Source organism: Phyllobates terribilis, unplaced genomic scaffold (assembly GCF_046119375.1).
Source record: "Phyllobates terribilis strain yellow unplaced genomic scaffold, ASM4611937v1 Scaffold_1__5_contigs__length_1240528914, whole genome shotgun sequence".
NCBI classification, from domain to species: Eukaryota; Metazoa; Chordata; class Amphibia; order Anura; family Dendrobatidae; genus Phyllobates; species Phyllobates terribilis.
The window spans coordinates 908,812,155-909,100,512 of NW_027362761.1; the positions used below are offsets into that span (position 1 = coordinate 908,812,155).

The window sequence follows — 288,358 nt, forward strand, 5'->3', positions numbered from 1 at the left end:
TTGAAATAAAATTACACACGGTTTGATTAATTTATTTAGAACTAAAAAAACACTATATACTTACCGAACACCGAATCCCTCGTATCCTGTAGCAACCATATCCCTCATCTGTCCGCCGTCATGACGTAATCCCATTTTCCCAAGGCAATCCGGGTCACTTCTACGGCAGCCACACCAGCAATCACTGATATGACTGCTGTAGAAGACAGCACTCTGTACACTGACGTCGCTGCGCTGCTGGCTAATTTTACCTGAGTTCATCAGCTAAAGATCAGCTGATCAGCCCCGTTGACCTCATTTACTGCATCAGTGTTGGTGGTAAAATTCCCACACAACACCGGTGCCGTAAAGTGAGGGCCCGGACCTCTCAGCTGATCTCTAGCTGATGAACTCTGGTGAACTCCGTTTCGGGAGCGCAGCGATGTACACCACCGGGAGCAAGTGCGCTCCCGTCAGTGTACCATTGGGTCTCTGGGGGACATCAGGAGGACAGCGGACAGGTGAGAATAAAGTGTTTTTTTGTTTTTTTTTTTTTAATATAGATTTTTTTACACAGCGCGCACAGATGCCTGCTCGGCTGAGGAGACTACTTTTCCCCTCAGCCGTGCCGCTCTCACTGTTATCAGCGGGATCGGCAGTCAGATGATGGGAGAAGAAGTCTTCTTCCCCGGCCCGAGTATCATTCTTTGTGCATTTTTGTGGCATATTTGTCTCATTGATTTGAATTGAGTCAGTCAAATTCGCAGCAAACAACCGCAGCAAATCCACAAATATATTTAGACCTGCTTGTTTGCTGCTGTTCAATTGAAGTCAATGGGAGGAAAACGCTGCAGAAACACTGAAAATAATGGACATGCTGCGGATTTAAACGCACTGACAATCCTGAGCGTAAAATTCATGATCATGTGCACAGCACATCAGGATTGTCATTGCATTAGCTGGTACACTGATTACCTAGTGTTTTTGGTGCATTTCCCTGCGGGAAAAAACGTTGCGAAAGCGCATCAAAAAGCGCACAGTGTACACATAGCTTAAGGGACCACATCCCTGGCTGGAAAAATACAGAACTGCTCCATTGACCATTGCTGACCTCTCACAGACAATTTGAAGAATCCAGGTTGGGACAACCTGGTCACATATCTCACTGCCCTAAACCCAGCCAGCTAGCGCAAGGGTGAGACTGTGTAATTTTGCACCATCTTGGGAATTAGCTGAGGCTGTTCTATATACACTAGATGGTGGCCCGATTCTAATGCATCGGGTATTCTAGAATAGGTATGCGGCCGACCGGGCGCAATTAGCAGAGCGGTGTTTAAATTTTGAGCCAAAATCGCTGATTGGTCGCGGTTGCCGAACGCGACCAATCAGCAAAGCGGTGTTTAAATTTGGCGGCAATATTGGTGATTGGTCGAGGCCGCCGGCCGCGACCAATCAGCGATTTTGGCGCAAAATTTAAACAACGCTCTGCTGATTGGTCGCGGCCGTCAGCCGCGACTAATCAGCGACTTTGGGGCCAAATTTAAACCCCGCTCTGCATCGCTCTGCTGATTGGTCGCGGTCGGCGACCGCGACCAATCAGCAGAGCGTTGTTTAAATTTGGCGCCAATCTCGCTGATTGGTCGCGGGCGGCGCCCGCGACCAATCAGCGAACCGTGTTAGTGAGGAATGGAGAGCGTGTTTAAATTTGGCACCAAAATCGCTGATTAGTCGCGACCGCGACCAATCAGCAAAGAGGTGTTTAAATTTGGCGACAATACTGCTGATTGATCTCGGCCAGCGACCGCGATCAATCAGCAGAGCGTTGTTTAAATTTGGCGCCAATCTCGCTGATTGGACGCGTCTGGTGTCCGTGACCAATGAGCAGAGCGGTGTTTAAATTTGGCGCCAAAATCGGTGATTGGTCGCGGGCAGCGCCTGCGACCAATCAGCGATTTTTAACACAAATGTCCGGACCTTTGTAACACCATGCTTATACTGTGGGGACATCAGCGGCTAGGGTGTGAAGGGAGGACCGGGGAGCGGCGCTGCGGGTCGGGATACTTCTGCTGCGAGCAGTCGCTCATGTCCCGGCTTCTCGGAGTGGAAGTATCCGCACAGGCAGCGGCGCTCCCCGGTCCTCACTAATACGATTCCGCTCCTCACAAATACAATTCGCTGATTGGTCGCGCTCTCCGCACTCGACCAATCAGTGATCTTGGCGCTAAACACTGCTGTGCGCGACCAATCACGGATTTGGGCGCCACATTTAAATATTGGCCGCGACCAATCAGCACAGCGGTGTTTAAATATGGAGCCAAGATCGGTGATTGGTCGCGGCCGATATTTAAATTTGGCGCCCAAATCGGTGATTGGTCGCGGGCAGCGTCCGTGACCAATCAGCACAGTAGTGTTTAACTTTGGCCGCAAGATCAGTGATTGGTCGCGGGCCAAGTCCGCGACCAATCAACGATTTGTGCGGCACATTTAAATAGCGGCCGCGACCAATTGGACCCGCAGCGCCGCTCCCCGGTCCTCCCTTCACGCCCTAGCCGCATGGATGTCAGCGGCGCTGCCTGTGCGGGTACTTCCGCTCCGAGAACCCGGGACATGAGCGGGTGCTCGGAGCAGAAGTATCCGGACACGTAGCGCCGCTCCCCGGTCCTCCCTTCACACCCTAGCCACTGATGTCCCCACAGTATCTGCATGGTGTTACAAAGGTCCGGACATTTGTGTTAAAAAACGCTGATTGGTCGCTGGCGCTGCCCGCGACCAATCACCGATTTCGGCACCAAATTTAAATATCGGCCGCGACCAATCACCGATCTTGGCTCCACATTTAAACACCGCTGTACTGATTGGTCGCGCTCTCCGCACATTTAAATAGCGTCTGCGACCAATCAGTACAGCGGTGTTTAAATGTGGAGCCAAGATCGGTGATTGGTCGCGGCCGATATTTAAATTTGGTGCCGAAATCGGTGATTGGTCGCGGGCAGCGCCTCCGACCAATCAGCGTTTTTTAACAGCGTTTTTTTAGGTACTGAAGCAATGTTTAAGGAAAAAATGAACATTTTTAACTTTTTTTTTTTTTTTTCACAAGTTTTACTTTAGACCCATTTTTTTTTTTCATTTTCACAAGGGTAGCACAAGGAAATGGACCCCAGTTTTTTTTTTTGCGCAATTTCTCCTGAGTACGCCGATACCTCATGTATGGGAGAAAACTACTGTTTGGGTGCACAGCAATGCTCGGAAAGGAAGGAGCAAAAAATTGTCTGGAATCATTAGTGGATGCCATGTCGTGTCCGGAGAGCCCTTGATGTGCCTAAACAGTGGAAACCCCCCATAATTGATGCATTCTTTGAGGGGTCTAGTTTCCAAAATGGTATCTATGTGTTGTGAGAACCATGAACCCCCATGTGCTTCACAGAAGTTTATAATGTTGAGTTGTGAAAATAAAAAAAATCTAATTTTTTTCCCACAAACAATTTTTTTAGCCCCAATTTTTTTGTTTTCACAAGGGTAACAAGAGAAATTGCACCATACAATTTGTTGTGCAATTTTTCCTGAGCACGCAGATGCCCCATATGTGGTCGAAAACTACTTTTGAGGCACAGTGCAAAGCTCAGGAGGAAATCGGCACCATATTGGAGTTCCTTTTTTGTTGGAATGGTTTGCGGGTGCTATGTCACATTGGCAGAGTCTCTGAGGTGCCAGACCAAGAGAACCCCACTCCCATAACTGACATAATTTTAGTAACTACACCTCTCAATGAATTCATCTAGGGGTGCAGTGAACATGTTGACACCACAAGTGCTTCACAGAAATTTTTACTATAGGGTAGTGAAAAAATAATAATTACATTTTTACTGCTAAAATGTTGTTTTAGTCCCAACTGTTTAATTTTTATAAGGGCTAATTGGAAAAAAAAATGGACCTCTCAGTTTGTTGTGCAATTTCTCCTGAGTATGCCAATACCCACATGTAGTCGGGAACTACTTTTGATAGTGCAAAATTCAGAAGGGAAGAAGCGCCATAATTTAGTGCAGATTATACGGTCACGGTTTGCCGGTGTGATGACCCACTGGGAGATCCCCTGAGGTGCCAGAACAGCAGAAACCACCCATAAGTGACCCCATTTTACAAACTGCACCTCTAAATGAATTCATCTACGGGTGCAGTGATCTTATTGACACTACGGGTGTGGCACAGAATTTTATATTTTTTGGCACTGAAGAAAAATAGATTTTTATACACAAATTTAGTTTTAGGCTATGTGCCAACGATGCAGAAATGCTCTGGATTTTTCCTGAGCGTTTCTGCATCTCCTTGGCAGAAAAAGTGCATACTTATTTTACATGCGTTTTTCCTGCCAGGGACAAGCGTCAGTGAAGCTTTTTTTCATATGCATTTCCGCATGCGGGTTGACAAGCGCTTTCCAAGCGATTTTAGCATCACTTGGACAGTGCTTGACAACTTGGTCACACCATATAAATCCATGCAAACGGCATGGATTTATATAGTGTGACTGTAAAAGAATGGTAAAAAATAAATATACTTACCTTCTGATGGCCCCGGTGTCCTTATCCGATGCGTCCGGTCTCACCGGTGTCTCGCGGTGGTCTAAAAGGACCTGCCATGATGTCATTTAGTCATGTGATGGGTCACATGACTAAATGACGTCATGGCAGGTCCTTTTAGACCATTGCGAGCTGCCGGGGAGCTAGGACGGATCGCTATGGAGACCGGGGGCCATCAAAAGGTAAGTATAATGTGTATATATATATTTTTTTTTTTACAGGTACAGTCTCCTCTTCTTCAAACCCGGGTACCATCCGCACATTGAATCGCTTAATATCCGCATGTTCACATGAAGTCGGATATTATGCGATTCAGTGCAAGTCAATGGCGGCTTAAATGCAGCAATTACGCAAAATAATTGGTAGTGCTGCAGATTTTTCTGCAATGATGATCCGCAGCGAAAATTTCTGCAGCATGTGCACAGCACATGCGGATTATCATTGGGGAGCATGGCAGACCTTCTACCAAGCGTTTAAGCGTTTCTGCAGCGGAATTGCCGCTGCAGAAATGCTTAAAACATGCATAGTGGTCACACAGCCTTAATGTGGTTCAGGCACACTGTGTGGCTCAGAAGGGAGAGGGGATTTGGGAGTGCAGAACTCGTTGAATTTCTTTTGGGGGGCGAGGCTCCATAGTGCTTTTCCAGAGTCTTTGTACCAGGGCTGTGGAGTCGGTAAGCCACAGTTGCGACTCCGACTCCTTCATAAATGGCCGATTCGTAACAATAAATTTACTGTTGTAAAATATTAACATCGTGCTTATTCAGTTTCTCACCATCATATAAGTAATCAGACCACTTAGAGCAAAAACTATATTTATTAGAATACAATTAGAATATAGCAAATAACTTTTATAAACTTTTCTAAACTCTTGTAAGTAAATATGCAATAAACACTGTTATGCAGTTAATAAGAAGAAATCTATAAATTTGTCCTCAGAAAAAGTATTGCCTCTGTCAGATCCTCCTTCATGGATGCCCTCAAATCTGATCTAATTATTTTGAGAGCAGAGAACAACCTCTCTACACTAACTTGGGTTGGTGGCAAAGCAGTAACCACTCGGGCAACATCTCTGACAATGTCAGGATACAGAGGAATCGCTTGTTGCACTGTTATTTTTGATGAACGGTCAAATTTCTCAATTTCTTTTAGTGCACATGAAAAATTCTGCTGAAATGTACTGGCTGTGTTCTTTGATGGGGATGACTCTTCTTCTATGCGGGAACGCTTTGCACGTTCCTTGTGATCCAAATATTTTTCGAAATTAAATTCTTCATCAGTTGATGATGAGGGTGAAGATGTGGCTGGACGACCAAATTCTTCTTGTTCCTCCTGACTGTTCTGCAACCCTTTCATCCTTACTGCTATTTCAAACAGAGCTTCTTTTCCTTTAGTTAGCTGTTGATCATCTAGAAGAATCCGATGCATTGGGTCTACATAAACAGCTGCCAAAAGAATGTTATTTTGTCATAGTAGCTCCTCTCTCCTTTTCATTGCTGTAGCAATGCCTCTTGCAATTAACCCTCCTCTTTGGGACAGGCGAAACATCAGGTTCTTCCACTCCTTTAAAAAAAAACACGGAGTTAAGTCCTCTGCTTGTAATTTTTTAGTCACTGTAAATGGGTGCTCTAGCAATTTTTCAAGCTCAGTCACCTGATTCCACTGACTTTCATTTAGCGTCAGTTGAGGGTTAGCCATGTCTACAAGAAAGGTTTTCAGTTCAACCAAGCGTTGAATCATTAAGTAAGTACTGCCCCATCGTGTGGCTTGATCAATAATTGCCCCTTTTCCAGCACGTCTCTTCAAAATTGAGTCAACTTTAGGGGTTCTTGCAACAGTAGCCAATTTTCTCACCTTGCCAATCAGTGCAGCAGCATGTCCTTCTTGCAGACTGTCTCTTATAGCCAGCTGTAGCATATGCACAACACAGCGCATGTGATGAATGAAAGAACGTATTGACACAGTTTCAACAAGATCATCTAAACTATCATGTTGCTGCTCATCTGAAGTAACTTCGGTTTGCTCCTCAGTTACAATACTGTGTTCCTCTATTTCAAACATTTCTGTGTCTGTGGACTCGGAATGTTCTTCTAGCTGCTGGTCACCATCATTACTCTCATTCATTAGCTTAATAGTACTTATCATATTTGAAGCATTGTCCGTTACGACAGAAAGAACTTGCTCTTTTTTAAGTTCATAGTCTTGCAGAACCTTTTCCACCAAGACCTGGAGAAACTCACTGGTGTGATGAGCTTTGGTGTCTTTTACTGCCAACGTCTTGGTAACTATTTCATTTTTGTCACAAACAAATCGGAAATTGATGGCAAAATAGTTCACTCTGTGACGTGTGCAGGCATCCATTTTAAGAAACAGAAAGCGTCCCTTGAGAGTTTTTTTAAGTTCTTCCTTTTGTTTAAAAGCTTCGATTACTAATTCTCTCTCTCTCTCTCTCTCTCTCTCTCTCTCTCTCTCTCGCCATTTCCCCATTCAGACACATAAAAGCTGGTCGTGAAAGTAATGAAATAGGCACACTATCCTTTACAACAAACTCTATGATCTGTTTTTTAAATGTATCTACTGTCATTGTCACAGTAACTTTGTCACTGACAAAATATCTTGCAACTGATGGCTGCAAAGTTCTCTGCTCCTTTGTTTGGCTGGAAGAGCTGGGCACTGGTTCATTGGTTTGGATGCAGTCTTTCTCATCCACTGCTTTCAGTACTTCTGGATGAAAGCACTGTAAATGTCTCTTTAGATTAGAAGCTCTGGTAGGAGCATTTTTATCTTTGCCTGAATATGCACTGATCTTGGCTTCACAGCATTTGTTTTCGTTTGGATCATTTGTCATACACTGACAGACATAATGTTTTCTATCTTGAGTGATGGTGAAATGTTCAAATACAGCTGATTTAATGTGACGCTTCTTTGACATTCTCAGGTTTTTAATTCTGCATTCACAATCCAAATGACAATTGTTTTTCCTAAAAACAATTGTACAAAATTATTGCCAGGTCGTACAACTGATATAGTGGTCAGTAATACTGTTATTCCTCATGTACTCACAGTTAACTGATGCAAAGTTTGTTGAAAGGATAATACTTCTTGCAGTCTTCCTCTTCTGAGTAGCAGCTGTGAGATGCTTGGAAGACGCACACCTAGTAAACATCTAGTCTAGAGGAGGAGCTTTACTACTAAGAATTTGCAACACATTTTCACTTTCAGTTTCATACATTGTAAGTAGGGGGGTTGGGGCAGCATGAGGTTAGCCAAGTATAAGATTAGATAAGGGCAGTGGAGAACAGTGACACACAAGAAGTAAGAAATGTCTCTATCTCCAGCAGAACTGCTTATCACTGTTGTTCATAGTTTGATAGAACATATATATTTAAGTAACATTTATAAAATTCATATGAAAGTTCAATTCTGAAATATTAATACATTTTTTTTAAAGCTGGAGTCGGTACATTTCTACAGACTCCGACTCCAACCAAAACTAACTCCACGACTCCGACTCCAGAGCCCTAGTCGCTCCCTTGGGAGTCTCGCGGCATTCTGCTATCTTTGCTGGACACTTTTTTGGAGTGTTTCTGAAGTGTTTATATACCACCGAAACGTAACACAAAGTACGTCATACTCTCTGGATGACAATATAGTCAATTCTTTCACCACCTCTCTCCACCCCCCACCCCCCCCCCCCAAAAAAAAAAAAAGAATATGGTCACGTGCAGCAGATATATACAGTGGGGAAAATAAGTATTTCACTACCGATTTTGCAAGTTTTCCAACCTATGAAGAATGGAGAGGTCTGTAATTTTTATCATAGGTACACTTCAACTTTGAGAGCCAGAATCTAAAATTAAAAAAACAGAAAATCACATTGTATGATTTTTTTTAAAATGATTAAATTGCATTTTATTGCATGAAATTAGTACACTGCTCAAAAAAATAATGGGAACACTCAAATAACACATCCTAGATCTGAATGAATGAAATATTCTCATTGAATACTTTGTTCTGTACAAAGTTGAATGTGCTGACAACAAAATCACACAAAAATCATCAACGGAAATCAAATTTATTAACCAATGGAGGCCTGGATTTGGAGTCCCCCCCCCCCCCCCCCAAATGAAAGTGGAAAAACACACTACAGGCTGATCCAACTTTGATGTAATGTCCTTAAAACAAGTCAAAATGAGGCTCAGTATTGTGTGTTGCCTCCACGTGCCTGTATGACCTCCCTACAACGCCTGGGCATGCTCCTGATGAGGTTGCTTATGGTCTCCTGTGGGATCTCCTCCCAGACCTAAACTAAAGCATCCGCCATCTCCTGGACAGTCTGTGGTGCAGCGTGACGTTGGTGGATGGAGCGAGACATGATGTCCCAGATGTGCTCAATCGAATTCAGGTCTGGGGAACGGGTGGGCTAGTCCATAGCTTCAATGCCTTCATCTTGCAGGAACTGCTGACACACTCCAGCCACATGAGGTCTGGCATTGTCCTGCATTAGGAGGAAGCCAGGGCCAACCGCACCAGCATATGGTCTCACAAGGGGTCTGAGGATCTCATCTCGGTACCTAATGGCAGTCAGGCTACCTCTGGCGAGCACATGGAGGGCTGTGTGGCCCTCCAAAGAAATGCCACCCCACACCATTACTGACCCACTGCCAAACCAGTCATGCTGAAGGATGTTGCAGGCAGCAGATCGCTCTCCACGGCGTCTCCAGACTCTGTCACGTCTGTCACATGTGCTCAGTGTGAACCTGCTTTGATCTGTGAAGAGCACAGGGCGCCAGTGGCGACTTTGCCAATCCTGGTGTTCTGTGGCAAATGCCAAGTGTCCTGCACGGTGTTGGGCTGTGAGCATAACCCTCATCTGTGGACGTCGTGCCCTCATACCACCCTCATGGAGTCGGTTTCTAACCATTTGTGCAGACACATGCATATTTGTGGCCTGCTGGAGGTCATTTTGCAGGGCTCTGGCAGTGCTCCTCCTGTCCCTCCTTGCACAAAGGCAGAGGTAGCGGTCCTGCTGCTGGGTTGTTGCCCTCTTACGGCCCCCTCCACGTCTCCTGGTAGCGCCTCCAGCATCTGGACACTACGCTGACAGACACAGCAAACCTTCTTGCCATACCTTGCATTGATGTGCCATCCTGGATATGGTGCACTACCTGAGCAACTTCTGTGGGTTGTAGAGTCCGTCTCATGATACCACAAGTGTGCAAGCACAACCAACATTCAAAAGTGACCAAAACATCAGCCAGAAAGCATTGGTACTGAGATGTGGTCTGTGGTCCCCACTTGCAGAACCACTCCTTTGAGTGTGTCTTGATAATTGCCCATAATTTCCCTCTATTGTCTATTCCATTTGCACAACTTCATGTGAAATTGATTGTCAATCAGTGTTGCTTCATAAGTGGACAGTCTGATTTCACAGAAGTTTGATTTACTTGGAGTTATATTCTTTTAAGTGTTCCCTTTATTTTTTTGAGCAGTGTATTTGATCACCTACCAACCAGCAAGAATTCTGGCTCTCACAGACCTGTTAGTTTTTCTTAAACTTCTTTACGAACTTGGACATATGAGTACGTCCAAGGTTGTATCCCTGCAGTTCATGTGAGCTCCCAACAATGAGCCCGCATGTTTTCGGGCATATGACACCTGACCTGTACAGCTGACATGTGCCCCTAACAGCCGCAGGTAGAATCTCTATCCACCTGTGACAGTTTACTAGTTAAATGCTGCTGTCAATCTCTGACAGCGGCATTTAACTTGCACTTTCTGGAATGCGTTCACTAATCCCGCCCATTGGCCCCCTTGTCTCATGACTGCGGATTGGCATGACAACCCGGGGTTTGCAGGAGACCCCTGCGGTTGTCATTGCTGGGATGCTTTGAGCGCCTCCTGGCGGTCGACACTCATGTCTGATGAGCATTTTTGCTACACACAGAAGGGCTTCTGCCCTCCTGTGTGTGGCACAAGTAATCAAATTTTTTCAGGTTCTAGTCTCACATAAAGGCTATTGAAGCTAGTGAAAAGTAAAAATATATATATAAAAAAAAAAGTTTTTAAAAATAATAATTTTCTTTTAAATTATATAAAAGTTCAAAACTGCCCCATTCAAAATAAAACAATAAAAAAAATCCAAGTATACACATATTTGGTATCGCCGCGTTCAGAATCACCCGATCTATCAATATATAAAAAGAATTAATCCAATCGGTGAACGGCGTAATAAAAAAACATTAAAACACCAGAATTACGTTTTTTTTGGTCGCTGCAATAACAGGCAATCCATAGATCGTACCTACCCTATAATGGTATCAAAATAAAAGCATCTGCACTATGTGCAAAAAAATAAGCTCTCACCCAGATCCCGAAAAAATAGAGACGCTACGGGTCTTGGAAAATGATAAATATGCAGAGTATCTGCGCTGGTCTTGGTAAGCTAAGAGGTACTAAAACGAGGCTATGACCGGGTAGGTAAAATAAAAATCAATTTATTTGGTTTAAAGGGTAGTTTAAAAGCACACGGCTAAAATTTGTCAGGCCAAGGTGGCTGACTAGTATTAAAGAGACACACAGTTGGACGAACACTTCGATGAGGTAAATGGATAGGAGACTTTGTGGTAGGTGTGGAACCTGAAAGGGAAGGGAATTATCGTTAGAAGGCCCTAATTTATGCTAATGATCGCAGAGGTGGGGTTTAATAGTGGAAGATATTACCTGCTTGTATGAGAGGGGAGTCCAGGAGTGGATGCAGGTCCGTAGGGAAGCTGAGGCTAGTTATCTATGGAGACAGAGGGAAATGGGAGATAATCAGATTAAATTTGAGATGGTTCCTGGTAGTGGGGCCGATTTTTACCTTTGTTAGAGACGGAGTGGGAATCCTGATGGATTTGCTAAGGACCGCTGTAAAGATGCCGGCTTATTCCTTGTGCCTGCGTGGGGTTAAACATTATAGGTAAGAAGGGTTTACATAGGGTTGAGGGTATGCTGAACAATGGTAATGAGTTACCCTGTATTGGCTGAGAGAGGGGTATCTATTACCGATGCCACAATTCCATTTGTTAGATTGATGCAATAGATGGTTGCTGTACCAGATGAAAAAGAGGGGGTTAGTTCTTCTATCCTCTCAGTTGGTAGCTTGTCCAGGTGTAGGTCAGCTACTTGGGTTATCTTTCTTGTACGGATAGTACGTGATGGCACACTGTATGCTTGGGGCCGTGCAGTGTGATCGGTAGCTTGTACAGCGGTGTGCGTACCTGGAGGTGGCGGTTGCTTGCTGGCGGTGCTCAGCGATGGCTCCGGATGCTTGTAGTTACTGACCTGCGGGTGAGCGCAGGCAGTGCTCTATGGTGTGGGTGTCTCGCCGCACACGGAGTCCTGGCCGGAGCCTCCAGTGGAAGCGTGCGCCCGATGAAAGCAGTACCTCTTCGTCCTTGCGAGGACCTGTGTGACGTCAGGTCACGTGATGCCTTGCAGTGAACTAGGTACGGGTACCACTGAGGACCTTTCCTACGCGTTTCGGATTACACGGCATCCTTCGTCAGGGATGGTCCGATCAATGCTGTGGGTTGCCCTTTATATGTGAGTACTTGGTCCTCATTGTACTACTTGAAATCAGGTGATGGGTAAACTGACAAGGTTGCCATGGTGGCCCGATTAGTAGCACTTGTCTGCAGTTTCTTGTGTAGATGAGATCACTCAATTAAATGCAAACAGTTCTATTTCGCTGTTGAGACCTTTGGGTCTCAGTGAATTCAGTTTGAATATCTGTCACGGGTGTGTTGCCACGAAGATCGTCACGAGTACACAGCCTGACTTCTCGCAGCTGACTTGGTGCTTTGTGTTTTCTCGGCAGTGTAGGAGTTAATTCTCTCTCTCTCTCTGGGCTAGCTGAGGTCCAGCCTCGCCCAGCTGCAATCAATGCTTCTTTAGTGAGACTCCTTTATATTCCTGCAGGTCTGTTTGGGAGGTGAAAGCTTTTCATTCAGACTTACAGAGCGGATCGTGGTGTTTGGAGTTGCTGAGATAAGTGTATTTGGAAGTGTGTTTTCCCTTTCCTCGCTTTATCATTTATCTCCTTTCCCGTTGGTGTTCCCTCTGTTGTAGTTGTTTAGAAGTTGTATGCAAGGTGGTTTTGGTTTTTCCCTTGTACTGTCTCGTTCGTCTAAATACTGTGTGTGGGCATATTATTTCTGGTTCCCTATTGTTGTGATCGGGGTCCTTCTCAGGACTAGATTACTTAGGTGCAGGGATCCTCAGAAGGTAGGGGTTACGCTGGCGGCCTGGACCTCTGTACCTTTAACAGTACCTCCAGGATGAGGGATTAGTCAGGGCCCCAGCTTAGGGTCAGCTTAGGCCCCCTACCTCCAGTATTCTGTGACAGTGTGACATATTCACCGACCATCTTAGTTTTTCTCCAGCTACCATGGATCCAGTAGCCGGTCTAGCTCGGCAGTTGCAGAGTTTGTCCATGGGGCTGGCGGACGTTAGGTCCAAGGTTTTGCATCCTCTGGAGCAAGCCGGACCAGAACCTAAAGTAGCTCTCCCTGACAGGTTCACTGGGGGGCGGGACAAGTTTTTTGTTTTCCGGGAGGCATGCAAATTGTACTTTCGGCTGCGGCCTCGGTCATCGGGCAGTGAAGAACAAAGGGTGGGAATTGTCATCTCGCTCCTACAAGGGGACCCACAATCTTGGGCGTTCTCTCTTCCCCCAAGCTCCCCGGTTCTCCAGTCAGTGGATAGGTTTTTCGCTGCTCTGGGACTCGTATATGATGACCCAGATCGGATCTCCCTTGCTGAGTCTAAGTTACGTAGGATTCAGCAGGGAGATCGTCCGGCGGAGGAATTCTGTTCGGAGTTCCGTAGGTGGGCCACGGACACCCAGTGGAATGACCCGGCTCTTAGGAGCCAGTTTTGTCATGGTTTATCCGACAAATTACAGGATGTGTTGGCACAGTATGACTCTCCCGCGTCACTGGAAGCCGCTATGGCCCTTGCTATTCGCGTTGACAGACGGCTTCGGGAGAGGTGCGGGATAACTCTACCCCCTGTAATGTCTCCACCTCCTACAAGGTCCCCTCATATGGTGGTTCCCCTGGTCAGTCCGGAGGAGCCTATGCAATTAGGAGGGACATCATTTCGGGGAAGGGGACCGGTGGTGCGCCATAAGACAGGAAGGTGTTTTCTCTGCGGGAAAAAGGGACATTTTATTGGGGGGTGTCCATCCCGTCCCTTGCAGAGTAAAGAGTCGTCGAAAAAACTGTTGATCCCAGGTTGTGTGGTGGACGGCAATCTGGGAGTAGGTATTTCGTCCCTAGGTTCGTCTCAGTTTCTCGTACCGGCGGAGGTGGTGGTGGGTACGAGAACTGAGAGGATATCTGTTCTTCTGGATAGTGGGGCCGGGGCTAATCTGGTTGATGCTCGGTTTGCCCGGGTTCAAGGTATGCGATTGAGTGAGTTGGCTAAACCCATCCCCATATTCTCGATCGATGCCAGACCTCTCGGTCAGGGAAGTTTTTTGCAAGCTGTGCATGGCGTAAAACTTCAAGTGGGGGCAATACATAAAGAACTGTTGTCTTGCTACGTGTTGGAGGGTCTTCCCACTCCTATAGTGTTGGGCCTTCCTTGGTTAGCTAAGCATAACCCGGTTATTAATTGGCAAACCAGAGAGATAAGCCAATGGAGTAAATTCTGTAATAAAAACTGCATGAACACGGTCATCGGTGCGGTTACTCCTTGGGTCTTACCTCCATTTCTGGCGGACTTTGAGGATGTATTCTCGGAGAATGGGTGTCAGGAACTACCTCCTCATCGCGTGTATGACTGTTCTGTAAAACTGCTCCCTGAGGCCAAGTTACCTAAAGCTAGGTTGTATAACCTTTCTGGTCCTGAGAGGCAGGCCATGAAGGATTATATTTCTGAAAGTCTGGCTAAGGGGCATATTAGACCTTCATCTTCTCCGGTGGCCGCGGGGTTCTTCTTTGTTAAGAAGAAAGATGGAGGCCTACGCCCTTGCCTGGATTTCCGTGAACTTAATCGGATTACGGTCCGAGATCCGTATCCGCTCCCACTTATTCCCGATCTCTTTAATCAGATCGTGGGCGCCAAATGGTTCTCTAAGTTGGATCTCAGGGGGGCGTACAATCTGATTAGGATGAAGGAGGGGGATGAGTGGAAGACGGCTTTTAACACTCCGGAGGGGCATTATGAGAACCTTGTCATGCCATTCGGTCTGACTAATGCCCCGGCGGTGTTTCAACACTTTGTTAATGATATTTTTCGCCACCTGGTGGGACAGTTTGTTGTCATATATCTGGATGATATCTTAATTTACTCGCCGGATCTGGTGTCTCATCAGGAGCACGTTAGACAGGTGTTACAGATCTTGCGGGATAATAAACTGTATGCCAAGTGGGAAAAGTGTGTGTTCGCCGTACAGGAACTCCAGTTTTTAGGCTTCCTGGTTTCAGCGTCCGGTTTTCGTATGGACCCTGGGAAAGTGCGGGCAGTTCTTGAGTGGGATCGGCCGGAGAATCTTAAGGCACTACAACGTTTCCTGGGGTTTGCTAACTATTACCGGAAGTTCATTCGTAATTTCTCGTCCATGGTTAAGCCTCTCACAGACATGACTAAAAAGGGGACGGATTTTTCTAGGTGGTCTGACAAGGCTTGTCAAGCATTCTCCTCCTTGAAAAAATGTTTTGCCTCGGCACCCATACTCATTCAACCTGATGCGTCTCAGCCATTCTTTGTAGAGGTAGACGCTTCCGAGGTAGGGGTGGGAGCAGTATTGTCACAGGGTTCGTCCCCTGGTAAGTGGCATCCGTGCGCCTTTTTCTCTAAAAAATTGTCGTCCGCTGAGAGGAATTACGATGTCGGCAATAGGGAACTCTTGGCCATTAAGTTAGCTTTTGAGGAGTGGCGCCATTTTTTGGAGGGGGCAGTTCATCCGGTCACCGTCATCACCGATCACAAGAACCTGCTATATCTGGAGTCCGCTAAACGTCTGAATCCCAGACAAGCTAGGTGGTCATTGTTTTTTACCAGGTTTAATTTCGTCGTTACATATCGTCCTGGGTCTAAAAATGTAAAGGCGGATGCCTTATCTCGTAGTTTCCCTGGGGCCGGGAATACGGACGACCCGATTCCTATTCTTCAGGAGGGGGTGGTGGTTTCGGCAGTATGCTCTGAGCTGGAGGAGGAGATATTGGAGGCTCAGGGAGACGCCCCTGTTGGACCTCCGGGGAGACTGTTCGTTCCAGATCAGTTGCGACAAAAGGTGATCGAGGCACACCATAACTCAGTTTTTGCAGGACACCCGGGGAGTAAAGCAACTGTGGATCTCCTCTCGCGTCGGTTTTGGTGGCCTAACTTACATAAAGAGGTGGTAACTTTTGTCGCGTCCTGTGGGGTTTGTGCGCGCTCTAAGACCTCACATACCCGTCCGTCTGGGGCCCTCTTACCTTTGAAGATCCCGGAGCGTCCTTGGACTCATCTGTCTATGGACTTTATTACTGACCTCCCTCCGTCTTCGGGTAAAACGGTCATACTCGTTGTAGTGGACAGGTTCAGCAAGATGGCACATTTTATCGCTCTTCCGGCTCTCCCTAATGCTAAAACTCTTGCGCAGGTGTTCATTGGGGAGATTGTGAGGCTTCACGGGGTACCCTCCGAGGTGGTGTCTGATCGGGGGTCTCAGTTTGTGTCCAAGTTCTGGAAGGCGTTTTGTGCACGGCGGGGGATGCATTTGTCATTCTCGTCGGCTTTTCATCCTCAGACCAATGGTCAGACGGAACGTATGAACCAGAGCTTGGAGACATATCTTCGGTGTTTTGTGTCAGAGAACCAGGAGGACTGGGCTTCTTTCCTACCTCTGGCAGAGTTTGCTCTCAATAATAGGCGGAGCGAGTCCACTGGTAAGTCCCCGTTTTTTGGGGCATATGGTTTTCACCCCCAGTTTTGTACTTTCAGTAGGGGGGGCTCTTCGGGGGTTCCGGAGGAGGAACGATTTTCCTCATCTCTCGCTTCAGTATGGAGAGGGGTGCTGAAGAATCTGAATACTATGGGGAACCGATACAAACGTATGGCTGATAGGAGGAGAGTGTCTGGTCCGGACCTAAGTGTGAACGATCAGGTATGGTTGTCTACCAGGAATATTAAACTTAAGGTTCCCTCCTGGAAACTGGGTCCCAGGTTCATCGGGCCGTACAGAATCAGTTCTGTTATTAATCCGGTGGCATTCCGTCTTGACCTCCCCCCTACGTTTAAAATTCACAACGTGTTTCACAGATCATTGCTTAAGAGGTATGTGGCGCCGGTGGTACCGTCACCTTTACCTCCCCCTCCTGTGGTTGTCAATGGTAACTTGGAGTTCCAGGTATCGAGGGTCATTGATTCACGCTTTAATCGCCGGTCCCTTCAGTACTTGGTTCATTGGAAGGGGTATGGCCCTGAGGAGAGGATGTGGGTTCCTGCGTCGGATATTAACGCAGACCGATTAGTTCGGGCCTTCCACACGACTCACCCGGATAAACCTGGCCCTGAGGGTCCAGAGGCCCCTCGTAGAAGGGGGGGTACTGTCACGGGTGTGTTGCCACGAAGATCGTCACGAGTACACAGCCTGACTTCTCGCAGCTGACTTGTTGGTGCTTTGTGTTTTCTCGGCAGTGTAGGAGTTAATTCTCTCTCTCTCTCTGGGCTAGCTGAGGTCCAGCCTCGCCCAGCTGCAATCAATGCTTCTTTAGTGAGACTCCTTTATATTCCTGCAGGTCTGTTTGGGAGGTGTCGGTGAAAGCTTTTCATTCAGACTTACAGAGCGGATCGTGGTGTTTGGAGTTGCTGAGATAAGTGTATTTGGAAGTGTGTTTTCCCTTTCCTCGCTTTATCATTTATCTCCTTTCCCGTTGGTGTTCCCTCTGTTGTAGTTGTTTAGAAGTTGTATGCAAGGTGGTTTTGGTTTTTCCCTTGTACTGTCTCGTTCGTCTAAATACTGTGTGTGGGCATATTATTTCTGGTTCCCTATTGTTGTGATCGGGGTCCTTCTCAGGACTAGATTACTTAGGTGCAGGGATCCTCAGAAGGTAGGGGTTACGCTGGCGGCCTGGACCTCTGTACCTTTAACAGTACCTCCAGGATGAGGGATTAGTCAGGGCCCCAGCTTAGGGTCAGCTTAGGCCCCCTACCTCCAGTATTCTGTGACAGTGTGACAATATCCAGCTGCTTTCCACTCTGGACATTTGATTGATGTAATGTCCTTGCCGCCAGTGTTTATGAACAATCTGGATACCAGTAATTTGTATATCCTTTAGTGATCCTTCATGTTTGTCCAGGAAGTGTTTGGAGAGCGGATGTTTTGGGAATTTGTTACGTATGTTCCTCAGATGTTCTCCAACCCTCCTGTTTAGGGGAACTTATTGTGCGTCCCACGTACAGCTTTTTGCAAGGGCATTTAAGTCCATAGATCACTCCTTTGGTTGTACAGGTGATAAAGTCTTTAATAGGGAATTTGATTTCCCCATGGGATATAGTGATTTGTTTTTTTCGTACGCAGGTTCCTGCATACTGTGCACTTATTACATGGAAAAAAGCCGGCAGGGTTTGAGGATGGATTCCTCAGTATGGAAGTGAGTGGGGGATTTTTTACGGATGGGGCCACTATGGTGCCCAGGTTCCTTGCTTTTCTATATATAAATTTTGGTTCAGGTGCAATCTGGTCTCCTATCATTTTGTCGTCTTTGAGGATATTCCAATGACGTTTGATGATATTCCTCAGGAGGTGGGTGTTTGAGTTATATGTTGTAATGATTGAGATATCTATAATTGATCCATCTGAATCTGAATTGGTATTAACCCTTGTCTCCAGAAGTTGTGACCGGGGGATTTTTTGTATCTGTTTTTTAGCATTATCCAGGGTGGATGGGCTATAACCTTTATTGAGGAATTTTTTAGTCAAGAGGTTTGCTTCCTCCTCAAAATCATTGGGTTTAGAGCAGTTTCCATATAATCTCATGTATTGACTGTTGGGAACATTTAGGAGCCAACTAGGAAGGTGACAGCTATCCAAGTGGATAAAGCTGTTTGTATCTGTGGGTTTGAAAAAGGTGCGGGTGCAGGTTTGGCCTTCATTGATGTAGATGTTTAGATCTAGGAAATTAACCTGGTCCGTACTAATTGTGGATGTAAAATTAAGATAAAATTCTTTATTGTTTAGGTTGGTCAGGAACTCTCTGAGAGATTCCCGATCACCTGACCAGATGAAAAGGATGTCATCAATAAAGCGGCGCCAAAACATTAGTTGTGGGTGTATTGCGCCGTTTGGGAATATGGTGTAATGTTCCCACATGCCTATATATAGATTTGCGTAACTGGGCGCAAATCGTGTGCCCATCGCAGTACCCCATCTCTGTCTGTAGTGTCTATCTTCATATTTAAAGGAATTGTGATCTAGAATGAAAAGCATGCATTTCTCAATATAGTCAATTTGATCATCGGGCATTTTGGTGTGTTTCTTTAAAAAGAATTTAGCTGATTGACATCCTTTTTGGTGTTGGATGACTGTATAGAGGGCTGTGATGTCTAATGTCCCTAATATGTAGTGGTTTTCCCATCTAGTATCTTTCAGTAGCTGTAAGGTGTGTTTCGTGTCCTTAAGGTGGGCCGGTAGGAGAGGGACCAGATTTTGTAAATGACTATCAATGAATCTAGATAGATTAGAGGTTAAACTTTGGATGCCTGATATGATGGGTCTACCAGGTGGGTTGCTTAATAATTTATGGATTTTTGGCAGATGGTTAAATATAGCTAGTCTGGGGTATGGAGTGAATATGTATTCGTATTCATTTTTGTTAAGAAATCCTTCCCTCAGGCCTAAGTCCAGTAGCAGCATCATATCAAGAGCATACTTCGAGGTGGGGTCTGAAGGCAGTCTTTCGTAGGTCTGTGTGTCATTTAGAAGTCTAAGGCATTCTTGATGGTAATGCTCGTAGTCTAGTATTACAATGCCTCCGCCTTTGTCTGCCGGGCGTATAACTAGATTTTGATTTTTTGTTAGCGTCTGGATTGCCATCGTTCTCGCTTAGTGAGATTATGTCTAATTTTAGAGCATTTTTTGTCATTTAGTTTGTGGATGTCATTAATCACATTCTTCTGGAAGGCCTCCATAGATTCTGAGTATTCATTAAGAGGATGAAAGTTTGATTTCTTTTTTAATGTGGTATGGTGGAAGTTATGGATGGTAGTGTTATTAGGAGTTGGGGTATCGGTGCTTCTATTTTTCATAAAATGTTTTCTAATTGAGAGTTGTCGCATAAATTTTTTTACTCCAATGAAGGCCTCGAATTTATCAAATCGAGAAGCTGGCGCGTATTTTAGACTTTTGTTCAAAAGTTTGGTTTCTTCCGGTTTTAGGGTGTAGTGGCTGAGATTGAAGATAGAGGATTTATCCTGGTTTACTTTCTGAGATTGTAACTTTTTCTTTTTGGTGAATTCTCCCCCCGCAGCCCCTCTGGCGTTTTTTTGTGGGGCCTTGTGAAAAAAACTAGAATTGGCCAGTCGTTTCCGTACCTGTGGAGGCATGGGGGTTTAGACTACGAGCCTCTAAGTTTTGCGATAACGATATGGGTCTGGGGGTGACGTTGAGGTGCCAGGTGAATCACGTAGAATATTGAATCTATTTTGTAGATCGATGGGGGTTTCAGGGGCGGTTGGGTTTAGTATTGATCGAGCATTAGGATCGGATGCTCAGTATTGATCGAGCATTAGGATCGGATGCTCAGTATTGATCGAGCATTAGGATCGGATGCTCAGTATTGATCGAGCATTAGGATCGGATGCTCAGTATTGATCGAGCATTAGGATCGGATGCTCAATATTGATCGAGCATTAGGATCGGATGCTCAGTATTGATCGAGCATTAGGATCGGATGCTCAGTATTGATCGAGCATTAGGATCGGATGCTCGATCAATACTGAGCTTGGAAAATGGCAACTTTTTTTTTTTTTTGCAAACTTTGGATTTTTTTTTTCGCCACTTAAATAAAAAGAAGCTATACATGTTTAGTAACTACTAACTCGTAATGACCTGGAGAATCATAATGGCATTTAGTGAACATGGTTAAAAAAAAAAAAACAATTGTGAAATTGCACTTTTTTTGCAATTTCGCCACACTTTGATCCCCCCCCCTCCCTGTTTTCCAGTACTCAATATGGTAAAACAAATGGTGTTGTTCAAAAGTGCAACTCGTCCTCAGAAAAATAAATTAATATAGCTCTGGGAAGAAGAGCAAAAAACAAAAACGCAAAAATTGAAAAACCGAAGGTCGTAAAGGGGCTAAGAATCCCTCCTACTCTGCACTCATGACCTGTATTAATTGCACCTGTTTGAACTTGTTACCTGTATAGAAGACACCTGTCCCCACACTCAATCAATCACACTTTAACCTCTCCACCATGGCCAAGATCAAAGCTGACTAAGGACACCCGAGACAAAATTGTAGACCTGCACATGGCTGGGATGGGCTACAGGACAATATGAAAGCAGCTTGGTGAGAAGGCAGCAACTGTTGGAACAGTTATTAGAAAATGTAAAATACACCAGATGACTCCTTCTTCTATGGTCTGGGACTCTATGCAAGATCTCTCCTCAGAGGGAAAAGGTGATTTTGAGAAGGGTCGGGAATCTGCCCAAAACTACACAGAAGGACCTGGTCAATGACCTGAAGAGAGCTGGGGTCTCAGTCTCAAACCGTTAGTAACACACTACGCCGTCATGGATTAAAATCCTGCAAGGCATGCAAGGTCCCCCTGCTCACGGCAGCACATGTCCAGGCCCGTTTGAAGTTTGCCAATGACCATCTGGATGATCCAAAGGAGGCACGAGAGAAGGTCATGTGATCAGATGAGACCAAAATAGAACTTTTTGGTTTAAACTCCACTCGACGTGTTTAGAGGAAGAACAGTGATGAGTGACAACCCCAAGAACACTGTCCCAACTATGAAGCATGATGGTGGAAACCTCTTTTTTTGGAGGTGCTTTTCTGCAAAGTGGACAGGATGACCGCACCGTATTGAAGGGAGAATGTATGTGTTCATGTATCGTGAGATCTTGGCAAACAACCTCTTTATTCGGTCGTCCATGACAGCACCACGTGAGAGAGAGAGGATCCGCCCATCAAGGACAGGAAACCTACAGGTTAAAAAGGGCGGCCCTCTCTTCCCGCCTCAGTTTGGGTTTCCTGTCCATGATGGGGGACCTTGCAGGCTTACCTGCAGAAGATGGACTCCTGTCCCAGAGAGGGCCACAGCAGGTGGTTGGAGCCGGTCCTTCCCGGTCCTCTGGAGACGCCACGGCAGGGCTCATAGGGGCGCCTCCGTGAGTGTTGCGGCAGGCGCGACATCGCCTCACGGGAGGTAGATGTCCGCCAGGTGTGGGGCCGCTAGCGGGCTCCCCCCCGCTACCGCTTGCAGGAGATCCAGGTCGCGCCGGCGGCGCACGTGACCGGCTCGACCTTCTGACGCGACTTCCGGTGCGCCGGGCAGGAAGCCCTGTGACGTCACCGGAAGGGGCGGGGCTCGTTTGAATTTTTTTGGCGCGAGCAGCTGAGCGCCGGGGGATTGAGGACCTGGCGGCGAGTAGCCCACCTGGATCCCACCTGGACCTGAGGAGGAAGACCAAGGAGCAGGTAGCGCCCTCCTGGGTAAAAAAAAAAAAAAAAAAAAAAAAAGGAAACACACACCCACACATGGTACCGGTATGGCCAGTATATAAAGGGTCTGGTAACATACAGAGGTGCTTCCCAGCCCATTCTTACATTGTAAGCTATGGAAGATTCACAGGAGCTGTCACCTAGGCAACAACATTTGCTGCAGGAGCAGCCCTCTGGGGAGCCCTCACAACTAGTGGCGCAGCGTCATTCCCAGCTAGGGTCTGGTCGTACAACTAGAAGAGCTACCACTAAGAGCAGGAAGGACGGTCCGGTGCGGTGCGATTCCTCGCCATGCATGCTGGATTCTTCTGCTTCTACGGTACCGAAGGTTCTGTGGGGTGAGTGGAATCTTCGTGAAAGTTCTACTAAATGTTTCCTCCTTCTTTCTATCTATGACTTTCTTTTAGAGCAAGAAATGTTCCTCGAAGTCCAAGCACAGAGAGTGTGCCTTATGCAGCTGTCCACTCCCTGATTCATATAGCAAAAGGTTATGTCAGCTTTGTATCAGCAAAATGATATCGGAGGAGACCCCAGATTTTTCCCTAGGCCTAAGAACTTTAATAAGGGAAGAAATAGGCAAAGCATTACAAGGTTCAGAGTCTGGGCATATTCCTCAAGAAACCCAGCCGGGTTCAGACTCTGAGCTATCGGTCGCTTCCTCCTCCGCCTTCTCTTCCTCTGATAGTGAGCCAGATAGACAGTGCTTCCCCCTGAAGGAGGTCGATGCCCTAGTAAAAGCAGTCCGATCTACAATGGGGATAGTAGACTCGAGGGTAGAGAAGTCAGCTGAGGATGTTATGTTTGGTGGTCTGGGGCTAAAGAAGAGAAGGGTCTTTCCAGTAAATTCAAGGGTGAAAGACCTCATTGATGAGGAGTGGAGAAAGCCTGACAAGAAGGGTAGTGTTCCTCCATCCTTTAAAAGGAAATATCCGTTTGAGGATGCTATGTGTTCCTCCTGGTTAAAAGCACCCAAGCTGGATGTTGCTGTTACTAAAGCAGCGAAAAGAACTTCCCTCCCGTTCGATGATATGGGTGCATTGAGAAATCCCCTAGACAGACGGGCTAATACTTTCCTGAAAGAGGCATCGGAGACAGCTGCGGGAGCACTGAGACCAACAGTAGCAGCCACCTGTACGTCCAGAGCTCTGATGGTGTGGCTTGAACAGCTAGACAGTCAGTTGAAGGATGGGACTTCTAGGAAAGACATTATTTCTTCCCTTCCACTGGTTCAGGGGGCGGCAGCTTTTCTTGCTGATGCATCTGTGGACTCGGTGAGGTTGGCAGCAAAGTCAGCAGCACTGTCAAATGCGGCTCGGCGAGCCTTGTGGATTAAAAGCAGGCCAGGGGATTTACAGACTAAGTCCAGACTGTGTACAATCCCGTGTGAAGGGGAATACCTCTTTGGTCAGACCATGGACGACTTATTGGAGAAAGCTGGGGACCCTAAGAAGGGGTTTCCATCAGTACCTCTACCCTCCTTTAAGAGATCGTTCCGGAAGAGGAAATTTTTCCGGAAGAGATATTTCAGGGAGCAAGACAAGTCTGATGAAAGAGGTCGAAAAGGTAGAGGTCTTCTTTGGTCCGTCTCCAAAAATTGAGCAGAAGCCAGGGGATACACAATCAGCCCAGGTGGGAGGGAGATTGTCATTTTTTGTCCCAGCTTGGGAACAGATTTCTCATAGTAATTGGATTTTGAGCCTGATTAAGTATGGTCTTAAGTTTCAATTTAAAGCATTGCCTCACATAAGGTTCATGGTTGTTCCCTCCAGTTCTTCCCCAGAACGCCAGGCTGCCCTCGTTTCGGAAGTACAAACCCTAATAAGAAAGCATGTCCTGATTGAGGTTCTGGAAGCTGAAAAGGGTCTTGGTTTCTACTCCCCGCTCTTCTTGATTCCGAAACCGGATGGAAGTTTCAGGACAATTATAAATCTGAAATCCCTGAATAATTTCCTTTTAAATACACACCTTTAAAATGGAGTCTTTAAAATCCGTAATAAAGTTACTTTTTCCCCACTGCTATATGGTAGTGCTCGATCTCAAAGATGCGTATTACCATATCCCAATTCATAGTGATTACCAGAAATACTTGAGGCTGGCCATTGAAATAGACGGGGTGGTTAAACACTTCCAATACACTGCACTCCCCTTCGGTTTAGCTATAGCCCCACGGGTTTTTACTAAAGTAATGGCGGAAGTTATGGCCCATATAAGAGAAAGGGACATTCTAATTATCCCTTACCTGGATGATCTCCTGATAGTGGGGAATTCGTTGGTTCAATGCGAGACCCACCTGCAGGAGACCATGTCGGTCTTAAAGAGTTTGGGGTGGTTTCTAAATTTAGAAAAGTCTAGACTTTCTCCACTCAAGGTACAACAATATCTGGGGGTCATATTAGATTCCAGGAAACAGCTATGTTATCTTCCAGAAGAGAAAATTGATAGAATCCGGGAGTTGGTAGAACAATGTATACGTAAACCTTCTGTGTCACTCCGTAAGGCCATGTCACTATTGGGAACCTTCACCTCCACTTTTCCTGCGGTTCGTTGGTCACAATTGCATTCAAGAACCTTTCAGTGGAATGTGTTGTACAATAACGCCGCTTTAGAGGGGCATCTAGACCGAAAGTTTACGCTAGGTCCTCGTGCCATATGGTCCCTTCATTTTTGGTTACGACAAGACAATCTTGCTAAAGGGGTTCCCTGGGAATGTAGTCCAACTGCAGTCTTGTCCACTGATGCAAGTGCTACAGGTTGGGGAGCTCACTTTGAAGGGAAATTAGTGCAGGGAACCTGGTCAAGCAGTGAGCAACAGTTGTCATCAAATGTTAAGGAGCTTCTGGCGGTGCAGCATGCGTTCAACGAGTTCCTTATATATTTTCAGGACCAGCATGTCCGTGTACTCTCGGACAATCAAGTCACGGTAGCTTACATAAACCACCAAGGGGGAACCCGCTCAAGAAACTTGATGAGGGTAGCGAACGCACTTCTGCTGAAAGCCGAAGATCACTGTCTCTCTCTTTCGGCTACACCTCTAAAAGGCAAGGAAAACATCACAGCGGATTTCCTCAGCCGTACTTCTGTAAAAGAAGGAGAGTGGTCCCTAAATACACAAATATTCTCCAGAATCGTAGAAATGTGGGGCCTTCCGACTGTGGACTTATTCGCAACAAGAGCCAATCGGAAAGTGGAAAATTTTTGTTCCTTAGACCCCAGAGAAGGACCCCTGGCAGTGGAAGCCTTTATGGTTCCCTGGAGATTTCCTCTGGCATATGCCTTCCCTCCCATGATCCTGCTCCCAGCGGTAATAAGAAAGATCAGGGCAGACCGGGCCAGAGTGATACTCATATGTCCCTTTTGGCCCAAAAGACCGTGGTTCCCTTGTCTCCGGAAGATGTCCATATCAGATCCCTGGGTTCTTCCGGAGATTCCGGACCTCCTCACTCAAGTGCCACTTTCCCATCCTCCAACCCCGAGTCTACATTTGACGGCGTGGAATTTGAGAGGGTGTTATTGACCAACAAAGGATTCCCTGCAAATGTAGTGAATACTCTCCTGGCTAGCAGAAAACCTGTTACCACCTGTATTTATGCCAGGACCTGGAGGAAGTTTCTGTCCTTTGCGGAAGTTAAGGTGGAGGAGGGGCCCCCTATTGGGAAAATTCTGGAATTTCTGCAGCGAGGCTTAGAATTAGGTCTCACTACCAGTACCTTGAAAGTACAGGTGTCGGCGTTGGGAGCTTTATTTTCTTCCAATATTGCAGATAACTATTGGATAGGCCGTTTTATAAAAGCTTCCTTTAGGTGTAGACCCATTACCAAAGCAAAGATGTCTCCCTGGGATTTGAATTTTGTCTTAGATGCCTTGACCAGTCCTCCTTTTGAGCCACTAGATTTAGTCTCCCCCAAAATTATTTTCCTAAAGACGGTCCTGTTAGTAGCCCTAACTTCAGCCAGGAGAGTCAGTGACCTACAGGCCCTTTCAATATGCCCTCCATTCACGCAAATTCTGGACGATAGGATTATATTAAAACCTGATCCAGCCTTTCTTCCTAAAGTGGCCACTCGATTCCATAGAACCCAGGAAATAGTTCTCCCAACTTTTTGCTTTCCGCCCAAAAATCAAAAAGAGGAGAGACTTCACACTTTAGACGTTAGGAGGTTCGTACTAAGGTACTTAGAAGTATCACATGGCTTTAGAAAGGATAAGTCCCTATTTATTTGCTATCAGGGGGCTAGGAAGGGTTGTAAGGCCTCAAAGGCTACAATCGCTAGATGGATCAAGGAGGCCATTTCCCTCGCATACTCCTCAGGGGATAAAGAGATACCGGAGGGATTGAGGGCGCATTCTACCAGAGCGGTGTCAACCTCCTGGGCGGAGAAGACAGGGCTTTCCATTGAGGAGATTTGTAAGGCTGCCACTTGGTCTTCTCCCTCTACTTTCTATAGGCACTATAGATTGGATCTGGGTGGCTCTGCAGATCTCACTTTCGGGAGAAGGGTGCTTCAAGCTATGGTCCCTCCCTAATTTCCTTCGTCTCACGTGGTGTAATTCTCTCACGTGGTGCTGTCATAGACGACCGAATAAAGCCTTAGTTACTTTCCGGTAACGGGATTTTTTGGAGCCCATGACTGCACCTTTATATTCCCTCCCTTCACTGGTGTTGTGCACTCCTGTAGATTTGATTTCTTTTTGTGCACCCTTGTGGGAAATTGATGAAAAGTAATGTACTTAATGTGATTATGTTTTGTTATAACTAACCTTGGCGGTACTCTCATGCTCTGTTAACTAAACTGAGGCGGGAAGAGAGGGCTGCCTTTTTTAACCTGTAGGTTTCCTGTCCTTGATGGGCGGATCCTCTCTCTCACGTGGTGCTGTCATGGGCTCCGAAAAATCCCGTTACCGGTAAGTAACTAAGGCTTTTCCTCAGTAAGAGCATTGAAGATGGGTTGTGGCTGGGTCTTCTAGCATGACAATGACCTGAAGCACACAGCCAGGGCAACTAAGGATTTGGCTCTATAAGAAGCATTTCAAGGTCCTGCAATGGCCTAGCCAGTCTCCCGATCTGAACCCAATAGAAAATCCTTGGAAGGAGCTGAAACTCAATGTTGCCCAGTGACAGCCCCGAAACATGAAAGATCTGGAGAAGATCTGTATGGAGGATTGGGCCAAAATCCCTGCTGCAGTGTGTGCGAACTTGTTCAAGAACTACAGGAAACATCTGACTTCTGTAATTGCAAACAAAGGTTTCTATACCAAATATTAAGTTCTCTTTTTCTATTGTATCAAATACTTATTTCATACAATAAAATGTAAATTACGGTAATTGGGTACAAATCATACAATGAGATTTTCTGTTTTTTTATTTTTTAGATTCTGTCTCTCACAGGTGAAGTGTACCTAAGATAAAAATTACAGACCTCTCCATTCTTCGTAGGTGGGAAAACTTGCAAAATCAGCAGTGTATCAAATACTTATTTTTGCCACTGTATTTAGCAACGGACAGCTAAGCACTGCCTAGAGGCTGTATTCTGCCAATTTTCCTGCTCCTGCAGCTGCCCCTCCCTAGTCTAAATGCAGTATGTATCTGATACAAACAGCAAAGCACAAGATTAGCCCTTAGAAGGACTGTTAGTATGATAGTTCAGCATCCGTACCAATATCAACACAAGAGGACTCTTGATTCGTTAAACTGTGCACACACAGGCCTGGACTACCACCCTCTCCTTGCAATAAGAACTGTCCCTGAGCTGTGCAATGGTGTTAGTGTACCAATCTTGGCAGTGCCTGTTCTTTTTTAACCCCCGGATGATGTAATATGGCCAGATATTCACAGTAATGCCACTACTAAGGTGGCTACGGCATTACAGTGTCTGGCAGGCAATCCCCGTATGTTTATTGGCTGTGTAACAGGCACTAAAAATGTGGGGCGGGGATTCGAGCTACAAATCTGAGCACCGGCTAATGCTCGCCGAGTGCCGAGCACCCAGATACTCAAGTGATACTCATATCAGAGTATCACCGAGCACATTTGCTCATGCCTAGTGCTGGGGTATTTTCCTGCATCATTACATAACTGTATGTCGTAAAGATGGAGCGGACACAGAAGTTATGCCTTTGTGATCTTGGCAATTTGACAGGTTTACATATTGTGATCAATAGCAAATTCAGCATGTAAGAAGTTTAACAGAGTGCTCCCTCTCCCTTCCCACAGCTTAATCATAGGGTGCAAGATGAGGTAATGCACTGCACTACATACATCAAATTTTTGCGAGTTCAGTTCCCCTTTCAGCAGCAGAAGGGAAGGAAGGGAGACACAGATCCATTACTAGTGGGTAGGCGGAGCCCCACAGGATAGTTCACCTCAGATTTATAAAAAGTGACTACCGGCCCCTCCAGCTTAGGCTCCTCCTACTCCCATGTTCCTCAGTCTGAAATTTTAGGTCGCAGAGGATAGTCGCTGCCTTCGCAGCTCCTCAGAAGATTTTCTTATTTTTATTCTGGAGACCTGGACCCCCCGTGGTCTAGATGTCTCAGGGGGTCTCAGCGCTGCTGGGACCCCTGACCCTCCCCTGGCAGATCTGCGTACCCCATAAGGAGGTCCCCGCAGAACCCTGCTGGCCCGGGGGGATACAGGGCGCTCCCTGGTGGAGACGCACACCGCTCATGTGGGGTCCCTGCGCGCTCCGCCGTGGGGGGAGCAAGGGCCACGGCGCCACACATCCCTGGGGGTCCCTGTGGCGCTCAGCTGGGTAAGTGCCCTGTATGTGTGTGAGATTCAGCGGCTGCTGCGGTGGCGCTGTCTCCTCCGCGCAGCGCATCGGAGGCCTCGGAATCACCGACAAGCTCTGCTTGTGAGATCTCCGATTCTGATTAGGAGGATCGGCAGGGCCGCTCGGCTTCGCTTTCGGGCCGCGTGGACGCTTTTATGGGGCCATGTGGGAAGCAGCTGTCTGAAGAGGTGACGAGGCCTGGCAAGTCGGTCGGGCTCGTTCGGCTCTGCCGGCGCACGATGAACTTAACGAGGCGGTGGAAAAAGAACGCCTGTGCCCTGATAAACGCTTTCAGGGGTTGCGTTTTTTTGATGCCCTGTATCCCTGTTCCACGGAGACGATAGCTAATTGGGTCCCTTCTCCTGAGGTGGGCGTACCATTATCTCAGCTGAGCAAATTTTCTTTGCTTCCTTTCAAAGGGAAGGCGAGTCTACAGGACCCGCTAGAGGAGACGCAGTATCCAAACAAGGTTTGCAGAGTCTGGCGTACAAGGGCGGTCAGCTTTTTGGTTCGGACCTCACGGAGCTGATTGCTAAGGCCAAGGATACGGCTTTGCCGCAGCGGCTTTTACGTCTGGCAAGTCAAGTGCCGGTAGTGGTCGTCGGCCCAGGGGGCGTTTCGGTCAGCCCTCTTGGAGATCGGGTCGTCCCTCGTCTTCCGGAAAGAAGACCACCCAGAAATCCCGTACACCCTGGAAACAACATTTCCGTCAGGACAAACGGGAGGTTGACAAGAAGCCCGCTAAGGCGGACTGACCCCAGGAACTCTCTCGAGGGCTCTCGGGTGGGAGGTCGTCTGCTACAATTCGGGTCGATTTGGGCGCCCCATGTATCGGACGCCTGGGTGACGCAGGTTATGTTGGCAGGCTATTTCATAGAATTTCATTCTCGACCCCCGGACAGGTTTCGTCAGTCACGCATCCCGTCCGAGCCCAAGCTGGCTGCCGCACTGCTGCGGGAGGTCGACCCTCTTCTGCAGCAGGGTGTGGTGGTTCCGGTTCCGCCGGAGGAACGGGAAGGGGGTTTTACTCCAACCTTTTTGTGGTCCCCACAAAGGAGGACAAGTTTCCTCCCATTCTGGACCTCAAAGAATTGAATTTTCATGTCCGGACCCGGAAATTCCGTATGGAGTCTCTTCGCTCTGTCGGGCGGCCTTGTCGCAGTACGATTTCTTGGTGTCGATCGACATCCGCGACGCCTATTTGCATGTCCCTATCGGCAGGGCTCACCAGCGCTTCCTATTTTTAGCCATAGGTCAGGCCCATTACCAGTTTGTGGCCCTACCATTCGGGTTGGCCTCGGCGCCCAGGGTTTTTACAAAGATTCTGGCGCCGCTCATGGCGCTCCTTCGATGGCAAGGAGTTACGATTCTCCCCTACCTGGACGACCTGTTAATTGTGTCTCCCACAGCGGAGGAGGCGGTGACGGCTCGCGATCTCTCCCTTCAGCACCTGGAGGACTTCGGGTGGCTGATCAATTGGAAGAAGTCGTATTTGGAGCCGTCGCAGTCAATCCTGTTCTTGGGGATGCTTTTCGACACGGTACGGGCAGTGGTGTCCCTGCCTCCGGACAAACAAGCGAACCTTCGTCACCATGTCCAGGCTGAGGTCGGCGAGGGCGATGTCCCTTCGGAAGTGTATGCGCCTTCTGGGTCTGATGGTGGCGGCTACGGTACCGTTGGCACAATCTCATACCCGTGATGTTCCATTGGCTTACTGGGTTAATGCGCCTGCCTTGTACACAGGTATTTGTGAGTTCGAATCACCTGAGCACTTTTAGTGATGTCCCAGTGGCTTACTGGGTTAAGGCACCTATTCTGTAAACGGGTGTTCATGAGTTCGAATCCTCCGATGTGATGTTCCAGTGGCTTACTGGGCTTATGTTCCATGGTGTAATGGTTAGCACTCTGGACTTTGAATCCAGTGATCTGAGTTCAGATCTCAGTAGATCTTGGGTATTTCTTCATGAAACACAGGTTTCACTTACCGGAGTTAATGGCTCAGTGGTTAGTGCACTGGCTTTAGGACACAGAACTTTGGGTTCAAGTCCCATCAGAGAACTGTTACTCTAAGGGGTCTCCAAGATCTTATTCTGACCCGTTGGGATCGATCGCCAGCTTCGCTGGATCACGGTGTTGGTATCTCCCACAGGGTGCGAGAGTCTCTTGGATGGTGGTTGCGTCCGGAGGCCTTATCCCTGGGGAAATCCTTCCTCCCCCCACGGTGGTCTGTCTTTACCACCGATGCCAGCCTGACTGGCTGGGAGGGGGGGTTTGGAACAATCTCTGGGTTCAGGGGGTCGGGTCGTCAGAGGAGTAGTCTCTGCCTATCAACATCCTCGAGTTGAGAGCAATTTTTCCTCTGCCTCCGACATTGGACGGTCTCTTTGAGCGGTCTGCCGATCCGGATTCAGACGGACAATGCGACAGCTGTCGCGTTCATCAACCATCAGGGCGGGACGAGGAGTTCCAGTCTTATGATGGAGGTCTCTCGGATCCTGGTTTGGGCCGAGTCCAGGGTTCCAGCCATCTCCGCGATTCACATCCCAGGAGTGCTGAATATCACGGCGGACTTCCTCTGTCGCGAGCAGGTGGATCCCGGAGAATGGAGTCTTCATCTGGAAGTTTTTGCACTGCTGTGCTCCCGTTGGGGGACTCCCCAAGTGGGCTTGATGGCATCCAGGTTGAACGCCAGGATCCCGACGTTCATGTCCAGGTACAGGGACCCGGAGGCTGTGGCGGTAGATGCTCTAGCGGCCCCATGGGACCAGTTTGAGCTGATCTGTTTCCGCCGGTATCCTTACTTCCTTTGGTGATACGGCGGATCAAACTCGAACGAATTTCGACGATTTTGGTGGCGCCGGATTGGCCGCGGAGTGCATGGTATTCAACGCTGGTGTCTCTTCTGGCAGCGCCTCCGTTTCCACTGCCTCTTCGCCCGGACCTGTTAACCCATGGGCCTTTTCGCCATCCGGACCTGAAGTCTCTTCGTTTGACGGCGTGGCTCTTGAGACCGTGATGTTGACCCGTCGTGGGTTTTCGGCCGAGGTCATTGCCACTTTGGGAGCGGCCAGAGGTCCAGCTACGACTAGGATTTATCACAGAACTTGGGAGGCCTTCTATTCATGGTGTTCTGAATCTTCAAGGAACCGGAGGGCTTTTTCCATTCCCAACTTCTTGGCTTTTCTGCAATATGGTTTGGCCAAGGGTCTGGCGGTTAGTACCTTGCGGGATCAGGTATCTGCACTATCTGTGCTCTTTCGGAAGGCTATTGTCTCGCGCAGAGATGTGCGTTCGTTTTTTCGCAAGGTTGCACGTCAGTTTCCGCCTCGGAGGGGTTTGTGGCTCCTTGGCGGCTCAATCTAGTCTTGGAGGCTCTTCAGCATGGGCCGTTTGAGCCTATGGATTCAGCTACGCTTTACTTACTTAATTGGAAGGTGGCCTTCCTGGTGGCGGTCACCTCCTTGAGAAGGGTTTCTGAGATGGCGGCACTGTCTTGCTCGTCCCCTTTTCTGAAGTTCCACTCGGATCGCGTGGTGCTTCGTACCCGTTGCGATTTTCTGCCTAAAGTGGTGTCGCGTTTCCACGTCAATCAGGACATCGTGTTGCCCTCACTCTGTCCGAATCCGAAAAGTCCAAAGGAGCGAGCCTTGCACTCGTTGGATTTGGTGTGGGCTTTGAAGTTCTATCTTACAATCACGCAAGGGTTTCGGAAGTCGGACTCTCTTTTTGTGATTCCTGCTGGTCGTCGGCGTGGTCAGCGGGCTTCCAAGGACACTATAGCTCTGTGGATACGTTCGGCTATCCTGGAGGCGTACCGGCTCAAGGGCGAGCCTTGTCCGGTTAAGGTTCGAGCTCATTCCACGAGAGCTGTTGGTTCTTGGTGGGCTTTTCGTCAGGGGGCCTCGGCAGCGCAGCTCGGCCGGGTGGCTACCTGGCGTTCCGTTCACACTTTTACTTATTTTTATAAAGTGGACGTGAGTGCTTCCGCCGATGCGGCCTTGGGACGCAGGGTCCTGCAGGCAGCGGTGGTTTAGGTTATATCTTTATCTAGTTTTGTCGCTCGTTGCGCGCTTGCCTAAGTTGTTGGGGGGTTGGCGATTCTGCTACTGTTTCCCACCCTTGAGTTCTGGACTGCTTTGGGACGTCCCACTAGTAATGGATCTGTGTCTCCCTTCCTTCCCTTCTGCTGCTGAAAGACGGATTTTGGTAAGACCTTACCTGTAAAATCCTTTTCAGCGAAGGAAGGAAGGGAGACACAGCACCCTCCCATGGCAGAAGTGCATTATTGTTTTCTAGATGCGGCGCGACTCCTCTCTGATGGCGGTCATCTGGGCGGGGGTCGGCGCACTAGGGCTCTGTTCCAGCATTGCCAGCTCATCGCAGTTGTCAGGTCCAGTGAGTATTGCCTGGGACTGTGTGTGTTTTCTGTTATATGCATAACCTGTTCTCTCGCATTTCTGAATTTTCGGAAGGGGTTGTTTTGTTCCGCTGGTGTTGTCTGCTCTTCCTTAGCTTGTGTACGGACTGAGGAACATGGGAGTAGGAGGAGCCTAAGCTGGAGGGGCCGGTCGTCACTTTTTTCTAATCTGAGGTGAACTATCCTGTGGGGCTCCGCCTACCCACTAGTAATGGATCTGTGTCTCCCTTCCTTCCTTCCTTCGCTGAAAATGATTTTACAGGTAAGGTCTTACCCAAATCCGTCTCTTTCATTTATCCAGCGAATTTGGCGCTCCCAAATCCAAATGCCCCTCTCCCTTTCGAGCCCCACAGTGTGTCTATACATATAGTATCCACTTGTTTGGCAGGGGTATGATTTCCAAAATGTAGTTATTTGAGACTTGTATTCTACTCTTCTAGCACTTAGGGGCTCTGTATATGGCGTCCGCAAACTATTCTAGTAAAATCTCACCGTGTGGCTAAGTAGTACTGTACAGCCACATAGGTGGTATTTTCACGTTCAGCAGAAATTGTGTGACCGATTCTGGTGCCATTTTTACCCATTTCCCCGTGTGAAAATGTTAAATCTGGGCCTAAAAAAAACAATGTAATGTGGTAAAAGTATCCTTCTTTTTTGTTCTCTACCCAATGGTATAAAATTCTATGTCACACCTGTGGTGTCAATATGATAACTGCACCCCGAGATGAATTCATCTGTACTTTGTTAAATGGGGAGTTCTGTTACCTCAGGGGCTCTTACAATGTGACATGGCACCCTCAAACCTTTCCAGCAAAATATGAACTCCAATATGGCGCTTCTCCCCTCCTGAGCTTTGCACTGTACCTCCAAAAGTAGTTTTCAACCACATATGGGGTATCTGCGTACTCAGGAGAAATTGACATATTGTATGGTGCATTTCTCCTGTTACCCTTGTGGAAATAAAAAAAAATGGGTTCTAAAAAACCAAACAAAACATTTTTGTGCGAAAAATGTTTTTTGTTTTTTTATTACTCTGTTGCCTCATTGGTGGACACAGGACCATGGGTGCTATGCTGCTGTCCACTAGGAGGCGACACTATGCTTAATCTGAAAAAGATTAACAGTGGCTCCTCCTCTGCAGTATACACCCCTGGACAGTATCGGCCATCTTCAGTTTTTGCTTAGAGTGGCAAGGAGGCACACCTAAAGATTTTTACTCCATTTTTTTCCGATTTTTATTTTTCGACGGAATTACAGATGAAGATAAGTGGGTCTCCTGCGAAACTCCCGGCATGGCTCCTTCCTCTGCCCCCTTTTATGGGGTGCACAGTTGAAGTCGAGACGTCTCCTTACCATGTCGCTCCTTCCCCAGCCCCTTGGGTGCTGGTCCGAAGTCGAGACCCCCCTCCTTCCCCAATTCCTTTTGTTTTCTGGGTTGAGGTTGAGGCGAGGATAACAGCCCCCTGATGGGACAGCAGCACCCTCCCTAATCCCCCTCTGGGGGCTATTAGGTTGAGACACCTCAGGTAGGGCCTGTGCAGGCAGCAATCTGCAGCTCCCAGTAGCTGACACTCTACACAGATTTCCAGGAATCCCAGCCCTGCTGTAGACTCCTGTTGGGGACGGGGGACAGTGCAGGCAGACAAGGCATACAGAGACGCAGGCCTTCCCAGCCCTGTCTCTCTGCTCTGCTATGGTGCCTCAGGGGGACCCTTTAAGGGCCCCCCCTTACGCTGATACCCCCACCGCCATCTCTGCCGTTAAAACCGGGGAGTTCCGGTTCAGATCCGGCACCCCCCCCGGACTACCGCGCCGGCCTGGAGCCCTTTTGGGCATCGGTTATAAATTTACACCACGGCTCCGGCCTAGCCGAAGCCGCCGCCCACTCCCCCGCTCCCTGGATGACGAATATGACACTGTACAGTGTAATAGAAGGGGCGGAGACTAACTGAAAGGGCACGTTTTTCAGCATACTGCCGCCCTTTTCAGCTCTCTGCCCACCACCTTCTCCACACTCTGGCGACCATTACCTGCTGAAGGATCATTAACCTTGCAGTTACCGGTCGGCAGCCAGTCTCCGGGGGGCACAGGATTGTGGATCTACGGTGCTGGATTTAAGAGGCACACTGGTGGGGTATAATCACAGCTGCAGTCTCTCACTCGGCTGTGAATCCTATAAGCTTCTCTGCATTGCTGGCCCCCTCTGCATAGCCACCCCTGTATACTATGCCGGGCTCAAGGTCCAAGAAAACCAGGCAAGACTGCTATTATGCACTCTGTATAGTCTGCAGTAATACTCTCCCTAGTGGCAGCACGTATCCACACTGCCAGGACTGCATGCAGACTGCTGTGCCAGAGCCCAATGAAGCCCTTGCCAATACTTTGGTGCCTAATACCACACCGGAATGGGACACTCAGATGTCACAATCTATGACGCAGTCTATAGATAACCTCACATCCACATTGCTTCAGGCTGTGCAGAGTCATGCCTCGGCTATGAACACTACTCCGCAAAGGGAGAGATCCACTCGGGGACATGATGGCACGGGCACATCCACGTCTAGGTTGGGACGCAAGCGGACCCACAGGTCACGGTCATCTGCATCATCCCATACCACACGGTCGTCCCCTTCCAGTGGGAGACACCGTACTCCCAGCTTATCTAGACCGTCCCCTGATAGGTACAGACAATGCAGATCCCCCACAGCCATCCCTGACCAGAGAAGGCCTCCGCTCCGGCTCTCCCAGCAGGAGACACCTTAGTGATGCACAGGATTCGGAAGACATCTGTGATTCCAACTCAGACAAGGAAACCGAAGGGTCCCTAATCCCTATCCCCCCTGGCAATACAGTGCTAGTTGATGATCTAATATCATCCATCGATCGGGTGCTGGACATCTCCGACCCACCCCTGGAGACACCAGGACATAAAATTTCCTTTGAAGGAGTCCTGAAACCGCCTAAGGTCGTCTTCGACCACCCAGAGTTTACAGCGATCCTTAAAAAGCAGTTCTCACAACCTGAGAAAAAGTGTACTAATCGCAAATATCTGGAGGCGCGGTACCCCTTCCCACAGGAGGTCACCAAACAGTGGACAGATCCACCTGAAGTGGATCCCCCAGTCTCCAGACTAGCAGCACAGACACTCCTTTCACTGCCATATAGCTCAACCCTCAGGGACACAGCAGACCGGCAGGAGGAACGCATGGCTCGTTCAATTTTCGAGGCCGCAGGGGCCTCCCTGGCTCCCGCGTTTGCCTCAGTTTGGGCTGCCAAAGCCATCTTGGCCTGGGCCCAAAATTGACAAACTGACCTACAAGCTTCTACCCCTGAACTGTTGGACCAAGCGGCCCAAATAGCAGTTGTAGCAGATTGCATGCTCCATGCAGCTCTGGATTCTGCAAGGGGTGCAGCGGGGATAGCATCAAACGCTATCACGATTCGGCATCTCCTCTGGCTGCGCGAATGGAAAGCAGATACAGCTTCAAAGAAGTCCCTCACACACCTCCCATACCTCAGTGGTCGGCTTTTTGGTGAACAGTTGGACACAATGATATCCAACGCCACTGGGGTTAAGAGTACCTCTCTCCCCCCAACTGAAGCCCAAACATACTTACAAAAAGCGCAATCAAGCACGATTCCGATCCTTTCGGCACTCTTCCGGCTGGTCCGTTTCGCGACCAGCACAACCGTGCTCCACGCAGGGACAACTCGCGGTTGACGCAAAAATCTGACAAGACCTGGCAATCAAGGGCAGGCCAGTCAAAATTTAAAGGAGGAAAATCTCAGATTTCCTCCTCCTCATGACTCACAGACTCCGGAAGACACTCCACCTGTAGGCGGCCGTCTTTCGCTGTTTCACCAAGTCTGGCTGCCTATTACAGAAGACAGGTGGGTCAGGGAACTAGTGTCTTCAGGATACAAGATAGAGTTCACTTTCAACCCGCCAAACAGATTCTTTCTGTCTGTTCCCCCAAAACCGCCAGCCAAGGCTCTTTCCTTCCACCACGCGGTCTCCTCGCTTCTTCAAGCAGGAGTCATAGTACCGGTCCCCACGGCCGAGCGCTTCCAAGGGTTCTACTCTCATTTATTCGTAGTCCCCAAAAAAGGAGGCAGCGTACGGCCCATACTGGACCTAAAACAGCTCAACAAATATGTGCGGGTATGTCATTTTCGCATGGAGTCCCTTCGATCTGTCATTGCGTCCATGCAGAAAGGAGAATTCCTCGTCTCCATAGACATTCAAGACGCATACCTGCATATACCAATTGTGCCCGCCCATCAGAGATTTCTCAGGTTCGCAATCGAACAGGAACACTACCAGTTCGTGGCTCTCCCGTTCGGACTCGCCACGGCTCCCAGAGTGTTTAACAAGGTCATGGCAGTCACCATGGACGTCCTGCACTCCAGAGGCATAATAGTCGTTCCATATCTGGATGATCTCCTCGTCAAGGCTTCCACTTTCAAGGACTGCGAACTCAGCGCGTCTATCACAATCGACATCCTAAGTCGCCTGGGCTGGTTAGTCAACCTACAAAAGTCATCACCAACCCCGAGTCAGTCTCTGACCTTCCTGGGAATGTTATTCAACACCCTCAAGGGTCTAGTTCTCCTTCCCAAGGACAAGGCACTGCCTCTCCGTATAGGAGTCCGCACCCTACTTCGCAAACCCCCTCGTTCTTTCCGATTTGCCATGAGAGTCCTTGGCAGGATGGTGGCGGCAATAGAAGCGGTCCCATTTGCCCAGCTTCACCTCAGACCTCTCCAATTAGCCATCCTTAAGTCATGGGACAGGAACCCTTTTTCTCTCGATAGGGAGTTTCAGTTGACATCGTCAACCAGTAGGTCCCTGCACTGGTGGCTCAAACCAACCTCCCTAACAAAGGGGAAATCCTTTCTCACGGGTCGATGGAAAGTTCTGACCACCGACGCGAGCCTGACTGGTTGGGGTGCGGTACACCTACACCACAGAGCACAGGGCAAGTGGTCCCCAGCAGAAGTGACCATGCCCATCAACATCTTGGAAATTCGTGCCATTTTCCTGGCGTTGAGAGCCTTCCATCACTTACTGGCAGCCTCTCACATCAGAGTACAGTCGGGCAATGCCACTGCTGTGGCATATGTAAATCACCAAGGGGGGACCCGCAGTGCCCAGGCGATGCGAGAAGTGACACACATTCTCCCCTGGACGGAAGACGCAGGTTCGGTTCTCTCTGCGGTCCACATTCTGGGTGTGGACAAATGGGAAGCAGACTTCCTCAGCCGGCAGGGAATGGACTCGGGAGAGTGGTCTCTCCATCCCAAAGTTTTTCACCAGATCTGCCATCGCTGGGGGACTCCGGACATGGACCTAATGGCATCCCACTTCAATGCCAAAGTCTCCAACTTCATGGCCAGAACACACGACCCGCGGTCGCTACGAGCGGACGCCCTCGTTCAGGACTGGACCCAGTTCCAGCTCCTGTACATTTTTCCACATCTCCCCCTAATATCCAGAGTGGTGAGGAAGATCAAGCAAGAAGGAGTTCCAACCATCCTAATCACACCAGACTGGCCCAGACGTACGTGGTACGCCGACATCGTGCAGCTCACAACAGACGTCCCCCGACCGCCCGGATCTTCTGTCACAAGGCCCGTTCTACCACCAGAACTCAGGGGCCCTCAACTTGACGGCATGGCCATTGAGACCTGGGTTTTAACCCAGTCAGGGTTCTCGCCTGACGTCATTGCAACCATGATCAGAGCTCGGAAGCTAACCTCTGCAAAGATCTATTACCGTACCTGGAAAGCCTTCTTTACCTGGTGCGAATCTCGTGGCCAGAGCCCATTCCCTTATTCCCTCCCCAGGGTGCTTGGTTTTCTCCAATCGGATCTGGAAGCCAGACTGTCCTTGGCCTCCCTTAATAGCCAGGTGTCAGCTCTCTCAGTGCTCTTTCAGAGGCGCATTGCTAACAAGCCGCAAGTAAGGACATTTCTTCAGGGGGTTTCCCGATTGGTTCCCCCCTACAGACGACCACTAGAAACGTGGGATCTCAACCTGGTGCTCACAGCATTGCAGGAAACACCTTTTGAACCCCTTAGGAAAGTCTCACTCCGCCTTCTATCCCAGAAAGTGGTTTTCCTAGTGGCAATTACCTCGCTACGCAGGGTGTCTGAACTCACAACACTCTCCTGCAGACAACTCTTCCTGGCTTTTTACCAGGACAAGGTAATTCTCTGTACAGTTCCATCCTTCCTTCCGAAGGTTGTGTCCAACTTCCACCTCAATGAGGAAATTTCACTGCCATCCCTCTATCCGGTCCCGGTTCATAGAGTGGAGAAGGCTCTGCATACGCTTGATCTTGTCAGGGCATTACCTATCTATGTGTCTAGGACTGCACCCTTCCGGAAGTCTGATTCTCTTTTCCTTCTTCCGGAAGGCGACCGCAAGGGTCTACCAGCTTCCAAAGCTACCCTTGCCAGGTGGATCAAATCCACCATACAAGAGGCCTACCGCCTCAAATTCTCCTCTTCCAGCAGGTATTACGGCCCACTCTACACATGCGGTAGGGGCCTCCTGGGCCATTTGGCACCAGGCCTCGGCGCAACAAGTGTGTAAGGCAGCCACCTGGACTAATCTACACACGTTTACCAAACACTACAGGGTTCATACCCAATCCTCGGCAGACGCGAACCTGGGTAGACGTATCCTGCAGGCGGCAGTGCCCCAATTATAGGGGCCTGTCTACACAATATTCGTCCATTGCTTCCCACCCAGGGACTGCTTTGGGACGTCCCATGGTCCTGTCCCCCACAATGAGGCGACAGAGTAAAGGAGATTTTTGTGTACTCACCGTAAAATTTTTCTCTTAGCCTCTAATTGGGGGACACAGCTCCCACCCTGTTGCCCATTCCGGGCCGTTGTTATGTTGAGTTCTCATATTGTTTTTTCTTGAGCTCTTACATAGTTGCCTTTCTTATAGGCATGGTTATGTTATCCATGTTACGTTCCTCCTACTGCTTTTGCACAAAACTGATGGCTGATACTGTCCAGGGGTGTATACTGCAGAGGAGGAGCCACTGTTAATCTTTTTCAGATTAAGCATAGTGTCGCCTCCTAGTGGACAGCAGCATAGCACCCATGGTCCTGTGTCCCCCAATTAGAGGCTAAGAGAAAGAGATTTTACGATGAGTACACAAAAATCTCCTTTTTCATGGCTCTACATTATAAACTTCTATGAGCACCTGGGTCTTCAAGGTGCTCACTACACATCTAGAGGGGTCTAGTTTCATACATGGGTTCACTTGTGGGGGGTTTCCACTGTTTAGGCACATGAAGGGCTTTCCAAGCGCGACATGGCATCCGCTCTCAATTGCAGCCATTTTAGTGTTCAAAAAAGTCAAACTGTGCTGCTTCCAAATTTTTGCTCCTTTCCTTCTGAGCCCTGCTTGCCCATGCGCCCAGACAGTAATTTCTCCCACATATGGGATAGTGACGTACATGGGAGAAATTGCACAACAAATTGTCGAGTCCATTTTATCCTTTTACCTTTTATGAAAATAAAAAAAATTGGGGTGAAGGTATAATTTTGGGAAAAAAAATGAAATGTTTTTGTTCCTTCCACATTGCATTAATTCCTGTGAAGCACCTGAAGGGTTAATTAACTACTTGAATGTGGTTTTGAGCACCTTGAGGGGAGCAGTTTTTAAAATGATGTCACTGTTGGGTATTTTCTGTCATATAGACCTCTCAAAGTCCCTTCAAATGTGATGAGGTCACTATAAAAATGATTTTGTTAATTTTATTGAAACAATTAGAAATTTCTGATCAACTTTTAAGCCTTCTAACTTACTAACAAAAAAAATTGTTTAAAAATTGTACTGATGTAAAGTAGACATGTGGTATATATTATTTATTAACTATTTTGTGTGACCAATCTCTAGGGCAGAAAAATTAAGTTTGAAAATTGTGAAATTTTCTACATTTTCACCAAATTTTTGATATTTTCACAAGTCATATCAAACAAGTTTTACCGCTATCAAGAAGTACAATATGTCAAGAGAAAACAGTCTCAGAATCAGTGGGATCTGTTAATTAGTTCCAGAGTTATTCACACATAAAGTGACACTGGTCAGATTTAAACAATGAGGCTTGGTACAAACCGACTCTGTCCTTAAGGGTTAGAGAGGATCTTTCACTACTTTTTAGTATGTTAACCACTTCGCACCAGAGCCTGTTTTTGCCTTCGTGACCGGGCCAATTTTTTCAATTCTGACCACTGTCACTTTATGAAGCAATTACTCTGGAACGCTTCAATGGATTCCCCTGATTCTGAGATTGTTTTTTTGTGACATATTGTACTTCATGATAGTGGTAAAATTTCTTTGATATCACTTGCGTTTATTTGTGAAAAAATCGGAAATTTGGTGAAAATTTTGAAAATTTTACAATTTTCAAACTTTGAATTTTCATGCCCTTAAATCAGAGAGATATGTCACACAAAATAGTTAATAAATAACATTTCCCACATGTCTACTTTACATCAGCACAATTTTGAAACCAAAATTTTTTTTTGTTAGGGAGCTATAAGGGTTAAAAGTTGGCCAGCGATTTCTCATTTTTCCAACAAAATTTACAAAAACATTTTTTAGGGACCACATCATATTTGAAGTCACTTTGAGGGGTCTTTATGACAGAAAATACCCAAAAGTGACACCGGTCTAAAAACTGCACCCCTAAAGGTGCTCAAAACCACATTCAAGAACTTTATTAACCCTTCAGGTGCTTCACAAGAATTTTTGGAATGTGGAAGAAAAAAATGAACATTTAACTTTTTTCACAAAAATGTTACTTTAGACCCAATTTTTTTTATTTTCACAGGGGTAACAGGAAAAAAATGGACCCCAAAATTTGTTGTGCAATTTCTCTTGAGCGCGCTGATACCCCATATGTGAGGGAAAACCACTGTTTGGGCGCATGGCAGGGTTCGGAAGGGAAGGAGCGCCATTAGACTTTTTGAATGTAAAATTTGTCTGAATAATTAGCAGACGCCATGTTACGTTTGGAGAGCCCCTGATGTTCCTAAACAGTGGAAACCCCCCCACAAGTGACACCATTTTGGAAACTAGACCCCTTAGGGAACTTATCTAGATGTGTGATGAGCACCTTGAACCCCAAGGTGCTTCACAGAAGTTTATAATAATCAGCTGTAAAAATAAAATTTTCACATTTTTCCCACAAAAACGTTTTTCATCTCTTAATTTTGCATTATCATAAGGGTAATAGGATAAATTGCACCATGAAATTTGTTGTGCAATTTCTCCTGAGTACGCCGATACTCCATATGTGGGGGAAAACCACTGCTTTGGTGTACGGCACGGTTCGGAAGAGAAAGGAGCGCTATGTTGGCTGGGATAGGCAGCAGACACCATGTCACATTTGAAGAGTTGCTGACATGCCAAAACAGCAGAAACCTCCACAAGTGACCCCATTTTGTAAACTACACCTCTCAAGGAATGCATCTAGGGAAGTAGTGAGTATTTTTTAATTTTTAAATTTATACCATTGGGCAGTGAAAAAAGCATAATTATATTTTTACCACAAAAAAATGTTTTACCCTCAGATTTTATATTTTCACACAGGGCAATGGGTAAAAATGGTGCCGACATGTGTCACACAATTTCTTCTAAAAGTGGCAATACCGCATATGTGGCTCAGCCATACGGCGAGATCTGGGGGGGGGACGGAGTGCTATTTGACAATTGGAGAACAAATTATTGTAGAATAGGCATTTGGATTTGGGAGCACAAAATTTTCTGAATTTCTTTTGGGGGGCAAGGGCCATTTCGCTTTTCCAGAGCCTTTCTGCTACCAGTAACTTGGAAGTCCCTTATATTTTTAACAGATGACGGACCTGAGTGGGGACTAGCTTTTTTTGAGGACTGAGTTTAAGCTTTTATTGGGAACATTTTATGTAACATTTATCCGGCGCTCTAGGCTGAGCACTTACATCGGGGTTTCCATCTAAATTTCCAAGTGATGTAATTCAGATGAAACCTCTGCGGGATCCATTCACTGTAATGAGGCAGCAGAGTTACTCTGGACTCCGTCTGGCCTCTGTTTAGCAGTGTCCTTTTTTTCAGAAGTGCACAAAACTGTAGCCAACCGCACTTTTATGCACGCCTAAAACAAATGACACCGTGGGATCACAAGCCAGATGGCATCCACAGTGGCCTATATCTGCCTCATTACAGGGAATCTTCCGTCATGGGTTCCGGCTGAATCACGTATTTCAGAGATTTACACGGAAACTCTGGCGTAAGTGCTCAGCGCAGAGCGCAGGATAAATGTGTGCCGAGCCATACTGCGATCTTTGGGAGACATAATAAACAAATCAGTAGCAGGTGAAGAATTGGTTTTATTTATTTTTTTACGCCGTTCCTAGTGTGATATAACTGATTAGATTACTTTATTCTTTGGGTCGGTGCGATTACAGAGATACCAGATTTAGAACGGGTTTTTATGACTGACAGCTGTCACACACTGAGATGCTTTTTTTTTTTGCAAAATCTAGTTTTTGCATCGCCATATTTTGAGAGCTATAATTTTTCCATATTTCGGCCGACAGTCATGTGACGGCTTGTTTTTTGCGGTACGAGTTGACATTTTTATTGGTACCATTTTTGGGTACGTGACATTTTTTGATCGCTTTCTATTCCGTTTTTTGGGAGGTAAAATTAACAAAAACCAACAATTCAGGAATTGTTTTGAGTTTTTTTTTTATGCCGTTCTGCGTGTGGTAAAAGTGATCAGGCAGCGTTATTCTTCGGGTCAGTACATTTACAGTGATACTACACTTACTGTATATTTTTTTATGTTTTGGCACTTTTACACAATAAAACAATTTTATAGAAAAAATATTTTTTTTGCATTGCTTTATTCTGAGCGCTATAACTTTTTTTTTTGGCTGATGGAGCTGTATGGCGGCTTGTTTTTTGCCGAAGAAGATGACGTTTTCAGCGGTACCATTTTTATTTCCATTTTGCTTTTTGATCGCATTTTTTTCCACTTTGTTTGGCGATATGAGGAAAAAGCATAGTTTTTTGCTCCGTTTTTTATTTATTTTTTATTACGGTGTGCACAGAAGGAGTTAATTAGTGTGACCGTTTTATAGCTCGGGTTGTTTCGGACGCGGCAATACCAAATATGTGTACTTTTTTTTATTTTTGCATAAATATATGGATTTATCGGTTTAATATTTTATTTATTTATTTTTATTTTGTATTTTTTTTTTAACAGTTTCAAAACATTTTTTTTTACTTTTTTTTACATTTTTACTTAGTCCCTGTATGGGACATTAATTTTTATTTTTCTGATCCCTGATAATGTAATAGACATGTATTACATTATATGAGATCTTCACTGACTGTTTCACAGTCTCCTGCCTGGCATCAGCTTGCAGGCTGAAGCCAGGCAGGAAGGACACCATATATGGCAGAGCTGGAGGCGGTCATGTGACCTCCAGCTGCCATAGCAACGCCAGGTCCTGAAAGGAATCAAGGGGTCGTCGGAGAGGTAAGTGGACGACCCCCTCTCCTCCTGCTGTCTTCTATATGCCGCGATCACTATAGATCGCGGCATATAGAAGACAGCAAAGGGTTAACATCACTGGGACCTGATCTAATCAGGTCCCGATGATGTTCCCTGTCAGAGCTAACGCTCTGCACTGCTCCCACAGTGCTTGCAGGACCCTGGGGGTCCTGAGCTCTGCGAGACCACCCACCGTTTTTAAACGTCGCGCTGCACAGAGCCCAGCAAGCGCCGACATTTATCTACTGTGGGCGGTCGGGAAGCGGTTAAACTGGACACATCATGGAATAATGGCTGCAAAGCTGTATAAAGGACAATTTATCTTTTATTTTCTCATCTCCATTGCTGAGATATTATCTTGTAAATTTAGGTTATCATTTTATAAGAGATTATTCTCTTGTGGCGTGTACTTTTGTCTCCTGCATGATTTTGACAAATCATAAGCAGGAATTGTAATGTAAGGTAAAACAATGTCCTGTTCTCATCCCTTCTTTCTGCATCTACTTTGTAGTATAGATAAGAGCTGAGTGTGATTACAAAGACTTCCAGTTCTCTCCTTTATGGCCCTATCGGTATGGGGTGGGGCAAAGCTGTGAAAGGAGAGCTGCAGACAACTTTGTAATACCACTCTGCTCTATTCTCACTCCACCCACACTGACTGCTGTGAGTGGAGATCTGGAAGTGTTCTTAATTACACTCAGCTTTGCTACAAACTGCACAGTAGTTGTAGAGCAAGTTTTTTCCCTGACGCTGCCTCCTTATGATTGGTCCATGTCATGCAGGGGAGAAATTACTTCACCCCAAAGATGAATCTCTGATAACGCCCCTTGGACTTAACATAAATTATAACCTGTTACGCATGTGGTTGTGGAACCACTGAGCCACAGCCCAGGAAATGCCTGGAGGGGCGTAACTAAGCGACCACCTGATTCTTCATTAGAGCCCCTGATATTGTAGATCTGTTTGAACCCTGGTGGGCGCTAGGTGCTACTGCAGGACAAACCCTGGAGTCGTGGCCACCCCCCCCATCCCAAAGGGGCAGGGAAGGAATTGGTTAACAGGTGGACGTGCAGCTGGTAAACAGGAGATGTACTGGATCGGAAACAGGCAAGATAACTTCAGGAACACAGGACGGACTCTGGTACAGGATCACAGGTACAGTTTCAGATTGGACTGGTGAGGGTATTCGGTGTAGATGCGAATAAGACGGATCATGTTCTGGACTTGGTGCTGGCAGGATGGGCTCAGGAACAGGTTACAGCATAGCAGACAGGATCAAGTTCAGGGAGAACAGAGACCTTACAACTAGGTAGCAGAAAACACACTGATTACTAAAGTTGCTAAGGCACCTCCCAATAGGGGAGGGTGCCTTAAATAACAGACTCCCCCCCCCCCCCCCCCCAGCTACTGGCTGGGGACGTTTTTTGAGAAGTGCGCGCAGCTGTTTTAAAAGGCAGAAAGCTTGTGCACGCCCTAAGCACACTCCCAGGAGACCTGCGTATCGTGTGCAGATCCTGCGAGGAAACAGACGCCAAGGCAGCGCGGGCGGGTAAGTGAACACTCATCCCTTTTGGCATAATGAAGTGGACTTGTGCAGGGGTGCCCGGCGCTGTTCTAACATAACCTACACATTACAAGGTAATATCGCTGCAACAGAGATGAGAAAAAAAAATGTTTAATTCATCTTTGCAGCCAGTATTCTATGAAGTAGCCAGTTTAACAGGCTACAACTGGTGAAAAGTCCTCTTTAAGCGTTTGTTGTATAGAATGAGATGAGCCTGTGCATTGATTTTTACAAGGAATTATAATAAATGGTGGCCTATATAATAGTTTTAGCATTTCTTGTTACAGATAAAATGTCGGGAATCAATTGTTGGAATCAAACGTCTAAGGTTCCCACTTTTGCTCAGATACTACAGAGAAATTTGCCTCCTGTGATCCAGACTGCACCTTCAGCGCCTTCAGCATACTGTGAAACCCACGATGGAATTTCAAAAATTTCTCCTGTGACAGGTTGCTTTCCATTCTATATCTTTTTCCTGCACTGGTGATGTATAGAAAGCATGCTTGTATGAACATTCATGTGTCCAACTCTGGACATTGGTAGGAAAGCGGTTTTCTCATTATAATTAGGGCCCACCTTTACAATAAGCCTCTTGTGACACTATTGTTTTTAATATGTGTGTAACATATAAACCTGGGAGATTTGTGCTGCTGTTTTCATGCTGGATATAGTTGTAATAGACGGGAATATAGAGTGTTTTTGTTTATTATGGAGCAGTGAAAGGCTAGAAGCAGTAGCAACAGCGGATAACCCTCACAGCTTCTCCTCAGTGTGAAGTGACTATTGTTGGCTCTGTATTTATCAAGAGGCTCAATTTAACCCCTCTGTAGCTGTGTACTCTTCATATGGTTCAGATGCATAATACACAAGGATATCTTTGACATGTTGGACAAATAACAGAATTTATATGAAGTACAGGTCTGGCTCTTGTCGGGGAATTTTCACCCTATTTACAGATTGTCTTAACATTGACATGTATTAGTGGAAACAGTGTGAATTGATCATCCTATTGTATTCTTTGTACCATAGAGTTAAAGGCGTTTTCCGGTACTTTAAAAAAAAAATGCCAGTGTGTTTTAATGATAAATACAAGCTTCTTTCTAATTACCTTGCGCTGCTGATACTGTCTGTGAGTGGCGCTATCAGTGGTCGCTCACGCGCATTACATGACCCCCGGCTGCAGCCGACGCTGACATCCACTGACGTCACGACAAGTTGCGGCTGCAGCCAGAGGTCCCTCTTCCGCAATCCACCGGTGGCTGCTGGGTTGTGGGTGGGGTTATTCCCCTGCGTCACACCCGGTATCCACCGCGTGCTCTCCCTGTCCTCATTCACTGGGACAAGCGCGCGGTGGATGCTAGGTGTGACGCAGGGGAATAACCCCATCCACAACACAGCAGCCACGGCAGTCACCCCAGCGCTGAGTCACACCTCGCTTGTCGTGATGTAAGCGTGGGGTCACGTGCTGCCTGTGAGCGGCCACCGATACTGCCTGTGAGCAACGCTATCAGCAGCCAAGGTAATTAGAAAGATCGTATGTAACATTAAAACACACTGGCATTTTTTTAAAAGTACCGGACAACCCCTTTAAAACTAGAGAATTAATATTTGCACTCTGAACCAGATTTGAGTAACCAATCAGATGTTGTATTGAATCTGTTATACACTAAATAGCGGGGCTGTGGAGTTGGTAAGCCAAACCTCCGACTCCAATTCCGACTTCTCAATTTCCATGACCACGACTGACTCCCTCATACATGGCTCATGTTTGTGATAAATTTACTGTAGCACAGATTCATCTCAGCTACAAGTCTAAACTCTTAGATCAGGAATAGGACAGACATTTATAGGACATTTCATAACTTTCCCAAATTCTTGTGAAAAAATTCCCCACAAACTGCATTGAACAACTGTGCCAAATTTATTATATATTTTAGGAGTTGGAGTCGGTCCAGTTTATACCGACTCTGGTTTTACTCCTCCAAAATGGACACAGACCATGACTCCGACTCCACAGCCCTTATAGAGAATTTTGCCAAGATTATGACCGCAATTTGCTAAAATCTTTGCCCTTGATGATGATTGACATAGGGCAGCACGGTGGCTCAGTGGTTAGCACTGCAGCCTTGCAGCTCTGGGGTCCTGGGTTCAAATCCCACCAAGGACAACATCTGCAAGGAGTTTGTATGTTCTCCCTGAGCTCGCATGGGTTTCCTCCCGAGTTCTCCGGTTTCCTCCCACACTCCAAAGACCTACTGATAGGGAATGTAGATTGAGAGTCCCAATGCAGACAGCGATGATTATGTACAGTACAGACCAAAAGTTTGGATACACCTTCTCATTTAAAGATTTTTCTGTATTTTCTTGACTATGAAAATTGTAAATTCACACTCAAGGCATCAAAACTATGAATTAACACATGTGGAATTATATACTTAACAAAAAAGTGTGAAACAACTGAAAATATGTCTTATATTCTAGGTTCTTCAAAGTAGCCACCTTTTGCTTTGATGACTGCTTTGCACACTCTTGGCATTCTCTTGATGAGCTTCAAGAGGTAGTCACCGGAAATGGTCTTCCAACAATCTTGAAGGAGTTCCCAGAGATGCTTAGCACTTGTTGGCCCTTTTGCCTTCACTCTGTGATCCAGCTCACTCCAAATCATCTCGATTGGGTTCAGGTCTGGTGACTGTGGAGGCCAGGTCATCTGGCGTAGCAACCCATCACTCTCCTTCTTGGTCAAATAGCCCTTACACAGCCTGGAGGTGTGTTTGGGGTCATTGTCCTGTTGAAAAATAAACGATGGTCCAACTAAACACAAACTGGATGGAATAGCATGCCGCTGCAAGATACTGTGGGAGCCATGCTGGTTCAGTATGCCTTCAATTTTGAATAAATCCCCAAAACAGTGTCACCAGCAAAGCACCCCTACACCATCACACCTCCTCCTCCATGCTTCACGGTGGGAACCAGGCATGTAGAGTCCATCCGTTCACCTTTTCTGCATCGCACAAAGACACGGTGGTTGGAACCAAAGATCTCAAATTTGGACTCATCAGACCAAAGCACAGATTTCCACTGGTCTAATGTCCATTTCTTGTGTTCTTTAGCCCAAACAAGTCTCTTCTGCTTGTTGCCTGTCCTTAGCAGTGGTTTCCTAGCAGCTATTTTACCATGAAGACCTGCTGCACAAAGTCTCCTCTTAACAGTTGTTGAAGAGATGTGTCTGCTGCTAGAACTCTGTGTGGCATTGACCTGATCTCTAATCTGAGCTGCTGTTAACCTGCGATTTCTGAGGCTGGTGACTCGGATAAACTTATCCTCAGAAGCAGATGTGACTCTTGGTCTTCCTTTCCTGGGGCGGTCCTCATGTGAGCCAGTTTCTTTGTAGCGCTTGATGGTTTTTGCAACTGCACTTGGGGACACTTTCAAAGTTTGCCCAATTTTTCGGACTGACTGACCTTCATTTCTTAAAGTAATGATGGCCACTCGTTTTTCTTTACTTAGCTGCTTTTTTCTTGCCATAATACAAATTCTAACAGTCTATTCAGTAGGACGATCAGCTGTGTATCCACCTGACTAATGCACAGCACAACTGATGGTCCCAACTACATTTATAAGGCAAGAAATCCCACTTATTAAACCTGACAGGGCATACCTGTGAAGTGAAAACCATTTCCGGTGACTACCTCTTGAAGCTCATCAACAGAATGCTAAGAGTGTGCAAAGCAGTCATCAAAGCAAAAGCTGCGCTCAAAAATCCGCAGCATGTGAATTAATTTTGCGTAAACGCGGCGTTTTCGCCGCCATTGACTTGCATTAGAACGCGCCAATTCAGCAAGACTGCATTTGTACTTGCGCTATTGGCGCGTTCTAATGTGCGGATGGTACCCGGGTCTGGAGGAGAGGAGAGTCTCATCCACACCCAGGTACCATTAAAAAAGCTGTAAAAAAAGAATAAAATAAAAAATAAATGTATATTTACCTTCTGTCGGCCCGCGCACCGCTCCTGCTTGGTTCCCGGCACTTTGCAGTGAGTTGAAGGACCTGCGCTGACGTCAAAGTCATGTGACGGGTCACGTGACGCTGACGTCGGCAGGTCTTTCAATTCAAAGTTGCCGGCGAGGGAGAACGGATTGAGCAGGACAGCGCGGGCCATCAGAGGGTAAAGTATACATTTATTTTTTATTTTTAACCATTCTCTCGGGTCACACTATATAAATCCATGCTGTTTGCATGGATTTATATAGTGTGACCTAGTTGTCACAAGCACTTTCCAAGTGATGCTATCGCCTGGAAAGCACTTGTCAATCTGCATGCGGAAACGCATGTGGATCCGCATGTATTCTGCAGGAAAAACGTATGCACAATCTGCATGCGTTTTTTCTGCCAGGGAGATGCAGAAATGATGCAGAAATTTTCTGCTTCATTTCTGCATCGTGTGCACATACCCTTATAACTGCTGAAGCCAAGAAAACAAGGTATTCAGAGATAGTCTTGTACCTTTTAGGCTGCTTGTGATTAATGATAATAGTGTTTCTGGTCTGTTCATGCATCTTGTCTTTGAAATTGCAAACTGGGAAAAAACAGGCCTTTTTTATACATGAAACAAACCGTTCATAAGTGAAGTGATCATTAACAAGGTTGGGACAATTTGGTCTAATTTTTAGTTAATTACGGGCAATTTTGAACACTGGGTGCTAAATTTATATTTGTGTCTTGTGCTTTTCTATATCAAACATGAATTTGTGTATAAATAGTGCTCTGAAAACTATTCATATCCTGTGAACTTTTCCACATTTCTTCACGTTACACTCACTAACTTACCGGTAAATGTATTTTATTGGGATTTTATGTGATATACCAACACAAAGTAGCAAACATTTGTGATGTGTAAAGGAAATTTATACATGGTTTTCTAAAAAATTTTAAAAATATAAATCTAAAAATTGTGACATTCATTTTGTATTTCATCCCCCTGAGTCAGTACTTTGTAGGACCACCTTTTGCTGCAATTACTGATGCAAGTCTTTTGTGGATGATGGATTGAACAGTGCGCCGTCAGATGCTCAGAGCTGGGACATGTTGTTTTTTTTTTTTGTTTTTTTTACCTAGCAATGCAACAACTTTATCCCTGTCTTGTGTGTTCTTTGGTTTTCATGATGCTGTTTGATCCCTAATCTTATCAAACAAGCCTCTGAGGCTTTCACAGAACAGCTATACTTGTGCTGAGAATAAATTAAAAGTGGACTCAATTCACTTATTATGTGACGTCTGGAGGCAATTGGTCACTCAAGATTTCATTTAGGGGTATTAAACTACATGGGGCTAAATACAAATGCATGTCACAATTTTCAGATTTATATTTTGAAATCGTTAAGCCATGTAGTATTTCTTTTACATTTCTCAAATACTTGCTACTTTGTTGGTATATCACATAAAGTCACAATAAAAATACATTTAAGTTTGTGGATGTAACGTGAACAAATGTGGAAAAGTTTGTGGTATGAATACTTTTTCAAAGCACACTGTAAATCCAAATATTTTCGTTGAACGGGGATATTTTTTATGTTTTTATGGTGTATTTAGTAGTTGGGTGCACATAATATTGACTACAACTGTATACTCATGCAGTAAAAAGTATTTTGGATATGTATCTTTTTATATTCTGACAGATTCAAGTTTTGCTGTGTTATCTAATTTTTATTTTCAAGAGTGGAGTTGCTTTCTCTGTTTGTGGATTTACAAGTTAAAGTGGTACCTGGGGAGATTAAAAAAAAAAAAAAAAAAAAGTTTGTACTGTCCCTGCCTTAATAAACTATATAGATGAGATGCTCAGTGTACTTCTAGTATCATTAGAGCAGTTGTAATTCATTGTGACAGGAGCTGCTCCTCACTGCTCCCTCCTCCCCTCTGGGACAATGGGTCACACAGCAGTGTGAAGCTCCCTGCTGTAACAACCAGTTTGAGAAGAGGGAGCATGGCCTGCTACTAGCTTTTAGTAGCAGCAGCCAGTCCCCTGATGTCTCCTTCACTTCAGCGCTGGGATGGAGACATGACTCTCCCCCCCCCCCCCCCCTTCCTCCTTTGTCTACTTAACTTTAGGGCTACTAGCAGGGAGCAGGCCACACCCCTCACCCTAGACTCCAGACAAGGAGATATTATCAGGGGGGTGGTATGACAAGAGCTTTTCTTCACTGCTCACCCCTCCTGTCTGGGACTTTTACAGCAGTGTGCAGCTTCATACTGTTACTATCAGCCAGTCTCCTGATAATGGCTGTTTATACAGTAGTGTTCAGAATAATAGCAGTGTGTCCAAAACATGAGTTAAGCACAAAATCTTTATATTAGTTTGGGAACATTGCACACTGTTTTCTAATTTAAAAATTATATACATTTATCTTCATGTTTTGATTGCTTTACAGAAAATACCAAACAATGAACATTGGGCTGTATTAAAAAAAATAGCAGTGTCTGCATTTGTCTTTACAAACTCACAATATGTACTCCTTTTTTTTTTTTATTTTGAGGATTTAGCATTCCTGTGAATTGCTAACCTAATATTTAGTTGTATACCCACAGTTTTTTAGAACTGCTTCACATCTATGTTGCATAGAGTCAACTAGCTTCTGGCACCTGTCAACTGTTATTCCAGTCCAGGCTGCTTTGACTACATCCCACAATTTTTTGGCATCTGTTGGCTTTTCCTCAGAAACTGCATTTTTGATGTCACCCCACAAGTCTTCTATCGGATTAAGGTTCGGTGATTGGACTGGCCACTCCATAACCTCAATTTCAGCAGCAGAAGGGAAGGAAGGGAGCCACAGATCCATTACTAGTGGGTAGGCGGAGCCCCACAGGATAGTTCACCTCAGATTAGAAAAAGTGACGACCGGCCCCTCCAGCTTAGGCTCCTCCTACTCCCATGTTCTTCAGTCTAAAATTTGAGGTCGCAGAGGATAGTCGCTGCCTTTGCAGCTCCTCAGAAGAATTTTTTATTTTACTTCGGAGACCTGGACCCTCCGTGGTCTAGAGGTCTTAAGGGGTCTCGGCGCTGCTGGGACCCCTGACCCTCCCCTGGCAGATCTGTGTACCCCCTAAGGAGGTCCCCGCAGAAGCCTGCCGGCCCCGGGGGATACAGGGCGCTCCCTGGCGGAGACGCACACCGCTTCTGTGGGGTCCCTGTGCGCTCCTCCGTGGGGGGGAGCAAATGGCCACGGCGCCACATATCCCTGGGGGTCCCTGTGGCGCTCAGCTGGGTAAGTGCTCTCTGTGGTCTGAGTGCTTCAGCGGCTGCTGCGGCAGCCGCTGTTACTGTTTTCAAGTGGTGACTGCTTGTTTTGTCCCTGCAGGAGGATATCTCCGCTGCAGGCATTTGTGTTATCGGCAGGGGAGCAGGGACGGAGGAGCGCGGGCTCCGTTGGTAGCGGCGGGGGGCGTGGCTTCGCGCCTGTCTGCTGCCTGTCATCATAGCTCAGACAGGAAGTGCCAGGAAAGCGCGCGCTGGAGCTGTCCCAGCCCCCTCTTCTTCTTCCGGCCATTACCTCGTGCTACCTCCTGCTCCCTGCTCCCCTCTCTCTACACCAGACACCGAGCACTGTGTAAGGAAGGGCAGTCACCCCGGCCAGCTGGTGAGTCACTTCTGTTTTTAAGGCAGAAGATTCCTTTCTCACACTATTGCAGCGCAGAGCACCTTACTGCTGGCCTCTTAAGGCAGACAGGGTGTGCTATATACAGCGCTGCTACTTCCCCGCTGAGGGACTTGCACACCGCTATCCTTCTAAGGCAAAGGCGTATTGCGTGGTAAGCAGCATTAACCCCTTCTGAGGGGTCTGGCCTCACCAGGGCAGTTAACCCTTTCTGGACCCTAGTCTGTTAGGTTAACTTTTGCTCTGCCGGCAGCTGGGGTAGCTCTTCTCCCTTTAAGGAGGAGCTTTAACCCTTCAGTGTTTGGGGGTTTTGTGTGTAGGAACAGGCTGTGGTAGCAGAATCACACATCCTCTATTCCCGTACCCATTGTAAGGGGTTGTTACCGCCTTAACCACGACGCTCGCAACTGTGTGGGGGCATGTCGGATCAGGGACCAGGGGGTGCGGACCTCTCTCCCGGTCCGCTTCAGGATCGGTCACGCATATCTGATACGCCGGGGTCTTCGACGGCGTCAGGTTCGACACTGGTCGGGGGCCTCAGTGATGTTAAAGTGGAAGCGCTCACACGCTCCAATGACAGCTGATACCCAATGACCCAGGAGGTCAGACAGACTAAGTCCCAACCGACTTCACGAGGCAAGAAGCGCCACAGGCCTGTGGTGGCGCTGTCTCCTCCGCTCAGTGCGTCAGAGGCTTCGGAATCACCGACAGACTCTGCTGGTGAGATCTCCGATTCTGATGAAGAGGATCGGCAGGGTCGCTCTTCTTCGCTTTCGGGCCGCGTGGACGCTTTTATTGGGGCTATGCGGGAAGCGTTACAGCTGTCTGAAGAGGTGACGAGGCGCCCTGGCAAGTCGGCCCGGCTGTATCAGGAGTCGCGTCGGGCTCGTTCGACGCTCCCGGTGCACGATGAACTTAACGAGGCGGTGGAGAAGGAACGCCTGTGTCCGGATAAACGCTTCCAGGGGATGCGGTTTTTTGATGCCCTGTATCCCTGCTCCACGGAGACTATCGCTAATTGGGTCCCCTCTCCTGAAGTGGACGTGCCATTGTCTCAGCTGAGCAAATCCTCTTTGCTTCCTGTTAAAGGGAAGGCGAGTCGACAGGACCCGCTGGATAGGACGGAGTTAGCGGCGAAGTCCATCTACGAGGCCCCGGGTCATGGATTCCGAGCGGCCTTGGGGGACATGTGGGCTAGTGAGGCTTCTCTGCGGTGGTTGGATCAGCTGCAGACGGCGTGGCAAGATAGGACTCCGCTGTCTGAGGTGGAAAGGCTCTTCCAGCTGTTGGAAGAGGCGGCCCGATATGGCAGGGACGCAGTGCTGGATGCTACTTCGGTTTTGTCCAGGGCTCAATCCTCGGCCGTCTCAGTCAGGAGAGCACTGTGGCTTAAACAGTGGACTGGATACGCGGTATCCAAACAAGGTTTGCTGAGTCTGGCGTACAAGGGCGGTCAGCTTTTTGGTTCGGACCTCACGGAGCTGATTGCCAAGGCCAAGGATTCGGCTTTGCCGCAGCGGAAAGCAGCGGCTTCTACATCTGGCAAGTCAAGTGCCGGTAGTGGTCGTCGGTCCTTTCGGCCCAGGGGACGGTTCGGTCAGCCCTCTTGGAGATCGGGTCGTCCCTCGTCTTCCGGAAAGAAGACCACCCAGAGATCCCGTACACCCTGGAAACAACATTTCCGTCAGGACAAACGGGAGGTTGACAAAAAGCCCGCTAAGGCGGACTGACGCCAGGAACCCCCTCGAGGGCTCTCGGGTGGGAGGTCGTCTGCTTCAATTCGGATCGATTTGGGCGTCCTGGGTGACGCGGATTATGTCGGCAGGCTATTTCATAGAGTTTCATTCTCGACCCCCGGACAGGTTTCGTCAGTCACGCATCCTGTACGAGCCCAAGCTGGCTGCCGCACTGCTGCGGGAGGTCGACTCTCTTCTGCAGCAGGGGGTGGTGGTTCCGGTTCCGCCGGAGGACCGGGGAAGGGGGTTTTACTCCAACCTTTTTGTGGTCCCCAAAAAGGAGGACCATTTTCGCCCCATTTTGGGCCTCAAAGAATTGAATGTTCATGTCCGGACCCGGAAATTCCGTTTGGAGTCTCTTCGCTCTGTCGTGGCGGCCCTGTCGCAGTACGATTTCTTGGTGTCGATCGACATCCGCGACGCCTATTTGCATGTCCCTATCGGCAGGGCTCACCAGCGCTTCCTGCGTTTCGCCATAGGTCAGGCCCATTACCAGTTTGTGGCCCTACCATTCTGGTTGGCCTCGGCGCCCAGGGTTTTTACAAAAATTCTGGCGCCGCTCATGGCGCTCCTTCGAAGGCAAGGAGTTACGATTCTCCCTTACCTGGACAACCTGTTGTGTCATCCACAGCGGAGGAGGCGGTGACGGCTTGCGATCTCTCCCTTCAGCACCTGGAGGACTTCGGGTGGCTGGTCAATTGGAAGAAGTCGTCTTTGGAGCCGTCGCAGTCAATCCTGTTCTTGGGGATGCTTTTCGACACGATTCGAGCAGTGGTGTCCCTGCCTCCGGATAAACAAGCGAACCTTCGTCACCATGTCCAGGCTATGAGGTCGGCGAGGGCGATGTCCCTTCGGAAGTGTATGCGCCTTCTGGGTCTGATGGTGGCAGCAATGGAAGCGGTACCGTTTGCACAATTTCATTCCCGGGGTCTCCAAAATCTTATTCTGAACCGTTGGGACCGATCGCCGGCTTCGCTAGATCGCTGTGTCGGTATCTCCCGCAGGGTGCGAGAGTCTCTTGGATGGTGGTTACTTCCGGAAGCTTTATCCCTGGGGAAATCCTTCCTCCTCCCACGGTGGTCGGTAATTACCACCGATGCCAGCCTGACTGGCTGGGGGAGGGGGGGGGGGTTTGGAACCATCTCTGGGTTCAGGGGGTCTGGTCGTCAGAGGAGTCGTCTCTGCCGATCAACATCCTGGAATTGAGAGCGATATTTCTCTGCCTCCAACATTGGACGGTCCCCTTGAGCGGTCTGCCGGTCCGGATTCAAACGGACAATGCGACAGCGGTCGCGTATATCAACCATCAGTGCGGGACAAAGAGTTCCAGACTCATGATGGAGGTCTCTCGGATCCTGGTATGGGCTGAGTTCAGGGTCCCAGCCATCTCCGCGATTCACATCCCAGGAGTGCTGAATATCACGGCGGACTTCCTCAGTCACGAGCAGGTGGATCCCGGAGAATGGAGTCTTCATCTGGAAGTTTATACACTGCTGTGCTCCCGTTGAGGGACTCCCCAGGTGGACTTGATGGCATCCAGGCTGAACGCCAGGGTTCCGACGTTCATGTCCAGGTACAGGGACCCGGAGGCTGTGGCAGTAGATGCTCTAGTGGCCCCGTGGGACCAGTTCGAGCTGATCTACGTGTTTCTGCCGGTATCCTTGCTTCCTCTGGTCATCCGGCAGATCGAACTCGAACGAATTCCGGCAATTTTGGTTGCGCCGGATTGGCCGCGGAGGGTTTTGTATTCAACGCTGGTGTCTCTTCTGGCGGCGCCTCCGTTTCCGCTGCCTCTTCGCCCGGACCTGTTAACCCAAGGGCCCATTCGTCATCCGGACCTGAAGTTGCTTCGTTTGACGGCATGGCACTTGAGACCGAGATCTTGACCCGTCGTGGGTTTTCGGCCGAGGTCATTGCCACCTTGCGGGCGGCCAGAGGTCCAGCTACGACTAGGATTTATCACAGAACTTGGGAGGCCTTCTATTCATGGTGTTCTGGATCGTCAAGGAACCCGAGGGTTTTTTCCATTCCCAACTTATTGGCTTTTCTGCAATGTGGTTTGGCCAAGGGTCTGGGGGTTGGTACTTTGCGGGGGCTATCCGTGCTTTTTCGGAAGGCTATTGCCTCGCGCAGGGATGTGCGCTCTTTTTTTCGAGGGGTTGCACATCAGTTTCCGCCTCGGAGGGCGTTTGTGGCTCCTTTGCGGCTCAATCTAGTCTTGGAGGCTCTTCAGCATGGGCCGTTTGAGCCTATGGATTCAGCTACGCTTTACTTACTTTCTTGGAAGGTGGCCTTCCTGGTGGCGGTCACCTCTTTGAGAAGGGTTTCTGAGTTGGCAGCACTGTCTTGCTCTCCCCCTTTTCTGGAGTTCCACTCGGATCGCTTGGTGCTTCGTACCCGTGGCGATTTTCTGCCTAAAGTGGTGTCGCGTTTCCACGTCAATCAGGACATCGTGTTGCCCTCACTCTGTCCGAATCCGAAAAGTCCAAAGGAGCGAGCCTTGCACTCGTTGGATTTGGTGTGGGCTTTGAAGTTCTATCTTACAATCACGCAAGGGTTTCGGAAGTCGGACTCTTTTTGTGATTCCTGCTGGTCGTCGGCGTGGTCAGCGGGCCTCCAAGGACACTATAGCGCGGTGGATACGTTCGGCTATCCTGGAGGCGTACCGGCTCAAAGGCGAGCCTTGTCCGGTTAAGGTTCGAGCTCATTCCACGAGAGCTGTTGGTTCGTCGTGGGCTTTTCAGCAGGGGGCCTCGGCAGCGCAGCTCTGCCGGGCGGCTACCTGGCGCTCCGTTCACACTTTTACTAAATTTTATAAAGTGGACGTGAGTGCTTGCGCCGATGCGGCCTTGGGACGCAGGGTCCTGCAGGCAGCGGTGGTTTAGGTTATATCTTTATCTAGTTTTGTCGCTCGTTGCGCGCTTTCCTAAGTTGTTGGGGGGTTGGCGATTCTGCCACTGTTTCCCACCCTTGAGTTCTGGACTGCTTTGGGACGTCCCATTAGTAATGGATCTGTGTCTCCCTTCCTTCCCTTCTGCTGCTGAAAGACTGATTTTGGTAAGACCTTACCTGTAAAATCCTTTTCAGCGAAGGAAGGAAGGGAGACACAGCACCCTCCCATGGCAGAAGTGCATTATTGTTTTCTAGATGCGGCGCGACTCCTCTCTGATGGCGGTCATCTGGGCGGGGGTCGGCTCACTAGGGCTCTGTTCCAGCATTGCCAGCTCATCGCAGTTGTCAGGTCCAGTGAGTAGTGCCTGGGACTGTGTGTTTTCTGTTATATGCATAACCTGTTATCTCACATTTCTGAATTTTCGGAAGGGGTTGTTTTGTTCCGCTGGTGTTGTCTGCTCTTCCTTAGCTTGTGTACGGACTGAGGAACATGGGAGTAGGAGGAGCCTAAGCTGGAGGGGCCGGTCGTCACTTTTTTCTAATCTGAGGTGAACTATCCTGTGGGGCTCCGCCTACTAACTAGTAATGGATCTGTGTCTCCCTTCCTTCCTTCGCTGAAAAGGATTTTACAGGTAAGGTCTTACCAAAATCCGTCTTTTGTTGGACAGGAATCAAGATTTTGCTTGTTTACTGGTGTGTTTAGGGTCGTTGTCTTGTTGAAAAACCCATTTCAAGGGCATATCCTCTTCAGCGTAAGGCAACATGACCTCTTCAAGTATTTTAATATATACAAACTGGTCCATGATCCCTGATGTGCGGTAAATAGGTCCGACACCATAGTAAGAGAAACATGGCCATATCATGATGCTTGCACCACCATGCTTCACTGTCTTCAGAGTGTACGGTGGCTTGAAGGCAGAGTTTGGGGGTCGTCTGACGAACTGCCTGCGGCCATTGAACCCAGGAGGAGCAGCTCCTGTCGCACTGAATTACAAATGTTCTAAAGATAAGTGCACTGGGCGTCTCATCTTTATAGTTTGAGGGTGGGGACAGTACAATTTTTATACTCCTTTAGGAACTTGGGGTGAAGAGTTACACAGCTGTATAACTCATACGAGGATCGAAATACAATGCTCGAACTGGCTGGTGGCTCTCTTGACCCAAGCGTGACAGCTGAATAGATCCTAACATTACTTACGATCCTCGTATGACTCTTCCCTTTTAAACATGCACTCTTTCTCACTCTTCATTCTCTCGATATTTTAGTCTGTCTCACACTTGCTTTACCTTTCGCTCTTTCATAACCAATTTATCCAGGGAACCGTACTGAACCATTTTTGGCAGAGATGATTCTACGTCCACCAACATTGTCAGTGGCACCTAAAAAAGTTCCGAAAGAGTTTATTATGAAGTATAAACTTGGCGAATTGAATTCAATTTCTGCTTTACACCAATTTGCACAAATGCAGCGAATGGAACTTGAGCTTAAAGAGACCGTAACCACAGGTGAGGATGAATTGCAACTTTAAAGAAGTTGTCCACTACTCATACATTGATACACCCCCGCTAATCAGCTGTTTTCTGTCGGTGGCGGCCACCTGTAGGAACTATTTACTTGCTGAACTTGGCCGTCCAGTTGTGGCCACCGCGGGGTAGTACACATCTGCCTCCCATTGAATTGAATAGTAGGCGGATGTGTAGTACCCCGCGGTGGCCACTACAACTAGACGGCCAAGCTCAGCTGCCGCCGGCTGGAAATAATGCTAACACCGATAACAGCTGATCGGGGCAGGGTGCCGGCACACGGCCAATTAGACATTGATGCTCTATCATACAGATTGGGCATCAATGTATAAGCAGTGGACAACCTCTTTAAATCTTTTGACAATATGATTTCTTATGTATTCTTGTGTAATTAGTGTGTTAGTTGTACAATCTTGTCCAAAAGTTTGAGCTTAACACAAATCTTGGTTTTCACTAAGTTTGCTGCTTGTGTTTTTAGAGCTTTTGATCAGATGTTTCTATCATTAACCCCTTCACCCCCGAGGCTGTTTTCACCTTCCTGACCAGGCTAAATTTTATACTTCTGACCAGTGCAACTTTATGCGGTAATAACTTCATGTTAATGGTAAATTTAGGTTGAATTTTTTTTACGTTTATTTGTTAAAATATCGAATTTTTTTGCGAAAATTTCGCAATTTACAAGCTCAAATTGTTGGCAATTTCTCATTTTTCTAATGAAATTGACAAAATCTATTTTTTTAGGGACCACATCACATTTGAAGTGATTTTGAGGGGCCTATATGACAGAAAATACTCAAAAGTGACATTATTTTAAAAACTGCGCCTCTCAAAGTGCTGAAAACTACATTCAGGAATTTTATTAACTCTTTAGGTGTTCCACAGGAACTAAAGGGGTATTCCCATTTCCAAGATCCTATCACAATATGTAGTAGGTGTAATAATAATAATAATATTAGCAAATATCTCCAATTAGAAATATAGTATAGTATTTTTGATTCGCTATGCCACTTACCTCATGTGCAGGCAATACAGTACCTTAGGTATCCATGGTTACGACCACTAGCAGCTATCTAACTGTCACTTTATCAGTGGTCGTAACCTTGGATACCTAAGGTCCTATAATGCCTGTATATGAGGAAAGAGACACAGAGAATCAAAAATACTATACTACATTTCTAATTGGCAGTATTTGCTAATATTATTATTACACCTACTACATATTGGGATAGGATCTTGGCGATGGGAATACCCCTTTAAGGCACCATGGAAGGAAAAAAATAAATTTTTACTTTATTCCACAAAAAAAATTTTTGTACCCCAATTTTTTTTTCACAAGGGTAACAGGAGAAAATGGACCCCCAAATTTGTTGTGCAACTTCTCTTGAGTACACAGATGCCCCATATGAGGTGGAAAACTAATGTTTGGGGGTACAGCATGACTCTGAAGTGAAGGAGCGCCATTTGCCTTTTGGTGTGCAAAATTTGCTGTAATCGATAGCGGACGCCAGGTCCTCTTTGCAGAGTCCCTGATATGCCGAAACAGTGGAAGTGACCCTCATGTTGGAAACTAGGTCTCTCAAGGAATGTATATAGACTTAGATGAGCATCTTGAACCCATAGGTGCTTCGCAAAATTTTACAATGTTAAACCAAAAAAAACCCTGATTTTTCCAACAAAAATTTTGCTTTAGCCCTAATTTTTTTCATTTTCACAAGGGTAGCAGGAGAAAATGGACCCCAACATTTTGTTGTGCAATTTCTCCCAACTACAACTACTGGAAAAACTACTCTTTGGGCTCACTGCCGAACTCCAAATGGAAAGAGTGACTTTTTGGAGCGCAGATTTTGATGGAAATGTTAACTGGCCCCATGATGCATTTGCAGAACCCTTAAGGTGTCAAAATAGGAGAAACCCCCTACAAGTGACCCTATATTGGAATTGATCTTATGTTCTCCTGGTATGTGAATTTTATAATGTGATGGCATACGTGAGTTGTGTAGAGTGGATCAGGTTGGCATACATAAGATATGTAGAGTACATCTAGTCATGCAATAAATTATAGTAAGTCCTAAATGTAGTAATCCATGGATGAGTAGTAGACTTTGAAACAGTCTTTTATGCACAGACCAGGTTTGTAGGTGCAAGTGTCACACGGAGAAATGATATCCTTTCTTTTCCCCCATTCTGTAAGTAACTTTGCATCTTTTTTGTCACCTTCTTTTCTTTCCTGATTGGGGGACCTCAACGGGGATATGTTGCCCTGGTACTATACAGGCACCTTCAGTTCCAGAGGTACTGGGGCCTTCCTAACTAACAAATATTAGGACCATGATCACTACCTCCTGAAACTGAAGGAATGTGCCGGTCTGGCCTGCATATCGTGATGGAATGTAAGCATTATACATTGCCATCTCTACGATATGCACGGCCAGCTTTTTGTACTACACCTTGAGCTCTCTGCATGGCCCTATAGGGCTGGAGGACTTTATCAGAGAGATCAACTCCCCCCATGTTCTTATTGTACACCAGGACATATTCTGGCTTGGTGATCTGTGTAATGGTACCTCGTACAGATGTGGGGGTGCTGCCATTACCATGTATTGTTGTGCTGAAAAGTACATCCCTTTTGTCCTTGTACTTGACCACCAGCATGTTGTCACTACATTGCAGTCTGCTCTCTCCTTTTCTGAGCAGCTGCCCAATTAGCACCCTATGGAGTCCTCTCTCGTTTTTGTGCACAGCACCGCAGGCTGCGATAGCTCTAGCAAAGAGGGATTTGAAGAATGGGACGCTGGTGTAAAAGTTATCTTCTTAGAGGTGATAACCTTGATTCAGCAGTGGGTGCACCAAATCCCACACAATTTTCCCACTCCGAGGACAGGCGGGGCATGCAGGGGAGTTCATTCCGGGTGTCCCTCACTTCATAAAACCTAAATCTGTGGGTGTAACCTGAGGTACACTCGCACAGCTTGTACATTTTAATTCCGTACCTGGCCCTCTTACTTGTTTGATATTCCCGGAATTTAAGCTTCCCCTTGAAGTGTATTATGAATTCATCTAGCATATGACCCTCTGGGGAATGTACACCTCAGCAAATTTGTTGCTGAAGTGATCAATGACTAGCCGACTTTTAAAAAGTCCGTCAAACTTGGGGTCAGCTCGGTGTGGACACTGTGCCTTATCGTTGTAATACAAGAATTTGTGAATGACCTCAAACCATTTCCGGGACATAGACATTCGGAAAACTAGAGTGTGTTATAAAATACAGTTTAAACCAGAAGTTTACATAAACTATATAAAAAGACACACATGCATGTTTTTCTCAATATCTGACATGAAATGAGAATAAACCTTTTCCTGTTTTAGAGCAATTAGGATTACCATAATTTTTAATATTTGCCAAATGCCAGAATAATGAGTGAGCGAGAATGTTTTAAGGCATTTTTATTACTTATTGCAAAGTCAAAAGTTTACATACACTAAGATTGCTATGCCTTTAAACAATTCTGTACTGCCCATATGATGATGTCATGTGTTTGGAAGCTTCTGATAGGTTTTCTGGCAACATCTGAGTTAATTATAAACACACCTGTGGGTGTAATTTAATGCATACCTGAAACACACTGCTTCTTTGTGTAGCATCATGGGAAAGTCCAAAGAAATCAGCGAAGATATCAGGAAGAGAATTGTGGACTTGCACAATTCTGGCTCATCCTTGGATACAATTTCAAGATACCTGAAGGTGCCTCGTTCATCTGTACCAACAATTATACGCAAGTACAAACAAGAAGGGAATGTCCAGCCATCATATCGCTCAGGAAGGAGACGGGTTCTGTGTCCCAGAGATTGATGTGCTTTGGTCCGACGTGCATATCAACCCAAGAACAAAAGCAAAAGACCTTGTGAAGATGATGGCAGAAGCTGGTAAGATTGTGTCAATATCCACAGTGAAAAGAGCGCTGTATCAACATGGGCTGAAAGGCCACTCTGCCAGGAAGAAGCCATTACTCCAAAAGAAACATAAAAAAGCCAGATTAATGTTTACAAATGCACACATGAACAAAGACGTTAATTTTTGGAGACCTGTCCTCTGGTCTGATGAAACTAATATTGAACTTTTTGGGCATATTGCTAATTGATACGTTTGGGAGGAAAAAGGGAGAAGCTTGGAAACCTAAGAACAACATCCCAACTGTGAAACACAGGGACGGCAGCATCATGTTGTGGGGTTATTTTGCTGCAGGAGGGACTGGTGCACTTCACAAATAAGATGGCATCATGAGAAAAGAAGATTGTGGTAATACTGAAGCAATATCTCAAGACATCAGCCAGGAAGTTAAAACTTGGGCGGAAATGGGTCTTCCGAATGGACAATGACCCGAAGCATACTGCCAAAATGGTAACAAAGTGGCTTAAATGGGTATTCCCATTTCCAGTATCCTATCCCAATATGTAGTAGGTGTAATAATAATATTAATATTAGCAAATATCTCTAATTAGAAGAGAGATATTTTTGATTCGCTGTCTTTCCTCATATGCAGGACCTTAGCTATTCATGGTTATGTCCACTGATAAAGTGATAGTTAGCTAGCTGCTAGTGGTTGTAACCGTGGATACCTACGGTCCTGTATTGCCTGCACATGAGGAAAGAGACATAGCAGATCAAAAATACTATACTATATTTCTAATTGGAGGTATTTGCTAATATTATTATTACACCTACTACATGTTTGGATAGGATCTTGAAGTTGGGAATACCCCTTTTAAGGATAACAAAGTCAATATTTTGGAGTGGCCATCACAAAGCCCTGATCTAAATCCTATTGAAAATGTATGGGCAAAGCTGAAAAGGCAGATGCGAGCAAGGCGACCTACAAACCTGGATCAGTTAAACCAGTTTTGTCAGGAGGAATGGGCCCAAATTCCGACTAACTATTGTGTGAAGCTTGTGGAAGGATATCCTAAACGTTTGAGCCAAGTCATTCAGTTTAACGGCAATGGTACCAAATACTAATGAAATGTATGTAAACTTTTGTCTTTGCATTGAGTAATAAAAATGCCTTAAAACATACTCTCACTCTCATTATTCTGGCATTTGGCAAATATTAAAAATTATGGTAATCCTAATTGACCTAAAACGGGAAAAGCTTATTCTGATTTCATATCCGATATTGAGCTAAACATGCATATGTGTCTTTTTATATAGTGTATGTAAAGGTCTGGTTTCAGCTGTATTGCTGAACTTCTGGCTTCTTCACTATACCCATGTGAAGGACAAGGCCCCAAAACTTCATAATTTCTTCTGTCTACAGGGGTCCAGTTAGCATATGATGAAGTGGAATTTTGGGCAAGAGATTGTTGGGCATATAAATGTATCTAGGCCATTATGAGATTTACGTAATACTCAGAGAAAGACTTTGAAAAGTTGATTTTTGGAGCTGGCAGTGTCAAATTGGATTCCTGATAAAGCAGCACTTGAGAATCTGAGGTTCATAATTTTCAGGAGATTAGGTCCATAGGTGGTCACAAACGCTGGCCGCTGGATCATTTGCTGTCCTGGGGCATCTGCATGGGGGTTTATGATCACTGGAGGAAGAAGAGGAGAAGGAGGAAAAATAAGAGGAATGTGACATCCTCTCCCTCACGGTCAGTGTCTGAGGCAAGAAAGGCGTATGCTCCTTGGCAGAATACGGTCTTTGTGACTAGTGGGACTTTTTATTTTTAACTGTGTGTGTGTAAAATAACCAAATTTTATTTAGGTGTTAGAATAGAAATTTAAAAAAAAAAGAAAATTAATTTAGAAAGAAATAAAATAAAGGAGAATATAAAAATTTGGTAAAATAAAAAACAAATTTACTAAACAGACAACAGAAAAACAATTAGTGAGCGACCCCGACTAAATTACGTTGACCGTAGTATAAGAACTACAAGATTTTTCCACTAAAAACTAAAACTACAATTGCTAAACAGACGTCTGTAAAAAAAAAAAAAAAAAATTACTGAGCACCTGCAACTATCTGAAACTAAGGCTATGTGCCCACGATGCAGAAATGCTCAGGATTTTTTCCTGAGCGTTTCTGCATCTCCCTGGCAGAAAAAACGCATGCGGATTGTACATGCGGATTGTACATGCGGATTGTACATGCGTTTTCCTGCCAGGGACATGCGGATGTGAAGTGTTCTTCACATGCATTTCTGCATGCGGGTTGACAAGCGCTTTCCAAGCGATTTTAGCATCACTTGGAAAATGCTTGTCAACTTGGTCACACGATATAAATCCATGATACCGGCATGGATTTATATAGTGTGACCTTAAAGAATGGTAAAAAATAAATATATACTTACCTTCCGATGGACCCCGGAGTCTTGCTTCGCATCGTCCTGGCTTGCCGGCAGCTCGCAGTACACTACACTGAAGGACCTGATGTCACATGACTAGGACGTCAGCGCAGGTCCTTCAGTCCAACGCGAGTTGCCGGCAAGCGAAGACAAGGAGACCGGGGTGCCATCAGAAGGTAAGTATAATATATATATTTTTATTTTATTCTTTTTTTTACAGGTTCTATGGTACCCGGGTCCGGAGGAGAGTCTCCTGTCCTCCAGACCCGGGTACCATCCGCACATTGAAACTTTTGGATTCTGCATGTACAGATGTAGTGATGCAGAATCCATGCATTCCAATGAAAGTCAATGGCGGCGAAAACGCAGCGCTTGCGCAAAATAATTGGTAGTGCTGCGTTTTTTTCCGCAATGATAACCCGCCGCGGAAATTTCCGCAGCATGTGCACAGCACATGCGGATTATCATTGGGGAACATGGCAGGCCTTCTACCATGCGTTTTTGCCACTGCGGAAACTCTTAAAAAATGCATCGTGGGCACACAGCCTAATTCGGATTATACAGGTGCATCTCACTAATTTAGAGTAATGCTGTTAATGTTAATGATTATGGTTTACAGCCAATGAAAACACAAAGGTCATTATCTCAGTAAATTAGAATACTTTATGACAGCTTGAAAAATGTTTTTAAAATCCAAAATGTTGGCCTACTGAAATGTATGTTCAGTGAATGCACTCAATACTTGATCGGGGCTCCTTCTGCATCAATGCGTAGTGGCATGGAGGAGATCAGCCTGTGGCACTGCTGAGGTGTTATGGAAGCCCAGGTTGCTTTGATAGCAGCCTTCAGCTCATCTGCATTGTTGACTCTGGTGTCTCTCATCTTCCTCTTGACAATATCCCATAGATTCTCTATGGGGTAAGGTCAGGCGAGTTTGCTGGCCAATCAAGAACAGTGATACTATTGTTTTTAAACCAGTTATTGGTACTTTTGGCAGTGTGGAGAATAAAATTTCCATCTCCAAAAAGCTTGTCGGCAAAGGGAAGCATGAAGTGCTCTAAAATTTCCTGGTAGACTTCTGCGCTGACTTTGGTCTTAATAAAACACAGTGGACCTACACCAGCAGATGACATGGCTCCCCAAACCATCACTGATTGTGGAAACTTCACATTAGACCTCAAGCAGCTTGGATTGTGGCCTCTCCACTCTTCCTCCAGACTCTGGGACCTTGATTTCCATATTTAAATTGGAGCTCTGGGACCTTTGTGGAGTGTGTCAATGACTGCTTTCTGGTCATCTGTCAAGTCAGCAGTCTTCCCCATGATTGTGGAGCCTACAGAAACAGACTAAGGGACCTTTCTAAACTTTTAGGAAGCCTTTGCAGGTGTTTTTTGTTAATTTATTCTAATTTACTGAGATAATGACTTTTGTGTTTTCATTGGCTGTAAGCCATAATCATCAACATTAACAGAAATAAACACTTTAAATAGATCACTGTTTGTAATGACTCTATATAATGAGTTTCACTTTTTGTATTGAAGAACTGAAATAAATTAACTTTTTGATATTCTAATTTAGTGAGATGCACCTGTATTTTAGTGAAAGAAAAATATACTTAAGTATAAGATGATTACAGCATATTTCTACTGTGAATTACACTGATCCTATTCCAGGTCTGTCAACTAAACAAAACTATTTTAATTTGATACATTTTTTACACTTTACTATCGGACATTAATCCTGATTATAGTTTAGTAAAAAATACTGTAGTATAAGCTGATTACTACAGTATATTTTTGCTGTCCCTAATCTAGCCCTATCAACTAATCTAAATTTATTTTTATTTGATTTTGTTTTTTATGCACTTTTCAAAAAAAAAAAAACCAAAACAACCGGATGTCGATTAGTGATGTGCGTCACTGATCAGCCCTCAGCGGCTGCAGGACACAAACACGGGGGAAGAAAGAGGGAGAGGAATTGGGGTGGACTGGAAAAAAGCAGGGACCGGAACAAATCTTCTTTCTTCTTTTCTTCAGGTCTTCAGTCAGCAGAAGAGGTGGCGCAAGCTAAAATCATCTGTGGCACCACAAGGTCCAGCAGATCCACAACAGAACGACAGTGACCTCTCTGCACACGTCTGCAAGCTAGAATGAGACGATACAGAGCGGTCACTGAGATGTCAAACTGTTCTCCTGCTCACTGGTGCAATCGGACATCATCGTCCGAACTTTTCATTCTGCCTAGCTCCGGCCTGTGATCTGTGTTGTCATAGCACTGATCATAGCTGAACTTCAATGTTTCAGGCAGTTTCATTTGCCGAAACATTGATATCGCAGTGATATGCTGTTAAGAATTGAACAGCCAATCACAGTGATCGTAGTTGCGAGGAGACAGCGAAACCCCCCGTGGTGACGAATCCCGGTGCCCTTCTGCCAGAAACAGCAGGCACCTTCCTCTGATCACTGTGTAATGGTGACCAGAGGTTCCTATGATGTAAATTTACAGTACAGACCAAAAGTTTGGACACGCCTTCTCATTTAAGGATTTTTCTGTATTTTTTTGACTGTGAAAATTGTACATTCACACTGAAGGCATCAAAACTATGAATTAACACATGTGGAATTATATACTTAACAAAAAAGTGTGAAACTACTGAAAATATGTCTTATATTCTAGGTTCTTCAAAGTAGCCACCTTTTGCTTTGATGACTGCTTTGCACACTCTTGGCATTCTCTTGATGAGCTTCAAGAGGTAGTCACCGGAAATGGTCTTCCAACAAACTTGAAGGAGTTCCCAGAGATGCTTAGCACTTGTTGGCCCTTTTGCCTTCACTCTGCGGTCCAGCTCACCCCAAACCATCTCGATTGGGTTCAGGTCTGGTGACTGTGGAGGCCAGGTCATCTGCCGTAGCACCCCATCACTCTCCTTCTTGGTCAAATAGCCCTTACACAGTCTGGAGGTGTGTTTGGGGTCATTGTCCTGTTGAAAAATAAATGATGGTCCAACTAAACACAAACCGGATGGAATAGCATGCCGCTGCAAGATGCTGTGGTAGCCATGCTGGTTCAGTATGCCTTCAATTTTGAATAAATCCCCAACAGTGTCACCAGCAAAGCATCCCCACACCATCACACCTCCTCCTTCATGCTTCACGGTGGGAACCAGGCATGTAGCGTCCATCCGTTCACCTTTTCTGCGTCGCACAAAGACACGGTGGTTGGAACCAAAGATCTCAAATTTGGACTCATCAGACCAAAGCACAAATTTCCACTGGTCTAATGTCCATTCCTTGTGTTCTTTAGCCCAAACTTGTCTCTTCTGCTTGTTGCCTGTCCTTAGCAATGGTTTCCTAGCTGCTATTTTACCATGAAGGCCTGCTGCACAAAGTCTCCTCTCAACAGTTGTTGAAGAGATGTGTCTGCTGCTAGAAATCTGTGTGGCATTGACCTGGTCTCTAATCTGAGCTGCTGTTAACCTGCGATTTCTGAGGCTGGTGACTCTGATAAACTTATCCTCAGAAGCAGAGGTGACTCTTGGTCTTCCTTTCCTGGGGCGGTCCTCATGTGAGCCAGTTTCTTTGTAGCGCTTGATGGTTTTTACAACTGCACTTGGGGACACTTTCAAAGTTTGCCCAATTTTTCGAACTGACTGACCTTCATTTCTTAAAGTAATGATGGCCACTCATTTTTCTTTACTTAACTGCTTTTTTCTTGCCATAATACAAATTCTAACAGTCTATTCAGTAGGACTATCAGCTGTGTATCCACCTGACTTCTGCACAACACAACTGATGGTCCCAACCCCATTTTTAAGGCAAGAAATCCCACTTATTAAACCTGACAGGGCACACCTGTGAAGTGAAACCCATTTCCGGTGACTACCTCTTGAAGCTCATCAATAGAATGCAAAGAGTGTGCAAAGCAGTCATCAAAGCAAAAGGTGGCTACTTTGAAGAACCTAGAATATAAGACATATTTTCAGTTGTTTCACACTTTTTTGTTAAGTATATAATTCCACATGTGTTAATTCATAGTTTTGATGCCTTTAGTGTGAATGTACAATTTTCATAGTCATGAAAATACAGAAAAATCTTTAAATGAGGTGTGTCCAAACTTTTGGTCTGTACTGTACATCAACTTGCGGGAACACCTTCCCGACCATGATGTAAACTTACATCAAATGTCGTGAAGGGGTTAATAAACTACAATTTTAAGCTTTTCATGAGTTTTTAAACTTTTATTGATAAATACTTTAAGTATTTTTCAAGACTTACAAAATACTCCATGGCAACAGGGCTGTGGAGTCTGTAAGCCAAACCTCTGACTCCTCAATTTCCCTGACTCCCGACTCCACAGCACTGCCTCACTACTGAGTATGTACATACAGTGCAGCAGAGATCCTTAGATGAGGAACAGACTTTAAGGCTGTGTGCCCACTGCAATTCCGCTGCAGAAGCGCTTAAAAAACGCTTGGTAGACGGTCTTCCATGTTCCCCAATGATAATCCGCACGTGCTGTGCACATGCTGCGGAAATTTCCACTGCGGATTATCATTGCGGAGAAATCCGCATCACTACCAATTATTTTGCGTAAACGCGGCGTTTTTGCCGTCATTGACTTTATTGGAAAACATGGAATCCGCATCACTGCAGATGTGGAATCCATGCGTTTCAATGTGCGGATGTTACCCGGGTTTGGAGAAGAGGAGACTTTTTACTGTACCTGTAAAAAAAAAAAAAAAAATTATACTTACCTTCTGATGGCCCCTGTGTCCTTAGCGATTTGTCTCGGCTTGCCGGCAACTTGCGATGGTCTGAAAAGGACCTGCCATGACATCATTTAGTCATGTGACGGCAGGTCCTTTAGTGTACCACGAGCTGCCGGCAAGCCAGGACGCATCGGCTAAAGACACCGGGGGCCATCAGAAGGTAAAGTATAAATTTCATTTTTTTTTTTTTTTTTTTACCATTCTTTACGGTCACGCTATATAAATCCATGCCGTTTGCATGGATTTATATAGTGTGACCAAGTTGTCAAGCACTTTCCAAGTGATGCTTAAATCGCTTGGAAAGCGCTTGACAACCCGCATGCGGAAATGCATGTGAAGAATGCTTCACATCCGCATGTCCCTGGCAGGAAAACCACATGTACAATCCGCATGCGTTTTTTCTGCCAGGGAGATGCAGAAACGCTCAGGAAAAAATCCGGAGCATTTCTGCATTGTGGGTACACAGCCTTTATAAGACATTTGAGAACTTTCCAAATTCTTATGAAAACATTTACAGCACATCCTGCATTGAACTACTGAACCCAATTTATTATATATTTTAGGAGACTGAGTCGCTCCATTTTATGCCGATTCCAACTCCACAGCCCTACTTGGCATCCTGGATTTCAGATTCTGGGCCAATTCTGGACTGATGACAACCCATTTTTGTCTAATCAGTGCTTAGTTTCACAATTTCTGTGTCTCTATCTTCACCTACTTTTTGAGGATTGACTACAGGTTCTCAATGAAATTCAGATCTGGGGAATTTCCTGGCAGTAGACCAAAATTTTCAAAGTTTTGTTCACTGATCCACTTAGTTACCACTTTTGCTTTGTGACATTGGTGCTCCATCATGCTAGAAAATGTATTTTCAGCAGCAGATGGAAGGAAGGGAGACACAGTCATTACTAGTGGGTAGGCGGAGCCCACATAGGATAGAACACCTCAGATTAAAAAAGAGTGTTGTCCGACCCCTCCAGCTTGGGCTCCTCCTACTCCAGCTCTCCAGTCTAAAATTTGAGGTCACAGAGGATGGTCGCTGCTGGAAGCAGCTCCTCAGAAATTTTTTTTATTTTTATCGGACAGAGACTTGGACCCCCGTGGTCTTGAGGTCTCTGGGGTCTCAGCGCTGCTGGACCCCCACCCCTCCCTTGGCGGATCTGCATTACCCTTTGAGAGAGGTCCCTGCAGAACCCTGCCGGCCCCGGGGGATGAGGGATGCTTCCCTGGCGGGGACGCAAACCGCGCATCTGGGGTCACTGCGTTCTCCGCCCTGGGGGGGAGCTTGGGCACAGCGCCACAAATCCCTGGGGGTCCCTGTGGCGCTCAGCTGGGTGAGTACTCAGCATGTTAATGTGTTTTGAGTGCTTCAGCGGCTGCTGCGGCAGCCGCTGCTACATGTATTCAGGTGGTGACTTGTGTTTTTTTGTCCGCAGGTGGATGCCTGCAGGACATGGAAGCGGGGCAGGAGCGGAGAGCGGAGGAGTCGCGCGCGCTTTTTTTTTTTTTTTGAAGCCGGCGGGGGGCGTGGCTTCGCGCCTTCCCGGTCTTTCGCGGGCAGGAAGCGCTCTGAGCGCGCGCTTTCTCCTGCCCCTCCTCTTCCGGCTTCTCTCTCCTCACAGCGCGGCGGCCATTACTGAACGGCTTCCATCGGGCTCCTCACTCTCCTCTCCTCCCGACAGACCGAAGGAACACTGCACCGCGGCCAGCTGGGTGAGTCGCTTCTGCCTGTCAGGGCAGAAGCTTAACCCCTCACCCCCTCAGCGCAGGGCACCTTTCTGAGGCACAATAAGGTGGCAGACTGTGCTGTCCTGCAGCTATTACTTCATATAGAGGTTCCTTTTTTTGTCTGGGGCTCGCACATCCTTTTCATTTACAGAGGTTGTGGGGAGTCTGCGACATTAACCCCTTATTAGGCGGTTATCCCTTAAATGGGGGTCAGCTGGGGTAGCTCTCTTTAAGAGCTTTAACCCTTCAGCTTTCTTTTAAGAAACCACACTGTCCTACTTACTGACAGGTTTAACCTGCCATATACTGTGTGAGGGCATGTCAGATCAGGGTCCAGGAGGTGCGGACCGTCTCCCAGGTCCGCTACAGGATCAGTCTCGCGTGTCTGACACGCAGGAGTCCTCGACGGCGTCAAGCGCAGCGGTCGGGGGTTTCGGTGATGGGGCAGTGGTCAAAATGGAGGCCCTCACTCGTTCTATTCATGGCCTGTCTGACCTTCTAGGTTATTGGGTGTCAGCTAGATCCTCTCATGGCAGGAAGCGCCACAGGCCGGTACTGCCCTCCCCGCGCAGCGACTCGGAGATCTCTGTTATGGAGGGTTCCCCTTCAAGCTCAGATGGGGAGATGTCCGATTCGGATAAGGAGGATCGGCAGGGGCACTCTGCCTCTTTTTTGGGCCGTGCAGAGGCTTTTATTGGAGCCATGAAGGAGGCGTTACAGTTTCCGGAGGAGGTAACTAGACGTCCTGGTAAGTCGGCCCGGATGTTTCAGGAGTCGCATAGGTCGCGCTTGGCATTACCATCTCTGGATGAGCTTAATGGGGCAGTGGAGAAGGAACGCCTGTGTCCAGATAAACGTTTTCAGGGGACACGGTTTTTTGAGGCACTGTATCCGTGTTCCACGGAGTTGATTGATAATTGGATTCCTTCTCCTGAAGTGGATGTCCCTTTATCTCAGCTTAGCAAATCCTCATTACTGCCTGTTAAAGGGAAGGCGAGTCTGCAGGATCCGCTGGACAGAAAAACGGAGATGGCGGCGAAATCCATATACGAGGCCGCGGGTCATGGATTCAGAGCGGTGCTAGGATCCATGTGTGCTTGTAAAGCTTCCCTAAGCTGGTTGGACCGTCTACGGACGGCGTGGCAGGATGGATCCCCGCTATCTGAGGTAGATGGGCTTTTCAAGTTGTTGGAGGATGCGGCCCGATATGGCAGTGATGCAGGTTTGGATACCGCGTCACTGCTGTCCAGGGCGCAATCCTCGGCGGTCACAGTTAAAAGAGCACTGTGGCTCAGACAGTGGACCGGGGACGCGGTTTCCAAGCAAGGTTTGCTATCTTTAGCTTACAAGGGTGGTCAGTTATTTGGATCTGACCTCACGGAGCTGATTGTCATGGCAAAGGCAGAAGAAGCGGCCTTACCACAGCGAAGAACTGTGGCTTCTGCGTCGGGCAGGCCTAGTGCCGGTAGTAGTCGGCGGCCCTTTCGGTCCAGGGGACGGTCCGGTCAGCCCTCTTGGGGATCGGGTCGTCCCTCTTTTTCAGGAAAAAAGGCTTCTCAGAAATCCCGCACTCCCTGGAAACAGAGCTTCCGTCAAGACAAGCGGGAAGCTGACAAAAAGCCCGCTAAGGCGGACTGACGCCAGGTTTTCACTCGAGGGCTCTCGAGTGGGGGGGTCGCATGCTCCAATTCGAATCGACTTGGGCGTGCCGCGTTTCGGACGCCTGGGTGACGCGGGTTGTGAAAGCAGGCTACTTCATAGTTTCTTTCTCGACCCCCGGACAGGTTTTGCCGATCTCGCATTCCGTCAGAGCCCGAGCTAGTTGCCGCTCTACGGCAGGAGGTAGTTTCCCTTCTGCAGAAGGGTGTGGTGGTACCGGTTCCGCCGGAGGACCGGGGAAGAGGGTTTTATTCAAACCTCTTTGTGGTCCCCAAAAAGGAGGACAAATTTCGCCCCATTCTGGATCTCAAAAGATTGAATCGACATGTCCGCACCCGGAAATTCCGCATGGAGTCGCTTCGCTCGGTTGTGGCGGCCCTGTCGCAGAACGACTTTTTGGTGTCAATCGACATTCGCGACGCTTATTTGCATGTTCCCGTCGGAAGGGCCCACCAACGCTTCCTTCGTTTTGCCATAGGTCAGGACCATTTCCAGTTTGTGGCCCTACCATTCGGGTTGGCCTCGGCGCCCAGAGTTTTTACAAAAATTCTGGCACCTCTCATGGCGATCCTTCGAAGACAGGGGGTTACGGTTCTTCCCTACCTGGACGACCTTTTGATTGTGGCGTCCTCAAAGGAGGAGGCGGTGACGGCTCGCAATCTATCCCTTCAGCTCCTGGAGGACTTCGGGTGGCTGGTCAATTGGAAGAAGTCGTCTCTGGAACCGTCGCAGTCAATCCTGTTTTTGGGGATGGATTTCGACACGGTACGAGCAGTGGTGTCCCTGCCTCCAGACAAGCAAGCAAGTCTTCTTCGACATGTACAGGTTATGAAGTCTTCGACAGCAATGTCCCTTCGAAGGTGTATGCGCCTTTTGGGTTTGATGGTGGCGTCAATGGAGGCACTTCCGTTTGCCCAATTTCATTCCAGGACTCTCCAAATGCTCATTCTGAACCGTTGGGATCGATCACAGGCTTCGCTGGATCGCAGTGTCATCATCTCCCACAGGGTGCGAGAGTCTCTAGAATGGTGGTTACGTCCGGAAGCGTTATCCCTGGGGAAGTCCTTCCTCCTTCTGAGGTGGTCGGTCATAACCACCGATGCCAGCCTGTCAGGCTGGGGGGTTGTCTGGAACGATCTCTGGATTCAGGGAGTATGGTCGTCGGAAGAGTCTGTCCTGCCGATCAACATCCTGGAATTGAGGGCGATTTTCCTTTGCCTCCAACACTGGACGGTCCCTTTAAACGGTCTGCCAGTCCGAGTGCAGACAGACAACGCGACGGCGGTCGCGTATATCAACCATCAAGGTGGAACGAGGAGCTCCAGGCTCATGATGGAAGTGTCTCGGATCCTGGTATGGGCCGAGGCCAAGGTGCCAGCCATCTCTGCGATTCACATTCCGGGAGTTCAGAATATCACGGCGGACTTCCTCTGTCGCGAGAAGGTGGATCCCGGAGAATGGAGTCTTCACCCAGAAATTTTTGCACAGCTGTGCTCCCGTTGGGGAACTCCTCAAGTGGATTTGATGGCATCAAGGTTCAACACCAAGTTACCGACGTTCATGTCCAGGTACAAGGACCCGAAGGCTGTGGCGGTGGATGCTCTGGTGGCTCCGTGGGACCAATTCGAGCTAATCTATGTGTTCCCGCCGATATCCTTACTTCCTCTTGTTGCGTCGGATCAGACTGGAAAGAGTCCCGGCTATGTTAGTAGCCCCAGACTGGCCAAGGAGGACGTGGTTCTCGACGCTGGTGTCGCTTCTGGCTGCGCCTCCACTTCCTCTCCCTCTTCGCCCGGACCTGTTAACCCAAGGGCCTGTTCGTCATCCGGACCTGAAGTCTCTGCGTTTGACGGCGTGGCTCTTGAGACCGAAATCTTGACTCGTCAAGGTTTTTCAGCCGAAGTCATTGCCACTCTGCGAGCTGCCAGGGGTCCTGCCACTACTAGGATCTATCACAAGACTTGGGAGGCCTTCTTTTCATGGTGTTCGGGTTCTTCAAGGAACCCGAGGATTTTTTCCATTCCCAATTTGTTGGCCTTTTTGCAGTATGGCCTGGACAAGGGTTTGGCAGTTAGCACTCTGAGGGGTCAGGTTTCTGCTTTGTCCTTGCTGTTTCGGAAGTCTATCGCCTCGCGTAGGGACGTTCGTTCCTTTTTTCGCGGGGTAACCCGTCAGTTTCCGCCGCGGAAGGCGCTTGTGTCCCCTTGGCGGCTCAATCTGGTCTTGGAGGCTCTTCAACATGGGCCTTTTGAGCCTATGGACTCCGTTAGCCTTTCTTTGCTTTCTTGGAAGGTTGCCTTTTTAGTGGCAGTCACCTCTTTGAGAAGGGTTTCTGAACTGGCGGCTCTTTCTTGCTCGCCTCCTTTTCTGGAGTTTCTCCCGGATCGCGTGGTGCTTCGCACACGGGGCGACTTTCCACCTAAGGTGGTGTCACAGTTTCATGTTAACCAGGATATTGTGTTGCCCTCGCTCTGTCCGGAACCGAGGAATGCGAAGGAACGGGCCTTGCACTCATTGGATTTAGTGCGGGCTTTGAAGTTCTATTTGTCTATTACTCAAGGTTTTCGGAAATCGGACTCTCTGTTTGTGATTCCAGCAGGTCGTCGGCGTGGTCAACGAGCTTCCAAGGACACTATTCAACGAGCTTCCAAGGACACTATAGCTCGATGGATTCGGTCGGCCATTTTAGAGGCTTACCGACTCAAGAGCGAATCTTGTCCAATTAAGATTCGAGCTCACTCCACGAGAGCTGTGGGTTCATCGTGGGCTTTTCATCAAGGGGCCTCGGCAGCTCAACTCTGCCGGGCGGCTACCTGGCGCTCCGTCCACACTTTTACAAAGTTTTATAAGGTGGACGTCAGTGCTTCCGCTGATGCAGCCTTAGGACGTAGGGTCCTGCAGGCGGCTGTAGTTTAAGTTATCGTTAACTTGTATTTAGCGCTAGTTGCGCATTTTTCTAGGTTGTTGGGATTCTGCCTCTGTTGGTTTTTTCCCACCCTTAATTTTTGGACTGCTTTGGGACGTCCCACTAGTAATGACTGTGTCTCCCTTCCTTCCATCTGCTGCTGAAAGACGGATTTTGGTAAGACCTTACCTGTAAAATCCTTTTCAGCGAAGGAAGGAAGGGAGACACAGCTCCCTCCCATGGCAGAAGTGTGTTGTTGTGTTTTCAGATGCAGCGTAACCCTTCTCTGATAGCGATTATCTGGGCTGAGGTCGGCGCGCTAAGGCTCTGTTCCAGCATTGCCAGCTCATCGCAGTGGTCAGGTCCAGTGAGTAGTACCTGGGACTGTGTGGCTTTTCTGTTATATGCATAACCTGTCTCTTGTTTTTTCTCTGAAGTTCTTCAGAAGGGGTTATGCTCCGCTGGTGATATTTGCTCTTCCTTAGCTTGTGTACGGACTGGAGAGCTGGAGTAGGAGGAGCCCAAGCTGGAGGGGCCGGACAACACTCTCTTTTTAATCTGAGGTGTTCTATCCTATGTGGGCTCCGCCTACCCACTAGTAATGACTGTGTCTCCCTTCCTTCCTTCGCTGAAAAGGATTTTACAGGTAAGGTCTTACCAAAATCCGTCTGTTCATCACCAAATTCCTGCAGGATCATTGGGAGAGTGCGATCATGGAGGATGTTTAGATGCCTTTCTTTATTCATGGCCGTGTTCTTGGGCTAAAGTTTTAGTAAGCCCACTTCCTTAGATGAAACGCAAACCCAAACATGAATAGTCTCAGGATGATTTACTGCTGGCACAATACAGGACATATGGTCGCTGTCATCTTTTCTTTTTCCGAGCAATAATTTTTCAGTTGTTCCAAACAGCCTACAGAGTGCTTCATCAGAGAATATAATTTAATCCTTGTCCTCTGCAGTACAATCCTTGTTCTTCCTGCAGAATGTCAGTCTGTTTGATGTTTTTCTTGGAGAGAAGTGTCTTGTTTGCTGTCCTTCTTGACACAAGGCCAGCTTGCCCCTCACTGTTCTTACAGATGCATGGACACCCGCCTGCTGCCATTCTTGAGCAAGCTCTGTACTGGTTTTAACCAATTCCATAGCTGAACCCTGTTTTCATTAAACTGTCCTGGCTAAAAATGAGAAGATCGCTTTGCACAACCCCAATCCACTGTTTACGTTAGTTCTGTCTAGCTGTGAATAGGAGCTGAGCAAATTTCCTTACCCTCCAGGATCCCAGATTCTGCTTTTGATTTGCCAGGCTGGTGCGTCGTCACCTGTAGGCCACACAGATGATGTCACTCAAAGCTGGCGAATCGAATGTCGCACAGAGGAACTTTGAAGCTCAGGAAATTCGCACAGCTCCTGTCCACAGCCAGAGAGCAGTGTTACGAAGCGATCCACTCATCTCTATTCCTGGAACTTGGGCTTCCTGAAATCTTTTTCACAACGATTGAACCCCTCTCTATGAAGTTCTTGGTGATCCAATTTAATGTTTTTTTTTTTAAGGGGACATCTTACAAGCAGCAGCAGCAGCAATATGACTGCACGTTTCCTTAAAGGTAATCATGGTTAACAAAAGAGCCCCTTTTAAAGCAACAAGTCTGCTCTTATAATTCAGTCTGATGACAGAGTGATGGTAGCCGAATTGTTTTTGTCAACACTTTCTCCTGAGCTTATGAGATAACTAAAATGATGTAAGCAGGTCATTTTGTGACAGGACTGAAATTCAGATGAAATGGGTTTTTTTTGTTTTTAATTACATTTTCATGGCAAGGAATGACTAAGCAGTATTTTACACTTCATCTGATCTCTCTTCATAGCAATCTAGAGTTAATGCAAATTGCCACTATTAAACCTGAAGCAGCAAACTTTGTGAAAACCAATAATTGTTTAAGACAAAAGTATTGGCCATGACTTTACAATAATGAAAGCTAATGGTTTTGGGGTATATGACTGTATAGTCTTTTCAGCTCATAAGAAGAATTAGACTCGCTCTGCATTTGGAAACTTTTCTCCTCTAAGCAGGATGCATTGGCAGTATATTGTAGAAAATGCACTATAAAAAGTTTTATTCTTTTAACATCTCTCTCCTTCTATTGCAGTGAAATTGTAGATATATAAAAATAAATATCACCTTGTTCCACCATTCTTTCTTGCAAACTTCAGATGTCTGTTGAAAAAAAAATAATGAATTTAATGTTTATGCTCTCTCCAGAGTTTTTTGTAAGACTGTTTCAAGAGCTTTATCCTTATAAATGGCTCATCCATAGAGTCAGCTGTATAGGCAAGTATATGTGAACAAATAATTACAATCCCTTAAGATCCTAGCTCAGGTACTAAATTTATACATTAAAGAGAATTTGTCAACCGGTTCCTTTTTAAGAACAGTCCTGCTCAGCATTATTGGCACCCATGAAGTTTTAAGTACATAATGTGGAATATCTCCTGAAAAAATGAATCAAGTAAGTTGTTTGTTTGTTTTTTGTATAGAGCACTTGTGTTAAATACAAAAGAGCATTTGATAAACAATAATTTTAAACAAGAAACAATGGGGGGGGGGGGTAGAAAAATGTGAAGCTGGCTGTGTCACTGATATTGGCACCCTTTACATTGATTTAATATAGAAACACATTTTGACTCGCCTGTGGTAAATCACAAAAGAGAATCAATGATTAATTGTTGGTGCCCATGTGACATGAATTAGCCAATGAACAATGGCTTCAGTGTTTGAAAAAGCCCCATGGAAGGCCCTGTTCCTTTGTCACAATGGTGAAGACAAAGGAGCAGTCTGAGGACGTCAGAACTGGTGGTATTAGCAAACACAAGACTTCCAAAGGATAGAAGGCTATCTCTAAAGACCTTGGTATCCCAGTTTTAACAGTGCGCAATGTTATTAAGAAGTTTGCCAATGATTGTACCCTCAAGCACCTCCCTGGAAAGAGGAAAATTGACAAGAGATGTCTTTGGATGTTTGACGTGTGTTTTTACACCATTCCCACCAACCTTGAAAGACCTGAAGACCAACCTGGAACAGTCTGGGGTCTTGGTTTCAATAAGTACCATATGCCGCACACTAAACCAAGCAGAGCTTTGTGGGCGAAGGCCAATGAAGAAACCATTGCTGAAGAAAAGACCTCAAAAGGAACGAATGATCTTTGCCAAAGAGTACCTTGACAAACCACAATCCTTCTGGGAATATTTTCTGTGGACAGATTAAACAAAAATGGAGCTTTTTGGCAATTCAAAGCAACAGTTTGTGTCAATTCCTAAATACTTTTTTTCAACCCTTAACTCACTGGTCTCTTCCTTTATATGGGGAAGTGCTAGACCTAAGCTTAAACTATCCACTCTGCATAGATCTAAACAAATGGGAGGAGCAGCACTGCCAGAATGTTTTCTATATTATCTAGCAGGACAACTTAAAGCAGTGAGTAAATGGATGCCTAATGCTTACTTGCCGAATTCAGAAAGTCACTTGGCCCAGGCTGCTGGAGTTAACTGCCTTTTGGGTTTTATAGAAATGGATAAGGCTAATGTCCCTAGATCACTACCTCTTCTTAAACTGGAGCGATTGATCTGGAGGCAGACTAAAAAGGTGCTTCATTTCAATAACGTTATAGCTGAGATGCCACAATGGTATAACACATATTTCCCTATTCTGTTAAACAACCCATCTACTCAGTTTTGGATATCACATAATATATTTCTATTAAAAGACCTATACGAACAAAACGTCCTAATGTCCTTTGAACAATCACAAAACAAATAAGGAATTCCTAGGTCCCAATTTTTTCGATACCTTCAAGCTTAGAACAGCAACTCAATCTCACTTACAAAATATGGTCACCATCAATTTATTATCATCTTTCCCTTTAATAGGGATACTCAGATCACAAGGCCCACAGGGCCTCCTTTCCACTTTATATACATACTAGCTATTGAACCCACTATATGCCCGGGTGGTGAGCATTTTTATTGGTATATGGTCTCCCATCCTGGTATTTGTGCTGCCCCCATCCTGGTATTTGTGCTGCCCCCATCCTGGTATTTGTGCTCCCCAATCCTGTTCACCCACCCTGTTATGTGCTGCTCCATCCTATCCTGGTATGCATGGCACCCCTCACCCCCAATCCTGGTATGCATGGCCCCCCTCACCACCCAATCCTGGTATGCATGGCCCCCCTCACCACCCAATCCTGGTATGTATGGCTCCCCTCACCCCCCAGTCCTGGTATGTATGGCTCCCCTCACCCCCCAGTCCTGGTATGTATGGCACCCCTCACCTCCAATCCTGGTATGCATGGGCCCCTCACCCCCTAATCCTGGTATGCATGGGCCCCTCACCCCCTAATCCTGGTATGTATGGCACCCCTCACCCCCCAATCCTGGTATGCATGGCACCCTTCAGCCCCAATCCTGGTATGCATGGTACTCCCTCATCCCTATCCTGGTATGCATGGCACCCCTCACCCCCAATCCTGGTATGCATGGTACCCCCTCATCCCTATCCTGGTATGTATGGCACCGCTCACCCCCCAATCCTGGCATGCCTGGTCCCCTCACCCCCCAATCCTGTTATGCATGGTGCCCCCTCATCCCTATCCTGGTATGTATGGCACCCCTCACCCCCCAATCCTGGTATGTATGGCACCCTCACCCCCCAATCCTGTTATGCATGGTGCCCCCTCATCCCTATCCTGGTATGTATGGCACCCCTCACCCCCCAATCCTGGTATGTATGGCACCCCTCACCCCCCAATCCTGGTATGTATGGCACCCCTCACCCCCCAAGCCTGGTATGTATGGCACCCCTCATCCCCCAAGCCTGGTATGTATGGCACCCCTCACCCCCCAAGCCTGGTATGTATGGCACCCCTCACCCCCCAAGCCTGGTATGTATGGCACCGCTCATCGCTGTCACACTGCACATACATACAAAAAAAACCACTTATACTCACCTTTCTTCCCTGTGCTCCAGCGCTGTGTCCCGTTCTACCGGAGGCCGGGAGAGGAGTGCGGCGCCTGAGTAAGCGCGTGCCAATACCGCGCTGTCCGGCGCCGTTTTGCTGAAGACACACAGCAAATGTGTCTTCAGTAAAATGTCGCCGGATAGCGCTATGCGCATGTGCCGATTCAGACGTCTCACTCCTCCCCCGGCCTCCGGACCGAACAGAGGCGCCGCGGCAACACTCCTCCCGGTCAGGTAAGTATAGCGCCGGAGATATCATACCTGCTCGTTTAGTCATAGGGATGTGATCTTTGCATTCAGTCAGGGCTGGCGCCGCACATGCATTTGAATTCTGCTCCCGGCTCGCACTGAAGTATGTATGGGGGCGCTTGTGCAGTATGACATGGCCAGCCAGCAAAGCTTGCAGCGCTGGGAGCCGCACATGCGCTGTGACGAGCAACTCCCCGCGCATGCGCACTGAAGCTGTGTAGTTCCCAGCTTCGCAGTGTGAGATCGGAGCCGCTCGTCACAGCACATGAATGACTCTCAGCGCTACAAGCTTTGCTGGCTGGCCATGTCAAACTGCACAAGCGCCCCATACATACTTCAGCGCGAGCTGGGAGCAGAATTCAAATGCATATGTGGCGCCAGCCCTGACTGAATGCAAAGATCACACCCCTATGACTAAACGAGCAGGTATGATATAAGTATATTAAGTGCTGTATACTCGTGATGTTAGCGCCAATTTTAATGAAAAAAAGACAACTCAATGGGGGCAGTTGACATAGTACACAGGACATGACAGGTTCCCTTTAATTAGAGGAGCCTTTTGCTGCACATGCTGTTTTATTCAGTTTTTTCTTTGAAATCGCAACATGGAAGTTGAAAAACATTGTTTTATTGCTGTATTAATTTGGACCACTAATTAAAACATCTTGAGGATATAACTTTGGTAGATTTCCATTTATTTCTGAAGATATTGTACAGTCTATGAGAAAATGAAAAGGTGTCAATAATGGTGAGCAGCACTGTACATTACAAAGCTTAGTAGTAAAGGGTAGCCATCAGATGGGAGAATAATACTAAGGAGTGATGACACATGTTTATAGTTACATATTAAATGTAATCTAATGCAATGTATATAGAGATTTGGTTCAATGTAATGCACAAAAATAAAATCCATAATGAAGAGATATAAAGATACAGTACATTATAATCAGACATACCCAAAAACAAAGAAAATGTGTCACCACATCAGCCTCCAAATCAGACTCTGTCACACGTTTCAGCTCTACAACATCTTAGAAAATATTTTTTGGTTGCTTTTCTGCAGTCTTGTTATATATCCTTTTTTTGACCTACGTGTTATGTAATGTTTTCTTCATTTTTGTGTCTCCAGGAAATGTTTTTGGGGCTTATTTTGCATTCTGTGCCATTGTTGATGGAATTCAGTACAAAACTGGAATGGGACAGAACAAAAAAGAAGCAAAAGCAAATGCTGCGAAGTTGGCTTTGGATGAACTACTTCTGTATGAAGAATCGGAGTCATATGGTAATTTTGTCCAAAAATATTATTTTAGGCATACTAGTATTCAGTTAATCTCTGTTTTTATAATACATTTTTTATGCTCCCATTTAATGCAGTTGTAGATATTTTAGTTCAGGCTCCTTCTCTTTCTGGTTAATTTTTATTGCCACACAAATACAGTTGAAAAGGGGGACAAAAACTACCTTTGTTGTACTGTACTAACACATGATGCTTCTGATGTCAATAAAAGCATGATTTAATTGGTATTCCCAACGCCAAGATCCTATCCCAATTATTTATTATGATATTAATATTAGCAAATGCCTCCAATTAGAAATGTATTATATAATTCTTCTGATAACCTATGTCGCTTACCTCATGTGCAGGCCATTGCAGTAGTTTAGGTATCCATTGTTACTACCAATAGCAACTTACTGTCAGTATGAGTGGTCATAACCATGAATACCCAAGCTACTGTAATGCCCTGCACATGAGTTAAATGACTCATTGAAAAAAATAAAGTTGAATCCAAAATGGCCGACTTCAAAATGGCCACCATGGTTACCACCCATCTGGAAAAGTTTTCCCCCTCCCATATACTAATATGCCACAAACAGGAAGTTGATATCACCAAACCATTCCCATTTTATTTAGGTGTATCCATATAAATGGCTCACCCTGTATAGTGCACAGATAAAAGAAGAGATTGTTACTCCACAAATAATTAGATAAATATAGCCCTTAGTAGAGTATAAAGAAATAAATCAATTCATCATAGCTATAACAAAAGGGTAATAAAATTGTCATAATGACTAGTGTTGAGCGAGCATGCTCGACACTTCTCGGTACTCGCCCGAGCATCTCACTACTCGGGATGTTCGGCGAGCACCGAGCATTTCCGGGTTACTCGGGCTGGAGCTCGGGTCTCCTCCCTGCGTGTTTAACGCTCTTTACAGAGCCAATGAACATGCAGGGATTGCCAACCAGTCACTGTAATGCCGCAGCTATGTTGGTTGTGGGCATTACAGTGATTGGCTGGCCGCACAGCGTCACCTCGAGTATTTAAAACCAGGCGCCGCCATCTTGCGTCGCTCCGGATCAGATGATGTAGGGAGAGTGCTGCTGAGTTAAGGAGAGATTTATACTGCGAAATAGGTAGTGTAGGGTCTCTAAAGCCTGCAAAATCAAACAAACAGTCCTTCTGAGGACTAATATCCATCCAAGATATCAGGCAGGCAGGCTGTATAGAAGACGCAGTGGTTATACCAGCAAACCACTGCATTACAATCCTGTGTGCTGCTTTTCAAATTGCTAGACTTAGCCCCAGGTCTCAAGGGCCAGGAAAGATCCTTTTTTTTTTTAATAAATCTAAATCCTCTCTCTCACCCCCCCCCCCCTCCCCCCGCCCTCAGTCAAACTGTACAAATACCAGTCTTATTAACCTTTTGGTATCTTCCCCCCCCCCCACCCCCCCCAAAAAAAAAAAATAAAAAAAATAAAAAAAAAAAATTAGTGTCTGTGAGTGTTCAGACACAAATACTGTACAGACCAAAAGTTTGGACACACCTTCTAATTTAAAGATTTTTCTGTATTTTCATGACTATGAAAAATGTACATTCACACTGAAGGCATCAAAACTATGAATTAACACATGTGGAATTATATACTTAACAAAAAAGTGTGAAACAACTGAAAATATGTCTTATATTCTAGGTTCTTCAAAGTAGCCACCTTTTGCTTTGTTGACTGCTTTGCACACTCTTGGCATTCTCTTGATGAGCTTCAAGAGGTAGTCACCGGAAATGGTTTTCACTTCACAGGTGTGCCCTGTCAGGTTTAATAAGTGAGATTTCTTGCCTTATAAATGGGGTTGGGACCATCGGTTGTGTTGTGCAGAAGTCTGGTAGATACACAGCTGATAGTCCTACTGTGCCTGATCTGGCACACCCCAATAAGTTCGCAAAGTTGGCAGATGAGGGGAGTGACGGTACAGGGGTAGCACTACTGCAGCAAGGCATGTCCCCTGAAAGCCGGAGGAGTGTCAGCTCCAGTAAAGAGGGAAATAGGAGAGTAGGGCATGCCAGGCAGGTGCTGGTAGTGGGGGACTCAATTATTAGAGGAACAGATAGGGCTATCTGTCACAAAGACAGGGATCGTCGAACAGTGTGCTGCCTACCTGGCGCTAGAGTCCGGCACATCGCTGATCGGGTTGACAGATTACTGGGAGGGGCTGGTGAGGACCCAGCGGTCATGGTGCACATTGGCACAAATGACAAAGTTAGAGGTAGGTGGAAGGTCCTTAAAGATGATTTCAGGGAATTAGGCTGCAAGCTGAAAGCAAGGACCTCCAAGGTGGTATTCTCTGAAATACTACCGGTACCACGTGCCATGTCAGAGAGGCAACGGGAGATTAGGGAGATAAATAAGTGGCTCAAGAACTGGTGTAGGAAGGAGGGATTTGGGTTCCTGGAGAACTGGGCCGACTTCTCAGTTGGCTACAGACTCTACGCTAGGGACCGGCTGCACCTTAATGGGGAGGGTGCAGCTGTTCTGGGGGAGAAAATGGCTAGAAGGTTGGAGGAGTGTTTAAACTAGGGATTGGGGGGGAGGGTATTCATTTTATAGGTGGGGAAGATGGTGCAGGTAGTGACCTGGGCACAAATAAAGAAATTGGGGGTGGGGTTAGAACAGTCAATAAAGTAAGAAGGAATAGAGGTACAGAGAGATACATAAAATGCATATACACTAATGCCAGAAGCCTCACCAACAAAATGGAGGAATTAGAATTAATTTTGTTGGAAAATAATTATGACATGGTGGGGATATCTGAGACGTGGCTGGACGAGAGCCATGACTGGGTAGTTAATTTACAGGGCTATAGTCTGTTCAGAAATGACCGTACAAACAAGCGAGGGGGGGGGGGGGGTGTTTATATGTAAAATCATCCTTAAAACCTGTCTTGCGGGAGGATATATGTGAATCTAATGAAAATGTAGAGTCCCTGTGGGTGGAGATAAGGGGTGGGGGAAAAAATAATAAATTACTGATAGGGGTTTGTTATAAGTCTCCAAAAATAATGGAAGTAGTGGAGAATATCCTCATAAAGCAAATAGATGAAGCAGCGACTCAAGGAGAAGTCATTATTATGGGAGACTTCAACTACCCTGAAATACATTGGGGGACAGAAACATGTAGTTCAAGCAAAGGAAATAGGTTTTTGACTAGTATGAGAGACAATTACCTTTCACAACTGGTTCAGGACCCAACAAGAAGGGGGGCACTGCTAGACCTAATATTAACCAATAGGCCAGACCGCATATCAAATATACGAGTTGGGGGGTCACTTGGGTAATAGTGATCACAAAATAATACGTTTTCATGTAACCTTTAATAAGATGTGTAGTAGAGGGGTTACAAGGACACTAAACTTCAGGAAGGCAAATTTCCAACGGTTAAGAGATGATCTTAGTGCAATAAACTGGGACGATATCCTGAGACATAAAGCTACACAAAGCAAATGGGAGACCTTTATTAACATCCTGAATAGGACCTGGGCACAATATATACTCCTTGGGAATAAACATGATAGAAATAGGAGGAAACCACTATGGCTAAATAGAGCTGTAAGGGGCGCAATAAGTGACAAAAAGAAAGCATTTAGAGAACAAAAGCAAGTAGGTAGTGATGAGGCATTAAATAAATATAGAAAATGAAATAAATTATGTAAAAACCAAATCAAGGCAGCAAAGATTGAGGCAGAGAGAATCATTGCCAGAGAAAGTAAAAATAACCCCAAAATATTCTTTAACTACATAAACAGTAAAAAAACTAAAAAATGATAGTGTTGGCCCCCTTAAAAATAGTCTGGGTGAAATGGTGGATGAGGAAGCAGCCAATATGCTAAATGATTTTTTTTCAACCGTATTTACACAAGAAAATCGCATGACAGAAAACATGATTAGTGATAACAAAAATTCTCCAGTAAATGTCACTTGCTTAACCCAGCAGGAAGTACGGCGGCATCTAAAAATCACTAAAGTTGACAAATCCCCGGGCCCGGATGGGATACACCCGCGAGTACTGCAGGAATTAAGTAACATAGATCGACCATTCTTTTTAATCTTTAAAGATTCCATAATAACAGGGTCTGTACCACAGGACTGGCGTATAGCAAATGTGGTGCCAATATTCAAAAAGGGGACAAAAACCGAACTTGGAAGTTATAGGCCGGTAAGCTTAACCTCTACTGTCGGTAAAATCCTGGAGGGTTTCCTAAGAGATGCTATAATAGAGTATCTGAAGAAGAATAACCTCATGACCCAATATCAACATGGGTTTACGAGGGACCATTCCTGTCAAACTAATCTGATCACTTTTTATGAGGAGGCAAGTTCTGGACTGGACCAAGGAAATGCAGTGGATGTTGTGTATATGGACTTTTCAAAAGCTTTTGATAAGGTTCCACACAAAAGGTTGATACATAAAATGAGAACAATGGGGATAGGGGAAAATATATGTAGGTGGGTTAAGAATTGGCTCAGTGATAGGAAACAAAGGGTGGTTATTAATGGAAAACACTCAGACTGGGTCTCAGTTAACAGTGGGGTACCACAGGGGTCAGTATTGGGTCCCCTTCTTTTTAACATATTTATTAATGACCTTGTAGAGGGCATACAGAGTAATATTTCAATATTTGCAGATGACACTAAACTCTGCAGGGTAATCAATACAGAGGAGGACAATTGTATAATACAGGAGGATCTATGTAAACTAGAAGCTTGGGCTGATAAATGGCAAATGACCTTTAATTTAATAGGGATAAATGTAAGGTAATGCACTTGGGCAGAGGAAATAAAATGTATAATTACATGCTTAATTGTAAAACACTGGGCAAAACTGTAACTGAAAAAGACCTGGGTGTATTGGTGGACAACAAGCTCACGTTTAGTGGCCAGTGTCAGGCTGCTGCTGCAAAGGCAAATAAAATAATGGGATGCATTAAAAGAGGCATAGATGCTCATGAGGAGAACATAATTTTACCTCTATACAAGTCACTAGTGCGACCACACTTAGAATACTGTGTACAGTCCTGGTCTCCACTGTATAAGAAAGACATAGCTGAACTAGAGCGGGTGCAGAGAAGAGCGACCAAGGTTATTAGAGGACTGGGGGGTCTGCAATACCAAGACAGGTTATTACACTTGGGGTTATTTACTGTGGAAAAAAGAAGGCTTAGGGGTGATCTTATTACTATGTACAAGTATATGAGGGGACAGTACAAAGACCTTTCTACTGATCTTTTTACTGTGAGGCCTGAGACGGGGACAAGGGGGCATCTTCTACGTCTGGAGGAAAGAAGGTTTAATCATAATCACAGACGGGGATTCTTTACTGTAAGAGCAGTGAGACTATGGAACTCTGCCGTATGATGTGGTAATGAGTGATTCACTGTTAAAATTTAAGAAGGGCATGGATGCCTTTCTTGAAAAGTATAATAATACAGGTTATAAATGCTAGATTCCTTGATAGGGCATTGATCCAGGGAACTAGTCTGATTTTCGTATGGAGTCGGGAAGGAATTTTTTTCCCCAATGTGGAGCTTAGTGTTGGCCACATGGGTTTTTTTTGCCTTCCTCTGGATCAACAAGTTAGGCTATGGGTTGAACTAGGCGGACTTAGTTTTTTTTAAGGTTGAAGGAAGACTATGTTGCATACATGTGCTTGCATTCCAAGGAACAGAAAGCTAAGGAGATGGATGGCCTCATGATCATGAATAATTTACTTGTTGTGTAGGAGGCTGACCACTACTGCTGTCTACCTTCTGAACTTTGTGTTGAAGCCTGATTTGTCTTCTGGAGGATGTGTTGCATTCCAGTGTCCAACTGTGTCCTGGTTTCCACAATATTAACCCAGTGTGAAGGCGTCAGTGAGATGGACCATTCCTGGCCACATGTTTGTGGTTAGGCTGTCCTTCCCACTAAATGCACTGGGGAGGGCACAGATAATGTTTTGGTATGCGCGCTTGTGTATAAGGCGCACCGGGACGAATAGGGGCGGCTGGGGACCGTGTGTGGGCACCCGGCCGCGGGGCGGCTCGGGACCGAGTATGGATACCAGGCCGCCGACACAGCCATGACGTGGTGGCCGGATTCTGCCTACACATGCCTAAAAGGCCCAGTTTCAAGTGCAAGCAGTATGGTATTGGAGCCTGGGGGTGGGTGGCAGGCTGCATACTTTACTTGCATTGCAAGGAATGGGTGAGGTACAATTGAACACTGCCCTGGGACAAGGACTTGCACGGGGATAGTTGCCAGTCTGCATCTTCTGATGCTGCAATGATCACTTCTGATGGGCACACTTTTAGGCACTGACCTGGGTGTCAGAGATGCTTCCATGGGTCTTCCCCATGCTGTTCCCATGTCTTTTCAGCACTGTATGCATGTGTCACACAGCACATGGCCAGATAAGGTTGTAAAATGTTAAAATGACATTTCTCGGTGAATGCTTTTGTCACGGTTGAAAGCAATACAAAGTGCAAAAAACGCATAAAAAATGCTACTTGTGAACATAGCCCAAGGTGTGGAGGAGTATTTTTTTTTTGGTTATTTATTTTACCTTATACACAAGTCTTTACCCTGGAAAGAATGTTCCTTAACATATTTCACAGGAAAGCAGTTTCAGTTTAATTTTTGAACGTTTTATTGTGAGCCCTTAAAAGTGGCTTAATACCTCTGACCACGTTGTTGACAGCAGTGACCTGGGGGTCAGAAATGCTTTCTGGGGCGATCCCCATGCTGTCCCCATGTCATTTGAGCACTGTCGTTTTGGGCACTTTTTAGCCTTTCTACAGACTGCCGTGGGTGCCGCCACAAAAATGCTCGGGTCTCCCATAGACTAACATTGGGCTTGTTGCTCAGGTCGAGCACCCGAATATCACGGTGTGCTCGGCCCGAGCTTCGAGCACCCGAGCATTTTAGTGCTCGCTCAACACTAATAGTGACCCTTAATTCAATTTGTGGGTACAGATTAATTCCCAATAGTTGTTGCAAAAAGGGATATCCAGATTGTCATGAGCAAGGTAAATGTTTTAGCTAAATAGCAGATGGAAAATCAATCTTCAGGAATCCCATGACAGAATTCCCTAACACTTAATCCCTGTATCCCAACGTGTTTCCCCCCATAGGAATTTATCCGGGGCAGATCAGAGGACATCACCAGGAGTCAAAAATAAGACCATGTCCTGTGGCCAGAAAGAAATCATATGTGCAACATCATGGTTAGGAGCCCTGTACTTATATTTGACTCCTGGTGATGTCTCCTGATAAACCCCAGATCAATTCCTATGGCTGTGTGCCCACGATGCGTTTTTTTTTTAACCGTTTCCGGAGCGGCAAAAACGCTGCAGAAATGCTTAAAAACGCATGGTAGAAGGCCTGCTATGTTCCCCAATGATAATCCACATGTGCTGTGCACATGCTGCGGAAATTTCCGCTGCCATTTATCATTGCGGAAAAAAGCGCAGCACTGCCAATTATTTTGCGGAAGTGCTGCGTTTCCGCCGCCATTGACTTGCATTAGACCACATGGATTACGCATCACTGTATATGTACAGTACAGACCAAAAGTTTGGACACACCTCATTTAAAGATTTTTCTGTATTTTCATGACTATGAAAATTGTACATTCACACTGAAGGCATCAAAACTATGAATTAACACATGTGGAATTATATACTTAACAAAAAAGTGTGAAACTACTGAAAATATGTCTTATATTCTAGGTTCTTCAAAGTAGCCACCTTTTGCTTTGATAACTGCTTTGCACACTCTTGGCATTCTCTTGATGAGCTTCAAGAGGTAGTCACCGGAAATGGTCTTCCAAAAATCTTGAAGGAGTTCCCAGAGATGCTTGGCACTTGTTGGCCCTTTTGCCTTCACTCTGCGGTACAGCTCACCCCAAACCATCTCGATTGGGTTCAGGTCTGGTGACTGTGGAGGCCAGGTCATCTGGCGTAGCACCCCATCACTCTCCTTCTTGGTCAAATAGCCCTTACACAGCCTGGAGGCGTGTTTGGGGTCACTGTCCTGTTGAAAAATAAATGATAGTCCAACTAAACGCAAACCGGATGGAATAGCATGCCGCTGCAAGATGCTGTGGTAGCCATACTGGTTCAGTATGCCTTCAATTTTGAATAAATCCCCAACAGTGTAACCAGCAAAGCACACCCACACCATCACACCTCCTCCTCCATGCTTCACGGTGGGAACCAGGCATGTAGAGTCCATCCGTTCACCTTTTCTGCGTCGCACAAAGACACGGTGGTTGGAACCAAAGATCTCAAATTTGGACTCCTCAGACCAAAGCAAAGATTTCCACTGGTCTAATGTCCATTCCTTGTGTTCTTTAGCCCAAACAAGTCTCTTCTGCTTGTTGCCTGTCCTTAGCAGTGGTTTCCTAGCAGCTATTTTACCATGAAGGCCTGCTGCACAAAGTCTCCTCTCAACAGTTGTTGTAGAGATGTGTCTGCTGCTAGAACTCTGTGTGGCATTGACCTGGTCTCTAATCTGAGCTGCTGTTAACCTGCGATTTCTGAGTCTGGTGACTCAGAAAAACATATCCTCAGAAGCAGAGGTGACTCTTGGTCTTCCTTTTCTGGGGCGGTCCTCATGTGAGCCAGTTTCTTTGTAGCGCTTGATTGTTTTTGCAACTGCACTTGGGGACACTTTCAAAGTTTTCCCAACTTTTCGCACTGACTGACCTTCATTTCTTAAAGTAATGATGGACACTCGTTTTTCTTAACTTAGCTGCTTTTTTCTTGCCATAATACAAATTCTAACGGTCTATTCAGTAGGAATATCAGCTGTTTATCCACCTGACTTCTGCACAACACAACTGATGGTCCCAACCCCATTTATAAGGCAAGAAATCCCACTTATTAAACCTGACAGGGCACACCTGTGAAGTGAAAACCATTTCCGGTGACTACCTCTTGTAGCTCATCAAGAGAATGCCAAGAGTGTGCAAAGCAGTCATCAAAGCAAAAGGTGGCTACTTTGAAGAACCTAGAATATAAGACATATTTTCAGTTGTTTCACACTTTTTTGTTAAGTATATAATTCCACATGTGTTAATTCATAGTTTTGATGCCTTCAGTGTGAATGTACAATTTTCATAGTCCTGAAAATACAGAAAAATCTTTAAATGAGAACGTATGTCCAAACTTTCAGTCTGTACTGTAGATGCGCATTCCATGCGTTATAATGTGCGGATGGTACCCAGATCTAGAGAAGTGGAGACTCTCCTTCGGACCCGGGTACCATAGAAAACTGTAAAAAAAAAAAAAAAAAAAAAAAAAGAATATAATAAAAAATAAATATATACTTACCTTCTGGTGGCCCCCGCTCTCCTTCTCTTCACTTGCCGGCTGTTCATGATGGACTGAAGGACCTGCGCTGACGTCAGTCATGTGACGTGTCACGCGATGCTGACGTCGGCAGGTCCTTCAGTGTAACGCGATCTGCCGGCAGCCGGGACCGTGAAGCAAGACTGCTTGGGCCATCGGAAGGTAAGTATAGATTTATTTTTTGACATTCTCTCTGGTCACACTATATAAATCCATGCTGTTTGCATGGATTTATATAGTGTGACCAAGTTGACAAGCACTTTCCAAGTGATGCTAAAAGCGCTTGTCAACCCGCATGCGGAAATGCAAGTGAAGAACGCTTCACTTCCGCTTGTCCCTGGCAGGAAAACGCATGTACAATCCGCATGCATTTTTTTTTCTGCCAGGGAGATGCAGAAACGCTCAGGAAAAAATCCTGAGCATTTCTGCATCGTGGGCACATAGCCTATGGGGGAAAACGCGTCGGATTAAAGTTTTAGGGAATTCGGTCATGGGATTACTGAAGATTGATTTTCCATCTGCTATTTAGCTAAGTATTTACCTTGCTCATGACAATCTTGTTACTCCTTATTGCAACAACTATTGGGAATTAATCTATACCCACATATTGAATTAAGGGTCATTATCCTATTCATGACAATTTTATTACCCTTTTGTTATAGCTATGATGAATTGATTTATATCTATATACTGTACTAAGGGCTATATTTATCTAATTATTTGTGGGATAACAATCTCTTCTTTTATCTGTGCACTATATATTAGCGGTGTGTTAGGGACCTGAGGGACAGCCGTCGTTGAGCAGGGGCACCATACCTTTTCAAAGTAGGGTGCTAACCTCCGCTGTCAGGCTGGGGGTGTCTATTAGGGCCATTGCAGGGTTGTGTTAGTGAGCACTTTTGCTTCAAATTATTTAAATCTGTGTAACAGGTATCATTTTGTCCCTCTCATGCCTCATATTATAATAGATACACCCCTTAATATTTTTAAATTTTGTTGAGCGTTTGTAACTTTATATATTAAAAGTTGCAATGTGGAAGTTAGCAGTTCCTGAAAAATTCTTAAAGGGGTTCTCCAGTCAAAGTGATAAGTCTGCAGTCACTCCATACCTTGTAGTCGGACGCGCCCACTGGCTGTCCACGTCACTAGACGGGGCTTGGCCTCGCTCCATACAAGTGAATGGAGCGAGGCGGCGCTGAATGGGCGGGGTTATGTATAATATATACAGTACAGACCAAAAGTTTGGACACACCTTATTTAAAGATTTTTCTGTATTTTCATGACTATGAAAATTGTACATTCACAATGAAGGCATCAAAACTATGAATTAACACATGTGGAATTATATACTTAACAAAAAAGTGTGAAACAACTGAAAATGTCTTATATTCTAGGTTCTTCAAAGTAGCCACCTTTTGCTTTGAAGACTGCTTTACACACTCTTGGCATTCTCTTGATGAGTTTCAAGAGGTAGTCACCGGAAATGGTTTTCTCTTCACAGGTGTGCCCTGTCAGGTTTAATAAGTGGGATTTCTTGCCTTATAAATGGGGTTGGAACCATCAGTTGTGTTGTGCAGAAGTCTGGTGGATACACAGCTGATAGTTCTACTGGGTAGACTGTTAGCTGATTTTTTCTTGCCGTAATACAAATTCTAAGTAAAGAAAAACGAGTGGCCAACATTACTTTAAGAAATGAAGGTCATTCAGTGCGAAAAATTGGGCAAACTTTGAAAGTGTCCCCAAGTGCAGTTGCATAAACCATCAAGCGCTACAAAGAAACTGGCTCACATGAGGACTTCCCAAGGAAAGGAAGACCAATAGTCACCTCTGCTTCTGAGGATAAGTTTATCCGAGAAACCAGCCTCAGAAATCGCAGGTTAACAGCAGCTTAGATTAGAGACCAGGTCAGTGCCACACAGAGTTCTAGCAGCAGACACATCTCTACAACAACTGTTAAGAGGAGACTTTGTGCAGCAGGCCTTCATGGTAAAATAGCTGCTAGGAAACGACTGCTAAGGACAGGCAACAAGCAGAAGAGACTTGTTTGGGCTAAAGAACACAAGGAATGGACATTAGACCAGTGGAAATCTGTGCTTTGGTCTGATGAGTCCAAATTTAAGATCTTTGGTTCCAACCACCGTGTCTTTGTGCGACGCAGAAAAGGTGAACGGATGGACTCTACATGCCTGGTTCCCACCGTGAAGCATGGAGGAGGAGGTGTGATGGTGTGGGGGTGCTTTGCTGGTGACACTGTTGGGGATTTATTCAAAATTGAAGGCATACTGAACCAGCATGGCTACCACAGCATCTTGCAGTGGCATGCTATTCCATCCGGTTTGCGTTTTAGTTGGACCATCATTTATTTTTCAACAGGACAGTGACCCCAAACACACCTCCAGGCTGTGTAAGGGCTATTTGACCAAGGAGAGTGATGGGGTGCTACACCAGCTGACCTGGCCTCCACAGTCACCAGACCTGAACCCAATCGAGATGGTTTGGGGTGAGCTGGACTGCAGAGTGAAGGCAAAAGGGCCAACAAGTGCTAAGCATCTCTGGGAACTCCTTCAAGATTGTTGGAAGACCATTTCCGGTGACCACCTCTTGAAGCTCATCAAGAGAATGCCAAGAGTGTGCAAAGCAGTCATCAAAGCAAAAGGTGGCTACTTTGAAGAACCTAGACTATAAGACATATTTTCAGTTGTTTCACACTTTTTTGTTAAGTATATAATTCCACATGTGTTAATTCATAGTTTTGATGCCTTCAGTGTGAATGTACAATTTTCATTGTCATGAAAATGCAGAAAAATCTTTAAATGAGAAGGTGTGTCCAAACTTTTGGTCTGTACTGTATAGAATATTCAGATGTCCTTTAGATATATGTAGTGGAGCTTTTGAAATTATATAATAAACTTGCACCCTTTAGTGACTTTTATGTGGCACTAAAAGGTGTTTAGCTTTGTTTAGCCAAATGAAATAACTTAAAAAATGACGTGGGGTCCCCCCCCTATTTTTGGTAACCAGCAAAGGTAAAGTAGACAGCTGTGGTCTGATAATATCAGGCTGGGAAAGTCCATGCTTATTGAGCCCATCCTAAAAATACCAGCCCGCACTTGCCCCAGAAGTGGCGCATCACATAAGATGCGCCAATTCGGGAGCTTTGTCCGGCTCTTCCCGATTACTGTGGTGCGGTGGCAATCGGGGGTAATAGTAGTTGGGGTTGATATCAGCTGTGATTTCTCAGGCTGGGAAAGGCCCAATAATCATGGAGCTCCCCAGTCTGATGATATCAGCCCACAGGTGTCAGCTTTACCTTTGTTATAAAAAATGAGGGAGACCCTATGTTGATATTTATTTATTAGGTTAAACAAAGCTAAACGCCCTTTAGTACCACATGAAAGACACTAAAGGTTGCCAATTTATTACATGCAGGGGGCTTGTGATATTATATACAGGTGCATCTCACTAAATTAGAATATCATCAAAAAGTTAATTTATTTCAGTTCTTCAATACAAAATGTGAAACTCATATATTATAAAGAGTCATTACAAACAGTGATCTATTGCAAGTGTTTATTTCTGTTAATGTTGATGATTATGGCTTACAGCCTATGAAAACACAAGTCCTTATCTCAGTAAATTAGAATACTTTATAACAACAGCTTGAAAAATGTTTTTAAAATCCGAAATGTTGGCCTACTGAAATGTATGTTCAGTAAATGCACTCAATACTTGGTTGGGGCTGCTTTTGCATTAATTACTGCATCAATGTGGCTTGGAATGGAGGCGATCAGCCTGTGGCACTGCGGAGGTGTGATGGAAGCCCAGGTTGGTTTGATGGCAGCCTTCAGCTTGTCTGCATTGTTGGGTCTGGTGTCTCTCATCTTCCTCTTGACAATACCCCATAGATTCTCTATGGGGTTAAGGTCAGGCGTGTTTGCTGGCCAATCAAGCACATTTGATACTGTTGTTTGTAAACCAAGTATTGGTACTTTTGGCTGCGTGGACAGGTGCCAAGTCCTGCTGGAGAATGAAATTTCCATCTCCAAAAAGCTTGTCGGCAGAGGGAAGCATTAAGTGCTCTACAATCTCCTGGTAGACGGCTGCGCTGACTTTGGTCTTGATAAAACACAGTGGACCTACACCAGCAGATGACATGGCTCCCCAAACCATCACTGATTGTGGAAACTTCACACTAGACCTCCAGCAGCTTGGATTGTGTGCCTCTACATTCTTCATCCAGACTTTGGGACCTGATTTCCAAATGAAAATTGGAACTCTGGGACCTTGTGGAGTGTCAATGACTGCCTTCTGGACATCTTTCAAGTCAGCAGTCTTCCCCAATGATTGTTAAACCTACTGAAACAGACTAAGGGACCTTTTTTAAATGCTTAGGAAGCCTTTGCAGGTGTTTTTTGTTGTTTTTTTTTAATTTACTGAGATAATGACTTGTGTTTTCATTGGCTGCAAGCCATAATAATCAACATTAACAGAAATAAACACTTGAAATAGATCACTCTGTAATGACTCTATATAATATGAGGTTCAATTTTTGTATTGAAGAACTGAAATAAATTAACTTTTTGATGATATTCTAATTTGGTGAGATGCACCTTTATCTGCAGGATATCTATTCTGCATTCTATCTATTCTATTTATCCATTATATATCTAATATCTTTCTATCATCTATCTATTTATCTTTTTATAGAAAATTGCTGTAATAGTTTGTAAACTAGCTTTAAGTTACATAGAGAATTACCGTATGTTTAAGATACACATGTCATACGGATGCTAGCCAAGAGAAAATTGCACACTCACATGACTTGCTGTGTGGCATACGCAGGTCACTCGCATGCCATGCGTCCCAACTTTTCAGGATGAACATCGGAGTGGTTTTGCATACGCTCGTGTGACTCCAGCATTAGTGGTGTGAATGTGGAGCATGCTTTGGGCTTTGTGTTTTGCACCCTTATAATTTTATGGAGTCATGAAGGTGTAAAAAATTAACATGGTTTTTGAAGATCAATGTAAATTTACACTGTGGTATCACAAAATATGTAAGCACATGTAAAATGAAAATGTATTTTTAATTTACAGTTTGCCATTCAGAAAGTAAAAACATTGGAGGCCCTCCTTTGTTACCGGTGGAACAAAATGTATTTCCAGAGGTTTCAGGTGCTTCAATAAAATACGTTGGTAAGTATACTTATTTTAGCATCTGCTATCCTGTTGTCACTTTTATTGTAAATCTGTTCGATATATATACACGAGCACTTCAGTCATCCAACTATTGGTTGAAAGTTCCTCTGGTGTGTATTTCAGAAAATACTGGGGCAAATGCTGTCTTGACTGACATCCCCCCCCATTGCCACAGTTTTGGCAAATGCGCAGAGTATGCTTTCTCTTGAAGTTGGCTATTTACCGGTTCAATGCATATTCTGATACTTTGGTGATGTGTGAATATGCAATTTTAGTGAACACGGTCAGCCAGATTTAATCTAGGAAGCACTGAGCTGGCCTGTGTTCCAGACGGTGGGCCCTCCCACAGTGCACCTGGAACTTAATTTGCTTACTTTTAAATAAAAAAAGTTTCCTTGAAATCTAGCTCACAGATTTTGGAACAAAGGGTAAGATTATTTTTAGGGCTGTTGTCCTACTAGTAGATCTGCTTACTTTAGATTTTCTTGTTGCCGTCATACAGTAGATTCTCTTTAATGCCACAGCCCCACTATCAGTATTTGGTCAGTATTTAGTCAGAAAAACACATTAAAGAGATTTTACATACACTAATCTTATATATCTTACTAAGGCCACAGCCTCACTATCAGTATTTGGTCAGTATTTATTCAGTATTTTTTTCTCTGGACTGGGAGCCAAAACCAGGAGTGGGTGATACATACATACATACATACATACATATATACATACATACATACCACTCCTGAGAAAAAATACAGTTACAGTATAGTTACAACTATTACTTCCCAACCCTTCTCTAGGCTGTCTTTTTAGCAGGAACTTAAGAGCAAACCCTGATTCAAGCCCCAGTCTTCCTGCTGCTCTGGAACAGTCCTAAGATGTGACGATTGGATTACTTCTTCCTGAAGGGCAGGCCCCACTTGAGTCCACTTGGATCCATCTTCTGCCTCAAGCATCTCAATAATTATGTTTGAATCTATCAATACCATGTAGCTGTCACCCAAGGTGTGGGAAAGACTAAGTGCTGGCGAAGGGATGAGGGGAATGGAGCCCAGACACTAGGGAAAGGGGGGAGTGGAGACCTCCTAGTCTGATCTGATATCACCCTGTCTGCCCTATCGTCCCTATATTGGTTCCTCACCAATCGCCGCACAGGAACCTAAAACCCTGTATTTCTTTAGAGCTAGGCCCTGGCTAGGGAAGAGGGATGATGAGCACTAGTCAGTCAGTCCCCACTAACAACTAAAGACAACAAGGTAGACGGACATGGGGGGTAAATTAACTTGGCTTGAGCTGACTTCAGAGAGATTACACTCACATCTTCTTTGCACCAGAGAGGAAGTAAGCAGACTGCACTCGCTCCAAGCTTTCACAAGGAAACATGAATATCACCGGTGCCTCCCTCTAGCAACAATAAGTATTTAAACACCCATGACTATGTTTCAAATTAGAACACACTCCAAAATTGCAATAAAGACTGGTCCTTTTTGAGTCATCTGCATATGTAGCTTTGCAGGGGAAAGAGTGAGAGAGTGGCCAATCTCAGTCCGCGTTGAACTTTGATCACTGCCTACACATATAAGCAAAAGTAAAATTGGAGACTCCGTATTCAAGAATGCACATATATACAGTGGCTTACAAAAGTATTCACCCCCCTTTCCTTGGCATTTTTTGTGTTTTGCTACATTACAACCTGGAATTTTTTTTTATTTTTTTTATCACTTCATGTAAAGGACATGCCTACAACTGTGTGAGCGTATTGATGTTCCTTTTTTATTGCGAAGCAAAGAAGGAATAGTACAAAATAACTGAAAACTTCAGTGTGCATAACTATTCACCCCCTTAAAGTTAGTACTTTGCAGAGCCTCCTTTTGCAGCAATTACAGCTACAAGTCGCTTTGGAAAAGTCTCTGAGCTTTCCACATCTTGCCACTGGGATGGATTTTTGCCCAGTCCTCAAGGCAAAACTGCTCGAGCTACTTAAAGCTGTTCACCAGAGGAAACCACCTATCTTCAAGTCTGACCACAGATTCTCAAAAGTCTCGAAGTCGATCACAGCATTTCTGGGGCAGGCAGAAGTAAGAGTGTCCCGCTTACCTTGGATCAGAGAGGGTCCTGATCATTGCCATGGTGACCCGGGTCACTAGGCATCAGGAAGTTAGATAAATCTTGCGAACGATCTAACTAACTTGTTCCAGTGCAGAGCTGACAGTCTGCATAGCACAAGGATGCTGCTGCATCTCAGCCTGCAAAAAATGAAAGTCCCATAGTGGGACAAAGTGTAAAAGTGAAAAACGATCAGAAAGTGAAAATTTTGGGGGGTGAAAATATATATAAAAAAATGATCCAAAAAAAAAAAAAATATATACTGTAGCCATAAATAAATATTAGGAAAACAAAAACATTAAACGTACACCTATTTGGTATCGCCGCGTCCGGAACCGGGCTGTGGAGTCGGTAAGCCAAACCTCCAACTCCTCAATTTCCATGACTCCGACTCCCTCGTACATGGCTCATGTGTTAGTGATACTGTAGCACAGATTCATCTCAGCTAAAAGTCTAGACCTGTGTTCCCAAACTCCAGTCCTCATGGACCCCACAGGTCATGTTTTCAGGATTTCCTTAGTATTGCACAGGTGATGGAAGTATCATCAAGGCATCAGGAATTCTCTCACCTGTGCAATACTATGGAAATCCTGAAAACATGACCTGTGGGGTCCTTGAGGACTGGAGTTTGGGAAACACTGGTCTAGACCCTTAGATCAGGAATAGGAAGACATTTATAGGACATTTCATAACTTTCCCAAATTCTTATGAAAAAATATTCCCCACAAAATGCATTGAACTGCTGCACCCAATTTATTATATATTTTAGGAGTTGGAGTCAGTCCATTTTATACTCACTCAGACTACACCAAAATGGACACCGACTCCACAGACCTGTCCGGAATGACCTGACCTATAAAACTGTCCCACTAATTAACCCCTTTAGTGAACACTGTAATAAAAATCAATAAAAACTATGCTTTATCATCATATCGACAAACAAAATATGGAATAAAACACAATCAAAAAGACGAATGTAAATAAAAATGGTGCCGCTGAAAACGTCTTGTCCTGAAAAAAACAAGCTGACATACAGCTCCATCAGCCAAAAAATAAAAGTTATACTTCTCAGAATAAAGCGATGCAAACATTTTTTTTTTCTATAAAAGTTTTTGTGTATGAGTGCCAAAACATAAAAAAAAAAAAAATGTAGTATTGCTCTAAAAGTACTGACCCGAAGAATAACACTGCCTTATCAATTTAACCACATGCGGAATGGCATAAAAATAAATTCTGAATTGTTGTTTTTGGTTTATTCTGCCTCCCAAAAATCTGAATAGAAAGTGATCAAAAAATGTAATTTGCCCGAAAATAGTACCAATAAAAACATCAACTTGTCCCGCAAAAAACAAGCCCTTACATCACTGTCGGCCGAAATACTGAAAAATGATTGCAAAAACTAGTCTTTGCAAAAAAAAGCATTTTTTAGTGTGTGACAGCTGCCAAATGTAAAAACCCGATATGAATTTTGGTATCGCTGTAGTCGCACCGACCCGAAGAATAAAGTCATCACTTATACCGCACGAGGAACGGAGTAAAAAATAATCTCTAGGGTTGTATTGGGGTTGTGCTAGGGTTGTATTGGGGCTGCGCCAGGGTTGTATTGGGGTTGTACTGTGGTTTTATTGGGGTTGCGCCAGGGTAGTATTGGGGTTGTGCCAGGGTAGTATTGGGGTTGTGCCAGGGTAGTATTGGGGTTGTGCCAGGGTAGTATTGGGGTTGTGCCAGGGTAGTATTGGGGGTTGTGCCAGGGTAGTATGGGGTTTGCGCTAGGATTGTATTGGGGTTGCGCTAGGGTTGTATTGGGGTTGCGCTAGGGTTGTAATGGGGTTGTGTTGGGGCTGCGCTGGGGTTTTGTGTTGGGGCTGCGCTGGGGTTTTGTGTTGGGGCTGCGCTGGGGTTTTGTGTTGGGGCTGCGCTGGGGTTTTGTGTTGGGGCTGCGCTGGAGTTTTGTGTTGGGGCTGCGCTGGGGTTTTGTGTTGGGGCTGCGCTGGAGTTTTGTGTTGGGGCTGCGCTGGGGTTTTGTGTTGGGGCTGCGCTGGGGTTTTGTGTTGGGGCTGCGCTGGGGTTTTGTGTTGGGGCTGCGCTGGGGTTTTGTGTTGGGGCTGCGCTGGGGTTTTGTGTTGGGGCTGCGCTGGGGTTTTGTGTTGGGGTTGCGCTGGGGTTTTGTGTTGGGGTTGCGCTGGGGTTTTGTGTTGGGGTTGCGCTGGGATTTTGTGTTGGGGCTGCGCTGGGATTTTGTTGGGGTTGCGCTTGGGTTGTATTGGGGCTGCGCTGGGGTTTTGTGTTGGGGCTGCGCTGGGGTTGTGTTGGGGTTGCGCTAGGGTTTTGTTGGGGCTGCGCTAGGGTTGTGTTGGGGTTGTACTGTGGTTGTGCTGGGGTTGTGTTGGGGTTGCGCTAGGGTTTTGTTGGGGTTGCGCTAGGGTTGTGTTGGGGCTGCGCTAGGGTTGTGTTGGGGTTGTACTGTGGTTGTGTTGGGGCTGCGCTGGGGTTGTGTTGGGGCTGCGCTGGGGTTGTGTTGGGGCTGCGCTGGGGTTTTGTTGGGGCTGCGCTAGGGTTGTATTGGGGTTGCGCTTGGGTTGTATTGGGGCTGCGCTGGGGTTTTGTGTTGGGGTTGCGCTAGGGTTGTATTGGGGATGCGCTAGGGTTGTGTTGGGGTTGTATTGTGGTAGTGTTGGGGTTGCGCTAGGGTAGTATTGGGGTTGCGCTAGGGTAGTATTGGGCTTGTGTTGGGGCTGCGCTGGGGTTGTTGGGGTTGCGCTAGGGTTTTGTTGGGGTTGTATTGGGGCTGCGCTACGGTTGTGTTGGGATTGTACTGTGGTTGTATTGGGGTTGCGCTAGGGTTGTATTGGGTTTGTATTGGGGTTGCGCTAGGGTAGTATTGGGGTTGTGTTGGGGTTGCGCTAGGGTTTTGGGGTTGTACTGTGGTTGTATTGGGGTTGCGCTAGGGTTGTATTGGGGTTGTGTTGGGGTTGCGCTAGGGTAGTATTGGGGTTGCGCTAGGGTAGTATTGGGGTTGTGATGGGGTTGTACTGTGGTTGTATTGGGGTTGCGCTAGGGTAGTATTGGGGTTGTACTGTGGTTGTATTGGGGTTGTGTTGGGGCTGCGCTAGGGTTGTGTTGGGGTTGTACTGTGGTTGTGTTGGGGTTGTATTGGGGCTGCGCTAGGGTTTTATTGGGGTTGTGTTGGGGCTGCGTTAGGGTTGTATTGAGGTTGGGATTTTTTCAAAAGTAAATAAAAAATATATATATTGATGACGATATGGCGACTAGTGTTGAGCGCAAGTGCTCGCTACTTGTTTGCATCGGGTGCTCAAGTGACATGCTCGAGTCTCCGCCCCATATGTTTTGCGGCTTTTATGCAGCCAAAAACCCACGCCATGCACGAGCAATCCCGGCATGCTTTTTTTTTGGGTGTTTAACAACCGTGAACATGCGGGGCGGGGACTCGAGTATGTCACTCGAGCGCCTGTGATGCATGGTGCCGAGTACCCGATGCAAACTCAACTAGCGAGCACTTGCGTTCAAGACTAATGACAACATATTCAATATGATTACCTAATGTTATCAAATTCTGTGTCGTAACTCTGGGCTCAAACTGTACACTATACCCCTTGATAAAAACCTTGAGGGGTCTATTTTCCAAAATGGGGTCACTTGTGGGGGGTTTCCACTGTTTAGGCACATCTGGTGCTGTCCAAACGCGACATGGCGTCCGCTAATTATTCAAGCAAATTTTACATTCAAAAAGTCAAATGGCACTCCTTCCCTTCCGAACTCTGCCGTGTTCCCCAACAGGGGTTTCCCCCCACATATGGGGTATCTGCTTACTCAGGAGAAATTGCACAACAAATGGTATTGTGCAATTTCTCCTGTTACCCTTATGAAAATGCATAATTGGGCCTGAAAAACATTTTTGTGGGAAAAATGTGAATTTTATTTTTACGGCTCAATGTTATAAACTTCTGTGAAGCACCTGGGGGTTCAAGGTGCTTACCACACACCTAGATAAGTTCCCTGAGGGTCTAGTTTCCCAAATGGTGTCACTTGACGGGGGTTTCCTTATTTAGGCACATCAGGGGCTCCCCAAATGCAACATTGCGTCCGCTAATTATTTCAGCAAATTTTACATTCAAAAGTCAAATGGCGCTCCTTCCCTTCCGAGCCCTGCCGTGTTCCCCAACAGGGGTTTTCCCCCACATATGACGTATCTGCTTACTCAGGAGAAATTGCACAACAAATTTTGTGATCCATTTTTTCCTGTTACGCTTGCAAAAATCTAAAAAATTTGGTCTAAAGTAACATTTTTGTGAAATTTTTTTCTTCCACATTACAAAAAATTCCCGTGAAGCACCTGAAGGGTTAATAAACTTGAATGTGGTTTTGAGCACCTGGAGGGATGCAGTTTTTAGAATGGTATCACTTTTGGGTATTTTCTGTCATATAGACCCCTCCAAGTCACTTCAAATGTGATGTGAAAATTTGTTTTGTAAATTTGTTTGAAAAAATTAGAAATCGCTGGTCAATTTTAACCCTTATAACTTTCTAACCGAAAGAAAATGATGGTTCTAAAATTGTGCTGATGTAAAGTAGACATGTGGGAAATGTTATTTATTAACTATTTTGTGTGACATATCTCTCTGACTTAAGGGCATGAAAGACCAAAGTTCGAAAATTTTGAAATTTTCAACATTTTCACCAAACTTCAGATTTTTTTCACAAATAAACACAAATCCTATCGAAGAAATTTTACCACTATCATGAAGAACAATATGTCACGAATCTCCGAATCAGTGGGATCCGTTGAAGCGGTCCAGAGTTATTACCTCATGAAGTGACAATGGTCAGAATTGTAAAAATTGGCCTGGTCATTAACGTGCAAACCACCTTCGAGGTAAAAGGGTTAAATTTGGCACAACAGTGACATTACCTAAATCTGGATATCACTCAAATTGGTGAAAACACGAGAAGAAAATTTAGTCTGGGAAGCTGGAAATAGGCCTATAGCAACATTAAAGGAGCAGTAGGAATGTATGCCAAGTGGAGGTTGTGTACTGTACGTGACAACAATCTTCCATATTCTTCATATGTTTTGCCAGTGGGATAGGAAGAGAAAAACCTCCAAGCTTGGAGATGTTTTACCAAAACATGGTCTGTTTTTTGGCCTTAATTCCAAATGGTATGTTTTTGAAACACTCAACATCACCAAAAGAACACCATTCCTACAATGAAGCATGGTGAAAACAAAATTATTCTTGGGAGCTTTATTTCAGCAGCTGAAGTTGGTTATTTAGTCGTGATGAGGGAAATATGAGCAATTCCAAATATCAATTTTACTACAAAACTTTCAGGCCTCTGCTATAAAGATGAATTTCAGCACGACAATGACTCTACCCTTAAATCAACAAAAGAATGGCTTTGCCAGAAGAAAATCAAAGTTTTGGAATGACCAATAAGAGGCCAGACCTAAAACCTATTGAAAATCTGTTGGCTCACCTGAGAGGCATCTGTACACATGAGATGCCCTCACAATCCGACAGATTTGGAGCACTATTACAAGGAAGAACAACTGATGATGCTTCGTTTTAGGGTGGGGACAGAGGCTATGGCAGTGACCGCAGCCTCGGCCCCCCGATGGCATCCCGTTTGAGTATCCTAACATGCACTAATAAATTCTCAAATGAATCATACTGCATTTAACAATTGTGTGTAGACATTTTAAATCCACTGTATACCTTAGCTGAGGTACTGCGAATGTGGCACTGGTGATGGTGTCTAACCTCAAGATTCCCTCTTTAATATAGCAAGCCTTATGCCGTCAACAATATTGCCACTCCTTGGGGTCAGTTCTTCCTATTCTACATCTTCCTACCCTTTTCATCATGTTCAAAAGGATATCAACAATCCCAGTAGCTCCAGACTGGTCCTTTAAGTCTGGTACATTGAGGTCCTGTATCTGCTGGCCCCATGCGCCTGCTCCTCTTAAGATGATCTGCTTTCTCAGTGATTGTTCCTACACCATTTTAGAGCTTTTACATTTAATAGTGTGGCTGTTAATGTCCCTATTTATAATTACATCGTTGTTTTTTTTGACAGTCATTAAAGCTTAACCGTTGTTTTAATTTTTAGTTCATAAATCAGTAGTACAAATGTAAATGGGTAACTTTGTAATATATCTTATCAGAGAAATCTGCTTCTTTCTAAGCCAGGACTGATCATTCATTATCGAAATTCTCAATTCTGAGGTAAAATCTTTATTCAGTGAGTACAGACTTTCCCATTACTGAGATAGATGGCAGCTGCTACTGATAAGATTCTATCTACATGGGTGGGAGAGGAGGAGGAGGGTGCAGCTTTGCCTCTAGCTCCTCCCTCCTCCCCTCTACATAGAAAGGTGACAGTTGGTATTGATACATATCGAAAATCTTTTTCCATTGAAAACAGATTTAACCTCAGAATTGAGAATTTTGATAATGACTTATCAATTCTGGCGGACAAAGAATCAATAGTGTATGAAAATAACATTGGGTACTTGGTTAACATAATTTTGATAAAAAATGGCCATCCCACCACGTCAAGGTGACCCTTTTCGGGACGATCCTAAACTCTAGTACGAAAACCTTACCATATGTCAAATGACATAAATGTGAATAGAATCGTCACCTTGACACGGTGGGATGGCTTTTATGTTTTTTTTTTTTTATCAAAATTATGTTAACTAAGTCCCCTATGTTATTTTCATGTACCATGTACTTTTGCTAATTATTCATTTACTGCAAGATATTTGCTCATTTTGTTATTCCTTAGATTTTGTCTGTTTAGTGGCCAGTGTGAATATGCGCCTACACGTTACATGCCTACTAACTTATATTCTAGTTAATTTCATTAAGTTTTTGTTTTTAATACCTTGTAGATAATCCTTTGCAGGCAATGTCAGCCTAAAGTCTGGAAGCCATGGACGTCACTAAACGCTGGGTTTCCTCCTTTGTGATGGTTAGCTTGACCTTTACAGCAACTGACTTCAATTTTTGCTTGTTTGTGGCTGTTTTCTGCCTTAGGCTATGTGCCCACGATGCAGAAATGCTCCGGATTTTTTCCTGAGCGTTTCTGCATCTCCCTGGCAGAAAAAAACGCATGCGGATTGTACATGCAGTTTTCCTGCCAGGGACATGCGGATGTGAAGCTTTCTTCACTTGCATTTCCGCATGTGGATTGACGAGCGCTTTCCAAGCGATTTTAGCATCACTTGGAAAGTGCTTGTCAACTTGGTCACACTATATAAATCCATGCAAACGGCATGGATTTATATAGTGTGACCCAAAAGAATGTTAAAAAATAAATATATACTTACCTTCTGATGGCCCCCGCAGTCTTTATTCGCTCCGCGCTGGCTTGCCGGCAACTCGCGGTACACTGAAGGACCTGCCGTCACATGACTAAATGACATCAGCGCTGGTCCTTCAGTCCACCGCGATCTGCCGGGAAGCAAAGACGAGCACACCCGGGACCATCAGAAGGTAAATAGAATATTTATTTATTTTTTATTTTATTCTTTTTTTCACAGGTTCTATGGTACCTGGGTCTGAAGGAGAGTCTCCTCTCCTCCAGACCCGGGTACCCATCCACACATTGAAACGCATGGAATGCGCATCTACAGATGCAATGATGCATAATCCATGCTTTCCAATGCAAGTCCGTGGCGGCGAAAACACAGCACTTCCGCAAAATAATTGGTAATGCTGCGTTTTTTTCCGCAATGACAATCCGGAGCAAAGCACATGCGGATTATCATTGGGGAACATGGCAGGCCTTCTACCAAGCGTTTTTTAAGCGTTTCTGCAGCGTTTTTGCCGCTGCGGAAACGCTTAAAAAGCGCTTCGTGGGTACACAGCCTTAAAGAAGTATTCCCATCTCCAGAATCTTATCCCAATATGTAATAGGTGTAATAATAGCATATACCTCCAAATTAGCAAATCAGAAAAACTATACTACATTTCTAATGGGAGGTATTTGTTAATATTATTATTATTATTATTACACCTACTACATATTGGACTAGGATCTTGGAAATTAAAATACCCCTTTTAGTTATGTCTTAACCCTTTCACAACCTTTGACTAATCCATACATCATGGCGTTTGTGCGGGGCTTAAGTTAAAGCAGAGACCTGGCTCTCAGCGCTATGAGCATTTTAACCCCTTAATTCCACTATCGATTGCAGCATTTAGAAAACTGGAAGAGGGAGGGGGCTCCCGTCCGATCTGCGCCCCCACGACGTCATCGTGAGGGCCCGATCGTTGCCATGTCAACCTGAGGTTCTTTATAACGACTTCTGAGTCACCAGGCTACGGCAAGCCTTTTAGACCATGCTAATAGCATGGTCTAAGAGGCTTCTGTCAGTGCAGCACTGACAGGTATAAAGCAGTGCTGGTGCATTGCAATGCATTATACCAGCGATCAGAGTGAAAAAAGTTAGTCTTATACAAGGACTAAATAAAAAGGTAAAAAAAAATAATAATTAATTGTAGAAATATATATAATATATATATAAAAAAAAAATCACAAAATAAAAAAACAAAAAAAATTATACCAATAACAGATAGGGACGTTTCCAAGAGGAGTCTGTAAGAAAATAGACTACCTCCGAGGGCAGAAGGAAAGGGGAGGATGGGATTCCAGGAAACCACGAAAGTGTTGGAGAATAAGCGCTGAATATCAGAACATGGAAGTGGACTGAAAGCCCCATAGAAGCACCCTGGATGTCATCAGATTGATGTTAAGTATGTTCCGCCGTAGATGACTATGGACGAGAACCATCAGATGAGGCTATCTCGAGACCCATGTGATGAGACAACCCCTCTCCTGTCGAAGGCCTTTTGCCGGTTAGGAAATCGGTAGAACTTAACTTACTGTGGACAGGAGAACTGCTGAAAACACACCGGCAGACCTAGTTCAGTCCATGACTAGATACCTCTGCTGAGGTTGATCAGGGTAGAGTTCCACCTAGAAAGGAGGGAAAATCCTACCACTCTGAGTTCCAGATGAAGAAGCAAGAGAGGCTTGCCTAGCCTACGAGTGATCCTGAAATGTGCGACACTGGAATAAACTTTTGAGTTGAGGGAAAAAGCTGTCCATCATGAACTTCCTTAGATCTGGAAGGGTCTTTTGCAAAAAATGACAGCAGAACAACCTAACAGGCCTAGATAAGAGAGTGCTTGGACGAGAAGGATATCAGAGCTAATTAGTTCCAAGAAAAGTAGAAAATTGTTCTGCAGAGGAAACCTGGTCAAAATAGCGTGCTCCTACCGACTAGACACCAAGTTGAGATAAGAGACGATTTGACCTGCTAAAGGTCGAACCCGAACGGAAAGTGTGCTCCTTCGGCATCTGCGCCGAAGAAACAAGAAGCTAATGCCGTTAGAAGGGCGGAAAAATAACGTGGAATATCACAATTGCAAGCCGCAGGACAACCACTAGATGTGTCAGGGTACTTTTGACGCTGATGGGAGACCCACAGGTACCCAAATGAAGAGTGGGGGCAGAGTTTTCTTCCAGGCACCATACGCCCCAGCTCCTGGAAGAACACATTAACATAAAGGATTAAAAGATGATTTCTGCTCACTAAGACGGCATGAGGCATACAGGTATGACTGTTTTAACTATTGTAGATCCTGTATGCCCATATTAATAGGTTAGGTACGTCCAAGGGGATGACAGATTCCCCGGGACCTATCAGACCTCTAATATGGGCATACAGGTGATAGAAATGTGAATCTATAGTTACCTGTATGGCCATATTAGAGGTCTACTTGCTTTGTAATAGCTTTTTATTAAATTAGTTTTGGCAAGCTTCGCATCTAGGGCGAAGAAATCCCCGCCTATTAGCTTTATTTCCATATCCCTCTCCCCTGCACGTCACAGGTGCCTGTGATGTGCAGATCCCGCACCTGCGCAACTTACCCTGTAAGTAAGTGCAGTCTGTGTAGCCTTGTGGAGCAGGAAACTTGTGTGCAGGCGCCGGGAAGGCAGAGTGACTCACTGGCGCCTGCGCACAAGTTTAATTATTAATAAGTCATTAATATAAAAACAACAAACCTAAGATTGAAACTGGCCTTGGTGCACTCAGCCCCTTTTCAGCCTCCTACTGATGCTAAGCTAAAACTGACAAGCTTGGCTCCGGTTGGTGGCTGTATACTACTGAGGAGGAGCTAACTTTTTTATTGTCTAGTGTCAGCCTCCTAGTGGCAGAAGCATATACACCCAATGTTTCCTCTTTATTCCAATGACACAAAAGAGAAACTGGTATCTCTGAAAACTTCATCTTGTCCCGCAAAAAACAGGCCGCCATACAGCTCTGTCAGCGGAGAAATAAAAAAATTACAGCTCCGAATATAGCGATGCAAATACAATTCTTTGTTCTATAAAAATGTTTGTGTAAAAGCGGCAAAACACAAAGAAAATGTAATCATCATGACCCAAGGAATATAGCTGCCTTATCAATTTAACCATACACGTAATGGCATAAAAAAAACAATTCCCGAATTGCTGTTTTTTGAAAATTCTGCCTCCCTAAAATCAGAATAGAAAGCAATAAAAAAAAAAAAAAAAGTTGTGCCCGAAAATAGTACCAATATTATCGGCAGATATGACAATTGTAGCTCTCAAAATATAGCGATGCAAAAACTTATTTTACAATAAAAAGTTTTTAATGTATGATGGCAGCCAAACATAAAAAAGAATATAAATCTGGTATCTGCGGTGCGGGCACCACTCCAGGCACGGACAGCCGAGGCTTGGCTTTCACTTAAACTGAGCTCCGGGTGGCGAATGTGCTGGCACTGCTCCTGTGCCCGCATTATTGCCATGACGTTAATTTACATAATTTTGGGGGAACTCCTTCCCTACCGTGACGTAAACTTACTTCAAATGTCATGAAGGGTTTAAATCTACAATAGCTTACTGCCCTTCAGGTTTAGTAATTACCGTACATGCTCCTCATGTACAATGGCAGACTTGCTTGTGCATGCCAAGTGCAGCACCTATACCTCTACTGGACTGCAGTCTAGTTTTCTTCTTTACATATTCAGCGAATGGGCGCATGTGTATGATGTTGCCACCTACTGGGCAAAGAAATGATTTCTTCTAAAACAGAGATTACATTACTATTGAGTCAGGTACTTAGTGGTAGAAGGAAGACGAGGGGTGAATGGTAGCAATGGGCACATATGGCCAACATATGCAGCGTTTAGACCATTAATTGCTCACCACCGTCCTAACTCATAGGAGGCCAAACTACCCTAAAAATCTGTCTTGAATTCTTCTTTTCCATTTTAAGAAATTAATATTTTAATTATATAACATGCTTTCTCTGTAATGTGCTGTGATATATTTCAACTTAAAAGTGCTACTTATGTTTATTTTATTGTGGCGTTCTTTTTCCAGAGAAGCGTTCCTTTCTTCATGAACAGATAACGCAAATGATAAAAGAGAAGTTTGCTGAACTGGTATCTAAATATCCAGAATATGAAAGCTGTGGAAATTCTTTAGCTGCGTTTGTATTGGAAACAGGTAAGACTTTCAAGATGCATACATTGCACAGTAGAAATAACTATCACTAATCCATTTAGAAAACCTTCAAGAACATGCAAAATGATGTTTTAAAGAAGTTGTCCACTACTTTTACATTGATGGCACCCCCGCCAATCAGCTGTCATTGGTGCTGCCGGCCGGAAGTGCTCACCTGCGGGGCCCCGCCGTCATGTGGTAGTGGCCGCCACAGTGTACTGCACATCCGCAACGCCACTTATTCAGTTGAATGGGAGGCGGATCCGTGTGCGGGACCCCGGCCGAGCATACATTGATGCCCTATCCTATGGATAGGGCATCAGTGTAAAAGTAGTGGACAACCTCTTAAATCAAAGTTATGTTTATGTATATCAGCGCTGGGGTAGATGCTGACTGTCGCACAACTGTGATCTGTATCTTAACAGCGGTCGGAGCTGTGCGCCAATTGCTGCTGATGGCCATTTAGATATCTGGAGCTGCTACCAGTGTGGCTTTCGTCGGCCCACTATGCAGGAATGATGGGCTACCGTGGCAGTCTGAGTGCTGCTGAAGGCCCCCGTCACTTCCGTTTTACTACTCAACCATGGGCTGAGGTTTTTAAAAGACTGTGATGTGGTACTCCAGTATATAGTATAAGTGATCAGACAATTGGATGTTCAAGTCCCCTAAGACCAAGTTAAAAAGTCTTAAAGGGAACCCTGTCAAGTCCCTCATGCCCTCCAACCTAGCAGCATTCACATATGTATCACTAAACTCCCAGCCTAAGCAACCCTTTTTAATGTTATTCACTCATATCTATGTTAGAAAAAAAAAGTATTCTTAAGCTCCGCTTTTCCAATGCTAAACACTGCGCATGATTAGAAGTACAGAAGACTGGTCACGTATATCTTAAGGACTTTTTCCTCTGAAGCCGGGAAAAGCAGAGGTTTAAATACTTTTTTAAACATGGATTTAATGACATTATAAAAGCCGTATGGGCTAGGAATTTAACAATACATACAGTATGTGATTGCTGCTGGTTTTGAGGGCATGGGGAACCTGACAGGTTCCCTTTAAAAATCTAAAAGAAAATAAAACATACAATTTTAAATAACCCACCCTTATGGTATGTCTTTTTGTTTTCTAGAAAAGCACAAACCACATTTCATTTCAAATATGAATACATATGATTTGCGCTTAAAAGCACCAGCAGTGCGGCGGAGTATTAAAAAGTCTCTTAATTGTTATATGTAGTTGTGGCAATATGCATAAATATGAATAAATATGAAACTGTCTCCCTTAATGTGCATAGGGTTAGCGAATCGGTAATGGATCAGAGGACAGGAAGTACTGTAGATGTTATAAAAGAAAGGTACATGCAAGAGTGGTAATTAGCATAGACTGTTGAATCGTACCTCACAAAGAGTTAATTTTGCTTGCAGAGTGGTGAGTATGAGATGTACCTCATGCTGCTAGTCCAAGGTCCGGATGAGTAAGTTCAGTGTGTAGCTTCAAAGTGTTGTAGGGGTGCCCCGGCCAGTGGCACACGCTCTCGAAGTAGATCCTCCTCGGGAGGAAAGCTGGCAGAGACTCGCAGCGAGTCAAAGCGTTCGTGACGTCTTACTGTCAGAGTAGTACGGATAGCTGCTTGGACCAAAAATCCTACGCGTTTCTAAAAATGGCGGTTTCCTTCTTCAGGGTTTGTCAAGTATGGTAGGTGGATCCTTAAATGCAAGCTCGAGTGGTGTCAATCATCTCAGTGTTTGTCACTCATTGGAAGGCAAAAAGTTCAACTTCGCTATTCAGTCCTTTTGGTTTAAGTGTATCTACAGTGCTGGCCAAAAGTATTGGCACCCCTGCCATTCTGTCAGATAATACTCAGTTTCTTCCTGAAAATGATTGCAATCACAAATTCTTTGGTATTATTCTCTTCATTTAATTTGTCTTCAATGAAAAAAACACAAAAAGAATTGTCCTAAAGCCAAATTGGATATAATTCCACACCAAACCTAAAAAGGGGGTGGACAAAAGTATTGGCACCCTTTGAAAAATCATGTGATGCTTCTCTAATTCGTGTAATTAACAGCACCTGTAACTTACCTGTGGCACCTAACAGGTGTTGGCAATAACTAAATCACACTTGCAGCCAGTTAACATGGATTAAAGTTGACTCAACCTCTGTCCTGTGTCCTTGTGTGTACCACATTGAGCATGGAGAAAAGAAAGAAGACCAAAGAACTGTCTGAGGACTTGAGAAACCAAATTGTGAGGAAGCATGAGCAATCTCAAGGCTACAAGTCCATCTCCAAAGACCTGATTGTTCCTGTGTCTTCCGTGCGCAGTGTCATCAAGAAGTTTAAAGCCCATGGCACTGTGGCTAACCTCCCTAGATGTGGATGGAAAAGAAAAATTGACGAGAGATTTCAACGCAAGATTGTGCGTATGGTGGATAAAGAACCTCGACTAACATCCAAACAAGTTCAAGCTGCCCTGCAGTCCGAGGGTACAACAGTGTCAACCCGTACTATCCGTCGACGTCTGAATGAAAAGGGACTGTATGGTAGGATACCCAGGAAGACCCCACTTCTTACCCCGAGACATAAAAAAGCCAGGCTGGAGTTTGCCAAAACTTACCTGAGAAAGCCTAAAACGTTTTGGAAGAATGTTAAAAGTAGAGCTTTTTGGGAAAAAGCATCAACATAGAGTGTACAGGGAAAAGAACACGGTCCCTACAGTCAAACATGGCGGAGGTTCCCTGATGTTTTGGGGTTGCTTTGCTGCCTCTGGCACTGGACTGCTTGACCGTGTGCATGGCATTATGAAGTCTGAAGACTACCAACCAATTTTGCAGCATAATGTAGGGCCCAGTGTGAGAAGTCTGGGTCTCCCTCAGAGGTCATGGGTCGTCCAGCAGGACAATGACCCAAAACACACTTCCAAAAGCACTATAAAATGGTTTGAGAGAAAGCACTGGAGACTTCTAAGGTGGCCAGCAATGAGTCCAGACCTGAATCCCATAGAACACCTGTGGAGAGATCTCAAAATGGCAGTTTGGAGAAGGCACCCTTCAAATATCAGGGACCTGGAGCAGTTTGCCAAAGAAGAATGGTCTACAATTCCAGCAGAGCATTGTAAGAAACTCATTGATGGTTACCGGAAGCGGTTGTTCGCAGTTATTTTGGCTAAAGGTTGTGAAACCAAGTATTAGGCTGAGGGTGCCAATACTTTTGTCTCGCCCTTTTTTCTAGTTTTGTGTGAAATGATCAATGATTTGTTTTTTGCTTCATTCTCTCTTGCGTTTTTTTCCTTGCACGCAAATTAAATGAAGAGAATAATACCCAAGAATTTGTGATTGCAATCATTTTCAGGAAGAAACTGAGTATTATCTGACAGAATTGCAGGGGTGCCAATACTTTTGGCCAGCACTGTAAGTCAAAGATCCACTTGCTTTCAGCGCATGACATCTGCTTTATTGAGTCTCCTCCATTCTAGTGACTATGAATCTTTTGAATCCCCCATAGTTCTGTACCAACCGCCTATCCCCCACGTTTTTCTATGTAGTGTTTTGAGAGGGGATGGCCACAAAACTTACTCCTTATGTTCCGCAAACGTTCACCAATACGTTTGTATAGAGGCCGTTTAGTGCGCCCTACATATAACTTGGTGCATAAGCATTTTAAACATTGATTACACGCTTTTGTACTACAGACCCATGGGTCTCCCCTGGTCTCTCCCATTGTCTCATAAATGTCTATCTGTGGTATTATGTATTTTTTGCACATCATGGTGTCCCTTTGTACTAACTATTCATAGTTTACATGTTTGCATATTGCTTGTCTAAATACTATGTGCATTGATCATAGATATCTGTACTTGGGCCACCATTACTCTTGAATAGGACGACTACTTATTGCCAGCTATAATCAGCACTCTTTAAATTTATTCTTCTTCCTGCTGTTAGGTGCATTGGGCTATGTTACCCTTTTCTTGCTATCATGTTTTAATTGTTTTTAAAGTGTTTTTTTTTGTGTGGCTGTTCTGTCCTTTGATAAAAATGTCTAATAAAATTTGTTAATATTATTCAATATTTTGGGTGTGGACGGTTTTTCTACTTGTGGCTTTCTTCTCTTATATACCATATACTATTTTTGCAGGTTACCTGTAGCACTCCTATAACAGTTATTAAGCTGTGCCCACTGTATCTTTTTCTAGTTCATTTTAATATGCGTTTTGTTTTTTTTTTATTGAAACTCGAGTTTTTTTTTGCGTGTAAGGTCTTGCATACCCGGCATTTTTTTATAAGGAACAAAGCCCATGGGGGTGCGGCGAGAGGATGGTATTTCCCGCTGTCCGTGGTTCCCGGACTCAGGGGCAATGAGATTCCTTTCTAAATATAAACCGGGGGTGAGTGATTAACTTATCCCCAATGACTTTATCGTCCTTTAGGATGTCCCCAGTATTTTTTATTTTTTTTTTAATTTTAGTATTACAGTTGAATTGGATGATGATTGGTGCGTCCACATCATTCACCTTGTTAGTGTTTTGTGGTTTTGATTCCTGCAATAGGTATTTACGTGAGTTTTATTTAATAGCCTGTGTTTTTTCTAGAAGATCACCGTAGCCCTTAGTGATAAACTTGGCTGTCAGTCTTTTTGCTTCATTGTCAGCCGTGTGTTACTGCAGTTACGGTATAATCTCATGTACTGGCTTTTAGGGACATTCATTGTTGATTTTTGTTATGTATTTACTGATCGGATCAATCTATTTCATATTTTGATCGGACTTTTAAGAAGGCAGCAATGTTAAATGTGGATTTTTTTCTTTTCTAATGGGGCAAAAGGGGGGTGATTTGAACTTCTTTTTTTTTTGGTCATATTTTTGAAAACACTTTTTACTGTATTTGTTAGCCCACTTACTGGACTTCAAGCTGCAATCATTTGATCGCATGTACTATACATAGCAGTGCATAATCACTATCTCCTATAAATGCCAGCTAAACGCTGGCTTTCACAGTAGAATTGTCATGACAAGCACGGAGGTCTTCAGCAAACCCCCTGCTGTCATGGCAACCCATCAATGCCCTGTGATCATGTCAGAGGCGTGTGGAATGCCGTACACCCCTGTGGCGCATGTTAAATACTGCAGTCAGATATTGACGGCGGCATTTAAAATGTTAACATCCGTGGGCGGAGCTCAGTTTTAGCGCTCTCACAGAGTCGGCCAGGGTGCAGACTCGCTGCTGCGTCGATGATGAGCACTTATCACTGGACTGATAGAGAGGTTCCCTCCACAAGCCCAGCACTGAGAAGTCTTCAGGAGTGTAGCAGTCACTCGGTTTGTGCCTCAACAGCACTGTGTACCTATACTGTATATGCTGAGCAATGCACAGCCCTTGTTACACTGATTAGCGCTGGGCTGGTAGACTGATTACCTTTATCAGTCCAGCGCTGAGTGCTCATCAGGTTAGTGCAGCAGTCAATGCATTAGTCAGTCTCTAGCCCTAGGGAATGGAACCACTTATTCCGTGCAGTAGACACCATTTATTCCTGTCAGAAGCACTCGGCATATAAAGTATTAGCACAGAGCAGACCAACTAAATCCCTCTACAAACCAAGCGCTGAGCAGTCAGTTTGAGTCCTGATCGGCACTGTGATTATACCTATACGTTATATGCTGACAATACGAACACTGCACAATAAATTGTATAGGTATATATGTGTGTGTATATATATATGTATATATATATGTATATATATATATATATATATATATATATGTATATATATATATATATATATATATATATATATATATATATATATATATATATATATATATATATATATATATATAATTAGTACAGACCAAAAGTTTGGACACACCTTCTCATTTAAAGATTTTTCCGTATTTTCAGGACTTTGAAAATTGTACATTCACACTGAAGGCATCAAAACTATGAATTATCATATGTGGAATTATATACTTAACAAAAAAGTGTGAAACTACTGAAAATATGTCTTATATTCTAGGTTCTTCAAAGTAGCCACCTTTTGCTTTGATAACTGCTTTGCACACTCTTGGCATTCTCTTGATGAGCTTCAAGAGGTAGTCACTACATGGTTTTCACTTCACAGGTGTGCCCTGTCAGGTTTAATAAGTGGGATTTCTTGCCTTATAAATGGGGTTGGGACCATCAGTTGTGTTGTGCAGAAGTCAGGTGGATACACAGCTGATAGTCCTACCGAATAGACTGTTAGAATTTGTATTATGGCAAGAAAAAGCAGTTAAGTAAAGAAAAACAAGTGGCCATCATTACTTTAAGAAATTAAGGTCAGTCAGTCTGAAAAATTGGGAAAACTTTGAAAGTGTCCCCAAGTGCAGTTGCAAAAACCATCAAGCGCTACAAAGAAACTGGCTCACATGAGGACCGCCCAGGGAAAGGAAGACCAAGAGTCACCTCTGCTTCTGAGGATAAGCTTATCCGAGTCACCAGCCTCAGAAATCGCAGGTTAACAGCAGCTCAAATTAGAGACCAGGTCAATGCCACACAGAGTTCTATCAGGAGACACATCTCTTCAACAACTGTTAAGAGGAGACTGTGCAGCAGGCCTTCATGGTAAAATAGCTGCTAGGAAACCACTGCTAAGGACAGGCAACAAGCAGAGGAGACTTGTTTGGGCTAAAGAACACAAGAAATGGACATAAGACCAGTGGAAATCTGTGCTTTGGTCTGATGAGTCCAAATTTGAGATCTTTGATTCCAACCACCGTGTCTTTGTGCGACGCAGAAAAGGTGAACGGATAGACTCTACATGCCTGGTTCCCACTGTGAAGCATGGAGGAGGAGGTGTGATGGTGTGTGGGTGCTTTGCTGGTGACACTGTTGGGGATTTATTCAAAATTGAAGGCATACTGAACCAGCATGGCTACCACAGCATCTTGCAGCGGCATGCTATTCCATCCGGTTTGCGTTTAGTTGGACCATCATTTATTTTTCAACAGGACAATGACCCCAAACACACCTCCAGGCTGTGTAAGGGCTATTTGACCAAGAAGGAGAGTGATGGGGTGCTACGCCAGATGACCTGGCCTCCACAGTAACCAGACCTGAACCCAATCGAGATGGTTTGGGGTGAGCTGGACCGCAGAGTGAAGGCAAAAGCGCCAACAAGTGCTAAGCATCTCTGGGATCTCCTTCAAGATTGTTGGAAGACCATATTCGGTGACTACCTCTTGAAGCTCACCAAGAGAATGCCAAGAGTGTGCAAAGCAGTCCTCAAAGCAAAAGGTGGCTACTTTGAAGAACCTAGAATATAAGACATATTTTCAGTAGTTTCACACTTTTTTGTTAAATATATAATTCCACATGTGTTAATTCATAGTTTTGATGCCTTCAGTGTGAATGTACAATTTCCATAGTCATGAAAATACAGAAATATCTTTAAATGAGATGATGTGTCCAAACTTTTGGTCTGTACTGTGTGTGTGTGTGTATGTATATGTATGTGTGTATATGTATGTGTGTATATGTATGTATATATATATATATATAATATACACCGTATATTCCGGCGTATAAGACGACCTGGTGTATAAGACGACCCCCCTACTTTCCTGTTAAAATATAGAGTTTAGGATATATTCACCGTATAAGACTACCCCTTTTCCAACGCATACCAAACACCGGTAAAAATTTTAAAAAAACAGATTTGAATTTAACATGGTCCTTTTTTAATTTAAATTCTTATGACATGCAGGTATATAGCAGGAAAACTGTCACTCATAAACATATTAAAATAGGGGGGACCCCACGTCATTTTTTGGGGGGTCCCCCATTCGAATAGCTAGTAAAGGCTAGGTATTCAGCTGGGGGCTGATATTAGTAGCCTGGGAAGCTCCGTGGGTATTACCCCCTTCGCAGACTTCAAACATCTGCCCCAGCCGTCTGCTTAACCTCCGCTAGAGACTATAATGATGGTGGATCCCACGCCAATTTTCTTTTTAAAAAATCCTTTATTTTAACACTAAATGACAATTGAGGGGTTAATAAAGATGCAGTCCCTAAATTATTAATTTTGTAATTAATTTTTCCCAAAAATGTTGACGTGGGCTTCGCCATATTTTTGTGTCCAGCCAGGTACAGCAGGCAGGAACGGGCTGCCCCCAACCACCAGCTGCCTATTTGTACCTGGCCGGACACAACAATATAGGGAAGCCCTTTTTTTTTAAATTATTTCATGAAATAATTAAAAAAAAAAAAGACGTGGGGCTTCGCCCTATTTTTGTGTCCAGCCAGGTACAACTAGGCAGCTGGGGGCTGGAATCTGCAGCGCAGGGAGGCCCAAGCTTTCTGGCCCCCCCCCCCGCTGCAAATTGCAGTCCGCAGCCACCCCGGAAAATGGCGCGTTCATAGAAGCGCCATCTTCTGGCGCTGTACCCAACTCATCCAGGGCCCTGGTGCGGTGGCTCACTGGGTAATAAAGGGGTTAGGGCCAGCTTGGCATTATCAGCTGGCCCTAAGCCCGAAATTCATGGGGTCACGCCAATATTAGACATGACCGCCATGAATTTCTAGTAAAGTATTTAAAAAAAACACAAACACCCAGAATAAAGTCCTTTAATTGAAATAAAGACACAATTTTTTAATGTTCTAAATTAAACCATACTTACCATCACGCCCATTCCAGCTGAAGCCAACGATCTCCTGCAATAAAAGTAAAATAATAAAGCAACCTCATCCTTACCTCTCCATGGTTCCCAGGACTGGTCCAGCTCTGCTACATTCACATGACTGGCTGGACCGCAGCAGAACGCTGCCGTTCAGCTTGCCATGCGGCAGACACTGAGAAGCGCAGGCATGCTTGTGCTCCTCAGTGTCTGACTGTGACGGCATCCAGATGAGCCGAGATCATGTCCAATGAACTTGGCTCACCTCATGCACGTCACTGACAGCGTGGGAAAATTCTCCTGCTCCCCGCATGCGCAGTAGAAGTTTCCCACGCTGTCAGTGACGGACGTCCAGGAGGTGAGCTGAGTTCATTGTCGGCTCATCTGGATGCCGTCACAGTCAGACACTGAGGAGCGCAAGCATGCCTGCGCTTCTCAGTGTCTGCGGGATGACAGGCTGGATGGCAGCGTTCTGCTGCGGTCCAGCCTGTCATGTGAATGTAGCAGAGCTGAAGCTGTCCTGGGAACCATGGAAAGGTAAGGATGAGGTTGCTTTATTATTTTACTTTTATTGCAGGAGATCGTTGGCTTCAGCTGGAATGGGCGTGATGGTAAGTATGGTTTAATTTAGAAAAAGAATTGTGTGTTTATTTCAATTAAAGGACTTTATTCTGGGTGTTTGTGTTTTCTTTTAACTTTGACTATGGGGTTAGTAATGGGGGTGTCTTATAGACGCCTCTCCATTACTAACCTGGGCTTGATGTCAGCTGGCATTATATGCGGACATCAACCCCAGCCCTATTACCCCACTGCCACCGCTACAGGGCAGTGGGAAGAGCGAGGCTAAGTGCCAGAATTGGCGCATCCTATGGATGCGCCATTTCTGGGGCGGCTGAGGGCTGGTGTTTCTAGCCTGGGAGGGGGCCAATATTCATGGCACCCTTCCTGGGCTATTAATATCAGCCTCCAGCTGTCTGCCTAGCCTTTGCTAGCTATTAAAATAGGGGGGACCCCACGTCATTTTTTTTGGGGGGGTCCCCTATTTTAATAGCTAGTAAAGGCTAGGTATTCAGCTGTGGGCTTATATTAGTAGCCTGGGAAGCTCCGTGGGTATTACCCTCTTCCCAGGCTTCAAACATCTGCCCCAGCCGTCTGCTTAACCTCCGCTAGGGACTAAAATTAAGGGGAACCCCACGCCAATTTTTTTTAAAATAAATCCGTTATTTTAACACTAGATGACAAGTACAGTAACCAACACTATCACTGTACTTCATATATATGTGACTGACATGTTTCTATCTATCTAATCTATGTGTGATGCTCTATCTTTCTGTTATAAATTGTCGGGTACAGATGCTGAATTGCCGGCCGGCTTTCTTAAAGAGACGGTGCATGAAAACACTAATATTTGTTTTAATAAATCCTTTACACTAAATGACAAGTACAGTAAGCAACACGGTCACTGTACTTCATATATATGTGACTGACATGTTTCTATCTATCTAATCTATGTGTGATTCTCTATTCTTTCTATTCTAAATTGTCGGGTTCTGGCTTATGCCGCTGCTGAATTGCCGGCTTTTCATATATTGTCACAGAAGCGATGCAAACTTCCCTGCTCCGGACACAGCGCAGCGCTTCTGTGACAAGTGAAAGCTGTCGGCACAGAAGCCCTGCGCTGTGTCCGGAGCTGGGAATACGCAGCGATGTGTCAGTTTCAGCACAGAAGCGCTGACTGTCTGGACCTACCGCCGCCGTATTTTAACTCCCTCCACCTTATATTAACTCCGACATGGCAGGGATGCGGCCACGGCAGCTTATTAACACCCCCAGAGTATCCCCGCATGTCAATTTCTGAAAGTTCAAAAAAAATTATTTTTTTTTAGTACAGGGGTTACAGCAGCATGTTTGATAGTAGATACCAGATAAAAGAGAGGGGCTAAACATTTTAGCAGTGACAGCTGGAGACGGGCATGGGGGGTAGGGCGAGAGGGGAGGTGCCTGGTAATTTCTTCTTCTCTGACCATATTCTTGGAGTCTTGAGCTGTTTAGTTCTATAGCGGATTCAAAAACCGCTCATATTGATATGTGGATTATAGAGACATTCTGACATTAAAGGGGTTTTCTGGTACTTTTCAAAAAAAATGCCTGTGTGTTTTAATGATAAATACCACCTTCTTTCTAATTGCCTTGCGCTGCTGATAGCGTTGCTCACAGGCAGTATCGGTGGCTGCTCACAGTCAGCACGTGACCCCACGCTGACGTCACGACAAGTGAGGCGTGACTCAGCGCTGGGTTCCCTGCGGTGGCTGCTGGGTTGTGGGCGGCATTATTCCCCTGCGTCACACCAAGCATCCACCTCGCACTTTCCCAGTGAATGAGGGCAGGGAGAGCGTGTAGTGGATGCCGGGTGTGACCCGGTGGAATAACTCCGCCCACAACCCAGCAGCCACCGGTGGAACGCGGATGACGGACCCCCAGCTGCAGCTTGTCGTGACGTCAGCGGATGTCAGCGCCGGCTACAGCCGGGGGTCACGTGCTGCCTGTGAGCGGCCAGTGATAGCGCCGCTCACAGGCAGTATCAGCAGCTCAAGGTAATTAGAAAGAAGGTTGTATTTATCATTAAAACACACTGGCATTTTTTTCAAAAGTACCGGACAACCCCTTTAATTTTTCAATGTATAGCCACTAGCCTCATAAGGTCTAAGATCTATCGAATATAATTTATACAAAATGTATTGTGAAATCTGGTGACTGCTCTGCTATAAGACATATCAAAATACATCAAAGTTTTAACCCCTTACCATCATATGACATGTAGTTACGTAATATACCGGCTACCTGACTGATGTGAGCTCAGAAACTATGGGCACATCTTTGGTGGCAGATGATGGTTGTGTGTGATGGCAGTCCTGAAACCCAGCTATGTGTATCACAGCTTCAAGTCTCCTAAGGGAACTATTAAAGCTAGTAAAAAGTTTTTAAAAAAAATAAAGTTTTCAAATCACCCCCCTTTTGCCCCATTCAAAATAAAACAATTAAAAAAACTACAGATATTTGGTATTGCTGCGTTCAGAAATGTTGTATTTATCAAAATATAAAGTAAATTAGTCCGAACAGTAAATGACATAACGTGAAAAAAAAAAATCATAACACCAGAATTAAGTTGTTTTTTTTTTTTTGGTCACTGCAACATTGCAATAAAATGCAATAACAGGCAATCAAAACATCGTATCTACTCCAAAATGGTATCGGAAAATGACAACTTTTTTTTTTCCTTACAAACTTTGTATTTTTTTTTCACCACTTAAATAAAACAAGAAGCTATACATGGTTGATAACTGCATTCGTACTGACCTGTAGGATCATATTGGCAGGTCAGTTTTAGCATTTAGTGAACATGGTAAATAAAAAAAATGTAAAAAAAAGAAAACACAAAACAATTGTGAATTGCAGTTTTTTTTCAATTTCACAGCACTTGAAATTTTTCCACATTTTCCAGTAAACTATAAGGTAAAATCAATGGTGTCATTCAAAAGTACAACTCGTCCCATAAAAAAACAAGCCCTCATATGGCTATATTGATAGAAAAATAAAAGTTATGGCTCTGGGAAGAAGGGGAGCAAAAAACAAAAACCGAAAATCGGAAGGTGGTGAAGGTTTTAAAAATATGAAAAATATATATATGTACAGGGTGGTCCAAAAGTAGGTGGCCAGAAAATAACATTTATTTTGATTTTATATATAAAATTATATTTACTAACACAAGAATAACATTGACAATTAGATTTTATTCTGAACAATAATACAAAAGCCCTTAAATTTTATCAACGCCGGTGCTCAAACTGTTTTCCATTACAATTTGCACAGCTTTGAAGTCTGCCTCTTACGCTTCGACAAACTTTTTGCACAAGTCTCTTTGGGTATTAATTTCTTGAAATGTATCTCTTATGTAATTTTTCAAATCACTGACATTTTTTGGTTTTCGACTATAAACTTTGTCCTTGAGTACTCCCCAAAAGAAAAAATCCATTGGGGTCAAGTCTGGTGAACGTGCCGGCCAATCAAGTGGGCCTCTTTGGCCAATCCATTTATTAGGAAATGTTTCATCATGATACTCGCGGACTACTCTTGAATAATGTGGAGGGGCCCCATCTTGTTGGAAATAAAGGTCATTTGAATTAGGCTGTTGCTGTAACTGGGGAACAACTTGATTCATTAGAATTTCGAGATACTTATCTCCTGTGACTGTTCCATCAAAAAATATTGGTCCTAAAACACCAAAACTTGAAATACCACCCCAATATTGACACCAGGCTCATTTAGTTGTTGCTCTAATGTTAAATGCATGTTCTCATTATACCAGTAAATACAATTATGTCTGTTAATATGGCCGGATAATTTGAAAGAAGCTTCATCACTCCACATAATGTTATCTAAAATTACTGGATTTTCTTCAATTTCTTTAAGCATAATCTCACTAAATTGCAGCCGCCTGTCTGGATCATCCTCCAATAAACGTGAAATTCCCAATTCCAAAGAGGCTCTTCTGGTGGACTTTTTTGGACTCTGAACAAATGTTTCAGCAACAAGTTGTTTATTATCTTCTGTACAGACTGTTTTGGGTCGACCAGTTTTTGGAGCATTAAGGATTGAGCCAGTGCATTGAATTTGTCATGAATGCGGTAAATGGTTTGTCTCTTTGGGGCTTGAGTACCAAATGTTTCAACCCAATTTGCTCTAACGGTTTCAGCATTTTGAGATTAACAATACTCTGTTAAAATCCATTTTCTTTGATCTGTATTTGAATTATTTGCCATTATGTGTTATCTGAATTATCGGAAAAGAAAACCGATTTGGGGGAGATCTATCTGTGAAAACTAGATCTGTGAAACTGGCTCAGTTGCCCTTAGCAACCAATCAGATTCCACCTTTCATTTTCCAAAGAGTCTGTGAGGAATGAAAAGTGGAATCTTGATTGGTTGCTAAGGGCAACTGAGCCAGTTTCACTTTATACCATGTTTGATAAATCTCCCCCTTCATAACCTTATTACACTTTCTGTCCACCTACTTTTGGACCACCCTGTATAAATGTTTTATCGCCCTACTTTAGCCTCATTGGTGAGTACTGTAGTGACAAAAAAGTAGTAAAAGTGGCAGAATTGTGCTTTTTCAGACTCCACAACACTACAATAAAATGCAATTAGGCGATCAAAACATAACTAACACATAATAGTATTGTGGTCACTGCATTCTGAGTCTTCTATCCTTTGGATTACGAGCTCGGAGAGACTGAGACACAGGACAAGATGTACGTGTCGGCAAGCTCTAAACTTTATTACAAAGCATGGGTTTATATCCACTCTGAAGGCAGGAAACGGATTTACCATATATGGTTTGATTATACAATTTTAGCACACAAAGACTAGTTTCTATTCTCATGATGTCTATGCTTGTGTTGAAACATTTATTCGGACACATTTAATTAGACACATTTAATCAGATACATTCTGATGGCTAGCAAGGACGCATTATTGATTCAAGAAGGAACATTCACAGCTGGTGTTATTTTGACCTAAAGTAACTTTCAGACTTATATAGCATAGATGGGGTCTTTGAATTTGAGGGGCCTCATCTTCTGCTATAACAGTATAAATAAAAAAAAAAATAGGCTAAGGTTGAAAAATCATGCCCTCAGACAGTTCCTAGAACGCAATTTGAAAATATTATGCGTCTCGGAAAATGGCAACAGGAGCAAATTTATATATGTGTATGTACAGTGAAGGAAAGAAGTATTTGATCCCTTGCTGTTTTTGTAGGTTTGCCCACTGACAAAGACATGAACAATCTATAATTTTAAGGGTAGGTTAATTTTAACATTGAGAGATAGAATATCCACCCCCCAAAAATCAAGGAAATCACATTGTATAAATTAGATACATTTATTTGCATTTTGCAGTGTGAAATAAGTATTTGATCCCTCTGGCAAACAACACTTAATACTTGGTGGCAAAACCTTTGTTGGCAAGCACAGCAGTTAGACGTTTTTTGTAGTTGATGATGAGGGTTGCGCACATGTCAGGAGGAATTTTAGTCCACTCCTCTTTGCAGATCATCTCTAAATCGTTCAGATTTTGAGGCTGTCGCTTGGCAACTCGGAGCATCAACTCCCTCCATAAGTTTTCTATGGGATTAAGGTCTGGAGACTGACTAGGCCACTCCATGACCTTAATGTGCTTCTTTTTGAGCCACTCCTTTGTTGCCTTGGCTGTATGTTTTAGGTCATCGTCTTGCTGGAAGACCCAGCCACAACCCATTTTTAATGTCCTGGCGGAGGGAAGGAGGTTGTCACTCAGGATTTTACGGTACATGGTTCCATCCATTCTCCCATTGATGCGGTGAAGTAGTCCTGTGCCCTTAGCAGAGAAACACCCCCAAAACATAATGTTTCCACCTCCATGCTTGACAGTGAGAACGATGTTCTTTGGGTCATAGGCAGCATTTCTCTTCCTCCAAACACGGCGAGTTGGGTTAATGCCAAAGAGCCCAATTTTTGTCTCATCTGACCACAGCACCTTCTCCCAATAACTCACAGAATCATCCAGGTGTTCATTGGCAAACTTCAGACAGGCGTGCACATGTGCCTTCTTGAGCAGGGGAATCTTGCGGGCACTGCAGGATTTTAAACCTTTAAGGCGTAATGTGTTACCAATGGTTTTCTTGGTGACTGTGGTACCAGCTGCCTTGAGATCATTAACAAGTTCACCCCGTGTAGTTTTAGGCTGATCTCTCACCTTCCTCATGATCAAGGATACCCCATAAGGTGAGATTTTGCATGGTGCACCAGATTGATGTCGATTGACAGTCATTTTGTATTTCCTCCATTTTCTTACTACTGCATCAACAGTTGTCTCCTTCTCACCCAGCATCTTACTTATGGTTTTGTAGCCCATTCCAGCTTGTGCAGGTCTATGATCTTGTCCCTAACATCCTTAGGGTATGTGCTGTGTAGACGTATCTCCCAGCCTGCGGCCCCAAAGCCGCAGAGGAGCCGCACTTGGATATGCAAATGAGCTCCGCCTTTTTTCCTTTTTTTTTCTTAGACTTTCCCCATAGAGATTAGTTCTATGGTGAAAGTCAAAAGTCCGCATGCGGACCCGCAGGAGAAATTGACATGCTGCGGTCTGGAAAGACGCGCCGCATGTCAGTTTCCGCGGGTGCACAGAGACGCATAGTGGACATGGCATTTGTACAAATCCCATCCACTATGTTATAACAGCTGCTGGCCGCTGCGGGTTTGACGTTGCATAAGCCTGCAGCGTCAAACCCGCAGCGGCTTCGGATCGTCTGCACACACCCTTAGAAAGCTCTTTGGTCTTGCCCATGTTGTAGAGGTTAGAGTCTGACTGATAAATTGAGTCTGTGGACAGGAGTCTTTTATACAGGTGATTATGTAAGACATCTATCTTTAATGCAGGTAACGAGTTGATTAGGAGCGTCTAACTGGTCTGTAGGAGCCAGAACTCATAATGGTTTGTAGGGGATCAAATACTTATTTCTCACTGCAAAATGCAAATAAATTTATCTAATTTATACAACGTGATTTTCTTGATTTTTTTTTTTTTTTTTGGATATTCTATCTCAATGTTAAAATTAACCTACCCTTAAAATTAGACTGTTCATGTCTTTGGCAGTGGGCAAACTTACAAAAACAGCAAGGGATCAAATAATTATTTCCTTGACTATATATATGTGTGTGATCACATGATCACACTGAACTGGAGAATCATATTGCCAGGTTATTTTTACCATATATTGAACTCTGTTCTTTGGGCTTTTTTATTCACAATTGCAGAATTGCTCTTTTTACGCAATTTCACCGCACTTGGATTTTTTTTCCTGCTTTCCAGTACGTTATATGGTAAAATAAATAGTGTCATTCAAAAATATAACTTGTCCCGCAAAAAAATAAGCCATTATACAGCTATGTTAATAGAAAAAATAAAAAAGGTATGGCTTGGAATAAGGGGAGATGGGGGGGGGAGTGAAAACAAAAAAATCGCCATACCAGCAAGGGTTTAAAACGCATGCACCTTTTAATAAATGTGTCCACTTCAACAGAGAACTTCAATTGTAGACTGACCTTTGAAACGCCAGTCTTAGGCCATGTTGTGTTTTTTTACGTCGGAAATCTGCAGCAAAACTGATCTCTCACAAGAAATCAGCTACGTCAAAAACGCAGGTTTTGCTGCGTTTTTTTCAGCGTTTTTTCTTATATATAAATGACCTTTTTCAGGCTATGGGCAGGATATAGATCTCCCTGAGAATCTGCTTCCATAGCTTGTTTTACATGAAAGAGGGCATTATCATTGTGATGTGTAATGGCCACTCAATGCTCTCGTGATCTCACTGCAGAGTGGTGTGTGATTATAAGGCCACATACACACGTTCAGTATTTGGTCAGTATTTTACATCAGTATTTGTAAGGCAAAACCAGGAGTGGGTGAAAAATGCAGAAGTGGTGACGTGTTTCTATAATGCTTTTCCTCAGATTGTTCCATTCCTGATTTTGGCTTACAATTACTGATGTAAAATACTCACAGTACTGAACGTGGCCTAACTGACACATCTGCAGGTTCCTCTCAGCTACCATCTCACAGGCAGCAAGTTTTGCAATATAGCAGAGCTCAGAGAGCTGCAAAAAATGTGTTTGTAAGACAACAAAGTTCAGTTCTGCTGTTCTGTGTTAGTTACTTGTCTCACACTGGTAACGCTGGCTTTTATTTAAAATAATCTCTGGAGGCAGATTCTCAGGGAGATCAGTGTCCGGCCCATAGTCTGGAATAGCTCATTTACGTGGATTTCTCTGGAATAAGACATCATATTGCAGATGGTGAGATATCGTTTTATTCAGATTCCTATGACCTACATGCCCATACAGGTGGCTTAGAAGGGTTGATCCTACTGACAGATTCCCTTTAACTCCTTAACGACCACTGATATGCCTTTTAACAGCGGCCATTAAGGGGCCTTATTCCTCAGCGCCGACTAATGATAGGGTAGCACCGCTCATGGCTGAATTTCCCTCGGGTGTCAGCTGTATCAGCCCCTGCCTGTTTTGAAATCGATCGGGGTAGATCAATCCCTTAATACTGCCGTCAATTATGACAGCTGTATTTAAGTGGTTACAAGGGGTCACAAGATCTCCTTAGTAACCATCGGACCCCCGCAATGAGAATCTCGGGTCCTGATGGTTACCATGGTACCCTGAGGTCATGTGATGACCCCAGGGTACAGTGGCCTGTGAGATCCAGCTATAAGCTGGGTTTATATTTTGTGTGACATAACTCTCTGGTTTAAGGGAATAAGAATTAAGTTAGAAAATTGCTAAATTTTCACAAAATTTCCGATATATTCACAAATAAAGGCAAGTCATATTGAACAAAATTGACCACTAATAAGTACAATGTGTCATGAAAAAACAGTCTCCTTTGAAGCGTTCCAGAGTTATTACCACGTAAAGTGACACTGGTCAAATTTCAAAAATTTGGCCTGATTATTAAAGGGAATCTGTCAGCATACAGGTTATAGAAAAGTTAATCTATACATACCTGCATGGCCCATAGTAGAGGTCTGCTTGCAGAGACATGTAGTTTCATAAAATCGCTTTTCACATGCTTGATGTCCCCCGGACGCCAATAAATCCCCACCTATCTGTTTAGTAAGCCCAGAAATCCCCGCCTATCATCTTATTATGCATATCCCCCCCCCCTCCCCTGCACGTCATAGGGCCCTGTGACGTGCACGCGTCTCACTCCCTTCCCGTGCATGCACAGAGCATCAGGAGCGCTTCTTTTCCTCCTAGCCCCGATGTTCTCTGCAGTGTTCTAATGCGCCTGAGCATTAAAACACTGCAGAGAACAACGGGAGGGGGGAATATGCATAATAAGTTGATAGACAGGGATTTCTGGGCTTACTAAACAGATAAGCGGGGATTTCTTGGCGTCCGGGGGATACCAAGCATGTGAAAAGCGATTTTATAAAACTACATTTCTCTGCAAGCAGACCTCTACTATGGGCCATACAAGTATGTATAGATTTACTCTGCTATAACCTGTATGCCCATATTAGAGGTCTAAAATCTCCTAGTGGGTGACAGATTCCCTTTAAAGTGCACCTGTCAGCAAGATTGTGCTCAGTAAACTACATACTGTCAGGTGGGTGACATTACACTGATTTAAATGATGCCTTCGTTAATGAAATCCATCCTCTGGTTCTTGTGTTATCTTTACTTTCAGTTTGGAGATAATGATATGCTGGTGCTCGGCTTACATATTCATCTGTATGACAGCTCACTGATCATTCACTGACCTGTCTCCTATTTTACATAATTAATCAAGTAGTGCTGGGCTTGGTAAAATAAGAGGCAGATCACTGAAGGCACACTGATCTGTCATAAGAGCACATAGCTAAATAAATCAACAGAGCACCAGATGGAGCGCCCCCCACAGGCTGCCCTGAAGCAGGAGCATATCATGATCTCCAAACTGAAAGTACAGATTACCCAAGAACCGCAGGAGGGATTTCATCAACCAAGGTATCATATTAATCAGTGTAATGTCGCCCACCTGACAAGTGTATGTGGTTTACTGAGCACAATCCTGCTGACAGGTGCGCTTTAAGGTCAAAATTTGCTCAGTCACTAAGGGGTTAAAAAGTATCTGTCATTTTGTAAACTTTTTTTTTATATATATATATATTATAGGCACTGCATAGTGTTTCTGGTAGGGGTCCGGGTCCTGAGACCCTCACTGGTTGATCAAGACACTGCTCTGATGTCCATATCGCATGCATGAGCTGCACGTACAGAGCGGTGTAGAAATTCCATTTGGGTGTGTACATTTACTCACAGAGGTGTGAACGGACCCATGTTGAACTTGTACACCACATAGTGTGTGCATCACATCAGGAGCTGTGGACTTCAGAGCTGTGTTTGACTGTAGGGGTCTCACGACCCAGCCCACCGGAAATAATATGTAGCACATGTAGTATATATTAACATTCTCAAAATGACAGTTACACTTTAATAAATGTGACCCTTTTTGTCTGATGTATTGTTTTTTTTTTGTTTATTTGTTTTTTACTTTCTTCTCTCTTTATTTTAGTTTTATTCACTAAAATGTGATGACCAAAGCGTAATAGTTTGCGTTTGAAACCATATTTTTGACTTGAACTTTAAGTTTGAAGGAAAAAAAAATAATTTTCTTTGCCTTTTAGATGGAAAACAGTGGGACGTTGTTGCATTGGGTACTGGAGAATTAAATTTCGGACAGAACACTCAAAATGATGGGAGAATTCTTCATGATTCACATGCTATAGTCTCAGCAAGGCGTTCCTTACTAAGGTATTTAATATCTGTGTACCAATATAAAATAACAAAAAGCAGACTTGTTATCACCGTCGCAGCTTGCTGTCTTTTGTCAGCCTTAATTGCTTACAATCCTGTTACAAAACACTTTAGTGCAGGATTACTATACACTGGACCCTGGTGCTGACAGCTTTATTAGCAGCTCAAGCTGAGGTGGAGAATCCATTAAAGGGACTCTGCCTGCATAGAATAACTGTTTAAATAAAGTATTGGTGCTTCACGGCGGGGCCAAACATTTAAATACACCTTCCCACTTGCTTGATTTCCATCTTTCTCAACTGTTCTCTGGCCTTGTGAAGCCAGAGCGGTCAATAAACGAGGGGATGAGGGGGGGGGGTTGGAGTTTGATGGAAAACAAGAACAAGTAAGTTGGAATGTGTATTTTTATGATTGGCCCTGCAATGAAGCACCGAGCAGCAGGAATTTGTCAGCACAGAATGACTGTTCGAAATAAGTCCCTGTATAGGGGTTTTCCCACGACGAAAGTTCATTTTAATCAATAGATCTTGGTATAATAATTCCAACTTTTGGATGTGTTTAAAAAAAAATGTTACTGTGCTGAGATAATCTTATAAATGAGCCCCTGCTGTGTACTGTGTAATGGCTGTGTCTGACCGTACAGGAACATGGTCTGATCATACCACATCTCCTGGGCAGGGGCGAAAGCAAAAGAGGATACAGACATTATAGCAGGGGATCACAAATAATTTTTTGAGGTAAAAGATTTTTAAAAAAACAGGGAAATGCTTTATCTCACTTAAAGAATCAGCTGTGATCTCATTCTGTGCTATCTGTATACTCTTTTGCTTCCTCCCCTGGCCAGGAGATGTGGTATGATCAGACCATGTTCCTTCACAGTAAAACATGAGCCATTACACAGTACACAGCAGGGGCACCTTTATATCTGCGCACAGGAACATTTTTTTTAAACACCTCCACTTATAGAAATTATTATTATTCCAAGATGTATTGAATAAAATCAACTTTACCCCTTAATGACCACCAATACTTCTTTTTACTGACCTGTGACATAAGAAGCTTGCATCTCTCGACAGGTGACAATCCTGTAGCTGTCAGCTGCACGCTATAGCTGACAGCTTGCTTCATCAGCCATGATCCGTTTTGGCACTGACCATGGCCATTTAACCTCTTATTTGCTGCTGTCAATAGTGACTACAGCATCTAAATGGCCAAATAACGGCCTTAGAGTCTGACTGCTATAGTGGCTTGTTCAGTACTTATCAAAATTTAGGAGGTAAAAAATAAACTTTTTCATTCCTGTCATGCCTCTTGCATTAATTCCTGAAAAGCACCTGAAGGGTTAATAAACTACCCAAAAGCCATTTTGAATATGTTGAGGGGTGCGGTTTTTAAAATGGTATAAGTTTTGGGTGGTTTCCTACATATAGGACCCCCAAAGTCACTTCAAAACGGAACAGGTCCCTTTAAAAATGCATTTTGTAAATTTCCTTGAAAAAATAAAACATTACTGCTACATTTTGAAACCTTCTAAAATTCTAAGAAAATAAAACATTTTACAAATGGTGCTGATGTAAAGCAGACATGAGGGAAATGTTATTTATTAATGCTTTTGTGTGGTATGACTCTGGATCAAAGGGCTAGTCATTCAAAGTTTGAAAATTGGAAATTCTTTAACATTTTTGTCAAATTTCTGATATTTTTTTTTATAAATAAACACAAAACATATGAACCTAAATTTACCATTATTATAAAGTAATGTGTCAGAAAAATAAAAAAAACAATCTCAAAATCAATGGGATATGTTATAGCATTCCAGAGTTATTACTACATAAAGTGACAGTGGTCAGATTTTAAAAAAATTGGTCCGGTCACTAAGGAGTTAAAATTAACTTTGTTCATGGGAAAATCTCTTTAAGGGTGTTTATGTCAGAAAACTGGGATTCGAAAGTCACACATTTTTGTACAAACAGATTCAATATTATTTTCGCTACAGAAGTGGTAACAATTTTGCGCCTTTTAATTAATTTGTTGCATTGTACTCCATCCGACTCAGATCAAAACTGACATACCAAACAGCAGTATTGATTAATTCACCCCATAGTGTTTTTGGTGACAACTTATTATACAGTATGCCGTAGAGCTTTTCGACAGTCCTTAACCCCTTACCGACATCCACAGTACATGTATGGCACAAGTCGATAGCAGGTGTATGTAGCGGGCTCACGGGGTGAGCTTGTCCTACACTTGGCAGGTAATGTATGTGGGTTACAGCCAGGACCTGCCTCTTATTACCTGTTATACCTATATAACAGTAAGTACCATAAAATCATGTCCTCGACACATCTGTGAATTAAAAGTAATGTCCCATTAACTCATTCTGAAGGCAGAAATACTGTGTAACACAGCAGCTATAAGAGGCAAACTGAGCAACATTTTTAATGACAACCAATTGAAAAAAATGTTTTTTAGCCCCAATTTCATGCATTTAAGTAAGAAAAAAAACTGCCCACAACGGTGGGAACCCTTTAACTACAATATGACTTAAGCTAGGGACACAATGCATTTGTGGCCACTGTTGGGTACATACTCAAGAGTTATGCAGCCGACAGTCAGGATGGATGCCTAGGTATCCGTTTACTATAGGGATCCGTAGTAAGAAACATACTACATAGTTAATGTTTTTTAGGGGACTTTCTGTATAGGAAAACCTTGTTCACCTATACAATTTATCAAATTTAATTATCCTAAACGGGTATTATAATGTCTCTCCAATGTCTGTGGTTGCTCCAAGAAAATTATAGTTAGGATATTTCATTAACAATACACCTATAAGGTGCAAGTGCTGATATCACTAGGAGCATTGTCCTGTCCAGATTAATGGATACAGGGTCAGATCAGATCAAAATCGCAAGACAATTGTATAACAAACTGTATAAATACAGGTACTAGTATTAAGATCATAATCCTGTCAAGAGTAGTGAATATAGGGTCATATCAGATTGAACTCACAAGCCAATCATGGGTATAGCAGTGCGTGATGATTAAGCTAATAGAAAAAGTTCACGTGCACAGGCAGAACCCGGACACATGACTGTCAAAGCCTGTAAGGGAACATAATTAAGCACAAATACATATCATAGGACAAATAAAAAATTCATATTTACCAACTTTACACCCTCTGACGTGCTTTTCGCCTAGTTCTTCCTCAGAAAGGGTATCATATGGAGCTGTATGACAACAAACTAGTCAGACTTTCCTTGTTGCCCTCTGCTCCATGGTCCCGTTCTTATGTCTGCAATCCCAGTGTAAGGTGGACAATGGAAGAAGCTGGCCTGCTATGATTTATTTTATATGTGGATGTGGAGGAATGGTAAATGTTCTGATGGAAACCCGTGGGTCCTGCTGTTTGAAATAAAAGCTGTTTTGAAACATATCGTCGTGAACATTGTTACATTCCAAGTACGCCATTTTATAGCAATAGTATTCACAATGCAAAAATTGTTCAGAAATGGTTTGAAGAACATGACAATACTTCTGTGGTAAGAGGTGATGTCGTTACCTGTATGCAATATCTGCTTAGTTATGACTCTTACACTGTCCAGCAGGAGGTGGTAATCCACATAATGCTATTACGCCACCTATGGAAGGGTTGTCAGGTGGCTCTGTGATTATGTCAGTGACCTTTCGTAGCACAGTTTGTGACTCCTACCTGTAATGACTGCTGGTATAAAGTAGCATATAACTAAAAAAAAACAGAGAATGGACAGAGGAAAGAGACATTGGGCTGATTTTCCGGGATGAGAAGTTTTTCATATCAGAACTTGACCTCCGGGCAGGTACCTCCAGACATTATGGAAAAATTCAAATTTCTTCTGTTATGCTATGTACACACGTTCCACCCCCCCCCCCTCCCGCATGGATTTGGTGTGGAAAATATGCAACGTTTTACAGATGAGATTTCTGAAATCTGACGCACATGTTTCTTATCTTTTCCTCGCAGATTTAAATCTGCACAATGTCAATTATGTCAGTGTTTTTGGAGCATATTTGACGCTAGCAAACAATTGAGGGCCTTTCCACAGCTCCCATAAATTGCAGCCTTGTTGTCACCTGGGGCTCAATTTGTCACATATCTGGATAGTTTCATCAAAAGGTACACCGGATGTAATGGGCCTCAGAAGCGTGCACCAGCCATATAAGAGTAGTAGAACCTGGTTAGGTAGAAACGAGAGTCTCAGTGGGAGCAACAAAACTCCATGTAAGACTTGTACAGCAAAACAGGTGGAGGAGCAGAGGACCCAGCACTATATAAAAAGGAGAATGGACAGCAAATGACAGATTGCTGATACCCAAATGACCATTGTATGGTAGCGTAACTGCATTACTATACTACATGCTGGAGATTGAGGAAAGAAGTCTGCGTCATATCATGACTCCTTAGTGGAAAATATACTAAAAGACAGATATCAATATGGTGAAATACACTGCTCAAAAAATAAAGGGAACACTTAAACAGAATATAACTCCAAGTAAATTAAACTTATGTGAAATCAAACTGTCCACTTAGGAAGCAACACTGATTGACAATCAATTTCACATGCTGTTGTGCAAATGGAATAGACAATAGATGGAAATTATTGGCAATTATCAAGACACATTCAATAAAGGAGTGGTTCTGCAGGTGGGGACCACAGACCACATCTCAGTACCAATGCTTTCTGGCTGATGTTTTGGTCACTTTTGAATGTTGGTTGTGCTTTCACACTCGTGGTAGCATGAGACGGACTCTACAACCCACAGAAGTTGCTCAGGTAGTGCAGCTCATCCAGGATGGCACATCAATGCGAGCTGTGGCAAGAAGGTTTGCTGTGTCTGTCAGTGTAGTGTCCAGAGGCTGCAGGCGCTACCAGGAAACAGGCCAGTACACAAGGAGACGTGGAGGGGGCTGTAGGAGGGCAACAACCCAGCAGCAGGACCGCTACCTCTGCCTTTGTGCAAGGAGGAGCACTGCCAGAGCCCTGCAAAATTACCTCCAGCAGGCCATAAATGTGCATTTGTCTGCACAAACTGTTAGAAACCGACTCCATGAGGGTGGTATGAGGGCCCGATGTCCACAGATGGGGGTTGTGCTCACAGCTCAACACCATGCAGGACGCTTTGCATTTGCCACAGAACACCAGGATTGGCAAAGTTGCTCTTCACAGATGAAAGCAGGTTCACACAGAGCACATGTGACAGACGTGACAGAGTCTGGAGACGCTGTGGAGAGCGATCTGCTGCCTGCAACATCCTTCAGCATGACCGGTTTGGCAGTGGGTCAGTAATGGTGTGGGGTAGCATTTCTTTGGAGGGCCGCACAGCCCTCCATGTGCTCTCCAGAGGTACCCTGATTGCTATTAGGTACCGAGATGAGATCCTCAGACCCTTTGTGAGTCCATATGCTTGTGCGGTTGGCCCTGGGTTCTTCCTAATGCAGGACAATGCCAGACCTCATGTGGCTGGAGTGTCAGCAGTTCCTGCAAGATGAAGGCATTGAAGCTGCGGATTGGCCCGCCCGTTTCCCAGACCTGAATCCGATTGAGCACATCTGGGACATCATGTCTCGCTCCATCCACCTACGTCACATTGCACCACAGACTGTCCATGAGTTGGCGGATGCTTTAGTCCAGGTCTGGGAGGAGATCCCACAGGAGACAATCCGCAACCTCATCAGGAGCATGCCCAGGCATTGTAGGGAGGTCATTTTGGCACGTGGAGGCCACACACAATACTGAGCCTCATTTTGACTTGTTTTAAGGACATTACATCAAAGTTGGATCAGCCTGTAGTGTGTTTTTCCATTTTAATTTTGGGGGAGACTTCAAATCCAGGCCTCCATTGGTTGTTAAATTTGATTTCCATTGATGATTTTTGTATGATTTTGTTGTCAGCACATTCAACTTTGTACAGAACAAAGTATTCAATGAGAATATTTCATTCATTCAGATCTAGGATGTGTTATTTGCGTGTTCCCTTTATATTTTTGAGCAGTGTATATCAAAGAATTATTTTTTTATGCTTGTTGGTTCGTCTTTCCTAGAGTACTAGAAAGTTCAATCTAAGTGGCACTTGGTTACAGCTGTTGAGCACGTCACCAATTTTCTAAGTGAATATATTTGTAAAGGTGCTATTGATATGAAATTCTTACCACATGTCTGTAACAGCCCATCCAATCCACGCAGGCAAAGAAATCAAACCATAGATGTCCATAAATTAAGTTATATGTGATAATGAGAAATGACACAGGAAAAAAATTATTGCACACATTTACTGAAATGTAATTAACACTTCATACAAAAACCTTTGTTGGTGACAGGCCTGTGGAGTCGGTAAGCCAAACCTCTGACTCCATTTCCATGACACCGACTCCCTCATACATGGCTCATGTTTAAGTGATGAATTTACTGTAGCACAGATTAATCTCAGCTAAAAGTATAGACCCTTAGATCAGGAATAAGACAGACATTTATAGGACATGTCATAACTTTCCCAAATTCTTATGAAAAAATATTCCCCACAAACTGCATTGAACTACTGTACCCAATTTATTATATATTTTAGGAGTTTGAGTCTGTCCATTTTATACCAACTCCACCAAAATGAACTCCGACTCCACAGCCCTGGTTGGTGATGACAACTTCAAGACTCCTCCTGTATGGAGAAACTAGTCGCATGCATTGCACAGGTTCTTTCAATCACATGAAGTTTGCCAGTGATATGCTGAAAAACAGCCCCACACCATAATGTTCCCACCTCCAAACTTCACTGTTGACTGACTGTTGAAATGGTGTTTTGGAGGTGATAATGCAATTCCCTTTGGCCTCAAACATGGTGTGTATTATGGCATCCAAAGAGTTCGATTTTGGTCTCATCTGACCAGACTATAGTCTCCCAGTATGTCACAGGCTTGTCTACATGTTGTTGAGCAAACTTTAAACACGCTTGAACATGCTTTTTGTTCAACAGTGGAGTCTTGCGTGGTGAATGTGCATATAGGCCATGGAGATTGGGTGCATTACTTATAGTTTTCTTTGAAACAATTGTACCTGCTGATTCCAGGTCTTTCTGTAGCTCTCCACAGATGATCCTTGGCTCTTAGACAGCTTGTCTGATAATTCTTTTCACTCCTCTGACTGAAATCTTGCACCTGGTTATGTCCAGTTTGTTTAAATGATAATCTATCCACTTCTGCATTTGGCCCCAACTGTGCTCACTTCAGTAGCTTAGAAATTCTTCTGTAACCAATGTATAACACACTTGCCGGCGCCCCTGCACTGTTCCCCTTCTCCCTCCATGAAGGGATGCCGACACACTCACTGCTGCGGTCGCTCCCTGTTTCCTAGCACATCTCCCTGCACACTGACTGACTTGTGGCGGTGCTTCCCTGCACTTAAAAGGCCAGCGCGTGTACCTGCTAAGGTTCCCCCAACCAATATCTAAGAGGTATCTTGTATAAAAGACACCCTCCACAATAGGTTAGTGGTTAGTTTGAGTGGAACTAGTGAGTTGTTAGGTCAACTGGTCTTTGTTGGGCTTGGTCCTAAACTCAAAGTCATGGTCCTTGTGTGGCCAGCGCCTGAACATGCTCCTCTGGTCCTTGTGCGGTCTATGCCTGAACCTCGTCCGCTGGTCCGTGTGTGGCCGGTGCCTGAGCCTGGTTCCCGAGCCTAGTCCGTGTGCGGCCGGTTCCCGAGCCTAGTCCGTGTGCGGCCGGTTCCCGAGCCTAGTCCGTGTGCGGCCGGTTCCCGAGCCTAGTCCGTGTGCGGCCGGTTCCCGAGCCTAGTCCGTGTGCGGCCGGTTCCCGAGCCTAGTCCGTGTGCGGCCGGTTCCCGAGCCTAGTCCGTGTGCGGCCGGTTCCCGAGCCTAGTCCGTGTGCGGCCGGTTCCCGAGCCTAGTCCGTGTGCGGCCGGTTCCCGAGCCTAGTCCGTGTGCGGCCGGTTCCCGAGCCTAGTCCGTGTGCGGCCGGTTCCCGAGCCTAGTCCCCTGGCCCGTGTGCGGCCGGTGCCCGAGCCTAGTCCCCTGGCCCGTGTGCGGCCGGTGCCCGAGCCTAGTCCCCTGGCCCGTGTGCGGCCGGTGCCCGAGCCTAGTCCCCTGGCCCGTGTGCGGCCGGTTCCCGAGCCTAGTCCCCTGGCCCGTGTGCGGCCGGTGCCCGAGCCTAGTCCCCTGGCCCGTGTGCGGCCGGTGCCCGAGCCTAGTCCCCTGGCCCGTGTGCGGCCGGTGCCCGAGCCTAGTCCCCTGGCCCGTGTGCGGCCGGTGCCCGAGCCTAGTCCCCTGGCCCGTGTGCGGCCGGTTCCCGAGCCTAGTCCCCTGGCCCGTGTGCGGCCGGTTCCCGAGCCTAGTCCCCTGGCCCGTGTGCGGCCGGTGCCCGAGCCTAGTCCCCTGGCCCGTGTGCGGCCGGTGCCCGAGCCTAGTCCCCTGGCCCGTGTGCGGCCGGTGCCTGAGCTTAGTCCCCCATATATCTGGACTGCTACAACCAGTCTCTGAATCCCAGTCCTGTCTGTGACTTCATGTCCGTATCCATCCTTCTCGAAGAGTAGTCTGAATGGAGCCGGAGTCTGAAACCGTGTCAGCACTCCTGACACCTTGGGGTCAGCAACTGCATGTGCGCCACCTGCGTGCGTGACATAATGTCATCAGTATGTTTTTCAATAATGCAGGTTGCGAAGGTCTTGAGGCAGCTCACTGGTTTTACCCATCATGATATGTTTCTTTTGTGGCACCTTGGTAATGAGACACCTTTTTATAGGCCATAAGTTGAACCAGTTGATATTATTTTTCCCTAAGTGGCAGGATTGCTTTCTAATTACGGATAGATTTCAGCTAGTGCCATGACTTTCCATGGCTTTTTACACCTTTTTCTTTGTGTTCAATACCTTTTCCCTGTGTCATTTCTCTTTATTAGACACAAAATATGGACATTTATGGTTTGATTTATTTGCCTGTGTGGATTGAATGGGTTGTTAATCACATCTGGTGAGAATTTCATGTCAATAGCACCTTTAGAAATAGACTTACTTAGAAAATTGGTGATGTGTTCTATACTTATTTCACCTTCTGTTTATGAGTACACTTCAATGGAAGGTGGTAGGGTGAAGGGAAAGCATAGACCCCCATGTTTGGTGGGAGGCAGCAGAGCAGGGCTGTTCCTGTCCACCTTGTCTTTCTGCAGGAGGGAGTAACCATGTGATACTTCAGCCTTGACCACATGGAAATAAGCATTGTGGTTTTCATCTAGAGAGGAAGAAATTTAAAAGAACAAAAAAATACACACCAAAAAGAAAAGACATGGAATTTAGGCTTTTTTTTAGGCTTAGACGTTAGAGTTTGTCATAGTCAGTGACTGACAGCTTACTCTACAGTAAATGCACACTTGTATATGGTCCTATGCTCTCCATTTATATCACTGCTTAGGACCACCCCATTGACTGCTAAGCTTATAATGAGCACGTACTCCAATGAATAAAACACAAATTTGGCTACGGTCAGTCAAGAGAATATGGCCATTTATGCAAATGACACACTGATAAGGGTTTGATCCGAGTTTCAGCATAGTGGGATCTGATTCTCTCCTATGAAAGAATCTGAGCACAGTGTGAGGAGAAGATTGAGAACAAAATTTCTCCATCTTCTCCATTCTGAGTCTGTGGGAATGGGACTGATTTCAAAGTTAAATCATAGCATGCTGTGATTTTTTTTTCACTGACAGATTCTGACTGAAAAAATGTGTACATCAGCACTACCCCATTAAATAACATTGGTCCAAGTGCTATCCAATGAAAACATCTGTTAGCACTCGTCCTATGTACGCGCTAGTGTGAGCAAGCCCTTATATTGTATGTGTGCTCAGAAATCTATTTGTCAATCTGCTCCCTCTTTTCCTGCTTGAAGGCTGAATTCAGATGTCTTTATTTTGTGGTCCATGTTCTATCTGCAATCCTGGAACCAAATGCGAGTCTGCTGACTCAAACTAACAGCCTTCTAGGCATATATGAGGCGTTACGTACTGTATTGTATTCCAGAGCTGACTGACTCCTGTTAAAGAGAACCTGATGCATGCTGCCCAATCCGTGCACATTGTGCATCGGGCACTGGCTGTACGATCTCAGCCATGTATGTTTGACTCTGAGACACTATAGCATTTCAGAGAAAAACATACCTTTACCCCCGAAGGTTGATGCACATTAATGACCAGACCAATTTTTACATTTCTGTCCAGTGTCACTTTGAGGTACTAACTCAGGAACACTTCAATGGATTCCACTGATTCTGAGATTTTTTTCATGACACATTGTACCTCATGATAGTGGTAAAATTTATTTGATATGACTTGTGTTTATTTGTGAAAAAAACGGAAATTTGGCCAAAAATTTCGCAATTTTCAAACTTGGAGTTTTCATGCCCTTAAATCAGAGAGCTATGTCACACAAAATAGTTAATAAATAACATTTCCCACATATTTACTTTACATCAGCACAATTTTGGAACCCAACATTTTTTTTTGTTCGGAAGTTATAAGGGTTAAAAGTTGACCAGTGATTTCTAAATTTTCCAACAAAATTTACAAAACCATTTATTTAGGGACGACATCACATTTGAAGTGACTGAGGGGGAGGAGGGGGCCACAAAATTTGTTGTGCAATTTCTCACGTCTAAACACTGCAGGACTCGGAAGGGAAGGAGCGCCATTTGACTTTGAATGTAAAATTTGCTTGAATATTTAGCGGATGCCATGTCGCGTTTGGAGAGCCCCTGATGCGCCTAAACAGTGGAAACCCCCCACAAGCAGGACTGTGGAGTCGGTAAGCCAAACCTCTGACTCCTCAATTTCCATGACACCGACTCTCATACATGGCTCATGCTTAAGTGAGAAGTACCACAGATTAATCTCAGCTAAAAGTCTAGCCCCTTAGATCAGGAATAGGACAGACATTTATAGGACATTTCATAACTTTCCCAAATTCTTATGAAAAAATTTATACGGTCTCCACAGCCCTGCCCACAAGTGACCCCATTTTGAAAACTAGACCCCTCAGGGAACTTATCTAGAAGTGTGGTGAGCGACTTGAACCCCCAGGTGTTTCACAGATGTTTAGAACGTAGAGACATGAAAATGAAAAAAAAAAAACTTTTTCCACCAAAATGATCTTTCAGCCCCAATTTTTTTATTTTCACAAGTGTAAGAGGAGAAAATGGACCCCAAAAATTTTGTACAATTTCTCCTGAGTACGGTGATACCCCATATGTGGGGAAAAAAACACTGTTTAGACGCACGGCAGGGTTCAGAAGTGAAGGAGCACTGTGTGACTTTTGGAACGCAAAATTGGCTGGTATCGAGAGTGGATGCCATGTTGCATTTGGAGAGCCTCTGATGCGCCTAAACAGTGAAAACCCCCCACAAGTGACCTCATTTTGGAAACTACACCCCTCAAGGATTTTATCAAGGGGTATAGTGAACATTTTGAACCCAGAGGTACGGCACAGAATTTGATAACATTAGGTCATCATATTGAATATGTTATTAGTCTTGAGCGCAAGTGCTCGCTACTTGAGCATCCGCGATACATGGTGCATACCCTAGTACCCGATGCAAACTCAAGTCCACGTCCTGCATGTTTCACTGTTGTTAGACACCCCAAAAAAAAACATGCGGGAATTGCTTGTGCATGGCAGGCAATCCCCTCTTGTTTTATTTTTTGGCTGTGAACACGCGGGACGGGAACTCGCATGTCACCCGAGCACCCGACGCAAACTCAATTAGCGAGCACTTGCGCTCAACGCTAGTCGCCATATCGTCATCCTTTTTTTTTTCCTTTACTTTTGAAAAGAATCCCAACCCTAACACAATCCTAACCATAACCCTAACCCAAGCAAAACACTAATCCTAACCCTAGCACAACACTAATACTAACCCCAACCCTATCCCGAGGGATCCATTCACTATAATGATGCAGCAGAGTTACTCTGGACTCCGTCTGGCCTCTATTTAGCGGTGTCGTTTTTTTTCAGGGGTTCAGAAAACTGTGGCCCACGGCACTTTTATGCACGCCTAATAAAAAGATGGACACCATGAGATCACAGGGCACACAGCCTCCATCTACCTCATTACAGGAAATCTTCCGCCTGGGGTTCCATCTGACTCGCTTATTAAAGAGATTTACATGGAAACCCCGGTGTAAGCGCTCAGTGCAGAGCACAGAATAGATTGTCAGCCGAGCCATACTGCGATCTTCGGGAGGCAGAATGAACAAATCAGCAGCAGGTGAAAAATTGTTTTTAGTTATTTTTTATGCCGTTCCTCGTGCAGTATAAGTGATTAGATGACTTTTTATAATTTGGGTCGGTGCGATTACAGCGATACCAGATTTATATTGCGTTTTTATGTTTGGCAGCTGTCACACAGTAAAAAAGCTTTTCTTTTTTTTTGTTTCAAAGACTAGTTTTTGCATCGCCATATTTTGAGAGCTATAATTTTTCCATATTTCAGCCAACAGATTCATGTGAGAGGTTGTTTTTTGTGGGACAAGTTGACCTTTTTATTGGTGACATTTTTTGTTAGTTTTTATTCCGATTTTTGGGAGGCAGTATAAACAAAAACCAACAATTCAGGAATTTTTTTTTTATTTTTTTATGCTGTTCCGTGTGGTAAAATTGATAAGGCAGATCTATTCTTCGGGTCAGTACATTTACAGCAATACTACATTTTTATGTTTTTTGGCTCTTTTACACAATAAGGCTGTGTACCCACTATGCGTTTCTTAAGCGTTTCCGCAGCGGCAATTCCGCTGCAGAAACGCTTAAAAAATGCCTGGTAGAAGGTCTGCCATGTTCCCCAATGATAATCCGCATGTGCTATGCACATGCCATAATTTCCGCTGCTTATTATCATTGCGGAAAAATCCGCAGCACTGCCAATTATTTTGTGGAAACGCAAAGTTTTCGTCGCCATTGACTTGCATTGGACTGCATGTCATCCACCTCACTGGATCTGTACATGCAGATAACATGCGGTGCAGTGTGCGGATGGTACCCGGGTTTGGAGAAGAGGAGACTCTCCTCCGGACCCGGGTACCATAGTACCTGTAAAGAAAAGAATAAAATAAAAAATAAATATTATACTCACCTTCTGATGGCCCCCGATGTCCTTGTCTCTGCTTGCCGGCAGCTCGCGGTAGACTTAAAGGACCTGCTTTGACGTCATTTAGTCATGTGACGGGTCACGCGACCGCTGACGTCGGCAGGTCCTTTAATCTACCGCGAGCTGCCGGCAAGCCAAGACAAGGACTCCGGGGGTCATCAGAAGGTAAGTATAATATTTATTTTTTACCATTCTTTCGGTCGCACTATATAAATCCTTGCAGTTTGCATGGATTTATATAGTGTGACCAAGTTGACAAGCACTTTCCAAGTGATGCTAAAATCGCTTGGAAAGCGCTTGACAACCCGCATGTGGAAATGCATGTGAAAAATGCTTCACTTCTGCTTGTCCCTGGCAGGAAAAACGCATGTAAAATCCCCATGCTTTTTTTCTGCCAGGGAGATGCAGAAACGCTCAGGAAAAATCCGGAGCATTTCTGCATCGTGGGCACATAGCTTAAGGCTGTGTTCACACGATGCGTATTTCATGCGTTTCCGCGGCGTTTTTGCAGTTGCGTAAACGCCGCGGAAACGCATGAAAAACGCATGGTAGAAGGGAAGCAATGTTCCCCAATGGAAATCCGCATGTGCTGTGCCCATGATGCGGATTTTTCCGCAGCGTTAACGCTGCGGTCAAAAATCCGCATCATGTCAATTAATTTTGCGGAAACGCGGCGATTTCGCCGCCATTGACTTGCATTAGAACGCGCCAATTCCGCAAGACAGCATTTGTACTTGCGTAATTGGTGCGTTCTAATGTGCGGATGGTACCCGGGTGTGGAGGAGAGGAGAGTCTCATCCACACCCAGGTACCATTAAAAAAGCTGTAAAAGAAGAATAAAATAAAAAATAAATGTATTCTTACCATCTGTCGGCCCGCGCAGCGCTCCCGCTTGGTTCCCGGCACTTACAGTGAGTTGTAGGACCTGCGGTGACGTCAGAGTCATGTGACGGGTCACGTGACGCTGACGTCGGCAGGTCTTTCAATTCAAAGTTGCCGGGAGAACAGATTGAGCAGGACAGCGCGGGCCATCGGAGGTAAGTATATACACTCTCTCGGGTCACACTATATAAATCCATGCTGTTTGCATGGATTTATATAGTGTGACCTAGTTGTCAAGCACTTTCCAAGTGATGCTAAAATCGCCTGGAAAGCGCTTGTCAATCTGCATGCGGAAACGCATGTGAATCTGCATGTGGATCCGCATGTATTCTGCAGGAAAAACGCATGCACAATCTGCATGCGTTTTTTTCTGCCAGGGAGATGCAGAAATGATGCAGAAATTTTCTGCTTCATTTCTGCATCGTGTGCACATACCCTAAGGCTATGTGCCCACGTTGCATAAATGAAGCAGAAAATTTCTGCTTCATTTCTGCAAGTCCTCTCCCGGAAAAACGCATGCGGAATTCCGCACGCGTTTATCGCGCGTTTATCACGCGTTTTCCACATGCGGAATTGCCTTGCGTTTTTTATGCATTGGACAAAGGCAATTCTGCTTGTGGAAACGCAAAATTAATTGACATGCTGCGGATTTTTGAACGCAGCATAAACGCTGCGGAAAAATCCGCAGCATGTGCATAGAACTTGCGGAATCCCATTGGGGACCATGGGGTGCGGGTTACCAAGCGTTTTACAAGCGTTTCTGCTGCGGAAATTCCGCATCAAAAACGCTTGAAAAACGCTACGTGGGCACACAGCCTAAAAGCTATTTTATAGAAAAAAAATTTTTGTATCGCTTTATTCTGAGAGCTATAACTTTTTTTTCTTTTTCTGTTATATGGCAGCTTGTTTTTTGTGGCACAAGGTGACATTTTCAGCAGTACAATTTTTATGTACATTTGTCTTTTTTTGATCGCTTTTTATTCCACTTTTTGTTTGGCAGTATGATGATAAAGCACCGTTTTTTGCTTTTGTTTTTTTTAAATTTTTTTTACCTTGTTCACTAAAGGGGTTAACTACTGGGACTGTTTTATAGGTCAGGTCATTCCGGACGTGGCAGTACTGAATGTGTACTTTTATTATTATTTTTTCCTAATATTTATTTATGGGTACTATAACATATGTATACTGTATGTGTATATCTGTTATTTAGTCTCACTATAGGACTTTCACTTTCTGCAGTCTGATCGCAGTTAGAATGTATAGCAGTGCAGGATCACTGCTACAAATTATAAACTGTCAGCCTGGCAGACACAAGTTACTTTGATCATGCACTGCGCATGATCAAAGTAACTTACTGGTGACTCTGATGTCGTGATGAGATCGGGTCACCATGGGAACGATCGGGACCCCGTGCTAACAGCGCGGAGTCTCCTATCCAAGAGCAGAGTGGCTTCTGTCCCTCTGCTAGCAGGCTAAATGCTGAGATCGCAGCATTTAGGGGGTTAAAGTGCCGGGAGCGGTGTGGACACCACTCCTGGCACTGAGTGCCGGATGTCAGCTGTCAGAATCAGCTGACACCCAGCGGTGATTGTGCCTACATAGCCTGTGCGGGCGTGATCCCCTGTGCGTAACAATATGTACCTAGTCTATAAGGGTCAGGGTACAGGGATGTATTACGCACAATGTCAGAAAGGGGTTAAAAGCCTACATGCTCATATAGGCGGAGAACTGTCACTGTAGCGCAGCGGGCAGGGAGAAGCAGTTGGGGACCCACCTGTCTGAGCTGCGTGGCAGACTAGTCGTTCACTGGGGGTCATTAATTATGTTTTTCTCTGAAATGCCGCAGCGTTTGATTCAAACATACCTGGCTGAGATCGAACAGCCAGTGTCTGATGCATGCTGCCCAGGAATAGGGCAGGTTCAGATTAATATCCATGTAGCTCAGTTCAAAATATTGCAATACATGCATTTGCAAAAAAGCATGTCAGGTAATATAGTAACATAGTTTTTAAGGTTGAAAGACGACTAAGTCCATCTACTTCAACCCATAGTCTAACCTGTTGATCCAGAGGAAGGCAAAAAAAATCCCATGTGGCAAACACTAAGCTCCACATTGGGGAAAAAATTCCTTCCTGACTCCATACGACAATCAGACTAGTTCCCTGGATCAACGCCCTATCAAGGAATTTAGCATATATAACCTGTAGTATTATACTTTTCACGAAAGGCATCCAGGCCCCTCTTACATTTTAGTAGTGAATCACTCATTACAACATCATGCGGCAGAGACTTACATAGTCTCACCGCTCTTACAGTAAAGAATCCGCGTCTGTGATTATGATTAAACCTTCTTTCCTCCAGACGTAGAAGATGCCCCCTTGTCCCCGTCTCAGGCCTCAGAGTAAAAAGATTAGTAGAAGGGTCTTTGTACTGTCCCCTCATATACTTGTACATAGTAATAAGATCACCCCTAAACCTTCGTTTTTCCAAAGTAAATAACCCCAAGTGTAATAACCTGTCTTGGTATTGCAGACCCCCCAGTCCTCTAATAACCTTGGTCGCTCTTCTCTGCACCCTCTCTAGTTAAGCTATGTCTTTCTTATACACCGGAGACCAGAACTGTACACAGTATTCTAAGTGTGGTCGCACTAGTGACTTGTATAGAGGTAAAATGATGTTCTCCTCATGTGCATCTATGCCTCTTTTAATGCATCCCATTATTTTATTTGCCTTTGCAGCAGCTGCCTGACACTGGCCACCAAACGTGAGCTTGTCGTCCACCAATACATCCAGGTCTTTTTCAGTGACCGTTTTGCCCAGTGTTTTACAATTAAGCATATAATTATACATTTTATTTCCTCTGCCCAAGTGCATTACCTTACATTTATCCCCATTAAAGCTCACTTGCCATTTATCATCCCAATCTTCTAGTTTCCATAGATCATTCTGTAAGACGGATTTTGGTAAGACCTTACCTGTAAAATCCTTTTCAGCGAAGGAAGGAAGGGAGACACAGATCCATTACTAGTGGGTAGGCGGAGCCCCACAGGATAGTTCACCTCAGATTAGAAAAAAGTGACGACCGGCCCCTCCAGTTTAGGCTCCTCCTACTCCCATGTCCTTCAGTCCGTACACAAGCTAAGGAAGAGCAGACAACACCAGCGGAACAACACAACCCCTTCCGAAAATTCTGAAACGCGAGAGAACAGGTTATGCATATAACAGAAAAAACACACAGTCCCAGGCACTACTCACTGGACCTGACAACTGCGATGAGCTGGCAATGCTGGCACAGAGTCCTAGCACGCCGACCCCAGCCCAGATGACCGCCATCAGAGAGGAGTTGCGCCGCATCTGGAAAACAATAATACACTTCTGCCATGAGAGGGTGCTGTGTCTCCCTTCCTTCCTTCGCTGAAAAGGATTTTACAGGTAAGGTCTTACCAAAATCCGTCTTTCAGCAGTAGAAGGGAAGGAAGGGAGACACAGATCCATTACTAGTGGAACGTCCCAAAGCAGTCCAGAACTCAAGGGTGGGAAACGGCAGAATCGCCAACCCCCCAACAACTTAGGCAAGCGCGCAACAAGCGCCGAAAACGAGATAAAGATATAACCTAAACCACCGCCGCCTGCAGGACCCTGCGTCCCAAGGCCGCATCGGCAGAAGCACTCACGTCCACTTTATAAAATTTAGTAAAAGTGTGAACGGAGCGCCAGGTAGCCGCCCGGCAGAGCTGCGCTGCCGAGGCCCCCTGACGAAAAGCCCACGACGAACCAACATCTCTCGTGGAATGAGCTCGAACCTTAACCGGACAAGGCTCGCCCTTGAGCCGGTACGCCTCCAGGATAGCCGAACGTATCCACCGCGCTATAGTGTCCTTGGAAGCCCGCTGACCACGCCGACGACCAGCAGGAATCACAAAAAGAGAGTCCGACTTCCGAAACCCTTGCGTGATTGTAAGATAGAACTTCAAAGCCCACACCAAATCCAACGAGTGCAAGGCCCGCTCCTTTGGACTCTTCGGTTTCGGACAGAGGGAGGGCAACACGATGTCCTGATTGACATGGAAACGCGACACCACTTTGGCAGAAAATCGCCACGGGTACGAAGCACCACGCAGTGGAATTCCAGAAAAGGGGGCGAGCAAGACAGTGCCGCCAACTCAGAAACCCTTCTCAAAGAGGTGACCGCCACCAGGAAGGCCACCTTCCAAGAAAGCAAGTAAAGCATAGCTGAATCCATAGGTTTAAACGGCCCATGCTGAAGAGCCTCCAAGACTAGATTGTGCCGCCAAGGAGCCACAAACGCCCTCCGAGGCGGAAACTGACGTGCAACCCTGCGAAAAAACGAACGCACATCCCTGCGCGAGACAATAGCCTTCCGAAAAAGCACGGATAGTGCAGATACCTGACCCCGCAAGGTACCAACCGCCAGACCCTTGGCCAAACCACATTGCAGAAAAGCCAATAAGTTGGGAATGGAAAAAACCCTCGGGTTCCTTGACGATCCAGAACACCATGAATAGAAGGCCTCCCAAGTTCTGTGATAAATCCTAGTCGTAGCTGGACCTCTGGCCGCCCGCAAGGTGGCAAAGACCTCGGCCGAAAACCCACGACGGGTCAAGATCTCGGTCTCAAGTGCCACGCCGTCAAACGAAGCAACTTCAGGTCCGGATGGCGAATGGGCCCTTGGGTTAACAGGTCCGGTCGAAGAGGCCGTGGAAATGGAGGCGCCGGCAGAAGAGATACCAGCGTTGAATACCACGCCATCCACGGCCAATCCGGCGCCACCAAAATCGCCAATATTCATTCGAGTTCGATCCGCCGGATCACCAGAGGAAGTAAGGATACCGGCGGAAACACGTAGATCAGCTCGAACTGGTCCCACGGGGCCACTAGAGCATCTACCGCCACAGCCTCCGGGTCCCTGTACCTGGACATGAACGTCGGAATCCTGGCGTTCAGCCTGGATGCCATCAAGTCCACTTGGGGAGTTCCCCAACGGGAGCACAGCAGTGCAAAAGCTTCCGGAAGAAGACTCCATTCTCTGGGATCCACCTGCTCACGACTGAGGAAGTCCACCGTGATATTCAGCACTCCTGGGATGTGAATCGCGGAGATGGCTGGAACCCTGGACTCTGCCCATACCAGGATCCGAGAGACCTCCATCATGAGTCTGGAACTCCTCGTCCCGCCCTGATGGTTGATATACGCGACAGCTGTCGCATTGTCCGTCTGAATCCGGACCGGCAGACCGCTCAAAGGGACCGTCCATTGTCAGAGGCAGAGAAATATTGCTCTCAACTCTAGGATGTTGATCGGCAGAGATGACTCCTCTGACGACCAGACCCCCTGAACCCAGAGATCGTTCCAAACCCCCCCCCCCCCCCCCCAGCCAGTCAGGCTAGCATCGGTGGTAATGACCAACCACAGTAGGAGGAGGAAGGATTTCCCCAGGGATAAAGCCTCCGGACGTAACCACCATCCAAGAGACTCTCGCACCCTGCGGGAGATACCGACACAGCGATCCAGCGAAGCCGGCGATCGATCCCAACGGGTCAGAATAAGATCTTGGAGACCCCGGGAATGAAATTGTGCAAACGGTACCGCTTCCATTGCCGCCACCATCAGACCCAGAAGGCGCATACACTTCCGAAGGGACATCGCCATCGCCGACCTCATAGCCTGGACATGGTGACGAAGGTTCGCTTGTTTGTCCGGAGGCAGGGACACCACTGCCCGTACCGTGTCGAAATGCATCCCCAAGAACAGGATTGACTGCGACGGCTCCAATGACTACTTCTTCCAATTGACCAGCCACCCGAAGTCCTCCAGGTGCTGAAGGGAGAGATCGCGAGCTGTCACCGCCTCCTCCGCTGTGGGCGACACAATTAACAGGTCGTCCAGGTAGGGGAGAATCGTAACTCCTTGCCTTCGAAGGAGCGCCATGAGCGGCGCCAGAATCTTTGTAAAAACCCTGGGCGCCGAGGCCAACCCGAATGGTAGGGCCACAAACTGGTAATGGGCCTGACCTATGGCGAAACGCAGGAAGCGCTGGTGAGCCCTGCCGATAGGGACATGCAAATAGGCGTCGCGGATGTCGATCGACACCAAGAAATCGTACTGCGACAGGGCCGCCACGACAGAGCGAAGAGACTCCATACGGAATTTCCGGGTCCGGACATGAAAATTCAATTCTTTGAGGTCCAGAATGGGGTGAAACTTGTCCTCCTTTTTGGGGACCACAAAAAGGTTGGAGTAAAACCCCCTTCCCCGGTCCTCTGGCGGAACCAGAACCACCACACCCTGCTGCAGAAGAGAGTCGACCTCGCGCAGCAGTGCGGCAGCCAGCTTGGGCTCGTACAGGATGCGTGACTGACGAAACCTGTCCGGGGGTCGAGAATGAAACTATGAAATAGCCTGCCGACATAACCCGCGTCACCCAGGCGTCCGATACGTGGGACACCCAAATCGACCCGTATTGTAGCAGACGACCTCCCACCCGAGAGCCCTCGAGTGGGTTCCTGGCGTCAGTCCGCCTTAGCGGGCTTTTTGTCGACCTCCCGTTTGTCCTGACGGAAATGTTGTTTCCAGGGTTTACAGGATTTCTGGGTGGTCTTCTTTCCGGAAGACGAGGGACGACCCGATCTCCAAGAGGGCTGACCGAACCGTCCCCTGGGCCGAAAGGACCGACGACCACTACCGGCACTTGACTTGCCAGACGTAGAAGCCGCTGCTTTCCGCTGCGGCAAAGCCGTATCCTTGGCCTTAGCAATCAGCTCCGTGAGGTCCGAACCAAAAAACTGACCGCCCTTGTACGCCAGACTCGGCAAACCTTGTTTGGATACTGCGTCTCCATTCCACTGTTTAAGCCACAGTGCTCTCCTGACTGTGACGGCCGAGGATTGAGCCCTGAACAGAACCGAAGTAGTATCCAGCACTGCGTCCCTGCCATATCGGGCCGCCTCTTCCAACAGCTGTAAGAGCCTTTCCACCTCAGACAGCGGAGTCCTATCTTACCACGCCGTCCGCAGCTGATCCAACCACCGCAGAGAAGCCTCACCAGCCCACATGGCCTCCAAGGCCGCTCTGAATCCATGACCCGCGGCCTCGTAGATGGACTTCGCTGCTAACTCCGTCCTTCTGTCCAGCGGTTCCTGTAGACTCGCCTTCCCTTTAACAGGAAGCAAAGAAGATTTGCTCAGCTGAGACAATGGCACGTCCACTTCAGGAGAGGGGACCCAATTAGCGATAGTCTCCGTGGAGCAGGGATACAGGGCATCAAAAAACCGCATCCCCTGAAAGCGTTTATCCGGACACATGCGTTCTTTCTACACCGCCTCGTTAAGTTCATCGTGCGCCGGCAGCGTCGAACGAGCCCGACGCGACTCCTGATACAGCCGGGCCGACTTGCCAGGGCGCCTCGTCACCTCTTCAGACAGCTGTAACGCTTCCCGCATAGCCCCAATAGAAGCGTCCACGCGGCCCGAAAGCGAAGCAGAGCGACCCTGCCGATCCTCTTAATCAGAATCTGAGATCTCACCAGCAGAGTTTGTCGGTGATTCCGAAGCCTCCGACACACTGCGCGGAGGAGAGAGCACCACCACTGGCCTGTGGCGCTTCTTGCCTCGTGATGTCGGTTGGAACTTAGCTGATACCCAATGACCCAGGAGGTCAGACAGACTGTCAGTGGAGCGTGTGAGCGCCTCCACTTTAACATCACTGAGACCCCCGACCAGTGTCGAACCTGACGCCGTCGAAGACCCCGGCGTATCAGATACGCGTGACCGATCCTGAAGCGGACCGGGAGAGAGGTCCGCGCCCCCTGGTCCCTGATCCGACATGCCCCCACACAGTTGCGAGCGTCGTGGATAAGGCGGTAATAACCCCTTACAATGGGTACAGTAACCGAGGATGTGTGATTCCGCTACCACAGCCTGTTCCTACACAAAAAATCACCAAGCACTGAAGGATTAAAGCTCCTCCTTAGAGGGAGAAGAGCTACCCCAGCTGCCTGCAGAGCAAAGGTTAACCTAACAGACTAGGGTGATGCACCCTCTGATCCCAGAAGTATGCACATCCAGAAAGGGTTAACTGCCCTGATGAGGCCAGACCCCGTTCATAAGGGGTTAATGCTGCTGACCACGCAATACACCTTTGCCTTAAAAGGACAGGTGTGCGAGTCCCAGAGCCTCCTCAGCAGAGAGTTAGCCGTGCCGGATATAGCACACCCTGTCTGCCTTAACAGTCCAGCAGTAAGGTGCTCTGCGCTGCCGTAGTGAGAAAAAGGAATCTTCTGCCTTAAAAGGCAGAAGTGACTCACCAGCTGGCCGCGGTGACTGCTCTTCCCGGTGTCTGGTGTAGAGAGCAGGGAGCAGGAGTCGCTGCACGTGGTAATGGACGCCGGCAGAAGGACCCGGAAGAAGCAGGGGCTGCGTCGGCTCCAGCGTGCGCTTTCCGTGCGCTTCCTGCCTGAGGCTAAGAGAACAGGCAGCAGAGAGGCGCGAAGCCACGCCCCCCCCCCGCCGCATACTAACGGAGCCCGCGGCTCCTCCGTCCCTGCTCCCCTGCTAGCAGAGAGTTACACAAACGCCGTATGCAGCGATGATATCCTTCCTGCAAAGACAAAACAGCAGTCACCACTTGTAACAGCGGCTGCCGCTGCAGCCGCTGAAGCACTCAGACCTTGAGAGCACTTACCCAGCTGAGCGCCACAGGGACCCCCAGGGATGTGTGGCGCCGTGGCCCTTTGCTCCCCCCCCCCCCCCACGGCGGAGCGCGCAGGGACCCCACAGAAGCGGTGTGCGTCTCCGCCAGGAAGCGCCCTGTATCCCCTGGGGCCGGCAGGCTTCTGCGGGGACCTCCTTAGGGGGTACGCAGATCTGCCAGGGGAGAGTCAGGGGTCCCAGCTGCTCTGAGACCCCCTGAGACCTCTAGACCACGGGGGGTCCAGGTCTCCGGAATTGATAAAATAAAAAATTTTTCTGAGGAGCTGCAAAGGCAACGACTATCCTCTACGACCTCAAATTTTAGACTGAAGAACATGGGAGTAGGAGGAGCCTAAGCTGGAGGGGCCGGTCGTTACTTTTTTCTAATCTGAGGTGAACTATCCTGTGGGGTTCCGCTTACCCACTAGTAATGGATCTGTGTCTCCCTTCCTTCCCTTCTGTTGCTGAAATATAAAATTGTCCTCCTCTGTATTGATTACCCTGAAGAGTTTAGGGTCATCCGCAAATATTGAAATACTACTCTGTATGCCCCCTACGAGGTCATTAATAAATATGTTAAAAAGAATCAGGCCCAATACTGACCCCTATGGTACCCCACTCTTAACTGTGACCCAGTCTGGGTGTGTTCCATTAATAACCACCCTTTGTTTCCTATCACTGAGCCAGTTCTTAGCCCACATACATATATTTTCCTCTATCCCCATTGTTCTCATTTTATGTATCAACCCTTTGTGTGGAACCGTATCAAAAGCTTTTGAAAAGTCCATATTCACAACATCCACTGCACTTCCTTGGTCCAGTCCGGAACGTGCCTCCTCATAAAAGCTGATCAGATTAGTTTGACAGGAACGGTCCCTCGTAAACTCATGTTCATATTGGGTCTTGAGGTTATTCTTCTTCCGCTACTCTAGTATAGCATCTCTTAGGAAACCCTCCAGGATTTTACCCACAGTAGAGGTTAAGCTTACTGCCTATAATTTCCAAGTTCGGTTTTTGTCCCCTTTTTGAATATTGGAACCACATTTGCTATACGCCAGTCCTGTGGTACAGACCCTGTTATTAAGGAATCTTTAAAGATTAAAAAAAATGGTCGATCTATGACGTTACTTAATTCCTGCAGTACTCGCTGATGTATCCCATCCGGGCCTGGGAATTTGTCAACTTTAGTGATTTTTAGACGCCGCCATACTTCCTGCTGGGTTAAGCAAGTGACATTTAATGGAGAATTTTTGTTATCACTGATAATGTTTTCTGTCATGAGATTTTCTTGTGTAAATACTGTTGAAAAAAAAAATCATTTAGCATATTGGCTTTTTCCTCATCCACCATTTCACCCAGACTATTTTTAAGGGGGCCAACACTATACTTTTTTAGTTTTTTACTATTTATGTAGTTAAAGAATATTTTGGGATTATTTTTACTTTCTCTGGCAATGAGTCTCTCGGTCTCAATCTTTGCTGCCTTGATTTGGTTTTTACAGAATTTATTTAATTTTCTGTATTTATTTAATGCCTCATCACTACCTACTTGCTTTAGTTCTCTAAATGCTTTCTTTTTGTCACTTAATGCGCCCCTTACAGCTCTATTTAGCCACAGTGGTTTCCTCCTATTTCTAGCACTTTTATTCCCATAGGGTATATATTGTGCCCAGGTCCTATTCAGGATGCTAATAAATGTCTCTTTTGCTTTGTGTAGTTTTATGTTTCAGGATATCGTCCCAGTTTATTGCACTAAGATCATCTCTCAACCATTGGACTTTTGCCTTCCTGAAGTTTAGTGTCCTTGTAACCCCTCTACTACACATCTTATTAAAGGTTACATGAAAACGTATTATTTTGTGATCACTATTACCCCAGTGACCCCCAACTAGTATATTTGATATGCGGTCTGGCCTGTTGGTTAATATTAGGTCTAGCAGTGCCCCCCTTCTTCTTGGGTCCTAAACCAGTTGTGAAAGGTAATTGTCTCTCATAGTTGTCCAAAACCTATTACCTTTGCTTGAACTACAGGTTTCTGTTCCCCAATGTATTTCAGGGTAGTTAAAATCCCCCATAATAATGACTTCTCATAGAGTGTGAGGTGCTAAACTTAATAGCATAATTTATTTCCATTAGGTTACTACTAAAACTTATCAAAGGCCAGAATTTTTTTTTTTTTTTGCTGGAAGCGAGATTTCATTTATATACTATCATGGTTTTAGTAATAATCTTTTTTAGAATTAAATCTGAGAACCAGGGTGTTTTTTTCTTTAATTAGTACACTGTAGAACTTAATATGAGGTCTTGTGTTTTGCTGAATGAGTTTCAAATCACACCATTCACTTTACCATGTAATGTACTAAAAATTGGAAAAGAATTCCAAGTGGGATCGCATGGTGTAAAAATGCAATTTCAACATTGTTTTTTAGGTTTTACTTGTACATTGTTCATTGTGCGGTAAATAGACATAGGCAGTATGATTCTACAGGTCTGTGTTATGGCAATACCAGATTTTAAAGGTTTTGTCTATTTTTTATTTTTACATTTTAGTGGTTAAAAGTAATGCAAAATCTTACAAAAAAAATTGTTTTGTCACCATTTTCTGAGACCAGCAACTTTTTTTTCCGTTCAATTAAACTGTACGAGCCTGTGTTTTAGATGTTGTTTTTTTATGTTTTATGTGTTTTTTTTTATTTACGATGTTTACAGATTGGGTTACTTACTTTAAAATTTTGATAGAAAACTTTCAGGGACACAGCGGTATATATACAGTACAGACCAAAAGTTTGGACACACCTCATTTAAAGATTTTTCTGTATTTTCTTGACTATGAAAATTGTACGTTCACACGGAAGGCATCAAAACTATGAATTAACACATGTGGAATTATATATTTAAGAAAAAAGTGTGAAACAACTGAAAATATGTCTTATATTCTAGGTTCTTCAAAGTAGCCACCTTTTGCTTTGATGACTGCTTTGCACACTCTTGGCATTCTCTTGATGAGCTTCAAGAGGTAGTCACAGGAAATGGTCTTCCAACAATCTTGAAGGAGTTCCCAGAGATGCTTAGCACTTGTTGGCCCTTTTGCCTCCACTCTGCAGTCCAGCTCACCCCAAACCATCTCGATTGGGATTAGGTCTGGTGACTGTGGAGGCCAGGGAATCTGGCGTAGCAGCCCATCACTCTCCTTCTTGGTCAAATAGCCCTTACACAGCCTGTAGGTGTGTTAGGGTCATTGTCCTGTTGAAAACTAAATGATGGTCCAACTAAACGCAAACCGGATGACACAGCTTGCCGCTGCAAGATGCTGTGGTAGTCATGCTGGTTCAGTATGCCTTCAATTTTGAATAAATCCCCAACAGTGTCACCAGCAAGCACCCCTACACCGTCTCACCTCCTCCTCCATGCTTCACGGTGGGAACCAGGCATGTAGAGTAGTGTTGAGTCACCCCCGTAGTGTTCGAGTTCGGTTCGTCGAACACCGTTAAAACCAATGGCAGGCAAACAAAAACATATAGAAACACATAGAAAACACCTTCAAAGGTGTCCAAAAGCTGACAAACTGCTCAGAAGACATAACTAACACATGGAAAAGTGACAAGTACATATAGTCATGCGAAAAGAAAAGAGGTGGAGGAGTAAAAGGAGGGGGAGACACAGATATAGGCATGTCATGCCCTTCTAAAATCCAAAAAGTGAGAAGCCGACACGGCCAGTTCGTTCCTGCCCGTGCCACCTCCGTGTCGCCGGGTTTGTGCCAGAGCCGCGGTGGACCCTGACGGCCAGCCCCCCTCTCCCAATACTGGTGCCTGTCCGCTGGTGGGTCGAGCCCCCCCGCAGTGGGGGGAGGGGGTAACATCTGCAGAAGAAAGACCATCTTCCAGCCAACCTAAGATGTCGACTTCTTTTCGTGGACAATGTGATACGATCCCTTTCTTACGGACACGCCCATCGCTACAAATTCCAGATGAGGCACAAAAACAGCAGGTGCTTCAGCGGATATCAAGTGCTCCTTCAAGTGGGCTCTCCTCCACCTCAATTTCAACATCACAAATATTCCAGTCCTCAGAGGTGTCACCCCAATCGCACTTGCTTCCTCACAGCTCCCAAGTCTCCAGCTGCCCTTCTGAGTATGGGGTAACACAGATGGTTGAGTCTGCAGAGCTGTTTACTCATACTATAGCCTGGGAAACGTAAGTCTGCTCCAGAGCTTCTGTTAATCCAGACGAGGAAATGATCTGCACTGATGCCCAGAATCTTTATAAGTCTGATCCAGGACCAGATGAAGAAGGTTCTGAGCATAATGTAGACCCTCGTTCCCAAACTGTAACTTCTGTTGGTGGAGACAATGATGAAGACGATGATGAGACTCAAATACCTGATTGGAGCGACAACTTGACTTTTCGGTCAGGGCAGGAAGAGGTTGGCTTTGAGGACGACGGGTGTGATAACACACAGGGTGATGATGACGAGGTTGGAGATCCCACTTACTGTCAACCCACAGTCAGCCAGTCGATGAGGTCAACGGAGGAGGTGGAGGAGGATGTGACTAGCCCAGGGGATGGGGATGACTCGGTACCCGGGCCTTTGCCTGGCCTTGGGGATGTCGCGGTGGTCGGCTCCCTGGCCCGTACCCTGGCGTCACTCTTTAAAAGGGTGGATAATTGTTAATTTTATAAGAGTTTGTGACGCCACCTGTGGTATCTGGTGAGAAGCACCAGCGCTGCAGCAGTCCACTGAGACCCGTGATAAGGCTGCTCGATGGTATAGCTCCCCACAGGTGGAGCTAGGTCTCAGGGCAGCGTATGCAGGGGGAATGCAGGACAGGCGAGACCCAGCTGGGTCAGAGCAAGAACGGGAACGGACACGGTAGTCACTTCAGTACCTTTTACTGGAGGAAATTCAGGCACATCCCGGAGCACTGTAGGGTGAAGGGTGCATATCAGGATCCTCCCCAATGAGCGGGTGTAGGGCCTCCTGTTTCTTGCCTCTGCGTAGTAAGTTTCTGACCTGCCTGGAGCTAGGCCTAACTTTGTCTCTGTCCTGCGCTGGCTGACCTTGTGGTAGGGCCTTCTCTTGGAGTTCACGCTCCCACTATGCGGGGCCTAAGCGTCTCCTGGCTCTGTTACGTATCAGCACCTTAGCCATCCTGGGACTTGTAGTTCTCCAGGGATTCCGGTTATGCCTTACTGAATCTAGTTAGCAGGAGCCTCGTGCTCCACTGCTGAACTATTAACGGAGTTCTCTAGACTAGACTGAGCTCCACTGCAGACTGACCTCTCTTAGGCTTCTCTACTGCAGGAACTCTTCAGAGGAACTGAACTGCCTAGCTCCACCTTCCCTATTTATATCCCTAACGGGCTCCCTCTGCTGGTCTGAGGTGGAAGGTGGAGATGTGTGAATGTTTATGGGGGCCTCTTGTGGAGGATTCCATCAATACACTCTTCTAGGATATGTGATACCAAGCACCTCGGGGCGTCACAGATGCTATTGACGACGAGGTTAGGTTGCGCCTTCCTGGACACAGATGTAGTACTGGAAGCATGTCAACAACTGCATCCTCAACCACAACTCTGCCTCTGACCACAAGTCGTAGTGGCTCTTCAGGTCGCATGGGCTCTAATCTTGCATAGCCTGGGCATTTATTCAGAATGATAAGGATGACCCAACTCGTGTTATCTGTAATATTTGTAACCAAAACATAAGTAGAGGCCAAAAAATCCATAGTTTGAGTACTTCATGCATGAACCGGCACATGGATATGAAGCATAAGTTGCAGTGGGAAGCTCACTGTGCTACAATGCGGCCTAGCAGGCTGGGCCAACCACCGTCTGCCCCATCTTGTGCATCCGCGGCCTCTTCATCCTCTGTGACTGGGGGGACAGCAGTCACACATGTTTTTGGACGCAGACCTGCCACCTCTTTACCTGCAACAGCCAGTGTGATTGGCAGGTCATCAGTTCATTGGGAAGTGGAAACACCTGCTGGTGTTGAGCGCTCTGACATCGAGAGCACCAGCTTTGGATCAAGGCAATCTAACATGTCCGCCTGCATCTTCCTCACAGACCGGCAGTTTGCCGGGGACATCCTACTCAACCCCGTCTAAGCACAACAGCCAGCCCTCGGTCCCTCAGATGTGGAAAAGTAAAAGACCATTTCCTCCTAGCCATGAGAAAGCTAAGAGGTTGAATTTCACCATCTGCAAGATCTTGGCTACAGAAATGCTGCCTTTCCGCCTGGAGGACACAGTGGATTTTCGAGACCTTATGTCTGTCTCAGTGCCCCAGTACCAGATGCTCAGTCGGCACTACTTCTCAAAGAAAGGTGTGCCTGCGCTCCACCAGCATGTCGCACACAACATCACCGCTTCTTTGAGAAACTCTGTGTGTGACAGGGTGCATTTCACCACAGACACTTGGACGAGTAGGCATGGACAGGGGCGTTGCATGTCGCTGACTGGGCACTGGGTAACTATGGTGACAGCAGGACAAGGGGCTGCTGTCCAAGTCTTGCCGTCCCCAAGAGTTGTGCGTCAATCCTCTTTATCTCGAAGTTCCTCCACTGCTTCTGCCTCCTCAACCTCCTCTCGGTCCTCCACCTGCACCCAAAGCCTGTCTGGTAATGCCACCTGCATTCTAACTGCGCAGAAGTGATCCTGCACACCTCCTTACTATGCTGGCAGCAGGGCTCAAGGCATCAGTGTTTACTTTGAAATGTCTGGGAAATGTGAGTCACACAGCTGAGGAGTTGTGGTCCGCTCTGGAGACCCAGTTTCATGAATGGTTGTCTCCACTGGACCTGCAACCAGGGAAGGCCGTGTGCGACAATGCTGCATTGCCGGGGTAATGTCACACACGTGCCTTGTATGGCTCACGTGTTGAACCTGGTTGTCCATAAATTGTTAGCCCACTATCCCGGACTAGATGGCCTTCTGCAGGGGGCACGGTCGCTGTGTGCTCACTTCCGCCGTTCGCATCCCGCAGCTCAATGACTTACATCTCTACAGAAGTCGTTGGGTCTGCCAGTTCACCGGCTGAAATGCGATGTGCCGACACGGTGGAATTCAACTCTGACCATGTTGCAGCGACTGTGGCAGCACCGACAAGCCCTGGTGCAATACGTTCTGACGTATAGCCTGGGCCAACGAGATCCAGAGGTGGGGCAAATCACGCAGGACTGGTCTCAGATCAGGGACCTATGAAGTTGACGCGCCCCCTGGGCCGTGGGGTACCCTGAGCCGGGCCGGTAGACGCTGGGGGTTGTAGTCACTGTGGCGGTGACCCGGTCCGTGATCCAGGGCGGTCAATCCAAGGGTAATTTGTATATATGGGTTTTATAATGTCAGACTACGCCACCTCTGGAGTGGGGCAAAAGGGGCCGCCGCTGCGGAACAGTCCTCTGAAGCTGGTGGTTTTGCAGCAATGGTATTATTACTCACCACAGGAAGAGTGTAGCTTGAGGGCAGTGTGGGTGGATGATGGTGGTTGTAGTGCAGGGAGTCAGTAATGAACAGAGTCCGTGTGATGCAGTCCCAAGATCTTTACTCACAGTTGTTGCAGTCTAGATTACAGGTACCAGAGCAATTTCACCCGTCGTGCTGTGAGTACTCAGTGAGGGGCTCAGTCCACCCCCAGATAGCTCCGGAGTACTTAGCAGGACCCCCTTCTGTGTGTCCTTTCTCTGGCCTTCTACCTGCACCTCACACCCAGTGAAACTTCTATCCGGTATCCTCGGGCCTTGGCGGGCGACTTGTGTTCCGTCCCCTGGGTCCTATGTGGCTACCTTCTTAGACTGGTGTGGACTTTGGCCTGCAGTACATGAAATGCTGCAGCCTCCGGTTTCTAGTTGAGCCTTGCTGTTTCTCCGCTAGTTGAGGGACCGGTTCCCCTTATCTGGTCTGACCCCTCTACCTCCTGGTAGCAGCAGGAGTACGGGTGGCCTTCTGCACGGCCCATAGCCCTAGGGTCCCTTCGGTTCCTGGAGCCTTCCTGCTCCCACTCCTCTCTTCTCTCATTCAGTCCTGGGCCTCCCAGGCTAGGCCCGCCTCTGGAGCAGAGCTCATGCCGAGCCTCTAATCCTGTCACTTTTCCTCCTCTGACTGGCTTGCTCTTTCTAAGATAGCTTCCTATTTATACTCTCCCTGTCATGTGCTCCGCTAAGCTGCTCCCCTAAGCACCCACTACATAGGACCCTTCCACCAGCTAGGGACCTGGGACTGTGCTCTCCCTTAGGAGCAATCTTGCCCTACCCCCACTGCGGGTATGTGTTGGATGCAGGTGTTAGGGTCCCGAGCCATATGCCTTCCTTACCTGAGGGTGAGATACCACACCTCTGGGTGAGATGCAGTAACTCTGTGGCGACTGAACCCTCAGGGGCGCCACACACCCTTCTGCACAGTTTTGAAATGGCGACGAAGATGTTTAGTGCTGACGACGATGCCATTATCAGCATGACTATTCCGGTGATTTACATGCTGGAGTACACACTAAACAGAATTCAGAGTCAGGTGGTGGGACAAGAGGAGGTGGAGGAAGTAGAGGAGGAGTCGTATGCGGAAGGGATAACATCTCCAAGGTCCAGACGGTTGGCAGCACCAAGGCGGCAGGCATGGGAGGGTGGGGGAGAGGGATTAACCAGGGCGCATGGTAGCAGCCAAACTGTTGAGGAAGGTGCAGGAGCCGAGGAAGAAGTGGAGGACGAACTGGCGATGGGCATGGAAGACTCATCAGATGAGGGAGACCTTGATCACATTTCTGTTGTGCGAGGTTGAGGGGAGAGGGCAGAGGAAGGAAGCATGATTCTTACCTCGCTACCAACACAACAAGGACTTGGTCCTCCTGGATGCGCAAGACTCATGAGTGCCTTCTTGCTGCACTACCTGCAACATGACCCTCAGATTGTCAGAATTCGAAGTAATCCCGACTACTGGGTTGCCACACTCTTAGATCCCCGGTACAAAAGTAAATTTGCCTAAATAATTCCTGCCATAAAAAGGGATTGACGCATGCAGGAGTATCTGCAGACGCTGTTGCAGAATCTTACATGTGCTTTTCCACAAAACACCAGTGGTGCACGTAGTGAATCTCACAGTTCTAACTTGCCAACCGTGGGACTGTCGAGTCTTCATCACTCAAACCGTAACAGTAACACAGTATCTGCTGGTAACAGCAATTTTGTGGAATCGTTTCACCACTTTTTTAGACCATCCTTTGCAAGGCCACAGGAGACAAGAAGTCTGACACATAGTCAACGCCTAGAGAGGATGGTGCAGGAGTATCTCCAAGTGAACATCGAAGCCATGACTGTGTCACTGGACCCTTGCTCATTTTGGTATTCCAATCTGGAAAAATGGCCGGAGCTCGCCACTCACGCCTTGGAGATCTGGTCATGCCCTGCAGCCAGTGTTCTCTCTGAACGGGTGTTCAGCGCTGCTGGTGGTGTGCTGACAGATAAGCGCACGCCTCTGTCCACTGAGAATGTAGACAGACTCACGTTCATAAAGATGAACAAATCATGGATTCGCAAGGACTTTTCTACCCCTGTGTTATCCTTGGGAGACTAAAACCTTGAGGATTTGGTAAAATCACCTCACCAACCGTTTTAAGCAACTGAGGGGCAATTGATGCCACTTAACCCTAGAACGCATGACCATAAAAATCTACACTTTCATATACCTGGGGCCTTTTAGGCTCGTGTGCAAATAACATGGAATAACTCAAACTCAAATGACAAACAACTATATACATGAAGAATACCTAGAGTTTCAAAATTCTAACTAAAGTAATCTTGCAGAAAATAGAAAACAATTAACAGGGCGGGACTGCGAGGCCCCAGGTATGCGTTCTAGGGTTAAGTGGTGTCTGTGCCACAATTTTGGGAAAAAATGGAGACTCTTTTTGGAGTCCCCTTGCTGTGTCTTACGTGACGTTGGCATCGTCAATTCCAGGTGGGTTGGGTCTCTCCTCCCCCTTTTTAACTGTAAGAAACTAGATACACTATGGCTTGGGGTAACACAGATGGTTGAGTCTGAAGAGCTGTTTACTCAGAGGTCTGCTCCAAATCTTCAGTGTCTGCTAGTCAGCGTAGAATTTTTAACTGCATCTAGCCTAGGCAGACTGTGGGGACCCCCAACCAAACCCAGACGCTCAGCCCCCCTACCGCCCCCCTTTCCTTGACAATACAATAATGTAACTCTTACAACTGGATGGGTGAGGATCGGTCACAGCTTTATTAACTCTTTATACTCATTCCATTAGAAAGGCATTTTATTTCTAAAATAATTCAGCTTGTTGCAGCATGCTCTGGGTCTCCACTCCGGCAAGTTGGCCAACAAGTGTAACTCTCCAACATGTCCTTTCTATTTCCAGGCCACGGAGGATCCTGCATACTCGTATGCAGGACTCTGACCCCCACCCATCACTCTTAACGCTTGTTCCACTCCGTCCTGGAGTCCTGACAGGAATATGTCCAGTTCAATATTCATAAAGTGAACAACGTCGGGCCGTATGAGGCCTGCTTTATCTCCTTCCAGTTGTCGGTGTCGTACCACTACACCGCCTCTGTCTCTTCTAAATTTTGCCATCCGAATATTTATTACCCGCCTTGTCCGTTCGATGGCCGTGATGTCTCGCGCACCTTGCCATACCGCTATCGGCACAATCTCTGACCATACTATCGCTAGTTTTGTGAAAAATTCTCTGAAGCGCTCAGTGTCTAGTTTCATTATTGCCATTAGTTATGCGCTGTTATGATGACCTAGGTTGTGTCCCCCGGCCTGTATAACTAAGATGACCGGACATCTTGCCCCTCTCCCTACCTTGATTATCTCCATTAGTACCTGTGGCCATAGCAGGCCTCTAATACCTCTCTAGTTGAAATATGTGTTATGAAACTCTAATTTCCTCCCGCCTAGGCAGACTTTCGCCCTTTTTTCTGCCCAATACATATACGAGTGGCCTATCACCTACACTGTTGGCTTAGCGTCACCTGTAAAAGAAACAAACCACGTTAGGATAACAAGTCCGGTCTTATGTATCTTGCCAAACACGTGGATCGCCATCTCCCTATCCTCTGAACTTCCGTTTCTGACAGTCCTGCTCTTGCTGCTTCCGTGGCGCACCTATGCGGAATGAGTGTGTCCCGTAATCTTTGGGGTGGTTCCCTGCCGATGTTATGCATTTATTAAATATAGCTTGGAACTGGTATCTTGATAATGGCATTCCATCAATGTGTGATAGGAAGAAATTACTTTGTGATCTGATGGTTAGATATGTTTTTACTTTTGTTATCCAACTCAGTGTACCATTTGTGGGTTGTAGAAGTACCCAAGTGCCCCTGCCCGCTGGAACCGTTTTCGATTTGTGTATGCGTAGACGTATTGCATTATTGGCTATGACTACGTCCTGGTGTAATAAGCCTCCACTGGTGGTAATTTTGGATTGAAGGACTAATTCGCTTATGCATAGCACCCCGAAGAAGGCGATCACAAATGCAGTAGACAGTAGTGTTGCTTCAAATTGTGAGTGTCATGTTAATGGTGTTAGGGATATGATGTGAGAAATCCGTTTTAGTGACACGGGACGGGACGTCTACACTCCTGACTTGGCTGACCCCTTTTCCACCCTTTTATGGATTGTCTGATGATGAACCTTTGTCACATCTCCCCAATTCAGTAGTTGGAAGTGAAATGCTACTCCGGTCAGACACCGCTGCGCTGACGCCCCTGATACGCCCCTCATAATTAGCTGGTGGAGAAATTCTATGGTGACTTGTGATCTGGCTTGTTCACATTGGTCAACCAGTCTGCCTGCTACTAGTCGTGTCCACTCTTCCCATGCCTTACCGTATGCTTGCCACGTCGACGGGGCAACTGACGCTCTGATTAATGGCATCAACTATTCGCCACTAGATCCCATAGGGAAGGTGGGCAACTGTTGCCCGATGGGTGGGCGTTGTGGAAGAGCTCTGTGAAAATCTGCCAATTGAATTGTTATAAAGCGTTAGCAGCAGCTTTAGACCCCTCAGCATAGTGGCTAGCGCGGACCCATACATTGTGTTTTAGGCACAGGAATGCTAGCCTGGGTAGTAGGCTTAGCACTGGGGGAGACGATGATGCCATCTTATTAATGCAGTACGCTAGGCTGGTGTTTTTTGTTATGAAGCGTATATTTTTGTAAGCCAGGCGCGCGCCCCATATTTCTATTGCTACCACTATTGGGAAGAAAAATTATTTTCAGGGCTAGATGCAGCTAAAAATTATTATTAATTTAAAAGCTGGTGGAGCTTGGTATAGATGGACTGATACAATGAGTCCCACACACTGCTAGAAGGCCAAATATTTTTTCAGAGCTAGATGCAGATAAAAATTATTTTTAATTTGCAACCTGATGGAGGTCAGTATAGATGGACTAATAGAGAAAGCCCCACACACTGCTAGAAGGCCAAATATTTTTTCAGAGGTAGATGCAGATAAAAATTATTTTTAATTTGCAACCTGATGGAGGTCAGTATAGATCAGGGGTCTCAAACTCGGCTGGGTATATGGGCCGCACATGGAAAAAATTTTAATTTGGGGGGCCGCATTCTTTGTTCAATGTGACATTTTTAGTGATACCATTTTTTTTGTATACACCTTTTGAACATTTTTGCCGTGTTTATTTTTTTATGGCTTGGGTCGTTATGGATGTGGCGATAATAAACGTGCACTTTTTTGTGTTTACTTTAGTTTACATATAAAACAGCATTTTTAGTGCCCAATATTTTTTCATGCTTTATTTTATTTTTTATTTTTTTTACAATTTTATTTCCCCCAATTGGCCACATACAGTAATATTGTCTTACAATTAGCATCATATAGTAATAATGGAAAACATCTTGTAGTAATGTTCCCCATCCAAGTCCCCATCTTGTACTAATGTGCCCCATCCAGGTCCCCATCCTGTGGCTATGTGCCCCATCCAGGTCCCCATCCTGTGGCAATGTTCCCCATCCAGGTCCCCATCTTGTGGCTCTGGTCCCCATCTTGTGGCTCTGTGCCCCATCCAGGTCCCCATCTTGTGGCTCTGTGCCCCATCCAGGTCCCCATCTTGTGGCTCTATGCCCCATCCAGGTCCCCATCTTGTGGCTATGTGCCCCATCCAGGTCCCCATCTTGTGGCTATGTGCCCCATCCAGGTCCCCATCTTGTGGCTCTGTGCCCCATCCAGGTCCCCATCTTGTGGCTCTATGCCCCATCCAGGTCCCCATCTTGTGGCTATGTGCCCCATCCAGGTCCCCTCTTGTGGCTATGTGCCCCCTGTGCTGTTCTTCACACACATAAAATAGAAAAAAAAAAGATGATTCTCACCTGTCCTCCGTTCCCTCGGCGGCCTTCCTGCAGATGTGGCCCGCAGGCACCACAGAGTCCGACCCCTTGACGATCCCGACCTGGTCCAGGAGGAGCCGCCGACAGCAGCGCTGAATTGCCACACAGAGACTGTCTCCCAGCACAGCATTTTCAATGTCAGCCGCCGGCCAATCAGAGGCCAGCAGCTGACATCTGCATATGGCAATGACGTCATACTCGCTGCGCCGACACGCAGATATCAGCTGCTGGCCTCTGATTGGCCAGCGGCTGGCATTGGAATGGCATTGGAAATGCAGTGCTGGGAGACGGTCTCTGTGTGGCAATTCAGCGCTGCTGTCGGCGGCTCCTCCTGGACCAGGTCGGGATCGTCAAGGGGTCTGTGCCTGCGGGCCGCATAAAGCAGCCTCAGGGGCCGCATGCGGGCTGCGTGTTTGAGACCCCTGGTATAGATGGATTAATAGAACAAGTCCCACACACTGCTAGAAGGCCAAATATTTTTTCAGAGCTAGATGTAGAAAAAAATTATATTCAATTTGCAACCTGATGGAGGTCAGTATAGATGGACTAATAGAATGATGCTATGTCCAAAAGATTTTACTTCACTAGGTGCAGTAAAAAAATTGGTATTCTATACACAGGTGGTATATCTTGCAACACAGATAGGCTACTCCACTGACTAACACACTCTGCAATAGGCCAAAAAGGATTAGCTTTGCTAGATTCAGCCAAATGCTGTGAAAAAAACTTGCACAGCACTGGCACAGACCTGCCTGGCAAAAACTGATAGGAACTGATGTAACCTAGTCCTGAAAAGGACTCCAATTACAATTAGTCTTTACTCCCACAACCTATCTATTTAAGAGCACAGACCTGCCTGATAAAAGTCATAGGAAATGCTGTAACCTAGTCCTTAAAAGGACTGCAATCACAACTATTCCCTACTCCCAAGCTATCTGTAGATTTGTGCGAAAATTGGCTTGAAATTAACAAGGTATAGCGCACACAGCAACAGCGGTGCCGTCTAACACGCAGCTGCAGCAGTGAGAAAATGGTGGCGACGGGGAAAATGGCTTGGTCTTATAGGGCAAGGACATGTGACATACACTGCCAATGACACATGCCCTTGCTTGTGTGAAAAAAGCAGTTCGCTCCGTGTGTGCGCTGCTGATAGGCTGACAGATTGCACCTCCCCACTGTAAATGCGGGAAAGAGAAAAAAAAATGGAGATCTTCATTATTCCTGCAGAGATCCATCCCCTGCCCCTCCCCCCACCCCGCTGTACACTCAAACTGCTTATTAACATTAATTTTCATCATTACTGAGAAAAAATCCAGTTATGATTTTGGTGCACGAACAGTTATCTAACATAACCTCGAACAGCCGAATTTTTCTCAAATCGTTCGTGTTCGCCGAACGGCTCGAACACCGCCCAAAACAGCTCGAATTTGAGATTGGCGAACAGTTCGAGTAGAACAACGCTCATCTGTAATGTAGAGTCCATTCGTTCACCTTTTTGCGTCGCACAAAGACACGGTGGTTGGAACCAAAGATCTCAAATTTGGACTCATCAGACCAAAGCACAGATTTCCACTGGTCTAATGTCCATTCCTTGTGTTCTTTAGCCCAAACAAGTCTCTTTTGCTTGTTGCCTGTCCTTAGCTGTGGTTTCCTAGCAGCTATTTTACCATGAAGGCCTGCTGCACAAAGTCTCCTTTTAATAGTTGTTGAAGAGATGTGTCTGCTGCTAGAACTCTGTGTGGCATTGACCTGGTCTCTAATCTGAGCTGCTGTTAACCTGCGATTTCTGAGGCTGGTGACTCGGATAAATTTATCCTCAGAAGCAGGGGTGACTCTTGTTCTTCCTTTCCTGGGGCGGTCCTCATGTGAGCCACTTTCTTTGTAGCGCTTGATGGTTTTTGCAACTGCACTTGGGGACACTTTCAAAGTTTTCCCAATTTTTCGCACTGACTGACCTTCATTTCTTAAAGTAATGATGGCCACTCGTTTTTCTTTACTTAGCTGCTTTTTTCTTGCCATAATACAAATTCTAACAGTCTATTCAGTAGAACTATCAGCTGTGTATCCACCAGACTTCTGCACAACGCAACTGATTGTCCCAACCCAATTTATAAGGCAAGAAATCCCACTTATTAAACCTGACAGGTCACACCTGTGAGGTGATAACCATTTCCGGTGACTACCTCTTGAAGCTCATCAAGAGAATGCCAAGAGTGTGCAAAGCAGTCATCATTGCAAAAGGTGGCTACTTTGAAGAACCTAGAATATAAGACATATTTTCAGTTGTTTCACACTTTTTTGTTAAGTATATAATTCCACATGTGTTAATTCATAGTTTCGATTCCTTCAGTGTGAATGTACAATTTTCATAGTCATGAAAATACAGAAAAATCTTTAACCCCTTTAAAGCCCATGACGTACTAATACGCGTCTGTGCCCTGGACTTTAAGAGCCTGACACGTATTAGTACGTCATGGTGATCGTGCGCGCACACAGGCTATGCGGGCTCGATCGCCGCCGGGTGTCAGCTGATTGTCACAGCTGACACCCGATACTATGTGCAGGGAGCGGTCCTGCACCGCTCCCAGCACATTAACCCCAGCAATGCTGCGTTCGAAGTCGATCGCAGCATTGCGGAGGCAAGGGGAGGTGATCAGTATACTCACCTCCTCTTCCGGCCTCAAGCGCTGTTTGCCGCGGCTTCCCGGGTGTTGCCATGACGACCCGATGTCGTCATGACAACATCCGGGTCACCAGACAGCAGGAAGATTGTTTGGACATGCGCAGTGCATCTCCAAACTATCTTCTCCCTGTCCAGCGCTGACAGCCTGCATGGCACAGGGATGGTGCTGTATTCCTGTGCCATGCAGGCGATCAGAATAAAAAAAAGTGAAAGTCCCTTAGTGGGACAAAGTAAAAAACTAAAAAAACTGTCTGAAAGTGAAAAAAAAATTTGTAAAAATATTTAAAAAAAAAAAAAAAAGAATCCACTAAAAATAAAAATATAATATACCCATCAATAAATTATTATGAAAAAAAACCAAGCAAACAATAAAAGTGCACATATTTGGTAACGACCTGACCTAGAAAACTGTTCCACTAGTTAACCCCTTCAGTGAACACGGTAAAAAAACAAAAACAAAGCAAAAAACAATGCTTTATCATCATACCGCCAAACAAAAAATGGAATAACACGCGATCAAAATACGAATATAAATATAAATGGTACCGCTGAAAACGTCATCTCATCCCGCAAAAAACAAGCCGCCATACAGCTCCATCATCCGAAAAATCAAAAAGTTACAGCTCTCAGAATAAAGCGATGCAAAAAAATAATTTTTTCTATAAAATAGCTTTTACTGTGTAAAAGCGCCAAAACATAGAAAAATGATATAAATGTGGTACCGCTGTAAACGTACTGACCCGAAGAATAAAGCTACCTTATCAATTTTACCACACCCGGAGCAGAATAAAAAAAAAATGTAAAAAAAACACAATTCCTGAATTATTGGTTTTTGTTTATTCTGCCTCCCAAAAATAGGAATAGAAAGCGATCAAAAAATGTCACATGCCTGAAAATGGCACCAATAAAAACGTCAACTCATCCCGCAAAAAACAAGCCGTCACATGACTGTCTGCCAAAATATGGCGATGCAAAAACTAGATTTTACAAAATATGTGTCTTTTAGTGTGTGACAGCTGTCAATCATAAAAACCTGATATGATTCTGGTATCGCTGTAATCGCACCGACCCGAAGAATAAAGTAATCTCATCACTTATACCGCATGAGGAACGGCGTAAAAAATAAACGCTAGGGCTTGGGTTGGGGTTGTGCTAATGTTAGGGTTGGGGTTGTTTTTTTTTTCCAGTGTAAAAAAAAAAAAAGATGACGATATGGCAACTAGTGTTGAGCGCAAGTGCTCGCTACTTGAGTTTGCATCGGGTGCTCGGGTATGCACTGAGTATCGCGGGTGCTCGAGTCTCCGCCCCATATGCTTCGCGGCCAAAAAAACCTTGTGGGGATTGCCTGCCATGCACGAGCGATCCCCGCATGTTTTTTTGGGGGGTGTCTAATAACCGTGAAACATGCGGGCGGGGACTCGAGCTTTTCACTTGAGCACCCGTGATACATGGTGCATACCTGAGTACCCGATGCAAACTCAAGTAGCGAGCACTTGCGCTCAAGACTAATGACAACTTATTCAATATGATGACCTAATGTTCTGTGTCCTAATTCTGGGTTCAAAATGTTCGCTATACCCCTTAATAAAATCCTTGAGGGGTATAGTTTCCAAAATGGGGTCACTTGTGGGGGAGCTCCACTGTTTAGGCACATCAGGGGCTCTCCAAACGCGACATGTTGTCCGCTAACAAATTGAATGGAAAATCGGCTCAAATTGTTAGCGGACACCATGTTGCGTTTGGAGAGCCCCTGATGTGCCTAAACAGTGGAAAACCCCCACAAGTGACCCCATTTTGGAAACTAGACCCCCCAAGGCACCTATCTAGATGCATAGTGAGAACTTGGAATCCCTAGATGCTTCACAAATTGATTCGTAAAAATGAAAAAGTATTTTTTTTTCCACTTTTTCATTTTTACGAATCAATTTGTGAAGCACCTAGGGGTTCCAAGTTCTCACTATGCATCTAGATAGGTGCCTTGGGGGGTCTAGTTTCCAAAATGTGGTCACTTGTGGGGGAGCTCCACGGTTTATGCACAAGTGACCCCATTTTGGAAACTAGACCCCCCAAGGCAGTTCCACATTACGTGACATAGATCTGCATCAGGATTACCAGACCTATAACAGTTTGAGTCTTTTTTGTAACCGCAAAGTGGTATTATATACTCAATGAATCACATAGTATTGCGAAAGTTTTTGCCCCTCGCTTGTCGACACTAGTGGTATGGACTGAAAAATATATTCCCGTGTCTCTTGCTCCCATTTAGTTTTAAGATAACTACCTCTTTTTTTGAGGACCTGTTCCATTAGACATTTATAATGGAGCGAGATTACCCCTCTCGTTGACCCCTTCCCCACCACTGTGTCCAAGAAAGCTGTTCCTCTACTTTGAATAATAGGCTCCCGACCATTTTTTGTCATGAGGGCGTGCCTCAGCTGCAGATATTTATAAAATCCCTTGCTGGAGACCCCAAACTCATTCTGGAACTCCTGGAAAGACTTAAACCTACCATCCTTGACTAATTGTATGATCTTATAAAATCCCAGTCTTTGCCATTGACCAAACCCCTCCAGTCTATCAAATTCTGGATAGTTAAAATTATTTCATATGGGTGAGTATTTTGAGTATCCCACCATGCCCATCATCTTTTAACTTTAGACCATATTTTATGAATACCTCTGATTGTTCCTCCCACTAGCTCTTAATTCCTTAATCTTCCTCCTTCCAGAGCCTCCACTAGGTTGCTTTCTCCTAGTACATGTCTAATCATTCTAGCCGATGAGGATCGGAGTTCTGGGCTCTCCCACACCCTCAAATGCTGTAATTATGAGGAAAGATAATATACCAGTGGGTCAGGAACCGCAATTCCTCCATCCCCCTTTGGTCTCTGCAGAGTCTCAAGTTTTATCCTTGGCACCTATTTTTTCCATATTAAGTCTCTAAAAATTCTATTAACTTTATAAGAAACTTGTAAAGGAAGCCATATTGCTGCATTATGCATCAGGAACATTAACTGTGGCATGAGGATCATCTAAATTAGATTGGTTCTCCCTATCATCGACAGGGGCAACTTACACCAAGCTGCAATTTTGTTTTGGAATTTACTTAAAAGGGGATAAGTATTTAGAGATACATACTTCTCCATATTATCGCTTATTTTAATCCCAAAATACTTCAATGAGCTGACAATTTTAAGGTGTCCCACTTTCATCTTTTCATTTGAGAATTTATTTCCCACAGTCATAAGCGCTTATTTATGTATACCTCAATTAATAGAGAGGCCCAACAAAGAGCCATAGTTGTTAATAATTGCCATGGCTTCACTCAATGAATCCGGGCAGTATTCTAGAAAAACAAGTATATCGTCTGCATATAATGCAATTTTTTTCTTGATGGTCCCCATAAGGGAACCCCTGAACCCATGGGGAGAGGCGAATTGCTGCAGCCAACGGCTCTATTGCAATGGCGAACAACAGTGGAGAAAGTGGGCATCCCTGCCTTGTGCCCCTTTGCAAGGAAAACATATCTGATTTAAGGCTGTTAACCTGAATTTTGGCTTTGGGGGCAGAATAAGGAAGCTTAATCCAGGAGAAAAATGTATTCCCAAATCCCATGCGTGACTGTGTACTCCACAGAAAGGCCCACTCTATACTGTCAAAGGCTTTGGCTGCATCCAAAGATGCTATAGCCCTGTAGCTGTTATGTTGTAGGACCTAGAATTGTTGGAAAGCTGAAGGTTTAAGTACAGACTACGTATATTAATCGCTGTTGTCTTGTTTGGCATAAAGCCTGCCTGGTCTTGGCGGATTACGGACATTATTACTTTAAGCCTATTGGCTAGTAACTTTGCCAGTATCTTAATGTCCACCGTAAGTAATGAAATAGGGCGATAAGATTCTGGGAGCAGCATATCCCTCCCCTCCTTTGGAATGACCACAGTTATGGCCTCGTTCATTAACGGTGGAAGTCTCCCACTCTGTAATGCCTCATTGTAAACCTCCATCAATTATGGGAGAATATATTTGCTATACTTTTTGTAAACCTCTACCGGGATACCATCCTCTCCTGGTGCCTTATTATTTGATAAGGAGCCCAAGGCTTCTTCTAATTCCCCAAGTGAAAGTGGTTTGTCTAAGAGTTGGGATTCTGTGCTTGTCAGTGTAGGGAGAGAGAGCGGGGAAAAGAAGCCCTCTGGTCTTCCGTCGTGGGTTGTACCTTTTGAGGCATACAATGAAGCATAAAAAGCTCTAAACACCCCGATTATATCCGGGGGAGAGCTGAGCTCTACTCCCATCGAATCCTTGATAGTCCCAATATATGATAATTTTTGTTGTGCATAAACAACCATAGCCAACATGTGCCCTGCTCCCTCCCCCTCTTCACAAAATGTCTGCTTCATAAAGGATCTCTTATTAGTCCCTTTTGTGATTAAGTGTTGTTTCAGTTCACCTTGAGAGTCTTGTAAGTTTTTATTTGTTAAAGTGGAGGGATTCTGCACATGCTGAGTTTCTGCTGTTTGCACCTCCTCCATTAGGTACTTCTCCAGTGCTCTGGAAGAAACCATATTATTTTTTACTTTATTTTATAGTTCACCTAGGGAAAGTTATACTATATCATTATTGCAGTTTATAGAGAAATTCCAGTTTTACAATATAGTTCAGCCTGTGGCCAAGTTTCACAGGAGGACTAATATGGCAGATACAGGTGCCCTCAACAGGCCCACAGCTACCTTTGGTTCCTCATGATCATGTCGCAGGAGGTTGTTCGATAGGAGTGTGGCGCTCTTCAGTGATTAATAGTGACATCTAAAGGTTTTAAGTTGCAGCAATCGAGCAAGTGATAATTTTCCTGATATGAATGGGGCTCAGATCTTGAAACGTCTTCATAAAGCTATTGTGATAATGTACATTACAGTTTGTTAAGGAGCTTAAGTAATATGTTGTTATAATATGACCTAACTTTCATTGTGAGATTTACACTTCTGGGATTCTGGAATCCCGAGGATGAGTGCCACAAAACTATCCTAGTAACAAAGAAAATGACGGCACTTCCACTACAAGAATAGGTACCTCTTAGTAAGCACCTGTTCACACCTATTTCTTGTAGTGGAAGTGCCGTCATTTTCTTTGTTACTAGATTTAAGCTTTGACTGAGCACTCCACCCCCATGCCGCAGGTGGTTTTAATTGCATCGGGATCTTACTTTCCCACACATCAGCAGACGAATGTCCCTTAGAGAGGTATTCACATTGTTAGGTCCTGACATCGAGAAACGCCTTATCGCGGCTGTCATGTACACATGAATTGGCCAATTTATGCGCTAAGATTTCTCATTTATTTCTATTTTCTACAGCAGTAATGCTATTCATATTTCATACTTCATATTTACATACTCAGCGTTAGAGTGCTACTTTGTTTGTTCACCAAACTATCCTAGTCCTGCTCGCCCTTCTAAGTTTTCCCTATACAGCAGTGCTTCTCAACTCACAACTGTGTAAAATATGTGAACAAATACCAGTCACTTGACCGGGCTGTGCTGCAGTTCCCCTGCACAGTGGTGCATGAAGGAGAAAAATGATGAGAGATGCAGCACTGTGGCTCTTTTATTCTCTGGGTCTATGGAGGTTACGTAGGCCGCAGATTATAAATTGATTACATATGGTAAGCATTTTTGTTTGTAGTTATCTGTGATGCATATTGGATAAGTCGGATTAATTAAAATGTGTGCTATTAGACAATAATACTAATTTACATATTTACTTCCATTATCTCTGAAAAATTAACACATTTTAAATATAAAAAATGATTAGATGAAGTTATTTGCATACTATGTGATGTGTGCAACCATGGTATGCAAATTGATGACCTTTTGAAAGTCACTCCTAGGTACCTAGACCAGAAGTTCCTGGTGTGTCTAGTGGCTCTACATTCCTCCATAGCACGGAAAGTGATCCTTTTTCTCGGAGCAGTGTGATCTAGTTATGTATTTGGGATCACCATGATTAGAGCAGAGAGTAGTGTGCTGTGCTGTCCACAAGATGTCAGCGAGGTTCTGAAGAAAAAGTTTATATACCGTACAGACCAAAAGTTTGGACACACCTTCTCATTTAAAGATTTTTCTGTATTTTCGTGACTATGAAAATTGTACATTCACACTGAAGGCATCAAAGCTATGAATTAACACATGTGGAATTATATACTTAACAAAAAAGTGTGAAACAACTGAAAATATGTCTTATATTCTAGGTTCTTCAATGTAGCCACCTTTGGCTTTGATGACTGCTTTGCACACTCTTGGAATTCTCTTGATGAGCTTCAAGAGGTAGTCACCAAAAATGGTTTTCACTTCACAGGTGTGCCCTGTCAGTTTTAATAAGTAGGATTTCTTGCCTTGTAAATGGGGTTGTGACCATCAGTTGTGTTGTGCAGAAGTCAGGTGGATACACAGCTGATAGTCCTACTGAATAGACTGTTAGCTGCTTTTTTCTTGCCATAATACAAATTCTAAGTAAAGAAAAACGAGTGGCCATCATTACTTTAAGAAATGAAGGTCGCTCAGTCCGAAAAATTGGAAAAACTTTGAAAGTGTCCCCAAGTGCAGTTGCAAAAACCATCAAGCGCTACAAAGAAAGTGGCTCACATGAGGACCGCCCCACGATAGGAAAACCAAGAGTCACCTCTGCTTCTGAGGATAAGTTTATCCGAGTCACCAGCCTCAGAAATCGCAGGTTAACAGCAGCTCAGATTAGAGACCAGGTCAATGCCATACAGAGTTCTAGCAGCAGACACCTCTCTTCAACAACTGTTAAGAGGAGACTTTGTGCAGCAGGCCTTCATGGTAAAATAGCTGCTAGGAAACCACTGCTAAGGACGGGCAACAAGCAGAAGAGACTTGTTTGGGCTAAAGAACACAAGGAATGGACATTAGACCAGTGGAAATCTGTGCTTTGGTCTGATGAGTCCAAATTTGAGATCTTTGGTTCCAACCACCGTGTCTTTGTGTGATGCAGAAAAAGTGAATGGATGGACTCTACATGCCTGGTTCCCACCATGAAGCATGGAGGAGGAGGTGTGATGGGGTGGGGGTGCTTTGCTGGTGACACTGTTGGGGATTTATTCAAAATTGAAGGCATACTGAACCAGCATGGCTACCACAGCATCTTGCAGCGGCATGCTATTCCATCCGGTTTGTGTTTAGTTGGACCATCCTTTATTTTTCAACAGAACCATGACCCCAAACACACCTCCAGGCTGTGTAAGGGCTATCTGACCAAGAAGGAGAGTGATGGGGTGCTACGCCAGATGACCTGGCCTCCACAGTCACCAGACCTGAACCCAATTGAGATGGTTTGGGGTGAGCTGGACCGCAGAGTGAAGGCAAAAGGGCCAACAAGTGCTAAGCATCTTTGGGAACTCCTTCAAGATTGTTGGAAGACCATTTCCGGTGACTACCTCTTGAAGCTCATCAAGAGAATTCCAAGAGTGTGCAAAGCAGTCATCAAAGCAAAAAGTGGCTACTTTGAAGAACCTAGAATATAAGACATATTTTCAGTTGTTTCACACTTTTTTGTTAAGTATATAATTCCACATGTGTTAATTCATAGTTTTGATGCCTTCAGTGTGAATATACAATTGTCATAGTCATGAAAATACAGAAAAATCTTTAAATGGGGTCTGTCCAAACTTTTGGTCTGTGTGTGTATATGTATATACGTATATGTGTGTGTATATGTATGTATATATATATATATGTATGTATATATTTATATGTATATATATATATATATATATATATATATATATATATATATATATATATATAATATTATTATGGTTTTAGATGCGGACTACTTTAAAAGTATTTATTTTATTCCCCATTAATTCCACAACACTTTACGGACATTGTCACTATCGAGAACAATTAAACACGCACCAATAATTACATGCTTGTTTATTAAAAGGTGATTTCTTTTTTTTTGATGATTAGATTTTATTTAATTCAAGATTTAACTGTAAATATATTGTTTTACAGGTATTTTTACAGACATCTACTTCTCTACTACAGCGGAAATAGTGGTATGATGAAAAAGTCCATTTTCTGCCGAGAGACCGCTAGTGAGCTCCTTGCTCTTAAGCAGAATTCCAATCTTTACCTGTATATGAATCAGCTTCCAAAAGGGGCTGCACAAAGCAACTCACAGTTGTAAGTTTGTTTTCAACTAACTTGTCTTGACCTGACAAAAGTAATCAAGCTATCTGTAAAGGGATCGTATTCTAAGGCTGCATGCCCACGTAGCGTTTTTCAAGCGTTTATGCTGCGGAATTTCCGCAGCATAAACGCTTGTGAAACGCTAGGTAATCCGCACCCCATGGTCCCCAAGGGGATTCCGCATGTTCTATGCACATGCTGCGGATTTTTCCGCAGCGTTTATGCTGCATACAAAAATCCGCAGCATGTCATTTAATTTTGCCGAAGCGCAGCGGAACTCCCGCCATTGACTTGCATTGAGACGCATAGAAACCGCGAATGTACATTTGTACAAGCGGCTTCTATGCGTCTCTATGTGCGGATGGTACCCAGTTCTGGAGGAGAGGAGACTCTCATCCAGACCTGGGTTCCATTGTACCTGTAAAAAAAGAATAAAATAACAAAGTTTATACTCACCTTTCCGAAGGCTTCTCTCTGAATGCCGGCATCGCTTAAGGACCTGCGGTGACGTCACAGTCATGTGACCGCAGGCCCTTCACCGCTCTGTCTCGCGATATGCCGGCATCCAGGAAGCAGAGAGGAACGAGCGCTGCAGCCACGCCGGGGCCTCGGGGGTGAGTATAGCTTTGTTTTAATTTTTACGGTTCACACTGTATAAATCCATACTGTTTGCATGGATTTATACAGTGTGACCTAGTTGTCAAGCACTTTCCAAGTGATGCTAAAAGCGCTTGTCAACCCGCATGCGGAAACGCATGTGAGTCCGCATGTGGATCCGCATGTATTCTGCATGCGTTTTTTCTGCCAGGGAGATGCAGAAATGCTGCAGAAATTTTCTGCTTCATTTCTGCATCATGGGCACATAGCCTTAAGGAGGATATAGCTGCCTGTGAAAGGTTAATCTCTCGCTACATAGATACAGCACACCTGAGTAGAAGCTGGTACCGATTTTACCTTTGTTGTTTTTGCCTACAGAGCTACAAAATTATAATTATACATCACCCAGTAATAAAGTTCTTAAATGGATTGTAGTAAAACTGTTCTCAGTTGTGTTATCTTAAAGAGGACAGTTTTGAATTTTTTTCTATTTTTTACTGAGTACATCCTCCAATTGCTGCTGTTTCATTGACTCTAACCGTTTTTAATTTTCTTTTGTGCCTCACCAAAGTTAAGCCCCCTGATAATAAAGATGCAAATTTTTCATTTTAACTTGTTGGGCGTGTACCACAGAACTTCTCTGCAGACATTTGCAGTCTTTGCACTGATCTAATTTCTGCAGTAAGATTCTCTACAGCCAAAAGAGCCAAAAGATTCTTCTCAACATACCCAGCTGCCGCATTCTGTGTTTCCTACTCAACAGTAGAGATGAGCGTTGTTCTACTCGAACTGTTCGCCAATCTCAAATTCGAGCTGTTTTGGGCGGTGTTCGAGCCGTTCGGCGAACACGAACGATTTGAGAAAAATTCGGCTGTTCGAGGTTATGTTCCATAACTGTTCGTGCACCAAAATCATAACTGGATTTTTTCTCAGTAATGATGAAAATTAATGTTAATACGCAGTTTGAGTGTACAGCAGGGTGGGGGGAGGGGCAGGGGATGGATCTCTGCAGGAATAATGAAGATCTCCATTTTTTTTTCTCTTTCCCGCATTTACAGTGGGGAGGTGCAATCTGTCAGCCTATCAGCAGCGCACACACGGAGCGAACTGCTTTTTTCACACAAGCAAGGGCATGTGTCATTGGCAGTGTATGTCACATGTCCTTGCCCTATAAGACCAAGCCATTTTCCCCGTCGCCACCATTTTCTCACTGCTGCAGCTGCGTGTTAGACGGCACCGCTGTTGCTGTGTGCGCTATACCTTGTTAATTTCAAGCCAATTTTCGCACAAATATACAGATAGCTTGGGAGTAGGGAATAGTTGTGATTGCAGTCCTTTTAAGGACTAGGTTACAGCATTTCCTACGACTTTTATCAGGCAGGTCTGTGCTCTTAAATAGATAGGTTGTGGGAGTAAAGACTAATTGTAATTGCAGTCCTTTTCAGGACTAGGTTACATCAGTTCCTATCAGTTTTTGCCAGGCAGGTCTGTGCCAGTGCTGTGTAAGTTTTTTTTCACAGCATTTGGCTGAATCTAGCAAAGCTAATCCTTTTTGGCCTATTGCAGAGTGTGTTAGTCAGTGGAGTAGCCCATCTGTGTTGCAAGATATACCACCTGTGTATAGAATACCAATTTTTTTACGGCACCTAGTGAAGTAAAATCTTTTGGGCATAGCATCATTCTATTAGTCCATCTATACTGACCTCCATCAGGTTGCAAATTGAATATAATTTTTTTCTGCATCTAGCTCTGAAAAAATATTTGGGCTTCTAGCTGTGTGTGGGACTTGTTCTATTAATCCATCTATACAGACCTCCATCAGGTTGCAAACTGAATATAATTTTTTTCTGCATCTAGCTCTGAAAAAATATTTGGCCTTCTAGCAGTGTGTGGGACTTTCTCTATTAGTCCATCTATACTGACCTCCATCAGGTTGCAAATTAAAAATAATTTTTATCTGCATCTAGCTCTGAAAAAATATTTGGGCTTCTAGCAGTGTGTGGGACTTTCTCTATTAGTCCATCTATACTGACCTCCATCAGGTTGCAAATTAAAAATAATTTTTATCTGCATCTAGCTCTGAAAAAATATTTGGCCTTCTAGCAGTGTGTGGGACTTTCTCTATTAGTCCATCTATACTGACCTCCATCAGGTTGCAAACTGAATATATATTTTTTCTGCATCTACCTCTGAAAAAATATTTGGGCTTCTAACTGTGTGTGGGACTTGTTCTATTAGTCCATCTATACTGACCTCCATCAGGTTGCAAATCGAATATAATTTTTTTCTGCATCTAACCCAGCCAATAGTTTTGGCCTAATACCACAGTTTGGCCACTCAGCTCTGCTCGGTTCCCATCCATTGTTTTTTTGTGCAAACAACTCCAGAGTTGTGAATTAGTTAACCACCAAAATGAGTGGAAAAAGGCCTGCTGCTGGTGGAAAGGGGAATAGGCGTGTTGGGAAGGGGAAAAAAGGTTGTGTCCGTGGGGTAGGTGTTAAAGCAACAGTAACATCTGCAGAAGAAAGACCATCTTCCAGCCAAACTAAAATGTCTACTTCTTTTAGCGGACAATGTGATAAGATCCCTTTCTTACGGCCACGCCAATCGCTACAAATTCCAGATGAGGCACAAAAACAGCAGGTGCTTCAACGGATATCAAGTGCTCCTTTAAGTGGGCTCTCCTCCACATCAACTTCAACATCACAAATACTCCAGTCCTCAAAGGTGTCACCCAAATCGCACTTGCTTCCTCACAGCTCCCAAATCTCCAGCTGCCCGTCTGAGTATGAGGTAGAACAGATGGTTGAGTCTGCAGAGCTGTTTACTCATACTATAGCCTGGGAATCAGAGGTCGACTCCAGCGCTTCTGTGAATCCAGATGAGGAAATGATCTGCACTGATGCCCAGAATCTTTATGAGTCGGATCCAGGACCAGACGCAGAAGGTTCTGACCATAATGTAGACCCTCATTCCCAAACTGTAACTCCTGTTGGTGGAGACAATGAGGAAGACGATGATGAGACTCAAATACCTGATTGGAGCGACAACTTTAGTTTTTTGTCAGGGCAGGAACAGGTTGGCTCTGAGGACGACGGGTGTGATAACGCACAGGGTGATGATGATGAGGTTGGAGATCCCACTTACTGTCAACCCACAGTCAGCCAAGAGATGAGGTCAGCAGAGGAGGTGGAGGAAGATGCTAGTGACGACGAGGTCAGGTTGCGCCTTCCTGGACAGAGACGTAGTACTGGAAGCACGTCAACAACTGCATCCTCAAACACAACTCTGCCTCTCACCACAAGTCGTGGTGGCTCTTCAGGTCGCATGGGTGCTAAGCCTTGCATAGCCTGGGCATTTTTTCAGATCGATAAAGATGACCCAACTCGTGTTATCTGTAACATTTGTCAGCAAAAGCTAAGTAGAGGCCAAAAAATACATAGTTTGAGTACTTCATGCATGAACCGGCACATGGACATGAAGCATAAGTTGCAGTGGGAAGCTCAGTGTGCTACAATGCAGCCTAGCCGGCCGGGCCAACCACCGTCTGCCATATCTTGTGCATCCGCGGCCTCTTCATCCTCTGTGACTGGGGGGACAGCAGTCACACCTGTTTTGGGGCGCAGACCTGCCTCCTCTTTACCCGCAACAGCCAGCGTGATTGGCAGGTCATCATTTTCTTTGGAGGTGGTAACACCAGCTGGTTTTGAGCGCTGTCCGACATCGATAGCACCACCTTTGGATCAAGGCAACCTAACATGTCCGCCTGCATCTTCCTCACAGACCGGCAGTTTGCCGGGGACACCCTTATCAACCCCGTCTAAGCACAATAGCCAGCCCTCGGTCCCTCAGATGTGGACAAGTAAAAGACCATTTCCTCCTAGCCATGAGAAAGCTAAGAGGTTGAATTTCACCATCTGCAAGATCTTGGCTACAGAAATGCTGCCTTTCCGCCTGGTGGACACGGAGGATTTTCGAGACCTTATGTCCGTCGCAGTGCCCCAGTACCAGATGCCCAGTCGGCACTACTTCTCAAAGAAAGGTGTGCCTGCTCTCCACCAGCATGTCGCACACAACATCACCGCTTCTTTGAGAAACTCTGTGTGTGACAGGGTGCATTTCACCACAGACACTTGTAACGCCCCTGTCCATGCCTACTCGTCCATGTCGCTGACTGGGCACTGGGTAACTATGGTGACAGCAGGACAAGGGGCTGCTGTCCAAGTCTTGCCGTCCCCACGAGTTGTGCGTCAATCCTCTTTATGTCAAAGTTCCTCCACTGCTTCTGCCTCCTCAACCTCCTCTCGGTCTTCCACCTGTACCCAAAGCCTGTCTGGTCATGCCACAAGCTTTCTAACTGCGCAGAAGGGATCCTGCACACCTCCTTACTATGCTGGCAGTAGGGCTCAACGTCATCAGGCGGTTTTTACTTTGAAATGTCTGGGAAATGTGAGTCACACAGGTGAGGAGTTGTGGTCAGCTCTGGAGAACCAATTTCATGAATGGTTGTCTCCACTGGACCTGAAACCAGGGAAGGCCGTGTGCGACAATGCTGCAAACCTGGGTGCGGCCCTTCGCCGGGGCAATGTCACACACGTGCCTTGTATGGCTCACGTGTTGAACCTGGTTGTCCAGCAATTTTTAGCCCACTATCCCAGACTAGATGGCCTTCTGCAGAGGGCACGGTCGCTGTGTGCTCACTTCCGCCGTTCGCATCCCGCAGCTCAGCGACTTACATCTCTACAGAAGTTGTTGGGCCTGCCACTTCACCGGCTAAAATGCGATGTGCCTACCCGGTGGAATTCAACTCTGCACATGTTGCAGCGACTGTGGCAGCACCGACAAGCCCTGGTGCAATACGTTCTGACGTATAGCCTGGGCCAACGAGATCTAGAGGTGGGGCAAATCACGCTGGAGGAGTGGTCTCAGATCAGGGACCTATGCACCCTTCTGCACAGTTTTGAAATGGCGACGAAGATGTTTAGTGCTGACGATGCCATTATCAGCATGACTATTCCGGTGATTTACATGCTGGAGCACATGTTAAACAGAATTCGGAGTCAGGTGGTGGCACAAGAGGAGGTGGAGGAAGTAGAGGAGGAGGAGTTGTTTGCGGAAGGGCTAACATCTGCAAGGTCCAGACGGTCGGCAGCACCAAGGCGGCAGGCATGTGAGGGTGGGGGAGATGGTTTTACCAGGGCGCATGGTAGCAGCCAAACTAGTGAGGAAGGTGCAGGAGCCCAGGAAGAAGTGGAGGACGAACTGATGGAAGACTCATCAGATGAGGGAGACCTTGATCACATTTCTGTTGTGCGAGGTTGGGGCGAGAGGACAGAGGAAGGAAGCATGAGTGTTACCTCGCCACCAACACAACAGGGACTTGGTGCTCCTGGATGCGCAAGACACATGAGTGCCTTCCTTCTGCATTACCTGCAACATGACCCTCGAATTGTGAGAATTAGAAATAATCCTGACTACTGGGTTGCCACACTGTTAGATCCCGGGTTCAAAAGTAAATTTGCAGAAATTATTCCTGCCATAGAAAGGGATGCACGCATGCAGGAGTATCAGCAGAGACTGTTGCAGAATCTTACATGTGTTTTTCCACAAAACACCAGTGGTGCACGTAGTGAATCTCACAGTTCCAACTTGCCAACCGTGGGACCGTCGAGTGTTCAGCACTCAAACCGTAACAGAAACACAGTATCTGCTGGTAACATCAATTTTGCGCAATCATTTCACCACTTTTTTAGCCCATCCTTTGCAAGGCCACAGGAGACAAGAAGTCTGACACATAGTCAACGCCTAGAGACGATGGTACAGGAGTATCTCCAAGTAAACATTGAAGCCATGACTGTGTCACTAGACCCTTGCTCTTTTTGGGCTTCCAATCTGGATAAATGTCCGGAGCTCGCCACTTACGCCTTGGAGATCTTGTCATGCCCCGCAGCCAGCGTTCTGTCTGAACGTGTGTTCAGCGCTGCTGCTGGTGTGCTGACAGATAAGCGCACGCGGCTCTCCACTGATAATGTAGACAGACTCACGTTCATAAAGATGAACAAATCATGGATCCGAAACGACTTTTCTACTCCTGTGTCATCCTGGGGAGAGTAAAAGCTTGATGATTGGTTAAAATCACCCTACCAACCGTTTTAAGCTTTCAAATTACTAATCATGTTTATCTGTATCTTGGCTGGAAAATAATTTGGGCTTTGTAGCAGTGTGCAGCACTGATTCTATTAGGCCATCTATAATAAGCTCCACCAGATTTAAAATTACTAATCATGTTTATCTGTATCTTGGCTGGAAAATAATTTGGGCTTTGTAGCAGTGTGCAGCACTGATCCTATTAGGCCATCTATACTAAGCTCCACCAGATTTAAAATTAATAATAATTTTTAGCTGCATCTAGCCCGGAAAATAATTTTGGGGCTCCGAGATGCGCAAGACACATAAGTGCCTTCTTGCTGCACTACCTGCAGCATGACCCTCATATTGTCAGAATTCGAAGTAATCATGACTACTGGGTTGCCACACTCTTAGATCCCCCAAACTTTTCGATCAACCTTTTCATTTTAATAAAGACCCAAAAAATGGTCATTTTTGAAATTATAAGCATTAGCAGGTTATTAGAAACTGAAATCAAACAGTTTTCAACTCAAAACTTTATTCTAGGTGATGTTACATTTTCACATAGGACCCCTTGTTCGAAAGGAGCTTCTGAACTCTCTCGTCCATTGAATTTGTCAGGTTTTGGATGGTTTCTGCTTCAATTGTTTTGCATGAGGACAGAATACCCTCCCAGAGGTGTTGCTTAGATGTGAACTGCCTCCCGCCATCATAGACACTCCTTTTGATGATGCTCCAGAGGTTCTGAATGGGGTAGAGGTCAGGGGAGCATGGGGGTCACACCATAAGTTTGTCCCCTTTTATGCCCATATCAGCCAGAGATGCAGATGTTTTATGTGCAGCATGAGATGGTGCATTATCATGCAAAAAAATGATCTTGCTGTGAAATACACGGTTCTTCTTCTTGAACCATGGCAGAAAGTGCTGTTTGAGAAAATCCACATACATTATGGAGTTCATCTTTAGCGCCTTCAGGGATCCTAAAGGGGCCGACAATCTCTCTCCCCATGATTCCAGCCCAAAACATTACTCCACCTCCTCCTTGTTGGCGCTGTAGCCGTGTTTGCGTGGGGTGTCCATCAACCAGCCATCCTCCACTCCATCCATCTGGACCATCGAGCGCTGCACGGCACTCATCCGTGAACAAAACAGTTTTGAAATCAGTCTTCATGTAATGTTTAGCCCACTGGAGCCGTTTCTGCTTGTGTGAAGTGGATAGAGGAGGTCGACAGGATGGCGTATGCACAGCTGCAAACCTCTGAAGGACCCTGCATCTTGTTGTTCGGGGGACGTTGGAGGCACCAGCAGCTTCAAAAACTTGTCTGCTGCTATGACAAGGCTTTTTTGCCGCTGCTCTTTTAACCTGACGTAATTGCCTGTAGGAAAGAGTCCTCAATTTGCCCTTATCAGCACGCACACGTGTGTACTGTGAATCAGCTACATACTTCTTGATTGCCAAGACACTTCATCCTGATCATCGCACAATGTTGATTGTAGTCATGCCTTGACCTAAACACTCCACAATTTGTTGCTTCTCAGCAGCCGACACATCCTTTTTCTTTCCCATTTTGGCAGAAAATGTAGGCTGCTTAATAATGTGAGACAGCCTTCTTAAGTAGTCTTGCCTTTCATTGGACACACCTGCCAAACTAATTAGCACAGGTGTCTGCAATTGCTTACAGTGATATAAAGAGCCCTGACACACACCACCATCAATGAGTTTAACTGACAAACAAACAAATTCTTCCCTTTTCACTCCTAAACACTTTTTGCATAATAATTTGGAACACAGTGTACATGTGCTTTTCCACAAAACACCAGTGGTTCACGTAGTGAATCTTACAGTTCTAACTTGCCAACCGTGGTCTATATGGAGTTGTTCAATAAAGGGCCCAAAATTAAGATAACATAGATGGGAGAGGTCTCTATGAATAGGAATTCCTAAGTATTTGATACCCTGTGAGGGCCAGGCAAAGGGAAAGTTGGACTGGATGGAATCCTATATGGATTTGGGGAGGGAGACATCGAGGGCCTCAGACTTCGCTGCATTGATTTTAAAATTTGACCATGTAACAAAGTGATCTATTTCAGCCATAACAGCATGGATGGATATATGTGATTGAGTGATATATACTAGGACATCATCAGCAAATAGAGAGCACTTGTACTCGGTGCCTCCCACCTCAATCCACCTAATATTGGGGTTATGGCGAATTGATGAGAGCAGGTGCTCAGTCACTAGGATGTATAAGAGAGGGGACAGAGGACATCCCTGCCTTGTCCCATTGGTGATTGTGAAAGGTGATGAAAATGTTCTGATGCACCCCCTGGGCCTTGGGACACCCGGAGCCGGACCCTTTTTGGTGGATGCTGGTGGTTGTAGTCTTCGTGGCGGCGACCCGGTTCCGTGGTTCAGGGTGGTCAAACCAGTGGCGGAACTATTTATGTGGTTTTGATGTTTAAATGTCCGACTACGCCACCCGTGGATTGCGGTCAGAGTGAACCGCCGCTGCAGGGCAGACCGCTGAGGCTGTTGTTGTGGGTGCAGCAGAGCGTAGCATAACTCCCCACGGGAGGAGTATAGCCTCAGGGCAGTGTATGCGGAGGATGGGGGTGATGGTGCAGGGCAGCAGCAGTAACGACACGGAGTCAGTGATGCAGTCCAGGGCCTTTACTCACAGTTCTTATTATCCAGACCACGTCTGCAGGTAACGGCTGCCCACGTCGTACTGTGCTCACCAGGTGAGGGGCTCAGACAACTCCCAGATAACTTTGGAGCGCTTCACAGGACCCCTTTTGTGTGTCCTTTGTCTGGCCTTTCTTACCAACCCTTCTGTTCGGCTGCCTCGGGCCTCCTCTTGGTAAACTTGGCGCCAGTTTCCCTGACCCTATGTGGTGCCTTCCTAGCGGGTGTAGCGAGGGGCTGCGCCACATAAAATGTCAGAGCCTCCGGTTTCTAGCTGAGGGTCGTTTCCTGCCTCCACTAGTTTCGGGTACCGGTCTCCCGCTTTGGCCTGACCCCTCCACGCAGGTGGATTCGGGCGTGCGGTGGCGACTCGCCCGTCCGCACCCCTGGGATCCCTTCATTCCTCGTTCCTGGAGCCTTCTCCGCTCCTCTTCCTTCCTTCTCCCTCTTCCAGGCCTGGGCCTCTGTTACTAGGCCCGCCTCCGGAGCAGAGCTCATGCAGAGCCCCTGCTCCCTGCCACTTCTGCTCGGACTTCTCTGCACTGAACTAAGATGGTGCCCACCTTTTATACTCCCTTCTCAATGCACCCACGAACTGCTTCCTCCCTGCTCCTGCACTACAGGGTTCCCCTTCCTCAGTGTTCCCTCCCCCCACTCCAGCCAGGGACAGGGACTGTCGTGCCCATCTCAGAGGCATATTGGTCGCCCTGCCCCACGGCAATGTGGTGTAATGCATGCAGGTGTCGGGTCCTGATCCACACTCCATCCTTACCTGAGCGTGAGATATCACACCTCTGGGTGAGGTGCAATACCTCTGTAGCAACCGAGCCCTCAGGGTGCTACAGTTCCATTTATCTTCAGCCTAGGTGACGTATTGCGATACAGGGCCGTGATTTTGGCTATAAAAGGGTCCCCTAGACCCCTACCCCAAGCTTTTTAAGAGAATCATATATGGCGTGCCAGGAGACTCTATGGAATGCTTTCTCAGCATCCAACAAGCGTATCTAATTACAAATTTTTAACTGCATCTAGCCCAGGAAATACTTTGTGCCTAGTAGCAGTGTCTGCTAGTCAGCGGATTATCCCGGCTGTTAAGCAAGCTACACCACCTGTAGTTTGGACACTTAATTTTTTCAAAGGAAATGCTTCGGGACCACGGGATACTCAGTGAAGAGCATCAGGAGGCACCCCAAGGCATAGGGGCTGGGACTGGCAGTAGGATGCCTTGCGGTGGACAGCCGAGCTCGATCCTTATAAAAGCTTTTTAACTGCAGCAGCTTTAGTGGACGCTACTGGAGCTGGAATTACGCGGCTGCTTGCATGAGACTTGCCCTCCAATAGATCCTTGTAAATGGATTTAAAGTGTATTCATTCAAATTAGAGAGACTATTTAAATTAAAAAGCTTAGAGCTGCCTCCACCACAGGGGGGCTCGCTCGACCCAGCAGCGGACAGGCACCAGTATTGGGAGAGGGGGGCTGGCCGTCAGGGTTCACCGCGGCTCTGGCACAAACCCGGCGACACGGAGGTGGCACGGGCAGGAGCGGACTGAACGTGTCGGCTTCTCACTTTTTGGATTTTAGAAGGGCATGACATGCCTATATCTGTGTCTCCCCCTCCTTTTACTCCTCCACCTCTTTTTTCTTTTCGCATGACTATATGTACTTGTCACTTTTCCATGTGTTAGTTGTGTCTTCTGAGCAGTTTGTCTGCTTTTGGACACCTTTGAAGGTGTTTTCTATGTGTTTCTATGTGTTTTTGTTTGCCTGCCATTGGTTTTAACGGTGTTCGACGAACAGTTCGGCGAACACACAGGTGTTCGACGAACCGAACCGAACTCTAACACTACGGGGGTGGCTCAACACTACTCAACAGGTCAAGAAAGTTTCTCAATGTTCATTGTCTGGCAAAATATGCTCTGCTCCCAGTTTTTGAGTCACGGGATGAGCACTTCGATGGGCTACCTTCAACCAACTTAAATCTTCTTTTCATCTTGAAAGTATGGTGAATTTTTAAAGGGAATCTGTCACGTCCTATCTACAGTGCCCCTATAGCGTTGTTAGTGATACAATGTGCATCACTAACCAGCTTTTTTCATTAAAATTGTTGGTATTATAATAAAGTATATCAAAGGTTATAAAATTATCATACCTGCTCGTTTTCAGTCATAGGGGTGTGATTCTCATATTCAGTCATGGATGCAGCATTCAGTCACTGCTGGCGCTGCCCATGTATTTGAATATTGCTCCCGGCAAGCGCTATTATTGTGGGGCGCATGCGCATTTGTACATGTCCGGCCGCTGGTCCCGCGTCTGCGCAGTTTGGCTGTGTGATTACCATCTTCACTGCGCACGCGCTGTGATGCTATTCCCCGTCAGAGAGAGAGAAAACACAGTAGTTTGACAGTAAATGGCTTCGCCCAACCAATATCATTCATATTCTCTGAAACAAGTCCAAGAAAGCAAAAATTCTGCCAGGGTATGTAAACTTTTGAGCATAACTGTATATCAAAGGTTTTAAAATCATTATACTACCACTAATGTTAATGAAAAAAGCTTGTTAGTGATGCACATTGTATCTAACAATGCTATGGGTGCAGTGTACATAGTAGCTAGGACGTGACAGGTTCCCTTTAAGTACTTGATATACCAAAGTTTAGGAACATCTCACAACCTGGAGATTACTTTCAGTAGAAACTTTTAAATAAATCTGAAAACAATCAAAAGTTCAAGGTTCATTCAGAAACAGCATTAAAATATATCTCAATTTGTGAGAAAACCATTAAGTTTAGGAAAAAAAATAGTATAGTATGAAAAAATTCAGAAAGAAAAAATAAAATCTGATCACCCTTTCAAAAGTTACAGGTAGAGAAAACTCATTTGGCTCAACACTCAAAATAATCAGTCCCCTTCAAAGAACATGCATACAAAGTTTCATACTTTTACCCCAAAAATGTACAATTCCTTACAACAGTATACGGACTATTTTTCCTTATGACAGAAGTTCTGTGGTTTACTCCCAGCTGCTTAAAAAAAACATTTGCATCTTTTTTTGTCTGGCTGGCTTAACTTTAGAAACAAAGGAGCACAGAAAAAAAGTAATATTGTTCCAAAATCGATTGAACAGCACAAATCGGAGGAGTTCCTTAGTTAACCTTTCACAGGATTTTTTAATTTTATCTTTAAATTAATATTTGCAAAGGTACCCTGCCAAACGAACATATTCATGAACTTTGCTACCTGTTTAGTGGGCAGAAAGAGCACAATGCTTATGTGTTCTATATTTAGGTCACATTGTACAGGCATTTATAGAAATTTGTTTATAACGTAGTTCAATGTTTTGTACAAAGGATTTCTAAGAAATATTTCTTCATTCCAGATCTCTTAGTCCACTTTCTCTGGCTGCGCATGAAACAAATGACCGATTAAGCCTTCATATTTCAGTGGAGGGCAAGAATTATCCTGTGGCATACTTCCCTTGTAACAGTACTACTAACATAAGCAGCATGTCTTCCACGGACAAGCTAACAAAATGGGTAGTTCTGGGAGTTCAAGGAGCACTCCTAAGCATCTTCATACAGCCAGTGTACATCAGCGATATTATTGTTGGTAGGTAGATATTCTAAAAGTATTTGTGACTTAGCAGGAAAACAGCTGTTTCACCTACATAATGCAGCTTTCAGTTTGAAACTGCCTTTTCCCTGCAAAATTAAGTGATTATTTAATAAGCAGTTAAAATAATGGCTATGCAGAATGTGGTAATTCTTGTTTGTTTTTCTTAGGTAATGAAAATTGCTCAGACACAAGAGGACTGGATATTGCTATAAAACGTCGACTTGACGATACGCTAACTTCACGATTGCCTATGTTTTATCTTGTACACAGACCTTACATAAGCATTGTAACAGCTGTCCACCAAATTCAGACAGTTTGTGGAAATTATAGGTTTAGTTTGAATTGGTCACAAGGAGACAGTTCAGTGGAAATTGTAGATGCTCTGCAAGGGAAAGTTATTGAAAGGTATTTTTTTTTAATCGGTGTGATGCTTTATAATCGGAGGACCTTTTTCATGTTGAGCTGGACATACATTTTACTTCATTTTTTTGCTTCTCCATTATGGAGATGCTAGCAACCCAAGGATTTGGTATTTAAACAGTTATTTTTATTTAATCCCTTCATGACATATGACGTACATTTTCTTCATATGTCGTGTCCCTGCATCTTTCCTGGCAGATGATGGCTGATTGAATCAGCTATCATGTTCCTTTAACAGAGGCGGGGGGGAGCGAAGCGCTGCCCGCTGTTAATCTGTGAAGTGCCACTGTTAATCTCTGAAAACGGCATTTAACACGTGCCGGGTGGGGAGGGACACCATTCATCGCGTCCGTGACATGATCTTGGGGTGCCAGTGGGATGCTATGACAGCCAAAGGACTGCTAAAGACCCCTGTGCTTCTCATGACTATTCTCCTGTGAAAGCCAGCATTTATCTGTTTTTTTTATAGATTGTGATGTTTATTATACATGGCAGTGGTGATATACTATGTAAAGCACAAACTATCAGACAATCAAAATATAAAACAATCCAATTGGTAAACGGCGTAACGAGAAACAAAATTGAAACATTCAGAATTACGCTGTTTTTTTTGGCCACTGCAACATTGCAATAAGAGGCGATCAAAAGGTATCTACCCCAAATTGGTATCAGTGAAAACATCATCTCTAGGCTCCAAAAAATAAGCCCTTACTCAGCCCGCATTAAGCCCAATTTTATTCTCTCTTTACAGTGCATCACATGATTAAAATGACAACTTGTCCTGGAAAAATAAGCCCTCATACAGTTATGTGGATGGAAAAATAAAAAAAACATATGGCTCCTGGTAGAGGGGGAGAAAAAAAACAAAAATGGAAAATGGCTGCAGGGTGAAGGGGCTAAGTCCAAGTGGGCATTACCAGAGAGATTTCATTGGAGTCTTGTACTTGTTACTTTTTCTGACGCTGACCAATCATAAGCTGGCAGCAGCACACTGGGGAAAGAAGAACAAGCCCTCGAAGTAGCACTGACAGCCTGATCTCATCACTGCAGAGTGTGACACGTAGGAGCACAGCTGAGTGTGATTAGCAGACCACTTTCAGCTCTCATGTCTGGCAGTCTCATTACAAACACTTCTAGTACTTCTCTTCTCATAGCATAGTGCTTCCAGCTCTGCCAATCATAAGCAGGCATTCATAAGCAGGCATTCACAAACGGGGAGAAAAAGAACAAGCCTCCACTATAGCTTAGAACAGACCACTTCTGTGCAAGACATAAATTACACAGTCTACTCTCCTCACTGCAGAATGATTACGAGTGCTGGAGCAAAGTAGACCTGAGTGTGATTAACACAGCCTTCATGTCCAAAAGTCCGTGTGGGGGAAGGGCAGTACAGCACAGTTGGGAGCACTAAAATTGCTTTGGCAATACTAAGGTGTATTTGGTACTTCCAATAAAGCGAATTTGATAGGATAGCTACTAGAAGTGTTTGTAAGTAAACTCAACTTTAGCAGTCAGCGTGGGGGAGATGACAGCCGAGTGCTGTCAGTTAATTTTCTTTTAGGTTTGCTGTGCTCCAGCACGTCATCACGCTGCAGTGAGGAGAGCAGATTGTTTGTCAATGCTATGGGGGGGGGAGGTGTTTCTCTGTGTGTTGCTACCAGTTTATGATTAATTAAAAATAGGAAAAAGTACACAGTAAGTGAAAATCTCTGGTAATGCCAATTTAAACTTAAAATAAATTAAAAAATAAACTGTTTAGGTGCCAAATAATTGATTCATAATATCTCTTTACAATACTCCCCAAACTTTTGTATTTTTTTGTAACTACCTCTTGCCATTCCATATAGGGAATTAAGAAACTTAAATCATCTATGAAATGGTGATAAAAAATATGCAATTCCACCATTGGGGGGCCTATATGACAGAAAATACCCAAAAGTGACACCATTCTAAAAACTACACCCCTCACAGTCCTCAAAACAACATTGAGGGTATGTGCACACGATGCAGAAATGAAGCAGAAAATTTCTGCATCTCCCTGGCAGAAAAAACGCATGCAGATTGTGCATGCATTTTTCCTGCGGAATACATGCGGATTCACATGCGTTTACACATGCTTTTCCGCATGTGGATTGACAAGCGCTTTCCAGGCGATTTTAGCATCACCTGGAAAGTGCTTGACAACTAAGTCACACTGTATAAATCCATGCAACCGGCATGGATTTATATAGTGTGACCCGAGAGAGTGGTAAAAATAAAAAATAAATGTATACTTTACCCTCCGATGGCCCGCTCTGTCCTGCTCAATCCGTTCTCCCTCGCCGGCAACTTTGAATTGAAAGACCTGCCAACGTCACGTGACCTGTCACATGACTCTTGACGTCAGCGCAGGTCCTTCAACTCACTGCAAAGTGTCGGGAATCAAGCAGGAGCGGTGCGCGGGCCGACAGAAGGTAAGTATACATTTATTTTTTATTTTATTCTTTTTTTACAGCTTTTTTAATGGTACCTGGGTGTGGATGAGACTCTCCTCTCCTCCACACCCGGGTACCATCCGCACATCAAAATGCGGCAATAACACAAGTACAAATGCAGTCTTGCGGAATTGGCGCGTTCTAATGCAAGTCAATGGCGGCGAAAACGCCGCGTTTACGCAAAATTAATTGACATGCTGCGGATTTTTGAGCGCAGCGTTTACGCTGAGGAAAAATCCGCATCATGGGCACAGCACATGCGGATTTCAATTGGGGAACATTGCTGCCCTTCTACCATGCGTTTGTAATGCGTTTCCGCGGCGTTTACGCAACTGCAAAAACGCTGCGGAAACGCATTAAAAACGCATCGTGTGAACTCAGCCTCAAGAAGTTTATTAACTTTCGAGGTACTTCACAGGAATGATTGAAATGTGGAAGGAAAAAATGAACTTTTTACTTTTTTTTTCAATTTTTTGTTTTTAATTTAGACACAATTTTTTTACTTTCACAAGGGTAACAGGAGAAATTGCACAACAAATTTTGGGGTTCATTTTCTCCTGAGTACGCAGATACCCCATATGTGGGGGAAAACTACTATTTGGGCACATGGCAGGGGCATAGTGAGTATTTTGAACCCAAAGGTACTACACAGAATTTGATAACAGCCACGAAACGTGGGGCGGGGTACTCAAGCATGTCACTCGAGCACCCGCGATACTTGGTGCATACCCAAGCACCCAATGCAAACTCGAGTAGTAGTCATCATATTGTCATCGTTTTGTTGTTTTTTTTTATAGATTAAAGAAAAAAATAAAAATTGTAATATAAAAAAAAAAAATTAAACTGACTAAAAGGGTGCCACAGGGGCGGCATGACATATTAATTATTGTGATCAAAAGGAACCAATAAGAAAATTCTCTGCTGGTGCCGGCTGGCATATCTCGGCTGCACACTGCGCATACGCTTGCCATTTTTTTCCCTGAAAAGGAGGCGGAGGGACCCGGGGATGGCAGAGGTAACGGTCGTGTGGGGTCTTTAGGACATCATTTCTCTCTCCTCTGACATGTATAACAGGCTGTAGAGAGCAAAATGATTTTAACAGCGGGCACACTTTTTTTTTTTTTTTTTTTTTTAAACACATGATCGCTGTTATTCATTGATTAACGGTGATCGGAAAATAGCGCACTCTAAGCTATTTTGAAGTTAACTTCATAAATAAAAAGTATGCCCCCTGAGGAAGCGAGGGTGAAACGTGCCTAGGGGCACGGGACCACATCCTATATCTACAGTTTGAACATGTAAGTCGCTTTGTCGTTTTTCTTCATCCACTTTGGATGTCTCTTCACATATAGGGGATCTCTTATGGCGCTTGAATACCATTCACTATATATATGTACGTACTTGGGCCATTGAATTTATGACGCTATCTTCAAATTAGCTTCCATAGATATGTGCATTTTCCCTTGGTTAATATTAATTATATAGATTTATTTCTAAATTGTTCAATATTTGCATGTAATAATTATGATCTGATTTTCACGCTTCATAAATCTATATATACTTTGATTACCACGTCTCTCACAACTATGGTACTTATGTGTTGGGGTTTTGTGGTCCTCCATTGCTAGACTCTCTAGTATTGTTCTTTTAATCTTTATTTAATAAACATATATTTTTTTATTGGCGTTAAACATCTACGGTCTGTTTGGTGGTATTCATGTATTGGTGTTTCTTTTTGCAAATAAAATAATTTCTTATCTATTTATGCTCCTTAAGTTGGCAGTCATCCAATAGGTGGTGCCAGAGATAATGTCCTCTTCTTTCTGAAGAGGCATATACCATTTTCTGAGATGCACAACGATTTAACTTTTCCATCCATGGCAGCTGTATGAGGGCCTTATTTTGGTTGCAGAGAAGTAGTTTTTAAACCCTTCAAAACATATGACGTAAACTTACGTCATATGTTGTGTCCCTGCCTTTGTTGTGAGATCGCAATCCAGGACCATATCTTTCTCAACAGATGATGGCTGAAGTATATTGCCATCACCTGCCTCTAACAGCCACAGGTGAAGCAGAGCTCCACCCACAGTTGTTAACTGCCACTGTCAATCTGAGTGAGAGGTGATTTCAATTATTTATTTTTAACCCCTTACCGACATATGACGTACAGTTAAAGGGAACCTGTTACCAGAAATAATGTTATTCTCCTGCAGATATGCGGTTAACCCCTTTACCCCAGAGGGTGGTTTGCACGTTAATGACCAGGCTAATTTTTACAATTCTGACCACTGTCAATTTGTGAGGTAATAACTCTGGAACGATTAAACGGATCCCACTGATTCGGAGATTGTTTTTTCTTGACATATTATACTTGATGATGGTGGTAAAATTTATTCGATATCACTTGCGTTTATTTGTGAAAAAACAGAAATTTGGCTAAAGTTTTAAAAAAAAATTTCTAAATTTTCATGCCCTTAAATCAGTCATATCACACAACATAGTTAATATGTAACATTTCCCACATGTCTTCTTTACATCAGCACAATTTTGGAACCCAAATTTTTTTTTGTTAGGAAGTTCTAAGGGTTAAAAGTTGACCAGCAATTTCTCATTTTGCCAAAAAAATTTCCAAAATTTTTTTAGGGACCACATCACATTTGAAGTGACATTGAGGGCCTTTATGACAGAAAATACTCAAAAGTGACATCATTCTAAAAACTGCATCCCTCAAGGTGCTCAAAACCACATTCAAGAAGTATATTAACCCTTCAGGTGTTTCACAGGAATATTTGGCATGTGGAAGAAAAAAATGAACATTTTTTTTCCCAAAAATGTTACTTTAGACCCATTTTTTTTTTTTTTCTCAATGGTAACAGGAAAAAATGGAACCCAAAATTTGTTGTGCAATTTCTCCTGAGTAAGCCGATACACCATATGTGTGGGGAAAAAACCCTGTTTGGGCGCACGGAAGGAAAGGAGCACCATTTGAATTTTTGAATGTAAAATTTTACTTGACTAATTAGCGGACGCCATGTCGCCTTTGGGGAGCCCCTGATGTGCCTAAACAGTGGAAACCTCCCACAACTGACCCCATTTTGGAAACTAGACCCCTCAAGGAACTTCTCTAGATATGTGGTGAGCACCCTAAACCCCCAGGTGCTTCACAGAAGTTTATAACGTAAGGCCGTGAAAATAAAAAAAATCGTAACTTTTTCCAAAAAAATTATATTTTAGCACCAAATTTTTTATTTTCACAAAGGTAGGAGAAAATAGACCCCAAAAACTGTTGTGCAATTTCTCCTGAGTACGTCGTAACCCCATATGTGGGGAAAATACACTGTTTGGGCGCACGGCATGATTCCGAAGGGAAGGAGCACTGTGTGACTTTTTGAAAACAAAATTAGCTGGAATTGAGAGCGGATGCCATCTCGCGTTTGGAGAGCCCCTGATGTGCCTAAACAGTGAAAACCTCCCACAAGTGACCCCATTTTGGACACTAGTCCCCTCAATGATTTTAGTGAAATTTTGAACCCAGAGGTACAACACAGAATTTGATAACATTAGGTCATCATATTGAATAAGTTGTCATTAGTCTTGAGCGCAAGTGCTCGCTACTTGAGTTTGCATCGGGTATGCACAATGTATCGCGGGTGCTCGAGTCCCTGCCCCGCATGTTTCACAGTTATTAGACACCCCAAAAAAAACATGCAGGGATCGCTAATGCACGGCAGGCAATCCCCGCGAGATTTCTTTGGCTGTATAACAGCCACTAAAAATGGGGCGGAGACTCGAGCATTTCTCTCGAGCACCCGCTATACTCTGTGCATACTCGAGCACCTGATGCAAACTTGAGTAGCACGCACTTGCACTCAACACTAGTCGCCATATCGTCATCATTTTTCTTTCTTTTTTTGAAAAAATCCCAACACAACCCGAACCCCAACCCTAGCACAACTCTAACCCTAGAGTTTATTTTTTTTATGCCGTTCCTCGTGTGGTATAAGTGATTAGACTACATTATTCTTCTGGTCGGTGCGATTACAGTGATACCAGAATCGTATGGTTTTTATGGTTGACAGCTGTCACACACTAAAAAAACCTTCTTTTTTTTTTGCGAAGACTAGTTTTTGCATCGCCATATTTTGAGAGCTATAGTTTTTCCATTTGATCGCTTTCTATTCCAATTTCTGGGAGGCAGAATAAACAAAAACCAACAATTCTGGAATTCTTTTTTTTTTTTTTAATGCTGTTCCGTGTGTGGTAAAATTGATAAGGTAGCTTAATTCTTCGGGTCAGTACGTTTACAGCGGTACCACATTTATATTTTTTTTTATATTTTGGCGCTTTTACACAAAAACATTTTATAGAAAAAATAATTTTCGCTTCATTCTGAGAGCTGTAACTTTTAAAATTTTCAGCTGATGGAGCTGTATAGCGGCTTGTTTTTTGCTGGACAAGATGACGTTTTCAGCGGTACTATATTTACATTCGTCTTTTTGATCGCGTTTTATTCCATTTTTTATTTGGCGGTATGATAAATAATCGGGGTTTTTTTGTTTGTTTTTTTTTACAGTGTTCACTAAAGGGGTTAACTAGTGGGGCGATGATACCAAATATGTGTACCTTTATTGGTTTGTGTGTGGGGGGAGGGGGTTTCATAATATTTATTTATGGGTACAGTATATTTTTATTTTTTGGGTATTATTTTTTTCTTCTTTTTTTTTTTTTAAATATATTTTTACAATTTTTTTCCCTTTTTTCTTTCTGACACTTTTACAATTTATCCCACTATGGGATTTTTTTTTTTACAGACTGATCACTTGCATAGCATAGAAATGCTGCAGCATCTCTATGCTATGCTGCGTGTCAGCACTGCTCACTCAGAAGTTACTTTGATCGTGCACTGTTCATGATCAAAGTAACTTCCTGCTGCCTGGTGACCTGGATGTCGTCATGAAGACCTCAGGTCACCATGACAACTACCGGGACCCAGCACAGACATCGCGGGACGCCGGAGAAGAGGTAAATAAGTAGCACTTACCTCCCCTTGCTCCCGGAATGGTGCGATCGACTTTAATCACAGCATCTGGGGGGTTAATGTGCCGGGAGCGGTGCTTGACTGCTTCTAGCATCAGGTGTCAGTTATCAGCTGACCCCCGGCGGCGATCGCACCGCTTGTGAGCGGGCGTGATAGCAGTGCGCGTAATAATACTTATCTGGTCCAATAGGCCCAGGGCACAGGGACATACTATTACTCAGCACGTCAAGAAGGAGTTAATCTGCACTTTAACAGCGTTATTATGCTGCACGCATATTTTCCTTGCCAGCATTCAGTCATGGGGTCGGGGATGGCGCCGGTTCAGTCATCGCTCTGAGAATACAGAGCGACCAATGTAACCGCGGCCCTGACAAACAGCTAACCTCAATGTAGAGCCAGTGTCAGGCCGAGGGCTCGGTTACAGCGGATACTCTGTATTCTCAGAGTGATGATTGAACCAGCACCGCCCCCGCCACCATGACTGAATACGGAATGCTGGAGTGGAGAATAAAGTTACTTTTCTCCCCGTTGCATTTGGCTGCGTGCAGGCATAATAACGCTATTAACCTGCAGATTAACCGCATTTCTGCTGGTTAACAGCGTTATTTCTGGTGACAGGTTCACTTTGTCATATGCCGGCTCAGGAACTGCCAACACCTTTGTCAGAAAATGATGGCTGTATTATTTATCCAACGTCTGCTTTTAAAAGTTGCACATGGCGCAATCTGTGACAGCGGCATTTACAGCATGCGTCCCGGGGGGCACGCTGTTCTAACCACCCATCAGGCCCGCCTGCTGTGCCCTGATGGGTTGCCATAGGGGTTTGCTGAAAACCTCCATGCCTGTCATGACGGTACTCCTGTGAAAACCAGCCCATAGAGACTGTCGTATTGCTATATACAGCACAAACAATCAGATGATCGCACATTCAAGTCCCTTAAGTGGACTAGCAAATACAATAAAAATAACAAAAAAAATCTTGTGGCATATGGGGGAAAAAAAATAAAGGCAAAAGTTTGAATTACCCTTTTTTTCCACCATTATAATTTAAGGAAAAAAAAAACGTGATATCTCCACATGTATAAAAGTCCAGTCTATCATAATATAATATTAATTAACCTGATCGGGTAAACGGCGAGACGAGAAAAAAAAAATCAGAATTCTAGAATGTGGTTTTGCTGCTTTCAGAAATGTCCGATCTGTCACAAAATAAATGAATCCAATCGGTAAATGGCATAACAAGAAAAAAATTGAAACGCCAGAATTACGTTTTGTTCGTTTGTTTCTGCACCATTGCAAAAAGAAAAATCAATACAATGTTTTGATCGCCTCTTATCTACCCCAAAATGGTATCAATTAAAAACATTCTCTCTCTGAACACATTCCCTCTCACAGCCCCATCGATCGAAAGTGAATACACTTTGGGCCTCGGAAAATGTCAACACAAACAAAATTTCCTCATTTTTTAATCACCACTGAAATGAGAAAAAGTGCAAAGGTTTCTTTATTTTTTTTTATTTATTTTTTATCGCTATTATCTTACTGACCTGGAAAACAATGTTGTCGGGTCCTTTTTTACATTCCTTTTTAATGAACTCAGGAAAAAAAAGGCTAAATTTTGTAACTTTTTTTTTTTCATTTACTATTAGGCCGCAGTTTGTTTCCTCCTTTCCCGTACATCACATGATAAAATGGATGGGGTCATTCAATATTACAATTCGTCCCACAAAAAACAAGCCCTACAACTATGTCAACGGAAAAATAAAAAAGTTATGGCTCTTGGAAGAAGGGGAGAAAAAAATGAAAATGCAAAAATTGAAAATTGCCATGTCATGAAGAGGTTAAATAACACCCATAGAGGACTTGATCTTTGTACTATGTATTGCATAACTATAGTATTGCAGCTTGTAGTTGTATAGTTCTGACCAGTCTCCTTTGCCGTCTAAGCCTTCTCAGGAGTATCAACATGGAAGCCATGGCAAAACAGTATCTTGCGATCACATCGCTGGTGGGTGCCTGGAGTGGATGCCCGGGTACAATCGCGCAGGCCACTGTGATCGCTGTTGTAACAAAGCCAGCATCGGCCTTTTGTAAAGCAGCCTCTACTCCACAGTCCACTCCATCATGACCCACTTCATGATCCATTCATTAGGAAGTATTACTTGGTTAAAAGTGTAGTTAAGACGTGGTTACAGAAAACATTTTTGAAATGATGTTTTATTGAAAGAACATTTTTTGTTATTGTCTGTAGTTCGCCATTTAAAAGTGGTCGCTCAATGGCAAGTCGTCTTTGCAAAGCTGCAATGTTGTGTCGCTTCAACTTACTTATGAAGGAAGCAAAAAGAGAAGATGTGTTTCATGGTCTCTGTTATCATGACGCAAAGGTAAGCATATATGAGACTAATGTTTGCAGAGAATGCAGTAGTATTCATGACTGCAGATTTTTGATTCTGTATAATTTATTTAAAGAGGCTGTCTAGGACGAACATATTTGGATAGGTCATTAACCTATCTGTAGAATATATCACCAATATAGGATCGGTGGAGCACCGGGTGTCGGCCATCCTACAATTTTCATAATGATTATGTATTCTCAGGCTTGGTGCAGACAACAATATATTCTCTCATCTGAGACAATCGGGCCAATTACGCAAATGACACGCTGATCAGAATGTGATTGTAGTGTAATCTGATTCTCTCGGATGAGGAGAAGATGGTGAAAAAAAAATGTCTCCATCTTCATTCTGTGGAAATCAGACTGTACTCAGATGTCATCCAAGTGCAGCCCGCTGGTTTCCACAAACTCATTGACTTGCATGGCCAAGTATGTTCCGAATATTGGCTCAGCCACAATCATGCAGAAATTTTTTTTCCTCGAACCGAGCCGGTCCGAAGCAAAAATATCTGACGTGCACTGCCCCATAGAATAACATTGGTTCGAGTGAAATCCGATGTTTTTGTCAGATTGTACTCAGACTGAAAATACGGTCATGTGTACTGGATTTGTCATGAGTATGTTAGCAAGTGGTGTATGCAGCAGAACATTGCAGCTGTGTACCTTTGTTAGGGACATCTGTTGAGTACTGCTGTTTATCATCCATCCATTTTGATGGGGAAGGCAGGTGTCCAACTCCCAGTGTTTTCATCTATTGCTCACATCTGGCCCCTGCAGGTATCAGCACATCAGTTTCAAATTGACCACCTATCCTGGATAGGTCGCTATTATGTAAGTCCTGGACAACCACTTTATTTGCATAGTTGAAGTAAATGTTGCATTTATTACACTGTGACATGTATTCCATATGATTTATAAAAGATAGGAATGGAACGTTTCCATAATGAACAAAGGATTTGACAATTGCTTTAAAGCGTAACCATCATTATAATTTTTATTTTATAAATCTGTAGTACACATGAAAATAAAAAACTTTGTAATATATCTTATCAGAGAAATCTGCTTCTTTCTAAGCCAGGACTGATCATTCATTCTCAAAATTCTCAATTCACAGGTAAAATCTATGTTCAGTGAAGACAGATTGTTAGATTACTGAGATAGGAGATGGCAGCTGCTACTGTTAAGACTACATGTAGACGGAGGGGATCAGATGAAGGAGGAGCTCTGCCTCTAGCTCCGTCCTTCTTCCCCTTTTTATCTAAATAGAATCTTAGTGGAAATTACTAACCTTTCCTATCTCAGTAATGTACATATCTGTTCTCACTGAATACAGATTTTACTAGGTAATTGAGAATTTTGGGAATGAATGATTAGTCTAAGGAAAAGGAAGCAGATTTCTTTGTTAAAATATATTGCAGTTGCTTATTTTCATGTGTGCTATTGATTTATAAAAATTAAAATTACTTCTACACTTTAAATAAGGTGCCAATACAGTTAGTATATCAAGTGTCAGGAAAAGGTCAACATTTACAGAATATTATGCCCTATTTGCTTATGTATTCTCTCAAGTGAACATAACTGTGTGTCCAGCTGATCATGTTGGGCACAGGAGCGGAGTCCAGCACAATCCCCACAGGAGATAGGCTTAGGTGACAACTGAGCTGCAGAAATGCATTTTTTATGTAAAAAGAGCATTAAACAAAAAAAAGTAAACATATTTGGTACTGTTTCATTCTGAACAACCTGAACAGTAAGTAAAAAAAAGGTAAAAATGTGTTTTTTCATCATTTTAATGCATAAAAAGTGAATTAAATCAGTCAAAAAATTGTATGTAAATTAAAATCACTTAAAAGTGTAATTTTGTGCTTCCAAATAACAAGCCCTCCTGTAGGCAGAAAAGTAAAAAAAAAAAAAAGTTATGGCTCTCAGAATATGGTGATACATAAGGATTTGTGTACATGTTGCATTTTTTTTCTGCGCAGTTTTGTCACAAAAACTGAACGCTTTCCTAGTACTAGCAAAATGATTGAGATTCCTCAAGTCTCATGCAAATTAGTATATCTCAACTTCAGCATTTGATAAAGTTTCTCATACTATCCTTATTGAAAAAAATAACCAAGTATGGGATTGACAAGGCTGCTTTTAGGTGGATTCATAACTGCCTCAGTGATCATACTCCGAGTATTAAATGGTTGCACATCCTATTGGAAGAGTGTTTCAAGTGGGGTATCACAAGGCTCTTTCCTGGCCCCAGTGTCAGGCAACATTTTTATAAATAATCTAGATAAGGGAACTGAATGTATACCAATCAAATTTGCAGACGATGCACAGCTAGGAGGAATATCTAATACTAGAGAAGACAGAGAAAGGATTCAGAAGGATCTAGAATTAAGTCTACAGAATGGGAAGAATAGAACTAAGCAACAGCACTTGTGAAAAAGACTTGGGTATACTAATAGGTCACAGATTGCACATGAGTCAAAAGTGTGATGCTGCAGCAAAAAATGTAAACACAGTTCTGGGATGTATTAAGAGAACCATAGAGTCAGGATCACATGAAGTAATTATTCTCCTCTACTACTCCTTGGTCATCTGGAATACTGTGTCCAGTTCAAGAGACCACATTTTAAAAAAAGACATAAAAACACTGGAGCAAGTTCAGAGAGTAGCTAACAGGATAGTGAGTGGACTGCAAACTATGTCCTACGAGGAATGGTTAAAGGATCTGGGAATGTTTAACTTGCAAAAAAGAAGGCTAAGAGAAGACTTAATAGCTGTCTACAAATATCTGAAGGGATGTCACAGTATAGATGGATCATTCTTATTCTCATTTGCACATGGAAATACAAGAAGCAATGGAATGAAACTGAAAAGGAGAAGATTAGATATTAAAAAAAACTTTTTGACAGTGAGGGTGAGCAATGAGTTGAACAGGTTTCCATGAGAGGTGGTGAGTTCTCCTTCAATGGAAGTCTTCAAACAGAGGCTGGACAGACATCTGTCTGAGATGGTTTAGTGAATCCTGCATTGAGCAGGGGGTTGGACACGATGACCCTGGAGGTCCCTTCCAACCCTTAACATTCTATGAAACGTTGCTTATTTTTTACTTCCAGTTTTGCTGCAGATTTCACCCATACTAATGAGTTGGGAAATATCTGCAACAAAAATGCATGTATTTTATGCTGCATTTTTCCTGTCAAGAGATGCAGAAATTTCTGCAGCAAATGCATAACGTGTGCACATACCCTAAATCTGACATCTCTGTAGTCCTACTGACCTGAAGATTAAAGCTATTACATCACTTATACCGCTTGGTAAACAGTGTAAAAAAATAAAGACATAAAGGCAGTTCTTGAATTGTCGATTTGTTCATTCTTCCTCCCAAATATTGGAATAAGGCACATCACATTTATTATGTGCTCTATACTAAGCATTTATATTATTATTTTTTTATTATTATAGCGCCACATAGTCCATCACGCTTTATGTCGGGGATATGTCTAAATCTAAAAAAAAAACAAAAACAAGATTTAGAGAAACCCTTCAACGGAACAATTACTATAATTAGGCAGATGAAGACACTTTTGACTCTGGCCTTTTTTTATCAGCAGTGAGCCTTCTTTTTAGACATGCACAAAAATACTGTTGACCACACTTCTGTGCACCTATAAAAGATGGATATGGCCGAAACAGAGGCCATACATAGTCCAAAGTGACTCCATCTGTCTAATACAGAGAATGGCGCAGTCACAGGGTGTCTGTCTGAAACATATTTCTGAGATTCAGATGGAAATGCCAACATAAATGCACAACATAAAGCGCAGGATACATGTAAGCCAAACTTTAAAAGTGATCCCAAATGTTATGTACCACAAAATGCTACCAATAAAAACTTCAACTCAACCCCACAAAAAACAAGCCCCCACACAAGGCTGTCATCTGTTAGTAGGGGATAAGGCTCTGGAGAAGTGACATGGTTTCCCCTGCCCACAGCCCCTCTACCGTCCAAAATAAATGCCCCCTTCCCGGTCAACACTGATTATAACTAATCCGCAGTAAGCGTCCACTGGAAAGGTGATAACTTGTTGATCGATGGGGACCGACTGACCAGGTAATTTTTATCCCTTAAGTCACCATAGGGAATGAATGGAGCCGTTCTCAGGCAGACCTGTTACGCCACCTTGTAACTGGTATTAAAGTTTACCGTTGGATATAAAAGTTCCCTGAGCTATGAATCATTGCAGATCCTATTGGTAGGATTCCCACCAATCAGCAAGTTATCTGTCCTGCAGACAACTCCTTTCATTTACGGAGCTGTCACAATATATTAAGCACTAAGCTGGCATATTTGCAATTTTCACAGTGCAACACCAACTGCGTACCTATTTTAGGAAAACATCTTTGTTGTCAAAATCCTCACTACAACCATAGATAATTTCCTAGAGGGGGTGTAATTTCCAAAATGGGGTCACTTGATGGAGAGTTTCTGCTGTTCTGGTACTTTAAGGGCTTTGCAAATGGTGCCCACAAACTGTTCAGGAAAATCAAAAAGCACTTATTCCTTCCAAGGCCTGCCGTGTGCCCAACAAATACTGTACAGGTATATGAGATATTGCTGCATTCAGGGGAAATTGCTTTACAGACTTTTGGGCAATTTTCTTTTATTACTCCTTGTGAAAATGAACAGTAGGGCTAAAACAACATTTTAGTGGTAAAAATGTTTTGATTTTTGTTTTTTCTTCTCAATCGAATTGTAAAAACTTCTATGAAAAACAATTTACGTGTGTCATGTCACATGGTGCCAGAACAGCAAAACCCTCAGCAAATGTGACCCTATTTTACAAACTACCACAGGGTTGCCAACCGTCCAGAAATTCCAGGATAGTCCCTAAAAATTAGACACTATTCTGCCCTGTTCGTAAAAAAAAAAAACAAAACCCTAAATTAAAGTATCCGTGATTTTTCTGAAGCTGGAAAAACCTATACAGATTATTATGGCTGTATCACCATTTTACAGTTCACAGTGAATGCAGCTGATGTCTTCATATCAGAATTATGGACTGTTGACATTGATCACTTACAATCATAATGATTTATTATGGTTTATCAATGTTTCCGTAAAAAATATTGCCAGTCTGGGATTTTTGTTTATAAGCTGTCCAGAAAAGATAAGTCAAGTTCGCAACCCTGAACTACACCCCTTCAATGACTTCTTCTAGAGGTGTAGTGAATGTCACCCCATTTTACAAACTACACTCCTCAATGATTTCTTCTAGAGGAGTAGTGAGCATATTGTCATCATAAAGGTGTGTTCTTTCTAAAATGGGGTTTTGCTGTGATGGCACCTGCAGACTAATAAATAACCAATAAAATCTGCACTCAAAAATGTCACTCCTTCCCTTATCTTTGATGTGTGCCAAAACTGTAGTTTCTGACCACATTTGGGGCATTGGTGTACTCATGAGAAATTGTTACAAATGATGAAGTCCATTTTCTACAACTATACCTTGTGAAAACTTAAAATTTAGGGCTACAATAACATTTTATTGGAAAAAAATATAATTTTTCATTTTCTCACCCCACTGTCATAAAATTCTGTGAATCACCTTTATGTTTGTAGATGAGTTACTTGAGTTGAAAAGTTTGCAAAACAGGGTCACTGTGGGTAGAGGAAAAGGGGAGTTCTGCTGTTTTGGCACCTCAGAGGCTCTGCAAATGTTACATGGCGTCTCCTATCTATTACAACCAAGATTGCACTCAAAAGTCAAATCATTCTCCTTCCTTTTAAGCCCTGCCATGTGCCCAAATAGTAGTTTCAGACCACATATGGGGTATTGGCGAACTCTGAAGAAATGTCACGATAAAGTATGGGGTCAATTTTCTCTTTTTTACTTATGTTGAATTAGCCTTAAATTTTCAATTGTCCCATATACTTTTAGGCTAAGTGCCCACGATGCAGAAATGCTGCATATTTTTTCCGCTTCTCCCTGGCAGGAAAAATGCATGCGGATTTTACATGTGTTTTTCCTGCCAGGTAGAAGTGTTTGTCAAGCGTTTTTGCATGCATTTCTGCATCTGGGTTATCAAGCGCTTTCCCAAGCGATTTTAGCATCACTTGGGAAAGTGCTTGACAACTTGGTCACACTATATAAATCCATGCCACCGGCATGGATTTATATAGTGTGACCAAGTAATAGTTAAAAAAAAGAATAAGAATGGTAAAAAAATAAAGATTATACTTACCTTCCGATGGCCCCCGGTGTTTTCTCCGCTCCGTCTGGTCTGTTGTATGGGTCGCGGTGGTGTGAAAGAACCTGCGATGACGTCATGTGACAGGCCACACGACCGTCGACGTCAGCGGTCGCGTGACCTGTCACATGACTCAATGACGTCATGGCAGGTCCTCACACCACCGCGACCCATACAACAGACCGGACGAATCGCTGAGGAGACCGGGGTCCATCAGAAGGTAAGTATAATCTTTATTTTTTATTTTAAATTCTTTTTTTTTAACAGGTTCTATGGTACCTGGGTCTGGAGGAGAGTCTCCTCTTCTCCAAACCCAGGTACCGTCTGCACATAGAATCGCATAATATCCGTGTGTGCAAATGTGCTGACACGGATAATATGCGTTTCAATGCAAGTCAATGGCGGCAATTACGCTTCGTGTCCGCAAAATTAATGGACATGCTGCGTATTTTTCCGCAATGATAATCCGCAGCGGAAATTTGGGGACCATGGGGCACATATTACCAAGCGTTTTTTAAGCGTTTTCGCTGTGGAAATTCCGCATCAAAAACGCTTGAAAAACGCATAGTGGACACGCAGCCTTAGTTAATTAAAAAAAAAAAAAAAAAAAAACTGATTTTTTTTTTTCCTTACACTTTTAGTTAATTCATGTGAAGGTTTAAACTTCCTGAATGTCTTTTTGAAGCCTTTGAGTGGTGCAGTTTTTAAACTAGAGTCTTGTTTTGGGGATTTTCTGACATTTAGGTACTTAAAAGTCAAAATTTTGGAGGAAAAAAGTGTCGTAGGCTATGTGCCCACGATACAGAAATGCTGCATATTTTTTACACTTCTCCCTGGCAGGAAAAACGCATGCGTTTTTTACATGTGTTTTTCCCGCCAGATAGTAGCGTTTGTCAAGCGTCTTTGCATGCATTTCTGCATGCGGGTTATCAAGCGCTTTTCCAAGCGATTTTTAGCCTCACTTGGAAAAGTGCTTGACAACTTGTTCACACTTTATAAATCCTTGCAACCGGCATGGCTTTATAGTAGTGTGACCAAGTTAGTTAAAAAAAAAAAAAGAAGAAAATGGTAAAAATTCAAGTTTATACTCGCCTTCCAGTGTCCTCCCGGTGTTCTCTCTGCCGCGTCCGGTGTGTTGGGCGGCTCGCGGTGGTGTGAAGGACCTGCGGTGACGTCATTGAGCCATGTGTCCTTCACAACAGCGGGAGCATTGCAAGAGAGCGGACGCGGCAAAGATGACACCGGGATGACATCAGAAGGTGAGTATAAACTTTCTTTTTTATTTTAAATTCTTTTTTTTTTTTTTTTTTTTTTTACAGTTTCTATGGTACCCAGGTCTGGATGAGAGTCTTCTCTCCTCCAGACTTGGGTACCATCCGCACATTGAAACGCATATAATCCGTGTGTACAAATGTACTGACACGGATTATATGCGTCTCAATGCAAGTCAATGGCGGCGATTACGCTGCGTGTCCGCAAAATTAATGGACATGCTGCGGATTTTTGAGCGCAGCATAAACGCTGCGGAAAAATCCGCAGCATGGGCATTGACAGTGCGGCTTGTCATTGAGGACCATTGGGGGCGGATTACCAAGCATTTTTGAAGCGTTTACGCTGCGGAAATTCCGCAGCATATACGCTTGTAAAACGCTTCGTGGGCACACAGCCTTATAGTCTGAAAAATACGGTAATAAATTGGGTATAGTAGTTCAATGCAGTTTGTGGGGAATATTTTTTTTATAAGAATTTGGGAAAGTTATGAAATGTCCTATAAATGTCTGTCCTATTCCTGATCTAAGGGTCTAACTTTTAGAGGAGATGAATCTGTGCTACAGTAAATGTATCACTTAAACATGAACCATGTATAAGGGAGTCGGTGTCATGGAAATTGAGTCAGAGGTTTGGCTTGCCAACTCCACAGCCCTGGTTATAAGGGTTAAAAGTTGACCAGCGACTTCTCATTTTTTCAGCAAAATTTACTAAACCATTTTTTTAGTGACCACATCACATTTGAAGTGACTTTGAGGGGCCTTCATGACAGAAAATACCCAAAAGTGACACCATTCTAAAAACTGAACACCAAGATTCTCAACCACATTCAAGAAGTTTATCAACCCTTCACGTGCTTCGCAGGAACTGAAGCAACGTGGAAGGAAAAAATGAACATTTAACTTTTTTTACACACATTTTATTTCCGACCCCAATTTTTTTATTTTTGCAAGGGTAACAGAAGAAATTGCACAACAAATTTTATGGTCCATTTTCTGTTACGTTGATACCCCATATGTGGGGGAAAACCACTGTTTGGGAGCACCATTTGACTTTTTGAACACAAAATTGGCTGGAATCTAGAGCGGATGCCATGTCTCGTTTGGAGAGCCACTAATGTGCCTAAACAGTGAAAAAAAAAACACCATTTTGGAAACTAGACCCCTCAGGGAACTTATCTAGATGTGTGGTGAGCACCTTGAACCCCCATGTGCTTCACAGTAGTTTATAACATTGAGCCGTGAAAATAAAAAAAATCTAACTTTTTCCACAAAAATTACCTTTTAGCCCCAAATTTTTTATTTTCACAAGGGTAAGAAGAGAAAATGGACCCCAAAAACTGTTGTTCAAATTCTCCTGAGTATGACAATGCCCCATTTGTGGGGAAAATACACTGTCTGGGCGCACGGCAGGGTTCAGAAGGGAAGGAGCACTGTGTGACTTTTTGAATGCAAAATTGACTGGAATAGAGAGCGGATGCCATGTCGAGTTTGGAGAGCCCCTGATGTGCCTAAATAGTGGAAACCCCCCACAAGTGACCCCATTTTGGAAACTAGACCACTCAAGGATTTTATCAAGGGGTATAGTGAACAATTTGAACCCAGAGGTATGACACAGAATTTGATAACATTAGGTCATCATATTGAATACGTTCTCATTAGTATTGAGCCCAAGTGCTCGCTAGTTGAGTTTGCATCAGGTACTAGGGTATGCACCATGTATCGCGGGTGCTCGAGTGACATGCTCGAGTTCCCTCTCCGTATGTTTCACGGTTGTTAGACACCCCAAAAAAAAACAAATATGTGGGATCGCTCGTGCATGGCAGGCAATCCCCGCAAGTTTTTTTTTGGCCACAAAGCATATGGGGCGGAGACTCAAGCATGTCACTTGAGCACCCGCTATACTCGGTCATACCCGAGCACCTGATGCAAACTCATGTAGCGAGCACTTGCGCTTAACACTAACCGCCATATCTTCATCGTTTTTTTTCTTTACTTTTGAAAAAATAAATATATATATATATATATATATATATATATATATATATATATATTTTTTTATTTATATATATATATTTTTTTGTGTGTATATATGTGTGTGTATATACTGTATATGTGTGTGCGTGTGTGTATGTGTATATATATATATATATTAGTGTGTGTGTATGTACAGTACAGACCAAAAGTTTGGACACACCTTCTCATTTAAAGATTTTAATGTATTTTCATGAATATAAAAATTGTACATTCACACTGAAGGCATCAAAACCGTGAATTAACACATGTGGAATTATATACTTAACAAAAAAGTGTGAAACAACTGAAAATATGTCTAATATTCTAGGTTCTTCAAAGTAGCCACCTTTTGCTTTGATGACTGCTTTGCACACTCTTGGCATTCTCTTGATGAGCTTCAAGAGGTAGTCACCGGAAATGGTTTTCACTTCACAGGTGTGCCCTGTCAGGTTTAATAAGTGGGATTTCTTGCCTTATAAATGGGGTTGAGACCATCAGTTGTGTTGTGCAGAAGTCTGGTGGATACACAGCTGATAGTCCTACTGAATAGACTGTTAGAATTTGTATTGTGGCAAGAATAAAGCAGCTAAGTAAAGAAAAACGAGTGGCCATCATTACTTTAAGAAATGAAGGTCAGTCAGTCCAAAAACTTGGGCAAACTTTGAATGTGTCCCCAAGTGCAGTTGCAAAAACCATCAAGCGCTACAAAGAAACTGGCTCACATGAGGACCGCCCCAGGAAAGGAAGACCAAGAGTCACCTCTGCTTCTGAGGATAAGTTTATCTGAGTCACCAGCCTCAGAAATCGCAGGTTAACAGCAGCTCAGATTAGAGACCAGGTCAATGCCACACAGAGTTCTAGGAGCAGACACATCTCTACAACAACTATTAAGAGGAGACTTTGTGCAGCAGGCCTTCATGGTAAAATAGCTGCTAGAGAACCACTGCAAAGGACAGGCAACAAGCAGAAGAGACTTGTTTGGGCTAAAGAACACAAGGAATGGACATTAGACCAGTGGAAATCTGTGCTTTGGTCTGATGAGTCCAAATTTGAGATCTTTGGTTCCAACCACTGTGTTTTTGTGCGACGCTGAAAAGGTGAACGGATGGACTCTACATGCCTGGTTCCCACCGTGAAGCATGGAGGAGGAGGTGTGATGGTGTGGGGGTGCTTTGCTGGTGACACTGTTGGGGATTTATTCAAAATTGAAGGCATACTGAACCAGCATGGCTACCACAGCATCTTGCAGCGGCATGCTATTCCAGCCGGTTTGCGTTTAGTTGGACCATCATTTATTTTTCAACAGGACAATGACCCCAAACACACCTCCAGGCTGTGTAAGGGCTATTTGACCAAGAAGGAGAGTGATGGGGCTACTCCAGATGACCTGGCCTCCACAGTCACCAGACCTAAACCCAATCGAGATGGTTTGGGGTGAGCTGGACCGCAGAGTGAAGGCAAAAGGGCTAACAAGTGCGAAGCATCTCTGGGAACTCCTTCAAGATTGTTGGAAGACCATTTCTGGTGACTGCCTCTTGAAGCTCATCAAGAGAATGCCAAGAGTGTGCAAAGCAGTCATCAAAGCCAAAGGTGGCTACTTTGAAGAACCTAGAATGTAAGACATATTTTCAGTTGTTTCACACTTTTTTGTTAAGTATATAATTCCACATGTGTTAATTCATAGTTTTGATGCCTTCAGTGTGAATGTACAATTTTCATAGTCATGAAAATACAGAAAAATCTTTAAATGAGAAGGTGTGTCCAAACTTTTGGTCTGTACTGTACACACACACACACACACACACACACACACACACACACACACACACACACACACACACACACACACACACACACACACACACACACAGATATACACATATATATGTGTGTGTATGTGTATATATATATAATATATAGTGTGTGTGTGTGTGTGTATATATATATATATATATATATATATATATATATATATATATATATATATATTTATTTTTTATTTTTTTTTTACTTGTAAAAAAAATATTTTTAGAACTTTTTTTTACTTGTAAAAAAAATATTTTTAGAACTTATTTTTATTTATGCTATGTGCCCACGTTGCGGAAATGAATCAGAAAATTTCTGCTTCATTTCTGCATGTCCTTTCCCGGAAAAACGCATACGGAATTACGCAAGCGTTTTTTGCGCGTTTTCGACATGCGGAATTGCCTTGCGTTTTTTCTTGCATTGAAAAGGCAATTCCGCTTGCGGAAATGCAAAATGAATGGACGTGCTGCGGATTTTTCTGCACTTCAAAAACGCTGCTTAAAAATCCGCAGCATGGGCATAGAACTTGCGGTTTCTCACTGGGGACCATGGGGTGCGGATTGACAAGCGTTTTACAAGCGTTTCCGCTGCGGAAAATCCGCAGCAAATACGCTTGTAAAACACTACTTGGGCACATACCCTAAGACGCACTATAGGAGTGTTTGCAATCATTTTTCCATATTTCGACCGACAGTCATGTAAATGCTTGTTTTTTGCTGGACAAGTTGACGTTTTTATTCATACCATTTCCGATTTTTGGGGGCAGAATAAACAAAAACGAACAATTCAGGAATAGGTTTTTGTTTTTTTTATGCCGTTCTCCGTGTGGTAAAGTTGATAAGGTAGCTTTATTTTTCGGATCAGTACGTTTACAGCAGTGCCAGATCTATATTTTTTTATGTTTTGGCGCTTTTACACAATAAAAATCATTTTAAAGAAAAAATATTTTCTTTTTATCGCATTATTCTGTGTGCTATAACTGTTTTATTTTTCGGCTAATGGAGCTGTATGGTGGCTTGTTTTTTGTGGGACAAGATGACGTTTTCAGAGGTACTATTTTTATTTACATTCGTCTTTTTGATCACGTTCTATTCCATTCTTTTGTTTGGCGGTATGATGATAAAGCATCTTTTTTTTTTTTTTTTTACCGTGTTCACTAAAGAGGTTAAACTAGTCTGGACGTTTTATAGGTCAGGTTGTCCCGGACACGGCGATACCAAATATGTGTACTTGTATTGTTTTTTTGTTTTTTTTTTTCATAATATTTATTTATAGGTACAGTATATTTTTTTTATTTTTTTCCCCTTTCTGACACCATTTTAATTTTTACACTTTGTCCCACTATGGGACATTAATTTTTTGCAAGCTGATCGCTTGTATAGCATAGAGACATCATCTCTATGCTATACAGCCTTGTCAGCCTCTGCAAAGGCACAAGTTACTTTGATCCTGCACTGCGTAGGATCAAAGTAACTTGCTGATGCCTGGTGGCACAGACAGCGCGGGACACCGGAGAGGCTGTAAGTAAGCTGCGCTTTCCTCCCCTTGATCCCGGAATTCTGCGATCGACTTAGATCGCAGCATTTCGGGGGTTAATGTGCCGGGAGCGGTGTAGGACCGCTCCAGGCTCGGAGTACCAGGAGTCAGCTGTGAGAATCCGCTGACACCCTGCGTGCGTGGGCTCGATCGCCGGTCAGTAATAGTACGTCCCTGGTCCAATTGGCCCAGGTCAGTTCGACGTACTATTACTGACCACGTCAGAAAGGAGTTAAAGGGGTTGTGCCACGAGACACTTTGCTGATAAAAGCTCCTAAAAAGGTATAAATGTTCACAGAGAAATCATTAAAGTGGATAACCTCCTTAAAAAATACCTTTTTATATGATTTCTTGTTCACTTTAATCCCATCACAGTGTACTTCACAGGAGAGATTGTGGGAGGGATTCAAAAAACGGCCCATGTGACAGCAGCTGCCTCTTTCTCATTGGCTCAACTACCACATCACTGCATCTACAGTCTCCTTCCCCATTGCTGTGTTGAAATAGTCCCTTACTACTGTACATTCCAGCTTCACAAGAATCGCTATTTCTTTTGTAACAATAGTACATTCTCATTTTCCCCACTCATAAAACACTCTAATAGCCCCTGCCCACATTGAGTATTTGGTGAGTTTTTTTCCTCATTTATAAGACAAAACCAGGAGTGGGTGAAAAATGCAGAAGTGGTGACGAGTTTCTATTATACTTTTCCTCTGATTGTTCCACTCCTGGTTTAGGCTTACATATACTTATGTAAAATACTGAACATGTGAACGTGACCTAACTCTTTGTCATCATGTGCTTACATACACATATATCTATATGTGTACTAGCTATAAAACCCATTCTACGCCCGGGTGGCTAGCATTTTTATTCGTAAATTTCCAGCGCAATTTTTTTAAGACCTTGTCTGAATTTGCATATACAGTGTCCTCAATTAAATGTCGCCGGAGATCGCAGTATTCGCTGACTCCAGCGCCATTTTATTTAAGTTATGTGCTATAACATCAACATAGCAGTGCGCACTCGCCGGCCATAGGAATAATGGCAATGGGCGATGCATGTGCACTATGTTGACAATGTAGTACATTACTTCAATAAAATGGCGCTGGAGTCAGCGCGTGCACATACCGCGACCTCCGGCGCCATTTTATTGAAGACACTGTATCTGCAAATTCACAGACAGTGTCTTAAAAAAAAATGGCCCCAGATAGCGCGGCAACTCTGGTGCCATTTTATTGAAGTATTGTACTAATAAATTAAAGGGAACCTGCCACCAGAAATAACACCGTTAACCTGTAGATACGCGGTTAATCTGCAGGTTAACAGCGTTATTATGCTCCCCGATGCCTGCACACAGCCAAATGCAGTGGGGAGAAAATTAACTTTGTTCTCCCCGCCAGCATTCGGGTTCAGTCATCGCTCTGAGAATACAGAGCAGCCGCTGTAACCGGACTCCAATCCTGATTGACAGCTGAGCTACAATGCAGAGGGAGCGTCCGTGAGGACACGGTTACAACGGCTGCTCTGTATTCTCAGATGGGTGACTGAACCTGCGCCGCCCCTGACCCCATGACTGAATGCCGGCGGGAGGAAAAGGTTCATTTTCTCCCCGCTGCATTCGGCTGTGTGCAGGCTCCGGGCAGCATAACAATGCTGTTAACATGCAGATTTACCCCATATCTGCAGGTTAATAGCGTTATTTCTGTTGACAGGTTACCTTTTTATATAGCACAAAAATGTACCAATAAAAATGCTCGCAACCCGGGCGTTGAACGAGTTCAATAGCGTAACCCACGCTGCATGTGATGGCATCATGAGTGACACTGGGCAGGTGAGGTGGATAAGTGACCAGGGTGCCAGCCCTGTGGCCATTCGCTCCTACAGGCCAAGATATTTACTCCTTTCATTTTTATTTTATTTTTTTAGAGAGAAATGGGAGGATGGGAAAAAAATTGTGAATCCATAACCATTTATATCAAAGTGCCACGACCAAGACTGACTGTGGTATCTGAGGGGAAGCCCCAGCAGGTGACAGTGCAGGCACAGGTCGTGTATCTAAACCATCACTGTATCATAATAACACTGCAGTATGTGGTGAGGGACTACAACTTCCAGCAAGTGACAGTGCAGGTTCAGGTCGTGTATCTAAACCATCACTGTATCATAATAACACTGCAATATGTGGTGAGGGACTACAACTCCCTGCAAGTGACAGTGGAGGCACTGGTCGTGTAACTGAACCATCACTGTGTCATAATAGCACTGCAGTATGTGGTGAGGGACTACAACTCCCAGCAAGTGTCAGTGCAGGCACCAGTTGTGTACCTAAATCATCACTGCGCCATAATAGCACTGCAGTATGGAGTGAGAGAGACTACAACTCCCAGCAAGTTTATTTTTTATTTTACACCCTGCTGTTTTCCACAGTGAATTACTAGAAAAATCTGCACCAAAATCACACAATGCAAATTTGCTGTTGTGGATTTTCTTGCGGATTCTTGCTAATTTGCTCTGATTTTCTAAATTCTCCACAAAAAATCTGCTACGTTTGAACAGATCCTTAGGCCTCATTCAGACATCTGTAGTTTTCTGGTACATTCAAAAACAAAACCCAAGTAATTTTCATCAAAGGGATGGATCAGAATTTTATCAATGTTTGTTACTATATGCAAAAAAATATGGATATGTGAACTGCCCCATAGACGATAAAGGATGCTTAGTCTGTCTGTCATAAATATGGATATAAGGCCTCTTTCACACGTCCTGATATTTCCAGTACTGGAAAAACCAGTGCTGGAGATATCCATGTCTACCTGTGTGGCGCATCAGGATCACACGTACTGGTGCCTGGGAATCAGCGGTACAGTTAGTGCTGATCACAGGCCCCGGGTGCTGAAGGCATCATTGTCCTCTGTCTGTTCTGCTATCACAACAATTGTATTCAGCCCACGCCGTGTCCAGAAAGTGTAAAAATAAGAATAAAATAAAAAACATTTATACTCACCTTTTCAACAATTCTGCATCAGCGTCTGCGGTGGCTTGAAGCGACTGCATACGCTGAGGAGCAGCGGAGAATGACTCGCTGCGACGAGCAGGCCCCTGACCTGCGCTGAGCTCACTGAGTGACATGACACCGCTCAATGAGCTTAGCGCAGGTCAGGGGCCCGCTCGCTGAAGTGAGTCATTCTCCCCTGGTCCTCAGCGTGTGCTGTCGCTTCAAGCCACCGCAGACACTGGTGCAGAATTGTCGGTCAGATGGATAACAGATTGTAGTATCTCTGACAGGTGAGTATAAAGTGTTCATTTTATTCTTTTACTTACAGGACACAGCAGGGGCTAAATACAACTGTCAACATTGTCCGCTGATTGCAGCGTTCAGCACCCAATGCATGGGAACAGTGCAAACGGTACCACTGATTCCTAGGCACTGGTACTTCTCACACTGATGACACATGGATATCATCCGTGTGTCATCAGAGTTGGATGTTTTGCGGCCTGTGCAACGTGAAAAAAACGGACATGTCAACGTGTTTTGCCCACGGACACACGGTCCAGGCAAACACACTGACATGTGCGCAGAAAAATGAATGTCTACCTGTGTAAGTGTCTCCGGTAAGTGTGGAAACTGTCACCACACGTAGCGGACACACTGACATGTGAATGAGGCCAACATGGATGTAAAAAACAGATGTGTGAATGAGACCTTTACCCTATAAGATTATCTACCAATACAGAAAGTCTCCTCCTCAACACATATGATGTCTCTGTGATCTATATATATGCTCCTATCTCCTCCCCACACATTGCATGCAGGACATATAAAGCTGCTCCTATAAAATCAGTTTCTAGAGGATAAACTGCCCCACACTTACCACATATAGCCAAGTCACCATCCCCCATACATAGTATATACAGCCAAGTTCCCCTCCTCCACATATAGCATATATAGCCAAGTCCCCATCCCCTATACATAGTATATACAGCCAATTTCACCTTCTCCACTTATAGCATACAGTATATAGAGAAGTCCTCCTCCCCCACATATGGCATATATTGCCAAGTCCCCATCCCTCACACATAGCATACATTATATACACCAATCCCCCTTTCTCACCCATAGCATGCATTTGTACAGGACATATTGATATTCATGCTATAGCAACTCCATTTTGTCTGCTTGTTTCAAAATCATGTTATCACTCTTTGCATAACATACTTCTTTCCTTCTTTTCTCATGCTTTACATGGAACTTTCTCACACTAACTTTTTCTCACAAGAACATTTTGTCAGACACCCTGCTCCTGTTATCTAACTAGTCTAGGCCAGGATTGACCTTGTAAATTTCCATCGTGCTTCGAACTAACGATGATAATATGACCATATATGTGTTTCTGTAATAATTGCACTAACATTGGCTCAAGCCTGTAGTACTGTAGTATGGCTGTAAGTGATTGGACATTAATAAACTCAAAACAATATAAAATGCTAAGCAAAATAAACTGGATCAGAGATTCTCTGAATCCTCCCATACAGAGCATTGCCTCCGTCTGGTTTTCTGTTGGATTGCGCAATCATCATAATAATTTGACACTCACTTGGTCAACCGTGAAGGGACGTTGGTGCCCTCCCTCAACACATTATATACACAAATCCCCCTTTCTCACACATAGCATACAGTATACTCAAGTCCCCCTCTTACATATAGCATATATAGCCAAGTTCTTCTCCCCCACATATAGAATATATAGCTAAGTAATCCACCCCCACACATAGCACACAGTATATAGACAAGTCTCCCTCCCCCACACAGCACATATAGCCAAAAACCCCACATATAGCATACAGTATATAGACCAGAACCCCTCCCCCGCACATACCATACTGTATATAGCCAAGTCTCCCTCCCCCAAAATTGATTCATATAGATCTACTATTCTATTACACATATAATATTTAATAATGTAAACTGGTTCCAGTCTTCTGTGCTCACAGGAGTCTTCTTGATGATTATTGCATTAGCAGCAGAAGAGGGAGAAGATTTGGCAGCTGCTGCATGCTGGGTAAAGAGGCTGCATAGCCTCACTGAGCTCCTACTCTAAGGTGTGTGAGAGGAGTGAGGGGGCCAACTGCTGTGGTGACCTCACCCCAGCCACAAGATCTCATTGTGCTGGGTGGAGGAGGGGCGCTTGAAGCTGGTCAGACTGACACCTCTGCAGGAGAGGGGTCAATTAGCAGGCTCATTAACTATGCACTGCTGGCTAATCCCCATCCATAGCTGCACACTCCCTCCTTCCCCTGCTATGTTCTTGCCTCAGACTGACACCTGTGCAGGAGAGGTGTTACTGTCAGTTGCACCTCTTCTGTACAGGTGTCAGTCTGACTCAGACACCTAGCCTGAGCACAACAAGGGAAGGAGGGAGTGTGCAGCTATGAATGGGGATCCCTGTGTTAGGGGGAGGAGCTATCAGTGCTGGCCCTGCAGCGGGGCCCAACGGGGGATTCCCCGGTTTCCCGGCAGGCCAGTCCGAGTCTGACTGGAGCACAATATAGCATCCCGATTTACTGCATATTATACTATATTGCTCCACCTCCTTTCTGAGGTTTGCAGTGTGCCAAACCAATGGTTGGCGTCCATACTTATGGCATTACTGTGTGTCTACAAAAGCTTCAGTTGATCACAATGTATTGAGCACTAAAGTGACATATCTGCAATTTTTACCCTGCAACATCCAGCAACCTACAAATTTGAGACAATTTGGGTGTAAAAATGGTCACTACAGCCATACATAAATACTTTGAGGGGTGTAATATCTAAAATTAGGTTACATCTCAGGATTTTCTTTCATAATTTCGTCTGAGCCTCAACAATTGTTCCTCTATGCTTTGTAAATCGCCAAATTTGACACACAATGTACATGGCACCCTTTCATTGATGAGCTATGTCATATTTCTTGGCCTGATGACAACTGTATTGGGGCATTTTTGGGTACATATGTGATCCAAAAAAGTTATGTTCACTTTTATTCTGTGCTCTATGCTGAGCACTTATGTTGGCGTTTCTGTCAAAATCTCCAATGCTTGATTCAGACAGAACCATTCACTGTAATGAGGCAGATAGTCACTTTGGAATCCTTATAGCGTTCAGAGCGTTCTAGTGCTCTCCATCTTTTTAGAGGTGCAGCATTTGATTTCAGTCATGGGGTCGAGAGCGGCCGGTTAGGTCATTGCTGTGAGAATACAGAACGGCCGCTGTAACTGTGCCCCGAACCTGACTGACAGCCCGCCTGAATGTATAGCCAATGTCAGTCAGTGCCAGGGGCGCGGTTACAGCAGCCGCTCTGGATACTCAAAGCAGTGACCGAACCGCCCCCGCCTCCATGACTGAAACCGAATGCTGCCAGGGAGAATAAAGTTCATTTTCTCCCCTCTGCATTCGACTGAGTGCAGACGCCGGGCAGCATAATAACTCTATTAACATGCAGATTAACCTCATAATTGCAGGTTAACAGTGTTATTTCTGGTGACAGGTTCCCTTTAATTTTGTAGTACATTACTTCAATTAAATGGCGCCGGGGTCAGCGCGTGCGCATGCAACGCTATCTGCACTACTAGATGCATTATGTAAAATAGGCAGGTCAGTGAAGGCACAGCGAGCTGTCATAAGAGCATACAGATGAATATGTAAACAGAGCAGCAGATAGAGCGCCCCCCACAGGCCGCCCCAAAGCACAGGCATATCATTATCTCCAAACTGAAAGTAAAAATTACACAAGAACCACAGGACGGATTTAATCAACCAAGGTATCATCAGTGTAATGTCGCCCACCTGACAGTGTATGTACAGTCATGGGCAAAAGTATTGAGAATGAGACAAATAGTAATTTTTCCAAAGTTTACTGCTTCATTTTTTGTAATGGCAATTTGCATATACTCCTGAATGTCAAAGAGTGATCAGCTTAACAGCAATTACTGTACTTGCAAAGTCAATATTTGCCCAGAAAATGAACTTTAACCCCCAAAACACATTTCAACATCATTGCAGTCCTGCCTTAAAAGGAGCAGCTAACATCGTTTTAGTGATTGATCCATTAACACAGGTGTGGGTGTTGATGAGGACAGGGCTGGCGATCAATCAGTCATGATTAAGTAAGAATGACATCACTGGACACTTTAAAAGGAGGCTGGTTCTTGGTATCATTGTTTCTCTTCAGTTAACCATGGTTATCTCTAAAGAAACACGTGCAGCCATCATTGCACTGCACAAAAATGGCCTAACAGGGAAGAGTATCGCAGCTACAAAGATTGCACCTCAGTCAACAATCTATCGCATCATCAAGAACTTCAAGGAGAGAGCTTCCATTGTTGTCAAAAAGGCTCCAGGGCGCCCACGAAAGACCAGCAAGCGCCAGGACCGTATCTTAAAACTGTTTCAGCTGCGGGATCGGACTACCAGCAGTGCCGAGCTTGCTCAGGAATGGCAGCAGGCTGGTGTGAGTGCTTCTGCACGCACTGTGAGGCGGAGACTCTTTGAGCAAGGGTTGGTTTCAACGAGGGCAGCAAAGAAGCCACTTCTCTCCAGAAAAAACATCAGGGACCGACTGATATTCTGCAAAAGGTACAGGGAGTGGACTGCTGAGGACTGGGGCAAAGTCATTTTCTCTGATGAATCCCCTTTTCGATTGTTGGGGACATCTGGAAAACAGCTTATTCGGAGAAGAAGAGGTAAGCGCTACCACCAGTCTTGTCTCATGCCAACTGTAAAGCATCCTGAAACCATTCATGTGTGGGGTTGCTTCTCAGCCAAGGGAATCGGCTCACTCGCAGTCTTGCCTAAAAACACAGCCATGAATAAAGAATGGTACCAGAATGTCCTCCAAGAGCAACTTCTCCCAACCGTCCAAGAGCAGTTTGGCGCCCAACAATGCCTTTTCTAGCATGATGGAGCACCTTGCCATAAAGCAAAGGTGATAACAAAATGGCTCATGGAACAAAACATAGAGATTTTGGGTCCATGGCCTGGAAACTCCCCAGATCTTAATCCCATTGAGAACTTGTGGTCAATCATCAAGAGACGGGTGGACAAACAAAAACCAACAAATTCTGGCAAAATGCAAGCATTGATTATGCAAGAATGGACTGCTATCAGTCAGGATTTGGTCCAAAAGTTGATTGAGAGCATGCCAGGGAGAATTACAGAGGTCTTGAAGAAGGGGCAACACTGCAAATATTGACTTGCTGCATTAACTCATTCTAACTGTCAATATAACCTATTGGTACTCATAATATGATTGCAATTATATTTCTGTATGTGATATAAACATCAGACAAACACTAATAAAAACCAGAGGCCAGCAGATCATGTGAAAATATAATTTTGGTGTCATTCTCAAAACTTTTGGCCATGACTGTAGTTTACTGAGCACAATCCTGCTGACAGGTGCGCTTTAACAGGCCACAATACCTAGCAGATCCAGAGGTCATTCTTTAACCACGAGTTGCCATAATGATCATCAGCACCCTGTAAACACGTCTCTTGGGGGCACTGATGTGTCAAATGAGGAAGCCTCAGGATGCCGCCGTTGCTGTTGATTGCGACATCTAGAGGGCTAAACAGACAGTTTTAAGTTAAATTGACCTCTTGAGGAAATTGTGCAGAGCACAGATCCTGTGTCCACACAATCAGCTGGACGTACAATTATGTTAATTTGCAAGAACTTATTGGCAAGTAGGATGTATCAGTTCGTCTAATGTTGGACAAAGGAGTTAAAACGCTTGCCAATTATTAACCTAGACTGTGGTAGTATTGCTTTATAACCATTTTCATATGTGATTTTTACCCTACAGAACCTTTCTGGATCGTACCAAGAAGCAAAGTTCTTGTTGAAGTCCTATTTTGAGCAACGAGGTTTGGGGCCTTGGATTGTTAAACCGAAAACCATTGAAAGCTTCAGGGTGTAATCCTAGAATTGGAATTATTCACATATGTCACCTTTAAATGTTTTGTTGTTATTTGCCTGTTGCTAACTGTATTGTTTTAAAAACCCTGCTGGGAAAAAAAATATTTTTCTCTAAATAGTTTAGATCATAAACCATAAAAAAAGTATTGTCATAAAGATCTTATTTGTGTTTAATATTTCGTTAAAATGCTGTAATCAAGCCACTTATGTTACACATTTCAGAAAACTGTTTGTTTTTTTTTTATCTTAAGTATTACAGAAGTCATAACATTTGTATACCTGTCCCTTTTGTTTATCCAAATACAAACATAAGTTTCATGTTGGTTGTGTTGGTGTTTCTTGTGACATTTTGAAAGGGTTATTTGCATATGTTCATTAATTGGTCACTGTCCTTTAAACAAGCTTTGCATTATTACTTACGTTTAAAGCACCATTAACCCCTTCACCTCTGGACAATTTTCCTGTTTTCATTTTTTCCTCCCCTTCTTTCAAGAGCCATAACTTTTTATTTTTCAAGCCATGTTTGTTTGTTTTTTTTCAATGTTCAATATATCATAAAATTGACATGGTCAGTACGAATACTCAGATACCAAACATGTATAGGCTTTTTTTGTTTCGTTTTTTATTCAAGTAGTGGAAAAAAAAAAATAATAATTGCTTTTATCACCATTTTCCAAGACCCGTAATGTTCTCATTTTTCAGGATATGGGGCTGAGTAAGAGCTTTTTTTTTTTTTTTGCGCCCCATGTGACATTTTTATTGATATTTTGGGGTAGATACGATTTTTTGATCACCTTTTATTGCAAAAAGTATTTCTGACATTTTGATTTTTTTCTTGTTACTCAGTTTGCTGATCGGGTTAATTTATTTAATATTTTGATAGGTCAGACATTTCTGAATGCAGCGATACCAAATGTGTATTTTTTTTTATTTTTAATGGGGCAAAAGGAGGGTGATTTAAACTTTTGTATTTTTTTTATTTAAGATTTTTGAATTCATTTATTTATTTTTTTATACTTTTTACTGAATTAAATAGTGACCTTAGGAGACTTGAAGCTGTAATTGTCTGATCGCTTGTGCTATACATAGCATTGCTTGAACACTGCTTTGTAAAGCAGAAATCACGATATCCTATGAATCCAGACCCCCGGTTGTCATAACAATCCATCAGCGCCTCGCGATCACGTGACGGGCATGCCGATGGACAGGATCAATGACGCTTTTCATGTCTGCGTGTTTTAAATGCTAGTGTCACTGACTGTGGCATTTAACTGGTTAATAGTGTTGAGCGAGCACTAGAATGCTCGAAGCTCGGGCCGAGCTCGCCGTAATACTCGGGTGCTCGACCCGAGCAAAGAGCCCAATGTTAGTCTATGGGAGACCCGAGCATTTTTGCGGCGGCTCCCCCGGCAATCTTTTAAAAGCCTAACAAGTGCCCAAAACGATAGTGACAGTGCTCAAATGACATGGGGATCGCCCCAGGAAGCTTTTCTGACCCCCAGGTCACTACTGTCAACAACGTGGTCAGAGGTATTAAGCCACTTTTAAGGGCTCACAATAAAACGTTCAAAAACTAAACTGAAACTGCTTTCCTGTGAAATATGTTAAGGAAGTTCCTTTCCAGGGTAAAGACTTGTGTATAAGGTAAAATAAATAACCCCCCCAAAAAAATACTCCTCCACACCTTGGGCTATGTTCACAAGTACCATTTTTTATGCGTTTTTGCACGTTTGTATTGTTTTCAACCGTGACAAATGCATTCACCGGGAAATGTCATTTTAACATTTTACAATCTTATCTGGCCATGTGCTGTGTGACACATGCATACAGTGCTGAAAAGACATGGGAACAGCATAGGGAAGACCCCTGGAAGCATCTCTGACTCCCAGGTCACTGCCTAAAAGTGTGCCCATCAGAAGTGATCCTTGCAACTATCCCCATGCAAGTCCTTGTCCCAGGGCAGTGTTCAATTGTACCTTCCCCATTCCTTGCAATGCAAGCGCAAATATGCAGCCAACCAACCACCCACCCACCCGCAGGCTGCAATACCATACTGCTAGCTTTCACTTGAAATGGGGCCTTTTAGTTTGGAGGAGGCCGAAGTTGGCCACTACCTCATGGCTGCGTCGGTGGCGAGGTCTCCATACTCAGTCCCCAGCCGCCACTATTTGTCCCGGGAACCTTCCCCACACTTTTCTTAGCCTGGCCTGCTTTAGGGCAGCATTGGACGAGCCCACCAGACAACCATAGATGACTCCGGTGGGCCCTGGCTTATCCATCAGAGGAGTTGAGAGTGCCAAGGTGGGGAGCATGATGATGATAGAAGTTAGCATCTGCTTTGTTTTCTTGGAATGCAAGCGTAAGTGTGCAGCCTGCCACCCACCCACCCCCAGGCTGCAATACCATACTGCTAGCTTGCACTTGAAATGGGGCCTTTTAGTTTGGAGGAGGCCGAAGCTGGCCACTACCTCATGGCTGCGTCGGAGGCGAGGTCTCCATACTCTGTCCCCAGCCGCCCCTATTTGTCCCGGTGCGCCTTATACATAAGATTAAGCGCGCATACCAAAACATTACCTGTGCCCTCCCCAGTGCATTTAGTTGGAAGGACAGCCTATTCTGCTGTAGTGTGTGCGTGCCAAACCCCTGTTCATGGTACATGCGAAGTTCTTGTCCCAGGGCAGTGTTCAATTGTACCTCTTCCATTCCTTGCAATGCAAGCGCAAGTATGCAGCCTGCCACCCACCCACCCCCAGGCTGCAATACCATACTGCTTGCTTGCACTTTAAATTGGGCCTTTTAGGCATGTGTAGGCGGAATCTGGCCACCATGTCATGGCTGCGTTGGCGGCCTGGTATCCATAACCGGTCCCCAGCCGCCCCTATTTCTCCTGTCATCTTCCCGCACACTTTTCTTAGCCTGGCCTGCTTTAGGGCAGCATTGGACGAGCCCACCAGAGAACCAGACTCCTCCGGTGGGCCCTGGCTTCTCCATCAGGGGAGTTGAGAGTGCCAAGGAGAGGAGCATGATGATGATGATGATGATAGAAGTTAGCATCTGCTTTGTTTTCTTGGAATGCAAGCGCATGTATGTAGTAGCTGCTAGGCCTGAGGTGGTCAGCGTTTTGGCGCCTATCCTACCTCCCCCGAGGATTGCTGGATGTTTTCCTGCTACTATCCCAGTTCTATGACTCCCGTTAAAACAAAGCTTCAGGTGATAAATGATGGATGCAAAGGAGAAAGAGCAGGAGGAACAGGGACCATTCACATCAATATCAGGCCAGTCAACCACATATGTCTTGTAGGATATGTTTCTGTAACAAAAGGAGCTTTTTGGCTACACAGTTATAGGGCATACAGTGAGTGCAATTCCTACCAAAAATTTCAAGGCATTCCAATGCCCCTTGGAAATAACATGGAGGTCAGAGGTAATTAAAAACAGCATTTCAATGCCACTTGGAAGAGCTGTGGAGTTCAGAGTGGTTTAAGAAGACTGTTTTAATGCCCATCGGAAGAGACGTGGAGGTCACAGTAGCTTAACAAGATGGTTTTAACCCCTTTACAACCCAAGGTGGTTTGCACGTTAATAACCAGGCCAATTTTTACAATTCTGACCACTGTCACTTTATGAGGTAATTACTCTGGAACGCTTCAACGGATCCCCCTGATTCTGAGATTGTTTTTTCATGACATATTGTACTTCATGATTGTGGTAAAATTTCTTCGATATCACTTGCGTTTATTTGTGAAAAAACAGAAATTTGGCGAAAATTTTGAAAATTTTGCAATTTTCAAAATTTTAATTTTTATGCCCTTAAATCAGAGAGATATGTCACACAAAAGAGTTAATAAATAACATTTCCCACATGTTTACTTTACATCAGCACAATTTTGGAACCAAAATTTTTTTTTGTTATGGAGCTATAAGGGTTAAAAGTTGACCAGCGATTTCTCATTTTTCCAACAAAATTTACAAAGCCATTTTTCTAGGGACCACATCACATTTGAAGTCACTTTGAGAGGTCTTTATTACAGAAAATACCCAAAAGTGACACCATTCTAAAAACTGCACCCCTCAAGGTGCTCAAAACCACATTCAAGAACTTTATTAACCCTTCAGGTGCTTCACAGGAATTTTTGGAATGTGGAAGAAAAAAATGAACATTTAACTTTTTTCACAAAAATGTTACTTTAGACCCAATTTTTTTTTATTTTCGCAGGGGTAACAGGAAAAAATGGACCCCAAAATTTGTTGTGCAATTTCCCCTGGGCACACAGATACCTCATATGTGGGGAAAAACCACTGTTTGGGCGCTCGGAAGGGAAGGAGCGCCATTTGAATTTTCAATTGTAAAATTTGCTTGAATAATTAGCGGACGCCATGTTGCGTTTGGAGAGCCCCTGATGTGCCTAAACAGTGGAAACCTCCCACAAGTGACCCCATTTTGGAAACTAGACCCCCCCCCCCCTGGGAACTTATCTAGATGGGTGGTGAGCATTTTGAACCCCCAGGTGCTTCACAAATTAATCCGTAAAAATGAATAGTTTCCAAAATGGGGTCACTTGTGGGGGAGCTCCAATGTTTAGGCACACAGGGGCTCTCCAAACGCGACATGGTGTCCGCTAACAAATTGGAACCATGTCGCGTTTGGAGAGCCCGTGTGTCTAAACATTGGAGCTCCCCCACAAGTCACCCCATTTTGGAAACGACCCCCCAAGGTACCTATCTAGATGCATAGTGAGCACTTGGAACCCCCAGGTGCTTCACAAATTGATACTTAAAAATTTAAAAAAAAAAATTTCCACTTATTCATTTTTACGAATCAATTTGTGAAGCACCTGGGGGTTCCAAGTGCTCACTATGCATCTAGATAGGTGCCTTGGGGGGTCTAGTTTCCAAAATGGGGTCACTTGTGGGGGAGCTCCACGGTTTAGGCACACAGGGGCTCTCCAAACGCAACAGGGTGTCCGCTAACAATTTGAGCCGATTTTCCATTCAATTTGTTAGCGGGACACCATGTCGCGTTTGAAGAGCCCCTGTGTGCCTAACAGTGGAAACCCCCCACAAGTGACCCCATTTTGGAAACTAGACCCCTCAAGGATTTTATCAAGGGCTATAGTGAACATTTTGAACCCAGAGGTACGACACAGAATTTGATAACATTAGGTCATCATATTGAATAAGTTGTCATTAGTCTTGAGCTCAAGTGCTCGCTACTTGAGTTTGCATCGGGTACTCAGGTATGCACCATGTACTGCGTGTGCTCGAGTGACATGCTCGAGTCCCTGCCCCGCATGTTTCACAGTTATTAGACACCCCAAAAAAAGACATGCAGGGATCGCTCGTGCATTGCAGGCTATCCCCGCAAAGTTTTTTTTGGCCGTGAAGCATATGGGGCGGAGACTCGAGCAGGTCACTCAAATACCCACGATACTCAATGCATACCAGAGCACCCGATGCAAACTCAAGTAGCGAGCACTTGCTCTCAACACTAGTCGCCATATCGTCATCTTTTTTCCTTACTTTTGAAAAAAATCCCAACCTCATCACAGCCCCAGCCCTAACCCTAGCACAACCCTAATCCGAGAATTTATTTTTTACGCCGTTCCTCGTGCGGTATAAGTGATTAGACGACTTTATTCTTCGGGTCGGTGCGATAACAGCGATTCCAGAATCATATGGGGTTTTTATGATTGACAGCTGTCACACACTAAAAGACGCATTTTTTGTAAAATCTAGTTTTTGCATCGCCATATTTTGAGAGCTATAATTTTTCCATATTTTGGCAGACAGAGTCATGTGATGGTTTGTTTTTTGCGGGATGAGTTGACGTTTTTATTGGTGCCATTTTCAGGCACGTGACATTTTTTGATCGCTTTCTATTCCGATTTTTGGGAGGCAGAATAAACAAACACCAATTCAGGAATTTTTTTTTTTTTCTGTTCCACGTGTGGTAAAATTGATAAGGCAGCTTTATTCTTTGGGTCAGTACATTTACAGCGGTACCACATTTACATAGTTTTTCTATGTTTTGACGCTTTTACACAAAAGATATATTTTATAGAAAAAATTATTTTTTTGCATCGCTTTATTCTGAGAACTATAACTTTTTGATTTTTCGGATGATGGAGCTGTATGGCGGCTTGTTTTTTGCGGGACAAGATGACGTTTTCAGCGGTACCATTTTTATTTATATTCGTCTTTTTGATTGCGTGTTATTCCATTTTTTGTTTGTCAGTATGATGATAAAGCATTGTTTTTTGCTTCGTTTTTTTTTTTTTTTTTTTACCGTGTTCACTGAAGGGGTTAACTAGTGGGACAGTTTTATAGGTCAGGTCGTTCCGGACGCGGCGATACCAAATATGTGTACTTTTATTGTTTGTTTGCTTTTTTTTCATAATATTTATTGATGGGTACATTATATTTTTATTTTTGGTGGATTATTTTTTTTATTTTAAATATTTTTCCAATTTTTTTTTTATTTATTTTTTCACTTTGACAGTTTTTACACTTTTTTACTTTGTCCCACTGTGGGACTTTCACTTTTTTTTATTCTGATCACCTGCATAGCATAGGGATGGAGCACCATCCCTGTGCCATGCAGGCAGTCAGCGCTGCACAGTGAGAAGATTGTTTGGTCGTGCACTGCGCATAACCAAACAATGTTCCTGGTGACCCGGATGTTGTCATGACTACATCGGGTCGTCATGGCAACACCCGGGAAGCCCCGGAAGAGGAGGTGAGTATTGCGATCACCTCCCCTTGCCACCGCAGTGCTGCGATCGACTTCAATCGCAGCATTGCGGGGGTTAATGTGCCGGGAGCAGTGCGGGACCGTTCCCTGCACATTGTCACAGCTGACACCCGGTACTATCAGCTGACACCCGGCGGCGATCATGCCTGCACAGCCTGTGTGCACACGCGATCGCCATGACGTACTAATACGGGTCAGGCTCTTAAGTCCCAGGGCACAGACACGTATTAATACGTCATGGGCTGTAAAGGGGTTAATGCCCCTCGGAAGAGATGTGGAGGTCCCAGTAGCTTAAGAAGACTGTTTTATTGCCCCTCGGAAGAGACGTGAAGGTCACAGTAGCTTAGCAAGACTGTTTTAATGCCCCTCGGAAGAGACGTGAAGGTCCCTGTAGCTTAACAAGACTGTTTTAATGCCCTTTGGACAAGTGGTGGATGTCGCAGTAGCTTAACAAGACTGTTTTAATGCCCCTCGGAAGAGACGTGGTGGTCCCAGTAGCTTAACAAGACTGTTTTAATGCCCCTCGGAAGAGACGTGGAGGTCCCAGTAGCTTAACAAGACGGTTTTAATGCCCTTACAAGAGCCATACAGTACAGCATCTTTAAAAATATTATTCCCATTATTGGGGAGTGGGTCTCCCCCAGTCTTTGCTTATGCCTTTCAAGCAAAAGCTGACAAAAATAAGGACGGAGGAACTTTCAATAATGGCAACACGGACCATGGTCACCCTGGTGGTATAGTGGTGGTGGAGGCTGAGGATAAGGAGAAGAACATAAAACAGCCGAAATGAGGATGCGTATACCCATGTGTGGGTGTGAAGCGGTGCATGTGAATACACCTCCCGAAATAACAGTGGATTTGACTTTGTTACTCTGCTGTCATTTGGTGGTGATGAGAAGTCTGGCCCAATCCAGCCCTTGTTCATTTTGAGCAAAAAAGAAGCAAGACAAAAATATATCTCATACCCTACCATAATTATATATAAATGTAAAGCAAAATTGCATAATAAATATAGGGTACTTGGTGAACTATTTTTGATCAAAAAAAGTATACAAGCCGTCCCACCAGCGGCAAGGTGACCCTAAATTGGGACGGTACCTATACTGCCTATATTAAAAACCTTACTGTATATCAAAGTTGAAGTAATGCATATAAAAGGGTAGACAAATAGGACCGGGTCCCAACTCCAGACCACCTAGGCCCGTGGTAAGCTACATATATACCAATCAGCTCAACAAAGGGCATGCCACACCCTTAAATTGCACAGAATGCAAACAAGTCAAAAAACCAGACAATGTGAACTGAGGTCTAAGATGGCAGACATACAAGAAACAGAGGCATGTTCACACTAGCAAAAAAGAAGCAAGACAAAAATATATCTCATACCCTACCATAATTATATATAAATGTAAAGCAAAATTGCATAATAAATATAGGGTACTTAGTGAACTATTTTTGATCAAAAAAAGTATACAAGCCGTCCCACCAGCGGCAAGGTGACCCTAAATTGGGACGGTACCTATACTGCCTATATTAAAAACCTTACTGTATATCAAAGTTGAAGTAATGCATATAAAAGGGTAGACAAATAGGACCGGGTCCCAACTCCAGACCACCTAGGCCCGTGGTAAGCTACATATATACCAATCAGCTCAACAAAGGGCATGCCACACCCTTAAATTGCACAGAATGCAAACAAGTCAAAAAACCAGACAATGTGAACTGAGGTCTAAGATGGCAGACATACAAGAAACAGAGGCATGTTCACACTAGCAAAAAAGAAGCAAGACAAAAATATATCTCATACCCTACCATAATTATATATAAATGTAAAGCAAAATTGCATAATAAATATAGGGTACTTAGTGAACTATTTTTGATCAAAAAACATGCCTCTGTTTCTTGTATGTCTGCCATCTTAGGTAGGGTATGAGATATATTTTTGTCTTGCTTCTTTTTTGCTAGTGTGAACATGCCTCTGTTTCTTGTCTGGCTTGTTCATTTTGATAAGGGTCAGATTGTCAGTTGACAGGCGAGTGCGCTTATCAGTTACAATTCCCCCAGCGGCACTAAAAACACGCTCCGATAACACGCTAGCGGCAGGGTAGGCCAGGACCTCCAAGGCGTACAGAGCGAGTTCATTCCAAGTTTCCAGCTTGGATACCCAATAATTAAAAGGCACAGAGGAATCATGGAGGACGCTTGTACGGTCGGCAAGGTACTCCCTCACCATCTTTTGAAACTTTCCACTCCTTGTGAGAGTACCCCGCACCTCAGGGTCTGTCCGAAGGGAGGTTCTGAGAAAACTGTCCCAGAACGTTGACAGTGTTCCCCTGTCTCTGCTGGATTGGAGTTGCGTCTCTCTCGCATGTACGCTTTGGTTGGGCAACGAACTATGACCTCTGCCGCTAGCGTGTTCAGATGGGAATTTTTTTAACAGTTCTGCAGCAAGGGCCTTCTGGTACTGCCCCATTTTTGTAGACCTCTCCACCTCAGGAATAAGAGAGTGAAAGTTCTCCTTGTAGTGGGGGTCTAAAAGTGTCACCAACCAGTAATGACTGTCACCCAACTTTTTGATAACGCGAGGGTCACGGTTAAGGCAGCGTAGCATAAAGTCAGCCATGCGTGCCAGACTGGTAACGGGCAAGACTTCCGTGTCCTCACCAAGGTGACGACTGACCATGCTCTCCCCCCCCCCCCCCCCCTCACTCCCCCTCCCCTTGTCCTCAGGCCACCCACGCTGAACCGACGGTATGACAGTTGTACAGGTACTACCGTCTACAGCGCATGCTACAAGCTCCTGTTCTTCCTCCTCCTCTCCCTCATTGTCCCCCAATGCACGTTGGGATGAGATGAGGCTGGGCTGTGTGTAATCGACCGCTACGGCTTCTTGATCCATCTCATCATACTCTGGCTGCAATGCCTCCTCTTTAATTCTCTGCAGAGAGCGTTGCAAAAGACAGACAAGTGGAATGCTGACGCTAATGATGGCGTCATCGCCACTCACCATCTTGGTGGACTCCTCAAAGTTTGTCAAGATGGTACATATGTCAGACATTGAGGTCCACTCCTGAGGTCTTATGTGTGGAGTCTGACCTGAATATCGACGGCCTTGTTGCAGCTGGTACTCCACAACTGCTCTCTTCTGCTCACAAATCCTTTGCAACATGTGGAGGGTAGAGTTCCAACGTGTGGGGACATCACACACCAGTCGGTGTGACGGAAGCTGCAAACGCTGCTGCAACACAGCAAGGGCGGCGGAAGCTGTAGCCGACTTGCAAAAATGAGCTGACAGGCGGTGTTCTTTGACAAGCAGATCTGGCAACTCGGGGTACGATTTAAGAAACCGCTGAACCACGAGGTTAAGCACATGAGCCAGGCATGGTACGTGTGTGATCTTGCCTCAGAGCCACCACCAGGTTACGGCCATTGTCACACACGACCATGCCTGGATGTAGGTTCAGCGGTCTCAGCCACAGATTTCTCTGCTCTTTCACAGCTGTCCACAACTCACAAGCAGTGTGAGGTTTCTCACCTAAGCTTATGAGTTTCAGCACAGCCTGTTGCCGCTTGGCGGAGGCAGTACTGCAGTGCTTCCAGCTTGTAACTGATGTCTGAGATGGAGGCTGAACATGAGGAGGAGGAGGATGATGCGTAGGAGCTGTACACTGTGGGGGCAACTCTGACATAGAGCCCACAATCCTCGGTGTGGGGAGGATGTGTTCCGTCCCAAGGTCCGACTGGGTCCCGGCTTCCACTATGTTTATCCAGTGTGCCGTCAGGGAGATGTACCGTCCCTGGCCACAAGCACTTGTCCACGTGTCCGTTGTCAGGTGGACTCTCCCAGTAACTGCGTTGTTGAGGGCACGGCAGATGCTTTGGGACACGTGCTTGTGTAGTGCGGGGATGGCACACCGGGCAAAATAGTGTCGGCTGGGGACCGAGGGACGGCCACCACCATAAGGTTGCGGAAGGAGTCCGTCTCCACCAGCCTAAAAGGCAGCATTTCCAACGCAAGCAGTCGTGAAATGTGCGAATTTAGGACTGTGGCCTGTGAGGCATTAGCTGCGAATTTCCGCTTTCGTTCAAAGGTCTGGGATATGGACAATTGAACGCTGCAGTGGGACGTGGACGTTGATGCTGTTTCTTGAGAAACTGCCATAACAAGTGAAGACTGAGAGGAGGGGGCATCTTTGCATGCAGTATGGACAGGGGATTGCCTTGCACACACAACAGGGGGTTCTATTGCACGCACAACAGTGGAAGAAGCAGTGGTGACACCCGCTGACACTGGTCGTGGACCTTGAGGTTCGCCCCACAAAGTCGGGTGCTTTGCTGCCATGTGCCTGATCATGCTGGTGGTGGTCAGGCTTGTAGTTTTGTCACCCCTCTGATGCTGGCATGGCAGGTGGTACAAATGGCCTTTTTGGGGTTATCAGCAAGAGTCTTTAAAAAAATTCCAGACGCTGGAAGACCTACAGGTTGTACTGGCAACGTCCCTCGTGTTGGTGTTACCGGGAACTGTTGCCTGCCTTCTGTGTGCGGCCACCACACTGCTTCTTCCTGCCTGTTGGGGTACTCTGCCTCCATCACCCTGTGTGCTGATGGCCTCGCTCTGCATGTCCTCCTGCCACGTTGGGTCAGTTACTAGATCATCCACCACCTCCTCTTCTTCCTCTTGCGCACCACGATCCTCCTCCTCACTTCCTGGCAATTGTGTCTCGTTATCGTCCACCTCTTGTGACAAATTGCCAGCGTCGACTTGCTGTGGCTGTTCAAATATTTGGGCATCGCTACATGGGATCTCCTCTTCCACCACTTCAAGTGGAGCAGGCGAGGGGCACAAATCTGGAAATGGACCAGTGAACAGCTCTTCAGAGTGTCCAAGTGTGGGATCAGTTGCTGTCTGACGACACTCGGCATGGTGGGAGGAAGGAACATCAGGGTGAGGAGGAGTATGCGGTCGAGACTCACGGCTACTAAGATTTGACCGTGTGGAAGACAGACGGAGGTGGTGGTGCCCAGGTAACTGGAAGTATTATCTGCTGTCCAATTAATAACCTGTTCACACTGATCAGTTTGCAATACTGGTGTTGTTCTGTGCTTCCCTACTAATTCGGTCAAGAAGTGGGAGCGAGAAGATGTGGCTGTTGGTTGTGGCACATTTTCACCTTGGCCACGGCCCCGTCCTCTGCACGCACCATCACCAGAACGTCCAGTTCCACGTCCCTTGCCACGCGCCTTGCCCATTGTAAAGGAAGTAAAATAGCTTACACTCTCACTATCAATGGAAAAAGGGTAATAAAAAGTAGAATAGAACCGGGGAAGAGGAAAACCACAGTTCTATTTCTCTGGCCTACACCCGACTTTTAAACAATCTGAACAATCAGGGAGAAACTATTACTGTTTTTCTTTACGGAAAAAATAACAAAAGCTGGATAATAGAGATTTTTTACTGTGGAACGGCAAAACCACAGTTATAATTTACTGGTGTATACCAGACTTTTTTAAATATATATATTTGCGGCTGAACAGTGAGCGACACACTAAACTGTTTTTTTTCAGATACAAATGGCCCAAAAGTGGATAATACAGAGGTTTGACCCGTGGAGCTGCAAAACCACACTTCTGTTTCTCTGGCCTACACCAGACTATTTTCAACAGATATATTTGTGTCTGAACTATCACAGACACACTTTTTTTTGGTGGTGGTGGGGGGGGGGGGGGTAATAAGACGGGTATTTGTACAGTGTGAAGGAGGTAAAAAAAAAAGAGGATTTCGATGAAAAAAAAAGATTTTTCCTGGCCCCCGAGACCTGGAGCCAAGTCCAGCAATTTCAGCAACAGGAGCACACAGGACTGTAATGCAGCGTTTGCTGGTATAACCACTGCGTCTCCTATACAGCCTGGCTGCCTGATATCTGGGATGGATATTAGTCCTGAGAAGGACTGTTTGTTTGATCTGGCAGCCTTTACAGTCCCTACACTAACTATTTCGCAGTATATATCTCTCCCTAAATCAGCAGCGCTGTCCCTACATTGTCTGATCCCAGCCGTCTGTATCCAAGATGGCGGCGCCCGGTTTTAAATACTCGAGGTGACGCTGTGCGGCCAGCCAATCAATGTAATGCTCACAACCAACATGGCTGCGGCATTACAGTGACTGGCTGGCAATCCCTGCATGATCATTGGCTCTGTAAAGAGCCCCAAACATGCAGGGCGGAGACCCGAGCTCCCGCCCCAGTAACCCGGAAATGCTCGGTGCTCGCCGAACATCATGAGTAGCGTGATGCTCGGGCGAGTACCGAGCAGTGACGAGCATGTTCGCGCAACACTACTGGTTAACAGCTGTGGGTGGATCGGCACTTGATGGGGAAAGATGCAGGCTCAGTGTGTGAGCCCACATCAAAGGCAGGTACATGGCTGATGACATACATGTACGTCAACGGTCGTGAAGGGGTTAATTCCATGGTGCTGTACATGTGAAATGGGTTACATACATATTACTTACTTAAAATAAACAAACTGACAGACACAGAGAGGGAGAGACCCTTCCCTCACGGGTTTACAATCTACAGGATATCGGGGAAGGTGACTGTAGGTCGAGGGTTGGAGCAGCTCCAGTGGCAGTGAGGTTATTGCTTTCCTGAAGAGATGTATTTTCAGGTTGCGTCTGAAGGTTCCAAATGTGGGAGACAATTGGATGTCCTGAGGCAATGAATTCCTGAGGATGGAGGGGATACTTTGTAAAAATCTTGAAGTGGATTGGGTGAGGAACATATGAAAGTAGAGGGGAGGAGGAGGTCTTGTAAGGGCTGGAGATTGTGTATGGGGAAGTATAGGGAGATTAGTTTGGAGATATATGGAGGAGACAGACTATGGAGAGGCTTGTAAATCATTTAGTAGTTTAAATACTAGTACAAGCATATATAGGAGACTTCATAATTATTTTTTATCCACGAAATATGTTTCTTTCACTGCTTATGAGATACCTTTCCCCCTCTTCCTTCCTTCTGAACTCATCATTCACTCTGAAAAATGGCTCAAATCCATCTTTGTCTAATCAAGACAGACAACAATAAAGAGAAAAACGGAGCTAAATACCACGCAAAAGAAGTAAACCGGAAGTATAATGCATATAAAATACTTGTACATTTTGTTAAACACTTGTTAAAATGAGTATAATAACAGGTATACGTGGTTACTTGATGAAAACAGAGTGACAACACTGGCAAAATTAACATGTCAGTATGATGGGAGCAAACAACTAGGTGTGTGACATATGAGAACACAAGTGTCTGTCATATAATAATAACGCTGACACAACAGTAAATCCCAAATGTGAAAGGGCTCTGTCTCCAAGTAAAAAACATGACAGTCATATGCTATAAAGGCAATAGTATGTACAATATCATGCTAGCAGCATAACCCATGAGGATATGTGCCATCATGTTTCAACAAGAGTGGTATCCATCAAAAAGAGTATGCTCCCCCATAAAGTACTGTAGTGCCAAGTGCGTCAGATAGAGAGCACCTATGCATGTTTCACGTAGGCTTCTTTGGGGGGCCTATGTGTTGTATGTGTTAAGCGGTCTTTTTATATGCCTCCTGTACCTATCACCCAGATGAAGGAAATGATCATCGCACTGTATGGGCACATGTGGGCGGGACTTTCTCCGCCGATTCCATCATTTCCGGCGTATCACGATGACTATGCGTGCCAGGAAGAAGACTTCCTCTGACGTCAGTGACACGCATCGCATCGGTCAGATGCCTTCAAAAATTGACAAGGCAACGTACCTATTGAGGCCCTAGCACTCTCCCTCTCTAATTCCTCCAGAATATGGATAGCCTCTAGTGATGGGCGAGCACTAAAATGCTCGTTACTCGGGTCGAGCAAATTGGAATGCTCGACTCGAGCAACGAGCCCAATGTAAGTCTATGGGAAACTCAAGCATTTTTCCGGCAACTCCCCCCGGCGGTCTGCAGAAGGCCTAAAAGTTGCCCAAATCGATGGGAAAAGTGCTCAAATGACATGGGAGTCAGAAATGCTTCCAGAGGTCTTCCGCATGCTGTTCCCAAGTCACTGCTGTCAACAGTGTTGTCAGAGCTATTACGCCACTTTCACTGACTCACAATAAAACATACAAAAACGAAACCAAAATGGATTTTCCTGGGAAATATGTTAAGGGACATCCTTTCCAGGGTAATGACTTGTATATAAGGCAAAATAAATAACCAAAAACAAAAATGCTCCTCCAAACCTTGGGATATGTTCACATGTAGCGTTTTTGAAGCGTTTTTGCACTTTTGCATTGCTTTCAACCAAGACAAATGTATTCACCGGGAAATGTCATTTTAACATTTTACAACCTTATCTGGTCATGTGGTGTGTGACACATCATCAGATACATCCTGTTTCATTTATGCTGGAGGGACTCTGAAAGTCACAAATCCTATTTTTATAGGGCCATCAGGCGGCTCTTCCTTTTCTGAAAGGGCCATCAGTCGGCCCTCGCTATTGTTAGAGAGCCATCAGCCGGCTATGCTTTGTTGTTCCTATTTTTAACGAGTGGGTCTCCTATACTGTTATTGCGTATGCAGTGACTGCAAGGGCTGCCAAAAATTTGGGGGAACTCCAATGCCCCTTGCAAGAGACGTAAAGGTCAGAGAGGCACCTAAAAACAATGTTCCCATTAGGAAGTGGGTCTTCCATAGTGTTTGCCTATGCAGTGAATGCAAAAGCTAGCAAAAAATTTTAGGCACTCCAATGCCCCTTGCAAGAGACGTATAGGAGGTGATATGGTAGATATGATGGTGAATGATATGGTGATGGAGGATGAGGAGAAGAAGGAGGACAAGAGCAAATAGACAAAATCAGGAAGCGTATACCCATGTGTAGGTGTGAAGAGGTGCATCGGAATAGACCTCCTAAAAAAAAACACTGGATTTGAGTTTGTTACACTGCTATCATTCCAATGGCCAAATCCAGCCCTTGTTCATTTTTATAAGAGTCAGCATTTTCAGTTGACAGGCGGATGCGCTCATCAGTTATAATTCCACCAGCGGCACTAAAAACTCGCTCTGACAAAACGCTAGTGGCAGGGCAGGCCAGGACCTCCAAGGCATAGAGAGCCAGTTCATGCCACGTGTCTAGCTTGGATACCCCCTAATTATAAGGCACGGAGGACGTTGGTACAGTGTGCAAGGTACTCAGCATCTTCCCAAACTTTGCACTCCTTGTGAGAGTACCCTCCGTCTCATGGCCTGTGCGATGGGAGGAGCTGAGAAAATTCTCCCAGAACTTTGACAGTGTTCCCCTGCCTCTGCTGGATTGGAGTTGTCTCTCTCGCCTGTACTCCTTTGTTGTCCAACGAACTGTGACCTCTGCCGCCAGCGTTTTCAGATGGGAATTTTTTTAATAATTCCGCAACAAGGGCATTCTGGTACTGCCCCATTTTAGTAGACCTGTCCGCCTTGGGAATAAGAGAAAGTTCTCCTTGTAGCGTGGGTCTAGAAGCGTCACCAACCAGTAATGACTGTCACCCTAAATTTGGAGAACACGAGGATCACGGGACAGGCAGCGTAACATAAAGTCAGCCATGCGTACCAGACTGCTAACAGGCAAGACTTCCGTGTGCTCACCAAGAGGATGACTGACCATGCCCTCCTCCCTGTCCTCAGGCCATCCACGCTGAACAGACGGCATGACAGTTGTGCAGGCAGTACCGTCTATAGCGGATGAAACTAGCTCCTCTTCCTCATTGTCACCCAATCCACATTGAGATGAGATGAGGCTGGTCTGTGTGTAATCACCCTCTATGGTTCCTTGCTCCATCTTATCATGCTCCGCCTGCAATGCATCCTCTTTGATTGTGAGCAGAGAGTGTTTCAGAAGACAGAGAAGCGGGATGGTGACGCTAATTATGGCGTCATCGCCGCTCACCATCTTGATGGAATCCTCAAAGTTTTGAGAATGGTACATATGTCTGACATCCATGTCCACTCCTGAGGTCTTATGTGTGGAGTCTGAATTGAATACCGACGGCCTTGTTGATGCTGGTAGTCAACAACTGCCCTCTTCACAAATCCTTCCCAACATCTGCAATGTAGAGTTCCAATGCGTGGGAACATCACACACCAGTCGGTGAGCCGGAAGCTACAAACGCTGCTGAAACACGGCAAGGGCGGCAAAAGCTGTAGGTGACTCGAAAATGGGCACATAGGTTGCGTACTTTGTCAAGCAGATCCGGCAGCTCCGGGTAGGTTTTGAAAAACCGCTGAACCACGAGGTTAAGCACATAGGCCAGGCATGGTACGTGTGTGAGCTCGCCTCGCCTCAGAGCCGCCACCAGATTCCTGCCATTCTCACACACGACTATGCCTGGCTGTAGGTTCAGCGGTGTCCGACACAGATCTGCCTACTCTTTCAGAGCTGTCCTCAACTCTTCAGCGTTGTGTGGTTTGTCACCTAAGCATATTAGCTTAAGCACAGCCTGTTGCCCCTTGGCCGAGGCAGTGCTTCCAGCTTGCGACTGATGTGGTCATTTCAGAGATGGATGCTGAAGAGGAGGAGGTGCAGGAGCTGTAGAATTTGAAGGCAACCCTGAATCCTTAACGTCGGGAGGACGTGTTCCGTCCCAAGGTCTGAATGGGTCCCAGTTTCCACTGTTAACCCAGTGTGCCGTCAGTGAGATGTACCGTCCCTGCCCACAAGCACTTGTCCACGTGTCTGTGGTTAGGTGGACTTTCCCAGTAACTGTGTTGTTGAGGTCACGGCTAATGTGGGACACGTGCTCGTGTAATGCGGGGATGGCACACCGAGAGAAATAGTGGCGGCTGGGGACAGAGTACCAAGGGACAGCCGCAACCATCAGGTTGCGGAAAGCTTCTGTCTCCACAAGCCTAAAAGGCAACATTTCCAGCGCAAGCAGTCGCGAAATGTGTGAATTTAGTAGTGTGGCCTGTGGAGCGTTGGCTGCGTATTTGGGCTTGCGTTCCATGGACTGGGGTAGGGACAACTGAACGCTGCACTGGGACAAAGACGTGGAAGTGCTTGCTGATGGTGCTAGTTGAGAGTGTGCAACGACAGGTGCAGGGCAGGAGGCAAGTTCGCATGCGTCATGGACAGAGGATTGGCTTGCACGCACAACAGCGAAAGACACTGTTCCTGGACCCTGGGGTTCGGCCCACTTAGTCGGGTGCTTTGCTGCCATGTGCCTGATCATGCTGGTGGTGGTTAGGCTGGTAGTTTTGCTACCTCTGCTGATGCCGTCCTGGCAGGCGATGCAAATGGCCTTTTTGGAGTTATCGGCAGAGTCTTTTAAAAACAACCAGACTCGGGAAGACCTAACAGTTGTACTGGCAACTTCCGTCGTGTTGATGTTACGGGGAACGGTTGCCTGCCTTCTGTCTGCGGCCATCACACTGCTTCTTCCTGCCTATTGTGGTGCTTCGCCTCCCTCCCCTGTGTGTGCTGCTCTCCTCGCTCTGTATGTCCCCCTGCCGGGTTGGGTCAGTTACTATATCATCCTCCACTTCGTCTTCCACTTCCGCACCCTGGTCCTCCTCCTGACTTTCTGGCAATTGTGTCTCATCATCGTCCACCTCTTGTGACAGTTTCCCACCCTCGCCTTCGTGTGACCGTGCCTACTCAAATATTTGGGCATCGCTACATGCAATCTCCTCTTGCCCCGCTTCAAGTGGACTGGGCGAGAGGCCAGAATATATAAATGGAAAAGTGAACAGCTCTTCGGAGTGTCCATGTGTGGGATCAGTTGTCTCCGGGCACTCGGCATGGTGGGAGGAAGGAGGATCAGGTTGAGGAATATGCAGTCCAGACTTACGTCTACTGAGACTTGACCGTGTGGAAGACAGGGTGGTGTTGGTGGCTAAGTGACTGGAAGCATTATCTGCTATCCAACCAATGACCTTTTCACACTGCTCTGTGTTCAATAGTGGTTTTCTGCGTTCCCCTATTAATTGGGACAGGAAGGTCGAGCGAGAAGATGTGGGTGTTTGTTGTGGCACAATTTCAGCTAGCCCTCGGCCTCGTCCTCTGCATGCACCATCATCGCCATCACATCCACTTCCCCGTCCCTTGCCTCGTGCCTTGCCCATTTTAAATGGAGGCCTGTAGGTAACTATTTTTAACAGCGACCTCATGTCAATAGCTTCACTGACACACTGCAACAAAATTTCAATTGATGGCTGAATTTTCAGCGCACTTATATGTGATCCGTGTGACGGACAAACCACAGTTTTAAATAGCTAGCCTGTAGGTAACCACACTGCTCAAAAAAATAAAGGGAACACTCAAATAACACATCCTAGATCTGAATGAATGAAATATTCTCATTGAATACTTTGTTCTGTACAAAGTTGAATGTGCTGACAATAAAATCACACAAAAATCATCAATGGAAATCAAATTTATTAACCAATGGAGGCCTGGATTTGGAGTCACCCCCAAAATTAAAGTGGAAAAACACCCTACAGGCTGATCCAACTTTGATGTAATGTCCTTAAAACAAGTCAAAATGAAGCTCAGTATTGTGTGGCCTCCACGTGCCTGTATGACCTCTCTACAACGCCTGGGCATGCTCCTGATGAGATTGCGGATGGTCTCCTGTGGGATCTCCTCCCAGACCTGGAGTAAAGCATCAGCCAACTCCTGGACAGTCTGTGGTGCAACGTGACGGTGGATGGAGCGAGACATGATGTCCCAGATGTGCTCAATCGGATTCAGGTCTGGGGAACGGACGGGCCAGTCCATAGCTTCAATGCCTTCATCTTGCAGGAACTGCTGACACACTCCAGCCACATGAGGTCTGGCATTGTCCTGCATTAGGAGGAACCCAGGGCCAACCACACCTTTTTGTGAGGTAAAACATTTCACTGCCTGTTTTTAAACAATGTTTTACTTCAAAGAAAAAATCAGCTGTGATCCCATGCTGTAATGTCTGTATACACTTTTGCTTCCCCCCTCCCCAGGAGATGTGGTATGATCAGACCATGTCTCTGTATGGTCAGACACAGCCATTACACAGTACACAGCAGGGGCACATTTATAAGGTTATCTCAGCACAGGAAAAAAAAATGTAAACACATCCAATTGTGGAAATTATTATTATTCCAAGAACTATTGATTAAAATGAACTTTAGTTTGTGGGACAACCACTTTTAAGGTCACATGTAAAAAAAACACAATGGAGTAAACATCAGCTCACCGGGTTGAGAAATTCCTGGAATAAGGGTGCGGTGCACGGAGACTTCAGGCTGGTTTCCTGAGCTAATGAACCATGGAAAAAGAAGTGGAAAATCTTAATTAATTAAGCACATCTGTGACTTATCTATTCCATACCTATTTTCTATGCTATATATTTCCATAACTCCTGCATGTTAGTTGCCATGATTAAGAGGTAGTGTCGACCGTTATACTATCATGTTTTTTAATTTTTTTCTTTTTCATGTTGTTATCTACAAATAAATGTGATGTTTTAATGACTTTTGCGGTTGCTTTATTTTCCACTTTTTTTTCCATGATTATTAAGGTTCCATGTTGGATCCGTCTTTGAATGTAGTTTTTGTAGGACAATCTTCCTTGAAAATATATGTAGGTCTTTTACTACAGTAAAAAAAATGTACCCATGCATTCTTATACCTTTAACACACATTGGATGGTTATCTCCCTTGGGCACGCAACTTCCCCTTTGAAATGCCTTCCCTTTCTGTTTACTATATGAACCTGTATTAGCCCTGTATGCGATCTCGCAAGTTGCGCTTGCGCGCTGGTACACCCATTCGCCCAGTCCTTGAAGGCATCTGATCGATACGGTGCATGTCATTGACGTCAGAGGAAATCTTCTTGGCACACATCGTCATCGTGATCCGCCGGAGATTACAGTATCTGTGGCGGAATCCTGCCAACATGCGTCTATACAGAGCGATGATCATTTCCTTCATCTGGATGATAGGTACAGGAGGCATTTAAAAAGACCGCTTAACATATACAACACAGAGGCCCTCCCGAAGAAGTCTACGTGAAACGTGCTTAGGGGCTCTCTATCTGACGTACTTGGCACTTTGAGTGAGCATACTCTTTTTATAGATACCACTGTTGTTAAAACATATCCTCATGGGTTATGCTAATGGCATGATTTTGTACATACGTTTGCCATTATAAGCATGACTGTCTGTTTTTTTTACCTGGAAACAGAGCCCTTTCCCATTTGGTATTTACCGTTGTGTCAGCATTATTATTATATGACAGACACTTATATGTGTCCTCATGTGTCACACACTTAGTTTGCTCCCGTCATACTGCCATCTTAATTTTGCCAGTGTTGTCACACTGTGTTTTTCATCAAGTAACCATGTATACAGTGACGGAAATAATTATTTGATCCCTTGCTGTTTTTGTAAGTTTGCCCACTGACAAAGACATGAACAGTCTATAATTTTAAGGGTAGGTTAATTTTAACATTGAAACAGAATATCCCCAAAAAAATCAAGAAAATCGCATTTTGCAGTGAGAAATAAGTATTTGATCCCCTACAAACCATTATAAGTTCTGGCTCCTACAGACCTGTTAGACGCTCCTAATCAACTCGTTATCTGCATTAAAGACAGCTGTCTTACATAGTCACCTGTATAAAAGACTCCAGTCCAGAGACTCAATTAATCAGTCAGACTCTAACTTCTACAACATGGGCAAGACCAAAGAGCTTTCTAAGGATGTCAGAGACAAGATCATAGACCTTCACAAAGCTGGAATGGGCTACAAAACCATAAGTAAGATGCTGGGTGAGGAGACAACTGTTGGTGCAATAGTAAAAAAATGGAAGAAATACAAAATGACTGTCAATCGAAATCGATCTGGGGCACCATGCAAAATCTCACCTCTTGGGGTATCCTTGATCATGAGGAAGGTGAGAGATCAGCCTAAAACTACACGGGGGAAACTTTTTAATGATCTCAAGGCAGCTGGGACCACAGTCACCAAGAAAACCATTGGTAACACAGTACGCCTTAAAGGTTTAAAATCCTGCAGTATCCGCAAGGTCCCCCTACTCAAGAAGGCACATGTGCAGGCCCGTCGGAAGTTTGCCAATGAACACCTGGATGATTCTGTGAGTTATTGGGAGAAGGTGCTGTGGTCAGATGAGACAAAAATTGGGCTCTTTGGCATTAACTCAACTCGCCGTGTTTGGAGGAAGAAGGATGAGTACAATCCTAAGAACATCGTCTCAACCGTGAAGCATGGTGGGGGAAACATACTTTGGGGGTGCTTTTCTGCAAAGGGGACATGACGACTGCACCGTACTGAAGGGAAGATGGATGAGGTCATGTATCACGAGATTTTGGCCAACAACCTCCTTCCCTCAGTAAGAGCATTAAAGATGAGTCGTGGCTGGGTCTTCCAGCAAGACAATAACCCAAAACATACAGCCAAGGCAACAAAGGAGTGGCTCAAAAAGAAGCACATTAAGGTCATGCAGTGGCCTAGCCAGTCTCCAGACTTTAAACCCATAGAAAACTTATGGAGGGAGTTGAAGCTCCGAGTTGCCAAGCGACAGCCTCAAAATCTGAATGATTTAGAGATGATCTGCAAAGAAAAGTGGACCAAAATTCCTCCTGACATGTGCGCAAACCTCATCATCAACTACAAAAAACGTCTGACTGCTGTGCTTGCCAACAAGGGTTTTACCACCAAGTATTAAGTGTTGTTTGCCTGAGGGATCAAATACTTATTTCTCACTGCAAAATGCAAAAAAAAAATATCTAATTTATACAATGTGATTTGCTTGATTTTTGGGGGATATTCTATGTTTCAATGTTAAAATTAACCTACCCTTAAAATTATAGACTGTTCATGTCTTTGTCAGTGGGCAAACTTACCAAAACAGCAAGGGATCAAATACTTATTTCCCCCACTGTACCTGTTATGATACGCTGTCATTTTACCCAGTGTTTAATAAAGTTTACAAGTATTTTATATGCATTACACTTCTGGTTTACTTCTTTAGTGGGGTATTTAGCTCAGTTTTTTTTTTATTGTTCTCTCTGTTGTTTTGGGAGAACTCCCTAATGGACTATGGTCCCTCTATATATTTCTGTTTCTCGCAAATGTCTCATTTGTCTAATCAAGACAGACTGCCAGTTGACTGAACCATCTGGTTACAAAGCCTATTAAAGTCTATGGCGGTGGGAGGAGACCGTGTGACACAGGTAGAGAAACTGATTATGCTACAGCTATTTACTATGTGTTTTAGATTATGCCAGTCCTGGATTCACAGCTCCACTGCTTATTACTACTGTATAATGTTTTCAATGCTGCAGCTTTTTTTCTGTGTGTTTAATAGGGAACAAAAGAGAATCTCTCTCTCTTTGTGTGGGTACAGTGCATGAGATACATCATAGCAATTTGTCTTTACCCACTAATTAGGAGATAAAGCCTGTTGAGTGGGAAAGCTAGTGGAAGTGCAATCATACCATGGCCAGAAATAGTGTTATTCTTCACGTAGAGACACAGCACATTTTGAAAGGTTACCTGAAAGTACAGGAAAACATTAACCCCTTCACCCCCAAACCTATTTTCACCTTCATGAACGGGCCAAATTTTACAATTCTGACCACTGTCACTTTATGAGGTAATAACTCTAGAACACTTCAACGGATCCCACTGATTCTGAGATTGTTTTTTCGTGACATATTTTACTTCACGATAAAATTTATTTAATATGACTGGCATTTATTTGTGAAAAAATTGTAAATTTGGAAAATTTCACTATTTTCAAACTTTGAATTTTATGCCCTTAAATCAGAGAGATGTCACACAAAATGGTTAGTAAATAACATTTTCCACATGTCTACTTTACATCAGCACAATTTTGGAAACAATTTTTTTTTTGTTAGGAAGTTATAAGGGTTAAAAGTTGACCAGCGATTTCTCATTTTTTGCAACCAAGTTTACAAAACCATTTTTTATGGACCTTGGCACATTTTAAGTGACTTTGAGGGGCCTTTATGACAGAAAATACCCAAAAGTGACACCATTCTAAAAACTGCACCCCTCAAGGTGCTCAAAACCACATTCAAGAAGTTTATTAACCATTCAGGTGCTTCACAGGAATTTTTGGAATGTGGAAGAAAACAATGAAATGTAACTTTTTTTCACAAAAAATTTACTTTAGACCCCAATTTTTTTTATTTTTGCAAGGGTAACAGGAAAAAATGGACCCCAAACTTTGTTGTGCAATTTCTCCTGAGAACGCCGATACCCCACGTGTGGGGGGGGTGAACCACTGGGCGCACGGCATGGCTCGGAAGGGAAGGAGCGCCATTTGACTTTTTGAATGTAAAATTTGTTTGAATAATTAGCGGACGCCATGTTGCGTTTGGTGAGCCCCTAACGTGCCTAAACAGTGGAAACTCCCCACAAGTGACCCCATTTTGGAAACTAGACCCCTCAGGGAACTTATCTAGATGTGTGGTGAGCACCTTGAACCCCCAGGTGCTTCACAGAAGTTTATAACATTGAGCCGTAAAAATAAAATTTTCACATTTTTCCCATAAAAAAATGTTCAGCCCCAAATTTTTATTTTCAAAGGGGTAACAGGAGAAAATAGACCTCAAAATTTGTTGTGCAATTTTTCCTGTGTACAAATACCCCACATGTGGTCGAAATATACTTTTGATGCATATTGCAAAGCTCAGAAGGGAAGAAGCACCATATTGGAGTTCAGATTTTGCTGGACTGGTTTGAGGGTGCCATGTCACATTGGCAGAGCCCCTGAGGTGTCAGAACAGCAGACCTCCCATAAGAGACCCCATTTTACAAACTACACCTTTCAATGAGTTCATCTAGGGGGTGCAGTGATCATATTAACACCATAGGTGGGTCACAGAATTTTATACCATTGGGCAGTGAAGAAAAAAATATATATTTTTACCACAAAAAGTTTGTTTTAGCCCCAGATTTTACATTTTTACACTGGGAAATGGGTAAAAATGGCACCAAAATGTGTCCCACAATTTCCGCTGAATGTAGACAATTCCCTATATGTGGCTAGTACTGTACTGCTTAGCCACTCAGCGAGATTCGTGAGGGATGGAGCGCTATTTGCCTCCTGGAGCGTAGATTTCTCTAGAATAGTATGTTGACTCCATATACAGAGCTCCTAAGTGCTAAAATAGCAGAATCCCCCCTCAAGTGACCCCACTTTGGAAATTATACCCCTTTGGGAATTTATCTATCTTTGGGTGTAGTGCCAATTTTGACTCAACGTGTGTTTTCCAGAAAGAAGCCGCAGCGGATGTTGTGGAGTGAAAATTGCAAACTGCCGTTGTAGTGACCAGTACGCTGCAGTGTCCAGTACGTTGTGCCCAGCTCATGCTTCTGGAGACACATACCTGTAAATTAGGCGGGCTGTCATCGCTACAGAAATGCCAAACATGTGGACGATAACTGCGGTTTAGGCACACTGTGGAGCTCAGAAGGGAGGGGTGCCATTTGGATTTGGGACTGCAGAATTTGCTGAATTTCTTTTGGGGGGCGAGGAGCCATAACACTTTTCCAGAGACTTTGTACTACTAGTAACATGGAAGCCCCTATATTTTCAATAACAGATGACGGACCTGAGTGGGTTTTTTTTTTTGTGGATTGATTTGAAGCTTTTGTTTACAAACATTTTACATATCATTTTGGATCATGTTTATCCGGTGCTCTACGCTGAGCACTTATATCATGGTTTCCATCTAAATCTCTGAATGACGTGATTCCATTGAAACCCCCACGCGATCCATTCACTATAATGAGGCAGTAGAGTTACTCTGGTCTCCGTCTGGCCTCTGTTCAGTAGTGTCCTTCTTTTCTATTTGCAAATCTGCAAATAATTCATCTGTATTGCTATGGGTACAGGCCCCAACTCGTCTCCCCAACTCATCACAAAGGTGCTCTATAGGGTTTAAATCAGGTGATTGGCTTGGCCATTGCAACAGACGAACATTTTTCTTTGCTAACCAATTTTTTACTAAATTGATTATGTGCGTAGGATCATTGTCTTGCTGGAATTTCCATAATGCCTACTTTAGTTTACCATGTGGCAGCATTAGATTCTCCAGTATATCCTTGTACATGGTAGCATTCATATTTCCATCAATTCTATGCAGAGGGCCAATGGCAAATGCAGAAAAGCAGCCCCAAACCATGACATTGCCACCACCATGTTTCACTGTAGGTGTTTGGTACCTTACATCATTACGTTTTCCAGTTGGGCAGTATATATAGTGCTTGCCATCACTACCAAACAGATTGAACTTGGATTCATCCGACCGCAACACCTTAGCCCAATCTGTCTTTTTACATTGACTGTGTTCTTTGGCAAACTCAAGTCGGACCTTCAGGTTCTTTGCAGAGATGAAAGGCTTCTTGACTGGAACTCTTGCATTCAACCCTACTGCTCTTAGCCATCGCACCACAGTTTGGCATCTCACTTTGACCCCATATTCTTCATTCATTCCGTGCAAACTCTGTACAGCACTTTCATGGACATCAGATACTGACTTTTTCTTAATAATGTGATCAACTCTGGAGGAAGTTTTCCTTGGTCGTCCATTTCTAGATTTGTCAGCTCTTCCATAACCTTCTTTTTCTTTCTTTAATATATGTGACACTTGAATTAAGTTGAATTCCATAGCTACCTCTTTTTGGATTTTGCCTGACTTTACTCTCAGAATAATAAGCTTCCTGACATCTGGTGATAAATTTGGCTTTGTCTTTGTCATGTTTTAACCTAAAAAAATCTCAAAAAAAATTTGGCCAAAATTTGACTACCCATGACAAAATATGCAAAACATTTTGCTCAGCAAATATTGAAAACTAACACATAAAGGGATAAAACAATGTCAGACAATTTTCTTCCTTATAGCTGACAGTCATTTGGTTCCGGTTTACTAAAATCACCAAGAAAATGTCATCACCACAACCAGAAAGAAGTAATCACAGTTTTAAAAAATTGCAAAACTTTTGGTTGCGTAAAAGTTTGGGCACCCCTGGTCAAAATTACTGTTATTGAGAGCAGTAAAGCAAGTTGAAGATGAAATGATCTCTGAAATGCCTAAAGTTAAAGATGACACATTTCCTTTGAATTGTAGGCGAAAAAAAATATATATACAGTACAGACCAAAAGTTTGGACACACCTCATTTAAAGATTTTTCTGTATTTTCATGACTATGAAAATTGTACATTCACACTGAAGGCATCAAAACTATGAATTAACACATGTGGAATTATATACTTAACAAAAAAGTGTGAAACAACTGAAAATATGTCTTATATTCTAGGTTCTTCAAAGTAGCCACCTTTTGCTTTAGCATGTTATCACGCCCCTGTGGGCGTGATAACAAGGCTTACAAGCGCCGGCGTCATCGCCAGCGCTATACATACCTCGCGCATGCGCACGGCTTTCCCTTATTGCGTTGATCCTTTGAAGCCAGGTGTACGTGTGCCGGCTTCAGAGAGGCATACTGCGCATGATCGGAAGTCTTCACTCACCTCTCTCATGTGCAGCAGCATGTAATGGCACTTGCGTCAGTGTGCCGCGCGCCGGAAGCAGTGGAGGCAGCGTCCGACGTTGCATGTCACCACTTCCACTGAGATGTCAGAAGAGGGTGGGGAGCGGGACTTCAAAGGATGCATGACCACTGCTACCAAGTGTCCGTCCGCCAATGTGTGCACACGCCGTAACAGAGGAAGCAATGGGAATAAGAGTTCTCTGATGTGGATCATACTTAGGTGTAGGCATCAATCATGAAAAGAGTACCATATACAATGCAAATTTCTCCCAAAAGGAATCCATGTTTGGATATAAAAGATATAGAATATAATGATACATAGGAAAAGTTCCAGAGTGAAAAAGTCCATGTGCTTAATATCATGACTCAAAGCTTTGTGGCCATATAGGCTAATACATGTGTCCAAGTAAATGTAATATACTATCATTACATAATACTATGTTAGTGCATGGGTTGATACTAGATACTATGTAATATACAAGGTGGGCCATTTATATGGATACACCTAAATAAAATAGGAATGGTTGGGGATATCAACTTCCTGTTCATGGCACATTAGTATATGGGAGTGGGAAAACTTTTCCAGATGGGTGGTGACCATGGTGGCCATTTTGAAGTCTGCCATTTTGGATCCAACTTTATTTTTTTCAATGGGAAGAGGATCATGTGACACAGTAAACTTAATGAGAATTTCATAAGAAAAACAATGTGTGCTTGGTTTTAACGTAACTTTATTCTTTCATGAGTTATTTACAAGTTTGTGACCGTATAATTAAAAAAATTGGATATATGAAAAAATAGGAATAATTTCTGAATGAATGCGAAGAAAATAAAACAATAAAGCCACCAGGAAAAAAAATAAACAAAAATGAAAAAAATGGAAGCGATAATTATAGTTGGAGGAATGGATCAAAGAAACGTTACTCCACTCCATATTCTAGATCAGGGGTGGATATTCTATTTTCTGCCAAAAGCCATTTGGATATTTATACCATCCTTCAGTGGCCGTATAAATTGCATGCCAACTCCGCCCACAAAGTACATCCTGGCTGTTATGCTCGCGCCCGGACTGACTGGCGTGAGCATGATTAGTGATCCCACTGTACCATGAACCGAGGAGTGCCTGGAGGGGCGTAACTAAGTGTCAACTTGGTCCGACCAAGATCACACGGCGGCTCAGTCGACTCCGTGAACCAGGGAGGAACCGAGCAGAGGGACCAGGTGCTACTCCAGGTCAGACCCCGGTCACAGCTGTTGACCCACACCGGGGATTGCAGGAACAGGCAGGTTAGGATGGCATACAGACAGGTGGATACTGGCAGGCACAGCTGGTATGCAGACAGGTGGATATTGGCAGGCACGGCTGGTATGCAGACAGGTGGGCACTGGCAGGCACGGCTAGCATGCAGACAGGTGGGCACTGGCAGGCACGGCTGGCATGCAGACAGGCAGGTACTGGCAGGTAGGAACGCAGGTAGAATAGGGACCAGTACAGACTGGAACACAGGAACGGAACCGCAGGTGCGGTAGACAAGCAGAGCAAAACCCGCAGATGCGGTAGATGAGCAGAGCAAAACCCGCAGATGCGATAGATAAGCAGAGCAGAGCAAAACCCGCAGATGCAGTAAACAAGCAGAGCAGAGCAAAACCCGCAGATGCGGTAGACAAGCAGAGCAGAGCAAAACCCGCAGATGCGGTAGACAAGCAGAGCAGAGCAAAACCCGCAGATGCGGTAGATAAGCTGAGCAGAGCAAAACCCCCAGATGCGGTAGACAAGCTGAGCAGAGCAAAACCCGCAGATGCGGTAGACAAGCAGAGCAAAGCAAAACCCGCAGATGCGGTAGACAAGCAGAGCAGAGCAAAACCCGCAGATGCGGTAGACAAGCAGAGCAAAACCCTGCAGATGCGGTAAACAAGCAGAGCAGAGCAAAATCCGCAGATGCGGTAGACAAGCAGAGCAGAGCAAAACCCGCAGATGCGGTAGACAAGCAGAGCACAGCAAAACCCGCAGATGCGGTAGACAAGCAGAGTAGAGCAAAACCCGCAGATGCGGTAGATAAGCTGAGCAGAGCAAAACCCGCAGATGCAGTAGACAAGCTGAGCAGAGCAAAACCCGCAGATGCGGTAGACAAGCTGAGCAAAGCAAAACCCGCAGATGCGGTAGACAAGCAGAGCAGAGCAAAACCCGCAGATGCGGTAGACAAGCAGAGCAGAGCAAAACCCGCAGGTGCGGTAAACAAGCAGAGCTGAACAAAACCGCAGGTGCGGTGAACAAGCAGAGCAGAGCAAAACCGCAGGTGCGGTGAACAAGTAGAGCAGAGCAAAACCGCAGGTGCAGTGAACAAACAGAGCAAAGCAAAACCGCAGATGCGGTGAACAAACAGAACCAGATAAACACAAGGTACTTACAATGAAGTAGCGAGTGTACACAAAACTCACAAACAGAAGTACAGAGACAACGAGTTGGAGTTAGGTGCAGGTTCAGACACTGCAGGAAAAGGGAAGGTTCGGACATAGAGACAAACAGGAAACGAGCTAGGACACTGTTCAGATAGGGACTGAACCGGGAACAAGATACAGGAACGAGCCTGGGAACTCAGCCCCCAGGGAGGAGGAAACAGACTGGAAGTCAGAGATACAGGTAACGGCCCTGGGTACTGAGCCCCCAGGGTGGCGGAAACAGACAAGATTCAGGACAGGAATAGGCAACTCACAGTTGAACTGAACACACTGTAAGAAAGTGTTGCTCAGGCACCTCCTGCTGGGTGGAGGGGGTTTAAGTATCCAGTGACTCACAGCAATAGGCTGAGGACACATTAGGACTGCGTACACTGTAGCTTTAAGAATCAAGAAGCAACAGCGCCGCCGCCCTAAGCCAGCAGACAAGAGACATACAAACAGCAGGTAATGGAGCAAAGTGTGCTGCCTGGCCTGATAGGTAAGATTGCGGTCTTGCATGGTGGGAGATGGTAATCCTTGCAAGCACGCCGCCAGGGATGTTACACTGGCACTGGTGTCAGGACATAATCTTTCATTTCACGCACCTCAGCATTGAGTAGCAAACACTACGTGCATGAGCTCACAGAGCAAAAAGAAATGAATGGGCCGGAGGGCAGCAAAATACAGCTGCCGCCCCAAGCACTGCTGTCCCCGGGAATCTGCCCTGGAGCCGGATAAAAGGTCATCGTGGGCCGTAACGGCCTGCTGGCCTGAGGTTCCCCATCCCTGTTCTAGACCTTCAAAAATGCAGGTGATCAATCTTTCTAAAATCAATTGGAAGCACAAAGAGATGTTCTTCGACTCGGTCTCACTTTCTCTCCCACCTCCTCTTTAGACTTTTTTTACAGCGTTGAAGGACTTGCATTTGTTTGCAAGAAAATTAGCTTTGAAAAAACTTCATGAGAAAAGTTCTTTTGAAAAGGAATGGACAGACAGCGAGCAAGAGTGTATTGCCTATTTTGAGGATCTCGGCAATGAAAATGATACATCTCCAGAGGAAGGTAAATTTCAGATCTGTAAACCCAGAAATTTCCTCTGATAAATTTGTTTCCGAATATTGAATTGTTTGTCAAATTGGTCACAAAGGAATTTAAGAAAATTCCCTTTGGAATAAGAAATTATAACCTCACGAGAGAACAAAAAATTGCATTGCATGAATTAAAGCTAAAGGAGGTTGTGATTTAACCGGCCGACAAGTGTGAGAACGTGGTCGTGTGGCCCACAGACGTATGAAAAAGAGACTCTTCGTCAGCTGAGAAACGCCTACAGTAGTGTTCAAAATAATAGTGTGTTCAAAAACATGAGTTAAGCACAAAACCTTTAAACTAGTTTTGATTTCCATGCATTGGGAACATTGCACACTGTTTTCTAATTCAAAACATGAAGAGAAATGTGTATACTTTTTAACGATTTTACATAAAATAACAAAAAATGAACATTGGGCTGTTCTAAAAAAATAGCAGTGTCTGCATTTATCTTTACAAACTAACAATATGTACTCTTTTTTTTTGAGGATTTAGCATTCCTGTGAATCATTAACCTAATATTTAGTTGTATACCCACAGTTTTTTAGAACTGCTTCACATCTATTGTATGTTGCATAGAGTCAACTAAATACTGGCACCTGTCAACTGTTATTCCAGCTGAGGATGCTTTGACTAAATCCCACAATTTTTTGGCATTTGTTGGCTTTGCCTCAGAAACTGCATTTTTGATGTCACCCCACAAGTGTTCTATGTTTTTAAGGTCCGGGGATTGGGCTGACCACTCCATAACCTCAATTTTGAAACCAAGATTATGCTTGTTTACCAGTGTGTTTAGGGTCGTTCTCTTGTTGAAACACCCATTTCAAGGGTATATCCTCTTAAAATTGTAAAGTGCTGCGGAATATGTTGGCGCAATAAAAATTATTATTATTATTCAGCGTAAGGCAGCATGACCTCTTCAAGTATTTTAATATATGCAAACTGGTTCTTGATCCCTGGTATGCAGTAAGTAGGTTCAGCACCATAGTAAGAGAAGCATGCCCATGTCATGATGCTTGCACCACCATGCTTCACTGTCTTCAGTGTGTACTGTGGCTTGAAAGCAGATTTTCGGGGTTGTCTGATAATCTGTCTGCGGCCCTTGGACCCAAAAAGAACAATTTTACTTTCATCAGTCCACAAAATGTTTCTTCATTTCTTTTTAGGCCAGTTGATGTGTTCTTTGGCAAATTGTATCCGCTTCAGTACATGTCTTTTTTTTCTTTTTTAACAGTGGCACTTTGCGGATACTTCTTGCTAAGAGATTAGCTTCACACAGGCGTCTTCTAACTGTCACACTAGTCACAGGTAACTTGAGACTGTCTTTGATCATTGGCTGAGACTTTGCCATTCTGGCAATTCTTCGATCCATTCGAATGGTAGTCTTCCATTTTCTTTCACGTGTCTCTGATTTTGCTTTCCATTTTAAAGCACTGGAGATCATTTTAGCTGAACAGACTATCATTGTCTGCACTTCTTTATAAGTTTTACCCTCTCCAATCAACTTTTTATTCAAAGTACGCTGTTCTTCTGATTCCATTGACAATATGGAAAGGAGTCTGCTGCTCACTGAGCAGCTGCTCACTGGGGTAGATGTGGGGGAGGGTGGTAGTAGGGAGCTGCAGGACAGCGAGGCAGCAAGCTGGGTGACAGTTAGAAAGAGGGGTAGAGGGAAGAGTGCCAGGGAGGCTAGTCCTGATCTGGCACACTCCAATAAGTTTGCAAAGTTGACAGATGAGGGGGGTGTCAGTACAGGGGTAGCACTGCTGCAGCAAGGCATGTCCTCTGAAAGCCGGAGGAGTGTAAGGAGGGAAATAGGAGAGCAGGGCTGGCCAGGCAGGTGCTGGTAGTGTGGGACTCAATTATTAGGGGAACAGAGAGGGCAATCTGTCACAAAGACAGGGATTGTTGAACAGTGTGCTGCCTACCTTGCGCCCAAGTCCGGCACATCGCTGATCGGGTTGACAGATTACTGGGAGGGGCTGGTGGGGACCCAGCGGTCATGGTGCACATTGACACAAATGACAAAGTTAGAGGTAGGTGGAAGGTCCTTAAAGATGATTTCAGGGAATTAGGCTGCAAGCTTAAAGCAAGGACCTCCAAGGTGGTATTCTCTGAAATACTACCTGTACCATGTGCCATGCCAGAGAGGCAACGGGAGATTAGGGAGATAAATAAGTGGCTCAGTAACTGGTGTAGGAAGGAGGGGTTTGGGTTCCTGGAGAACTGGGCCGACTTCTCAGTTAGCTACAGATTCTATGCTAGGGACGGGCTGCACCTCAATGGGGAGGGTGCAGCTGTGCTGGGTGAGAAAATGGCTGGAAGGTTGGAGGAGTGTTTAAACTAGAGATTGGGGGGGAGGGTATTCATTTTATAGGTGGGGAAGATAGTGCAGATAGTGACCTGGGCATAAATAAATAAATTGGGGGTGGGGTTAGAACAGTCAATATAGTAAGAAGGAATAGAGGTACAGAGAGATACATAAAATGCATGTACACTAATGCCAGAAGCCTCACCAACAAAATGGAGGAATTAGAATTAATTTTGATGGAAAATAATTATGACATGGTGGGGATTTCTGAGACATGGCTAGACGAGAGCCATGACTGGGCATTTAGTTTACAGGGCTATGGTTTGTTCAGAAATGACCATACAAACAAGCAAGGGGGGGGGTGTGTTTATATGTAAAATCATCCTTAAAACCAATCTGGCGTGAGAATATATGTGAATCTAATGAAAATGTAGAGTCCCTGTGGGTGGAGATAAGGGGTGGGGGAAAAATAATAAATTACTGATAAGGGTTTGTTATTAGTCTCCAAAAATAATGGAAGCAGTGGAGAATATCCTCATAAAGCAAATAGATGAAGCAGCAACTCAAGGAGAAGTAATTATTATGGGGGACTTCAACTACCCTGAAATACATTGGGGAACAGAAACCTGTAGTTGAAGCAAAGGTAATAGGTTTTTGACAACTATGAGAGATAATTACCTTTCACAACTGGTTTAGGACCCAAGAAGAAGGGGGGCACTGCTAGACCTAATATTAACCAACAGGCCAGACCGCATATCAAATATACGAGTTGGGTGTCACTTGGGTAATAGTGATCACAAAATAATAAGTTTTCAGGTATCCTTTAATAAGATGTGTAGTAGAGGGGTTACAAGGACACTAAACTTCAGGAAGGCAAATTTCCTATGGTTGAGAGATGATCTTAGTGCAATAAACTGGGACGATATCCTGAGACATAAAACTACACAAAGTAAATGGGAGACATTTATTAGCATCCTGAATGGGACCTGTGCACAATATATACCCTATGGGAATAAACATGCCAGAAATAGGAGGAAACCACTATGGCTAAATAGAGCTGTAACGGGAGCTATAAGTGACAAAAATAAAGCATTTAGAGAGCTAAAGCAAGTAGGTAGTGATGAGGCATTAAATAAATACAGAAAATTAAATAAATTCTGTAAAAACCAAACCAAGGCAGCAAAGATTGAGACCGAGAGACTCATTGCCAGAGAAAGTAAAAATAATCCCAAAATATTCTTTAACTACATAAATAGTAAAAAAACTAAAAAATGATAGTGTTGGCCTCCTTAAAAATAGTCCGGGTGAAATGGTGGATGAGGATGAGGAAAAAGCCAATATGCTAAATCATTTTTTTTCAACAGTATTTACACAAGAAAATCGCATGACAGAAAGCATGATCAAAAATTCTCCATTAAATGTTACTTGCTTAACCCAGCAGGAAGTACGGCGGCGTCTAAAAATCACTAAAGTTGACAAATCCCCGGGCCCGGATGGGATACACCCGCGAGTACTGCAGGAATTAAGTAACATCATAGATAGACCATAATTTTTAATCTTTAAAGATTCCATAATAGCAGGGTCTGTACCACAGGACTGGCGTATAGCGAATGTGGTGCCAATATTCAAAAAGGGGACGAAAACCGAACTTGGAAATTATAAGCCAGTAAGCTTAACCTCTACTGTGGGTAAAATCTTGGAGGGTTTCCTAAGAGATGCTATGCTAGAGTATCTGAAGAAGAATAACCTCATGACCCAATATCAACATGGGTTTACGAGGGACCGTTCCTGTCAAACTAATCTGATCAGCTTTTATGAGGAGGCAAGTTCCGGACTGGACCAAGGAAGTACAGTGGATGTTGTGTATATGGACTTTTCAAAAGCTTTTGATACGGTTCCACACAAAAGGTTGATGCATAAAATGAGAACAGTGGGGATAGGGGAAAATATATGTATGTGGGTTAAGAACTGGCTCAGTGATAGGAAACAAAGGGTGGTTATTAATGGAACACACTAAGACTGGGTCTCAGTTAACAGTGGGGTACCACAGGGGTCAGTATTGGACCCCCTTCTTTTTAACATATTTATTAATGACCTTGTAGGGGGCATACAGAGTAATATTTCAATATTTGCAGATGACACTAAACTCTGCAGGGTAATCAATACAGAGGAGGACAATTTTATATTACAGGAGGATCTATGTAAACTAGAAGCTTGGGCTGATCAATGGCAAATGAGCTTTAATGGGGATATATGTAAGGTAATGCACTTGGGCAGAGGAAATAAAATGTATAATTATATGCTTAATTGTAAAACACTGGGCAAAACTGTCACTGAAAAAGACCTGGGTGTATTGGTGGACGACCAGCTCACGTTTGGTGGCCAGTGTCAGGCAGCTACTGCAAAGGCAAATAAAATAATGGGATGCATTAAAAGAGGCATAGATGCTCATGAGGAGAACATAATTTTACCTCTATACAAGTCACTAGTGCGACCACACTTAGAATACTGTGTACAGTCCTGGTCTCCACTGTATAAGAAAGACATAGCTGAACTAGAGCGGGTGCAGAGAAGAGCGACCAAGGTTATTAGAGGACTGGGGGGTCTGCAATACCAAGACAGGTTATTACACTTGGGGTTATTTACTTTGGAAAAATGAAGGTCTAGGGGTGATCTTATTACTGTTATGATCTGCAACATGTACTAAGGAAAGATAGGGGAAAGCTGTCCCTACTGTAAGACTAAGCTGAATCCCTACGATGTAGCAGGCTGCCTGTTCATAGTGAACAGACCCACCTTAGTTCTCGGCTAGTCTGAACGAAGACCTATAGAATTAAGGGAGGGGTCCCTAAAAGAACTAAGGACTGGAACAAAAATGGGACACCTCCTAAACAGAAGTTGTTGCAGAACACAAAAAGACAAACTGACAAAAAGTACTAAAGGTCCCAGGGGACCAAGCGAACTGACAGAGATAGGCACCGAAGCACCAGGCTAGCAAAACAGTCAAACAACACTGAAGTCCAGCACAGCCAGAAGGGTGGAGCTGGAATATAAAGGCAGATGGTTACGTGACCGCAAAACACAAGATAGAAAAAACTAACAGGAGGGTTCTAACAGTACCCCCTCTTTTATGAGGATCCTCCGGATCCTCCAGGCCTATCCAGAAACCTCCTGTGGAAAGCTTTAACAAGCCTAGGAGCAGAGACATCATCCGTTCTTACCCAGAAGTTATCTTCGGGACCGAAGCCCTTCCAGGAGACAAGATGCTGTAAACTCCCTCTATGCCATCTAGAATTCAAGATACGCGAAATTTCAAATTCGCCGTCTTCAACCACAGGAGGAACTGTGACAGTGGCGTCCCTATCAGATACGTCAGCCTTTTTCAACAAGGAAACATGAAACACAGGATTAATCTTCCAGGAAGTAGGGACATCCAACCTAACAGCAGACAGGTTAACAACCTGAAGCACTTTAAATGGACCCACAAACTTAGGACCCAGTTTTTTAGAGGGAATCCTAAACCGCAGGTTCTTCGAGGACAACCAAACCATGTCACCCACAGTAAACAAAACCTCTTTACGTTTCCTATCAAAATACTTCTTGGACTTCTTGTTAGCCTCTTCAAGGTTGCAACGTACATTAGTCCAAACTCTCTCCAAATCACTGGAAAAATTCTCCTCCTCCGGCACCGCCGACCCCAATTTGGAGAACGAACCAAAAGACGGATGTCTCCCAGTACAACAAAAAAAAGGAGAACACCCAGCAGAGGAGGATGTATGATTGTTAAGAGCAAATTCTGCGAGAGGCAAAAACTCAGACCACGCCTCTTGATTGTCCGCCACAAAACAGCGCAAAAACTGTTCAACATCCTGGTTCTTTCTTTCAGTCTGTCCATTCGACTCAGGATGATAACCAGACGAGAATGACAAATGGACTCCCAACCTGTCACAAAAAGCACGCCAAAAGCGAGTTACAAACTGAGGTCCTCTATCAGAAACAATATCCGTGGGAACTCCATGGAGCTTGACAATCTCTTTAACAAACGCCTTAGCGAGTGTCTTGGCGCAGGGCAACTTAATGAATGGAACCAATTGTCACATCTTACTAAAACGGTCCACAACCACCCAGATGACAGTAAAACTCTCGGACACAGGAAGATCAGTAATAAAATCCATAGAGAGATGCGTCCAAGGTACACTAGGAACCTCCAGAGGGCAATACAACCCCGCAGCAGGAATATGTGAAGCCTTTGACCTAGCACACACAGTACACTGATGCACCCACTTGATGACTTCCTTCTACCATCCAGGCCACCAAAAACTGCGACTGATAAATCTCTTAGTCTCCGAAATTCCTGGATCACCTGCCAACCGAGACTCATGACACTCCACAAACAAATCTCTCCTAAAGGCTCTAGGCACGAACAACCTCCCATGGGGAGTGTATTAGATGGAGCATCATCTTGAGCATTCAGAATCCCATTCTCCAAAACGGAGTCCAAAGCCGCCACCACAACTCCTTTCTGTAAAATGCTCTCCTCCTCCTCGGCACCGACCGTAGGAGAGAAGCTGCGAGATAAAGCATCGGCTTTAACATTCTTAGTACCAGGGATATAGGTAACAGAAAAATGAAACTGAGAAAAAAAAAGTGCCCACCTAGCTTGACGGGCATTCAAGCGCTTGGCAGTATCCAGATAGATCAAATTCTTATGAGCTGTGAAAACCTGAATAGGAAATCTAGCGCCTTCCAAAAAATGACGCCAATGTTCAAACGCAAGTTTAATAGCCAGCAACTCCCGATTTCCAACATCATAATTCAGTTCGATTTCCGAAAATTTTTTCGAAAAGAAGGCACAAGGATGTACTCCGCCCTTGTTCTCCTGAGACAAAACTGCTCCGACCCTCACCGATGAAGCATCGACCTCGACCAAAAAAGGCTTGGTCTCATCAGGCTGCATAAGGATAGGGGCAGAACTGAACCTCTCTTTGAGATACTCAAATTCTTCAATGGCCTCAGTAGTCCACTGGGCCGTATTCGCACCTTTCCTGGTGAGATCAGTTAGAGGTTTAACAATTACAGAAAAATTCTTAATGAATTTCCTGTAATAATTGGCAAAACCCAAAAATCTCTGTATAGATTTCAAACCAATAGGCCTAGGCCATTCCTGCACAGCCTGAACCTTCATAGGGTCCATCTCAAAGCCCTCGCTGGAGACAATGTAGCCCAAAAAACTAATTTTCTGCACAGCGAACTCACATTTCTCCAGCTTAGCAAAGAGTGAATTATCACTCAATAACTGCAAAACTTCACGTACACTCTGCCAATAGGACTCTAGATCTGGTGAATAAATCAAAATGTCATCCAAATACACAACCATTCTTACCAATCAAAGGTCTCAGGATGTCATTAATAAGATTCTAAAAAAATGCAGGTGCATTGGTAAGACCAAAAGGCATCACCAGATTCTCAAAATGACCTACCGAAGTGTTAAAAGCAGTTTTCCATTCATCACCCTCCTTCACACGCAAAAAATTGTATGCCCCCCGGAGATCAATTTTGTCAATTTTGGCTCCCACTAACTGGTTAAACAAGTCAGGAATTAACGGCAATGGGTAGGAATTGCATACGGTAATCTTATTAATTTCACGAAAATCCAGACATGGACGTAAACCTCCGTCCTTTTTTTTAACAAAGAGGAATCCGACTGCCACAGGCGACTTAGAAGGTCTAATATGACCAGCAGCCAGGCTAGTCTGTATGTACTCCTGTATGTACTCCTCCAAGGCCTTTCTTTCAGGGATAGTCATATTAAACAAGCGACTTTTGGGAAGAGTAGCACCCGAAACAAACTCAATGGCACAATCATAATCCCTATGAGGAGGTAAAACTTGCGACTCCTCCTCCGAAAAAACCCTCCAAAAATCTTGAATAGGAACCGGTAATTCCCCTTTTTCCACAGCCGCAATGCGATCATTACAACATTTATCATAGCACTTCGGACTCCAAGACTTAATCACATTAGTAGACCAGTCCAATAAAGGATTGTGCAGTCTTAACCAAGGCAATCCTAGAACAACTGGAGAGGGCAAATTATCCAAAACAACCAAGTCCAAAATTTCTTGGTGAACTCCATTTATAGTGAGGGGAAATGCAGCAGTCTTGTGAGTAATACATTTCAAAGGAGTGTTATCAATTGCAACCACAGAAATAGGTGATGACAAAGGTTTGGATTTCAATTTAAGGTTTTCCAAAAACCCTTTATCAATCACATTAAGTGTTGAACCACAATCCACAAATACCTGAAATTCAGTCAAATCTCCCTGCAGAGTAGTACTCCCAGAAAGAAACACTCCTGCAGAGCGTAAACAAGCTATACGGGCGTAACTGACCTTTTTTTTTTCTTTACTTAAACGACGCTCACAATGCTTAATCAAATGGTCAGCTTTACCACAATAAAGACACAATCCTCGGCGAATCTCCGATCTCTTTTTTGAGAGCGGAGTGACATCGCCCCAACCTCCATCGGTTCCCCGCCGTCAGAGCAGATTTTCTGGGGACTAGGACCTGACATTACAGGAGTCTTTACCTCATTGAGCCTGCACCTCAGTCTCCTGTCTATACGAACAGCTAACTGCATAGCTTCCTGCAGAGTCTCAGGTGCAGGGAATGCAATTAGCAAATCCCTAACCCTTTCATTCAGACCAGCAAGAAATAAACATCTCAATGCCGGATCATTCCACTTAACTTCTGAAGCCCATCTCCTGAAGTGTGTACAATAATTTTCAACATCATCTGACTCCTAATTCAAACGTCTAAGTTCAGATTCAGCAGAAGAGATTCGATCAGGATTGTCATATAAGAGCCCCATAGCAGAAAAAAATTCTTCAACGGACCTTAAGCACGGATCATTAGGCTGGAGAGAAAAGGCCCACCCCTGTGGTTCATTGCGCAAAAGTGACATAATAAAACCAATGCACTGTGATTCATTCCCAGATGATCTTGGTCTCAAACGAAAATATAACAAACAAGCATTTTTAAAGGAAAAAAAATCTTGTTGTTTACCATAAAAAACATCAGGCAGTCCTACCTTGGGTTCGACAAAATGCGCTCCAGAACAGCTACTCAGGTGTTGCTGAAGCTCGGCCACCTCCAGAGACAATCCCTGCAGGCGTTGAGCCACATCCTGGGCGGAAACCATACTGATCCCCGAATTTCTTTCCTTTTAGTTTTTTGGGCTGGACTTACTGTTATGATCTGCAACATGTACTAAGGAAAGATAGGGGTAAGCTGTCCCTACTGTAAGACTAAGCTGAATCCCTACGATGTAGCGGGCTGCCTGTTCCTAGTGAACAGACCCACCTTAGTCCTCAGCTAGTCTGAACGAAGACCTATAGAATTAAGGGAGGGGTCCCTAAAAGAACTAAGGACTGGAACAAAAATGGGACACCTCCTAAACAGAAGTTGTTGCAGAACACAAAAAGACAAACTGACAAAAAGTACTAGAGGTCCCAGAGGACCAAGCGAACTGACAGAGATAGGCACCGAAGCACCAGGCTAGCAAAACAGTCAAACAACACTGAAGTCCAGCACAGCCAGAAGGGTGGAGCTGGAATATAAAGGCAGATGGTCGCGTGACCACAAAACACAAGATAGAAAAAACTATCAGGAGGGTTCTAACAATTACTATGTACAAGTATATGAGGGGACAGTACAAAGACCTTTCTACTGATCTTTTTACTCTGAGGCCTGAGACGGGGACAAGGGGGCATATTCTACATCTGGAGGAAAGAAGGTTTAATGATAATCACAGACGCGGATTCTTTACCATAAGAGCAGTGAGACTATGGAACTCTCTGCCGCATGATGTTGTAATGAGTGATTCACTACTAAAATTTAAGAAGTGCATGGATGCCTTTCTTGAAAAGTATAATATTACAGGTTATATATACTAGATTCCTTGATAGGGCATTGATCCAGTGAACTTGTGTGATTGTCGTATGGAGTTAGGAAGGAATTTTTTTTCCCCAATGTGGAGTTTAGTGTTTGCCACATGTTTTTTTTTTGCCTTCCTCTGCATCAACATGTTAGGCTATGAGTTGAACTAGATGGACTTAGTCTTCCTTCAACCTTAAAAAACTATGTAACTATGTAATGTCTCGAACGACCTATATTTCTCAGGCTTTCAAGAAGAAATGCATGTACAACATGTGCTGGCTTCACCCTTAAATAAGGGCCACCTGATTCACACCTGTTTCTTCACAGAATGATTGACCTCCCTAATTAAACTCCACACTGCTATTATTTTGAACACACCCCCTTTGAATTAATTATTCAAATACACAGACTCAAAAACATGCAGATCATGAATGCTGAGTCTGTTGGTTTTTTTTAGAATCTGCTGCACCAACTGGTAAATTGTTTGACATGTGGTAATATAACTTATACCAAAAACTGTGATTAATCTGGTTGGTCCAATTGGACTGCTATTATTTTGAACACTACTGAATAAAAGGTTGTACTTTAACCTCACTTCTCTTTTTCAGGGTCAATTACAAGATTTTGACAAAGCTTTCCAAGATGGCATCATCTCCAGTGACATAAAAGATGGATTGATTCCTAAATTTCTAAGAACTCCATGTTTCTATCTATTAGCCAAAGTGCACAAGGTCCTTATTACACCACCTGGTCGACCCAGTGTCTCATGAAATGGGGGCTTATGTGAATCTTTGGGTAAGTACTTAGATTTCCATCTAAAATCGTTGGTGGAAATTCTTCCCTCTTATCTGAGGGATGCAAGTGATGTGTTCAAGAAAATTGATGGTGTGGTGTTGGAGCAAGACATGTGGTTGGTAACCTTGGATATTGAATCCTTGTATACCTCCATCAGACACATTGCTGGTTTGGAGGAAATTAAAATTTTCTTATACATGACTCCACATGATCAGGAATTCATCTGTTTCTTGCTTTCTTTATTGGAATTTGCTTTCACCCATAACTTTTTTATTCTTAAATAGAAACCCTACCTACAGCTCCAATGGCTATGGGAGCGCCTTTTGCACCCTCATATGCCAATCTGTTCCTGGGGCTGTGGGAGAGATATATATTTCTTACGCATCCCGTTCCCTTGGTATCTAAGATACTTCTTTGGACTCAATATATTGACGATGTTTTGGCTATCTGGCAAGGATCAGAATAGGAATTACTTTCTTTTCTACGACATCTTAATAACAACATCATCAATGTGAAACTCTCTTGCCATTACAGCCAAACTGATATCGACTTTCTGGATACCCACATTTTTAGGCTGCATGCCCACGATCAGGAACAGCAGCATTTTGGAAGCAGCTCACCTGCTTTGCGTCCAAAACACTGCGTTTCACAGCTTCACAGACTGTGACACGCAGCGGCTCTGGTGCATGTTCACACAGTGAAGCTGTGGAACTGCACACAGCTTCACTGTGCACGTGTGGGGAACCGTTCGTCGCAGCTCACAGAATATATGCGCAAGTGCGGGATTTAAACACTGATTCTAGTGACGGAGCAAACCCGGGAACAGAATTCAAATGGTGTGCGTGGCGACAAACCGGACTGAATGCCATGAAGCACACCCCGATGACTAAATGAGCAGGCTTGATATAATTATATAAAGTGCTTTTTACAAAAGATTATAGCGCCTATTTTAATGAAAAAGCGTGTTAGTGATGCATCACTAACAACGCAATTGGGGCAGTTTAGATAGGACAAATGAAGTTCTTGGTTTTGCCCCTTTCTTACAAGTATTTTTCTGTTGGGTGGTCCTTTTTAATAATTTTTATATTTTTTTTAATGTTTTAGATTCTATTTTCTCACCCTTCTCTTTGTATAATCATTTGGATTTGGAAATCATCAATACCACATTTTATTAGCCCGTTGATGAACTTCTCCATGTGTGCGATCATCTGTCTGGTTCTGCTTTTTGGTGTCTATGTATATAACATTTGATATTTTTTGAATTTTTTTTCCATATCTCTTCTGTGTATGTGTGCTACCTGCCTATATACGTATATATGCATGTTTGGTAGGCACGTGCGTGTGTGCAGGTTTTGTTTATACATGAATACACATAGATATTTGTGAGTGGGTATATATTCATTTACACTATTCTATTTTTATTAATTTTCATTTTCCTTCCATGTGTTTCTTATTATTTTTTTATTTTTTAGCAGAAATATTTTTTTAGTAAAATTTTAATTTTTTTTTATTTTTGTTTCTTTTTTTCTACCTTTGCATAAATTTATATCTATTTTTTTCTAATATGTTTTTATTTTTTTCTTACTTTGTCCCTCTTGATTGATGAGCTCCTTCAATACTTGCTATTTGTTTTCATTCACAGTTTTTTATGTTTCACATTTATCTTATATGGGTATTTGAACCTATTGACATGTACACCATTCTATATCTTTCATTTCCAAGCATGGATTCCTTTTGGGAGCAATTTGCATTGTATATGGTACTCTTTTCATGATTCATGCCCGCACCTAAGTATGCGGCACATTAGCGAACTCTTACTCCCATTACCTCATGTTGCGGCATGCACTCACATCGGCGGATGGACGCTTGCATGCCGTGGTCATGCGTCCTCTGATGTCCCGCTCCCCGCCATCTACTGACGTCTCAGTGGGGGGCGCTGACCTGTGACATCAGATGCCGCCTCCACTGCTTCCAGCGTGTGGCACCGCTAATGCAAGCACCATTACATGCTGCTGCACTTGAGAGAGGTGATTCTCTCTATAAAAAGGACACCTACACCCCCATAATGCACCCCCTCCCCCCTGAAGAAGCTGACGCGAAATGCACGTTGAGGTCTCTGCACCCCATTTCCCTGAGGTTGTACTGAATCCATAGGTATATATCAATTGCATGGTTTTATATTTGTATGTGATTTTGCACTTTATTTATTTTTGAGACATGTATATGTCTATTTGCTGTCCGCTCTTTCTAGGACTCTGCTCCACGCTATTATGATGCTGAATTGACCTTATCGACATACACTTCTCATTTACATGTTCTTATATTCTCTTTGGAGGCTGAATTCAATTTATATCTCTTAGGACATGCTTATATATGTGATTGCTCTTTTGCACATTATTTATCTAGAGATATTTGTGTGTCTTTTCCATGTTAACTATATGTAGGATTTAATAATGGCAAAAAAATTCTCAATCCATAATCTAAATAGCCAGAAAAGAAGCACAAACATACAACACCAAAAAAAGGAACTTTTTAATACGGGCTTTTCTTCATCTGTACCCCCCATCTTGTGATATTATTTGTTATACTGATTGAATAAGTTTTATAATTTATAAAGATATTTTTAGCCCTTATTAAGAAGTTCCTTTTTTGGTGTTGTTATACGGTATGTACAGTCATGGCCAATAGTATTGAGAATGAGACAAATAGTAATTTTTCCAAAGTTTACTGCTTCATTTTTTGTAATGGCAATTTGCATATACTCCTGAATGTCAAAGAGTGATCAGCTTAACAGCAATTACTGTACTTGCAAAGTCAATATTTGCCCAGAAAATGAACTTTAACCCCCAAAACACATTTCAACATCATTGCAGTCCTGCCTTAAAAGGAGCAGCTAACATCGTTTTAGTGATTGATCCATTAACACAGGTGTGGGTGTTGATGAGGACAGGGCTGGCGATCAGTCATGATTAAGTAAGAATGACATCACTGGACACTTTAAAAGGAGGCTGGTTCTTGGTATCATTGTTTCTCTTCAGTTAACCATGGTTATCTCTAAAGAAACACGTGCAGCCATCATTGCACTGCACAAAAATGGCCTAACAGGGAAGAGTATCGCAGCTACAAAGATTGCACCTCAGTCAACAATCTATCACATCATCAAGAACTTCAAGGAGAGAGCTTCCATTGTTGTCAAAAAGGCTCCAGGGCGCCCAAGAAAGACCAGCAAGCGCCAGGACCGTATCTTAAAACTGTTTCAGCTGCGGGATCGGACTACCAGCAGTGCCGAGCTTGCTCAGGAATGGCAGCAGGCTGGTGTGAGTGCTTCTGCACGCACTGTGAGGCGGAGACTCTTTGAGCAAGGGCTGGTTTCAAGGAGGGCAGCAAAGAAGCCACTTCTCTCCAGAAAAAACATCAGGGACCGACTGATATTCTGCAAAAGGTACAGGGAGTGGACTGCTGAGGACTGGGGCAAAGTCATTTTCTCTGATGAATCCCCTTTTCGATTGTTTGGGACATCTGGAAAACAGCTTATTTGGAGAAGAAGAGGTGAGCGCTACCACCAGTCTTGTCTCATGCCAACTGTAAAGCATCCTGAAACCATTCATGTGTGGGGTTGCTTCTCAGCCAAGGGAATCGGCTCACTCACAGTCTTGCCTGAAAACACAGCCATGAATAAAGAATGGTACCAGAATGTCCTCCAAGAGCAACTTCTCCCAACCGTCCAAGAGCAGTTTGGCGCCCAAAAATGCCTTTTCCAGCATGATGGAGCACCTTGCCATAAAGCAAAGGTGATAACAAAATGGCTCATGGAACAAAACATAGAGATTTTGGGTCCATGGCCTGGAAACTCCCCAGATCTTAATCCCATTGAGAACTTGTGGTCAATCATCAAGAGACGGGTGGACAAACAAAAACCAACAAATTCTGACAAAATGCAAGCATTGATTATGCAAGAATGGACTGCTATGAGTCAGGATTTGGTCCAAAAGTTGATTGAGAGCATGCCAGGGAGAATTACAGAGGTCTTGAAGAAGAAGGGGCAACACTGCAAATATTGACTTGCTGCATTAACTCATTCTAACTGTCAATATAACCTATTGGTACTCATAATATGATTGCAATTATATTTCTGTATGTGATATAAACATCAGACTAACACTAATAAAAACCAGAGGCCAGCAGATCATGTGAAAATATAATTTTGGTGTCATTCTCAAAACTTTTGGCCATGACTATAGGACTTAGTTCCACACTAAACCTGTGTGGCTATGGATTTGTACTTAATGGGTTTACAGCATCCACATTTATGTATTTTTTCATTTTGTGAATTATTGCCTCTTGGGGAAGAGAGACCTTCTGATCCACACTCCTAGTTTTTGTCTGTTTTTAGATTGTTTATATTAATAAAGATTAAACATTATTACTTCAGGTGTTTTTCTTCCATTATTTATTGGTTTTATAGTTTAGTTGGGAGTCACCCTTGAATAAAAGTTTCTTGGCCTTTTTTTTCTGATATTTACTCAATATATGTCACTGGGATTGCTAGATCAACCTGTGGATGGTTGTGTTATGGTTAACTTGTGGTATGGTTTTACAGCCTGCAGACGTACTTTGATCAACACAGATATCATGGATGCATTTCTTGGCTCTACATTCTGTAGTTGCACCTATAAGATTTTTTTAATGGGTAATTTATACAATGAGAGATCTTATTGATTACCTAATATGTGAAAGTTGATTATCACAGTAACTGCTTGTACAGACGTTGCATTTTTGCCACATTTTTTTTCCTGCACTCTTCTGTTGAAAATAACGCAGCGTTTTTCTGTACCAGTAAAGTGAATGAGATTTCTGAAATCTTTTACAATCTGCTTTTTTTTTCTTTGTAGATTTGAAGCAGCTTCAAATTTTCAGCATGTCCATTTTTGCAGCATTTTTCACCCATTAAAATGAATGGGGAAATTAAAAAAAATATCATCCAAAACGCAACATTTTTCCTGCCAAGGGACACATTTTTGGTGCAGATATGTCTGCTGAAAAGACTTAACGTTGGCACATACCCTAAGGCTATGTGCCCACGATGCAGAAATGCTCAGGATTTTTTCCTGAGCGTTTCTGCATCTCCCTGGCAGAAAAAAACAGGGACATGCGGAAGTGAAGCGTTCTTCACATGAATTTCCGCATGCGGGTTGACAAGCGCTTTTCCAAGCGATTTTAGCATCACTTGGAAAGTGCTTGACAACTTGGTCACACTATATAAATCCATGCAAAAGGCATGGATTTATATACTGTGACTTTTAAGGAATGGTAAAAAAATAAATAAATCTATACTTACCTTCCGATGGCTCCCGCAGTCTTGCTTCGCTCCGTCCTGGCTTGCCGGCAGCTCGTGGTGCACTACACTGAAGGAACTGCCGTCAGATGACTATGACGTCAGCGCATGTCCTTCAGTCCACTGCGAGTTGCCGGCAAGTGAAGACAAGGAGACCGGGGGCCATCAGAAGGTAAGTATAATATTTATTTTTTATATTATTTTTTTTCACAGGTTCTATGGTACCCGGGTCCGAAGGAGAGTCTCCTGTCCTCCACACCCGGGTACCATCCGCACATTGGAATGGATGGATTCTGCATGTACAGATGCAGTGATGCGGAATCCATACGTTCCAATGAAAGTCAATGGCGGCGAAAATGCAGCGCTTCCGCAAAATAATTGGTAGTGCTGCGTTTTTTTCCGCAATGATAACCCGCAGTGGAAATTTCCGCAGCATGTGCACAGCTATCATTGGGGAACATGGCAGGCCTTCTACCATGCGTTTTTTAAGCGTTTCTGCAGCGTTTTTGCCACTGCGGAAACACTTAAAAAACGCATCGTGGGCACACAGCCTAATATTTCCGAACGCTTCCTATATAGAACATATAAAAGACTAGTAGGGTGCAAAAACCCAGGAATTTACTTTAGATTACTAGTCTGCACATTATCTTAAATTGTCTATCGTATATGTTTACTGATTAATTTTTCAATAAATTAAAATAAATAAACAAACACTAAAATTCTGAGAAGAGTTTTATTTTCTTCAGTTCATGGCTGCAGAACAGCGCTGCACATTTTAAAGTTTATAATAAGTTGCTCACAGTTTATGATAAAAAATAAATACATTTACAAACAATAACTTACTATAGCGATGTACAAATAAATATACTAGAATTAAAATAAATAAATAACTTGTAGTGTACATGCTATTAGAAAGAAAACTATTGTTGCATGTGATACATTTGCTTTAGCAGCGTTATTAAGTCTTCCAGGGCTTGGACGATGGTTCTCTTTTGCATTGAAAATATGCATTCTGTATTGTAGCATAGCTTCTACAAAATAAAAGATGTTCATGTCAGTCACATAGATGTTATTTTAAGTTAGAAGAAACTTCTCACAAGGCAATTACACTTTCTATTTCTTTGTTAATCAATTCTTTGTTTACTTCTAATGTGCTCACGTCATGAATATTTAAATGAATAAGTGCTCCAATTTGTAAGCAGTTAGTTTTGCACCATTTATGACTTCTTGGGTATTGAAAAGATGAGCCAGAGCTGATGTCTAAACTTGGAACAGTTCTAAATTGATAGTCGGGATCTCCAAATCATCCAGACTGGATAGTCGCTACAAAAGGTGTCTCTCACTTTAGAGCAGTGTTTCCCAAACTCCAGTCCTCACGGCACCCCACAGGTCATGGTTTCAGGATTTTCATAGCATTACCTTCATGATACTTCCACCACCTATGCAATACCAGGGAAATTCTGAGAACATGACCTGTTGGGGACCGTGAGGACTAGGGTTTGGAAACCCTGCTCTAAAGCAGTGTTCCCCAACTCCAGTCCTCCAGGCCCACCAACAGGTCATGTTTTCAGGATTTCCTTAGTATCGCACAGATGATGGAATTATTGCCTGTGCAGGTGATGCAATTATCACCTGAGCAATACTAAGGAAATCCTGAAAACATGGCCTGTTGGTGGGCCTGGAGGACTGGGGTTGGGGAACCCTGCTTTAGAGGATCTATCTAGGCACTGCATGGGCAGCCAATTGATGTCAATTACGATTTTATAATGCTTATTTTCCTCTATTGTTGAGCTGCTGGCAAATAACACATGTTGCTGGGTTCATCCACAAATTACATCTGAGAATCTTTAGAGGCAATTTATCGGTAAAGCAGACAAGCCCTTTAATTGTCAGTTATCTGTATGACCAGAGTTTTCCCTTTCATGTACTAACAAAAAGGTCAATAAGCAAAATGGCTGAAACTGAAATACAGTATAGTTTTCACACGGTGGGCTTACCAAGTCACTTCTTGTTAGTATACCTATGTAGTATAGGTAAAGATAGTACATTGCTGTTGTTCAGAAGATCTATTATACAGAGCAATACCACCCTACTGTAAGCAAATTTTAAATTAACCCTTTGTCCCTGGAAGATATTGATGTGGATGTTGATTTAATGAGAACCTGTCATCTGATTCATTCTGACCAAACCGTGGGCAGAGTGAATCACAGCCTGGCGGCAGCCAGAGATTAGCCTAGTCAGATCCGCCCCAGCCGACTCTTCGCAGTGCTGCTCCAGGTGATTGACAGGTCTCTCCCTTGTGTGCACATATGGTGAGACCTGCAAATTACCTGCAGCAGAGCAGGGAAAAGCTGTCTGGATGCAGCGCTGGACTAGTCACTTCTCCGGCCATCGTCATCGACTGGATCCTTTTTGGCTATATTTTCCCTGACACGCCAGAGTATTTTAGACAGAAATTACTCCTGTCTGCAATCGTGCAGCCAGACTCTGATTTATGAATAAATTGTAGACAAGTGTGGAACTATCCTAATTCTTAAAGGGTTGCATAAATCCTCATCATTATGCCCTGTTCATACATATGAATGTCATAGAACAGGGTTCTCGGCAGCACGGTAGTGACTTGTATACCTTTACTTTGTCGCAATGAGACTCAGACATTGGGTAATATTTGCATTAAATTTGTTAGACTTCCTGTATGTGAATGAGTTTAACCCTTTACACAAGGTTTTCTACATATTGCTTATCGGGAACTAAATTCAACTAAAGCTCTACAATATTCATTCAAAACAAAAGCATTGCTTTTGGGTCAATGGGGTAACTTTTCTTTTATCCTACTGTCCCACCAACTTTTATATCCAACTTTAAAGCAGATTTGTCACCAGATTTCAATACTGGCCGCATACATTTTTAAATAGATCTCTTATACATTATGAGGCTTACTTATTTGCTATAAAACATAATGCCTGGATAAATCTGATATTAAGATGAGCATCTTATGAGTCCATCTATAGAATGAAATAACTGATGACTGGGTCCAGTCTCTGCCAACCCAGCCTGACTGACAGCTGAAGCTTGTACTGAGCAGTGCAAGATCTCTGCAGCAGAAGTAACACTGAGTAGCTATCAGTCAGGAAAAATGGGTGGAAGTTGAGTTAATTTGATTATGTAACCATTCTAAGATGAATTTTTCAGGAGCAATAGATCTGCAATTTGTGTTTTGATATCTTGTGAGAGATTAATTTTAATGAGAAGGCAGATTAATAAATTACTATATTCAGAAGTAACTATCATTTAGTAGCACTCCACTGTATTAACTTTACTATTGTATTGTAACTTTTTTTAATACATTTTAGGTGATACTGCTGCAATGCAGTTGATATCCATGTGACACTCTGCACATCTGATTGATAACACAATGAAGAATCTAAACTAGCTGTGTTCTCTATATTTGGGTCTGCTGTTTATGGAGAATAGGAAATGTTAAAGGGAATCTGCCAGTGGGATCAACCCTCATTAGCTGTCTACATGGGCATGTCGGTCTTAGAAAGTTAAATAAAATGATACCCAGATATGTGACCTGATGTCTTATTCCAGAGATATCCACATTTCTCTTATATGTAAATGAGCTGTTAAGATCTATGGGCCGGACACAGATCTGCATGAGAATCTGCCTCCAGAACTTACTTTAAATGAACGGGGACATTATCAGTGTGAGGCGTGTAATGACTGGTACTTTGATTAGAACCAACACAGTACAGCAGAGTTGAACCTTGTCTCTTTGCAAACACATTTGCAGTGATGTCAATGTAGCGCCCCGAGGGTTCGGCCGCTACAGGGGTATTGCACCTCAACCAGAGGTGTGATATTCCACTCCCGGGTAAGGGTAGAGTGTGGATTGGGACTCAGTTAGCTGCATGCATCACACACACCCCATTTCCGGGAGACAGCTCAACGGTGCTCCCATTAGTACAGTAATGCAGGCACGACAGACCATGTCCCTGGCTGGAGGGGGGAGGAAAACCCAGTGATGTAGGAGCAGAAGGGGACGGTTTCTGGGCATAGGTAGGAGCCCATTGGTTGCAAGTCACCTGGGCTCATACACAGAGAGGGAGGTATATAAGGTGGCACCATCTTAGTTCAGGGGAGTTCAGACAGTTGGGGAAGAGAAGGAGTTCAGCCAGAGAGGGCTGACAGGGAGCTGTGGTTCAGTCTGGGCCCAGCACCACTGGGCAGGCCTAGAGTGAAGGCCAGAGTCAGCGGAAAGGACAGAAACAGAAGGGAACTGAAAGGAAAGTAAGAAGGAACAGAACACCAAGAGAGGCCCAGAGACACGAAGGCAGAAGGAACCCTAAGGACCCAGGAGATTACGGGTGACGGGTTGGCAGAACAGGGTACCGGATCCCAAATTGGTGGAGGTGACTAATCCTTAGCCAAGAATCGGTGGTCGTGATCATTTACTGGTGCGACCCCTCACTACACCTACTAGAAAGGCACACCACATAGGGTCAGGGAAGTGGGCACCCAGCCCTCCCAAGAGAAGATCCGAGGCAGCTGGACAGGAGTAGTGTCACTGGTGGGGCACGGCTGACGAAAGGACAGAAGGGAGTCCTGTGCCACACTCTGGAATCACCTGGGGGTTGGTCGAGCCCCTGCCTGGTGGACGCAGCATGGCTCGGGCGGTCCTACCTGCGCACAAGTGACCTGGATGAGAACTGTGAGTAAAGAACCTGAACTGCCACACCTTGTCTCTGTGCTATCTCACCGCATACAGCACTACTAGTACTGGGACGCCCGTGCACCATCACTCCCATCGTTCACACTTGCTGCCCTGAGGCTGTACTCCTCCCGTGGGGAGTTATCCCATTCTCTGCTGCGCACACAACACCAGCCTCAGCGGTCTGCCTTGCAGCGGCGGTACACCTTGACCGCGATCCACGGGTGGCGTAGTCGGACATTAAACCACAAAAACCCTATAAAGACTGCCACTGGTTTGACCACCCTGAGCCACGGGACCGGTTCGCCGCCACGGAGACTACAACCCCCAGAGACCCGGCTCCGGGTACCCCACACACGTGCACACACGGCCCAGGGGGCGCGTCATCAGCTCTGCCCCTCTCCACATTAGCTGCCTTTGAAATGGAAGCTGAAGCACAGAGGACACTTGCAGTACAAATATCTTAGTACAACTAAAAGTGTAAGCTGCTGTACTGTTAGTTCTGATCTCAATGTGTGTGATTATGAGAGCAGACTGTCTGTCATTACATGTCTCACACTGGTAATGTCACTTTTCATTTAAAATGAGCTCTGGAGGCAGATTTTCATGCTGATCAGTTCCTGGTCCATAGATCTTAACAGCCCCTTTGCATACAAGAAAAACATGGATTTTTCTGGAATATGCATCAGATTGCAGATATAAAAGTATCATTTTATACAGCTTTCTATGTCCTACATGCCCTTATAGAAGGCTTAGGATGATGTTGCAGGTGTATTCAGTTGTTCAGTTTAAGTGTGAAGACCAGTTCCATCTTCAAACTTATGGAAATGCTCATTGGTTAGTGTGATAGTCTCGAGTATGGAGGAAAGCACTCACTGCTATACAGGAGGCTCTGTACATGTTAACCGAGGATGGACATGCCTACTGTGAACTTCAAGAGCGAGAGGAGCGGCTTAGCTGCTGCAATCATATATATAAGTATGTGTACTCTGTGAAGCTAGCAAATCAGGTCCTCTCAATGCATAGTGAAAGGGGACCTGCTCCATGAGCCAAAGTGTCCAAGCCTTAAAGATGTGAGTCACATCACTTTTCCCTAGCTAGGCCATTATTCCAAATGCAGTCATTTATGTTTTCTCTATACCAGGGGTGGGGAACCTCAGACCTGCAGGCTGTTTACGGCCCTCTATGACCTTTTATCCGGCCACCGGGCAGATTCCCGGGGTTCGCAGTGCTTGGGCTGGCAACAGTATTTTGACTGCCACCAGCCCATTAATTTCTTCTTGCTCTGTGAGCTCATGCACGCAGTCTTCACTACTGAACACTGAGGCACGTGCAATGAAAGATTATGTCCTGACACCAGTGCCAGCGTCAGGACGTACTTTGTGGGTGGAGTTACATCATGATTTGTACGGCCCCCGAAAGATGATGTAAATATCCAAATGGCAGAAAAAAGATTCCCCGCCCCTGCTCTTGACCCTCTCTTTTCTTCCCTGTTCTCTAGAGCAGCTATAGAGTCCAAAAATAACTGTGCATCTATTCAAATGATGCACCTCCACATCCTTTACACAATGCAGGGAAGTATGGGTACAAATAAGCTGATAATGGCTGTCAAATGTCTGGACCTGTTCCAATATGTCAGGTAAAGTCTGCTTACATTAATTACACTAAGCATCCCCCGAACAGCTACTTGTTTGCTGATTGGTGATCATTAAATAGCCTTTTTACACAGAACGAGCCCGTTTTCTAATGTGCACTGAACGTTCTACAAAAGATATTTCAGTGTGTATAGGCTGTCATTGTGCTCATCAGCTTAGGTCCTGTTTACACAGGACGATGTGCTGCCAAGAACGATGATCTTTTGAGCAAAGGAGGATTTTACTCTTGTCACTTGATCAGCTGCCTATTTTGTTTCACAATAATTGTGCATTGTCACAAATTTTTTCATGTTGAATGAGACACATGATATAATAGTGACTGTAGAGCAGAATAAAACATTTTATTTATTTCATTTCGCCTCTCTGTTGCGGAGATATTAGCAATCAAAGTATATGGCACCAAATGAGTTAACTTTAGTTAAGTCCAAGTGGATGTTATTAGATACTTTTCACTGGAGGTGTATACTTCTCCCTGTATGAGTTGGTAACTGATAACACCCACTTTCACTTAACAAAAGTTAACTCATTAGGTGCCAAATACTTTGATTGGTAATATTCTACTCTATAGTCACGATTACATCATGTGTCCAGTTAAACATGAAAAATTTGGTGGAAGGTCTTCTTTAAGAGAATGGACTGAAAGTGCATTCATTTATTTGTCGTGTATAGCTAGGTAACATCTGTCTACCTGTTGTCTGTATCTCTGTATTAAACATTTAACTTTCTCATATTAGCTATCTATATGCCTTAAGCCCCCATCTCACATAGCGAGATCGCTAGCGAGATCACTGCTGTGTCACGGTTTTGGTGACGCAACAGCGACCTCACCAGCGATGTCGCTTTGTGTGACACTTTGCAACGATCAGGCCCCTGCTGTGAGGTCGCTGATCGCTGCAGAATGTCCTGGACCTTTTTTTGGTCGTTGCCCTCCCGCTGGTCAGCATACATTGCTGTGTGTGACCAGCGGGAGCAGCGATCAGGCTGGTAACCATGATAAACATCGGGTTACTAGGGGCACACGCGCACCTAGTAACCCGCTGTTTATCATGGTTACGAGCCTGCTAAAGTGAGCGGTAACATCCCGCTCACCGTAGCAGGCTGGTAACCATGATAAACAGCGGGTTACTAGGGGCACACGCTCACCTAGTAACCCGCTGTTTATCAAGGTTACGAGCCTGCTAAAGTGAGTGGTAACCTCCCGCTCACCGTAGCAGGTTGGTAACCATGATAAACAGCGGGTTACTAGGTGCGCGTGTGCCCCTAGTAACCCGATGTTTACCATGGTTACCAGCCTGCTCCTGCTTCAGCAGGCCGGTAACCAGGAGCAGGACATTGTGGAAAGATTCTTTCCACGATGTCGCTGCTCCCCTGATCGTTGGTGAGCCTGCCTGTTTGACAGCTCACCAGCGATCACATAGCGACGCAGCAACGATCCCTGACAGGTCGTATCGTTGTCGGGATCGCTGCAGCGTCGCTAAGTGTGACGGGGCCTTTAGTCTATGCAACTTATAAAGCATATAGGCCTCTTGAAGGGTAATTCCCACTCAGGACCCTATTCCTCGTATTATGGAAGACACATCACAAAACAAGGATTTAAAAAAAAAAAAAGCATCAAGGAACCCAAACTATCAGTGGTGCAATAGCAGCAAAATGTCAGTAGGGTGACAAAGTTTGACATTTTCAATTTGATGCTAACAAAAGTTTAAGATTGCAGTTACACTGATTGATTTGTGGCATTAAGTGACCACCAACCAGCTACACACTGTATGAGGTGGTCATTTAATAGCCTGTTTGTGTAGGCAGGCAGACCACCCTTGCAGGGGCTTTTTTGCCTCATCTGCCTGAAGAAGTCCTTCTCCCATCAAAATTTTTATCCTTTCAAAATATTGTAATCATCATCATATATAGCACTGTGTACTTCTAATTGCTAATTTTGCCTTTCTACCCAGTTAATTCTTCTCTTTTCCAGTAGGTCTATGATATCACGTGATTAAAAACTGTCTAACGGAATCCTTCTAAGCTGTATGTAGAAACAGGAGGTCTCTCTTCCCTGCATCACTGCAAAAGTCCTTAGCGGGGGGAGGAGCGGAGCACCTGTGTCAGAAGTTGAAGAGGGGAATGATTTCTGCCGGGAAAAGAGACTTCCTGTTTGTATATGGGGCATAAAAAAGAGAAAAATTAGCTGGGTAGAAAGGCAAAATGAGCAACTGTAAGTACAAAGTGCTATATAATTCTTAAGGCATCAAAATACCTTATCATTGCACTGAACCACTCGGTACATATAGAATCTACTCTTTTGGCCCGTACTGTACTCCCATATGAAGAAAGTGCCAAGCTTCATTATGATATATGTGCATGTCCCGGAGTGTGTGGTTGAATTCATTTTTTTTTCTCAAAATATTATTTGCAAAAAACACTGCTGTATTACCACTATTTTGCGAAACTCATTGAAAAAAATATGATTTTTCCATACATATATATACAGTTAGGTCCATATATATTTGGACAGAGACAACATTTTTCTAATTTTGGTTCTAGACATTACCACAATGAATTTTAAACAAAACAATTCAGATGCAGTTGAAGTTCAAACTTTTAGCTTTCATTTGAGGGTATCCACATTAAAATTGGATAAAGGGTTTAGGAGTTTCAGCTCCTTAACATGTGCCACCCTGTTTTTAAAGGGACCAAAAGTAATTGGACAATTGACTCCAAGGCTATTTCATGGACAGGTGTGGGCAATCCCTTCGTTATGTCATTCTCAATTAATAAAAGGCCTGGAGTTGATTTGAGGTGTGGTGCTTGCATTTGGAAGTTTTTGCTGTGAAGTAAACATGCGGTCAAAGGAGCTCTCCATGCAGGTGAAACAAGCCATCCTTAAGCTGCAAAAACAGAAAAAAACCATCCGAGAAATTGCTACAATACTAGGAGTGGCAAAATCTACAGTTTGGTACATCCTGAGAAAGAAAGAAAGCACTGGTGAACTCATCAGTGCAAAAAGACCTGGGCGCCCACGGAACACAACAGTGGTGGATGATCGCAGAATAATCTCCATGGTGAAGAGAAACCCCTTCACAACAGCCAACCAAGTGAACAACACTCTCCAGGAGGTAGGCGTATCAATATCCAAATCTACCATAAAGAGAAGACTGCATGAAAGTAAATACAGAGGGTTCACTGCACGGTGCAAGCATCAAGAATAAAAAGGCGAGACTGGACTTTGCTAAAAAACATCTAAAAAAGCCAGCACAGTTCTGGAAGAACATTCTTTGGACAGATGAAACCAAGATCAACCTCTACCAGAATGATGTAAAGAGAAAAGTATTGCGAAGACGTGGTACAGCTCATGATCCAAAGCATACCACATCATCTGTAAAACACGGCGGAGGCAGTGTGATGGCTTGGGCATGCATGGATGCCAGTGTCACTGGGTCACTAGTGTTTATTGATGATGTGACACAGGACAGAAGCAGCCAAATGAATTCTGATGTATTCAGAGCCATACTGTGTGCTCAGATCCAGCCAAATGTAGCCAAACTGATTGGTCGTCGTTTCATACTACAGATGGACAATGACCCAAAACATAAAGCCAAAGCAACCCAGGAGTTTATTAAAGCAAAGAAGTGGAATATTCTTGAATGGCCAAGTCAGTCACCTGATCTCAACCCAATTGAGCATGCATTTCACTTGTTAAAGACTAAACTTCAGACAGAAAGGCCCACAAACAAACAGCAACTGAAAACCACCGCAGTGAAGGCCTGGCAGAGCATCAAAAAGGAGGAAACACAGCGTCTGGTGATGTCCATGAGTTCAAGACTTCAGGCAGTCATTGCCAACAAAGGGTTTTCAACCAAGTACTAGAAATGAACATTTTATTTACAATTATTTAATCTGTCCAATTACTTTTGGTCCCTTTAAAAACAGGGTGGCACATGTTAAGGAGCTGAAACTGCTAAACCCTTCATCCAATTTTAATGTGGATACCCTCAAATGAAAGCTGAAAGTCTGAACTTCAACTGCATCTGAATTGTTTTGTTTAAAATTCATTGTGGTAATGTCTAGAACCAAAATTAGAAAAATGTTGTCTCTGTCCAAATATATATGGACCTAACTGTATATATATATATATATATATATATATATATATATATATATATATATATATATAAATTATGCATATGTGAAATAAACATCAGTTTAATCATGGTTTAATTTTTACACCTAAATAATAATTACCTTTTCCTTTCGCTTTTGTGAATTCATCCCCTTTAAAAAATAAATCAAATAAATGAATATATCCTGTGCATTTTGTCATTGTTACACCAATAAAAAAATTAGGCAGCTTTAATTTCTATGCATTATTTTTATTCTAGTATATATATGTGTCTGTCATTGGCCACATTCTGTATGTGCATCTACATATTACACTTATACTAACAGGTGTGCTGGCCCTTTTTTGGTTTAGTCTTTATAAATTTTGCATTAACTCTGGTTTCACGCATACATTTACTTTAATCTCCATATGAAGTATAATAACCTGCATTGATGACTGAGCAGAAATACATTTTAACCATATGCGAAGAGTGGTCTGTCGATTTTTTTAAAGGGGCTGTCAGGAGAGAATGACTGTTTAAACCAAGTACAGGCGCTCGGTGCATCATGGCATTGCCAAACATTTAAGTTAACTTTTCGACCTGCTTGTTTTCCAATTATCTCCACCCCCTCTCTTTTTTGACAGCTCTGGCTTCGTAACGGCAGAGACAGATGGAAACGAAGCCGGTGGGAAGGTGCACTTAATTGTTTGGCAATTCCATGATGAACTGAGCCCCTGTACTTGGTTTGAACAGTCATTCTCTGATTACTTGGTCTCTTTAAAGAGGTTGTCTGGCCCAAAATGATAAGTCTGCAGTCATTCTGTGTGACTGCAGACTTATGAATCCCCGCAGTGCAGGCACTGTGTGCTGCGGGGATTTGCCCGTTTCTGAGCCGGGACCGGAGAGTATGTATGAGTTATACATACTCCTGGCCAGAACCCGACTAGGGGGCGCGGCTTTGCTCCATACACTTGTATTAAGCAAGGTATACAGATTCACTAAGTGAATGTGCATTGAGTATGGTATACAAGTGCACTATGTAAATTAGGTTTTAATATGTTATACAGATATAACAGTGAGATGTGTATATTATGCAGGTGCAGTAACAATGATAGCTGTGTATGTTATATTGATCTACTAACAATATAAGAGGGGGTTGTTGTACAGGGGCAGTAACTGGCAATGCTCACTGTATAGTAAACTTGAACACTAACAATCAATGAGGGCTGTGTATGGTAGGTAGGTGCACTAAAAAAAAAAAAAATCACTGTGTACGGTATGCTAACAGTCAATGTTCTGTTATACTGGTACAGTAAATTGAGAAGTATGAACAGTATCCAGATACATGTAGTTAATGAGCAATGAGCACGGAGTGTGGTATACAAGTGCACTAAGTCAGCGAGGGTTATATATGTTATGCAGCTATACTAACATGCGTATATATTATACAGGTGCAGTAATAGTCAATGAAAGCTGGGTTACAGGCTTCTGCTCCTCTTAGTCATTGCACACAGGTATTTATATGGTACAAGTCGTAGACAGACTCCTAAGACACCTTACTTTCTCTGTGTGCTTCCCCTTAGTTGTTTTCCCCCAAAAATCAATAAGATAAATATTGTGGATTTATTCTTCCCCTAAAAGCGTTGCTTCTCATGTAGAATACAGTGCCTTGAAGAATGCTTTCTGTATCATTTTTGCAAACACACTTCAGCCTGTGCACTACGCCATAGGTCTGTGCACGTGGTAATTTAGTGTCCGTTAGGCTATAATGTAACCAAATATTGTTCCCGTAGTCGTAGCAGGATATGAGTTATAGTTTTGCAGAAGTTGGAGAGTCATAGGTTAGAAACACATAGATTTAATATATTAAAGAGAAATGAATGTGAGAAGTGTCATTTTTGTCTGTCCTCATATAACACAGTATCCAGGCAAAACAGCTTAGGACATGGAAGCAAGGACTTAAAGGGGTATTCCCATCTCCCAGATCATATCCCAATATGCAGTTGGTATAATAATAATATTAGCATATACCTACAATTATAAATGTATAGTTTTTCTGATTCACTATGTCTCTTTCCTCATGTGTAGGCATTGCAGGGTTTAGGTATCCATGGTTACGACCATTGATATAGTGACAGCTAATTGCTAGTGGTCGTAACCATGGATACCTAAGGTCCTGTATTGCCTGCACATGAGGAAAGAGACATAGCGAATAAGAAAAACTATACTACATTTTTAATTGGAGGTATTTGCTAATATTATTATTATTACACCTACTACATATTGGGATAGGATCTTAGAGATGGGAATACACCTTTAACCTTATAGCAATTAGATGGAAAGTTCATGTGTAAGATTTAGCTATATTTATGTACCAAGGTGTTTTTCTATTCACTAATATCAAAATGAGTGCACGGGAAAAGTTGAGTAGTTGCCAATGTTGGCCAAGTTTAATTTTCCTACCATAAAACATGTTTAGCCTTGATAAGAAAAAGTGGATGACAAAATATTCCTGTCAACAACAATGTAAAAAGATGCTTACACTTACAAAATGTCCTGCTAAATTTGACTAGCATTTTCTTACCATGGCTTGCTCTAGATTCGCCATGGCATGGCTGATGATGTTGGTTACATTACTGGCATTTTTTACTCTTAGCTGTAACCAGTCCAAAATATTAGTAAAACAGTCAAGTGCATTCACAGTGCAATTCCCCTGAAAAGAAGCAGAAATAAGGATTGTCAACATGTATGCTGCAGAAAATGTACATTGCATTGTAATAAATAAATGTCTAGCAGTTCGAAAAAAAGGAGTACTGTGAAAAATGTGGCTGCAAGCCCTGACTCCACATTGGCCAGGAACACAGTAATGAAATAGGCTGTACTCCAAAAGTTGATCATGCAACAAAAAAATGGTACCTTTCCTGACCCATTACACAGATATGGGTAGCTGTCCACCCCTTTGGCCATTGAGAGCAATGATTGTATGTTTTTAAATGGTCATTAGTGGCAATAGAGGTAGACAGATACTTCACATATGCTTCCTTATAAATGTTAACATTTCTGTGCTTAGACTGAAAATTAGCTTTTTACTATTTTCACACAGTAAAAAGGTATCAATCTCATAGAATATTATCACTTTACCTTCAAAATATATGGCCCTATGATTGTAGGAGATGCTTATTCTAAAGTACATAGCTAAGTTATATAGTAACTGGTCTACATCAAAATCATTACAAGTGTTGTCCGATTTTGAATTCCCTTAAATTGGAAGCATCCGCCAGAAATATTATGACGACATAGCTTCTTTTTGCTGGGACCCAAGTGATCAGTAATATTATGTGGCAGAAGCTTGCAGCAGTTTCCCTGCAGCGCCACTTTGTGGAAAATTAAATGAAACCTTACACAGTGTGCACTGAAATCACACTTTGTACACACTTTTCACGCTACCTAATAGGATATTTGAAAATTATTTTTCTAAAGCAGACAACTCCTTTTTTCATAATATGAAATATATATATATAAAAAAAAAACGTAATTCATAATTGTTTAGAAAAAAAAAATTGTTAGTCAGACATTCGAGGAGACACATTTACATTGTCTCATTTCAATAAAATGCAATATCTGTGGCAAAGATACTGGGTTTTGAATGAAACAGTTCAATGTAACTTCTAAAGCAATCTGCAAGACGTAAAAGATTGCAATAATACAGAAAAAGGGAACACAATTTCCTGAATATGGTAAACTCTACTACTTGCCCATAGGTATGAACTAGTAGCAACTAATATGAATATCGCATCCATATGGCCACAAAGATATGACACATATAACCATAGTACTATCATACAAAAAGTTTGAGCAAAATACTCCTGATCACCATGGTCCAATGCACTTTTCAATGAATCACTGTGTACCATGCAGCGATTCTCACTTTTATTGATATGACATAACTGTATATATGTGCACATCTGACATATTGATGAAAAAGTAAGTGAAGCGTGAGGATAAGCACCTTAGTGTATATAATAATTTCAGAAAGCTGAGCTTGTTTTTCTATACTTATCGGGATTAATATTCTGTAATTACACTAACACATGATAATCGTCTATACTGAATGTCTAAATATGTAATACAATTGTAAACCTGTATTTTAATCAATCATAGATTGTACATTGGTTGCTAAACATACTTCTTATGTTAAATATATACATTTCAAGCAAATAGTTTACCTGCACGTCTGTGGGTACCAGGAACTTATTTTGTATTTCCATTACCTGCAGAGCAGAAAGTAAAAATGTGTTACCATTTACAATCCCAGTACCAGCATAATTAGTGTGCACATATTATAAAATTATCTATGTCTTTACTTCTTTCATTTTTTTCAGCAACTCCACTTCTTTTTGTGCTGCAAGAAGATCGTTTGTCTTTGAATGAACTGGAGATTCTTGAGAAAAAGCCAAGAGTGTAAAGATCAGCATGCAGAATGCTTGAAGCTTATACATGGTAATTAGCTCTGAATGCACCTTTCAGCTAATAAATGAATAATGCTAATGAGATATGCCCTGATCCCAAACCTGAATTTATATTCTTATTTGTGGAAATAAAACATGAGGGTGGAATGTGAAAGTTTAGATATTACAAATAGTTGTAGATTACTATACCTGTGAGGCAATAAATATTACTTTCTTTTCCTTCCTTGATGACTCTTTGGAATTTCTCTTAAGTTTTAACAGCATATAATGGATGTAGGTAAAATCCCTCTTGGTTACGAATAGCCCACACTCTATGTCTTTAAACTTTTCTTTTCTAATGACGACGTTTTCTCAGTGAGCCAGTTTTTCCCCCATGTTCCATGTGCCACCTCCAGGCCTTAAACTGTAGTGATTTAACAAATCATGAAGCATATTAGTTATCTATGATGCGCAGACAGTGTGGGCAAATTGTAATATAGAAGACCTGTTCCTGTTACTAGTACATGCACACAAAACACATATTCGAAGACACTTTTTAAGAACAGCTTCTCACAGGAAATGCTTATTTCCTGTTGAAAATTACCTTTTTCACTCTACCGAGTAGTGGAGAGCAGACAGAGTCACATAATGTCCATCGTAATAAATGTCTTTCTGTCATCATAAACATGATTTGTAAAAATATAAAAAATTCTCCTTCCATTCAGATCATTATACATGTTCTTACGTTATTAAAACTGGTTTATATAATTAATGTGAAAAAAACTTGTACATAATATCTAGTTCATATCAGCATCTTTTGAAGAAAAAAAACTGAAATTTTAAATTAAATGGGTTATCCACTCTAGACAATTCCTTTTTATAAAATAGGTTCTCTGAATGTTAAAGTGAGCCTCCACCTGGACACTAAAAAGTTACTATACTGTTGTCCTGCCCTCCATTTGTTTTCTGCTGCCTCCTATTTTGAGAGTGGCATACTAGTCTTCCTGCATCTAAGATGTCAGCCATAGTGTCATAGGGAGCAGTGCCATTTTTGCACCAAAAGGGCAGGGCCAGCTCATTTTTATTTTTTCTTCACACCACTTCTTTGTGTGCGTTTTGTGGCCGCTGAGGGCTGATCGGTGATGCACATCACTGATTGGCAGCCATGCTCAAATTTTGGCCAGAACTTTTTTTTTTCTGTTACTTTCTAATGTTTACTCACACCACTTCTGTGTGTGTGTCATGCTACCACAGAGCGTTGATCAGTGGCGCACGTCACTGATAGGTATCTGTGCTCAAGTTTTGTTGCAGGTTATTTTTTTTTTTTTTTTACATTTTGACATTTTTGTTACTTTATATACACCACCACCTTATGTGTGCAAC

General features: G+C 44.2%; 1 protein-coding gene across 1 annotated transcript; it reads left to right on the top strand.

Annotated features, from left to right (window-relative positions):
• The first annotated feature begins 46,873 nt into the window (after positions 1–46,873).
• On the top strand, positions 46,874–224,951 carry ADAD1 (adenosine deaminase domain containing 1). The gene is made up of 11 exons (XM_073655618.1): positions 46,874–47,030; positions 60,176–60,364; positions 84,173–84,325; positions 98,801–98,899; positions 112,451–112,576; positions 132,497–132,623; positions 179,472–179,642; positions 192,438–192,667; positions 192,841–193,078; positions 202,857–202,989; positions 224,723–224,951. Exons 1-11 carry the CDS (start codon positions 46,874–46,876, stop codon positions 224,834–224,836), a joined length of 1,737 nt encoding a protein of 578 aa, XP_073511719.1. The 3' UTR covers positions 224,837–224,951.
• Positions 224,952–288,358: the final 63,407 nt, after the last annotated feature.

Bases quoted from the DNA above. Each gene is read 5' to 3' on its own strand.
- ADAD1 (XM_073655618.1), top strand. From the start codon at position 46,874: ATGTCGGGAATCAATTGTTGGAATCAAACGTCTAAGGTTCCCACTTTT. The intron at 60,365-84,172 runs GTGAGGATGAAT...TTGTGTCTCCAG, and splicing joins TAAAGAGACCGTAACCACAG to GAAATGTTTTTGGGGCTTAT. The intron at 98,900-112,450 runs GTAAGTATACTT...TTCTTTTTCCAG, and splicing joins TGCTTCAATAAAATACGTTG to AGAAGCGTTCCTTTCTTCAT.